The following is a 288,358-nucleotide window of genomic DNA, read 5'->3' as shown; positions in this document are numbered from 1 at the left end:
AGGAAGAAATGCCAACCTCGCTTTATTCTCTCATACTGTTGTCGAATATAATCTTCCAGCTGTAAGTTATTCAGCTAGAGAATAACAGCCGCATGATAACAAAACCGGAGCCCCTTTCTCCCCTGCCTGCCTCCGACAGCACAGATGCTCAGACAGGCTGGGACTGGTCATAGAGTGTCACTCACAATCAGCCTCTCAGTGCCAAAGTGCATTCATCCAGAAAATGCCAGATTCCACTCTAATCATTTTTTTTCTTATTCTATCTCCATCTCCTCATACCTTGGCTATCGCAAATTCTGAAGACAGACTATTGAAAATTTTGACCTTCAGGATGACAGTTATCACTGCTCAAAGATTTGTGTGTGCCACCAGTTTGTGAAGTACATTCTGTGGGGTTTACTGAAGCTTGCAACCGTGTTCAGCTTTATTTGACTTAAATGTTTTGGCTCACGGTTGGAATTATGAAAATAACCCCTGGCGATACTTCTCACAAAGTTCTTTCTTGTATTCATTCATATGTTTATTTCCATGGACTAAACTGTGTGTGTGTGTTTTTTTTTTTTTTTTTGCAAATACACAATCAGATGAAGGATAGCCGCTCTTTGTGTTGGAATGGAGATCATATGTAAAACCATTTCAGCACGGCTGGAGAATCTTCCTTCATACAGTTCGAAAAAGGAGGGACGGCAGAGAAGACATTCTTTAGTGTGATTATGGGTTTGAGAGTGAAGCTGCGAGGTATGATGTGCTTGTTCTGACTGCATCAGCATCACAACAGGACCTCTCCAAAGATATCGTTTTTCATCCTTTTGCATTATGCAAAGCTCAGCGTTGCAAGGGTACTTCCTGAAAACTTCTTTTTTTTTTTCTTGATCCTCCTTCAGAGGAAAAAAAAAAAAAAAAACTATGGGAAAGTGTGTAACCTCTGTTGAGACCAATCAGCCTCAGGATGAAGATCACAGAATAACATTCAGGTCAATCAAATTGTGTTTCTGTAGCACTGCATACAAAATTCAAAACAACAGTTCTACATGTTGGTGAAAGAGAAAAACCCATTTTTACAGGAAGAACCCTGCTGAACCAGACTCAGATGGAGACTTTCTGTCTCCAGGTTGGAGATAGAAACAGAAGAAGCAAACGGACAGATGGACAAATTGAGGAGAGGGATTCAAACCCTGGTATGGGAGGCGGGTGTCGATTCTCTCTTCAGTTCTAAAACTGTCAGTGTGTTACAAGCAGGAAGCATGGGTAAAGATTTGATTCAGTCTGATGAAGGCCACTGGTTTTTAAAGCACGGGGCGTGTCTCTCCTGGGGGGCAATGAGGTAAAACAAAAGGGGCGTCAGACAGTCGGGAAATGTTAAGGCGGAACTAATGCTTCACTGTGTTTTCTATCTTCTGCCACCGCCAGACAGAGAGACGGAGCGCTTTGGAAAATGGAAATGTTTATCAGAGACATATTAAAGAAGAGAGAGAGAGCGGTTCAGAAATAGAGGATGATTATAAACTCAAATCAAAGAAAAGACGATATGAAGATGCTTATCCTGCTCGGGTGTGCCGTAAATGCGGGAGGAAATGAGGTTTTCTAATTTCTGTTTGAAAACACAGGCACAGATTAAAAAGACACCTGCAGACATCACACACCCGACTCCCTCCACAAAGCCACTCCACTCCTTTTGAGGCGAAAATCATGAAATTTTGTAAGCAGGAAAATCGTTTCATATGGAGCGGCATCAGTGAACAACAAAGAGGCGCAGTGCAAAATAGGCCCCATGCAGTTATTAACACTGTGACTCAGTGACTTCAGCTGTCACACGTATGCCTTTCATGCAAAAAAAGCCCATTTTAGGTCTCATTAAGTTCTGTGATTTCAAAGACTTGGACCAAGTCAAGGCACAAGTTCGAACCTACACAAAAACTGAATATAGAATATCAGACCTGAGCACCTGATTGTGCAAAACACTGAAGGGGTCTATTCATAGATGAATTTACAAATCGTAATACAACATGTGAAAATGTTGCATTGTGGTTGATTGTGTCTGTTTTTAACTACATTTGAAAAGTTGTCATGAATCCGTTCAGCCTTCAGCTGTGACGCTGCTTTACTGTGCTGAGAGATATTTCCTCAACTCGCTCCTCAAAACTGTACTCTGCAGACATTTCCTGTGTTTTGCGTCTTTAAATCTCATCTGTTGTTCTTCTCCCCCAGCTTTAACTGTGTGGAAGATCATGTCTCACTTGTAGTTATCTCTCTGGTGAAATGCATGAAAACAGGAAGCGTACTCGCAAGCTTCATAACGGATTTCACACCAAAAAAAAATCCTTTAATCCTTAGATGGGTGAACTTGTTAATGTTTTTTTTCACTGCTTTCAGTTCATTTCCATTTTGAAAATTATTGTAAAATGCTTGATTTTTTTTTCAAGTATAGTTGTGAAAAATGTATGCAGAAATATGGCAATAAATTGTCTGTTTCCTTTCTTATCCAAAGGTAAATTTGACTGAAGAATGTTGAAAACCAATGTCTCTAATGGCTAAACAACACAAACAAGCATTCCACCAGACTGCTGCAGTCTGCAGTGGTCAATACCTACCAACAGTGGTTCAAGGAAGAAATGGTGACGATCCAGTCCCAGGGTCATGAGCAGTCAAAGCTCACTGATGTTTACGGGGATTGAAAAGCGACTCAGTTGGATTGATCCAGTAGTCAAGCTGCTTTTTCTCAGATTGCTCAAGACGATCATGCTGGTTCAGACGGAAAGTCATCAGAATACACAGCTCATAGCAGTCTTGTGTCTGTCAGCTGTCCATCGCTGCAAGAACCAACAATGAGAATGTGGGCATCAAAACGGGAGCACAGAGCGATGGGAGAAGGTGGTCTGGTCTGATGAATCATATCTTGTCTGACTTCCTGCTGATTCTCAGAGGGGTTTGCATGGCGTACCCCAGGAACACCAAACATGAGGGTGAACACTGTGAAAATCTCAAGCCAGGGGTGCCTGTGTTATGCTTCAGGCAATATTTTTCCAGAAAACCGTGGGTCCTTCTGTTCATGCGGATGTTCCTCTAACATATACCACCTACCTTTTGCAGACACGGTGATAGAAAGGGTATTCCCTGATGGCATTGGCCAACCTCTGTCAGTGGACACCGGGCAACAAAGTAGAAACAGTCTCCAAAGTGTAACAACCCTCCACGTCTGTTCCAGACGCCAGAACATAACTTGAAAGATCTGTGGGAGTCCATGTTGTGACAGGTCAGTGCTGTTTGGCAGACAAATGTGGAGCTGCATGCTATTAGGCCGTTGGTCATAATGTTCTGGCTGGCTGGTGTGCGCTACCACTGTATAAACTGAGAGAGTTGTTGCCCCTGGCTAATGCACTGTTTGAATCGGAGGGGGATTTTTTTTTCTTTCAGAAACAGCCGAAAGAGGTACTGTGTGTTAAGTATTCTTCAGGAGGTAATTTCCAGCTCTGCACAATGCATTTTGGATGCACAACACCCCAACCCAAACACGCTGTAGATGATGTCTGCACCCAAGCGTAGCCAGCGGAGCAATCCCTTCATGCTCAAATGAACAGGATGCATGATCTTTTATGTCACCAAGAAATGCTGCATGCAGGTACAGTGTGCCAAAAAACGCATTGATTATTCTCCTGCATTTATGAGGATGAATATCCGATATGAAATATGGGGATGAAAAGCCATGTCCTCTGCCCGGGACTCGGAGTTTGATCAGCATGCAGAATAGAGATTATCCATGTTGGCAAATCCTCAAGGCTGGACGTTTAATGAAAGGAAGTGACCGACCTTCCAGCCAAGCAGAAATGCATTTTTCCAAAAAAAATAAAAAATTTAAAATGGAAAGTTCAATATCAGCATTCAATCTTGAAACAAAATCTCACTCATTTACATAATGAGAATTTGGCTCTCCAAAGAGAGTCCATCCCTGCACTTCACTGTTTAGTATTATGTGCTGCAGGACATCAGGAAACCTTCGCAGAGGACAAATGAGAGGCGTTTTAAAAGGGAGATGAGGCACCGTGCTGCCGGGACTTAAACATGAGTTCAAACCAAAGGAGACACCTCTCTGTTGAGGATCTGATTTGATGTCGCTGCTGGGGAGAATTTACTGTCTGCCCGGTGCAGTACGTAACTGCTGCATAATTCACCCCTTCTTATCTACCCATGTAACACGTGCTGATCTGGGATAATGGCATTGTTTGATGAGGCAGCCAAAAGAGCAGACTGCAGAGTCATAAGATAATGTACATCCTTCACACAGCCGCAATATGAGGAGTGTTTGACTTCTTCTTTTTTCTGTTTTTGCCCTTCGAATCGGGGAACAACGCTGCATTCACTGATTGCTGTATCACTGAAATGATACAGATTTCTGCACTCACGTCAGCACATGTAGGCTACACGCTGGAGTGGAAAAGATAAGAGATGCGCTTTACTTTGCCCCAAGGAACAGTGTGCAGCCAAGTGAGTCATGTCTCAAATCGCAGGCAGTGCTCAAACAGTGATTGTGTGTGTCGTCTTAAAACATATGCAAACATGTCACAGGGTGCAGCAGGAAGTCTGGCAAAGCGAGAACAGCGAGGCGATCGCAAAGCTCCGTGTATCCTGCATTTTGATGTCAATTTATGCGAATTAGAGTGGGAACACCTTTGCCAGCGATGTAAATGGAATTAATTAATTCCTGAGAGACAGCCATATGGCTGTTAAAATAACAGCCCAATTCACAATTCATCATCCCATTAAAAGTGAGCGGTATTTAGGACAGATGTCAACCCAGATTGATTTTATGGAACCTTGTTTACCAAGTTTATAACTGGGTGGGCATCTTGGTTTTTATCTTCATTCCTTATGTTGACAGTCAGATTCAAAACAGATAAAACATTCACATCAAGGAAACAGTGAACCAGGTAATAGTCACTGTATCTTGAGCCCTGCTTACACAACAACTCTTCAATCTTTATCATTTTTGCATTTTTGTTTCAGAAAAGTGTCACAATCGCTCAGTGTGTTTTCCCTCATTTACACGGAATTGGAGCGTTTTAGAAAAGTTCCACCTTGCGAACCTTTTTCAAAAAGTTGCATTTTCATTCCCTCCAGGTGCCACTGTCATGTAAACAGACGCTCAAATGCTACGAAAGTTTTGCATTTTCACTTGAAAACATTGGTGTGTCGATGCGGCTTTAAACTATTCCGACTCCAACTCTTAACAACAAAGGAATTAAAACTTTATGCTTGTTTTCCTTTTTTTTTTTTTTCTTTCGAGCCGAGCCAAGGACTGAAAACATCATGCTGACAAGCGGGGTGTGTATTGCTCTGATATAAAGGAAATTCTTTAAACTGGGTAGAACATTTCCAATTCCATTCTGTCACCGTTATCACAACTTTGTCATATTTGTGTATCATGTCCCAACACTCTTTAATCCCCTGTGACAAGGTCTGCAAAATGTACTTTTTACATTCTCTCTCATTTCTTCAAAGAGGCAGTGAGTCAGTGAGGAGCACAAACTCTGACTCTTGATATTAGATGTAGACTTTTTCTTTTTTTTTTTTTCATTTCTAGCAACAATATTCTCCTCCTGCGCTACAGCCGAGAAACTAAAAGACAAACACTGAGGCGTGTTGTTCTGTTCTGTCAGAAATTATTGCTGGGAGGACGTTTCAGCCTGTGTTGGGCAGGCGTTCCTGCGGGCTGTCATGACTGTTAGTCTGACACCCGTTGGCTGTGTTACCTGTTTAAAAGTCCCTCCGCAGTGCGGGACAACGGCAGAGCTTTCCAGCTGGCAGCGGAAGGATTGCGAGCTTTTGATGGAGAAGTGCAAGGATGGATTTGATGGAGCGCTCTTAAAGGCTGATTTGACACACAACTGATGGCTTAACACACCTCGGGCATCGAGGCTTCTGCTCCTTGCTTCTGCAACATCTCTGCACAGGGACAGATGTAACACGTTGTTTGGTCGCGTTCGAGCAACGACAGTAAAAATGGAATAACATCAACTGTTTCATTTTTTTTGTCAAACCATTATCCAATGACAACAGGGAGCCGTGCAGATGATTGCTGTTGTGCTGGTGGAGGTTTTGGCAGGTTGAGATGAGGCAGATCCCCGTCCTGCCTCTTTGCCTGCCTTTTGTTTCAATAAACGGCCAATTAAAAAAAGGAGAGCGCCAAGAGCGGAGAGGTGTTCCAAACGGCGCAACTGGAACAAAGCATCACTCCACAATCCCTCAAAATGTCACGACAGAGGGATTGCATTTCTATACAGGATTCACAGTCATACAAGATTCTCCTGAATCTGAAAGGATGCAGGCAGTGTTCACTTTTGAAAGAATAAAAACAACAACAACAACAACAACAACAACAACATTGCATTTGAGCAAAACAGGAGCTTTTCTTCTAGGCTGAGAAGATGAATCCGTTTCATCCAGTAGAAAAGCAGAAAGCCTGGCTGTTTACTAAGCAACAGGATGTGCCCAGATATGCTGTGTGCTGTGTTTCCACTATTCATCACTTCAAACATATCCTCAGCTCGCTGCCAATACGGCGCCTCATCCACGATGCAACTCAACGGTGTGACTGCCACTGCTGCTTTCAGCCCACGAGCCACAGCCTGTGATTTACTATCTCGCTGTACTTTGTCTCGCTTGGCTGCGCGCGGCGAGCCACACTGTCGCCCCGTCGCAAGCTGCCCGGCCGCGTTTGTGATTCTGTGTAGAGCCGTACCTGCGCGGCGGCATCGCCCATGCATTCATCAGAGGAACGCCGGGATGCGGCGGCTGCCGTCTCGTCCTTGCCTTTGCAGGAATATGATGGATGAGTGTGATGAACCAGGAGGGAATATATTTTGCATCTCGCTAATCAGATAAAGTTCTGAAATTACTTGCTGTGAATGTGTGCAGTGAATTTGGCCTTTGTCATGAAAAAGTTGGATTTTTTTTTTTTAATCTCAGACTGCGCGGAACAGTCAGGACCACATTAAAAGTGCTCCGGACAAATTGAATACTCCAATTATCCCTTTTATCGCCTCGAAATATCTAATGGATTAAACTAAAGATGTTGAGTGATTTGAAAGTCTTCTTACATTTTGTGGAGCATTTAATTATTGAAGAACAGGCAAGGTGGATTTTTTTTTCTTCCTACTTCTCTCTTTGTTATGTCTGTCTTCTTTAATGCTGAGAAGGAACCTGAAAGAAAACACAAATGAATGTGTAATGGAGGTTCTGCCACCTGTGCCCACGGGCAAAATGGTCTGTGCAGTTAATTCGCCACTCAGAAGTGAGCTACAGGTTTTTTAAAAAACAAAAACGCCCTTTCCTAATTTCACATGCACATTTGTTTAATAGCTTATTTATGTCCGGTCCCTTTCATTCTCACCCTGGGGGAGCTAATTCAGACGAAAGACGCACATGGAAGCTTCATAAGCTGGTAATGGTAAGAGTAATTTGCACATTTGGAAGTCCTGTTAGCAAACACAACACGGACTGTTCATGTTTGCAAATCTAATTGGTCTCTTATCACCTGATGCTAAAATGGATGCAGGACAGCTAACATTCCAGAGTTTGAACTAATCGGCCCCTGGTAACAATTTTGTTGGGTTTTTTTTTTTTGAGTCTTATGGTCTGTTTCCATGAACTTTAACAATGGCGAGAGCATGGACATTCGTAAGGACGGATGACCAAGTATGATTGCTATTACAGTGGCTCTCGACCATTAAACTACTGGACTGTGAGTCATGGAACTCTGGAGGAAAACGTCGTTATTGTCCATCAAAGTGGGGTCTTCAAGGCTGGAGGTACAAGTGGCGGTGGTGCAGAGGCTGAGCGGAGGTGGCTCGCGTCGGTGGATAACTTTTATGGAGTACAGAGTACTCGTGTCAGCAAGTAGCTACAGCTTAGAGCTCGTTCTTGTACTCATCTTTTAAAGAAGTGGTATCGATGCTTCCCTGCTTTAAAGACGCAGGCTGGTCACAGCACGGTGACACCAGCTGATAAAAAGACGCACCATCCACCCCCTGATAATGTTTCTGATGAAGACAGGAGAACATCTCGAAGGAATGCTGTAGAAACCTACTTGCCAGAGGACTCCATACACACACAGGGAGAACATGCAAACTCCAAAGAGAAGCTCTCCAACCGTCACGGTCTCCCACTCCAACACCTCGTGGCTTGTTGATTATTTCACTGGTTGATGGACGGATGCTTTCATACGCCGTTATCTCTGCTTCTATGTGCTTCACAGGAACTTGGGACGGTCTGAACTTCAAAGCGACTCGCTGTGTCTGCCGCTCTGCCCGGCTCCTCACCCGCAGACTAATGACGTCTCAGACACCGCATTAGGTTGTGAACTGTGGAGTCATAAAAACATCAAGGTAATGAATTAAATAGTGTAATTGGTTTCTGAATAATTGAAATGGATATTCAATTCAAAGGCCCCGCACAATGAGGTAAACACAATTCATCCTGCCATTTAGGAGCCGGTATTTTTAATCAGCCAGACTGCAGCTTCCTCACATAATATGACCTCTGGCGCCTCTCAAGAGCAGGACACAGGTAACTTTCAAAGTAAAAACTCAAAGTTTTACCCCAGCGGAGCATAAACAGCGCCCAGAATCCTTCAGCAGTTTTGTGTTGGAGAAAACTGTAAGGCGTAATAAGCAGATTTTCCTATTTCTATTATAAAAACATTAATTCAAAGATCTCTCACGGTCCAAAATACAGAGCGGCATAAATCATGTCACACTGATGTAGTGTGGATTTGATTATGCTCCAATTAAATGTGCCAGAGGCATTTATGCTGCACATTCAGTTTTTTTGTTTTTACTTTATTTGTGTGTGTGCGTCTTTGTCCTGATCCAAACTGAAATGACAGCCCTCTGTTTTCAGAGGTAACACAGGATGTCAGCAGAGAGACAAACGTCCATGGGACCAATTCATTTTAGAGAGAAAGCAGGCTAACTGGCTTGAAGGCCACAGTACCGAACGTGTTGGATTAATTATGTTCATGTGAAGCTCTGCTCTGTGTCTTCGCGCTTTCGAGACTTTTTGTTTTTATGTTTTCCAGCAGATGAGATACAGAAATGGTTGTTAAATCATTCTGTTCTTCTCTGAGACTATAACTCTGAGAAGATGGTGAGGATTGTTCAAGGCTTCCAGATGACAGAACCATTACAGACGCAGCGGTTTGGTCAAGTCTCGTGAACACCTGAACCTTGAACACCTGAACCTTCGAGGTAACATGTAATCTGTGTGGCATTTTCTTAAAAATGTTGTCATTTTGCTCACCTAAAACATTTAATACATTTCTTACAGTATTCATGATGTTTTCCTTAAATACGCACAATGTTTTTTTTTTAAATTTTATTATGATTTTCATAAATATTAAACAAACTTTTCAATAAATGGTCTTTACTATAATGTGTACAGATCCCTTCATCTGCTTTTCTTCTCAATTCCACTAAAGGTCCCTCCAGCTCCTCAGGTTTAGAACCACTGCCTGAGAGGAAATGGGCCGAATGCACGCCACTTCATATCCACATTATGAAAATTAATCAAGTTACACAGCGTGCCGATGAAAACGCAGCTTTTAAAGACAGGAGAAAACACCTCTTCTGAAGCTCCACACATGCATCATTACATGACCAGTTACATCCGCACTCTCACACACACATTTACACAGCAATGGTGATGGTCCATTGAGCATGCTGTGATGTTCGGTGTTATGCAGACTTCAAGAGGGCGAGATGGGGGATCCAACAGCCGACCTGGGAAGATGAAACTATCTGCCAGTTGCTCAATACTCAGTTAAACAGTGACTCATAACAGTCTGTAGGCGAGAGTATATACATGAATCTGTCTGTCCGAATTTTCCTCCAGTGGACTGGTGATCTGTCCTCCCTACAGAACCAGAGGGGACTGTATAAAATGGTTCCATGAATGGGGTATTTCAGAATTGCAGCCATTGCGTCTGTCCAGCAGTCTATTAGACTTCAGCACTCATGCAGAGATACAGTATAACAGTGGGGTGAATCCTGTCAGTGCACTTTGCATTTCTACAGAATGCATAACCACAAATTGTAGGACTTACGTAAAAGACGACGCAGCGTGTGAAAGGAAGCGCTGAAAGGCACTCTGGGAATCGTCACACAGAGGACAACTGGAGTAATAACAAGAACAGAGAAAATACCTATAATAACAGCAATAACAATACTCGTGCGAAAAAATGATTCATTCCACTATATGCAGAGTCTTTTACAGCAAAGCAGGTTGTCCCTGCAGTTTAGTGAATCTCACAATACACAGCACTTTAAAGTTTCATAATAAGTATTCTTTCAGATAGCATCCAGACGCACAACCCAGCAGCCTGGACGGTGTGACACCGAAAGTCCTTTTCATCCCAGCGAAAGATTTGGAAGGAGATTTCATGATGACAGGTTCTGGTGTCGTGGGGGTCAATGCTATTCAGACCATGAGTGGCTTCCTGTGGATAAGTGATGCACAACACGAGGAATGGAAAACAGCATTCATCTTAGCAAAAACTCCTAGAAGGAGCCGGAAGCCTGCTGTGCTGCGCAAAAGGCAAAACACTCAGAGTGAAAAAAAGCCAAATCTCAAGGCCCGACAGCTCTTTTCACCACTAACAGTTCCCCATAAGCAAAACCTCCTTTTCACTGTCTGATCATTTATTCCAACTCAAATATACATCAAATACATGAACTTCAAACACTCCAATTTAAATCATTTGTGCTGAGGTGCAAAACTTGCACAAGAGTAAAATGATTCCTGCACGGAAATGGTGCTTGATGCATTTCGATGGAATTCAGTAAACTCATAGCTAAATGCTAAAACTCACACCTGAAACTTGAGACGGAATCTCCTGATAATCTGAGGCGCGCATCGCCGTGGAAGTGAATTAGCTCGAAGCGTCGAAACACGACTGCGGCCGGGCCTGCTGTATTAAGCAGCCGTCCATCACACCCGGCTTGTGTTCGTCACACTTTCCCCTCTATTTACGGACGTGTTAACAGCAGAACTCAATTAATTCACGTCGTGCTCGTTCAGACGCTTTCTCAAACAACATAATGGTCTTTCATCACGGCTGAAAAACAGACAAATATTCAAATACCTTTCAGTCAAATGATGTTATTTGCTCATCTCCTTTTTCTTTTTTTTTTTTTTTTGAGAACAAAACATATGTTGGCCAGTTTTCACAGCCTTCCTCAACACTGAAGCTCAAACATGAAAGAAACTAAAGGAGTTCACAGGAAGGAAGGATGGAGCGTGCACAAAGAGAAGCTGTCTGCTCTCTTGTTACCTTTGAAATGTTCCTGGGTCAACTGCTGCTGGGTAAACAAAGCTCTGAAAATGATCAGGGAATCACAGCGTTGTCTCACGTGTGTGAGGCTTCAGGGGGGAAAGATCCTGAGCGTGAGCCGCCCCGCTCTCTATTCTACTGGAAGCCTGTAATTTTGAAAATGCTGATGAGCCGCACTGGCTCTCATGGTAACAAATGGCCTGGGATATTAAAATGAACACCTCACCACAAAAAAAATCTATTCACTCTATGCTGATGTGAAAGAATCCCAAAAGAAAAATGAATGTATTCCACATGGCTGATAATAACAGTGCAGTGGTATTAATGAACAAAACACCTGCCTTCTTTTTTTTTTTTTTTGGCCCTTTCAAGTTAGAACTCATAGCTGCTCCCTTCAAACATTTTATCCTTTTTAATACCCCTGCCAGGGTATTTTATTGGCTCACATAATATCTCCTAGTCTGCTTACTGCTCCATGGCTCGACTCACGTGACACATGTAACTGGATTGAGTTCTGGCTACGACACACAGCTCCATGTTTATGAGACGCTTTTTCCAGGTGTGCTGCACGTTGATGATACTCTCCACATGTAACAACATGGAGAATCAGTGGTGTTGTGCTGCTTGATCGGGTCATATCTTGCAGAATCCCAGACAACAGGTGTTCAAGACACTGCCTGCAACCTGGACAGCGTGTGCAGATGTGCATGTTGTGTGTGTACCTGTGTGCGTGTGTGTGTGTACCTGTGTGGCTTTTCCAGTTTCCTCCCACAGTCCAATGGCATGCTACTCAACTGAAGTGTGTGGGTGTCAGTGGGTTGGACAGTTTTCCTCTTGGTTAGGCTTGTGGTCAGGGCTCTGTAATCCACAGGGCTCCCTGAAGATTTCACAAAATTATATGTAAATGATCAAGTGATTCACACACAAAAAACACCATAATTAAAAACGACTCACTTCAAAACTTAACATTTAAAATAAAGGATGTTTAAATATGTGTCCCATTTGGTTAATGTCTATTGCATGGCAACTTGTGGAACAAAAAAAAAAAAAAAAAAAAAAAAAAATATATATATATATATATATATATATATATATATATATACTGAAGCTGTAAAACTGATAAAGCTGCAATGGCTACAAAAGAACAAACAGCTAAATCTACTTGAAAGAAAAAAAGTAAAACATCTGAAATGGTTCAAAAAGGTAAAACTGATGAAATTGAAAGAAACAAAAATAGCTAAATCCATGATGAAAAAAATCAAAAATTATGCCAAGGGCTGTCAGTGGTGATTGCATTAATCGTGATTCATTTTTGTAGGGATGACTAAAGATTGATATTTTTTAATAGTGATCAGTCACATAATTAGTCTTAGGGGTTTTTTTCACTTTAAAAACTTCAAGCTGTATTTTTAACACAGACATTGTATTAAGTTGGTCTACATGACACTTTATTTTGAAAGGAAAATCCAGCAAGGTCAAAATGGAAATTGTTTCTCTGTGTTTGATTCACAATCAAGATGCTCTGGTAGGAAATCAGTCGCTGCAGGAAGTCGTGACGCTGAAACTTCAACAAGTAGTTAGAATCCAACTTTCAAACTGATTTTTTTGTATTGATGAATGCTTTACGTTATGGGTTGGAAACTGGTTTTGAATGCAAAACAACACAATTTAAAACATGCAGTTAAAAGGGCAATTAGTCATGATTAACTATGGAAATAATGTAATTAATCGTGAATTGAAAAAAATATCTTTTGACAGCCCTAAGTATGACAGAAAAATTAAGAAAACAAAAACAAACTGCAGCTGAAACAGCTTGAATGGAGAAAAAGGTAAAATTGCTAAAATTCCCAAAGACCCTAAAAACATCTGACGATGGTAAAACAGCAACAACAGCAAATAAAAAACCAAGACATCAAGTAATCTCATATCACAAAAGCCACATAAGATACAGGTTTGTATATTGTAAAGCTTTTTCTTCTGTGTAAAGCATTTTAGTGGTCATTCAGCTTTTGTGGCTCCAATTGAGGTGAGAAATATTGAGCTGCAAAGAAATGCTTGGTGAGTGTTGGAAAGTGCGTACTCTGGTTCGAAGAGGAAAAGAATCCCAAGAAGCATCTTGATTTATCGCCTCATCAGGTTCATTCAAACTTGGCCAAGAACTCTGAGAGTCAACAGCATGCGGGACGAGAGCAGAGGAGCCCTGGATAGCAGCTTTAATTACACTCATCTTCTCCAGGCGGTTATTCTTCTAACGCAGGAGCTACACCTATCTGGCCCTCTTGGTCCTTTGCTGTCAGTCTCCGGGTGTGTCCATGCAACGGTGGCGCCGTGAGATACCGCAGAACCGGTCCAAGCCAGTTTTCCCCTGTCCTTGGCGAACGCGTGTCTGTATGAGTGTGTGTGGAAGGATCTTGTGCTGAGAGTGCGACACTTACAGTATGTGCTTTGTGAGTGTTTATCTTGACTCCCTTTGTGCGTCTCCTGCCTTTAATGAGTCCGCCGTCCGTTATCTCTGCCCGTGCCCTTGAATCACCAGTCGCCAAGCTGTGGGAAAACAATCACATTTGTGTGATTACAATAAGAGAGATCAAATATTCCTTCACTGCGTAGTGAGTGTAGTAATTTTATTATGTGCTTGTAGTTTATTGTAAAGTAGAGAGTGAGTAATAGACCAACTGTTCCTTCCTTCAGACCTGGGCGTTCTGGCTCCATGTGTTTGTCCTTCGTACTACAGGATTAATGCTTCCTTCACTCTCTACTGATCAGCAGGTCCCACAACATTTTGGTTAATATGCAATGCCTAACATGTATTTTAATCTAACAATGTGTTCCTAAAACAACAAGTACTTGTGCTACGGTGTCGAACTGAGACACAAAAACCACAATCAGAATGTTAATAATGTTACCCTTTAGTGCTGTAATATAGTGACCTTTCTCTGCGCACAAACTCAGAGCCAAGCCCATTAGAGAGGCTGATTATCAGTCTTTAGAGCTCAGAACCTGTTTGTCTTTAGACGGAGGTGCTATAACAACAATAAAGGAGCGTGGATAAAGAGATACAATCACTTATATATGAACAAACAAGTTTACATACACTAATCATGAGTACATCCAAAAAAAGGATGATTTTATCTAATGCAAAACTTCACATAAAACTTCATGAGCTCATCAAATGGTGTATTTGCATTTTCAAGGTTAAGGGTTTATCGTGGTTCCAGTTCCAAGGGGCAAAAGGTTTTTCTATCCTAAATTTTGCAGACCCTGCTTGAGGTGAACCACAAACCCGAACCTGTGAAAAGCTGCAGGAGTTGTGCTGGACGTTCTTGCGGTTTGTCATTTCAACTGACAGAGTCACGGCGGAGAAATCTGCCCTCTGTAATCTAATCTGTCAAGATGATGGATGGAAATGATGGTTCTGTCATTGTTCAAATGCTGCTGTGAAAGATGTGCTAGAAATAAAAAAAAAAAATAAAAAAGTGTCCAAGCATCATGTTTACCATAAAGATGAGTTATTTTAGCTGATTTGTTTAAGTTCATGAAGACTTTGGTTTGTTTATAGGGATCCTCTCTTTTCTTCTCTTTCATGCAAGTAGGCTTTGGCATTATACCAAAGGTATGGAAACCGGTTCAATTCAAAGTTTGAAAAATCTATAGCCATCGAGGATTTAATTTCATTGAGACATTCAAGTAAAGGTGTAACTGAGCTCCAGTACACATCCTTTTATTTCAGACTGACGTATATTTGCCTGTCACAAGTATAACAATGTAAGGACAGAGCGTACTTTCTGAGAATTGAACCCAGGGGATATAAATAATGTGAAAACAAAGAAGCAGAGACCCTAAGATTAAACCCTGAGGAACTCCACATAACAGCATAAAGGCTTGATGTGATCGAGTTAAACAAGGAACTCTGAGATCGCATTACCACAACACATTTTCTCGCTGTAGCTCATTTCAAGATAAGTGATTGATTATTACAAATCACATGATTGTTTGATTTTTTTTTTGTTTGTTTTGACAATGATTAGAGAAGAATTAAAGAAGTTTATACAACCACAAGTTGTTTCTCCATGTTGTACAGATGACAGTGTAGTAAATGTCCACTTTATTGGAGAATGCTCATGAATTCAAATGATCTCCTTGCATAGGAGCAGAAGGACTACTTACTATGACCGTGGCGCACATGAGCAGTACTCCATGTTTCTGAAAAGTTCCGAAAATACGGAGACCCATTCAAACATGTCAAAGCTGTTTCCCATTGCCGGTTTTGCAGTCGTAAAGTGGCTGATAAAATGCTTTAAGCACCATAAATCACAACCTTCAAAATTAAGTAAGAACATGAATAAATAAATGAAAAGACTTGTTCCACCATCAAACTTTAATCCATTCATTGGACTAACATTCAGAAGTTGTCTGGGAGCCAGACGCTTTAAAAAAAAAAAAAAATTCTACCCATTCAAGGGCTGAACCTTGAATGCTTTATTATCAAGACATCATTTTGAATGTTTCCACTGATGTGATATCCGCAGTACGTGGTTATCAGAGTTCAATAAACAACCCGGGAGCTGAGGACCGATTTTACATCCTATTAACATTGGACTTTTATCAGCTGCAGTTAGAAAGCAACACTTGATTCCTGAGCAGGTTGTTGTGGTCTCAGCAAGTAACAGTTACACAAGCGTCTGGGTAAAGGAGGAAAAGGGGGAATGGATCGCTGCATATTGATTTACTGGTAAAGCAGTGCAGCTTTCTGTCCATAAATATGTGTATTCTCAGTTTATTTATTCCGGACATTTATGTTACTGCGTGGGTGAGTGATTGTCTGCACTTCCCTCACGTCACAGTTCTGTGTTCTGTGTTCTTCCATGTGATAATTGCATGTGCACAGACACAATCACGCAAAATGTAGGGATCATTACAAAGACCAAAACTCACTGATTGCCAATCTGACTTAAGCAGGCAGAATAAAAAAGAAGAAGAAAAAAAAACCCAATTCATCTTTATGTATCGTGGGTGCAATTATATATATATATGGAAAATAAGAAGAGTGGCAGCACTCAGAGAATCTCCATGACGGCTTCGTTTGCGTCTCAAAACATTTTCCAATATTAATCCAGCTGGATGGTTCTGGTAAAGCCACACAGGCTGCATTTTCCTCCAGTGTGTTGCATTCAGACCGAGATGCTGAAGTGACTCTCAGAGATGAACTGCATGCATGTTGTTTCTCCTCTGCCTTCCACCTTCCTCTTTGCGTTCACCGAGAGTGGGCAGCTGCACTTCAGCTCTTCCTACGAGGTTTCTTGCGTATAATTGCCTGACTGCAGGCGAGGCTTCTGGATGTCTCTGTGGGATGCAGGCATCCGCGTGTTCACTGGCATTTCTCACACATTTAACATTTATCAGGTCCTTTAATATCGATTGTTAACATGCTATGAGCAAATGAGTGACCTTCACACTCATCCTGGGAAACTGAAAACAGCTTCCATCTTGTGCTTGATCTCTTAAAACTGGCATTTGTTAGCACATTAAGAAACTGCGTGAAAAGGCCTGGGCCAGCGTGTGCTGTTTGTAGGAAAGACCGAGCACTGCTTGAATGATTATTTCCTCTCAATAATGCAAAAGCATCCTGCTCTGATTGAAGATCAACGAAATGGAGACCTGATAGTGAGCTTCAAGTTAAATTCACAAGGTCAGGAGAGGCTTGACCTCTTGGAATGAGAAGACATTAAACATTGCTCAGGAAGAGGAATACAATGTGCTCCACTCTCCTCCCAATCTTTGGACCACTGAGCACAAGGCAATCTCTTCTCATCTCTCCTTTTCACTTCTCTCAGGTGGATGTTTTATTTCCTTACATCGATATTGCTCAAGGACAATCAGTGCCAACAAAAATAAGAGATGTTGTAGACTCTCAGGAAACAATAATCTTACCCACTTTTGCTATTTACCTATGTTTAATATGCAAGAACAGGATGATGTAGGCCAAAAAACAGACTGTGTACAAGACAATGGGAAGTACTGAGTGGCCGATCCAAATGAAGATAGCAGTGTTTTTATTGATGCAGTTTAATCCGAGTGATGAGGGTTAACATGAGATTCACACCTCTGAAGCATGAAAGCTCAAACTTCAAGCACCTTTTCTCAACACTCAATCAGCACAGCACACACACTCAGTAGACATTTCCACTCTTTAGCTTTCAGATGAAAGTACTGATGAGGCTTTCTTCAGTGGAACTTTCCTCGATCCGATCCAGACATTCAAATCTGCAGCATCAACACAATCCTGACAACGGCAGCCGGCGGGGCCGCGAACGAAATAGGTGGAAATTAGCAAAAACATCTAAGCGAGCACTTTCATCATTGAAACAACTACTTTAATCTCCACAAAGAGGATGTTTATGCTAGCTGTGCCTCAAACCACTTTTCATCTCATTAGCTCAGATGGATTCTTGTTTGAAAGCGAGATCTGAAACAGGACGAACCTCTACACATCAAAAGAGAGAAGCGACAACTTACTGGACGCATCATCCGGGTATAAAAGCTTTCCACTGCACTCTGATTCTTCACGAAAGCACACGCGTTGAGACGCGGGTCATATCCATCGGAAGAGGACGCCGTCTGTGAGCTCTGTGACGAGACGTTATCTGTTCCAGGAAAATTCATCTCGGTGGCAGGTGACAGCTGAGATTCCCCCACAAAATGTTTTGATTTGTGTAATAGTGTGATTGATTTCCTGTCCCGCTTCGGAAATAAATGTGCCGACATTTTGGGCCCAAGTTCCAGGTAAGAGTCTCTCCCATTAGAGGGCATGTGTCTGGAAGTACTCAAACATTTTATGTTCCTATTTTCCTAAAAAGCATTTTACATTATATCATCAGTCCAATAATAAATCTCTTCTTTGGTCTTGTCAGCCCCTGCACCATCTCTCAACAACGGTGTGAGTCAGACCTTAATCTATCCACCACATTCGTCATTCTTTTTTTAAATAGTAATGGCAAATTCACATTGTCTGTTTGATCTGCTGCACAGCATGCGGGGCTTGCCAGATGCGAGGAGTGACGAAAGAAGGAGGAAGTAAGGCATGAGGATCACAGATGAGGCGAAACTGTGCATTCCATATAACGAATGCACACACACACACACACACACACACATACAGTATAGATGAGTCATTTGTCAGGAACATCCATTTCTTGGAATGTACAGAGCTGAGATTCATGAATTATGAAAGATGATTACTAAGGAACACTTTAAAGCCAACTGTTCAGATCAATCATGCAATACTTGGCTGGACCAAAAGGTGGTGTATTGAGTCACTCTACCAGTCTTCCTGCATTCAGATGAAAAATATAATCAGCAGATTTCCCCCAAAACTGAAGCTTTTGGCAACAGTGAACTGATAAAACATTGAAGCATTGTACACTGAGTGACTCACTTCTACCACCCAGTGTACAAACATAGTGTTATTCAAATCCTGCATTCTGTAACTTCAATGCTTTTCAATGTGATGAACAGCCGCAAGTAAATTTAGAATTATTAATACGGGTCAATACATCTTATTACCCGTTACTACAACGCTTTAGCCGCATGTCAGTTTTTCTACACTTGGCTGACTGTCAGTTCATCAGTTTCGATTATGGTTTCACACCCTTTAAGGATGGAGAAGGTGAGTTCAACTAAAAGTTTCATGCGAAAAGAATGGATTGAAATCTTACTGAGTTCCTTTTTATAATTCAATCAGACTTTTAAAGGAGACTGAACGAGGTTTTTGTTTCAGTTTCAGGTGTCCACTTTCACTGTAATCAATAAATTTCACATTTTACTTTTTGTCTTATTTCATCTAAGAGGAAGTCTCTCCTGGTGGGAGGTCAGCAATAATGTTTAGAGTAGCTGATGTGGTTTTGGATCAATAAAAACATATAAGATATAATAATATTAAGATATTAGAAACTAATCAAGGCTACAGAGCTGGATTTGATGTTTTTAATTTATTTATTCAAATTATTTAGAGCCAATGTGCAACCTATACAAATTTCACATAACCAAGAATACAAAACAACTTTTGACAAAAAAACAGAAAACATTCAGGTCCAATATTCAACTTCATTCATTTGAGCTTGAAAAGGAGTGTGTAAAGCTAGAAGAGGAACAGATCCTCCTACGGCAACGATTTATTCATCATTGCAGTTTATATTCATCTTTCTGTCATCAGATCAACTCACTTAGCAGATTATAGGGTTTTTATTGAAATATTTGGAACCATTAATATTTCCATCCCATTCTCAGAAATGATGTATTTACCAACAATTTCTCTATGAGATGTAATTCCAATACGCAACTCATCCAGTATGAATCAGATACAGAATAGAAACTACACCACAGAGGCTTCAAACAAACCAGGAGATGTATTTACTGCCCACATCTGTTGAGAATTATTTGCACATATTTTGGCTTTATAAACACACTAAAACCTTCAGCAGACTGCCAGAGATGCTCGGCTTCAGTGTCCCTGTCTGCCCAACAACTACAACACGAGCCGATACTTGGACATTACAGCCGCGCAGCATTTCAAACCTTTGGCATTACCAGCAAGGACCACTGCCAAAAACTGTAATGTTGAATTGGAAAGAAAGACAAGTTATACACTATTCTCCAGTTAAATCATTAAAACTTCGAAAAACTAAAACCTGGTTATCATTTGTAGGATTCCTACAATACTGAAACCTCTTGGCATCCACAGAACTCCCACAAACCATACTGTTTATTTCAGACTATTGTAGTTGCTATTATATATCACTACAAGTTGTCCTGTGTTCAGTTTCTTTGTCTGTGCCTTTACCGTCTCTGTTGCATAAAAAAGACGACACCCATGATGATCGCTGATTCCCTGAGGTCGTGACGAGATGGAGATGTCAAACTGAGGCGTCGAGAAAAGAATTCCACCCATCTCAGTGTTTAGTGCATCTATTTCCTCCTGTATTGTGTGGAAGTCACTAACACCGTGTTAATATCTCAGGCTGTGAAGAAAAAAACTTTAAGAAATGTCAAAGTGACCAAATATGATGTCTAACTGTTATCAGCACTTCACTAGTCACCGGGGAAACGTGAACGATTGTGCTGCACCTTGAAGAAGCTGTAATTGATTTAGACACAAAGATACTCAAAATTACGTCTCAGCATTTCGTCTTTACACTTGAAAACATTGAATTTCACTTTATCAGTTTCTCCCAGCTCACTTGCACAGATTTTTTGAAGGAACATATATAGCAGCTGTATAATGCTGTTAGTTGAAATATTCTGTTGCCATCCCTTCATTTCTCCATGTAAACGGGAACAGAGCTGGTTCTGTTCAGGCTCTGTGGGGGCCAAACTCTTCGGACCCCTTCTCCCATCTCACCTGATGATTGAGGTTGTTCTCCTCTGCCGCAGAATAAATTTGGAGCCAATCAGATCACTGCCTGCTGGTGTTGCATGATGGATAAGCAGCACTATATTACATCTGCCTCAAACTCCAGCACGGTACTGTACATACACATCCACATATATCCACAGACGCATGCACCCAGACACCGGCTGGAGCCAATAAAGCTTTTCTCCGGGATTGGAAAGTATAAATGGAAAAATGTATTTCAAATAACCTTTATCTTTCACTGTCAGAACTGAGACACAGTCAATCCTTTGAAGTGTAAAATTTCCCTTAGAGTGTAAACAACTCTCCTCCATCCATGACGCTTACCTCTCCTCTTTGTGCTTGCAATTTTCTACATGAATAAAGAAGCTGCTCCTTTTTCCCTCTGGCTAGACCCTGACTGGAGTGCAATCTGTTATAATATCAACTCAAGCCCCCATTGGCAAGCATCATTAGCCTCCGCTCTTTCTTGCATATTTAGTGCTGACACCATCCATGTGGCAGGAGATGGCATCACAATTGATTCTGCACAGCGTGGCGATTAGAGCCTGATGCTGTTCTTTATAGGTTTTTGCTCTTATCTGATCATCACAACTGCCCAAAAAGTGGAAATATCCATCAGAGAATCTTCTCTGCGCCTGAACCAGAACCCTAAATCTTTGTTTTATCACTGCTTTGCCTGTTTTTTTCTCGCCCTCATAAAACATAGTTTGTTCCTTTTAAACAATTTTGCAGCAAGTAAGCGAAGAAAGCTGTGACAGCGTTCAAAACGAAGAAGAGTGAAATGCCTTTTCCTCTGCCAGTCAGCTTAGTTTCCTGATAAGGCTGCTTGCTGTACACCTCACACTGCACTATAGGTAGGCAGCCTGGCTTAAGATTTCACACACATCCCTGTCATGAAAGATTGAGCTTGTGGGAGTCATTGAAATGTATTCATGCTCACAATGTAGAGGAAGCACGGGGCCACAGTAATGGTTGTCAGGGGCTGGTATGCCTCAGTGAACTGAAGACGACATTTTCTGTCTCACTGGCTGCAGGGATGTTTGAGTTATATAACCCTGCAGGAGGGCACAGATGAGAATGTCACATGTGAGCTCTAATAAAATGCAACGTTTAGTATGTGTGCCATGAAGAAACTCGGATCGCCCGAATGATTAAAAAAGCTATTTTTGTACAGCCGCTGTAATATTGGGACAGTTTTTTAGGGAATAATAATGTAACATTACGATGCACTGTGTGATCTGACTCACTCTGCTGCGAGGGAAACTCAATCTGATGCTGGCCAAGAGTGAAAAAAAAAGAAAGGAAGAAGAGAAAGAAATATGTGGGGAATGTTTAGAAATTGGATAATATTATCGTAAATGTCGCTGGAAACACCGACGAGTTTTGACCTTGAGTGGTTCACTCGAGATTATAAAAGCTTCTATTTCAAGTCTGTTTTCTTCCCGGACTGCCACAAACATCCCTGTTTGGCTGTGAGTGTTAAAGAGGTCTCAGATAACCTCCGTCTTATCTCCTGCAGGATTCCACATTATCCAGGCTCGGGTTAGGGTGTCCTTTTCAGAGATGCAAATGTTGTGAAAATGAGATGAGTGCATTTCTGCACGCTCCAATTACATTAATGAGGCAGAAATAGGCAAATAATATCAACCATAGGTTTGCTGTGGAGAGCCAGATGAAGGAAAGGGACTGCCGTGTCAGAGAAGGACATTCACGTGGCGTCTGGAAACGTTGCTCTGCTTTCCTTCCTGTTTTGAGAAAAATAATTATCGTCAGTTGAAAGGCGCCAGTGGATGTGGCGGCTAATAAAACAATGTATGGAGACGCCCGCAGCTCCACTGATGTGTGGATGCTTGAAGTTGTCCTCATGACGGCCCAAGTTGTGCAATTAACAGAAAAGAATAAATAATTCATTTCTTTTACAACTGAGAGTGACAGAGAAGCATTACATGTTGCTGAGAATAAATAGCAACCACTCACTTACCGTACATTACTTATGGGTAGCTGCACATAGATGTGTTATAGTAGCGCTGCTGTATCACGTTCACTGAGCTGACAGCGCTGCATGGGATTTATTCATTACACTGAACCCAAGTCACAACAGTTAGTCATAGGAAGATGCAGAGAATCGATTTATCGGGCTTCAGATAACAAGCCGAGATAAACTATCAACATCTATGTGAGCTGATGTTTGCACTTGTGCATCTGCTGCTACAGGCTGAAGTAAAGCTGGAACCAATTAGGCTGCTCTTACATAAAATAAGTTTGCATTTAAGATTGCAAAATCAAGTTAGGTACAATGAATCCAGGTAATGTTTGTTAAAATCAGGAGGAGTGAATTAGGTTTGGATGACTGAGAGACAGAAGCTCTGCCAAATCAATCACGCATTCAAACACTCACACTCAATCAGAATGATAGTAACTGTGATTCTTCATATTGGATCAATGACAAAACAATGTCTCTGAGGCTCGGTGAACATGAAAAGGGAAAACTTTCATCGTTTTCAAAACCTCATGTAAACAGAGCCAAAGAACTCTCAATCCCTCATTGACGATGTGATTCATCCGCTCAGCGGTCTCTCTTTCCCTCTCTGAGGATTACGGCTCACTCCTGCACTCCATCCAGCACTCGAGCTCTTCTGTGCTTCCTTATCCTGTTCAGGGTCAGAGAGCGAGACAGATAACCTCACACACTCACGTTCAGGCCGAAGAAGAATTCACCGAACATGCATGTTTTTAATCTGTGGAAGGTAGAGGAAAAGTCTATATATACATGCTGCAACATGCAAGCTCCACACAGAAAAACCCGACACAGACCTAAACCCAGACCTAAACCCACGTACAAAAATTCATAACTTCTTTAATGATTCGCCTCAAAACCTGTGGCTTCTTATTTGATAAAACCGGTTCTTACACTTCTCTGCCCCCCCTTAGCTTCTGTTAGTTGTTTGGTTGCGAACACAAGGACGTGTGGCTTTGTAGCTTTAATCTGGGATCAGGGCAGTTAAACTTTCATTTTTTTCTTAGTGTTGAAGAGTCTTTGTTCCTTGTTGTTGTCGTCTAAAACATCAAACTTCTAATTTTAATCTTCTGGATTTGAAGTACTTTTGACATTATTGTTTTGTACATCTTGCATCCCCCAGTCCTGCGGCGAGCCTTAAACAACCTGGATAATCTGGATAACCCATCCCGTTTCCAGGCCCTTTCCCCAGACAGCTCCCAACCTGCACATCCCTCTTCCAAAATCACAAATGTCACAATGCCCAGCTGATCACCCAACCTAATCATTCACTTTCATTCTCACCAGTCTCCATCAGGCAATGCTGCATCTCCAAGGTGAACCGCACATCATCGCGGTCTGGTATTTGAATAGGTTAAATCAAAACACAATCACCACACATTCACTGAATTCCGAGCAGACGGACTTGGTACAATGCTGCATTACAGCTGTGTGAACAGAGCGAAGCACACGTATGTATATACAGTGACTTGACAATGTTGAGCATTCCATGCACATATCTACTTTTGCTCACACACTTTGAGCCGTTTATTAGTAATTTAAACATGCTACTTCTTTTAAAATCAACCAAACTGACACTAACGGTTGTAAATGTGATTCAGTTTAGCTGCAACTGGTAATGACAGTGAATTTGTCCTTAATTCAGCACTGATTAGCGGAACATTTTTGATGAAGCTATGCATAATTACAGTTGGAATTAAAACAGCAGAAAGCTCTGATCAGGAAAGACACAGCTGCGACTGTCACTCCAAACAAGGCTGAAAACTTTAACGTGACACAGAAGAAGCCTTTTCTCATTGCTTTAAGTGGTGGTAAGCCGGGTTGATGTAACAGAGAAGCTAACGCAGACGACAAGGACGCGGACAAAGAAAGTCTGTGATTGCTGCACTTATTATTACGAAAAGTTTGATTGTCTCATCCAAACCCTAAATAGAGTGCTGCATCCCGAATAAGAACAGCATCATTTAAATGCAAGGTTCACCCAATGAATTCATACAAAATTAATTTCAGTAATTCTTTGTAAAAAAATAAGCAATTTTCTCACGTAAAAACAATTAAAACGATGGTTAATGTTAGGTAATGAGTATAGGCTGTCTGAGCTGTTTCTACATCAGGGTATCAAATGAAAGTTATGAATGCAACTATGGTTCTTTGAATCCCAGATGTCCTCTTCATGTATGCGCAGTTCAAGTATGTATACCAACAATGTCACTGGGTGACACATTCAACCCCGCTCTTAACAAATCTTCTCGCATGATCGTGAGAACACTGAATGACAGAACTGTCGTCACATTCGGAACTCTCGTTCTACTTCATCCCTCCTGAGCGATGGTGCTGAAAGCACTGAATGACTAATACCAGCATAGTCACGAGGAAACCCTCAGACCAACCTCACTGAGAAGCCTCTGCAGAGCCAATGACCACACGTGGAGTGGTGGTGTTCACACTGTACAACCTAGAAAAGGGTGCCTGGCGTCGCATGTATGTCATCCAGTGGTACTCTCCTCAAGGCAGCTCAAGATACGGACACTGCTCTGGTGGAGTGGCAACACACCCCTGATGGTGGAGGGCGGTTCACCACCTGATAAGAATGATGAATGGTATCCATGATCCAGTGGCGCATAAGTGCTGCTTGAAGAGAGCGGAGCCTCCACCAGGATCTCCATAACAGTTAGAGGTACGAAGGTATGGATTCCTGTAGAATCTTCAGACTCTTCTCCTCTGCTGTTCCCAAATGGTGGAACAAACTACCAAACTGTGCATTCTACCAGGTCCCTTTCTACTTTTAAGAGATAATTGAAGACTCAATTGTTCAGAAAACACCTAGGCACTTAATCCGAATCCACCTTACGGGTAGAATAGGTCAGGTGGTCCAAAACCCAGCACTTATTTAGCACTGACTAAGTTGCCAAAAATAAAGAAATAAATGAATAAGTAAAATAAGTAAATAAAATTTAAAAAAAAATTTGGGGGGGGGGGTGTAGTTGGCACTTCTTCTGCAACTTGATGGCAGCTCCTTTGTCCATTCGCACTTGAAGCAATTGAAGCACTTACTAAAGGTTTCTTTCTTATCTTTGAATTCTTGCTTGTGTTGTACGTCGCTTTGGACAAAAGCGTCTGCTAAATGAAACTGTAGAATTGTTGAAATGTAGAAGTGTCAATATAGCATCGAAGGGCTCTTACTGAGCACAAAGGTTCCTCCCCGTCTCGAGGAACTTTCAATGAAGAGTCACACTGTGCGAGGCGTATAGACTGAACAGCCTGTAGAACCAACAGCACCTTTGGAAAAAGGGCAGTGTTCAGACTTGGAGTGGCACCCCAACATCCCGATACCACCTCAGGCATAATGGGTTGACGGGCGAAGTGTGTATGTCACCCACGCATTTTGCCAGGGTAATGGCCAGCGAGAACGTAGTCTTGCATGGCATCCACTGTCGCTCCACTGTTGCCAAGGGCTCACAGGGAGGCTGACACAAGCCCCCTAGAGAAAGCCACGACCTGGCGTCGGCTTTCTCAAGGGGGCTCTGAGGCTTTGCCCCTGAGGCCCTCAGACCTCAGCATGGGACTTGCACTTAGTGCCTCAACTTGAATAATAATAGATTCATCCACCTTACTGTCTGCCAGGAGGTTAGGAATGAAACTCTCAACTGAAAGACAGCAGTGTCAATCTGCCTTTGGTGAAGAGGAAAACAGGGTAGCTACCATCACAGCCTTTGGAGGGCAAACTCGCTGATCCGATCGACACAGTCGCAAGGCTTCCACCAGACGGAGCTTTATGATGCCGTATAGGCTCGTCCCGTAATCTTCAAGTTAGTTCGAGCTGCATACGAGAAGACAAAAGGGAGCTGAACCTGGGATGACACCAGAATTAATACCTTTCTAGGGTCACCCAGAAATCTCAAGTGACGTTGTTGGTACACATACTTCAACTGTGCATGCACAAAGGGGATTAAATAGATGTCATTTCAGTTCATGGGCCACATTCAGGCCAATCTCATCATGAGTGGTACAACTGGTAAAATAGTGACATGATAAGGTTTAAATTTAAATTTCAAAGTTTTCCTTTAGTAGTGCAGAAAAAGAAATGATGACGATTCTCAATTTCAATGAAACCTTCTGGTGTAAAATTCAATGAAATGTCTAAAGAAACTCCTCCTATCCTGTTGCATTATGCATGAGTGGCATATTCATTTTCATATTGTGCTTTTAGATTTTAATCTTGTTTTTAATAGAATTTACATCTTTACAATTTCATTGGTAGCTTGCAAGGCCAGATCAGCGCCTCATACAGGTTGGTTTTGGCCCACAGGCCTTATGTTTGACAACACTTTTCTTCAAGCACATTTTTTTGACAAGTAAAAGTGTGAACCAGTAAATTTTGCCTGAAAAGTATGTGCAGTGAAAATTATGGCTCAGTCGTTGGCACGAATGACCTGCAAACTGTAGAGAAAGCCAATCTTAATGAGAGAAAACCACTCTTAAGTAGTTACAGTGACATGTTTTTTTTTTTTTTTGTTTTTTTTTGTCATTTTCTGAGCTAAACTAATAAAGTGAAGCGGAGGTTAAAGTCGTGAATTTCAGCCTTAATATTTTGAGGCTCGGTTGATCTTCTTTCCACGGTGTCCTCACTTCAACACCTCACACAAAAAGCTGATGTCAGATAAAGTGTCTGCAGTCACTCGAGGAGGGAAAACTCAAGTTGATCTCTGAATCTTCCTGTTATTCAGCCCAGAGATTAATTGCAATCATGAAGGACTCTCTCCCAGAGCAGGAAATGGGGCATCTGCTGCTTGATTTAAACCTGCAATGCCATCAGCCTTTAAAAGCAAAGCTGCTCATTAGAGACCAAAAAAAAAAAAAAAAAAATCTTTCAAAGTGACTGCAAGAATGCCAAGGGCAGTTTCTGGGAATATTTATTTATTACAATCAAACATTTGAAATTTGCAATGTCATACAAGATACTGTAAAAACCCACAAAATGCTAATGAGATCACGGCAATAATCAACAGCACACTGGCTATTTTTAAGGGGCAATAATAAACACGCACTCACAAGGTGAGAATGAATGAAATGAAAAACTTACTGCCCCTTTTGTCTTGCCTCAAAGTTAGAGATGCATTTGAGCGCTTTCAAACATCAATGAATGAATCATCAGTGATTATCCTTGTATTTATATTTAGAACTTTTTCTCTCCCTTGGAGAATAGAGCACAAAGCACAAATCCAGTTGAACTTTCATGAGAAGACTCAAATTCCGTTTAATTTCTTTTCACGTCATTTTTTTTTTCCTGACAAGGACAGTGCTCAGCAATCAGCAGAGAATCGACTGTAAATGAGCCAGACTCAATCCAAAAGGCTAATTTTCCTCTCTTATCCCCGATCATTCATTCTGAAGACAAACAGCAGCCCGTCTGCACATCCAGAATTGTTGTCAGTTTTTTCTCCTCATTTCTATTTCAGAGCTACAACTTCCAGCTTGGGAAGCCGAGCTAATAATTCATTTACACCCCTTCATGTCATCCTGGTGCAATCGGCCAATACTGTACGAAGCACAACTACAACAGGCGCCAGATCAGCGCGGTGAGTGCTGCTGCTGAGGTCGCACCGACCCACACTCACGGGATCATTGGTCATAATCCGAAGCAGAGATGAAATGAAATGACAGGCCTGCTTCTGGGAGTCTGAAGGGAAAAACAGCAGAAAGTAACAAACCTGACGCGGGAACATTCCCGAGTGGGAAGGCCACGATATGAAATCCATTAACTTTCACGGTAACCACAGGACACACACTTGAAATGAAATCACCAGGTAACAAAATTGTGCAGCACGGAGTTGGAAACTTTCAGACGGACTGTGGCTTTGCATTGACTTGCTGATTTTAGGATCCGTGCTCTTTATTACATTCCACACTGTGCGGCAAGAATCTCATAAACCTGAGTGAAACTTCAAGTCTGAAACGTGCAGAGTGCACAGCCTCCACTGAATCAAAGCTGACGGATGCAACGTCTGTCTACAAGCATGAAGAACTCATTCAGACAGTGTGATGCATGTCTGTTGGTTACTGAGCACATTTCTCCTGCTGCTACTGGAGTGAAACTGCTAAATAAAATCCTCTTCTGGCTGGTACACACTACAGCAGTCTTCAAAACTTTCCCCGAGTCAGAGACCACACACCTGAAGACTCCAAAAGACTGATCTCACAAGATCTACCCCGTCTGATCTTATAGTGCGATGTGTGTGTGTGTATGTGTGTCTGTGGTGTGCACACCAGAGCACACCACACACTCACTCATTCTTCAGCAGAGTGTCAGGTCCTTCATGCTCAGTCTTCTAAATCTTGCATAGTCAAACGTGACTTCGAACAGTTTTCCTTCACTCAATTCTCAGGCATTCCGGTCATATCATTTATATCCACTATTAACGATGAGCAGGGAGCTCATTCTGTCAGTTCATTCATTTATAGCTGCATTAATCCCCACCCCCACCCACACACAAAAGCCATTTACTCCCCTTTAATGACAACGATCGACTGAAAATGTATCGTTTTTGAGTTTTCATTACAGAAAAACTTCAACAAAAATATTGCCCACCAAGGCATAAAATAAAAAAAATTACCATCAGAGGTCCTTTAAACTCTCGTTCCTTGTTATTTTGACTCACTCAGTTACATGTGATCCAGATGACGGTGTCAAAAATTTCAACAATCAGATATACACTGTTGAATTGTAAAGACTGAACAGCACACAAAAAACAAAACGCCTGGATTCCTTCAACACTGTTGACGATCGACCTGGTCTAAGGCCACGATTAGATGACTTTTCCAGTGAAAACTCACTGTTTTGCATTTTTGATTTTAGAAGAGTTTCACCTTTTCATGGCAACATTTTTTCAAAACGATGTCCTTTGATACAGAAATGGCCAATATGCTGAAAATGATTTAATGTTCACGTCGAGCCACTCATTAGTGCAATAACAGACATTCATGTGGACGGATGGCCAAGTTGACTTGCTCTTCCAGATGAGTCCCAACAGAATTTGAATCGGGAGTCATGACGCTCTGGAGACTCAGGAGTTGTTATTGTTGATCTACTCACAGATGTGCAGAAGAACTATTTACTCCAGCAGTGGCACACAGAGGTCGCGTTATCAGAGCGTTTTGAAAAATATCCCTGTTCCGTGACTCCGAATATCATCATGGCGTAAACGGCTCGAGACCCAAAATGCAACGGAAGTGTGGAAACCCAAACTTGCATGAAGCGTATCCTGAACTGGAAAACACTGAATGTCTACATTTATATTTCATATGTTGTCCGATGCATCTGTTCAGACTAGTTTGGGGAACTAGACTTGATGAACTGGAACCTTTTCAAGTTTTAATTACGCAAAAGTGGAAATGAATGAAAAATCTTATCTGTCAGAGGAACTTGCTCTTTATCCCTACAAAGATACCAACAATTAGAACATCTTGACATGAAGAGAGCCACAGAAAGATGGAAAGTGAATGAAGTGAACTTGTTTCGCCATCATTTACCGCAACCGATTATGATGGGTATAATCTGGAGGCGTTTACATTTGACTTTAATTCAGTGAAAATGAAAGAGTAATAGAAGTGGAAATGAATGACTCCTCATCATCTCTATTGATCCATGCAGTGTGACTGTGTGATGGAGTGATCACATTTAGCCACGGAGCAATTTTTAAATGGAGTGAATGTAAGCCGAATGTAAACCTAAACGCTCTTAAACCAACTTATGTGCTAAACTTTGCAACTGATGACTCCACTAAAGTGTCTAAAGAGGAGGAACTATTGATTTGTGTTCAGCATCCAAACAAATTTAAATCCTTAATTAGCTCTGTGGCATGAAGCCAAATGTAAATTAGACATCTGACTTGTGATTCTGTCAAGACGTTGATGAAAGGTTCCAACACTGGCTTCTGGCGGAAACAGCATTGTCTGTGGCGAAAATAAATCTGATTACCGAAATTAAATTGTAAGTTGTGTGTGTGTGAGAGAGAGAGAAAGAGAGAGAAAAGGAAACGGGAAGGAAGAGGAACGCAAATGTAATATAATGCACTAATGCAAAACTAATGCCATTGAAAGCGAAGTCATTTCTTATCTTGACTGTATTTTTTCTTTGTTTTTTTTGTTTTTTTTTTTAACTTTGAGTACATTGGATCCAGTCTGCAGTTTAACATTATCTCAAATAAAGAAGGCTTCCAACAAAGTAATCTACTCACCCATGAGTGGCTGCTCCACTCCCATCCAGACTGATTTGCTGTGTAAATGCATCACTTCTGACTAAAAGCTGTTGCTTTGCTTACGCAATAACTCTGCGAGCCATGGATGATGACTGAGAAAACACAAATACCTTTAAAAAAAATAACTACCTTTGCTGTGACGCCAACCTGACAACACTATTACTGGGAGAGCCACATGTTTACAAGTGCAATATGTGTTTTTATTATGGCCAGGATATTGACCGAACTGCACATCCAAAAGCAAGAAACTATCATCCTGAACTGCTGCAGCAGCTTGCTTTCCACTAACTCAGCCTTCTCTCACTTACATCACTGAACCTTTTCCATTCATCTTCCTATTGTCGATTTTACAGCTTTTGCTTTCCTTGAACCATTTTTGACAGATATCGACAATACAGGCTGCAAACGCCTCAAAAGAGCCGCAATTCTGAAGACGCTCTCACCCGGTCGGCAGGCCGTCACATTTTGACCCTCCTCACACTCGCTCACATCTTCACACTTGATCATTTTCCAGCTTCTGAAAGAACTGAGCGTCTAACGCAGACTTTGAGAACAAACTGTTTGCTTCTTGCCAAATACCTCCCGAACCACTAACTATGAACTACTATAGAGACATAACAAATGTCATCCACATCACTCATGTCAGCAAACACAATGTTAGCACTGTATTCATAAAGCCATTAATTCCCATTGCTGTTGTTTCCATAATGAGATGAATTTGCTTGAACATTTAAAGGATCACACCTCAGACTGTGGACACCGACAACACTGTTGTACAAACCTGCAAGGAGACAACGCCTGTCCACAAGCTGACAAGACACAGCCGAGAAGTAAATGTTATCTGACACACTATTAAAAGTACTTTACAACTCAGTGTTGTTTTGACATGAGAACAACCAGGCCCAGCCACTCAGCCCGTTTAATCAAACCCGAAACCCTCAGAGGTTTAATAAATGTCCCTGCCAAGATTCATAAATGGGGGATCAATTATAATTGATTTCACAGTCTGATACATTTATTAAAGTGACATCCATTTATGCACACGCTCACCTGTTTTGCCATCAGCCCTGGCTCACACAGAATGAGCTGAGTAGCTCATACTTTATTCAAACTATCGCTTTCGCCATTTTCGTTACACTGGAATAATTGCTCCGCCGACAAGGCGGATTCGATACGAACGGCGGGCTCCACTTCATTTCTCACTGTGGTCAGCGCGTGAGACGTCTCTATAATTTGCTAACTACACGGCGTGCGCCGCGCAACAGGTGGAGCGGAAATGGAATTTCTCTTAAGAGCGGAATAAATTAGTTCCGGGGTGTCACCTCCTGTCATGTTAGGTGGCGCGCCACGCAGACCAAACCTGCCACTCAGCCGAGCTGCAGACAATCACAGATTATCTCATCTCACCGATGCTGCCTGGGGCATGCTGGGCCGAGCGCTGAGTTTCATGGCTCACTAGTAGATGTTTGGCTTTTTTTATTTTAGAGCTTTAAATTATGTACATCCCATTAAGTGTGAATATTACTGGATTTGTGTGTGTGTGTGTGTGTGTGTGTGTGTGTGTGTGGTGTGGTTTCGTGAGCTGTGTATTAGTACAGAGGGTTTTGCATTTTAAAGGCGTTGATCAAATATAAGTTTAAAGATGATTAAAAGAAGATCAATCAGGAAGTCCACTGAACACAAAAGCAATGATATTTGCATTATTTTTAAACAAACCTCTCTAGTTGTACTCAGTTTATTAATTGTTTTGATTTTTGATTTTTCTCAGTAAAACTGGCTAAAATGACTGTGCTGTACTTGCTGCTGAGAAATGAAGCTGAATTGAATTGAATTGAATTATTGAATTAAAATCTTTCAGATTGCAGCCATGTCCACTCTCTTCCGGCGTCCCTCAGGGTTCTGTCCTAGGTCCCTTCCTCTTCGCTATCCGTCTCCTCCCCCTTGGCCACATTTTTCACACATTTTACACATATTATTCAGTTTCAGTGTTGTGCAGATGGCACCCAGCTCTGGAACTCACTTCCACCCAACACTCAGTCCCTGAACATTTTCAAATCTCATCTTAAAACAAGTCTTTTGAAGCAAGAGTATTCATGTTAAACAATATTGGTCTGCTGCAATGTTAATGCTTTAAGAAAATATTCAAAATGAATACATTTTATTCATTCTTTGTATTTCCTCATAGTAGCAAAACTTTTAAGCAAAAAAAGTAATACTATAGGAAAATGTCTTTATTTCTATCATTCATTCAAGGCAATAATGATAAAATGTGTTTTTGTAACTGCTTGATTCATTTCTTAAACCACATTTCCAAAGATCCACCGTCCACGTTTAAAAAGCAAACAAAACATGAAGGTCTATATATACCTCTCAGGCTGCTTATAACTTATGAAAAAGTGAATTTACTTGAACAAAATATCTCTTCACTTGAAAAAATCTCTTCCACCACAAAACTACAAATGCTAAACTTCTGCTTCTTCACATTGCCATTCTTCTGGCACATCTGACTTAAAAGAAAGATAGACTGTCCAATGTGCAACACAAGCCGAACATTAGTTCCTTGTTGTGAAATGGTTCCAAATTAAACAGTGTTTCCAAAACAACACGGAAAAAATAACAAAATAAACAAAAACAATGACATCAATTATATGTATTTTAAACTTTCCTGTCAGGTTTGAATGACAATCTGTCTAGAAACTCAAAGAAGAGAGAGAAAAATTCAATTCAAACAAGAAGAAGGGATTTTATTTATTGTAAGAAAGAGAGAGAGAAGGAACTGACCCGCTTATATCAGGCTGAAAATGAATCTGTGCATATCGCAGTCACCTGCCTGCTATTCCCAGACAACACTGCCTTCTGACCTTCCATCTACTGATAACAATTCCAGGAATGTGAGGAAAGCAAAAGCAAATCACAAAGAAACATTCGAATCAGTGAACGTTCAAAATTGCAACCTTCAGCGTGAGAAATAAAGTTTAAGGCAAAATGCTTTCATGATAAAAACATGATTTCTTTGACTTTTTCCTGTCTTGAATTCCCCAGTCTGGGATTAATAAAGTATCTCTCTATCTCTATTTATCATGCCAAACTTTTGGATGAAGATGAACATGTGTAATGAGTATGTCTGTTGCATCCATGAAAAATGTCAATACATGCTGCTGTTCATGGATTGGATGATTCAAATCTTATGAATCAACAAAAAACAGTGCTTTAATCACGAAACCATCAGACATCCTAAAAATCAGTAGAAAGCAACATTTAGGACCCATTTGCCATTCAGTTTATGGCAGCATTTTGAAAATGATCTCTGTTTACATGGAGATGGCAAAAACATTGAAAAAGATGCAGTTATCATGCCAGGCCACAAGCTGGCACTGCTGGTTGTTTTTGTAATGAAACTACACACAAATACAAGCAAAGAACTTGTAAATGAATGTTAACAGCGACGACTACACAGACGTTCAGACACTCAAAATCGCCACAGAAGTTCTCTGTTTTCACTTGAAATCGTGTAAACTTGGCCTTATACAGTCACAACAGCGCAGACTGCCCGTGTTGCTAACCGTCCAGGTCACACCTACACATCTCTCCAACAGGTTACTGCCAAGGAGCTTTGCTGGAATGAAAATCATTTCCCAAACACTAATTCCCTCGCAGCTTGAGTTCTATTTTATGTATTTTTCTGTTTCCTCTTGAATACTTGACTACCTAAAGCTGGCACTTGGATGCTAATTACTGTTAATGCGGGCGCTAACTAAGCCTCAAATCAATCCTCCAGCATCAACTTATTTCCCATCAGTGGAAAAGATGAAGGAGGCTGTTGAACAGCCTCAGTGTAAAATTCTCTAGAGTTAACTCACCGTGGCATGTTTTTCAGAAGTGAATGGAGTCACACAGTCACCTTGTATGCACACGGCTGTTGCATGATATTACAGAAACCTGTCATAAAGTGTTACGATAAAAATATAATTGCATTTCTGTGTATGTTTTTCTGTTTTTCCTCTCACCCCTGTTTTACACCAGTTGTGACTAGGCCATATTTTTATTATTATTGTTTTTGATTTATGCCCTTCAGGCATGGAATAGTTAACAGTGTATAACAATACATGCATACTGTGGAAAAGATCATGTGTTTGTTTCTATAATACCTGTTGTGGGCATCTGGCATTTCTTCATGCTTTCTCTAAGAAACAAACTACTCCACAATATTAAACCATAAGAGATATGCACTTTCTTTCACTGGGTGTTGGTTACTTATTGCCCTCCTGCATGTTGTATGTCAGAGGTGTCAAACATAAGGCAGGTGGGCCAACATTTGCCCACAAGAGTCTCCAACCCAGCCCATCAAACAAACACAAAAATGGTAGAATGTTAAACAAAATCTTTTTGTTGTTTGGATCTTGTTTTCTTTGTACTTTTCATTGTGTTTTGCTAAAGAGGAATTATAAAAAATGGTTTTATGTTGGGATTGTAGTAATTTTCCATGGTAATTTTTTACTTTTTTCAAAAATAACATTTTCATGACATATGCTCTGCGTCACAGCAAAGATGTTCTTTACATTTTAAATATAATGTATTATATCTGTATATATATTTTTTTATAATATATTTATCATATCATCATATATCATCATATATAAATATATATATATATATATATATATATATATATATATATATATATATATATATATATATATATATATATATGTATAGGTGGTCCTTCAAATAAAATGTGTTTGACATCCCTGTTCTATGCAGTTGTACACACACACACACACACACACACACACATATCAGCTTTGTTGTCATCCTCCATGATGACAGGACTGTCCAGTTGTTGTTGGATGTCTGCACTATACCTTAATTGTACACGCTGACAAATGACCACTTTTGTAAAAATAAAATGCTTTATCCAACAACAAGAACCACTTGATTTTTTTCCCCCCACGCCAAATCACTGTGTAATTTCCATCTACACTCCCGGAGTGGTGGTACTTGGAAAAGATTTGAACACCTTTAGTCAGCCATAGGGGTTTGAGGGAGGTAGATGATGGATTTTCAATGTGGGGAAACTTAATTTGAATCTGGTCCACTGCACAAGCATTGACTTCCATTACCGATAAAAACCAAAATGACAAGAAGTTAATGAAGAAAAAGTATCAGCTGGAAATTCAAAACATTTCCAGCTACCCCTTTCTTTATTAAATCACTTGAATGTTATTACATTTAACACTGTTCTAAGATTTGTTTCAGCGAGTGGCCAATAAAAAAACAAGCCTCTGCACTGTGACCTCGGATGAACTCCAACATGTAACGATACACAACTGTGCCTGAATTGTGCCTCATTCCCTGCAAAGCAATGGGAGATCAATATTGATGCCCATGTGGTTAGTTCACTTAAAACTGGAAGAAAAAGCACTCTGGGGGCACAAAATTGTTTTGTATCATCGCCATCATCTCTCCTCTGTCGTCTTTCTTTCAAGGCAGTGCTTGATCGTACATGGAGGAACGAGTTAGTAACAAATGCTGCTGTTTTACGAACCATAAGCGACCGGATTGAACAGATCAGATTATAGTGGTGTAACTTTGTTCGCGATCCGGTCAGACTCCATGTAAATCTCACATCAGACTGCTTCCCGCTGGGCTCTGTGTCTTTTATGTAACGTCCTGCATGGTGTTTGAAAAAAAGGGCTGGTGGCGGAGCAGAACTGGTTCAAATGGGAGACAAACACCATACAAGTAACTGCTCTTTGCTCTTCATTCGTACAGCTAACAAGTCCGCATCTCACAATGCAAGTCTCACATGGCCAATATGAAAACATAATATTGATGGTGCATATAAAATTCAATAAGATTTGCATAAAAGTGACCATGTAAAACACACAGATACTATTTATAAAGATGAATTGTGCAAAAGCATGAATGCATAATGCTATAATGCTCACAATACATTAAAACAACACAGCAGGGGAAGCAGAATGGGGGATTTTCTGCACGGCCAGAGTCTGCATGAAGCAAATTCAAATGAGCGATGATTGCAGCCCTATAGACGAGTCCACGTTGCCAAAGATGAGGAACTGGATTTTGTCTCACTATCAACCAGTGAAATAGAGCACAAGATGATGCTTGGCTGATTCTCACTCTCAGATTTTTGCACTTGACAGTGTACCTTTCCTCCGCTCTGCACATGGCAAGCTGTATTTTCTGTATTTTCACATCCTCGAACAGAGTACACAAGACAACTGTGAAACAGATGGTTATTTCTCCCGGAGATTCTCTGACCTTTGAAAAAAGCAGACTTGTGGCTGGAAGGACTATAGTTTGAATTCAGGAAAAAAAAAAAAAAAAAAAAAAAAAAAAAAAGGAAAAGATTGGAAAGTGAATAAGAAATCGTCTCTCTGTCCTCTCTGAAAAATACTGCCCAGATGCTCAAGGGAAAAATAATGAACACCCAACTCCACTGCTGGAGCCGCACAATGGCACAATGGCAGCTTAAAGGCGGCGAACATGTGGACCTAATTACAGCGAAGGTAAATCTTTCTTGATATCATCCTTCCTCATGACTAAACCATAAAGTGCCTTGACAGAGTGTTTTCAAATGTCTCATATAAGTGTTTTGCCCAGAGACACATCATATTATTCCCTGAATATTGACAAACAACTATGACTGAGGCACAAAAAGTCATTATGCAACCAAGGCTACTTGCTCGAAGTTGAGGGAGGATTCTGACAAATATCCAAACATCCGCCACAATCTTATTTAATCAGGGTAAAAAATAGCGATATTGATATCTAACATTGAGATTTGTTATCTTAGCATTGCTTGATAACATCTCTGTAATATTATATCCTCCGGTCTCAATGTAGCATCATGAAGGAAGACATTTTTCAGCTGGATAAATCGAGGCTTGCTGTAAATTTGAAAACTTTGGTTGTGAGGGCTGTGACAATCGCAATGAACGCCGGGGTTTGTGTGACTTGAAAGGATCGATTCTTCAATGGGAGCTCACAGCAGTGATGTCTTTAATCTGGTGTGAATTTTGGGTCACACTTTTCACAAAGATGAAAAATGTCACCCGGCATCAGATCCTGCAACGGAGCAAAACAACTGTAAAACACACCAACATATAGATTGGTTTGTGGGTGATGAATCAGCAGCGGGAGAAGACAGGAAAAAGAGACTTTGTTGAATGCGTTGGGCTTCATTCTTTTACTCACTCTCAGTAGTTTGTGTCGCCATTGCATGTCACAAAGTTTGCTGTTTGGTTGTCAAACCATCGCAGAACACTGGATGATACAGCGTGACAATTACTACCATATTTAACTGACAGCATAAGCAAAGCTTTCACCAAAAACAAAAATATATACAGCAGAATTTTGACCAAGGATAATAAAATATTCAGCAGAAAATGGAAATGAAGCAACAGAATAAGAGGTCAGAGTATGTAAAGTGGAGAGGGACGGGTAAAAAGCAGATAAACTGTGATGCAAAAAGAGCTGGAGGATTGAATTCTCACTTGGTTCTTTAACAGCAGCTGCTGGCTGAAGTTTATCGGTGGCAAAGTCTGCAAAAACTCCAATTGGTGTTAACAGTAAACCACCATCTTCTGCTGGAGCGGGAGCGTCTGAAACATTTTAGCTCATTAGAAACATACAGCTCAAGTTCATCTTGACTGGACCGAACGGGTTAATTAATGCCAGAATAAGCTTTAATTCTAAAGAAAAAAAATGATGAAAATCTCAGCATGAAGCCAATTTTGACGACACCTTCTGGTATAAAATCCAGTGAAATGTCCAAAGTGTTTTTGCTAAAACTGTTCCATTATGCATGTTTTTACAAACTCATCCTGAAAACATGACTTTGGGGCTAACGTTAGTTCGTTATCTTTCATGCCATCACTGATATCTTAGCTCAGGTCTCGGCGCTGTGCCTTGTCTGCTACTCTTAACAACTTTGTTTTTTAAAAAATCCAGTTTTCTTTGAAATTCTCTCCGTTTGCTTGGTGGTTTGGGGGCCGGACTGGAGCCTCTTCTGGGTTGGTTTTGTCCCACAGGCCTTATGTTTGACACTCCTATGCTACTTGTAGAAGTTTCTTCTTTGTCAAAGGGACTTTTTGCTTCCTGATGAGGCTCACGCTGGGTTTTCTTTACATTTTTCAAAGAGAACTTTGTTTTGACTGCGGTTAAATGAATAAAGCTTAAAATAGAACAGTGGAAGTGACTGAAAACTGTCGTCGCTGCAGGTTCTCTGTTGTGGTCAGTGCTGATATAACGGTTTACTTTTAAACAGCAGCTGAGAGTGGGTTTAGAAAATCAGTGGGCTTCATCACGCCGGTCTGGCCTGCGCCATTTATGATCCTCTCACTCCCATAAGGTTAATGGTGTGGGACGTTGCGCTGCTCCGTTGATTAATTAGAGCTGGACTGAGGTCAGTGCCTCCAACCTTTAGCTGGAACTGCAGCTCATAACAAACAACTGTATTTACATGGGAGCTGCAAGTGGGCGGACGGCTCCAAAAAAACCTGAATCAACCTGAGCCAGATGAAAACAGAGCTGCCGCCAGATATAAATGTTCTGAGTCAACAAAGAAAGAGGCCAGTAAATCTGCCATCGGTGCGTTCCCTTGTTGTTTCTGCTAATACCCTATTGACCTATATTAACCTTAGAGGTGTTAATTACTTCAATAAAACCCAGGATTTTGCATTGGGAGACGAGACTTGGGAGTATCGTGATGCTAAAAGAAGATATGTCAGATGCAAGCTTGGCCTGATGGTGATGAAATGAAGTCCTGATGTTGTTGTATAGCTGAAGGCAAAAGAAAAGCATCATGTTTTATTCAGCCTGCATGCATGACGCTCACAGACAGGATCCTTTTAAAGTGGCCAGCAGCTCCAGCACCGAGAAGCTCTGTCTTTGGGCTCCATCCTTTGGTCAATTTTCATAACTGCATCAACAAACATGGGATTTTGTACAGAAACAGAACGTGCGGGTGGTGAGCAGCACTGAACATCATCTGTTCCACGTCTGCTGCTCTCTAATGGGTTTTTGCATTTCCTGTTAGCTTTTTGATGCTTTCAGAGACGACAGGATGATTGAACAATATCTCTGTGTAATGGAAAGTTCCTTTATGCAAAAAGCAAGTTTCCAATTGTCACACAGCAATACTTAGTCGTTCAGATGATCCAGCCTGACACACTAACCAGACATTTTTACACCCTGTGGACCGTCTGACAAGAAGTAATCTACAAACCATGCAATAATGCGGCCGATTAGAGCTCCCACATCACTCCGAAGGACTTTTCATTTTCCAAATGACTTATCCCGCCTGCACAAATGATGTAGCCGCACGACATCAAGTGTTAAATAAGCTTTGGACCAGGGCTATCCATTCTATTTTGTGGCCGGCCCTGTAATGTCTACTCCACCATAAAAATCTTATTTTCTATGCAGTTCAGGTAAATGACCTCCTGGGATATTCATGTGCCTATTTAACTTTCCAATATAAGACTTTAAGACGTGAAGATGACTCCACACAAAGACCATCGGCGCCTTGTCAAGTGTATCCTGGCATGAGAGGAGTTGACTCTAAAAAATGCATGAGAAATTTGTGCGATAGATGCATGCAATCCAGGGGAAAAAGCAAGTAGGGCAACATTTTATATTTCCGTCCTTTACCTGGGTGTAACAGCAGTGGGAGACCGCATTATCTGAAAAGACACACTTATGAGTACAAGCAAAGCAAAACTGCACCGACTTTATGAATGCATCTGTTTCAACTGACAACGTGTATTTCGGTGTGTTTCTTGTTTTAAAAATGTTACTGTTTCCACTGAAGATATGCCCAACGCTATCCGAGACGTCAGCGCGTCCCTGGAGCTCGGCGACGAGACTCTTACTCATGCACATAAATCCAGACAGAGCTGCCAGATGAGCGAGAGAATAACACTTGATTGAATAGCGGTGTATGTGTGCACTGTCACTGTGGCGGGAAAAGGATAATACCTGCATTATACGGGAATTCATAAATCCAATAGCAAAAATTTCATTTGCCTCCTTAATAGGATGCTGCAAGTACTTTATCTCTACTGCTCAATACAAAGACATAAATACAACAGATAATCCACCATGGAAATATATTGAGTGCATTACAGTACAACAAAAAAAATAACGATGAAGTATCATTTGATGCACGAATTGAGGTGAAAGCGAAATGTGTGTGTTATTTGTTCATCTATCATTTACATTTTTTCCTACAGACAAATTGTAATGAGATTCCTCTTTGAGACACTGCCTCTAACTATGATGTACTGTGTAATTTTTTTGCAGGTATCGCACTCGGATACATCAGCCAGGATTAATGCTAACAACTCACACAGGTTAAGTGATGCCTCAGAAAGTACAGCCGCAGAGATCTGCGCACGTCTCTGTATTTCTCATGAGAAGTTAAAGCCAAACGCTGTGGATATTGTTTTCCTTATCCTGTATCAGCAATTTGTGTAAGTCTGCAGTTTCTGAAACAAAAGAAAACAGGCATATCTTTGGTCTCCGGTGGATCCATTTTGATGGTTTTATTCGCTTCCCATAGAGCCACCGTGGCTTCGTCAGGACTGGGAATTATTGCTCTGAGCCTCAGCAGTGCCGCCGTTTTTTTTTTATGCAACAGGAGCTGTGGCAGAGTGCAGTGCATGCAGATGTTGCTTTACTGCACTGCGAGGTAAACAGTCCCTCCAGCTGCGGCGCTTTATACAGTGCTGTCGGCAGCGGCCCGTGAGGTCAGCCTCTCAGACGTGCTGCTCTTGTTTTTTGTTTTTCAAACAAACCGTTGCCTTGACCTCGCCGCTAACAAGAAGCAGCACGGAATAATTTGAGTACATGATTCAAGCCATGTTAAAAGTGTGAACGGATTCTTTTAATAATGCAGTTTCGATGAAGAGATGACGCATGTGCCATGTACAGGTCACAGACTGACAGTAAGTCACTATCTCACACATAAACACTAATGAAATAGCAGAGATTGATAAAAATGTAAATCAATTGTCATTTTAATCAACCATTGCAATTTACCCATTTATGACTTAAAGAAAGTGAGACTTATATTGATTCCACTGCTGTGCAAAGTATTCAGTATTAGTATTTTAATGATTGTTAATATGAACTATAAGTACTTAAAAATTATTGGTTATGACACTAACTACTGAAATAAACAAAAAATTCATATTTACAGTTGAAAAATGTATGATTGCTACCTGTAATTGTCTCCCCCAGTTAGGTCTGACAATGTTAGTGGGAGGAAGGTGCTCTATAATCTGGATGTTAATGGAGGGAGATGCTCTATAATCTGGATGTTTACATGCTGGTGGAGTTCAGAGGAATGACAGTCACAGAAACAGCTTTGACTGTAGCTAAAGAGAGTTGTCTTTGCCCTGCTTTTATGTACAACAAAAGTGATTTGTGATAAGCATTCATCATCAAAGAAGTGACATTACAGTAATGTTTTAACACACAATGTGTTATTCTGAAGACTGAGCGTAACAAAACATGCTTTGCTTTCCTTAAACAGTATTTAATATCCCGATTCCATCATAATAACCATAACAGTTGAGCTCTCTAAGTATCACTTTGTGTTTGTTCCTCAATTACCATAATTTTGGACCGACTAGATTCATGTGCTTTGAATTTTAATGGTGGACTGCTCCTCCTGAAATGCTGATCGTATGAACAATGAGACTAAGTTGTGAATTCACACTATTGATTGGGAAAAGCACAGCCACAGTGTCAGAAGACCCCCACCTAAGAGATATTCACACCATCACACACCATCAATCTAAACCAAAGATCAAATCTCACTGGAAATCTGCAAAAACTTTGCAGCAGGCCTGGACTGTACATCAGCCTGGGGAAATCTATCGGAGTGGCTCACCCCCACAGTTTGTTCTAAAGTTTCATTTTGTTGTGTTCTATCAGCTGGAAAGAGGTGCACAACACCTCGAACAAAGAAACCCACTCCACTCGGATTCTACACTTTTTGCCACAGTTAAAACCATAAATCATCGCCAGCTCTTTATTATGACAGGCCGGGATATGGTTCATCACATTAGTTTGGTAAAACATTATAGTTACATGTCCAGAAATTCCAAAACAAAACCTGCTGTTTGGTTCTGCTCGATGTTTTCTCTCGACCTCACAGCTTTAATGATGGATGAGTTTCTGGAACAATGAGCATATGTGCATGTCTGGGCCTTTTACAGTTTTGGACACAAATTGTGAAGCAGGGCTCCTTGCTTATACGTGCACATTATTTCATTTACCACATCCCAAAGGCAACATTTTGGGATTAGGATCCGGTGACAGTGGAGGTCCGATGAATGGGAATTACCAATTATAATGTGGGCACACTGCGGCCGTAAGCGGATGGGAATGGTCAGAATCATGCTCACTTTGTTCTGAAGGGACAAAGGTGTGCAGAGTAATGTTTCTCACACCATCACATCACAGCAGCAGCCTGAACCACTGCCATAAGAGTGGATAGATGTATGCTTTCATGTTGTTTTCAACAAATGCTCCTCTGAGAAAATGTCAAGGCTGAAATCAAGAAACCCATACTTTTCTAATCCTGTTTCATCCTGCCTTGGTAAAGCTGTTTGTAAATGGTTTCCTTGTGTTCGGTGGCAGGAGTGGCACCCATGTTGTTTATTACTGCTGTAAACCATATGAATAAAAAGGTCGACATGTTTTTGTGGTCTTCTGCATACTGTTGTGATAAGAGATTTCTACAAGTACAGTTGATTCTCCATCATCTCAAATCAGTATGTCTAGTTTATGGTGACTTCTGGGATTAATAAGGCATCTTCTCTTTCAGACCTTGCTTTTTAAATTTGAAAAACAGTGTGAGTGAAAATATCCGAAGGTCAGCCGCCCGTGAAATACCAACAACTGGAGCCACAGTTTTGTGATTTTGTCAGAAAAATTTTGCGTTTTCAGGGAAACATTTTGAAAACGACGTTTGAAGTTGGATCGTTATTACGGGCAACACTCAACTCTAAAACTACCAAGTCAAGGAGAATGTGGACTGGGAGTCATGCCACTCTGGAGGCTGCACATTATTGTTATTGTCCATCTGCTTGCACATGTGCACAAGAACCATTAACTCCAGCAGTGGTGTGCATGCGCAGTAGCTGCGTTTCCATGGAGACGCACTGGAAAGTTTGGAAAAAAGGTTACATCGTCTTCATCCCTCCTTTATTCACATGCAGACTAAGCTTTTCTCCAAAAGCTGTGTTTTCCCATGTTTACATCGTCATTGGGTCATTTTTAAAAAGTTACACCTTTGGAGCCTTTTTTAAAAAGTTGTGTTTTTCTGTAGCTTTCAGCGCCGCTGAGCATCGTGTGACCAGACTCCCAAAACGCAACAAAAGGTTTCATTTGTCACTTGAAGTTGTGAAAATGGGATCTAAGATCGCCTTTCTTCTTCATTCTGACGCTCGATTTCTGCCTCAGCAGGTCATTTTCACCGTGGATACTTGATTAAATCTGATGGCTTTCACCATGAAATTGGTGGATTAGCTGAACAGGTGTGCCTAATGTTGTGACTGATGAACTGCTGTTTAATTAGAATCCAGACTTAAATTCTTTTAGCAGATCCTCAACCCAATGAAAGCAGTGAGTTTACAATATGAAAAAGCCCTAAAGACAAGACCTTGAGTCGAAAAATTACACTTAATACCTCAACCCACAATTATTCAGTATCTCAGAATTGCAGCAAAGTTAGAAAACACCTGCTTGTATAATTGGCTCAACAAGTACAAATCAGATTAAAAAACACACCTATTTTGATGCTGCCCTCTTAAATCCAGGAGAGGGATTTTTCTTCAACGTTTATGTATTTGTTCTTTATCTAAAAAAAGATATTGAGAGTGTTCAAATCCTTTAATCTTAGTATCAGACTCAGAAAAGTGTCACTTTTCTGAGTCTGATACCTCTTTTGCACAGAAATGTCAGCGATAACTAATCGCGCCGACAATCTCCTAAGTATGAAATGTATCTTAAAGTATGGATAGTTTGTCAAATGCAGTCAAATGTTCAGTGTGCAAGCTGTGTTAGCAGCGTAAAAAACTCCTGAACTGTCTTATGATTTCTGAGTTGGATCTCACCAAGTACATCCACGTTTTACAAAAACTAACAGCTTGCATTTAATTTGCCATAAAGCTATCAGTTTATTTCATTATTTTATCATGTTCCACACAAGATTTCAAGAAAATTCTTGTTTCCCAAGCAAAAAAGTAAATCAATACTGTCAAATTGGGAAGTGACATTAGCAAAAATAGGATATTTATGGGATATCCAAGAAGAAGTCGACAGATGGCATTTATTAATGGATAAAACAAAGTAACATTTCAAGGCAGTTTGGCACAAAGTACACAGAACATCACAATCATTCACTTATATTACATAATTACATAAATGTTCTCATTTAGCGTCCATCAAATTGATGATACTCCTGGGTCCTCTGCACCGTAACTAATAATAAAAGTCAATATAGTCAGAACACACACGTCAGAAAGGGCAAAGTAACATTGTAGAAGACAACAATGATGCAATAAAAGGCAGAAGTAGTATTATGTGGTCAGGCACGTGCCGTGCGCTCCAGGGTTGGGTAGGCAGGCAGTCGCAAATTGCAACGGACACACCAATGACAATTTACATGTGTAGGCAGGTAAGTGCCAGCTTACTCTAACAAAATCAAGATCGTATAAGACTATTAAAAAAGCTTAAATAATGACTTAATAGCAGTCCCAAGACTCTCCCAATTAACTTTGTATCTCATGACCACACAGCGCATTCCTTGTTTGTGATCGAGACGCAAAATGAGTGAGAAAATGACAATTCCGACACGGAGCTGTCCGCGGTGCTGAAACGTCTCTCTACAGGGCCCACACCCCAAAACACATTTAATGACAGAACACCTGAAAGCAACAACCAAAAACAACAAATAGGTTTACGCTCAAAGCTCTTCTGCACATATGTGCCACTCTTCTTGCCCCTAATTCATGCCATTCACACAGTTATCCAGCTGACATCAGCTGCTAAGAGCAAGCATTTTAAGTCCATAACAATGTTGACCATAAACACCATATAGCTTACACAGTGAAAACCACCATCACGAGTGTGTGTGTGTGTGTGTGTGTGTGTGTGTGTGTGGGGGGGGGGGGGGAAGAAACAGAGAGAGAGACTAGACTTACTTTATTTGAAGATAAAGTCCATGCGCCTGTCCTTCTGGACAAAGTTGTTGATCACTGCGTTGTAAAATTCCTCTGTCTCAATGGATATCAGAGCCAGAGATGAAAGTCTTCCTTGCTCTGTCCTGTTGCAGCTGTAGGTTTTGATGTGTTTCAAGGCAGAAAAAGACCTCTCCACTGATGCATTGGTGGCTGGAATGGTCAAAACCAACTTTAGGAGTTTTGTTGCCTCTGGAACTGTTTGTTCAAGGTCATTTTCAACGACGAAAGCAAGCAGTTCATGAGGTGATTTGTTTTTGATCATTTGTGAGCTGTGCAGTCCAATGAGGTCGGCCTTTAGCCTCACAAAATCAAAATGCTTGCCATATTTAGCGAGGCTGTGCAGTTTTGCATCATCAATATGAGCTGACAGTTCATCAAACTTTTTACAGTCAACTAAAGTCAGAAAATCAAGCTCTCCCAAGTTCTTGAATCGTGCCTCCATTTGTAAATGGATGTTGTCCAGGATGCTGTGAAACAGCTCTCGTCTCTCATCTGCGGCCGGCCGCTTGCTGCGTGTGTTGCTGTCGACCAAGTTCAGCGCTTTGCATCGCTCCTGGAAAAGTTCGTAAAATGAGTCAAACGACTCGCGCTGCTTGCTCAAGGCTTTCATGGTGTCACTGACCCGAAGGGAGCAGAATCCTATGTCCATCACCTTGGCCTGAAGAACACAGAACAATGCGTCTGTCTCTGTGAAAAACCGCACAGTACACCATGAGCAGGAAGCAGGTTGACGCTTTAGAGAGCCAGACGCTGAATCCAGAGGCCATAGTCAGAGCTTGTCCATCCCAGTCATCGGGGTTTTCCTGAATAAGGTTGAACACCTCACGAAGCTCTGCATAGTGAAACATGACGGTCTGAACAAGCCTGGAGTTCGAGTTCCATCTGGTAGCCACTGCGCGTGGAATGCGCCTTTTCACCACTTCATGAAGTAGATTGCTGCGTTTTGTGGACTAGCTGAAATAAGCTGCAAGGCCTTCCAGAGTCTTAAAAAAGACTTTACATTCAGCGATCATCTGTGCAGACTGTGAGAGGACGAGGTTCAGTTTGTGCCCGTAACAGTGAGTAAAAAAACGCTTCCGGTACTTTTTCTCTGATTTTCGCCTGCACTCCATTTAGCTGGGATGCCATCACTGATGCGCCATCGTAGGTTTGCGCTACCAACCTGTGTGTACAGTTTAACTTCTCCAGCACACCTAAGACATAGTAAGCGATTGCCGTCGCTCTCCTGTCATCACTGACATCGTCAAAGCCCAGAAAAGCCTCCTTCACCTCAATACCGGGCACGTATCGTAAAATAACAGACAGCTGAGCCTTATTTGTGATGTCTGTCGTTTCGTCCACCTCCACAGCAACAAACTGTGCCACACTCAGCTCTTCTTTAATGTTGTCCCTCAGAACATCTGCAATCGCCTCAATCAAGTCGTTCTGAATTCTGTTTGACGTGCCGGAAAACACCGTAGATGACGCGAAGTGGGAGGCAAGATTTGCATCCTTGCTGGCTAGCAGGTGCAGCAGTTCAATATAATTTCCCCGATTGGATGAACTTTCAGTTTCACTGTTTCCACGCAAAGCCAGCTCTTGTTTACCAAGGAAACACACAACATCTATGAGACTTTTAAGAATTTCTCTGTTCTTCTTAACCTTCTCATTGTGTATGCTAATGCATAGCCGCGTTTGCTCATCCAAAGTCAGGTCAATTGTGCTGTGGCCAAATGTTTTCAGAGAAATCTGGCTCTGAATGTGGACCACCGATTTTTCATGTTTAGCTATGGCACAGGGCAAGTTGTTCAAATCACAATATCCAGCATTAGTCCAGACCTTGTCAGTGGTGCCGCCAAAAAGCAAACGATGGAAAGCAGAACAGCTGGTTCATTTTAGCGCATTCACAGAGCCAATCCTTCCTTTTGTACCATTCACTCTGAAAAGTACGAACAATTTTCTACAACAATTTTCCTTTGCAGAAGATCCGGTAGCTCAGGTGTTGGTCTCCCATCATTCAAAAGTTGACGTTTTTCTTCAAAAGAAAGACGTGCAAATTGTCTTAATCTCTCTAGCGATGTCATCCTGCCGGTGAGCCCGCCGCCAACTAGCTTCAAACTGATTCGGTCTTTTGCAGACACGTGACCAAACCAGCGACACCCCCCCCCCCCATGCGTCATTTTGGAGGGGCAACAACAGAGCAGTGAGCCACATCACAGTGATTTCATTACCGTCTTTTTGGCATTTTCCCATATGGAGAAGAATAAGAGCAACGAGAGGAAACGGTACATCTCGACCGAAGGGCTGGAACAACATAGTCATCTCAGCAAAGGTAAGCTCACCTGACTGTCATCAGTCCAGTCCAGGATGGAGGACATGCTGGTTTTGTCTGATTTGCTTTACTAGTTTTTAACTTAGGGTAATTACAGACTCGTGTTATATTATTGTGACAAAATGACCTCACATTCACATCCTACGTGCAAGAAAAAAGTGGTCATTGTCCAACATTGAAAACCTTGCTGTCATACTCAAAACCCACCTGTTTCAATCTGCTGTCACCCGTAACTTCTCTTTTTGCTGTTAGGTTGTCTGTTGTTTTATTTGTAATGTGTTTTGAACCTTGTGTAACGTGTCCTTGAGTGTTCGGAAAGGCGCTGTGAAATTAAATGTATTATTATTATTATTATCATGCATCACTCAAGTGTGAAGCAGTTATAAATGAATGCTTATAGCAGGCATCATTTTGTCTAACCACAGACCACCTGTCACCCTGTCTTTGTTTTGTAAACCAGAAACAGTGGTAATGTTGGCGGTAATTAAATTAAATGTGTTGTCTACAGGTCTTGCACTCCCACCGTCTGTATGATCCACCACTGAAGGCCTGGGCCATCATGGAACCATCAGGAGCCAGATCATCAGGTCACATGCACATTCCTATCAGCCCAGGGTAGGCACTGCCTACCCTGCCTACCCTGACTGCACGTCACTGCTGAACAACTGCACTCCATGAACGCCTCACAGCCCAAATGATCCAGCGAAGGGAACCACTCACAGTGGCTGACCAAAGGTCAAACAGTCCTCATCATGAAAGACCTCCAGAAGGGAACAATACCGTCCAAGTACCGTCCTATAACCTGCCTCAGCACTATGTGAAACCTCCTATCTGGCATCATAGCATCTAAGATGAACAGTCACACGGAGGAATACATGAGCAGAGCCCAGAAAGGACTTGGCAGCAACAGCAGAGGACCCAAGCACCAGTGACTGGTTAATACAAGACTGTAGGACCAGAAAGACCAACCTGTGCACTGTCTGGATTGATTTCAGGAAAGCCTATGACCCGGTGCCATACACATGGATACTGGAATGCCTTCCAGGGAACTGAGAACCTTCCCAAGAAACTCAATGAGGCTATGGAAGACAACGCTGGAAGCTAACTCAAAGCCAGTGGCAGAGGTGAGCATCAAATGTGGCATATGCCAAGGAAACACTCTGTTCCCCCTTCTGTTCTGCATAGGCCTGAACCCCCTCAGCCACATCATCACTAAGAGCAGATATGGGTACAGATTCCGCAGAGGAACAATCGTCAGTCACTTCCTCCACATGGACGACATCAAGCTGCATGCCAAGAGTGAGCGGGACATCGACTCCCTGATTCACCTCACCAGGATATACAGCAATGACATCGGGATATCATTGCGACTAGATAGGTTTGGGTGGATGGTACCAAAGAGAGGGAAGATGTAGGCCTGTGCGGTATACCGGTTCATACAGAAAACCGGTCTTTATTTTTGTTATGATATGAATTTATCATATACTGCAATACCGGTGAATAGCCCAAACAATGTCCGGAACGTGCGTGGCGGTGAAGTGTTTCAACGGGGACCCATTTCACTGCTGCACACCAACAACACAGCGTGTATTTTGAGCCGAGAATGGCTGTCTGCGAGAGCTCTCGAAGTGAAGCACACGTTGTTTACCCAGAGGAACTAATACCAAAAAGAGGAGCCACGTCTGTGGTTTGGAAGTTCTTCGGCTTTAAAAGGTCGGATGTGGACCAAACAACTATCTTTTGCAAATGCTGTCGAGCAAAGGTGGTAGCTGACGGTGGTAACACCAGCAATTTGCTTCACCTCCTTAGCCGAAAACACGTTTTAGAGTACCAGGAATGTCATAAACTAAGATCCATGCCCTCCACATCCACAGCTCAATCTGCAAGTAGCAGTCAGACGTCCATTCAAGATGCGTTCGCTAAAGGGACTGCATATGAGAAAAAAAGCAAGCGGTGGGTCGAGATAACGATCGCAATCACGCAATCTGAACATAAAAAAAAAACATGATATAGCCCTTATGACAGGCAAATGGGCTATTTAAAGCCAATCAACTGCAGTAATTATTTTCTTATTCGAAGAAAATGTGTGTAACAACACTTTTGCATAAAAAAAAATACCGTCAAATACCATGAAACCGAAATTATTTTTAAAAAAAACCGTGATATGAAATTGTTGCCATACCGCCCAGCCCTAGGAAGATGATCACTACTGAAAGGGTTTAACTACCTGAAGGCAGTATCAGAGATGTGGAAGACAGCGACAAATACCTGGGGATACCACAGGCAAATGGCAACCACGATGAAGCAGCCTGGAGGTCGGCCACCGCCAAATATCTCCAAAGGGTGAGACAGGTTCTGAACAGTCAGCCGAACACCAAGAATAAAATCCAGCCTATTTACATGTATGCCCAACCAGTAATCAGACACCCAGCTGCTGTAATATCCTGGCCACTGGAAGAGATGCAAGCTACCGATATCAAGACAAGGAAACACCTCACAATGCACAGAGGGTTCCACCGGAAGTCCAGCGTCCTAAGGCTGGACACGAAGTGAGGGAGGCCGAAGACTGGTGAGTGTCAAAGCAAACATCATCCATCCATCCATCAACAACCAGAAAACGGCCCCCAATGACAACCTGCTTAGTGAATGCCTCAGACAAGTGAAACCCCGTGAGAGAGAGGAGCCACAGGTGGGATGATGGTATCCTGTACATACACACACACACACACACACACACACACACACACACACACACACACAAATAACTTCAAGACATGATGTTGATTTTACAAATCAGCTTTCATTTGGTTCTCACTGCACGATCACAATGACAAAACGCACACGTTTGGTTAGTGACTAAATTGAGAGGACATGACGTATTTATTCCTATTGCATTAAACATACATGATCCAGAATGAGTGATGCTTTTTACCACGAGGTGCTTTGTGCAATTTTCAGATTAAAGTATGAGTAACAACGCCAGGGGAAAAGTAGCGAGCAAACCGTCATTAGCATAACATAAAGACATCAGGATGCACGGCTAATATTTCACCCACATGTCTGTGTCAAATCGCAGCGCAGCAGAGGCGCACTGCTAAAGGTTTCCCATAAAAGGAGTGCATTGTTTATTTACTTAACCCCTGGCACCTCTGCAGTTATTCCCCATTTCTCCACAGAAGGGATTACTTTGTTTTAATCCAGCTCAGAGTGCCCCTGCACAGCATGCTGCACTCCTTCGTCATCATAACAGGCCAGGTACTGACACGAGGGCCCCTGTTTACCTCCAGAGGGCAGAGGGATTAGGAGCGCCAGCTTTTGATGTCAGATTTACAGACAGTAGTGGAGCACAGCTAAAGCCTTTCAGAGTTATTAGGATATCCAAGTCGATTTCTTTGTAGATGCTACAAAAGAAGCACAAGAGCCTGAGGAAAGGACAAGAAAGGAGAAATTATTCAAACTTCAGTTCTTATACGCTCGACTAAATTTTAAAGCTCCTTTTGGCTCAGAAATGGTTTTAGGAAGTCTATCATGAAGTCAAGATATGTTTTTAAATGTTGTCGGTCCCTGTTAGCACCTCAGAGGCGCTGCTTAATTATTTATCCCTTGCTGTTGGAGCCAGATGTAATTTATGTGCTGATCTTGTCACTGTTTAGAAGAGATACAATGACGGGAGCTCGTCGCTATGTGTTTTTAGATTTTACAGCAGCAGCAGCGCCACAGAGGGTCAGTCTTTTTGATCATCTGCTAATTTCCCTCATGGCCTGTACGCCAGATGCAACTCCATCCTCTCACTTCTTGTTTTTAGGAGTCAGTAAACACTGCCAATGTGTTTCTCTATTGACATAATCAGGTTGAGTGGCGCTGATGCAGTGACATTTGCCGTAATGGGGAACTGATAATCCTCACACAATTGCTCCTCTGCCTTTGCACCACAGGGGAGGCCATGGGGGACACGCCATGCTGCTGCAGAAAATCCAGTGCTTACAGAGTGACCGTGAACGTGATAGCCTGGCCCTCACTCTTTAACTTGCATTACCCTGTGGAAAATAGGAGTCCTGCAGGATCAAACTATCTGTGCTGACTTGGTGGATGGGGAGTGGGAGGCCCAGAAGACATAAAAGCAGCAAGGGCTCTCTCAAGTGGTAAAAAGGAAGAGCTCTGTGTAGCAGGCAATCACAAAGGTCTTTGTCTCTACTGGATTTTTCATCTTCTGGGAAAATGACTATTGTAGCAATTTTAATTGCCTTGCAGTAATTTGTCTTGATCAGATTTTCTTCTAAATGAGGCTTGGGGATGTGCGCAGAATACAGAGCTGCAGCAGCAGCTTTGTAGACGTTTAAATCGGACACTTGAAACCTCAAGAAGGTGTCATTAAAACATTTTCTTGCAAGCCAGGACTCCAAAATGTCAAATTTGCATATCCTTGTTGCACACACATCTAGTCAGTGGTAGTGTTTGGACAGTTACAGGTTTTTTTCCTCTGCCTGCATGCTGGAGAACATTCAATTTTAAAAAATAAAAGGAATCGTAACCCCACTTTAAGGTAACAAGTCTGTCTTTTGAAACCACAAGGTTTTAAATCAAACGAACACATCCTTTATAACAGTGTCCAAATGTAAATACATTTCCGCACAGAGGGAAAGAAAGCCCTCAATCATAATGTAATGCAGATTTTTCTCACAGATTATGTAGAGGACAGCATAATGTGCAAAACATTTGAAAGAATTGCTTTTTTTAGGCTGCTGTTTTCCATATGTCCTGTATGGCTGCACCATCTTGTGGAGGAACTGTTCTCACCACAGGGACAAATTCTAGACGATGAATGGAAAAAAAAAAAAAAAAGAAGAATTAAGAGCTAAAATTAACTCCGGCCTGTATACATGACAGAATTAATTCGAAAAGTTGCATCTATCTGTTGAAGATTTAAATATTTTTTTTCTAAAACAGTGTTTAACAGCTGTTTACTTGAAGGACCCAAATTATTACCATTGTAAACTTTTGCAACTCCCAATCACATTATGTACAATAACAAAATTAAGTTGAAGGAATCTCATAGCGTACAATATGTCAAGTGCAGTTTATTCATTATACCTTCTGATGAGTTTGGGTTCACACTACATCTCAGAGCGTTTGCTGGTCTGGTGCTGCTTCGACTTGCACAGTTTCAAACTTCCACTCACCAGTTTTTACACCACAAAAGAAGCATTCAGCTCGAATTTTCAATTAGGCCAAATTTCTATGTGACTTTCTTGATTTGTCTTTTTTTTTTTGTCTCTCTCTCTTTAGTCTCACGCTCCACCACATTGAGCTTAAAAAGAAGACTTTTTAAAAGTGCACTTTTTCAATAGGTGATGGATTTGTTGTGCTAAAACTTTACACTTTTGCTGCACAAATAAATTCAACGTAGACTCACCTGCTTTTAAAACATGAATAAAAACTCTTGAAAAGGGCCTTGTGAAATAGCATTGTCATTCTGATAAAAACTTCTGATAAAATCATTTCTCCTGATTCAGTTAATGCTAAAATGGTCTTGTAGGAGAACTGTGCTGTTAATAGGATGGGTTAAATGCAAAGAGAGTCCATAGAGGAAATACATAAATAAACCTACCCAAACAAAGGAAACCAGTTATCTTCCACAGCGACAGTGTTTTAATCTATCGTCAAACATTTCCCCAGTAAATACTAGCAGAGAGGAAGTCGGTGAAAGGGGAAGTCATGCTGTGATTTATGCACTCTCACCAACAGTAAAACATCAAAAATGGGTGTTTCTCATTTTTTCCTCCACCTGTTTATACCACAGATATTATCTATAGCAGAACCGCTGCACTTGGCAGATAAAGTGGGTCATATAACATCGTTCAATAGCTATTGATCGATTAATTTTTCTTGCTTTTCCTGCTTAGGCCACATCGGGTACAATCCTCCAGAGGTTATCTGGGCATCTTGTCCCAGGTGACCTTGTCCAGTACGAAGTATGAACATTTCATTCTCGCTCAGATTTGCACAACAGCCACCTAACATACTCTCGACTTTCGCATAGAGGAATAAGCTAGCTGAGCATTGTGTTTCTTTCATGGAGAACATCGGTAATCAAACACAGTGAAAGAAAATGCCAACAACCACTTATAAACGTGGATCCAATCTGCTCAGCGCCTCAATAAGATTTGTTCTTTCACCTTGGTAAACACTCAGTCATCAGCAACAGTAAAAACATTGAGGTTGATGCTGCGTTTGGTTCCTACCACATACAATGGGGCTTCAATCACTCAGCATGTGTGTATCAATAAGCATTACGCACTTCACCAATCAGGAAGCAGCATTGCAGCAACGAGCACAGAGCTGGAGGAATCTCTCATCATGTCTGCTTTGCAGGATGGTGCAATGTTAGAAAACGCAAGAGCAAAATGCAAGACTTTGCATTTAGTTCTTTCAAGTTAAACATTCATTTCTCTAACAGATTTCTTAAGAGCAGAAGCAACACAACATTGAGACCCAAGCTGGCGTCAGCCTCAAAAGCACAAAGAAACCAACAGGTTTTCAGACATTTCACTGGATTTTGTACCAGATGGTTGAATTAAAATTAGCTGAACTGGAGGGCCCGCGTGTCCCAGACAGGCTCTGCGTGATGGATCCACCACCTGTGTGATCCTCATCACCATCAGTCCCAATGCCGAGCCGCAGTAAGAACGGGTGGAAGCCTCTTGGCACCGCGGGCCCCTGCAACAAACACTGAACCCTGTTTATTCTTTATTATGATTTCAGTGTGAACATTAGCCACAGCCAGTAAAGACATTTGTTTTCATTAGAAAACATGATTTCTTTGTTGTTTTCCATTCCCTCACCCACTCACTGTCTAACCTGGAGACTTACCAGGTGTTTACAAGTGAAGATCAAACCTCTGTGAAGCTTGTTCTTCCACATCTTTGAAGGAATTATTGATTTGATGTATCTATATGGAGGCTTCTCCTCTCAATACTTTTTTGTCCATTATCCTTTTTTCCAATTCCTATTTTAGACGTGTTCCTTAAACACAAGATGCACAACTGTTTCTTTTGGCAAAGTGACTCTCTCTGATACCTCACTGATGGATCTTTGCCTCATTATCATGTTCTTCACTCGCGGAGTCCCCCCGTTACTTCCCCCATACTGAAAGACGACTCTGCTCCAATCTCTCCTGGCGATCTGATAAATGGCTATTCTTAACCCAAAATCAATTCTGAGCTGGGCGCATCGCTCATGCACAAACTAACTGAAACAACAAACATCCAATTACCCTTGAGTGTTAACATGTTGCTTAATGTTGAGCCTTGGCTCCCTCAGAAAGGTTCTTTTATTTCTATTGAATATACCAAAGAAATAAATAAAAAAACAAGCCAATTAAGAAATGTTTTCACACAACATAGTCTCATAAATTTACTTCACACACAACAGGAGAGGCATTATAAAGAATCTTTTATTTAATGTGATTTAGCAATTAAAATATTAGCTATTATTCTTTGTAAGGATGCAAGTAACATCGCATTGATGCTCCGTATTGGCAGGTAAACAAGGGTTAGTACTTGAGCTCAAAGTGTTATCAGTGCATCTCTAATACTTAAAGGTGCCTGAAGGAGTTTGCACGTTTTATGCGAAACAGCGCCCCCTGCAGGCCTTGGGCGTAATGCAGCTTAGTGAAAAACACATCCCTGCGGCTCGCGTGCACGGAAGAGGGGGACTCCGTCTTCGCTCGTTTAGAAGCGCCCAAGTAAGATTTAAGTTTCTTTTACCTGGTGGAGTCTGTGCTGGAGCTGTGGCAGTGCTAGAAGCCAGTCTTTTCTTACTTTCTGGAAGCTCCTGCTCAGTTGTTGCTCACTAAGCATCTGGCGGAGTAATGGCGGACATAACGAAACCTAACCAGCCGGAGCGAGCGTTACGTTATTCTTTTCAAATTCTCTCCAAAAAAATGCTGGTGCCGGACCGGCACTGCAACTTTCAAGTGACAATTTAGCGCTGTTAGAGGTACTTGTAATGAATATGTCAGGGCACATTGTACACATCATTAAAAATGTGTAACATATTTATGGTGGAAAATAAGTATTTTTAAGGTTGTAAAACTCCTTAATGCACCTTTAATGTAAAATCTGTTTACAGATGCCCAGCATGGTAAAACGGTGAAAAAGTGTATTTTTCCTCCATGAGGAGCAGCCATCCTAAAACACCTCAGTCACATTAATTACTTCACATAACAAATTCAAAACGATCCAAATTATTCAGGTGAGAGGTTTGATTTTGGATGATTTAACCAATTTGAAATCATTTCTGCTGTGTCTGCTTATTATCTGACGACAGTCATCGAATTTTATTCACTTCAATAAGTGAAACAAATCACAAGCTTCCTCTGTGATGTTTAGCTTTGCTGGAGCAACACTGTTCAAAGATCAAATAACAACCTTTAATTGACAGAACTTCTGTCAAGAAGTCTCTCAAATTTACTGAAACCTGTGAAATACATCCAAGAGAACAGACTTTACAAACTAACCAGATGTGATCCAGACAAACGTTGTGATGCAGCTTCTTGTTTTCCCACATCGGATCCTTTAAAAAGCACCGAAACGCCTTCAGAAGCTCTCCCTTGTTCCAGATCACTGCTGTCAGTAATTGGAAACAAGTGAGGAAAACAAAAAAAGCTTCGAGCTGGAACCATTTTCATCTGTGTGACTCACTTACACAGAGATATTTGCAGTTACGCTCTGAACCAATGAGGGCTTTGACAAGCTGCAGCGACTCGCCGTTCTGATCGCTCTTCTCTGTTTGGTTTCGACTGGATCTCTCACTTTGGCTGCTGTCACTTTCCCCAGGTGGGGCTTTTCCTTCTTCCCTGCCACTGTTATCTGCCATTTTATACATACAACACCTCTTTTCGTAGCTTATATTCTCCATTACAGTGTCTGTTTAATGCTTTGTGTTTCACAACTGTAACCAAACTGTCTACTGCTCTTCAGCTCATCGATCATATTAGCAGCATTTTAAAAGGACACCTCATGGTAGGTATGAACAGACACCGATACCAGTATCAAAGCTGCACAAGGATATGAAACCATTGAGATAACACAGCGTGCATGACATACTGGCAATCCATAAATTATTGACAGTAATTTAACCAGAACCAGTCCTGAGTGCACAGCCGCATGCTGGAAATACAAGCAGGATCCAATCCAGCCATAAGAGAGGGCGTCCAGGCAATTTACCAGACACCTGCTGAACAAGTGCAGCATGAATATGCATGAAGAGCCACTGGACATCACCCCCTGCAGTCGACCCGCCGCCTCCCCTCATCAACAGCTGCTGCGTTTTATGCGGAAATACAGAGCCGGTCGTGCTAACAGAACGCCTGTTTCCCAGAATTGCACGTGAAGCAGCGAGAGAAGAGGACGAAGGAGAGGATGAGCGGCGCCACAGAGCGGGTCACAGTCCAGCCGTGGGTTCGGGTTCAATTTGCAGTTGTGTTCATGTTTTTGTAGCTTAACTGTCCGTGTCAATCAAGAGGGGAGTCTAAATGATGCCGAGAGCAAACCACAATGAGACAATTAAAACTCACTTTTTCATTTTCTGGCTGTTTACAGCAGAGCCAACGAGCCGCTTTGTCCTGTGACCCTGTGGTTCATTTCTATGTATGTTTGAAATTCAAGAAGCGCACAGTTTGTGTCATTTTCAAGCAGGAGGAAATAAGTCGAGATCAAAGAAACGTGGCTGCGATACACACTCATCATTTACCATATTGAAATGTGACTTTACCTCCCAAACAACGCTTCGTCACTTTTCAGTAGCAGCAAACAGGCAGGATTGTAATTTTCCTTGTAGAGGTGCTGTCTGAGGTTTAAAGAGGAGTCGGTCATGAAATCAGCATCTTTTTTTTTAACTGTTTTAATGTGGTTTTGTTATTAGTTTAAAGCACAGAAAAAAGAACGCTGTTGTAAGACATGGTCGATTTGTGGTTCGCCAGCCGACGTCCAGAAAGGTTTTACTTGTCAGATTTTGAGCATATTGGATCCAGGTATTCATTAAAATAACTGTAAATCACAGTATATCTGAGATTGATCTGAAGCCTCAAATTTATGCATATAAATTCAACTTTTTTCCAAACCCTTGAGCACGTTTAGGTTCATGTTTTAGAATTTTTCATTGAAAATAGCTGTTTGATACTCTTTTGTAGAAAATGCTTTAAAACTCCAATGTCGGATCTAATAAGAACGTTATAATATGATGTGTAAAGCAAAGAAATTCCACCATTTGCCTTCAAAACTTTTTTGCACGATTGGTTCCCATTATAACATAGATTTTTGATCCTGCTCCAATTTTGCCATCAAACAGTGTTTTTCATATGAAAGCCTTTTCAATCCAAGGCTTTGCCTTGAATTTTTTTTTTTTTTAATCATCCATCATGTGACTGCATTTTATGGCTGATGGCTCCATTATGAGCATTTTCATTCAGACCCTTTATTGCATTTCTGGCCACTGCTTGGCAACAGAATACATGTTCATATCTAGAACTGTCTGGCCGTGTTAGTAATGATGTGAAAGTAGAGGACGAGTGTGTGTGTTGAGAAGATTGCCTGTGAATGGAGGGAGACAAGGGGAAAGAGTTTTTTTTTTTTTTGCAAATAATATTTTACTCTATGTGGAGCAATGCTGTTGTTTGTTTTTGGAATAAAAGATGCAGAGAATACATTGTTATAAAAACGAACAGTGGTGATGAACATCCTCATGGACAGACGATGAAGCTGGATTGTTGTTACAGGTTGACTCAACTATAAAAATAGCAAATCTGAGGAGAACGTGGACTTTTGAGAAGGACTGACCAGAATTTGGGCTTCCAATAATAAATAATCCAGTCCTCCGAGGACACCGGCACAGCTCCAGGCCCGCTCAGCAGAAATGACTCCGGGCTTGTTTTTCTGTAAAGTCACTTGCAAATGTTAATAGTTGCAAATATTTTGGACTTGTTTCTGAAATGAGCCTAATGGGACTCGCTCTCAGCTCCACATGTTGTCTAACAGATATTCCTGACATGTTTTGTAAACCTGATCCGCTCCGTCCCATCGCCCACACACACACACAGAGAGTGCTGGGAAGTGAGTTATAAATATTACACCGCTGATCAGGACAGATTTCTTTTCTTCTTGACTTTAAGAACAATTGCTAAGGCTGTACTGCACTGTGAGTGAAATACATAGAAAAAAAAATAATAGACACGATAGTTTGAAAATATGAATTGATTGTTTGTCTCTCTTCTATTGTTCCTCTCTTTTGTTGCATATCCCGTTTTTCTCTGACACGATTCTTCTCCACATCATCCACATCCATTCACCCATTTATTTATTCACTTATTGATTGTAATTAAGGGGAGTGTCTTTGTATTGATTACTTGATCTAATTTTGCTGAACTGTGATTAGAGCTGATTTTGAATTAAATGAATTCCTGTTGGTTCATTCCAGCCCGATAAGGGAAAGCAGAAGACTTTCTTTTAAACACACAGGGAGGATTATTCATTTCATTTTACTTTGAACAGATAATTTACACCGACATTGTTCATCTTTGTGGGTGTGGAGTCTAAAATAATAAACCTATGTATTTTAAGATATAAATAAAGACAACATAGAAGAAGATACATAGATGGTAAAATAGATCATAATGAAAAGTAATTTCTGAACGGGGGAAAAATATGATGCTAAATGTTGCTATACTTCCATTGTCTAAAATGTTGAGGTAGTTCAACACCGCATGTTTTTGAACATGGAAAGGTTTTTTGAACTCTTTCAGTCAGTCCTTTATTCATTATAAAGCAACGTAACTTCTGAATTTACAAGTTCTCTCTCTTTTTTTTTCTTCAGGCCATAACTCCTAGATGAAAAACAAAGTATTTTTTTCAGATCTGTTATATCTGCTTTGAAAATAATGTGTTTTTGGATATTTTTCCACAGCAGGTACTACTTTTTATTTGAGCTATTCCTGTCAGTTATTTTAAATGTAACTCAACTGGGTGTAAAAAAAAAAAAATGCTGGAAACCCTGTTTTACATAACGTGCATGTTCTCTGTGCTCTATTCACACAGTGTAATCGTGCAGTGAGAATTCTCTTTAGTGTTCAATAAGTATAAATGTCCTAGCATTTGTGCAGACACATGAAATGGATTTCTCTGAGAGCGGTTTGGGTCTTTTTGCACCATTACACCAACATCTCTCCCTCATGCGCTCATTACAAGCCTGCATTTTTTACCAAACCAAATACAGATGTGACCGTGCAGTAAGAATCTCAAAGTCCACCTCTGCTTCCACCCCCTTCTCCCATTGGCTGGAGGACATGGCAGATTTTTTTTCAGGGCAGGGGAACATTCCCCTCCCAGCAGCCATGATTTCTCTCCTTTGCCACCTTTGCTCAGAGACACACCGGCAGGATGGCCTCGGCACATGACAGAGCCGTACTCCAAGCCATATTCAACCCCACCTCCCCCTTTGGAGACGTTCCCGGCCTTGACCTAGAGGAGGAATTAATTGATGACGGTGAGCATGCAGCTCCTGACTTGATGTGTCTACACGTATCAAGTCAGAGCATATTGAGTTTATTTGAACACCTTCCCTTCCTGAGCTGGGGGGAAGAAGGGAAAAAAAAAAACTCATGACATTGTAATCCAAACTGAGTTCTGGGTGACATCTCTGTGTTTTTTTCTTGCCACGGTACCTGTCAATTGAGTTTGAGTGCTTTTTCAACCTGTTTATCTCTTCCTGCCAGACAGTGGCTTTGACACAGAGTTGCTGAAGCAAGTGAGGGAGCTGGAGGTGCGGGGCGTCTCGGCAGCCGAGGCTGGGGATTTGCAAGGCGCTCTTCAGCTGTTCAGCCAGGCAATCCACATCCTGCCCGAGCGAGCCTCGGCCTATAACAACCGGGCGCAGGCCCTGCGGCTGCTGGGGGACACAGCAGGTACATACGACGGATTCAATAAGAGCCCTTTCCGCAGACTGCCAATATATCAAGCTGCAGAGTGCAGGAGCAGCACGACACCGTATCAAAGCTTTGTCTATCTGAAGCACTGTGTAAACTCTCAGTGCGTCGTGGCTTTCCTTTCACTGTTTGCTACAATCCAGGCGCGCTTGCTCTGACACAGGGATTGTGCAGGAATTACATCTGAAACATATCAAAGCAGATGAATTAAATTACTGCTTTAAATTGCAACTGCGGCACTGCTCAAACTATAAAAGCACAGTTTGATAGTTAATCACTCCCTTCAGGAATCACAGTCATCAGATTGTGCAGGCCGCTTTGTAGGTGTGTTTTTGAAATCAGTCTCACCAGAAACGGGTCATTATAGCCTCCTTTGTGCTGTCTGCTTTGTAAACCATCTAATTAGGCGTTTTTATTTGATGTGACATTGTTACTCTCTGTACTCACGCTGAGAAAACAATGAAAACCTACAGTTTATTTCTACACCAACGCAAACAGCCGAACAGTTATCCTGATATTGATAGAGACTGTACAGCAGACATGAGTGAAAAAAACAGTCTGTTAATCAAACACAGCCCCAGTCTCCACTCACTTCGACTCACAAATCTATTTTCAAAATTTGTCCTATTATTGATCCATTTCTTTTGCTGTTTTTAAACATGTGTGAACTAGATTTCACTTGTGTATACTTTGTACTTACAATAAAAAATCTTAATTACATGAAAATATTAATTTAATTAACAGTCACAACCTAAAATTTCCTCACTGGAGAAATCCTCGCTCACAATCTGGCCCAGTGGTTCAGTCAGTAAGGTAAATATAAAGCAAAAAATGCAATGATAATATGGGTCTGTGTGTACATATAGACAGTGAGAGGCCCATAGCAGCATCAGTTCAGTCATTGTGGGTCTCCATGAACACATGGCCTCATTCCATCTTCGTGGACGACAAAGCTCCAGCTCATGGCGGAGGCATCATTAGAGAACGGCTGCTGGAGACCGAGGTACCTCAAATGGAGTGACCTGCTCTTTCTCCGGACCTGAATCCCAGAAAAAAACCTCTGGGATCAGTCGAGCCGCTGTGTAGAGGCTTTACCCACAACCCCAGAGACCTGAGGGCTGGCCTGCAAGAAGGGCGGGACGCCATGCCTCAGCAGACAACAAGTCCACCTGTAAATCGCAGGAGACTGTCAAGCTAGAATAAAAGCTCAGAGACATATGACGAGTTCTGGAGATATTGCCATTTTTTTTGCTGTGCTATAAACGAAAAAAAAATCTTTGAAATCAGGAAATCGCGACTGCATGCTTCTTCCTAAATACCCTACTTTCATCAAAGAAAGTCACGGCAACGTGAAGCTCTTAGGTTTTCGGTAAATTTAACTTGGAAGTCAAATATCCTGAATACAGAAAATGAAGATTCCAGTGTGAGTGTGATGTAAACTGAAAATCAGGTTTCCAAACATGCTCTGCCTGCTCCGCCCTCAGGAGCCCTGGCGGATCTGGACCGAGCCGTCACTCTGAGTGGCAGCGCCGGACGAACTGCCTGCCAGGCGCTGGTGCAAAGAGGCCTTTTACGCCGATTACAGTGCCAGAATGATGCGGCCCGGGCGGATTTCGAGAGAGCGGCTGCACTCGGAAGTGAGTTTGCTCGACAGCAGGTTGTGGCTCTTAATCCCTACGCTGCCCTGTGCAACAAAATGTTATCAGAAGTGATCAACAAGCTACGCAACCCCGACGTCTCTGAGATGCAGTAGCTGACGTGGACAATTTGTGAATGAACTCTCTGTTATGAATCTGAATTAAACTCTTTTGTCTTTATACCTCGAGCTTGTTTTCATTGGTTTTATGTGGGATGTGGAAAAAAAAAAGCAAGAATCCAACTGCAAACCACTTTTATTTCAGAACACACAAACCACAGTCCTCAGATTTTCTCCAATAATATGAATATTCTTAAAACTCTGTTTCCATCACAACATGCACTGTTTCACACTGAGTGTCCAGAGGTTGTGTAAAGCAGTGGCTCTCCTCAGTATTCAAGTTTCAAGCTTTGTGAGGTACTTCAGCTTTCATCCAGCAGATGTCAGTCTCATCATATTAAAAAACTTGGCAGCTTCGCTTCATGCTGCCTGTCCTCATATCGAAATGAATTTCTCCTTTAAAATAAAATGAGTCAGAGCAAAGAACAGAAGTAACAGCAGCTGAACAGAAACACTGCAGATGACTTTAACAGCACATCATATAATGTGGGGATTTTGAGGGATTATGCAAGTTTTAGTATATCTTAAACATAAAAATAGGTCACTTTTACCTACATATGAGAAACATGGCTTGAGGGTGAGCTACAACAAGAAGCTGGATGAGTAAACCGCAGTGAAATATTTGTTTATGCCATGGGAGATGTTGCACGTATCCAGCATCTGTCAGCGGGGCTTTAACACTCAGCAGCTCTCGAGTTTCTTCTCACTCCGCGCAGATGCTTTATCCACTTCTCAGTTCTGTGGGTGCCTACATATCACATCTGAGTGATTCCGAACAAGGCCCCCGCTCGCGCTGCGAGCCCGCCCGCCCACCGTGCTTCAGGACACGGCCGTCATCTCGCTCGCTTCAGCTCTTTCTGTTTGTCTCTGACCTCTCCCAGGCAGGCCAAAGCCACGGGGTCGCTGCGCTCCTCTCTCTGGTAGAACGGACAAGTTTTCAGGTGATCTGACATGGAAGGAGCATCGACAAATCTCCATCTGTCCACAGAGGAAAACACGGAGCTGAATTTCCAGACCTGTAAAACACACAGAGGCAGAGCAGGAGGAGGTGTAGGAGGCTGCTGTCATAACATCTATCAAGTGAGCCGCTGCGCAACTATACAGTCACGGGGAAGCATTTATTTTTAATATCCGTGGAATCTAGATCGCAGAGTACCTTTATCACATGTCAGGGGCTGATGTATTTCTGTCTGTATCCTTTACAAATTTATACAAATTATGAGGTTAACCGGGGGAGCGAATACCCAGCTGTTGCCTTCACAGTCGTATCGACGTTTACAGCGTTTCCACGAACGATCACACATCTGACTCGTTATGGTAGCACGATGTTTACTGGCTGCAAAGGCGCCGCAGGCCATTCCACATCGTTGATATCACTGGCACACTTTTCTTTATTTGTCTCATGATCACTGCAGAGGCGATGAGGTGCGTGTAAAAATACACACACAGACTTTTCTGCTGTCATTAGTTCCAGCAGAGAGGTTTTCAACTCGTAGCTCCTGCTGCAAACAAGCTATCGTATATCAGAAAAAGCACATAATGCAGTATTTATTTTACACATCAACTCCCTGAAACTGGGAACTATTTAAAAAAAATAGTATTATTCTTTCATAAAAGCTAATTTTATGAGATTTTGTGTTTGTACTTACCTTAAAAATGGGTATAGTTGGATGCATTTGGCAGTAAAGAGGAAGCTAACGCTAATGCTACTCAAGCTGATCATCTTTCTGGGTAATTTTGGGCTTTTGGAGGTTTGAAGTTTGTTCAGATAAACAGATCTTTAATGAGATAGTCAGTCAGATAACAGTCCATTGATTAGCTCGCTGACACTTCAGTAATAGTGTGTCTAATTTCATGAAAGTAATCAGTTTAATGGCACTACAGCGCTGCCATCTTTTATGACATGTTATTCCCGACACTGGCCGTTAAGTGTCAAAGCTCCTCGATTCAACTTCACTCAGGACAATGAATTTAAAGAGCCGTGGTTCAGTCTTTGCAAACCTCGCTCGTTAAAAATGTCTGCCTTGTAAACAAGAATAAAGTAACCTCCGAAAACGGATGCAGCAGCTTCCTGTGTGGTTTAGATCTGTGGATCACAAGTCGTCCACGTGGTCTACTGGTTTTATGTCAAGAGATCTGATGTTCAGCTTCGTCATCGAATGCAAAAGATTCTTTGTCTAAAGGGAATAAAATCCTAATGTGTTTTGCATGTAGGCATTGCCAATCTGAAAGGGAAAACATTTCATCCTAAAGCAGAAGAATAATTTGGTTGTGATCAGCAGTGACCTTTTCATTCAGGAGAGCAGGCGGACCAAGAAAAATGTCACGCATGGTTCCACACAGCGGCCAGATGTAGAAGTCAAAAAAAAAAGAAAAAAGTCAGATGCAACCTTTTAAATGTGGCCCATGGCTGGCAATCACTGCCTGATTTGTTTGTTCTGATTTGTTTTCAGACTGTAGAACAAACGGGTTGCACATCGCAGCACTAAATGAAGCCACCAGATGATCGCTTGGACGCTGAAGTCCGGGAAGAAATTACACCTCTATTTCCTCATGTTGTCTGACCCCAGCCAACAGCTGATTTCTGATAAACACATAGAGGTGGGAAAAGGAAAAAGAAAAAACTTCTCCAGCAGCAGCTTCAGTGGGAAGCCATTAATGGCTGCCAACACGGCTGTGATTCAGTTTGTAATATTGTTAGAGAGGGGTGCTGGGAGTCTGCTCGCTGTTTACAATGCAGCAGCTGTCAGGCTGTGGGGATGACTGAGGCTTTCCAGTGACAGCTAACAGAATGGTGTCAGGTACTGAGGGGGAGCTGATATACAAGTTTGGCCTTGTGTTTACTTTCTCTGCACAGGGTACAAATTTGAGATTGACAAGACATATGAGATCAAAACTTGAGCTGAAAAGATATAATTATGTGAAAAATACACCGTATTTAATATGATTATGGGCTTTCTGGGAGTAAAAACCATGAAATAACAGCAGAAGTGAGCAGCTGGGGCCTCTGTGTCAACAGTCATTGGAGAAGGGACATCATTTTAACTGCATTTAATATTTTTATCAATTGTAATAACTGTTATCATATTCATTTTAAGGTGAAAATGATGATTTATTCAACCAGGATTACAAACACCCACCTGATTCTTTCTATTATATTTCTTTTGAGATGATTCATTGGTTCACTTCCTGACATTATTATTTCTCTGAGCTCATTTTATTCACATTTAATCTCAACTGCACTGACTGGGACAACAGGCACTTGGAGATTTAATGGTCTTGCTCAAAGGCTCTACAGTTTCATTTTCTGCCATCTTTATCTCCCTAAAGGTCCCAGGATTCGAACCAGAGGTATTCTGCTGAGGCTCCTGTCTCTGATCACCAGGCAGCCGCTGCTGCCATAAATAGCCATAATTCACATGCCCTGTGGTAGAAGTGCTCGGTCACAATTTGACCCACTGAGAGAGCGGATAAATGTTTGTGGCCTGACAATAAATAATTGACCTGAGTGGTAAAAATAGCAGCCTGGAGAATCTTATGAAACTGTCAAGGATACTTGCTTTCTTGGAACACATCCAGGAACTTCTCCCATCGGAGAGCGCTTTCTTCTCCCACTTGATCGAGACCATCCCCCTTTCCTGCAACAGCGTGGCACACACTTCTCTCATCAGATGGGAGACCTGAGACAGCTGAGACAGTGCGAGGCTGTCGAGGTAGCCGGCGATGTGCTGGAGGATCTCTAGAGGCAGCCGGCTCAGGGGGTCCATGCTATGCGCACCGTCTTTCAGAGGGCTGAAGGTTTTCCCCCCTTCGCAGGGCGGGCAGGCGGCTTGGGGTCGGAGTGTTAAGCTGTTGACATCTTTGCAGTATTTGATTCCAGCTTCATGACCCGCGGGGCCAAACCTCGACAGGGTGAAAGTACAGCCGAGGTACGCCAAGGGGCAGCGCTGCTGGAACCAGCCGTTCAGGGAGGCCTGGATGTCACAGTGCACATTCCTGAAATGAGAGCGGTACTCATCACGGCGGAAGAAGCTGCCACACATGTAGCTGAAGGCCGAACTTGTTTTGTTGTGTCTTCTGGTGACGGATTCCACTCCGACGTGCATGTGTAGACCCCTCGGCCTGCCCGCTATGACATCGGCCAGGGAAGCGTCTGCCCTGAAGGGGGCAGAGGGAAAGCTGTATGTTTGTGTTCCTATATCGACATAAAAGCCGTCTGTTGACGTGCTCTCTGAGATTAAATGTCCCTTCAGCTCCTTTTCCAGACAGCAGAGTAGAGTCGTGCTAATCTCTTCACACTTTGGAAGGTCATCGAGTGACACACCCAGATCTGCGGTGTCGACACTTTGGTGTGTGATGGTGGTTTTGCGGGCCGGGTCTTTCAGATGACTGCGCTTTGCTCGATAGCTCTTAGGAACGGTGAAGGTGCGGATGGTCTTGACCTCGATGGGCTCCAGATTCCCATAAACAAAGTCCTTATCTCTTGGTGTGCAGGCGGCCAGTTGGCCAAAGTTAATCAGCATGACCCCGTTGTGCACGAGATACATGTTATACTCTGCGACGTTGACTTCTTTGCCCAGCCTTTCCAGGACCCCGTCTTGCCACGGCGCCAGACCGGTTGCTCCAGACGCAGAGCTGTCTTCCTGGGCTGAAGCTCGTCTGCTCAGACTGTTTGATGACTCTTGTTCCATTTCTGTCTCCTTCTCCTCTTTATTCAGAGTCTCGGCCACTTGCTTGCATCCCTCCTTTTCTTTACTGAATATTTTCTCCCATGAGCTATACTTTTGAATACCTGTCACATCCCTGCTCCTTGCCAACGCGTCTCTCTCCTCTTGACTGAGCTCCTTTTCTTTCTGTTCTGTTATCTCACCACGATCGAAGGAACAGGACGCTTCTTCTGCAGGGCAGGTCACATCAGGAGAAATATCCTGAAGCTTTGGCTCATCTGCCATCAACTCAGGGAAAAGCTTTTTCATTTTGATGGACTGAAACAGCAGGTCTTGGTCCCTGAGAGCCAACCCGACATCCAGGTCATCGTCCATGTTTTCAGAGACATTCTTGTAAAATATCAGATCCGTTTCGGAAACAGGAAAGCGGTTCCACTCCTGAGAGCAGCAGACCACGCTGGCAGGACAGACCTCCAGGTGTTTGGCCAGCATGTGGCGGCGCATGGTGAGGGCGCAGCCGCTCTCTGCATTCAGGCAGGGGACCACCTCGTTGGGACACAGGAGCTGGTGCTCCTCTTGTTTGCACATGTGGAAGGACGCTCCACAGCTTTTACGGCACTTGAGGACCATGCATGAAACGGAGACCTGCACCGGGACCTGGCAGTGGAGGTTGTAACACTTGTCGCAGTGCCGGTGGTGGCCCACGGATCTCTGTGTGCTCCTCACCTTCACAGAACAACAACAACACACAGAAGATGGCAATGTTTATACTCGACAGCGGCTTAGGGGCTCAACATTGTTGTCAAATATAAATAAACTCACCATCGTGTGCCGTGATCACATAAATATTGCAATCTGTCAAGATTTAAAGCCACAGAATCTGCAGGAAGCAGGATAAAACTGTTTAAATCTGCTTGTTTCAACACACACGTGCACCAATTGCATGCAAGTAATGTAAATTATAATGACTCACAGGATATATTAAAATGTTGAATAGCCTAAAGTTAAAAAAGCCATTCTGATTATGAAAATCAATATATTTGTAACATAGGTAAATAGTGGAAATGGTATCAGTAAAAAAAAAAAAAATTCCTCACCCTTTTGTTTCTCAGTCGCTTTGTCTGCTCTGGCACCTCCGAATAACCTCTGTACTGTGTCTGGACATTATAAATAGACTCAACAAAGAGGGGCAGACAGGCCAGTGGGACGGGGCACGATTGTCACACAGCCATTAAGAGCCAAGGTCAAGTTACACTGCTTCACTCTGAGAGGGTGTTGATAATAGCCCGTAATCCAGGTTCTCAGCAGCTTGACTACCGTACATGAAAAAAAACCCCAAAAAAAACCAAAATACACACAAAAACATGAACTGTCTGCACTCTGTATTCCAGTCATTCTCGTTTGTTAATTTGTCCAGACGTCCTTTCACAACCATATGAGAATTCCACAATATTTAAAGGATTACAGTCAAAACCTTTCAATATCATTCTATTCATTTGCAGTGAAATTAACAGTTTTATTTGTAAATGTGGGAATTAGACAACAGAAATTGCAGATTAGAAGGATATTTCCTTCATAATATCCATTGTTCAGTTCAGTGAAGGTGCAGTGTGTGCTATGACATGGATCCTTCACTAGATGTCAGTCACACACTTTGAAAAAATAAATCCTTTTTTTTAACTTTTTACCTGTCAACTCTAGTTTACCTAAACTTATAAAATCACACTCAGGCTCAAATTAAGCTTTAAAATAGCTGTTTTTCACAGAAATGCAACCCATCCTCGAGGGTATTTAATGTTATAAAGGTGGTAGATGTTGTAATTGCTTCTTGACAGCTATAAATTTGTGTTGTTGCCTTCTGGAAGAAAACTTGAAACAACTACAATTTATTAAAAAATACGTCTTGCATCTGGCATATAAACAGTTTCTTGTCAGGATTGTGTTTAAACTTCTATTAGTCGCTCAAATCTGATTGGTAATTCTATAAATGCATATCTTAGATAATTTAACACTAATTAAGTTACAGTTTCTGTTTATATAACTACATAAAATATTCAAAGCTTGCACGCCAGTAAAAATTGATCTCAAAATATCACATAGACTAAATAAAACATACTCAAGTCACTTTTACCTCCAAAAAAGTTAACGTTACTCTAAGTTGACAGCGCGACCCTTTTTTCTCATTTGGTGTTGTTGAAAGAGATTTCAAAGCTTTGGCAGTGTTTGCTGAATGTCAGTGAACAGAAACTGGATTGCGCAGCAGTGTAGTGGTTCGCGCCTCCCCCTCGTAATGAGAAGGTCTCCCTGAGCTGAGCACATCTGCAGGGTTTGTGGAGAGTTTGCATGTTCTTCCTGCAAAAGTCCAAAAACATGCATTTCCTGTTATCTGTTGACTCCACAGATGGCTGAGGTTGACCCTGTGACCCCGGATTGTGTAAAATGGTATAGCTCAGGGGGGTCAAATACATTTTAGTTAGGACATGAAGTACATTTTAATGGAACAGTCTGGTGGAAAACACAGTGAAATCTCCTGTAGCATTTGACATGTTTTTACCAACTCTCCTGACAGCACGACTCAGAGGCTAATGCTAGCTTGCTGTCTTTCATGGCAGCACGCAGCATCAATATTTCAGCTCTGGTCTCAGTGTTGTTGTGTCGATGACTCTTACTTTGAAATTTTCACTACTGGGTTGGTGGTCTGGTGGACCAGATTGGAGACTCTTGTGGGCCGATTTTGGTCCACAGACCTTATGTTTGACACCCATGGCATAAAGGATAGATGGACCCCATGCTATTTGGTGTTTATGGTGTGGAATATGAAAAAAATAGCAAAGTATTGCAAAATTTTTATCTGGAAAAGTCTCTAAATCATTTTTTCTTATATGTGGAGGGAAGTCATATGAAAAAGAAAAAATCTGTTGAGAAAATATCTCTTATGAAAACATGACATTCACCCTTTTCTTTCCTTTTTTTTTGATGAAAACAGCTGTTGTTCTTGTACAGACTAGCTGTATTTATTAGAGATAAAAGAGATGCTGCTTTCTGGGTTTCAGTGCTGCTGCTTTATGCAGTCACTCTGTGGTTGTCTCAGAATGATCAGGGTGGTCGGAATGGGATGCGGCATGCAGAGAGGTCAGAATTTTCTTCTATTTAAAGTTAGAAGTTTTCAGAAAAAGAAAATTTGGGATTTTTTTCCCCTTTTTTAACTGCAACCTTACTACAGGAAAAAAAATACAAGAACTTTGTTAAACCAACTGGAGAGAGAAGCATTTTGATTTATAAGCATGAAGGAATAGTGTCATGAATCATAATTACATTATACATTCAACAATTCTTGGCACAACTAACTTATAATACATGCAGTAATCACCCTAATTTCCCATCATTAGTTCCGTAAACCAGAAAAAACCACACTAAATATGGTCTCTTGCCTGATCAGGATCAAAGATTTGACTATCGTTCCACCTCTACCTGCCGTGATGGAAAAGTGATGAGCTATTAGGATTTGTGTGTGTCTTTTTAAAGGAGTTAGCTAAGGAGAAAATTACCTTCATCAGGCAATGTTTGGTTCAATATTGTAACTCATGCATTCTTATCACCTTGTTTTCTCTTGTGGAGTCGACCCAAATAGATGTCTCTTTTCATTAAATCACCAGTGAGCAGTACAGTAGAAAACCTGCTGATGCTCCAAAACAAACACCTTCGCCGCACACGTATAGGAGGAGCCGCCTATTGCGCTATAATATCACTGTCAGCGATGCCGTGATTTGCAAACAATCAAGCAACAGTCAAGTTGGCTTTGACTAATCACTGCCATTAAAAATAAACCCGGCTGAACTATCACGTACTTTACGCCCCCACAGCACCCTGCAAACACACCCTGACACCTATTTCACACACCATGTGAAATGTGCTGGATCCGCAATCAGCATCTGGAAGTTTGTTGGGGGGGGGGTTGTTTCCACCTGGCACAGATTACAATGAACAGCTTATCAGAGGCAGCTGCTTTGCTCTCTATAGGCTCAGCAATCAGCATACATTACATCAAGCAGCAGACAGAGAAGAGAGGCCTTGATGAATGAAAAAAATAATAGCCATGTGAGTGTCTTGTTGCTGCACAACAGCCTCACTGCTCTCAGCTGGGCTCTGCCATTCTGCCATTGAGGTTAGATTGGTGAAATAACAGCTTTATAGGCTTGCAGAGCAGGTGTGCACGCAGTGCTGAACTGTTTAAAAATCTACCACTTCACAAGTTTGCACTTGAAGCTGCATCCAGCTGTTCTGTTTGGGATTTCTGGCTTTAGCTATATCATTTATTTAAAGGTTGAACTTCTTGGTGTCGGGAGCCAGAAGACTAAATAGTGGGGCAGATAACTGCAGTAATCCTAAAATTTCATGATGGCGGCCATCTAATATGTAGTAATTTTATTGCAATTTTATTGCGAAATGCAATGTTACTGTATATTAAACGGTGGCCATCTTGAAAAATGGCCGCCATCATGAAATTTTAGGTGACTAACGGGTTTTGTCAAAAAAGCAATGCCCAAGGAGCATGTGTGCCAATTTTGGTGCTTGTTTCCACAAGTGAACGATTCTGCTGTAATTTGCAGTTATCTGCCCCCCTACAGGTGGGGGTCGTGTGCGATGCTGGCACTGATGCCACCACATTCGTGCCGGGGGGGCTTTGATGAAGTCTGCGATCTCTGCCTGGTTCACCAGGTCCATGACTGTCAGCCCCCAGCAGACACACCGCTCATCCACAGGTACTCCGACAGCGTGGACTCCTGGAGAAACACAGGAGGGATCAGCACCACGGAAAACCTGCTTTAGGTTGTCCTCCCAAAATAGGTTAAAAGATTGAACACATTGCATGTCTTCAGTGTGGATCAGGTCAGGTAAAATGATTCAAACCACCTTAAAATGTCATAATTATAACAGGCATGGTGGAGGTAATTATTTTTGGCCTCAAAGGGGAAAGGTTAAAAGTCAGTGGGCATCTTGACGCCCTGTCAGAAATCGGAGTGTCACTTGGAGTCATACATTTCAGATTTGCCTGTCAAATATGAAACGTCCAGACCCCAGTGGTCCTACGGACAAGGTGAACAAGGAGAAGCAGCTCTTAGTTTCTACTCTCCTCTACTTGTAGAACTAATGTTCATTTCCTCATGAAGCACTGTGAATTGCCTTGTGTCTGAATGATGCTATAGAAAGAAATCTGCTTTGCTCTCTCTGTCTGGTACTAGTGAGCTTTTGGCCATCAGAGATTTAACTAGATGAAGTTGGTCAGTCTTTCACTGGGAACCAGAAAAACAACGATATAGACACGATCTCAGACGTGCACTTTGATTATAAATGTTGTTGTGTTGTGTGTGACTGTTTCAGCAGAATTAAAAGGATCATGGCGATACAGGAAGTCTCATATCATAAGATGTGAAGGTAGTCTGGACATAGTTTTTAAAGCAATGGATTGTGTTTTGCTCACGTAGCCGTCCTTTTTGGAGCCGTAGGCTGCGATGGAGTCTGCGTGTTTGTCGAGCAGAAGCGAGCTGGGAGCGACGATGACACGATGCTTCATGCTAACGCCGCTGTCTGCTACGTTTTAGAGTGTTAGACAGCTGCTCTCATTGATTAACAATAAGTATGGAGTTTAATTATAGAGACGGTCTGGTCTGGTGTACAGCTAAACACTGGCTATGTTCTGTACTTTCACAAAAACAGCTTAAAGTAGTCAGCCGCTGGTCACTTCTTCTTCTTCTACTCACTTCCGGCAAACTAGGTGCCTCACGGCACATTGCTGCCTCTCTTGGTGAAGTCCAATATCGCAACAACATTTAAATCCTTAGCAGCTCAGTGGCTGCCAAAAAGTTCAAAATCTTCCCAATGGGATAGTCCTGTCCTTTGGAAGGGCTTAGCACAATTCTTTCGTCGCTGGTTACCACTCTGACATATTCTGCATGATCAGGTTTCCTGCTTCTTCTTCTTCTTCTTCTTCTGTCTTAACCGCACTGGCGCCACCGTCTGGCCTCAAACTGCAACTGCAGGCTACATTATATACAAGGTCGCCAGATCTGACTGATAACGTCAGGTTTAATCCGTCAAACCCAATAAAAATCATTCCAAATCACAACTTCTGAAGAAGCAAATGCTAAACTCATAAAAATACAACAGACAAAGATTGACAACTGCCCTGAATAACCAAACAAGAAAACTCCAATAAACATGATTCCTACAAAGACTAAAATTATAAACCCAAATACCTAATTCAGATGATCTCCCTGGTCTCTCCAGGTAATTCAATACCAGTATTTACCCTTTTTTAATCACCCTGTGTTAAAAAAAAAGGCCCCATTAGTCAAATCTGACAGCACTGGTGCTTTTTCCTTGCATATTTTCTCTTTTATATAATTTTCATAATGAACTTTTTCATTTTTCATTTGTAAGTGTAACACTGGAATGTAAAACTGGCACCTGTTTCAGAAAAGAGAATAGTGAGCATTTTATTACACTGAACCTGTTTTTGTACTAGATTCTTGCAGTTTTATTCTTTTCAAGCTTTTTTGGTTGACAGTTTTGAAGTTTCAGCTGTTTTAGCCCTTTCACCAACAGTTTTGTATGCTTTTTTCCTGCAATATTTCATTTTCTTATATTAGAAATTGTACACAATTCAGGTTTTACAAGGTGTTAATTTTTCTGTTCATCACTTTTCCCCATTTCGTGTGGTTTTTGCTATTTTCACCAATTTTACTTGAACCTTTTTTGAATTTCTTTTGAACCAAGAGTGATAAATCATGTAATGATTTGAAAATATGTTTAATGCTTATTCATCATCATGTCATGAAAAATGCCTTGAAATGACATGAAATGTGTTGGATTTTGCTCTCAAGAAATAGAACTGAAATGAATTCAATTGAATTATTTGCTCGACTCCTGTTTTGCATCACACTTTTCTACAGCCGCTTATTGTTCTCATCATATTTCTGTATTATTATTTGACCTGAAACACTAAAAGTAAGTGATTTGACCAACTTTATATTTAAGGGCATACACAGGGAAGCCCTGTGGATGTTGGATTCTGCCCACAACACATAGCAGAGTGAATTCAGGACTGTGCAGTTTGTTTGTGAGGTCTTACATGAACCATACAGACATTGAAAATCATACAGGGACACAGACAGGATTAATCATGCACGGTGAATATATTGAAATGAATTGGATTAACATAGTAGGAGGATGGGTATGTGAGGTTCAGAGTTCATGAGAGAAGGTGAGTAGCTGTTCTCCTTCACTCTTTCTTTTCTTGGCTTTGCTTCCTGCTTCCATAAAGTCTCTCCATCATTCTTGCAGGTGTTGCTAGCCTTTTTCTTTGATGGGCCCCTTTGTCTGTTGCGATTTGCAGCCCAGCCCTCCTCAGCATGCCTGGCCTGTTGTAGCAGCTCATGTAAATGTTTGACTGCCCCCTCTTTCTCACGGTACATGGTTGAGTTGTTGTCTCAGGTCTTTGAGCTCTTCATGCCATTCACCCTCCCATTCAGCTGTTCTCCTTCACGCTTTCTTTTCTCGGCTTTGCATCCTGCTTCCATAAGGCCTCCCTATCTTTCTTGCAGGTGTTGCTAGCCTCTTTTTGGACTTTACTCTGAGATATTTTAGTACTGCCAGGCTGGCTTTCTCTTCTGGAGGTGAGATCTTGAAGACTTGTGTCTGGCACATGAATGTCTTTGATGAGCCCCATGTCTTTTGCAGCCATTGCTTTTCCTTCACAGCCCAGCCCTCCTCAGCATGTCTGGCCTGTTGGAGCAGCTCATGGAAATGCTTGACTGCCTCCTTTTTCTCACGGAACTGCAGCTCGAGCCTTTGTCTCAGGTCATGGACCTCTTTATGCCAATCAGCCTCCCGCTGCCGCATCAGGTTATGGACCTGAGTCAGCTTTGACTCAGAGTCCTGGACCCTCGCAGTCAGCGCCCTGACTTCGTTGAGGAAGCCGATGGTGGTCGCTTCTCTTTCTTTCAAGAGGAGGCTGGTCATACGTTCCAGATCCTGCTCCAAAGCCCTCACATGTGCAGCAGTCTTGTTGTCGTGAGCGGCGCAGCACTCCGCCCACAGCAACTTTTCATGTTTGGCCTTGCTCTCATCCTCCCTCACTGGTGCGGTTATGGCGTCGATAAGAAAAGGGAGCTTGGCCACCGTGTCTTTGTGGCTGGTGCAGACAGCCTCCCTTTCAGCCATCCACTGCTGCTCTCTGCTGTGCCACTGCTGGGACCAGCGGAGACGTTCAGTCTTTATCTCCTGGTCCTTTTGCTCCAGCAGGGCCTGGAAATGTCTCAGCTGCTGCTCTTTTTCTTCAGCCAGCCTCTCTTTTTCCCTCTCAGCGCTGTCCAAGCGCTCCTCCAGAGTCTTGTTCTTGCTCTGCAGCTCCATGCTCCTTTGGCTGTAGTAGAACAAGGCCTTGTCCAGGACATCAACCCTCATGGACAGTTGTGACTGAGGGTCCATTTTTGGAGTCACCATCTTTGACTCGATGTGACTGAAATCAACGAGCTGAGGCTGAAATCTGGACATGACGACGGACTCAGACCTGAAATTCAACAACCACAAAAGTCAGTGTACTACTGATTAGAAAACGTTGCAAGAATTGAGGGTTTTCTGACTGAACATTCAGAAACTGGATAATCGCAGCAGTATGTTTTCATGTGTCAGTTGTTTTTAGTTCCTACACTGGAACAAACTTCCTGAACACCTGAGGACTGCTGATACACTCACTTCCTGCACAGCCCTGCATTAAACAATACATTTGACCGATTTGATAACTTTTTTCTTGATATTTGCAAAGCACTGTGGATTCCTTGTGTCAGAAGGAGCCGTATAACTAAATGTGTCTTACCGTGACTTCTCCTGAACGCTGTGGGACATGATGGAGGGTGTTTTCGCAATGCTGGCTCTGAAACGCGACTGTCTGCACCGGAGATCAGTAACAAGTAAGCTGTTTTCTGCAGTGGCTTGATAAACAAGAAAAGATGACATCATCAGACGTGATGACATCACGGTTACCGGGACGACGGAGGAAAGTTTTTCTACATGCAGGCCTGCAAATTCTCCACATTTCCACATGCTTTTTAAAAAACCCTGCTGACTGAGTGTTTTAAGGACTAAATTTAGCGTGCGTGTGCAGTTTTTAACAATATAACCTCAATTGATCATACTGGAACACATCAAAGGTCTGGTCATGTGACTTTAACTCGATTCACGAGACTTTAACTCGATTCACGAGACCGAGATCCGAGTTACGGGAATTGGAGTCGAGTTACACGACTTGGACTCGAGTCGGGGGGGTGGTTTGGGGGGGGGGTTTATAAATATGGGGCTTTTAATTCTGAGAAAAAAATTAACAATTAATTACGCTTTAAAATTACCAAGAAAGAACCTGAAATTTTTATGTGGAATGAACCTGCCGGCTTATTTTCATTCAAGAGCGGTTTTAATACGTCTAATATGGAAATTAAACATGACAGGACATCGTTGGCAGTCAATGTAACTTTTTGAAAAGACGTCAAAGAGCTACAACAACATTAAGAAGTAAATTCTGGTTTCATTTCATGAAAATGAGTTGATTTTGAGTGTTTTATCTTTCTATTTTTACTTCATGTCATGGCAACCTAAAGGCCATTCCTCTCTGGATTCATTCAATTCCAATTTATTTCTATGATTCCAAATGCAACACGGTCATTTCAAGGCACTTTTAGAGAAAAGCCCATCAATTTCAAAAGAGCTAGCAAAAGCCTCCACATTAAACTGGTGCATATCTACAACAAGGTATGACAACATGTCTTTGAGTTCATTTTATCAGAGGTGTAATGACACAAGGAAACTGTTGTCTCTCTGCAGAGTTTGCATGTTCTCACTGTGTGAGTTTTTTTCTCATCTACAAAAAGTCCAATCAAACATTTATTTTGACATATTGCAGATTTTCCCCTTTTGCTGATTTCTTTGGTTTTTGAGCCACTGGCAGAGGCCATGGGAGTTCTTATAATACCAGAGGTGTGTGCCTTAATGCCACTGTCATAATGTGCAATTTATGTTATTATTTCACACAGTTTGAGGCATTTTTACATCTGCAGAAAAGACTTCAGCAGTCCCATATTTTATGTCTCTTTGCAGTTGTATTTTTCTCATTTTCTGCATGGATTGTGTTTGTGTTTGATTTTTGCTCAGTTTGTGTTCATTTTGTCCCACTTTGAATGGCGTATGTCTCATATTCACCATTTCTCAGTCTTGTATCTACTTGTGTTGACGGCATTCTTTATTTCTGTGCCTTGTCTGAAAAGAATAATTTATTGAATGGATGGCCACTATACTGGATCTACATGTTCGATGCTTTTTTTTATAGACAATACCCTTCTAGACTCTGGGTTAAAAGTTCTACTCAGAATATTTGTCTACACTTGGTCACCTGCCAGAAATGTATCTTTATGAAAATTCCCTCAAAAAACGACAATCTGGTGCTGCTGTTTTTGCTTGTTTTGAGTGCTATCTTAATTCTGGCAGCACAAAAATCTTAATGAAATGTCATAGACACATCTACCAAACATCTGAAACAAGTATTGGTGCCTTAGTGTACACATAAGTGAATTCAGTGTGAGAAATGTAGCTAATTTCCTGAAGGAAACGCTTCAGCTTAAAGGAGGGGTATTACATGTTTTTTAGCCCTTTAGTATCAATCTGCAGCACACTCAAGCAACAGCTTTGCCCAAAGTTGGATGCTGAAAGCTGCATGTGCCAAAAACAACTTAAATCAAATTTGCCTCTGCATCAGGCTGCCTCAAATGACTGGAAATGGGTCCCTGTCTCTTTAAGAATCTCCTCAGCTTAGCGACACGCCCCCCTCAGAGCGTCCATCTCGGCGATTTGCGGTGTATATACCCCGCCCCTCTGAGGGCGGGGGAGCGTGAGCTGTGCAGGAGGAGCTGTGCAGACTACGTCAGAGCTGGGGCGGAGCTGTGCAGAACCGAGCGTTTCAGCTCTCAACATGGCTGCCAGGGGGAGACTCAGGGATTGCTCAAATATGCATGAATGGTTCAATGGTTCCAACTCCATGGGCTCTAAATTGACGGCGCAACTTGGCGATGATCAGCGGCGGAGGCAGCGCATTCCTATTTTCGACAGGCGCAGAAGAGGGTGTCTGGCAGGTCCGCTGCACTTGCGCCGAGATGGGCGTGGCGGCGCACCAGGGGGAGGGGTCGACAGAATCAGCTGGGCGCAGTGATAGTTTCGTGCAGAAGGTGTGAGCAGGCTGGGGAGCGGAGGATCTAATGACACTGACAGCTTGTCAGTGTCATGAAAGATACACACAATCACTCATGAACCACATAATTGTTTTTATTATCTTCTTTAGCACTAGAACATCCAAGACAATCTGACAGACCATTTGGGTTTTTAGAATTCAAATAAATCTGTTAAAAATAATTCCCCTGTCCTCTAATTCTTTGACTTTTCCTAAATATGTGTCTTGTATGTTTTTCTGAAGCAAATAAGGTCCTAACAATAACACAGATAATATTACAAAGCATTTATACCTCCAAAGGCCAACAGTGGTCTGTGAGACTTATTATTTATTTATTTATTTATTATTATTATTATTATTATTATTATTATTATTATTATTATTAGACTGATTAAAATGATGCACTTCACGGGGCTTTTTTTTCTTCTGTGATTGATTTGTTTTGGTTCATGCGCGCATCTGAACAGGGGGCTAGCTCTGACAGCAGACAATCAGACAGATGACCAAAAATATCAAGCAAATCCCAAAAGAAAGATAGTAAAAACAGGCATAAATAAGAGATATAAGGTGGAAGAAGCTTTAGCAATGATACAGGAGGTCAGTGAGGGGGAATCGGATGGCGGAGACGTGTCGGACATCAGCGATCTTGACTGGAGTGAAGAGGAGGAATGTTCTGAATCAGAGTCAGAACAGTCGCGGGACAAACAGCGAAACAAATATAATGCTGCTGCCCCAAAAATACCCGACCGACCTCCAGCTGCTGTACAGTCCAGCGTAGAACCTGCAGTGGCGCATGGAAGCGCTCACGCGTCACCTCCAGGTAGAGAATTACTGTAGGCTGCTGTCAGTTTACAACTAAATAATAATAACATAAAATGGTGTAAAATTATTATTATTATTATTATTATTATTTAAACTAATGTAATAAATCTGAGCACAACAGTGAACACGGTATTGACAGCAGGGGCACTGCAGCGTCTCCAGATGTGCCAGTTACAGATTCAGGTAAAATATTATATCCTCCATTAAAGTACAGCAAACCATGTATTTTTCGTTTCCAAAAATTAATTTTAGAACGAACATATTTTCTGAATAAATACCTTTGTCCTGTTGAGCCTGCAGTCCCAGAATAAAATGAGCAGGGTGAGGACGGGTCGGTGTGGGAAGGTGTCCGTCCTGGTGCGCAACCGGGGAGACTTATTTTACTAATTTTAATATGTTCTTGATTATTATTGACAGTTAATAATACAACTATTTTGTGTGTGTTGGCGTGTGTGTGCGTGTGTATCAGGGAAACGAGTGCGCGGAGTGTGAATGAGAGGTACGCTGCGCAAATGCGCACTGTAAAAAGTTCAATACATTTTAAAACCTGATTTTAGGCATTAATAAAGCAGATATGAGGCAGACGTTTTGCTGATCCACTTGATTTAATATTTTGTTTCTTTACCTTAATTTCTAATGCATTAGATTACAGAAAAGCAACCTGTTGGTGTGCTCCTGCGCAAAAACACTGCATATGACAGCCTGGCTGACCATAGTGGCCTTTGGAGGGGGGTAAGAATGCTGGCAACACGTGAAGCAGAGTGGAGGACGGAGCAGATAGCAGATGTCGCCACCATTCTCTCATAAATGATTATCCTTCGTCTGGGATGGCCGGAATGCCATGTGTGTGATAGGAATTACAGGGAATCATTTCAGAGGACATCGATCTGATGACAACTGAACCAGCAGTCCTAAGTAGACTCACCCAGCTCCGCTGTGCAGCTGCGCTGAGTGATTGGCACCTGTAATTCTTTGTGCTTTCCCAAATGTATCTTTAAGAGTTATGATGCACACAAATAAAAACAGATTTTCCCTTTCCCTACAAAGTCTGTATGTAGCCGCTAAATGCAGGGTGTCTGCATTTTTATTTCATTTGTCTGGCTCCCCAAGCTCTACAAGAGATTATTTATTTCAAAATGCAGTCATATACATTGTTGCTTCACTATGGTTTAGTATTGAGGCCAGGAAATAAAATGTATTTCATCATGTTAATGTAGCAGTGTCCTTCTTTGAAAAAAAGGAGAGGTGTTCATTTGATTGGTCAAATTGCGCTCAGCTGGGTTAAACCCACTTTCTCTCCTCTCTCTTGCGCCACCTGCGCCGGTGGGCGGGATGGAGGCGTGACTGCGCCTGGTTCACGAAATTGGGACAATTTTCTGGACACGCCCCGTTGACTTTATCCGCCGACGGCGCACTCTGCCCTCCGCTGACAGCGGGCGGATTCGGCGCAGTCAGCGAAGTTAGAGCCCCATGTGTCTTTCTAATGGGGAAATGCCACTATAGCATTATACAAAGCTCAATAAAGTGGATTTTGCACAATATCCCTCCTTTAAGTGATTTGCACCCAGAACAATGAAACAATTTGTAAATTTAGCTAAAAGCTTATGGTAAATGGACTACACTTATATAGCGCTTTTTCATCTGCATTAGCAGAGACCAAAGCACTTCACACTGCAATATCACATTCACCCATTCACACCATACTGGGTGGTGGTAAGCTACTATTGCAGCCACAGCTGCTCTGGGGCAGACTGATGGAAGCGAGGCTGCCAATCTGCGCCATCGGCCCTTCAACCACCACCAGCCATTCACTCTCACACTAATTTCATACTTAGGCAAGGTGGGTGAAGTGTCTTGCCCAAGGACACAACGACAGTTTTACGCCTGCGGAAGCGGGGATCGAACCGCCAACCTTCCGGTTATGAGACGCAAACACACTGGATGCTGAGCTTTGTCTAGTAAAACTCCAGAAAGAACGCTCTCAGTTCTTCCTTTAATTCCTCCAAACTCAGTTACATCAAACAGCGAAGTGAGAGACGCTTCGTTATATTGATAAGATAATCAGAATAAAATCTGATTTTTTTTTTAACTTGAATTCATTTAAATTGCACTTGTTATTTAAATTCTTTGGCGATTGTGTATAAATACTGCTACTGGAGATGTTTTTGGGTTTTTTTCTCCAGAAATAAAACAACACTTCCCAAAGCTCTTCACAGCACTGTGCAGTTCAGTTTGCGTTTCTCACAAAGATGCTGTCTGTGGAAGGCAGGAAAGCTCCTATAAAGTCACCTGGACAGCGCTGAGAGTGTAGAGCATAGTGGGGCAGACAACTGCAATAATCGTTCACTTGTGGAAACAAGCACCAAAATTGGCACACGTGCTCCTTGGGCACTGCTTTTTAGACAAAACCCGTTAGCCACCTAAAATTTCATGATGGCAGCCATTTTTCAAGATGGCCACCGTTTAATATACAGTAACATTGCATTTCGCAATAAAATTGCATAGACCTATCCTGTTTGAATGATTTTGGTGTCAAATCGTACATTTATCACTATGAAGAATCCTAATTTGGACCCATGGAGTTACTCACAGGCTTCCTTGTACCATATATCGGTTCCAGAATCCTAATATTCTGTTAAATTAGAGGTCCACCTTAGTATGTGCAGCATCTTTCTGCACAAGGCTTCCAAGCTGGACATGACATGATAAACACCCAACTATAAACACCTGAAAGTACCGCAAGTGTCAGTTCAGCCGCATAAAAAATTGACTTTTAAAGACTCTGCTTGACATTGTGGCACATACGCTTAATTGCTTCTTGGCTGAGAGTTAGACGGAGAAACCAACACTGTTCCCATATCAGACCATTAAATACTATATATGCCTGCAGCCGGCAGCTGGTTACCTTTACTTTGGAATACAGATTGGAAATGGGGAAACAGCTAGACGGGCGCAGTCCAAAGATAACAAAATCCACCTACCAGCTCTTCCAAAGCTTGGTTATTATCTCAGTCTGGTTTAGTTAAATTGCAAAAACCTAAAAGTGAAAACAAATCAACAAGTTTATGAGGTTATTTCACATGCATATTTCACAAATTCGAATTGGTGAAGCCTCTAGGAGGTCAGTTGAAACACTGCTGCAGATTGCTCAGCTGGATTGTTTTTGATTGGATATAAAATGATCAATAATAAACTGTACAGCAGTAAGGTCTTGGGTTTCAGCCAGTCAGCTCTTTCATCCATATTACAGACACACCACACAAGTTGAAATGAAGAAAGAGGAAAAAAACAGTGAAAGGCCATCTTGAGCCGGTGTTTGTTTGTTCTGGGCTACTGCCAAAAACACTGTAGATAAGAAGGGCTCATCCTGGCCGGGCAGCATGGAGGAGCGGCGACCACACTGCAGGTGAGAGTCAGAGAGATACGATGTCAATCCAGCACCAGTGTAACTAAAATAGATGTTTTAATTTAGTTTATTTGTGCACTAGTTGTACAGTAGCTGTGTTCTTCTGATAATGATCCTGTGGATGAAGGTGCAGCGTTGCTGCACAAAGCGTTAATTATTCGTGGGTTTAGGGTTATCGAACCATGCACAGATGTTGTAACATTTCCAAACAATTACCTCTCTGAGTGGTACAGTTTCACGAGACAGTCCGTCATGGGAGTTTTTTTCTACAGTGTTTGAGATGCAGAGCACTTGATTAAGGCAGGCCGGTCAGAAAAGTGCACCTCGCCCTGAAACAGTTATTACCCATCTCTGTGGTTTTCCCTGTACATAAACCTGCCAGAGCCATCATGAAGGAGTTTCACTGGATTACAGGTGAATGATGTACAGATCCACTGGATGAATTTTAAATTATAGTCTGTTAATAACTTTATACTGCAACCTCAGACTGGGATTAGTAATTTTTTCAATTTCTTTTAGGATTTCCCTGAGTGATTGCTTTTCAGAAATGGCACACAGATCCCCATCATGGCTCCCTCCTCACATCATGAAGCAGACTGCCCATTCACAGCAGCCTAAAGATTTACCCAATATAATTCACTTGTCTCGCTCCTTTAATTTACTCTAATATATCCACTCTGCGTTACAGGAGTGTTTGAAGGCCTTCTGTTGGCCAACCTCAGCTGATGAAATTATACAGTTGCTCATGAATTCCACAGAACGAAGCTCTGGTGTTTACCAAACATCCGTCTCGCTGTGACAAGCTGCGCTGTTGAAGTCGAGGGACCCTCCTGCTGCTACTCAGCCATGGCCTGTTAAAAAGGATGAGAACGTGTTAATACTCCAGTGCAGGCTAAATGTCACACTCCATATTCCTCCAGAATGTTGAGAAATATCAGTGGGAAGGGAGCTATCAGTGACATGTCAAGACGTTACCTCAACAGGCCTCTCTGAGTCCCTCTCTCCACTCTTCATCCCAGATGAGTGATGCGCTTCAGTATACTTACATGACCATATGGCAAGCTCTTTGGAGTATTGCCTGCTTACAGTTCTGAGGTCTGCTGTGGTGTGAAGGGGCTCTACCAGGCAGATTGCACCATCACCATCTGCTGGGACTGAAAAACAGACATGAAAGGAAAATAAATTTTTTAATGTACAGGCTTAAAAGACATATATAGTTAAAGGCATATTATATTTTAAAAAGGCATTTGTGTCTTGGGGAGCGGACTTGGAGGATGAGCTTCCTCCAGGGATTCCCTATGCCACCCTCCTTAAATTCTGGCTCAGTGTCAGCTCTTCTGCCTCCATTCCTGATGAAGGAGCTGGGACTACATCCTTTTTACAGGCATCCGTCTTCTTTCTGTCAGCTACCTTGAAGTCAGTGTTAGTTTAAATATACTTATTTAACAGAATGTGATGCGGGTTGGGAAGACATTTATGTGTGCGAGAACCGTATTACGTTGGGGATAAAACAACTGACTCTCAAACAGCCATTTCATATTTACTTTACAATGTAAAACATGGAAATGAGGAATTTCCCATGAGATTAAGTCACGGTCTTACCTGTTTGAACAATGTTTATATTTCATCTTAAGTTGCTGCAAAGTGCACTTCTTCCCCATGGAGCTGCACCGAAATGAAATAAATTAAGCTGCCATTCAAGCAGCTTTCCATTGTAACATTACTGTGATTGTGAAAGATTACGTTTAAACTGACGCACTGACCAGAGCAGCAATGCTCTGCCTCTCCTCTGCTGCTGCTGCTGCTGTGCTGCACTTCTTTCTAAAAACATGTCAAAACCCGCCGTATGAGCACTAAAATGTCCAATTCTAGTGGAGTGAAAAATGCAGCCCTCCTCTTCCCCGTTGCCATGGTGACTCGTCGAATCGGGGCTCCATTGATGCTGTCTTTTTCTGGTTGTGATGCATGCGGGTGAAACTACTCCAAGTTGATCAAACTAACACAAATCAGCTGCTCTGGAACCAAAAACTCAGAATTTCCAGCCTTAGAGGGGATCAGCTCAGAGTTCAGAGTCACAGTGACATGAAATATTGCTCTGCACTTCATTAGCTAAACGTGCAATATGCAATGAAATCTGATTTTTCTGATTTTTATTTTCTGATTTCTGACCGATTCAAACATTTATGTTAAAATAATGAAGAGAAATACAGTATAGCTCCACTTCACTGTCCACATACTGACATGCAGAACATGAGTTCTCTCTGTCTTTTGCAGTATGGTTTTTGAAAATCCTTCCAAAACACACCCAGAGGAACATGGCATTCAGTGCCTTGCTCAGGACTCTTCCATACAAAGCAACGTTGGGGATTAAACCACCAACTTCAGTGCTGAATCACGATCCCCTTTAAGAAGTGAACCTGCAGCATGATCAATTCTAGCATTCAGTTTACCCCCGTGGAGAGTTTACCCTGCGACATAACTTCGGAGGAATGTGTTGGTCGTTGCTTCTCTAATAACTTTTATTAATAAAACTGCCACATAAATCACTGAGATAATAAACAGTTTATTCCCTCTGTTGTGTGGGAAGCAGGACAGACCGCCTCTAAACATGGCGACCGCAAAGCAGCGAAGCGAGGTGTTTGCAGTTTGGCTTAAAAGCTTGATTCTTCTCATTATTCTTACTTTATAGCTTCTTTCGTGCTTAAGATGTCTGAATCTGGATTCAGAGGTGATTGATGGAGCCCGGCATTCAATCTCCACCCGAAGCACGGCTTTTCTGTTTGTGTTGAGGTTGAGTTGGCAGAAATACTCACAATCTTTACCAAAGTGGGAGAAGAGATATATGTTTAAAAAAGAAGAAGTTCAGATTCGACTGAGCACTTAGGCACACAATATGCATGTCATAAGTATTTGCGATCAAGAGATCATGAATCAACATTATGAAACAAATGTAATATAAGTTTCGCAAAAAAGTTAACCAACAATACATCATGAATGATATTTACTGTTTGTTTTTTTTTTAACTGTAATTCTGAATTGTCTTCATGGAGGTTAATACAAATGAGGAAGAGAATGATAAATTACAGATATCTGTGTTGAAATGTAGGGACCAAAAGGTAAATGTAATTTGAAAACTATGTATATAAACAGATCTCAAAAGCAGTCAAGGTGGGCCACAAGTTCTTGCTAAAATAAAGAGGTTTGCATATTGTCGATGTACGCGTGTGGGTTTTTCACTGTAGTTCAAAGACATGTTTCCCTCTGTCTCTCTCTTGTTTCTTAGGTGGCAAACTCTTTTTCAGGGGCCACGTTCAGCTGGATTTCATCTGGAGTGGGCTGGACTGGCAAAAATAGTGCCATAATTACATGTTAGCAAAACAGCAATTAGCACTGAAAATGACTACTTTCTCAACATGAAGTCAGTTTTAATGATACGCTTCAGTACAGAATACAGTGAAACGTCCAAAAACCTTTTCCTGTAACTGTTGCATTATGCATGATTGTTCAAACTCCCCCTGACAGCACGGCTTTGAGGCTAGTTTGACAGCGGCGAGGCAGCTAGCCTTCATGGCAGCATCACCGATATTTCAGCTCGGCTCTCATCGTTAATACATCGAAGGAAACTGTTAAAAAAAGTTGATGGTTTTGTAACAGAGTGGTGCGTCTGGTCAATTTGGATGATAGTAATTATTCCTCTCAGCCTTCCCAGTGACACAAAAGGACCCACAGGTTCACCGGTTGACAAAAGGAGTACAGAGGTTCCAAGTTGAAAGTAATTTATTTTCGTCTTAGTTGAGTTCGGTTAAATTATCTTTACAAAAAAAAACTTAATTTACAGACGAGCGCTTCATTTCAGTCAAAAGTCCCGTGCGTGGTTGGGCTGGCCCACGCCAACACGCCACCGTACCGAGGACACGACACAGGATAACATTTAACATGACAGCAGCTCCAAGACGAAACAATGACAAAGGCAAAGACAAAGACAGCCGTGGTGTGCCTGCGGTGGAAACGGGGCTCGAACAGGGCAGGATCTAAAATAAAAAGGGTTTGTTACAGCCTGCACACCTGTTGATTAACGTAAAGTTACACAACAACATACCGCTTCCTACTTCCGTTAGCGGGACAAATGCTCAGACCAGCACCGGACCATCGGGACCCACGCGCCCGATCTACAGCTGCTGCGGCATGCGCTTGACGCGCTCCCCGGAGCCATCGCGATACTGCAAGGCATAACTTTCATCAGGACCAACACGATAGATTTCATAAAAGGGGAAGTAGCCTTTACCTGCTCTCATGGAACACCGCTACCAGCCAGCACCAACCCGGAAGTGCAAGAACCAGAGGACGACACAGATGTGCGAGGGGTTTTTATAGCGCCCCCAGCCAATAGGCTGAGAACAACAATAAACACACCCATCCTGCCACAGTTTCATTGTGAAACATTGACATGTTTCATTTTACAATTTGCTTGCTTCGATGGCCTGGATTGGAGCTTCTTGTGAGCCACTCTTGGCCATCAGACTTTATGTTTGACACCCCTGCTACAGCTTTATAACACAGACGAGATCCTCATAAGCTAAGAAGCGTTCATGTATCGACGGATTTCTACCTGCAGATCTCTTTTGCTTCTGCACAGGTGCTTCAATTTATAAATTTTCACACTCGTGAATTATTTTTTTCTTTTTCTTTTTCAAGGCCAGCCCAGTGTTCTCTCTTTGCTATCTGAGTGGGTTAAAAAAGAAGAAGACATGTTTGCTTGGAACTGATTAATTCATTAACTCTCCTCAAGAGGGTTTCTCAAAAATGTCAAATGAATTTATGAATATTTTACTACATACACAGTGCAGGCGACAGTATATGTAATTTTTCAGCACAGCCTCAATGAATCAGTCGCAATGTGATGATGTTGTGATGAGGCGGTTATTGCATTGATGATTCCATTTCTCTAAATATGAACCTGACTACAAACTACAACCTGACTTACAATTTTGGAGCTTTGCCTTGAGCTTTCTTAGAGGTATTCTGCACACAATGACCATAGTTTTTGTCAAAAGATCACAAGCCAACAAGCTATTTAACAAAACCAGGGAGTCGCCTTTAATAAGAATCCATTCAAAGACTCTGCATCAGCTCTTATGCAACCTGGCAGCTCAAAAAAAGGAGATAATTACACCTTGTTCATTTTCTGTAGCATGGATTTGAACAATTCGGAGGCTGTGAGGTTAATGATTCATGCAAGCTCCATGTCATTTAACTCTAATTTAATGTTCTAAAATGTGACTGGACAGCTTTAGATGTCGGAGGGAAAAAAGTCAAGCTTGATTAATATTCAAGGCATTCGAAAGCTGTCAGAACGCAGCAGGACTAATGAAAGCATCACTGGCTTTGAGTTTTACATTGAAACTTTTCCTGTTTGCGCCGACGCACAAAAGAAAAAGGGGGAAAGAAAAGATGCATCTTTATGTGGTTTGTGGAGATTCCTGTATATCTCAGCCAATTTTCAGAGGTTTTCCCTTTTATCGTCATTCCTCTTAAAGATTACCCCCATTTTGGGACTTCCGTCTTGTTTATTATACCTGGCAAAACATATTAATAAGCCCAAACCACAGAGACGACGTAAAGAGAAATGTGCTATCGCTGAATTCTCCAAAACCCAAGAAACTGTGTTGGTTCCGTGTTTATTACACAGCCCAGCTCTGCGGAGGAGACCCATAAATAAGCTGCAGATTGCTATGAAAGTGTGTGATGAAAATGAAAATGCAGCAGCTCAAACGTGAGCTTGAATACCGCATGAATACTTTCAGCCTAAAGAACCAAAAACTGGCCCAAACAGTTTAACCGTCCACTTCATCACACTGAACAGAGCTGAACAGAGCTGGATTCTCCATGAAGTTTTGTTTTATTCAGGCAGGTTTAAGCGTTAAAGTCATCACTTCCAGGGTTTGTTTGTTTGTTTTTTTGTTTCTTTTATATATTTATAAAAACGCTGATTATTGCAAATGTGCATAATGGAGCTTGATCGGTTGTGAAATGAGAAACAGCGTCCTCGTGTTCCCGTCCTCACAGCCGTCTCTAAAGGGGGACTCGCCGTGGTGTTTCATCCCCCGATGAATTGAAAGGATCTACTCAACTCATTAACCAGCTATCTGGGGAGTGGCTATATTTGGAAAGTACTTTTCTTCCTGTTTCGTCTAAACTAACAACTGCAAATTGAGGACGGTCGCAGAAAACACGATTAAATGGTTGCAGTGAAGATTCAGATCAGTGACTGTCGCTTCTGCTTTACACTGACACCTTTGGACTTTCGCTCTTTTATTTGGACAAAGCATCTTTTACCTAATTTGAAGGCACCAGACTGATACATTTTACTTAAAAATAAGAGAAGAAGAAGAAATATTAATCTTTATTAATTACAGATTGTAAATTTGAAGCACGACAGCAACCAATAAATAAAGGAATTTAACATAACTGCCATTAATACAATAATTTTGTCTATTTTGAAAGTTATAAACCCAACAATTTACCAATAATACATTGTAGGAAAGTACAGTAAAACAATTTTTACAACCTTAATTGAAAGAGTTCTACGGAGTGTAGTGTCCTCAATAAATGAAACAACACTCTTATTCTGTGTTTGAACAAACAAAACCAATGAAATGCAGCCCCTATTATTACAATATTCACTCCAGTTAAAAGGATTTTTAAAAAGAAAGCTCTATCCTCTGTGTTCATTTTCAATAGAGTCGATCAAATACACGATTACAATCATAATTATTGACTTTATTTCACTGAAAATGGACTAAACTACAATATTCGCTGCTACAAGAGGGATTTGGGCACAGGTCTGAGAGCTGGAAGACCTGATTTGCTTGAGTTTAATGTTTTGTTCAGACCTTTTGATCTGAAGAGCTAGAACTGTGTTTGTACAATAACCTTGAAGAGTCGCAGAAATAAGAACGTAACTAAGTCTTGAAATACCCCTTAACAACACTCGGGGGGTAAAATCCTCCATCTCCAGGTGCCCTATGAAGGGTTGTAGCGATAAACCATCTCCTTCGTCTTTAGGCAATAAATCTATTTAACCTGACACTGCAAATTACCTTCCAGCTGGAGGATACATCTGAATGTACGTACCTCTGGGCGAGGACTCCACTACTGTGTCCTTATGGACGCTCCGCTATAGCATATGGTCAGCCCGGCACAGGAGAGGAAACGTCTTTACTCAACTTCACACCTAGTTTTCACTTCATGCAATCCACCTCCTCCCTTCCCACTTAATTAGGAGGGTGTCGTACACGTTTTCCTTGAAGTCCCTCTCCGGTTCAGCTCCCGTGAACGCAGAACAAGGAGACGATTTGCCGAGCCTGACCAATGAACACGGAAATGTTTATAGCCATATGAATTCAGCTTCCAGCCTTTCTGCTCCAAATATTCTGCTTTTAATTACAGAGACTAATTAAAAGTACCTTGTAATGAAGTCTGTGTAGGTTTCCCCCCAGGGCAGGGTACTTTGTGTCACTTTGCATCATTATTGCAGGAGATGCTGAAGAATGACAAAATCCCAAAAGTTGTAAATGAGACATTTCTCTGCAGCTCCCTTAATGCCAGGTGCTAATAAGAGCACGGAGAGGGAGGGGCCGGCGAGAGGGAAGGCTTCAGCACCGAGCCATTTCATGCCCAATATACAGCCGTAATAAATGAGAGATCATATAAAATTCATGAAAGAAGTAAAACAGCTTGTTGTCGACAAGTTAAATAATAAAATCCAGCGAAGCCATTTATCAGCTCTGTCTCATCTCTGCAGGAGGAACTTCCGTATGTACAGAGGAACAAAGTCATCATTTCAGATCATACAGAACTGCTGCCTGGTATTATTGAACCAGATGAACATATTGTATGGATACTTGCAATACAACAGGTGAAATATGCTTTTTCTTTCTATGGATACAGTTAGTTTCCAGCTTGTGATTGCTCCTCAATTAAACTCCGTCCCTGTGGCCACTTGACAACTCACATTAGAACAACAGGTTGTAAACAGAGGACTTTTCAGGGGTTGATGAGGCCGGTGAGACTCAGTGAATCAGCTGCTCTGCCAACAACAATGTCTTCATGGAGACGCAAAACCTGGGAGGGGCTGGGTCTGTCAGTTTGAACATTTCTCCGACACGTCTATGAGTCAGTGTTAGAAACCATAAATGAACCAATGTTCATAGTGTAGTTGTTTGGAACTGAATGTAATTGTGACTCTTTTCTTGCATTGCAAGGCTCAAACGAACCTCGACTTGTGGAAAAAGCAAGATGCGGGAATTGAACACATAACCTTGCAAGTGGGAGTCAGTATGGCTTAAAAACAAGGCCGATGTCTTACAGTCACCCAGAGTAGCGATCCAACTTCCACATCTGTCCAGGTGCTGAACATGAAAACTCTTTTTGTTTCCAGCGTTTCTGGACATGGTTTTCAAACGTTGCTGTGTAAATGCTTCCACTTGAAATGTTGTGGCGTAAACGATGCACTTTTCTTTAAAGTCCTGTTGCATAAACAGGGTCTTAATAAAGGAAAAAAAATAATAAAGACAGAATGATTGGTGGGTAGAGGGAGGTAGCAACTCTGCAGCTCTTCAACTGTTTTATATCGACATTAATAACTAATATAACCTTGAGTAATTGAAAACCCATTCTGATGAAACAGAAAATGCCATAATCGAAGCAGTGTTTGTCAATACTGGCTGGAAAATGACTCACTTTCCAACACTCGACCCAATAAGCTCAGAATTGATGCAGTTTTTCAGTCTCTTCTGTTTGCATAAGCCGCGCTCCATCTTTCAGCAGGATTTCTGGGTAAAACAACGGCTGTCAACCTCCCGATCTTCACACTCCGTGATCACAAACTGACTTTCCCCTCCACTGATCTGTCCACGAGCATGTTCCCAGTCATGAGGTCGTCCCGAGCACGGAGGACGCGGCGGAAAAGGACGAATAGTTGCTATTTAGATGTCTGTGGCAGCAGTATCTCGGTAGTGAATACATTTTTCTTCATCCACTGGGGACGCAGGGCCTAATGGAGCATGAGAGTGGCATTTCCCCCGGAGTTGTGTAGCTGAGTCACGCCCCCGTTTGGAGAGGAGCTGCAGGCAGCGCTTGTATGAGACTGAGACCAGCAGGGCATGCTGTGAGAGTCTGGGCCGATTCGGGGGTAAACATCGAAGGCAGTAATTGCAGAACAGCACAGCGGGGAATTCCATACATTTCTGACTCATGCGGCTCAGTTGAAAATATCCTTTGGACTCGTTCGGGGTGAAGAGAGATCGTATATATGTCAAAAACGCCTTTCAGCTTTTGTGTGAAATTTTCTGGAAATATGCACATTTTATAGGTCAAATTTCATCATTTGAAATGAAAGGTCGGTGCTGATTCAGTGGCTGTACTGATGAAGACGGGTGGAGATGAAGAGCTCACTGAGCTGCTAACACACCGAGCTGCAGCTGTCCATCACTTTTTCTCATTTAGAAGAGCTCCAGTGGAGCTATTAGTCTTGTATTTGTAATTAGATTAAATCAATACCATTAGTCCTTTGTTACAGGTGCTCAAGGAAATCCTTTTCAATCACTCTAGACTGTCCATGTTTCTCATTACGTTCAACAGGTAAAGCAGCAGCAGCAGCTGTGTGAGAATCAAAAGACAACGCTAAGAAATTCTTAAAGAATAGCAATAAAAGGCCTCAAAGCCACCTTTGTCAGACTTTCATTATTATTTTATTTACTAGCATGAGAAATGTCTGCTTCGTGGTTATTTCCAAGGCTGTTTTCTAATGTGTTTGGCAGAGAAGTTAAAGGAAGGAGACAAACAAACAAAAAAAAAGGCATTATAGATATGCATATGCTGCAGTCGCAGCAGGGTTTGGTACAAAAGTGCAGCAAGAATCCGCGATAGCATCGGAGCGTGCACACGTGAACACACGTCCAAACACACCTCCACGGTGCAATAGTAGTTGCAGGTAAAAGAGAAAGGTTGTCGGCGGGAATCACGTTTTGTGGCTCGGCTGTTATCAGCGTCTGCTGCTTATCAGTCAGCTGCACAACGGCAGAAACACACAGAGAGTAGTTTAGCTGCACCTGAGAAGAAATTATCTTTATCTGTGTCTATTGCATGACATTCTCCTGCGTGTGTGTGTGTGTGTGTGTGTGTGTTTATGTCTTCCTGTGGATCCAAGATAAAACTGCATTACCAACAAACATTCACAACATGTGAGATAATGAGTGAAAAAGGATTTGCGTACTGATAAATTCTCGTACAACAGCAACATTCAAGAGGTCTGGATTTGCTATTAGTATATTTCCTGTTGTTTCAGCCCAATGTGTTTACTGAAGGTGAAAAATTCAGGAAGTTTTATTACCTTATTATTGTTTTCAGTGACTCCGAGCGGCGTTGTCATATCAGCCGACACCCATCATCGTTCCACCCCAAGGTGATTTTAAAAAGATCCATAAGTTTGCTATTTCACTTAACTCCTGTTTTCTGCAGGGCTTTATTATTCATGGACCAACATAATCCATCTGACAGAGACATTAGCGGCCTGTAACATGAGCATTAGCTGGTATCCACTTACCTGTGATGAACTAGCAGGATTCCTATCTTAGCTTTTGTGAAAGCTGTCAGCTGCTGTCCAGAGGTCTGCCGTTCGTCTCAGCTGTGTTGTTGATTCTCCTCTTTTTGCTGTTCCTAAATCTTTTTTATTTTTTTTTCCTTTCAAACCGATAGCTCCAGTCATTACTCATCTGTGATGGCGGCCAGTTGTGTACGTGTGTCTGTGTGTATGTGTGTGTTCTGTATTGAAATAGATTTGTGTCATCTGCGATCAGATCCACCTGCGATACTGATTGGAAGGACCTGAAGCATGAAACAATAAAGGACGGCAGTTAGCACCTGCTGTGCACTGTCTAATCACTCCGACATTCTCCACCTTTACATCAGAGAAGAGTAATTAGCACTGGGACTGTTTTGGCTCGTTGTTTTTTGAGTGCATCTGTAGTTTCTTACTTAGAAAACTGCAAAAATGAAGGCAGTCAGTGAAGTGGCAGTTCGGGCTGACAGACGTCTGACACGAAGCTGATGGTATACGAACAAAAAGACCGAAAGGTGCATCAATTCAGGGCTTATTGCGATGTTTTGTTTTATTTCTTTTTTCTATCTCAAAGCCGCAGAGTTACTTTCAGACAAATTTTGCCAGGATTAACTGCAGGGGGCGGGATGGCGGCTTTAGCTATCAGTAACTGCGCGCATGTTTAAGTCGCGATGTAAATCACAGCGATTTTTCCACGGCTCTTTCCAGAGGGAAATCATGGAGTCGTGTCTGTCAGACAGCCGACCCTGCAGCTCTAAATGGGATGAATCACAGAGCAAACGCTCAGGTCACTGCTGCAGTATTGATTACCAATGGAAGACGTCTGATTCTCTTTCTCGAGCCTGACTCGTTCACCCTGCCACACACACACACACAGACACACACAACTCCATTACACTTTGCTGTGGGTTTCAACTCATTCGCAATCAGACTGCGTCGTGGAAATGTCGAGGCACAAGCAGTGAAAGCTATCCAGTCGACCACGCGTGCTGTACACGCCGATTGCTCGGAGAAGCATTCGCAATTACAGTGGCGGCGCTTTGCAGAGGGTGTTTGTTCAACATACAGTATCATTCATCGGGCGGGCATTAAATTTGAAAGCTTGGTGGGGTGTTTATTGAAGTCCTGACCCCGTCCTCCACTCATTAAATTGATTCATGGATTCAATAAGTGGGGCACAGGCAGCAGGTGTGCATGTCGGTGCGCGCACGGGGCTCACAGGCATCCATCACGCTGATCAGGTATCTCTTGCTTCTTCGCCATGCAGCAGTCTCTCCAGACCCCTGCAGATGTAGCTGGCTCCCAGCCCAGCCTGACCTCAGGCTAAACTGCATGTAGGCGCATGCATGCACACTCAGTGATACACACAAACCTTTGAATTGTGACATGGAACAAGAAAAAAAAAATCTCAGCTTCAGTTTTGTATTTTCTGTGAGCAATTTAGACCAAATGCTAAATGGAATTTAACTGTTGTTTTTGTGCCAATAAAGAGGTAACACTTTGCCACCATCTTTGATGCATCATCATAATAAAAATGCCATAACACAGAAATGAGGATGCGTTTCTTGAACAAGAAAAGTGTTTTCTGGAGGTTTTGTGCAGTTTGTTTATCAAAAATAGGTACAATGGATGGGATAGTTGTGAGTTCATTCATTGAAGTGTATTTACATGCTTATTTTGAAAAGTGCTGATAGATAAAATCCATTATTGTCATTAGTGGAGAATACTCTACAACACTGAATAACATCAGCTTTATCAGACTCAAAATGGCCAAAATTATCACATTATTACTCAATACGAAATCAAACCTTTTATAATCTGTATGAAAATCAAACATCCTGTTTTTATCTGGACAGTTAGAGCTGATGTGTCTGTGTTCGCAAAAGTGTGGAATTTGTTCTCAGAAAAAAGCAGATATTGCTTTCATGATTGGGTAAATATGACGATCGAAGGAAGTCCGAGCTGCGGGAAAATGTCTCAAGGCTCACATTACTCTGTCAGACATTTGCAATTGAAATGTCTCAACAGTAATAAAATGGTCGGCGTACTGTTCATTAGAGACAACAGGTTTGAGGGAAAAGCAGCTAGCGGTGAGGAACCGAGTGACCCGCAGCGTTTTCATGACCATCTCTGACCCTCCTTGTACTGACTAATGAAAACAGTCCATGAGAACTTGTTTGTTGGGCGCCTTATTAGTTTTTCAAAGTTTCAATGTTTTTCCGCTCCATCCTGTTGACGTGCGATTCTGACTCATACCTGTGAAAATCAATCAAACCCCAGAAGTCATAGATTTATGCTATGCGGGTGCAACAGAACTCTGTGAAAGCAAGCCAGCCTCGCCTTATTAGCAAAGTTTCCATCCGCTCAGACACTAATGGGGTGTCTCAAATCTACATTTACACCTCCTGCTTTGAGTGCAATAAGTGTGTTCACACTGTCAAGTTAGCAATGCTCTCTATGAGCTCTCATTGCTATTCTCATAACAGTCGAGAATGTGTGAGCAGAGCAAGGCTGAAGAAACACAACTTTAGGAGTGTCTTATAAACTCTTTTTCAAAAAAATGGTTCCAAGCAACAACAAGGAAAAAAAAAACAGTTTAAGGTATGAAAAGGGCTGTAAACAAGTTAAATTCACACAAAAAGGCTGGAACAGGTTTAAAGCTACTTAAGTTGGCTTAAACTTGCATCAACTCTTTTGTCGCTGAACAATACAAGCAGAGAAAAAGAAAAGCCTTCTATTGCCAGCAGGTATCTTGCAGGACGATCATGCTATCATTTATATTTAGTGCTCAGCAATAATTCACGAGCTGCTCTCCATGGTCTGGTCAAAGCTGATAAAGAACTCAAGATAAAATCACAGACGCTGATCTTCTCACTAAGATAAGGGACAATAAAAATCCAGGGTGAAACAGGAGGAACACTGGACTGAAAGGATGTCATGACTTTTCGAGTGAAAATGTATAATTTTTGTGTTTTTGTTTCGATAAAGTTTTGCTTTTACACAAAACAGTCTCTGCTTTCACATAAATAGCATAAAAACAAATCAGTAAAATCACATGCCATCAGTCATTCCTTTCCTGTTAAGAGAGGAATAGTTGAGTTTTTCTCCATTTACATGTCGTGGGCGCTTTCAAAAAGCTGCATTGTCCGTGGCTCCGAGCCCTGCAGTCAAGTAAAGGGACACCAAAAATACAACAGAAGTTTTCCATTTTCACTCTAAAACGTAAACGCAGCAGGAAGACTTTGGAAGAAGGGAGAGAACAAGGACCTTTTGAGAATGATCAAGGATAATCAGATCAGGAAGATAGAAAAAAAAGTTGGCTACGACTACAAACCAGGAACATCGGAGACAGTGAGGGAAAATAGAATAAAGATAAAAACTGTTACGAGACCAAGCACATAAATAAAACACAAACTTGGCCATGAGTGTTTTACTGGTGTGGAGACCCTCGGTGTCTGCTATCAGTAATAACAGCAACATATTTAAGGTTATAAAAGTCACTTGCTCTGCATATTAAGGTGTTGAAAAGTTGTTTCCGCTCACACTGTGTCACTTTTATACTCTCACTGTGAAGAAATGTCAAAGTGTGAATTCCATGCTTTAATATCACGGCTACTGTACTTCTGCTTCTGGCATATATGTTGCTTCCATATTACCACTTTAAAGTGGAAATGTGAACACATATGAGCCTGAAAATGACTTTAAAAATGGGAAGAGCAAGTGAATGTATTATTCATGCGATGCTCAAGGAGGTGCACTGATACATGTGATAAATATTTACACACTAATGGAGGAACCCGACTGAAGATGCAGAATATAAAGGGAACACTTTTCATTAGAGATAAACACACTTTGACTAATAAGTTGAGGACAAAAATACTTGATAGAAAGATACTGCTGCATATATAGTCTTTTAGCAGACACAAGCAGCGTTGATGAAGATAATATCTGGTTATACTTTTTATATTAAATCTTTTTTATTTGCAGCATGCCATTAAATGGCCTCGCATGCTGAGCTTCCAGTCGCTCACATCTTGACCTTTCAGTTTGCGATGACCATTCGTGAGAATGTCTGAATGTCTTCCTGCAGACTGCACACCCAAATCAGAGCAGATTCTCTGTTCTCTGTTGTTCGGAGGAGGAATCGACTCCGAGTCAGTTTAATGTGTAACAAGTTTTGAAATTTCAGGATTCATCCATCAATCTTAGAAACTCATCATACTTCATTCATCCCCTTCGGGGAAATACCTTTTCCCACATTTACCCAATCCTATTTCTGGGATGCGGTGGGCAGCCACGTGACGGCGCTCCGGGGAGCTGCAGAGTGTCAAACATCTCACTCAGGGACCCACAATGCTGATCTGTCTGGTATGGGAATCCAACCTGCAAACTCCCAATCCCCATTCCGCTAACCTCCAGGTCACCACTGCCCTAATCTCCGACAGATGGGGTTTAACGGTTGTGTAGCTGGGTGGTGTCACTGTGCTGTGAAGCGGTCCTTATCCTCCGCTATTATTTATTGTTTTGTTGTCTCCAATCTGTAATTCTGGTCGACACTGAACAAGAATTACACACATTCATCCGTCAGGCCATCATGATCACAGCCGTTAAATAACACTGCTGTTATTGGTTCTAAAAGAGAAACCAGCAGAGATAAGCCACAAAGCAGCGGAGAGGTCACAAAGGTCAACTCACTTTTTTTTTTAACAGGTTCTGTGGACAATGTCACAGGGGGAGAACTCAAACACCGGACTCAGCTGGTGGCGAGACAAGAGCTGTCTTTATTCAAACAGAGGGGAAAGGGGAGGCAGCCAGCAGAGGTGTAGTCATGCAGGAGAGGGTCAGGATCCAGATATTATTTGAGGACGAGTCAGAACAACAGGCAGATTGGGAGCAAGCAACAAAATGCTGAAAGCGACTTGCAACATGACACAGAACTGCAGTCCAATACGATGCAGTCGCCAGGTGAAGACAATCACACACTCAGGCACAGGTGAAACACTTCAGGACAACGAGGAGCAGTCACACCGGAGGGGGAGTCAAGAAGTCAGAAATGAGACACAGTCTGAGACTGAGCAATGTGACCAGTGCATCAATGAAGTCTCTCCTTTCCACCGAAAGCAGAGGTTTTGTGGAATATTTAAAGTGAAAATGCACCGTTTTGGCATTTTACTTGCAGAACAGTTTCCCGTTTACATGGCAATGTTCTGAAAACGTCGGTTTACAACAGCAGAAACACTGAAAGCAGTGTAGCTAGGCCACAATGTGGGCAACTGCAATTAGTGCAGTGGATGCAATGTGCACGTACAGCAGCTGGATCACAAAGTTCAGTCTGCTTCTACAGGTTGCTGCGCCCCCTTGTGGGCACAGGGAAGAGCAGTAAATTGAACTGTAGCATGGAACATGACATGTCAATAGCACCAGCACCAATCCCCCCGCATTCATCCAAAATGTGTGTCTTTTCTGGACCGTGACAGGAAACCAGAGGCAATTCATCGTCACAGGGAGGACATCCAGCCTCTGCAGAGAAATATCTTGAAGTTGGAATGTTCTTCCCACAACACCGCTGAGTGGCTCCAATTTCATGACTGATGATGTGGAAATAGAAAGTACGACTTTGAAGAATTACACATGCAAAACCACCAAAGGACTGGTGGAATCAAAGTCTTCCAATCTCATCTACTGTACGCTGGACTGCTGCTGTCTCTACTGGTCACAGTCAGCTCTCGGCCACAGGCTCTTCATGCTGCTCAGGTTGGAAGGACTGCAGTCAGGAAAAGCCCACACGTCCTCATCAACACCCAAACACCTGCTGGAACTGCAGCTTCAGGCATGAAACCAGAATTAAAGTGGGGGAAAGGTACATTCCCGGGGTTCCTTTGAGGGTGACATCCCTCCCTCACACTGCTCAGCCATGTTGGAGCTCTTTGGCCAAACATTGGCAAAGCGCTCTGCTCTGAGCTGTGTGCGCTCAGCATGAAACGCTCTTTTTATTACTCGTTAGAGGTGAGTCATGTCGGGCTTCTCGCTGCCCCCGCAATGCTCTCTAAAATGACCCCGCCACAATCCAAGTTCAGCAAGGATGATGGAGCAGCTGGCGACTTTTTGTAATTACACAAAGGAAATGTCATTGGCCGGCCAGGTAACGTGAATAGAGATGTTTTATGTATCTTTTCACAGAAATAGCGCCATTGAAATTGCCAGTGAAAAGGAAAATGTGAGAGTGATTATACAAACATGAATAGCCTTTCTCAAGAGAGGAAATAATCAGCCACATAAATGCACATTTGGCTTTTTTTTTTTTTTGGCTACAACTAAATGAAAGTAAATACTAAACAGCCATTCATTCTTTTCCGATCCATTTATGTGATTCCTGGAGTACAAGATGCTGATTTTTTTTTCTTTGTGAGACATTTAGGTCAAATAATAATGAATACATAAACATAAAGAAAAAGTTAATTAAATTAGATTGAGTCCAACTGCAGAAACATGAGATGAATAGATTATGAGATCCGACCCACAGAGCAGGAGGTTGTGTTTTTGCACGAAGACGTTTCAAGTGAAAACATACCGACTTTGCGTTTTCATGTCAGAAAAGTTTCACGTGTCCAAAAATAATGTTGGTTTACATGGAAATGCCACAAACACTAAAAATGATATAGCTTTCACGTTGGGCCAATAGTTGGTCCGACTGGTTGTCTTTAAAATGAAACTACACACCCTTGGGTGCAGAGAAATGGGAGTCGAAGGGCCAAACTACTGATATAAATGCGTCCGAGAAACTCTTCATAAGTTACTACAAATGATCAGCATCAACGGTCGATCGACGGAGAGAAACAAGTTTTCCATGTGCCATCCGCCACAATAAAAGAACAAATGTGTGAACGGCCCGCAGTCGTTTAAATGTATTAATAAAAAGCTGCAGGAAATCCGAGTGAACAATTGAAGAGCTGAGTTGCTGCAGCACCCGCTGTGGTTTCCAGGCAGAAAAAACCTTGTGGAGCGACTCGTATCTGCCCGTGCAGCGCTTTCACATTCAACTGCTCCAAAGCGCCGATGGTATTATTTACTGACATGTTCGGAATATTTGACAGACAAAGTCATAGCTGGAAAACTAAAAAAAAAAAAAAAAAAAAAAAAAATCATCTTTCTCAGCTCATATGTGAACTTCCAGGTTGGGGGAAAAAAAAAATCCCATAAAATATGAAACAGAAATGCCCAACAGCATATACATGCTCACAGGGATGGGCCGGTATCAGCTTCCCAGCTGCCTCCGCAGAGACACTGTGGTCAGAGCCTGACAGGTCTATAGCTTCTGAATTCTCTGTGGTGGACAAAAGGATGACAGCTTCTATTGCTGCAAGGTTTATTTTCAGGAGGCGGAGGGGGAAAGTAACCTCGCTTCAATCACTTTCTGAAGATGACTTTTTTAAAGTCTAAATTGAAGCTCTCTAAAAATGGCCACAGCCTCAGGGTCCGTGCATTCAGCCGCCAAACCTTTATCTTTAAATAACTCTTCACTTTCAGCACATGATCATTAGACATTTAACAAAATGTGTCTGCGCGGCTTTCCAGCTGAGCGGCGCCTTTAAATTCGCCTCGTCTAATGGAAGGGGGCAGAGCCACAGGTGGAACGTTAAAGAGGCAAATAGGACAGGCAGCCGACCCCAGCCTGACCTCCCGGGTAACCCGAGCCCTGGAAGCCGCTGGTGAATGCTGATGTATTGTTCAAATTAACTGTGAGTCCTGTCAGCCTGCGCAGCGTTTTCCCCACCACAGACGTGATTTCGTAGTGAATTAGAGACAAAAAACAAAAGCCTATTCCTGATGGTACTTAACCTCCTGTCGGCCCAGTCACCACATTTGGTAACTTTTGCATTTTTTTGTTTCTTCCTACTTGTAAAAGCGTAGAAATGATATCAGACATGGTTGGATAGTGATGCTGAACACTGAGATGGGTTCTGCTGTTATAATTTGCTCCTTCACCTTTGGTGAAGCGTGATTTGCTCCCAGTTAGTGCAACTTATTGATGCATTTAACATGAAAACAAGAATTTAAGCTGCAGATTTATTCAATACTGCTGCTGTGCTTTCCGCTGGTTTACTCAGACATGGAAGCGTTTTTAGAAAGTTCCAGTTTCACACAGGAGAAACACGTCTATGGAAGTAGACAGGGAGCAGAAATCAGACAGGAGGAGGGGAAATCAAGAAGTCTGAAGCCAGACACGGAGTGAGAAACACAGTAAGCTACATGAGTACCATGACACGAATAATAAAAAAAGACATAATTAAAAGCAGTAAATTTTAAAATACGATGTTTAATCGGTAAGATGATCAGAGCCTCTTGAAGTGTTACAGAGCAAATGGGAGGTTGACAAAATGACTATTTTGAAGGTGTAAATGATGAGAAACTTCACACTTTTTGGGGAGAAATTCAACCTGAAAATCACATTGTTAGCCTTAAGCACTGTTTTTTCACTGAGGACACTTTTTTATCTTTACAAGTCCTTTTTTTAATCTCTTAGAGTTTAAATAACACCTCGCGTGATTTAGTTATTTCTTTTGGAAGTTTAAAATACATGTTTGAAACAAAGAAAAGAAACATGATGTTTCTTTTCCTTTAAACATGCTGAGCAATGTAAAAGCAAGCAAACTTTTTTTTTTATATATACTAATAATTTGCAAGTTCCATAGAAAAACATGTAAAAAAGTTACATCAGAATATATTCAGAAGTTGTTTCAAATGGTTTATTTCCTCCTTTCACTGTTTTTAATTGAACTGTTTTTTGCTGTTTTCATTCAGTCCATCTCTGTTATTTACAGCCGATCCTTCATGGAGACAAACAACCACACACACTCTGACAGTTTGGACTTAGTAATCCTGTACAGCAAAGACAAAATCAAATTTGTGTGAAGAGCATCATTCAGACATAAGTAAAGTCACAGTGGTCCACAAGGAAATAAAGGCAAGGCGATTAGAGTGGAACTCAGTACACAGGTAAAACACGCAAGCTTCACAAAGAAAAAGGCCAAACTCATATCTTCAATATGAGTGTTCCTGAGGAAGACACTGAACCCCAAATTACTCCCAACATCTGAATTGAGCTCTTTACTCGGCAGCCTCCAGCACTGATTGTGATTAAAGTCATTTTTTTCATTGTTAAAATGTTCCATGTAAGAGAAATCCGCGTTTCTACTTCAACTGGTTGAAAAATTATCCTTCTTTAAAAAGATAAATGGAACACAATAAAGCTAGCAGCTTCTGAATAATTCTTGAGTGAAGCTAGAAATGTTGTCCCCATAGTTTGTTGGATGTCCTGTTATAATAAACCCTGACGTTGCGCATCCCTCACCATGACAGCGAGACACTCGCACGTCTTTTCATCCACTGCTTTGTGCTTCAATCAGCAGTTTCTGATGATGTACTTTTTAGTCTCCTTGCGTTTATCAATATTCATGTGCCACTGCGTACTGCTAATTATCAAAACCGCCAGAATGGAGAGAAATGCACTCCTAATGTTGAAAGCTTGTAAAACGACGGAACAAATAATGACAGAGTGACAAATAATAACTGTGAACAAAAGAGATACAAATGAAAGCCCTGATGAGTGTGATGAATATGCATTCTACAAAGTTCAAAACATTATTTAAAAAGTTTAGGAGACTGAAAATGTGTTTCCAGAGTGGCAAGCGATTAATCAGATATTCATTTCTTAAAAGATTTAAATGCATAAGCTTTTCAAACTCCCCTCCATTTCCATCCATACATGTAACGCGTGGATCAAAGCTCTATAATATCAAAGACGGCTGATTAAATTTTCATCGACTTTACTAAGAGGGCGTCTGAGAATCTGGAAGTCAGACTCAAACTCTGATACACTTTTACTTTCAGAATCACCAAGTGAAAGCCTTTAACTTTGTGTTTGTCTTCTCTGTGAATTCCAGCTGAAAGTCCTGGAGCCGCGGAGCCTGACATGAGCGCAGCGGCTGATAACTGCATTCGGCCCGATGCTCCGACTTCAAATTGCCTCATAACTCCCCAATTTAGTGAATATCACTCTTGCAGAATGGTAAACGCTCATTACTCCTCGCAGTTTGGTATTTGCTAACAAAATCAGGAAAACCGAGCGAGACCTTTTTTAAAATCAGTTTGCGTAGGTGCGCCAACCCCCGCCCCCCGGCCTTAAATGTCTCATTCCTCATCCTCGTAACTGAACATTATGGTTATTGATGGCTCTGACGTGGTCATTATGCTGCTCTGGGCTCCTCCTCAGGGTCCTGTTGAGTTAAAACACCTGCTTGTCTTTGTTTTTGTTTTTTTTCAATTTTCATTCCAGACTTAAAAAAATACAGATACATACAAAAGAAATTTACATAAACATGAAGTTCTATATGCTGTAACGAAGTAGTGGCTGTAGCGTTTACCACAAACAAATCACATGCATCTATTTTTAAGACCAGTATGTGCAATCATGTGTTTATAGCCGATGCGTCTGAATACAGTTTTGCTCATTATATTGATGGTGAATTCAAGCAAACAGAATGAAGAGGCTGTAAAATATCAATACTACGACCACAAGAGAGAAGGTGTGTAGCCTCCACACACTGTACAGCACAATTAGATCTCTTCATTCTGAGTTATAGCTCGGCTCTGTATGTTTCGGAGCAGGCAGAGGTCACTTATTGATCCAGTCTGCGATTTAATGAATGCTATTGTCTCTACATTATGTAACAGACGCAGCAAGAGAAGAGCTATAGCTCACAACCTCGTGAGTGGTCAGATGGCGTATAAATAAATCACTTGCGGGCTTTTTAATTTAAAGTCTGAGATTCTAATTCTGAAAGTCAGACTGTCACTCATGTCGGTGCGCGGCTCGGTTCACCTGGCTTCTCACGCACGGAAAAATACCAGCGGCAACAGAATCACTCAATTCCATGTCAAAACAGGCAGCGTGGGTATTTTTACAGAAAATAAATCTATAGGGTCATAAAAAAGTGCCCTCTTTGTTGGATTGTGAAAACAGCAATAAGTCCTGAAGCCTGTCAGTCGTTATTGGATAATGTGTCTTTGTCTACTTTCATGGTTGCTGATTTTCCATTGGGAGATGGAGAAAAAAAAACTCGACAATTTCAAGCTACATTTAATGCCAACAACTAAAAAAAAAAAAAAAAACAGTAGCTGACGGCGTTTGAGTGATGGCTGCTTAAACAGGGATTTGTGAACGTGCCCAAAGCATTTGTTTGGCTATTTTCTGAGTAATATCTCCAACTCTGATTGAGACGTCGGAGGTGAGCAGGCTGCTGCAGACTAATGGATGTTTCTGGAGTGAAGCTGTGGACGGCTGCTTCAGTCTGAACAGAGGCAATATGTGGTCTTAAAGTTTGGGGATGATGTTCTTTCCCATTACAGAGCGAGCCACACAGAGCTGTTGGTTTAGTATACATTTATTCATGGGACTCTTCACAGAAACATAAGCTTTATGAAAAAAACATTCTCAGGGTGGAGTTTAAACTCTTTCTCCTTTAGCCTCAACCGTCACGACTTCGCTTTCACTGCTTTTCCTTTCAGGTTTGATCGAACGTGCGATTCTGATCCCCATTGGAAGAGCTTATGCAGTCACAACAGCCAATGAAAGATTCTGATTCAGTGAAGATCAACTGTAAGCTAAGGTTTGATGGTGGTATGATAGTGAAGAGTCACTCATAGCAGCATCCAGTTTGTTGTCTGTTCAAGCGCATGTCTGTGTGCTCGCCATTGTTGACACTCATAGTTTATTGTTCTTTGCATACCAATAAATTAGACCTGGCCTGCTCATCGTATTCAAGACTTCTGTCTTTCCAGGACCAACGGACGTCATGTTTGGAACATTGCCATGTAAATGTAAGACTTTTTTTAAACCAAAACGCAAAAACGATGCATTTTCACTTCAAAAATTGTGTTATCGGGGACTAAATGTAATGTAACCACACTCAATGGAAGAGATTAAGCAGCGTTTGTGTTGTATCTTTCGCGTTGTCGGATCTGGACTGTGGTGACACTATTCCGTCTCCACGCAAACCGGGCACTTTTTCCCCTTGGTCCTGTAGTACCGGTGACAGCCACTAGAGGCTGTTTTCTGCTCCAGTGATGGGCAAGATAAACAAACAGCTTTCAGATCTTCCACAGTATCCACTGTTAGCAAAAACCAAATGTCAACACTTTTCTTCCTGGAGACTGGGCTGCTATGATGAAGTGAGAGTCATCGGGGACCGTAGTGGGCGACTTTGAAGACATTGCAGGACTCTTTTTTTTCCAGCTGTAAGGATGTCAGGTGAGACTCCATCAGGCCATGAGTCTTTCATTATGTGTGCTGCCAGAAATTTTCTCTTTTACTGCATAGTCTCTTCATCAGGGACTGCAGGCTTCCTCTCTAAGAAAAAACAATGTGTGTGTAGTTGTCAAAACCAACACCCACACAGGCCACCTGCTCTCTGCTGTTGAACCAATCTTTCAACTCTTCAACCGCCTCCGGTGCTCGGTTTGAGATGGTGTTGTGGTTTCAACCAGGATTGTAATATTCGTTCGTGAAATACAAAATTTAAAAGTTTGCATGAAATATTACTGAAGCAAAAGAACATTTTGGCTAAACCCTGGGTACACAGGTCCATGACACTCACACAGCAAATCTTTCTAATCCTTATTTCCACAAACATGGTGTTCACATTGGATTTAGCAGTAAAATACCACATAACACTGCTGTGATGCCTGTTTCAGACGGAGAGTCCCCCTCACTATTATTTGCAAAAACGGTGGTCTCTTCACTTTTCATTTATTTTTATAGTCGGGTCACAAATAATTCATCTGAGACTGATGAATTTGTACAAATGACATCCTCATTCAGCAGCCTCCCCTGGAAAATGTGACAGAAAAGCTGTTGTTGCCTATGACATATAACATATCTGACAAGAGAAGAAGAGTCAAACGTGCAGTTATCACTTTCTCCCGGATGAAATCCCTGGCTTCTTCTGCACAGGTGCATCTCTATTGTTCAATGCTGTCGACACTTCGGTATGCCACTGTCAAAGAGATGCTATTTAGCCTGCTAGCTTTCAAAGAGGTCTAAATACATGCTGATCCTAAGTGAGACCATCTGTTGCATCCAGATCTTGACAGGGAAACTGGGTACATTTCTCTAAAGGGAGTACGAAAGAAAGAAACCACACTTTATTGATCAGTTTTGGTAAATTGCTTCTGTGCATTCAACCTGTACTATTTCTAACCACACATGCTGGGAGCAGAACTGTAATGGCTGCTTTGGTTTTCCCTTTACATTTCACATTTACTGTCATCTTGTAATATATATGGCAGAGGAGGGATACTTCTAGAATCACAAATCTTTATTGTCACTATGCAAGGCACAATGACGTTTTGGTCAGCAGTCCTTGGCACATTTGCATATTTACTTTGCATACTTGTTGGTGTTGGGTTTGTAAAAAGGATGACCCTGATGCAGGCGACCAATGATAACTTTGTGTTCCAAAAGCATGAGTCCGAAGTCGTGGTGGCGCAAAACTAAAGTTGGCCTGAAGAGGATGACTGATGGCGACACATTTGATGACAGGAAGGGAAAGAGAAGGTACAATGGACAGAGTGCCAAACATTCTCTTTTTGTTTATGTAACATTTCAAGTTAAAACACATCCTTTTTGTGTTTTAATTTCAGCAAAGTCTTTCGCTTACACGGCAACATTTTGAAAACGGCGTCAATTCACACATATATGAAGAAATGCTGAATCGAGATGTGGTTATCATGCTGGGTTAGCAAGGTAATATCGCTTTTCCTGTTGTTTCTACCAGATTACAGCCATAAGGAATCACAGAGGATTTTTCAAATAAAATCCTGAACTCCCAACTAAAGTGTCTTACATTCAGACTGTGCTGTGAAGCACAGCACAGTCAGAGGGAGACCACAGCACAGAGGGGAGGAATGGGGGTCTAAAAATATTCCTTCCATTCCAGCGTCGGGATTCCAACTAATAGATAAACCTTAACTTAATTTTGAATCGAATTTGCTGCTGTTTCTTGTTAATTTACTGGGGGTGCTGCTGTTTTAGTAAGAGTTTCAGATATTGAAGCTCTCTCCTGTTATTACTGGTAATGCCGACATAGTGTGAGGGTGAATTTGTTAAAAAAAAAAAAAAAAGAAAGAAAAGAAAAGCCTGCAGTATGGAGACTGTCTTGAGAAGGGGTTCCGGAATGTCTGTCAGTTCATTCAAAATAACAACTGTGAGTTATCACAAGTGCATTCAATTCTCAGCCTTTCACGAAGCTCCAAATGGAACTCGGGTGCTTCCTGCTTCCACGGATCCTGGAGATGTTTCTACAGCTGTCCCGGAGTCCCTCCTGTGGTAAATCCAGTCGATTGGACATGATACTCAAAGGCACACATTGTCTATAAATGAGGTCCCACAGTTAACAGTACATTTCAAACCGAGTATGAAGTTAAAGGAAATGTCTGTGGACCTCCGAGACAGGACTGTCTCCAGACACGAGTCTGGCGGAGAGTACAGAAAAATTGCTGCTGGTTTGAAAGTCCAAATGAGCTCAGAGGCTTCCATCATCTATAAATGGAAGTTGTTGGGAACCACCTCTCCTACAGCCGGCCTTCTAAACCAAGCGATCGAGGGGAGAGGCTTTAGTCAGGGAGGCCAAGAACCTGATGGTCACGATCTTAAAGCTAGCATTTCTCTGTGGATTCAGTTTTTTTCTTTGTGTCCCCATAGGGCAATTAGTGTTAAAGTACACACTATAAAGGGTGTAAAAACATACACGGCACACAGTATTATAAAATCTGTGATAGAGGAATAATACAGTGTTGAAACACAATCAGTAGCAGCGACTAAACAGAATGTTAAAATCAAAAAAATAATCGGTTGGCTCCAACAGCTGATCCGTGCGAATGTCCGATTCAGCTTGTGTTTTCACGGTGCCATCTGTACACAGAAAACTTACAGAGTGGCGAGCCGTGATCTTATGAGTTTGTTAAAATCATGCCGTGTGCAGGAGCCTTGAGGTGTGGGCGCTGTCGGAAAGGACGGCATAAACCTTCCTGAATATTGGCCTGTTACAGATCCATCAGTGTGCACTGTTGAACTTGAAATCTTATCACTAGTCCTCATGACACTACTTAGAAGTGAATTTGCTGGAAGGATAACCATCTCTGTCTGGTAGAGTTGCCCGGTGGCATTACCCCTCAGTGAAAGGCTCACGGTGGGTAGATAGGTCGGGAGTTTGCCAAAATGAACCAGAAAGACTCTCAAAACATCAATCGATCTGTCTCCGAGTGCTTATGTCCTGTTCAGGGTAGCAAACGCCGTGTTGCACGGCTAATCACCAAAAAGATGACCAAAAAAAAGTAAAAATTTGCAATGAAATTAAAGAGTATTCGGGCATTTCAGTGTATTTTGCAGAAAAGATTCAGTGTTAAAAATTTCGTAATGGTAAGACTTTATTAATTTCATTGGTAAGCCACAACTTTAATGGAGACATTAAATTCAATATTCATGTTTTCATACTTCTTTGCACCAAAACAAGCAGAAAACATTGAAAGTTTTGGAGGTTATTATTCTGTCAGTGCTCTGGTCTTGCCCATGCAGCATCACATTGGACTTTCTGTGGCCCCTGAACTGAAATCAGTTTGAAACTCCTGCTGTAGAGCTCCTGATGGGAATTTCAATAACATCAAAGCAACCGAAACAACCTCCCCGCTGGTCCAACTAACCAGATCGATGTCCCACAAGTTGAACCGACTCGATGCTGCACTCTGATTCAAACATGTTCCTTCAGTTTTGTTGTTTTTCTTTAACACTGTATATCAAGGCTTTGCAGTCACTGATCTCCGCGTGTCATTAATATTCATATTTTAAATTAAATTGCTTGATGTTTGCTCTCAAGTCGTTTCAAAGTTCATGAAGTTAATGCCAGCATCTAAAATCGTATCCGCAGCCTCTAACTCCTGCCAGGACAATGTCAACGTTGAAAAAGAACGAAAGAAGCACCTGGAAGTGATGGATGCGATTGCTTGTGTTATTGAATTCGATGGTGTTTATGTTGGCCATTATTGGTTTATACACACGCATTTGTATCCCTAATTGCAATATTGAGACCGAGGGAGTCCAGAGTGATTAATTATTTTCTGGATTTAAAAAAGGGACTTGGACCACAAGAGAGTCTGCATAGTTAAAGCGCTCTTTGAACTACAGAGTTACGTCAACCCAGGACAGATAAACAGGAGCCGCAGGAGTCCAAACTATTAATTAATCCATTAAACTGCAGATATTAGTAATTACAACAGCATGTTTTAGCAGTTCACACTTCATTTTTACAGCATATGAGTGAAATGCTAATAAGTGGAATGCATTTTAATTTCACAACACCTTATCAGCCGTGACCCAACATCGCCACAGACCTGTTACATTTCTAATTTGCTCAACATGTTTTCAGATTGGCTGGGGAGCGCTCTCACGTTCGCTGCTCATTTTATAAACTTCGCACGAAAAATGAGGAAGCCTGTGTCTGGTAGATTGTACCATTTATTAATGAATATTGCACAGTTGTAAATGTTGGAAATTCTCTTTCATTTTATGCCAACATTTTAACATGCATTTGTGGGATGAACAACAGGGCTGAGTTTTTCACAGCTTTTCTTTGCTATGAGATTATTAACATGGGATTCTACAACCAGATCCCCACAGACAGTGTCTGAGCAGGCTGCTGGCCGTTACGACGAGGTTTGTTAACCAGATGAATTATTCAGTTGCCAACAAGAAACATTTCTTCAGACTTTAATCCACTAAAGTCTCCAGCAGGGGTGACAACCATGGTTCAGTTCAGGAGCCACGGTCATCCCAGTTTCATGTTGAGTGAGCCAAACTGGTAAAATAAAGACGTATGATCGCTGCTGAATTATTGATGTCTTACAAAATTCACCTCAACAGTCTATTCAAGCTGGCTAGCTTTCATGGCCGCATCACAATATCTCAGGCCTCAGTGGTCTGTTGTGCCTGCTACTCTTTAGAAGTTTGCTAAACAGAAAATGAAATGGAGAAATAAAATTGGTTTTCTTGTTGCAAACTGTTCTGTGGTTTGTCGGACTGGAGACTCTTGTGGGCCGATTTTGGCCCACAGACCTTAAGTTTGATGTACTGCAGAGAAAAGCTGTTTTCTAAAGGGAACTTAAGGCTTTCCAATGGTTTGCTCAACTGCCAAGTAATATTGTTAAGCCAGAAAATGTGGAAGACTTTCATAGATCTCTCCTCGCCGTTACACACACTGCTCCCAACACATGGGGGTGTGACACAAAATGTCTTCACACGTTCAAACCACATGGTAGGTGCAACATTTATTTACAGAATGTGATTCATCTACGGCAATTTCAAACATTTTCCTCTTAATAGCTACGTTTGCTTCTTCGTGCACACACTCACACGTCGGTGGAGATGGCTGACGTGCAAAGTGTTCACACCATTGGGAGCAACTTGGGGTTTCAAGACCGTCTATATAAAGTTCTGCTTTTTGAAATAACCTACTGGCTAAAGGCAGGAAAGATTTGGGTTGTCTAATTTCATTCTGTTGCTACAAATCAGTGAATCCTGAGTGACCCCTTAAACATTGGACGTTGTATGGACGTCCAGATCATGTCCATATTGCGTCCGTCCGTCCAAGACCAATTATAGACCTATTTTGGACGTCCAAAATAGGTGAGGTATTTGGACGTCTTATTATTACCCAATTTCGACGTCTATATGACGTTGAAGATCTGGACGTCTAAATTAGGACCCAATATCGACGTCTACATGCGGTTGAACATTTGAAAGTCGGGGAAACTTTATGTTCCTTGATTAAAAATGTTTACCATCTGAACGAGATGATGAATGACGTATTATGTATGAAATGGGTTTTGATGTATTTTATTTTTGTTTTATTTTGAGGGGCGACAGACAGGAAGTTCTGTGTCTGTGTTCACTTATTGGCTTGACTGCGTGAACCCGGAAGTGGAGGTGTGTCAGATGCATACACTTTACTGCGAAAGCCAAGGAGCTGGAGACGCTGCTATCGGGCTAATTAAGTGTTTTTCCCTGGATCGCTAGTCCAGCGGGTGTCGGGGAACCCTGATTCCTGTTTTGTGGACCGACGGCAGTCTGGAGCCACCTTGGACTGGCCAGTCACAGTCCCTTTTGAGGGCAATCAGCACCATAGCATGCTGGTACTAGCGGATGGGAGGAAGAGTTAGCTGCAGATTCATCACTGGTCCGGTATTTTGAGTACTGTGAAGTTTTTGCAATAAAATCTGTTTAAAAAGAATTGGATTGTGATCGTAGTTTCCTGTACCTGTGAATTTTGCTGTACCTTGGCTTGTCAGGATGTTGGATGCCGTCTTTATGCATTTCGAGTTAGCATCTGCTGGTGATTGATTCAAATGAAGTAATAGGAAAATAACCTTGGCAAGCATGTCACCTTCTACAGTGGGACTTTATGCATAGTAAGCAGTATAAATAATAATAATTTACCACTGAAAAAGTGTTTATGTGAATGTTAACCCCGCCTTGTATTTTTTTTTCTTTGAGTCTGTTTGTTTTCATTGTCTCATAAAGATAGAATTATGTCTAATAAAAGAGCCGCCCAAGCGGTTAAATTTAGTTCGTATTTTCATCAAATTGTGAACTTTGGAGAAACACAAAACAAACATTTTTAAAACCACCACTTTGTTTCGTGTGTATTGCACTGTATTTCAGGAGAAGTAGTTTAAATAGTGGTCACCCTCCCGTTTACTAATGAATTGCTCAATAAAGTAACAGCTCAACAGGTAAGGCGGAGGATCACTGAACAGTAAGTTGTGAGTTTGAATCTCGTGTGTCACCTGTCTGTAATGAAATGCTGTAAAGACTGAAAGAATATGCCTGAAACTCGGAGCGCACACCCGGTGATTAGATTGTGGTCAATTTAAATTATATTTTCCCCTCTTTTTTATGGCCCTTGTCTGAAGGTCCTGATGACGTCGATACCCGACGTCGAAATTACGTTAAAAAAAAGACATCATCTGGTGTTACATTCTGCACCTTGTGGGTACCTCGCTGGGACGTCCAACAATGACCTTAAAAAGACGTTGATTCAGCGTCTTTTTGCTCAGTGGGGACGCCTCACCACATTGTGACATTGTTGGTGGGCAGGTGCCAAAACCACTGTGGTAACAAAATGGTCCATCTATATTCAATTGGGGCACGTACTGCATGTTTATGGCATTGATAGAAGTCAAAAGACGAACAATGCCCACTTAAACGTTGCTTTCAGGAACAATTCTCTTCTAACGGCTTTGTTTGCCTGGCAAGTTTCTTTTGCCTGGAATAATAAAGTGTACACTTGGATGAACACCTTCTTGTGGGGTTCCTTTCGCCCCCTCTGGAGGTTTTTCTTTTATTATCTCGACCATAAAATAAATGATTACTTTTCAGTTTTATATGCTGCGGACCTCCTGTTTGAGCCACGCTTCGCCGTGGTTGTAAGATACGCTCTGTACGTCGCTCCAGATGCCGCGCATATGGAAGGACGTGTTATTCATGCATTGACAGCTCAATTTTGGAAGTGAAAACATCGGGCAGGCTCGCCCTATTCTGCTGAAGCATGAAGAAAAAAGAAAGGGGGCTTTGCATGTCAACGAACATACGTTGACTATTCTGACACCGAAGAGCTCTTTCAAAGAAGTTATTAGTCATAAAACACTCCTCTGATGTTTGCGCGTAACATTTGCAGTCCGATAGAGGTGTGATGGTTCCCAAGGAGTGGCAGATTTATCCTCCCCTGCCAGCATAGCAGAGGCCCTATTTTCTTGTTCAGTGAAGTGGAAGTGGGTGGTTCAGCACTGTTTGCCAATGTAATACCAAACAGATCTTATACAAACGCAATTAGAACAGCATTCGGTTGCGTTCTGCATAAAACTGATTGACGTTTCAGAAGTAGCATTAGCGAGATGCTCTGTGCCGTTTTGGGAGCGACTGCTTTCTGTAGAGGCGGGGGGAGGAAAGGCGTGCCTCGGTGTGAAGGTGAGGAGTTTTCCTCAGAGCTGCAGGTTATTATGCCACAAAATAATCTGCAAGCCCCCAGGGGTATTAGATTTACAGGGCTGCTCGGGCCAAACTAAATATCCAACTTTTTCTCAACTCCAAATGAATCATCCCTCCAAAAAAGAGGATGGGAAGACATTAAGATATGTTGAAACCTGCACGTCATTTCAGCAGAATTCATGCAAAAATAAACACATTTTTAGACACAGATGGGGAGACGGAGTTTGTGAGGTGCGGGCTCCCCGTCACACAGGCATCTTCTGCTTTGTCTCCTGTTTTCTGCGCGGCACAATTTGCATGGCGTGAGGCCAGCAGCCCCCGACAGCCAGAGCCTTTGATGTCAGTCAGCAGATGGAAGTAGCTCACTGATACATATATTGATTGCAGTGAACCACAAGTGTACCGCCTGCTGTTCTGTGTTCCCTTCCTCCGCTTTCTATTCTCGGCCTAATCTTGATATCAATGTTAGGTTTTGTGTTTTCTTTCTACAAATAGCAACGACAGGTTGAATTAAAGAAAAAGAGCTTTGTTGGTAAATTGTGTTGATTTGTTTTGTTCCCGACTTTGAAGGCTTTGTTTCCCGAATATCAAAAAGGAGAGGGCAGAATTTGCCAGAAGTGATACGATCAGTTGTAGGGTCCTGCTTTTTCCACTGAGGCGGGGTTTGTGTGCCGTTATTTTTCATGTCAGATTCATATTAATAAGTTATTAAGCCTTGTCAGAAGTTAAACTTCCCCTTCCTCAACAACCTTGGGCTTCATTAACATTTTGAACCTTGGGTGTGTTTTCTTCTCGCTCCACTGACTCTCTGCTTCGCTGCCAAGTCAAACTTTTTATTTTTGTCCCTTTTGAGCTTTTGTGTGATGTTGATCTATTGAGAGTTTGCACAAAAACATGAAGCGTTCAGGTGTTTGCAAAAATAGTTCTGCTTGGGTGATTATTTATGCATTGTGGGCAACGACATGGTTTAAATTATGACTTTAAATAGTCAGTCATATAACGTCTTAATTGAAAATCTGTTCCCCAAAATAGTCCGTCATTCCTCACAGAGCTAGAGTGTGACCAGTGAAGTGGCGCATCGACAGGTAATGATCACTCGGGCGGTGACGCTGGGACGTTACAGCTCAATTCCAGCTCCCAGAAGGAGGTGGCAGTGGCATTTCTGCCACGCGTTTGGATCTCCAGGTAATGTGCAACTTATCGCAAGTCAAATATTTGTCCGTAGAGGCTGTCAAGGAGAGTAAAGAGCCGGGGGAATGATGAGAGACAGCTCTCTGCAGGCCGCTCTGTTTGCTCGATACTCATGGGAAGTCCTGATACACACAGGTCGATAATGGAGGAAGCACCGACCAGAGCGCGTGCTCCGAGGACGAGTCTGGCCTGTCCAATTGCCTTTTGAGTAGTAGTCCTTTGTGTGTGTGTCTTCAGGTCACCCATTAAGAACAGTTTTTACACACACGGCTTAATTTGGAGAAAGCGAGTGAGAATTTTCAGCACTCGCCTAGTGTGAAATGTCGTAGTGCAGCTTAATCCATCCAATCGATTTCCAGAGTGATTATAAACACAATAGGGTTTTTGGGTCATGCACAATGAGCAGAAGAAGGCAATCCATTTGTTTGAATAATTCCACCAAACCACGGCTGCTAAATGAAGCGGTTAACGCAGTCAAACGCCACGGAGGCTCAGTGTGCCGCTGCTCCTGGTCGAATGGAAAAGATACACACCTGAGCTTCGCCTCCGTTCCTGAGCTGTCAGTCAGTCAGTCGGCTCACACACACCCACAACACACATCACATTAACGCTTTCTGTACCTCTCCCTACAACCACTTCAATATAAGTTTTTATCTCTTTTCACTTCATTCTTCCTGATTTCCCTGCATTTACTACTAAACTGAATCTCCCTCAGTGGAGCTGAAAATAATAATAAATACTTAAACAATAGAAAGTCTACGTGGTTGTGTATTTTCCCTGGAATAGACCAAGCTGACCTGTCCATGCTTCTCCCGACTGACCTGACCTCAGTCAAAGCAAGTAGAATCACATTTTTAAAGCACAAAAAGAGAACAATCGCTAATGAAAACATCAAAGTTATGCGTGAAAATCAGTGTGAAATCTACTGAGTGGGAAATATCTCTCCCCTCTTTTAAACACACCCCGTCTTCTGCTGAATTGTTTTTTTTAAGGGAAGATAAAGTTCACCTCCCTCCAAAGTGATCAAAGCTGCATCAGCAGCAGATCAGACAAAAGACATCTTCTGAAATCAAAGGAAAGCAATGCTGCCAAATGTCACGCATTGATCGTGAAACTTCCCAGTTATCTCTGATCTCACGCGCTGCACGTTCTTTCCCTCATATTAACCTTGTAAAGTCGAGAGCGCCTCAGTCCGGGGACAGACGGAAAGTTGGGTCACAAACAGAAAAAAAGCAATATACCAACTGCAGTGAAGTTATTATCAAATTAAACAGGACAAGTTTCCGATAGAGGCCATTTTTGTACATGGTCCAAACACAAATTAAATACCAAAATCCAGATAGCTAAACATGAAAACTACATAATTTGCAACCTGTTGCTCTGTAAACATGACAATAGTCTGCTGTGTGTTTTACTTGAAACGTGGTGTAAGCAGATCAGTCTTCACACGAAGCCCAGCAACTGATTAAGCTGTGTTAGTTGTGGTTTTGCTACAGAGGTTAATGCATTCATCATATGTTGCACAGAAATATGTATTTTGATGGAATGAATGTCAGTTTGAAAATAATGATGCTCCTCTGTCATCACAGTTTCCTTTCCTAAGGATTAAGGCATCCTGTTGAAAATTCTACACAACAGCAGGAAACATTAACCTTTTGCTAAAACCTGCTGGCGTCCAAAACAATATAAAGAACTTTAAACTGACGTTAATAACTTCTGTGATCCAGACCAGTCAGGAAGACACTTCTGTTCACCTCCACTGCGTGTATTCATGGAGAGTTTTGACCCAGACGAGGGAAGAAAGAGCTTTTCTCCAAGATGATAAAATATTCTTTTATGTGCAAAATTATCTTTGCGATTTCATACAAAACAGTCCTTTTCATTTGGAGATAGTCCCACAAAACCTATTATGATATATGGATAATGTTGATCCCGTAAGGCGTTTGAGGCGGGGCATTTATTCAGCTTTTGTGAAGGGAAACGCTGAATGAAGACGGGATGTAATGCTCTCAAGTCTTGGCTCGGGAGACACAACAGCTCTAAAATAATCTACAAACCATTTTATAAATCATTCATCGAGTCAGACGGATGCATTTAGCGGAGGAGCACTCACTCCTGGAAGACCCCCCAGACGATGACTTCATTTGTTTAGCTCTCCTGTGCTGGGAAAGCTACGGCGCTCTCGACAAAGCCATTTAGGGAGCAGCAGCATGCAGACCGGCTAACGGCTGCCCACAGGTCCGGCTCGGGGAGATCACTGTGTTAGTTGAGGGTGTTCCTCCATCATCTTTAAAATGAGACAGGACAAGAAGACGTGTATGGGAGTATCCACCTTAAAAGAGAGAGGAGAAGAGGAGATATTGATTTATGGCCTCCTGCAGTTTTCCTCCCTCATTCATCATGCTGTCCGTGTGCGCGCCGCCATCGCGCCTCTATAGGGAGCTCCTCTTTCTCGCCGTGCAGCCGGCCGCTCATCCTCATGTCTGGGTAACAAGCTGTTTGCTCTGCTCAGACCCCCAACAACCCCCTCTAACCCTCCCACCCCCCCACCCCACTTCACTGTCACACTCCTACACCATGACAGGATTACCCGGAACGCGCTGGGCTCTGAAATATGGCAAAGCCAGATATGTGCGGACCAATACCTCCTGTCATAAACCGTCAGACAGGATTTTAATTTAAAATTCATTACCAGGATTTGTCAGCTAATTGGTTTTAGTAAATGTTGGCCTTTCATAGGCATAATTAATTGGTAGTTGTTTTTCTTTTTAATCATAACCTGTTTATTACCTAAAATCACACCTGAGGACAGATTCTCCATCAGGATGATTTAACGTTGCAGAGCTACACCGAGCGCAGTAATCGACATTGATTGTGCATGAGTGATGTTGAAGTCACTGCAGAAACATAGCATGTAGAAGGTGTTGGCATCGTCCTCCATATCCACAAAGAAGTGAATAAAGTGTACTTTTCTCATTTTCATCCCTCCACATTCTGGGATGTGCTCCGCCAGTGCCAAACCTATAAAATGTACCAAAAATTATATTTTTGACCAGAACAGTGATGCAGTGAGAAGTATTCTCACCTCACAGCAGCAACATTGAGTCCAGGCTTGGGAGACTTTCTGTGTAGAGTTCGTTTGTTGGTTTTCCCTGTTCATTCATAGATTTTTTTTTTCTTCACATTCTCCAGTTTCCCTCACTGGAAACCATACACAACTGCTTATTTGTTAGTTTACTCTGATTATCCGCATTCAAATGCTCACGTTGTCTTCAGTGCTTCGGCCAGGAAACAGGAACAAATGTAATTTATTATTAATGAGAGGTCGCTTCCACCCACTTTCTCAAAGAGGAAAGAGAGCAGTGATTCTCCCAGCTAACCATGTTAGTGCTCCATCAAACTGAACCATCGGCCCAGCCCAAGATAATTAGTTTGCAACTTCAAGCTTGTTTATTCTAATCCCTGGAAAGTTTTAGGTTGATGAACTTCAGTATTTCTATTTTATTTTACACTTCAGTCGATTATAGCCCTCATTCAGATCATGTTTCTCTTATTTTTTCTTTCTGGTTCTTGTCTTCTTCGTCTGTACTCTCAGTGTTTGTCCTCCGAGTGTCCCTGTATCATTGTGCTGTATCTTGTCAATGCCCTATTATTGCTTGACAGACTTGCCATGTTTGTGCAACCCTCTCTTTCCGTTTTCCTCCGCTGACTTTGTCCTCCCTCCTCAGATCACACCTGTGTCTCATTCTCTCTGGTTTTCCTCGTCCCTGCTTGCTCCAGCTGTGTATTGTTTCCTTCTCTTTGTGTGTATCCAGTAAGTCATGTCTGATTGTTCTGGCAGTCCGTCTCACTCTCGTTTTCCTTTCTATTTGTGTCACAGATGGTTCTTGATGAGTTTTGTTTAATGCTTTTTGCTCCTTTGTGTCTGTTTGTGATCCTGACAGAACATCAGTGACACCATTTTCTTTTTAGCAGTTCTTAATGTCTTCCCGGCTGATTTGAGTTTCAGAATTTCCGCAGCCCAGTAATCCCTTCAGATACGGTCTTTATTATTCATGTTGGAGGAGTTTCTGATTGCATGCAATTTAGCTTCTTCGCAATGACTGTACTCTTATAGATTAAGTGGACGTTTAAGGTTATTTTTCTGAGCCGTAAGTGATTTATGGCTGTGTGGTGATGCAGTGATTAGCAGTCCTGCCTCATCGTGGTAGTGTCATTGATTTGGATCCACTCTCCTCCTTCAGTCCATGATTGTGAGATTAATTAGTGACCCTTCATTGATTTTAATACGAGTTTCTGCCTCTCCAGTTTAGGGTTCACCCTGCATGCACTACTACTTGTTAGCTTTGATCAGATCCAACGTTCAAGGATCCTGACCAGTGTACCATCAGTAGTGTGCAGTTTTTTCCTTCGTAATTACATGAAGCTTAAATACGTTTAAAGAGAAGTACCAAAAGCAGCCATGGGGCACCAAGAGACTGAATTAGACTTGAAGAAATAAGGTCGATGTTTTCAAAGACAAGTTGTGTGATGCACGTTTCACAATTGGACCTGTGATTGCACAGTGATTTGGATTTGGACTTTTCACAGCAGGAGGCGATACGAGCTGCAGCGGCCCCAAAAAGCCAAGTTACTATCAAAAATAATCTGAATTAGCAATGACTGTGGCCGCTGTGATTTGACCAAAATCCCAAGCACTCATGTGGGCAACCGCACGGCGGACCACGCACCGTTAAGGTTGTCCACATAGCTTCCCAAATTTTGGCCAAAAGTCGATCGCAATGTGGTCGTAATCCAACAGTGGAAGGGGTGTGAATCGGATCATTCTCAGTTCCCAAAAGTCTCACCTGATTACTTCTCACTGTTCTCCTCAGTGGAAGTCAGTTCTCCTTTAGGGTGATCCATATTGCTGCAGACACTCCCCTGATGGTGGAGCGCACAGTTTCCAAAGCCCAATTCAAAGGTGAAGAAGCACTTACTGCACCCGTCGTGGTGCACATGTTCATCAGCATGTCAGAAAGCTCCACCTTCTGAGATTTTTTTCAAAAGTTTTTGTTTTCGGTGGCCCTGAGCACTGTTGTGCTTTACATCTTCACCATAAAACAGAGCCATGTAGCCAGGGTCTTTGCCATCAGCTGAGCTATTAGCACTCTGCAGGTCGGTCTCGTAGTGATTTACCGATTAAGTTCGGCTGAAGTTACATCAGGTATTTTGAGATGTTTTAAGATGATAATAAATTTGGATAAAGCTAACATTCAAGCTAACAAAGCCAGCAGGAGCTGAGTAGAGTAAACGGGGTGTTAAGCTAACAAACAGGACAGACAAAAACAAATGCCGCAATTGTGGAAAGTGGGGTGAGGGCTTGCAGAGACAAAAAAAAGGCCAGGTGTTGTGCTGGTAAAGTAACAGCATACTTTATAATTTAACATATAAAAACAATGACTTGGATCCAGTTAGCAAAATGTGAATCTGTCTGTTTGCTCGCTCGCATGCTGTGACCACCAGTCGCTCGCTCTCACTTCCCTGCTTACAGAAGTGACAAAAATCAGGCTGCATTTTGTTTCATGTCTGTGTTTGCAGCCCGAAGGCAGAGCTGGGTCCTCTTAATGCTTCCGACTGTTTCCAGACAGCCGGTGCTGCTGACATGGAGAGGACTGACAGCCAGTCACATGTCAGCTTGTCTACAGGCTGAAGAAGGACTCAACCTGTTGCACGTCAGACTTTTCAGCTTTGATCAGCCAGACTAACTGAGCAGCGCGGCTATATTTGCTGGCGCTCGCATTCTTAAGTGATCAGAATATCACCTAAAGCCAGAGATATCATCCTTCAAACACAACGACGGAGCAGACATTTAAATCCCATCAACAGAACTGCAGGTTAACGAGAAGTTTGCAGTCTGATTTATTAATATGTTTTTTTTCTTTCACCTGCGGTTTATCAGAGAGGAAGTTTGGCTCTCCCCCCGCAGATCCTAACACGCCCTTGGAATGAGTGTCAGCTCTTTCAATATTCAGAAAAACAAAGTGACAATTGCACCTGTGTGATACTGGCTCATCTCATCATGCTGAAGTAGTCTGATGCTAATTAGCACCATTTCTCGCTGCGGGAGGCCTAAATAATTTAATTGCTCAACTTCATAGCTACATCCAAGATGCTATTTCTCTGAGAGGATTTATTATTCCCTCAAATTTTAATGACCTCCTCCAGAAAGTCATACAGTTTTATTGCAGTTTTACTGCTGCATTCGTTTAAGGAAACATTTTCGGTTTTATGAATGCATCCAAACAGAGGTCTACAGAAAGCAGTTTATGAATATTCAAATCAGGCTTTGCCCTTTTAAGAAGAATGAAAAAAAAAAACATGGCACAGCCGTTGCTGATGTGTTGTCAGGGGAGGAAAAGAGGAGAATTCTCCAGGAATATAATGGCACAGGGCTACATGCTATTTTGGACTTTTTCTCTTTGTCAGTCCTCTGATTTGCATCCAAAAGGAGACAACATAATGACACGAGGCGAGGTTCCACAGTGCTGGGGTTTTTTTCCATCAGGTCACAGATGAAAACGAGTCCGTCTTCTCAGTTTTGAGTAAGATCTTCGTCTTTTTTTTTTTTTTTTTTTTAACAGCGATGCCAGTAGCGGGGGCCATCTGCCCTTCACCCCCACAAAGACTTCACGAAGCCTCCGCAGCCTCCCTCACCTAACATTACCACTGCCTCTCATCACCCATGAATATTATCCTTCAGCATAGCAACAGCACATTCTCATTCTATTCCCTTTCCTTTCCTTCAAGGCCCTCACAAAGTCAACCCCAATTTATTCGCCGGGGATGGACTCATCATCACTCTGGCCTGCCTCTCGCCAAGCCGCTCTGCGCACGGGGATAACGGCCCTGCTGCTCATTCGCATGCAGCTGTTCCCACTGTATTTCATATATCTTGACTGGGAGTCACACTGATCTCCGGTCAGTCAGACTAAATTAAAAACAGCAGCTGCATTCAGATGAATGGGCAATCAATTATTTAGAAGACACAAAAGTGCTAAATGCTCTCAGTTCAGGAGAATATCATGATCCCTTCTGTACCGTCCTCAATACGAAGTCAACGATGCCACAAAACCGTTTTGGGAAGTTTACACATTTCTACACTAAGGCTTCCTTTTCAAGTGAAATGGAAAGCTTTCTTCATATTTTGGGGTAGAGGCAACTTTTTGAAAGTGGCTCATAAGGTCGAACTTTTCGAGAACGTTGCCATGTAATGTAATGGCAAAACATTTCTGTAACGAAAACGTAAAACTGTTGTGTTTTCACTGGAAACGTTGTCGTGTGAACAGGGACGAAATGGACTTCGGGAAACCTGCCAGAGGTGTTTAATGTTAACAGTCATTTCCACATGTTACAGCCATGGTTTTGGAAAGCAGCTTAAATTATTTTTGTTCGTATTGCATTTGCATTGAAGTGTTGTTGTGTAAACGGGTCTTAGTATTTCAGTATTTCAGCATGTATCTTTCAGTTAAGTCACTTTAATGTTCTTTCTTTGCCAAGTAACACTTCCTATTGTAGACTGTTCACACTAAACAGATCATAATTTAAGATTATCAAAAGCAAAAACAGCTAAACTTTTCATTTTTTTTTTTGTGTATTTGGAGACTAGTCTGCTATAAATCAGGGCTTGATGAGGATGTGCCAGTTTCAGCAGGAGATCAAAAGCTCTGCAACAAACAGCATCACTGTGTTAATCATTTTAAAACACCATGATGGAAATCATTAGATTGAACAAGACAATGAATAAACCATTTTGCATGCTCCAGACACAACTCCAGATTAATTACCGTCAAAAATCCATCAACACGTCACATTTGGGATGCTAGAGCTCTGCCGCTTTATGGCAAACACACAAAAACTATAGAACAAACAAAAGCTGATTCTGTGCAGGCTTCATTGGAAACTGGAGTTTAATTCCTATATACCACTTCTATGTGCCACACAAAGGAAAATCCATTTATTTTTATGGGTAAAGACGCAAATCTGAGTCTGAGTGAAACCAAAATTACATACTGCGTTATCTCCAATTGGAAAAAACCTCGTTGGAATCAATCAATCCTCTGCCCGCTTTCAATCAGCAAATTTCGGCTTTCTGCACAGAATATAAAACTCTTTTTAAAAAAAAAAAAAAAAAGTGAATAAAATCACATGTGTTGTTCCATGAGAACAAGTGTAGCAGTGTCAAAATGCCACAGCTTTTCTTTTCGTGAGTCTACAGTGACAACAAAGGAAACCAGAGGACTGAGACCTTCTCATCCTGCTGCATTGAAAAGGCAGCACCTTTTTATCTGCCGAATAAACGAACACGAGCAAGGACAAGTACAAAACCGCCTTAATCCAGATATTTATTATTTGCAGTTTTCCCTGATTAATAGGAATTTGTAATCTCTACATGATCACAACATCATTAAAAATTGTCAGACTAATCTCGTTATTAAAACTGATTTCTGTGGGATTTTGGGAGTACAGTTTGAGCTTTTACTGACTGGTTTCTGTGGAGAAGGAAGGAGGGACAAAGCTCTGAGGTCTTCCTTTAGATTCTACTGTAGTCACATCGTGCCCGATCTGTGTGTGTTCGGTGAGTTTTGTGTCCTTCAACAACGATTCCGGGCTGACTGATGAAACCGCGCTGATTCAGAGTCACCCGAGCCGCACAAATTGTGCAAAGCATCGTTTTCTGTGTTTCCTTTTCTTCCAGTAACCGTCTCCTTATCAAGATTTTCTCTTTGTGCAGCAACGGGATCTTCCACTAGGATTTGGATGAAAAAAAAATGAACATCTGAAAGAGGATCTCTCCGGGTGAATGAAGCATGTAAAACGCGAGCGGCTGTTGACGTGAGCGGATGCATCTCAGAGGTGTGTTTCCTACTGTCCACTCGGCGGTCGTCTCCAGGTGATGGAGAGCGTGTCCGCGGCCATGCGTGCCGTTGAGCGCTCCAGATCACCCGCAGCAGGCGTGACCTTCCCTCTCTCGCTGCTTAACCTAATCAATTATGGTTCAGAACAGAAGCCAAGAGAGAGGGGAGACAGAAAGCCCACGACCTTGTCAGAGCCCTGAGGAGACTGTGAATAATTCCCTTTGAGTCCCGTAAAGAAGGTTTCCGTGGCAGGAGGGAAAGAGCAAAGGTAGCGTGTTGAACAAAGACGACAGAGGCAGAAAAATAAATAACATGTGAGGTACAAAAGGGGGGATCAGGTGCGGCTTGATAATCGGGTGGAGATGCAAACGTCTGGAAATTCAGCTCTTTGAGTCCTGTTGTGTCAGGTGGCAGAAAACATTTAAATGACTTCCATCGTACTGCCAGCCTCAGCCTGCACAAAGAGCAGAACAGTGACAGCAAGAAAACGTCTCAAAGGCCTTCTGATCGGTTTCACGGTAATGATACTGATCACATTACATCAATAATGGAATGATCTGTCATTCCATGGCACTGCCTTTGTGTTTGTTTTATTTATTTATTTATTTTTTTGCACTCTCATTAACCAGGAAACAACTTAGTAAAAGATATATATGTAGTATATACTTTACTATTCCAGTAATCATGCATTATTCATGCTGGTAAACTGTGTCCCACTAAATATCCTACTAATCATATTTATTAAATAAACATCACCATCCAGCTGCTTACCATTTCTTTTTATGCTCAACGGTTTTTATTTGTATTACGAAACATTATGAACTTAAATGCACTGATTTATTATAAGTTGAGTTTGAACTTAAAGAACCTTCTCTTTAGAGATTTTTTGTTCTGCTTTTTTTATTGATCTTTGTACAAGAAAAAAATGACTACACAAGCTACATGCTATCAAAGAACACAAGTAACATTTTTGTGCACAAAGAAAGGCAGTTTAATGTCGATTGAATGTTTACAGTGTAGCGACTGATGCCTGCATACATAACAGGAAAACTACATTGTTTTTCTCCGTTTCCGTGTCGTCTAAACATGAAACTTTTCTGAAGAGAAGAAAGGTTGAAAGATTAATTTTTCACTTGAAATGTTTTCATGTAAACAAATTCTGGGGTTGCATGAATTACAACGAGGACAGACCTACATTTCCTCACCACTGGCAACAAAAATAATTCATCAGAGGCAGAAACGTATATATAGATCAGAAGGAGGGACATGTCTTTCTCCCCCCACCCCCACTCCACCCCCTCCCAGTTAATGGCATAATTCTTGTGACATGATGTGAAGGGATGAGAGGTAACACAATGTGACATGACAACATTTGAATCCCTCCTCTAATTAGCCTCTAATTCAAATACATCCAAAGTGTGACTGTCTAATTTGTGATGAGAAAAGGCCTTAAGCTGTGCCAGACATCTGGACGCCGAGCACTCACCGACTCCTTTATGTGCTCGCATGTGTAAAAGAAACACAGCTAACACCTCTTTAGCTTGGGTGGCCTTGCTTCACACATAAATCGCTCTGACGCTCATAACCGCATAAACAGCCCAGAGCCGCGACGGAATCACCGGCGGACTATTGTCTTTATTTATCAGTACAGAGAGATGTGGATGTGGGTGCAGCTTGAGGCTCAGTCACCCTGAAACTCCTGTCGTTTCCCCGCAGAGGCCTGAAAGTCACCCTGGATCTCCGCCGGGGAGCAGGGCTGAAAACGCTGCCCCTCAGACAAGCAGAGTAATTACAGTAAATAGCGCGCAGCGACTTCAGATTGTAATGTGAAGGCTCACACGCTGATATTTTCCTGATCAGAACAGAAAACCTGGCGAGGCTCCAAGTGGAAAGTCCTGGATTCAGCAATGACTTTTTGTAGGAGGGAGAGGGTGAAAAAAGAGATACTCCGGCTACTGTGGGCGCTTTGCATTCAATGTTAAAGTGTTTACTCATAAGATATGAAACATAGGCCCCGTTTACAAAGTTTCAGGTAAAAATGCTTCGTTTCTGCTTCTTGAAAATTTTGTGTTCATAAAAGTGAGATCCGTTTACACAGGAATGACAGAACCGCTGAAAACAGTGGAGTTAATCAGTTAGGCCACACATATAAACTGTAAAGGTATCAAATCCCAAGACAATAAATAAGGACTGCAGCGCTCCTGCTGTCTACATGAAGATGAACTCTGAGCGTTTTCAAAAAGTTACACCTTGGGAATTTTCAAAAAGCTGCATTTTCAGTGGCTTCAAGCTGCAATGTTGTGAAAACAGACAACCAAATCACAATGAAATTTTTGCATTTTCATTCAATTCACTCAACTGTAGTTGAGTCCAAACGTTCGCTGTGTGTACCAAAAGTATGTCTTTTTTTTGTTGTTGTTTTTAAACTCTTTCCTACATCTGTCCGTGTCTGATATCTGTTTAGTTAAATTGGGGCTGCATGAGGAAGGATGAGACCTCAGACATGAGAATTATGAGGGATTCGTGTTCCTGGATATAATCAATAGATAAAGTTTCAGGACTGAAATCACGAACTGCCGTGAGCCTGGGTTGTTTTTTTATGTAACCGTAGTGAAGCTAAAAAGACCCTCAACATGGTCAGGGACAAATCTTTATTTCTTCGCACCGTCTCTGTTGTATGGATAAAATTTGTTAAGTTTATTGTTTCTAATCATCTGATGAAAATCTATACTTTTTGTAGAGGAGAGAATTCATCAAGGACAATAAAAGGACTAATCTCTCCCTAAAAACTCGTTCTCTGCTCCATCTGTGCACCACTGTCAGCAGGATCTTCACAGAACATGCAGGTTGTTTTCCAAGAAATCTGATCAGTCATTAGGTCCAGCTCCACAACACAGCCTGCTCGGGATCAGGTCAGCTGTTCTTCTGAAGCTACCGTGGTGATTTACCCTGGTGAAAATGTGAACGAGTGTTGGATGGAGGATTGAAAACACAGGGTTCACCCATGACAGAAACTTCTATGCAGAGTGCTCAGACTTTGGATGGAACACGGTGTACCTGCTTAGAGAAAGATTCATTATGGGAGAGTTTATAAAAACATGCAAAATGCTGGAGCTACAGGAGAAGGTTTTTTTTAGGCATTTAAACTGCGTTTTGGCTTCATGTGGTAATGTTCCACAGTGACTGCCTCCACTGCTCATCTTATATAATCTGTTCCACGTCGAAGAAAAACTTAGACTTAAAGATTATTATGGCATTAATTCACCGGTTCAGCCCACTAAAGAAGCAACAGGATTTTCTCTGACCACTAAAATAATGGAAAATGTGTTTTACACCTCTCAGTGAGGAGTTGTGGTTATAATGATCTGCACAACAAATCTTCTCAGTTGGCAATATGGTTGGAAAATTAGCAAACTCCTTGATTCTGTGTGCTTTTTTTTATGACAGATGGAATCATTTCGCTATTCATTATATACTCTAAGACGTAAGATGTGCATGATATGTGAGCTAACTTAAAAAAAAAAACATGACTCTGTGTTACATTGGAGAAAATGAGGCAGTGTCTCCTTTCAGACAAACAAACTTCATCTTAAAACAACTAAGACCGCTCTGCATCCTCAAACGTCAAAACTATGTTTGGAGTATTAAATAACATGCATAAGTGAAGAAGAAAAATCAAACCCGAATTTAATTCTTTCACATTTTCATCCCCTGAAAAAACATCGACTCGTTCATCCAGACAGGTTTTTCTAAATATGCAAGCACATTTTCTGCCTCTGCTGGTTTCGCACTGAGCCAGCTCCACACTCACATACATCTGGAAGCCGCCCAGCAAGGCCACAGACTGTGCTGAGATTAGCTTTCAGAGCTCGGGGGAGTCGTTTCAGGGGACGGAGTGCTTTGTGTTACATGGAATACGCTCGAAGATTTCAACCTGCAACCTTTAGAATTATTATGTTTGGCCATCATGGCCAACATTAAACATGATTATCTGTAACGGCTGCGGCGCGCGCCTCAAGATTTCTGCATGCCTTTAATCTGACACTGGGCAGAATTATACCACTTGGTGTTTTACACGGCAGTTATTCATGTGGAATTGTTTTTGCACAGAGGTCGGGCAGTAATACAACTTAGAGCAATTCAAACGGCTCGTCTCTGCATGAGTTCTTGTATTTAGAGCCACATATTACCTCTCGCGACTGTATTATAGCCTCAGGAGACCAAACGTTGAGCTTCCATTACTATACGGCTCAGCTGTCGATGGTTTTTACTTCGTCTACTGTAAAGACTCATGCAGTGACGCTTCATGTAAAAGTGTGTTTCTGCATGAATGAGAGATCAGGGTGCTGGCGCTGGACAGTTTATCTTTACTGCATTTTCTCTTTTATTAGGAGTCTGCAGTTCAGCCAGCCGGGCGGAGTGTGACCTGATCCAAACTTTGGGAGTCGAAGGTGATAAAGTATGCATGCTCTCCTCACCACCCTGACCCAAAGAGCTGCAAACCACTGAGAGAATTTCATTAGCAGAGGTTTCACAGGAGAGGAATGAAGGCTGCTATCATCAGCTTTTCCCCGGAATTTTTCATGCAGTCAAGAATAAAAGCAAGCTCATTCAGAAAGAGACTTCCGAAAGCCTTACAAATGAACTCTGGAGATCAAATGTTATGAACACTGTTGATAGAAACTCATGAAACATCACAAACTATTGTTGTGATAGTTACTATTTCATTAAACTCCTGCTTAATGACGAGTCCCACATTAATTCCAGACCATGTGAAAGAATCCAATATGAAAGATCCAAAGTAAATGCATTAGTTACTTTTAGGTTGGTTAATCAAACTTGTTCAATGCTAATAATGAATTCAAATATAATATGCAACTCAAAGTGTTTTACAATTATTTATTGAGGGGAAAATACATTCAAATGTGTCTGTTGTATCTGTATCTGTTCATTCGAAAGGACGTAGACCAGAATGCATAAAATGGCAAAAAAAAAAAAAAAAAAGTCTGCAAAACAATTGTAATAATAGATCAGAATTTTAAAAAATGAAGTTTAAAGTGAATTAAATGAAAACACTGTAAACAAAATATAAAAAGGGGATATAACAATAGACACATAAGATGAGGGAGAATAAGAACACATTCACGGAACACTTGTCCAAATAAAATTATACAAAAAAAAAAAAGAAAGAAAAAGACAAAACAACTCCAGCAATCAAGTGAAAATGCAAAACTTTAGTCGTGCTTTGAGTGTCCGTCTCCAGAAAACGATGGCAGGAGCCACTGAAAATGTTTTTTTTTTTTTTTTTTAATGAAGCATAAAGTGGAACTGTTGGAAAACATTAACATTTGTGTCTCTGTAGAAACAGGGAAAACACAACTCGTCTAAAATGCTGCTACTGCAGATAAACATATGCAACGGAAGTTCTGCTCATGCATGGACGATAGCAACGTTTCCCTCCAGTGTCACGACTCCCAGTCCACGTCCTCCTGGGAATCGTAGTTTTGCAGTTGACAGTCATCGTAATAGAAAACCAACTTGTATTTGGGGTTTCATTACAAATGCAATCAGCAGCACCCACGAGTGGCCCAACCTGAAAACTGGAAATGGACATTTTTTTCCGAACTTTACCGTGTATATGCAAACAACGTTATTTAACGTCACGTAAAGAACATCTTGATTACAGAGCATATACCAACACATAATTGATAAAAGACACAGTTCCAGCACCTCCCAAGAAAGTAGAATATCACAGCTTTCCAAAGTAACTCATTTTCATAACCTTGTGCATCCAGTAACTATGATGCTTTAATCAGAAAAACTAATACTCTCTTCATTTTGAATCACTTGCACAACACTGGTCTCAGAGGAAAATATTCTTCGAGTTGTGATATAGATTACGTAGGTTTATGTCTCCATTGCCATGTTGTCAGTTGAGCTGCTCCAGACCAACAGGAGCAGATTTATTAACCAAGGAAGGAAACCTTGCTGCATGCCCTTTAACTACCTGGGTGAGCAGGACAACCTGCTGCTTGTTAAACAGTAATTGATGACAGGACTTGACACATTTCTGTCAGACTAAGCCGTCAGAGCTGTGAGAATTTAAAAAACTGGAGATCTGGTCATGAAGTGCATGAGGATAATCATTAAACCTGCCCTCGTTTGTCCACTGAGCACCCTCCTATTTAAATGTCAGACTGAAGCATCCTCCAGTGTGAAGACGACGTCCATATGGTGGAATAAATGCACCGTCTGCAGTCGGCTCACCTGCAGTTTCCAGCACGGCCTCCACACTGACTCCGGCGGCAGCCAGCAGTGGCTTGTTTGTTTCGAACACATCAATCACAGTCACCTCCTAATGACTTATTCATTAACTCCTCCAAAACACACATCTTGATGATGAGACTGGAAGGAGCATGTTTCGGGACACGCAGTAGCAGACTCTGGAGTCAGCATTCTGCGGAATTAAAGCCACTATTAATCAATTTTAGCCAAGCTGGAAGAGATCCCAGATGCGTGATCCTTAGAGCAAAAGACCGAGAAATGTGCTGCGTGTGAGCATGTGCACGAAGAGAAAAAAAAAAAAAAAAACGGGTGCATGAGTAGCAGACTCCAATACTAATGATGCCTCATAATCCCCAAATAAATCGTAATAACGGCAGAAAGATCAATAAATTCTGTAGTACAATCCGATTTGACTCCATGTCTGGCTGGAATATTCCCTGACGGGAGCACTTATTCATACCTAAAATATTTATTCTCATACTGATGACCCGGAGCTTTGGCGACACGCCTCAAATGTTGCATGATTGGCACCACACGAGGCACCATGCTTTGCATTTTCAGGTCTGGAAAGAGAACATTACTGTGATCAAGGAAGGATTCAAAGCGTAGCTCCAGGGCGCTGAGAGCATTTCCTGAGCCTCCTGCAGGGAAAGGGCAGCAACATGTGTCCAGCTGTCATCCACAGCTGCCGGCCTTTGAAGTGACACCCTGGGTGGGTGCCGTCTGCAGCACAACTCCTGAGGAGGTCCCATCATTTAGGCTCTGACATCGCTGCGCTCCAGTGAAAGGGTGTCCTTGCATTGTGCAGCTGTTTTTTTTTCTCTTTTTTTTTTGCTTGCATGTAATGGGACATTATTTCAATATTACCAGTCTTTTAATGTAATCCATGTCGTTTAGTGTGTACGACAGCACGTTTCTCAACAGGTCAAATCAAAACAGTAGTGATCATTGTTGAAATGTTGTATTTCATCGTCACATGAGGATAGATATCTGCCTCTGTTAGAGTCCACGTTTTGACATGTTTTTTTAATCTACAAGCATAGAATTTTCACTGGACGTTATCGCTGCAGACGTTATTCCATTTATGCTCAACTTGGATTTTCTTTCTCTTTCCATTCATCCCCCTCACCCCAACCGGAATAGCAGAAAGTCTCCACCTCTGAGCCTGGTTCTGCTGGTTTCTTCCTTTTTCCTTTCCACAGTTGCTCATGCTTGCTCATGTGGAACTGTTAGGTTTTTCTCTTTAAAAGAGTCTGGAAATGACTGTTGTATTTGCTGTGCTATCAATAAAGTTGAATTGAATTGAACTGAATTGATTCAGGCTGTTTCATCTTTATTTTGGAAGAAAATTGCTCAGAGATCAATATCTTCTGCGCTATTAAACACAGTCACAGATAATCAAAAGCATGAAACTCTTGAGGAGAACAGCAATGTTCCTCCTGCACTACATTACTGAAGATAATCTTGAAATGGTCATTGTGAAAAAAGGCAGTCTAGAACAGCGAGTATCAACCGTTTTCTTTCAGGACTCAGTTTTTTTTTTCCATTATAAACTTGATTATTTCGTGACATAAATAAATGAAATTCAGATTCACCTATTTTTAAAACATAATAAACTGTTACACCCATTAAAACCAAGAGGACATTTGGCAGTACCCATTGTGTGCATTTTAAATGGAGCAAACCGGACTGAGTGCAGGCAGTTAATTTGGGGAATCCACCTCGGTGTGGTGAGAGTTTTGCAGCTTAGTGTTTCTCGTTATGTTTTGCAGGACGGTGTCAGTGCCGGTTACTGTGGTCAGCGGCAGTCGGTGCGGCATTGCTCCTGGGGTTAAACAGCAGAATTTCTCCACAGCGGGAACTCTGCCTTTGGCAGCTGTGGCTGTCGGTAGAGCATGTCATCTTTTAATTCCAAGGTTGGTGGTTCGAGCCCACCTCACCCTGTCCGTGTGTCAGAATGTCCTTGGGCAAGTCGCTGAGCCCCCGAGTTGCTCCCAACATTGTGTGAGTGTCTTGTTTGGCAGCCCTGACTGTTTGTGTGTGTGTCTGTGAATGTTAGAGATCATTAAACTTAAGCTGAGATTGAGAAAGCTTTAAAAACAATTTCTAAATAACCCTTTTTATGTGCTTCTGTTTTCAGACTTTCACCAGTTTCAATTACTATTAATCCTATTTAATACCTGAAGCGTGTCAAAAAACACCATTGTTTCTTATCTTTGCCAATGTGTTTTGGTTCGGTGTATTAGGATTGCAGATATTTAGTTATTTCATCTGATGCGAGCTCCTGCTGTCCTCATCTTCTATACTGCCTTCCCCTAGAGTCACAGGCTGATGCCAATCCCAGCTAACTGTGGGCGAAGGCAGGGTGCAGCGCAGAAAGGTCACCAGTCCATCACAGGGCAAACGCAGAGAGACAGGCAACCACACACACACACACACACACACACACACACACACACACACACACACACACACACACACACAAAACAAATACACACATTTATGAGCAACTCAGAGTCACAAATAAAATAATTAGCATATTTTTGAATTTGGAGCGAGGAAAAAACCCATCCATGCTCTGGGAGAACATGCAAACTCCACATAAAAGCCTCGTGTAAAATATCAAGTGAAAATGCTGTGTGTTTTTGTTGTTGTTGCTGTTTTCATTTCAGGACAGCTGTGCGTTTACACGGGAACGTTTTGAAAATGATGCCCGTTTCCACAGAAACAGCAGAAACGTGGAAAATAGTTTTCATGTTTTGTCACAAGTTTGATTTTGTAATGAAACCACAAACACACACACACACACACACAGAACAGTACACCACAAACACTAACAGTAGCAGTGCATGGACATTTGTATGAACAGATGACATATTATTGTCTATCTTCTCATGCGTGTGCAGAGGAACTATTTGCTGCATTTTCCCGTTTCCACTGTGTCACACTCCGGCATACTTCAACAACGGCAGGGTTTAAATGGATAAACGCTCCATAAGATCTTGCAGGTTAACCTGATTTGTGGAGAGAAACAGGCCTCGGTGATGTATTCTGGTCTGTGCCTGATTCCTCGGCTGTGATGTGGAGGAGATTCGCGGGTGGAGCGAGCAGTCCCTCTCTCATTTGAGAGGCCCTTGGCCGTGCGGTGACACATGGCTAATCCAACAAGGAATCAATCATTACATAGTTATTGAGGTAATAGGTGAGCAAATATGTTTCCTGGTGGCTGTCCTTATTATTCCGGGGCGAGCGGGCCCCCAGGAGACCGTCGAGCCAGATGGAATTGAGGTGTTGTCACTACTGAGTGAACAGGTAATGAATTACTCCGGGACAAATGGGCCGCCACATGCGAGATGAGGAATCCTCCCTCAAAGAGACGCGGCGGGTGAATGGCAGCATCCACCCAACATCTCTCCCTCAACTTCACTGTTGAACGGATTTGTTTTTCTCCTCTCAAACTGACTGAGAGCAAGCGAGAGGGGAAAACTATTGAAGAACGGACAAATTAGGAAAGCCCTTCGAGCTGGAAAACAACGGCACCAAACAAATCGCTTCAAACCTTTTTTGTTTTTTTCACATTGTAACCATCTGGATTGTGACACAGCTTTTTTTGTTTTGTTTTGGAATCACATGAAATTACATGATACATGACAGTAAACCCTTCCAATTATAGAGCCCAGCCCTCTTCTTTCCCGGCTCCCGTTCTTCAAACCAGCTGATTTGTTATGGCATTAGAGTAATGGCATTTCTCTGGTAACAGTCATTGCTAAGGGATATGATTACGCTGTGGTAATTATGATTGTTATTTCCAATCACAGCTGAATGGAGTCAGAGTGTGTTGTTTCAGCGGTGCAGACAGCACCACAGTGACTATCTGCACTAGATGATTCTGATGGGGGCGATTTGAGATACAAGCGTTCTGCTGGCACAAGCACTGACAAATGCATTCTGTATTTCTGCAGGGAAACAGCAGACAATCTCTCGCTCTCCGCAGGTGGATGTACTGGTCGCTGAGGCAGCTGTATGACTTCAACAAAAACTGAAGTGAGGAGGGAGCAGCTGCGACACAAACACCTTGTTGTGATCTTATCCAGAAAAGAAGCACAAAACTCAGGGTCAGGTTTTTCTTTGAAATTCATTGGATGACAATTTTTTTTCACACAATCAAAAAAAACTCTTTTCCATGATGATGTTTTTGGAAGAGATTCCAGACAGTGGGGATAAAACAGAAATAAAATTCTACCACATAAAATGTGAATTAGGCATTGTTAGAGTGAGAAATACTAATTTGTCCATCCATATTCCATTCACGCTCCGTGTGGCTGGAGCTGGAGCTGCAGACTCCACCCGGGCAGTGTCGACAGTTCATCACACCAGCGGGAAATCTGAAGTCACTAATGAATTCAACTCACATCAAAGGAACAAAAACCCCAGGAAAACATGTAAACTCCATACAGAGAGGCCTCAAACCAGGGACACTGTCACTGTGAGGCAAGAGTACATACCACTACACCCCCAAGAGATTGACATTTCTACAAAAAAAGTATAATCACACCACCATTACCATTGGTGCATGGAACAGCATTTCCAAAAAATTTGAATTTTCCCTCATTCTCATGAGTGTTGGAGCCGTATCATGACTCCCAGTCCACATTCTTCTGGGATTAGAGTCGAGTTGAGAGTCTGCATACAGTATATTGAGAGATTTTTAACATTAAATACACATTTAATTTTGGATCCTTGAAAGATATTAAATACATCACACCAACAACACCCACCAGTCACTCAACATGTTAACTTAGTCATTCTTTGCTTGTAAACTGTAAATTTGGAATTATTCTGCAACAAAAAGACAAAATAATAATAATTTTATGCTTTGTTTTTGCTTTTTACGCACACACATACATGATGATGGCTGTTTGTTTGGCAAACTCAGGAACTCACATATCACAACTCATGCTGAAGGAAAAAAAACTTGACATTGTTGATGGAGATGGCAGATTGCTTCAAGGGAATGTTTCTTCAATGACAGGTGAAAAATGGGAATGATTTGAAGTATTTTCATAGCAAGTTTCTTACTTATTGCACCTTTAAAGAGAAAGTTATTCAGTGTATATCAGACATTATAGCAGTTTTAAAGAAACAGGAGGTAAGATGCCTAACTCTGAAAAATGTAGTTAAATTTAAGCCTGTTGTTACTATAAATGTGAATATTGCGCTTCTGCAGCTCATCCGACTCAATGAGCCTTAAAGTACAAAGAAACTCCACAAACATGGCTTCAAGGTAAATTCTGGATCATTAGCTTTCTCAACCAAAGTCTGTCTACACGTTCATGTTTTTTGTTGTTTCTTTGCATGTGAGTGAAGGTGAACAAACTTTAAATGTCTGAAACACATAATCACGCTAACAAACAGCCTTTCACAAAGCTTCAGACAAGCAACTTTTCTTCCTGTTGATACTTTAGAGGTGAAGTTTCATCTCCAGGTCTACTGTCTTTATCAAAGCTGTGGGTTCATTAGCTGTAGCTTCAAGGCTGTAACCATCTCTGTGATACACAGAGACTAATGCTGAAATAAAAACAAAAAAAAAAAACAAATCACCTTCAGCCAGCTGCTGTCATGAGTTTACCATGTTGTCATCTTCCTGATGTCTCCATACTGCATGTGCTCTTTTTTTTTTTTTTTTTTTTTTTTTTTTTTTGCAGTAGCTTCACACTTCTATCCAATAAGAGTCTATATCTAACTGAAATGGCCTCCTAGTGGTTCATCAGCACTATATTTATATCAGGCACGTGCTGTGAGCTCCAGGGTTAGGTAGGCAGACAGTCGCAAATTGCGACGGACACACCAATGACAATTTACATGTGTAGGCAGGTAACTGTGCCAGCTTACTCTAACAAAATCAAGATCGTATAAGACCATTAAAAAAGCTTAAACAATGACTTAATAGCAGTCCCAAGACTCTCTCAATTAACTTTATATCTCATGGCCACACAGCGAATTCCTTGTTTGTGATCGAGACGCAAAATGAGTGAGAAAATGACAATTCGGACGCGGAGCTGTCTGCGGTGCTGAAACGTCTCTCTCTCTACAGGGCCCACACCCCAACACACATTTAATGAAAGAACACCTGAAAGCAACAACCCAAAACAACATGTTCAAAGCTCTACTGCACATATGTGTCGCTCCTCTTGCCCTTAATTCATGCCATTCACACAGTTATTGTAGTTAACAGACTTAGCATGAAGTGATTCTCCACTGCCCTCCTCCGCTGACTGGATTTCACAAGTGAAGTTGGTTCGCAGCTGGGTGAAGCTAGTTCGCAGGTGCACTAACCGTTAGCGGCTAACGTGACTTCATTCAGAGAGAAACCACATTTTCAGCAACACTGCTTTAAAACAAATAAACTCGCTTACTTGCCTTTATGAAAATGTCGAGAGCAAACAACCATGTTGGCAGACATGGAGTGGAAAGTGATGCTCTTTCATGTCACTGCTGCGACCCCCGCCGTCTGACGCCTCTTCCTTATTTCCTCAGTCTGCTCCCCGTCATTTCTTTTCCACGTGGGAAACTGGAAAAAACGGACCTTGCCTTCTGTCCTGCTCCCGTTCCATCGATGCGACTTATTATGGCAGCCTATCACGCAACACGATCTTCCCATTTCTGAGAAATAATGCCGCACTCAAAGACGTGAATCACAGTAGACCGTGGCCTGGGAAATGGCGATTCAATCCCACAATGCAACAGAGTTACGTCGCCTGAAAAGGACCGATTCACTAATTCTCCGTGAACGTACGTAGAGCATTGGCATAGCAGAGTAACGTAAAAAAGGCAGTGTAGCGATCTGCCTTTTTGCGTACATGATTTTTAGATGGAGAAACCGACTGCGCCTGCGCGAACTCAAATCATTGCGACGACATGACAGATAGAGGCAGAGCAGCGCTGTGCCTTCAGGAGAGGGTGTGGCCTTCACTGTAATACAGCGCAAGGGGAAGTTACTTGTGCAGCTTCTCTGCTTGACCAGGAGGAGTCTGTGTTGAGTCATTTTTACTGGGCTGTGAAAAGCACTAAATGCTGTCACTTTCAATCTGAAAGGTACTATATTACTATATCGGAAATTAAAATTTGAAAAATTATATATAACATAATAACAATAAAGCAATTGAAAAAAATTAGAAAAACGAATTATTAAAATTGAATGATTTCATTTTTTCCTATCAGCCCAGGGTAGGCAGTGCCTACCCTGCCTACCCTGACTGCACGTCACTGATTTATATTGTCCTTTATGACAGTATGATTAGACAGGGAAGTTATTCAAGCAAGTAAACTAACGGATATGGAAGATGATTGGTGGTTTTTATCTATTTCTATCTTTACCTTGAAACCAAATATTTCTGGTGAATGCAACGATTTAAAAGATCAGATTTTATCATCTTGATAACATTTTATTTCCAGGTCAAGCTAGTGATGTGGTAAGAAACACTGTCATCTCATGTGGGTTCAACTGGAATATTTCTGCATTGACTGTCTGAATGACAGTGATTTCAAGTGAAAACAAAAAAAACTTTCATTGGGTTCTGGGGTTCGGTTCACATGACAATGTTGCTCAGACCTGCACAAAATACAACACTGAAAAAAGTTTGAAAAGGTGGCACTTTTTGAACTCATGAAAGGGCAAAAACGATAACATCTGAAAGTGTTCAGGCTCCGACTTCATGGAGAAATTGGTCATGCATATTTGGTCATAGTAAATAGTTCATCTGCACATGTATGAGTACATGGGTAATGACAACAATGATGGCTTCCACTGTTCTGACTTCCAGTCCACATCCGCCTGGACTCAGTAGTTTCGGACTGACAGTCACCAATTATTTCTATCTAACTTTGTCATCTATCCCTATGAATGTCTCTGTATACTCACCATTGTAAATGTTTATAAGGTCTGCAGCATGTGTGGGATTTCATTATGAAAATGACCAACAGCATCCACTAGTGGCCTAATATTAAAATTACATAATTTTCAGCATTTCTGCCATTCCTGTGGATAATTATATTATCAGAACATTGCAACCATGAAACTTTCTGAATGAAAAAAAGATGCATTTTCACTTGAAATGTGTAAATGGGATCTAAGTTTGCATGTTTTCTGTATCCATGTTTTCACCCAAATGGAATAATCTTCACAAGCTAATTCTCAGAAGATTAAAAAAGAAGAAGAAAAAAGACAAATACATACTAAACAAGGATTGGAAAAACATGTTGTTCTTGAAATTATGTTTCATGTGGACACATTCCTACCTCTAATAATCCTGATTACATGAATTCATTCACCACATAATGCAGACTAAGTCTAACCAGTTCTGACCCACAAGCCGCACAATTTACACCCTTGTTTTATTCCAAAAGAATTTTATTGCTAAGATTCATAGAAATGAAGAGTGACAGTTTTTCATATTTTCAGGACTGGCTTTCATGGCACACAGGTTTGAAGTTAGAGGAAGAAAATAATATGTAGTCATTAATCTACAACTCCACAAAGCAAAGTGACTATCACTCATAAAATGCAGGCATCTGTAGAAACTGCAGGTGAATATTCCGCTGGTATTCCTGTTGAGTGTCATTCTCCTGTCATCGGTTCAGAAGTACTCACACAGCAGCCCACAGTCTATTGTGATATTTTTTTTTCCACCTCAATGAAAACAGCAGGAGTGAGCTAAAACAGTGAAGTTATGGGCCTGACAGCAACACAATGAGCAGAAAGAGCTCACATATTTGATTCATTCCCATTATGAGTGATCGTATACGCTTTGTGTAATCTATGAAGTTGAATCATACCACTCGCTGTGATGGCAATTGGTTTAAGAAAACACATGTTTAAAACATAATTTCATTTGACTCCTGCATATATCAGAGTACAAAATGTAAAACATTGTCATTGTTTCTTTTTGTTTTGGAGCTCCTTTCCAAAATACCGAAAAACAAAGACAGATTTCAATCAACGCAGTTTGTCTTCACTCAGTCTGCATCTGTATGAAAAACTGTGGGATCAAATCAAGGATGCAGACAGCTGGGAGAAAAAAAGATTTAAAGACCTCACCAAAATCACATAGAAAATGTTTGTCAGGTTTTGGCTTTCACTGGAGAATTTGCTGAACCCGCTGGCTGAGAACCCAACATGAGAAGAGGAGTTCACAGTCATGGCTTACGTATACTGGTGTCCAGTGATTTAACGTTTTGCTCTTGGCTCCTAAGAACTTCGATAGTGATGTGTACATATCCACAAGTGGTACACACACACACACACACACACACACACACACACACACACACACACACACACACACACGCACAGTCTTGTATTTCTATCCTTGTGGGGACCGTCCATTGACTCCCATTCATGTCTAGCCCCTAACCCTGACCCTTACCCTAACCCTAACCCACACCACAACAAAGCCTAACCCTAAAGAAATGTTTTTGCACTTTTACTTTTTTCAGTAACAACAACATGGTCAAGAAAACACTGTTTCTCCTACTTAGGACCGGAAAAAGGTCCCCACAAGGCACGTCGTTCCACGTTTTGCTATCCTTGTGGGGACATTTGGCCCCGACAAGGATAGAAATACAAGAACACACACACACACACACACACACACACACACACACACACACACACACACACACACACACACACACACAAAGCAAGAAGGTCATTTTTTTCACCTGTGTCTGTTTGTTGGTTTGTTTAACATGATTACACAGAAACAGTTTTTAAGTTTCACACAGATCGGACAGTGTTCAAGCTATTTATACTCCACTTCCTGTTTCCAGCAGGAGGAGTTATGTCCAATATGGTCATTATTGTTTTTTAGCTCTTGATCAAATGAGAACTTTGGTGCAACATATTAAGTCTGAAGGCGATTGGACAGGGTTCTTACACTTGTATTACATATTAACTCTTCACTTTGTGATTCAAGTTGAATATTAAACTTCATGCCATGGCTGCAGCCATGCCTCTGACTTTTGCAGAACATGTTCAGAAGTTTTTGCTCACCAATCCCTTTTCAATGAACTGGCTAAATTGAAGATAATTTGGAATTACCTGCTAGGATGAAGATTGCTCTGGGAGCCATTTTGTTGGTCAGATGTGTGTTTTCCCCCAGTAGAGTTGTCAGCATCCTTGACCTTAAGGAACAAAGGGGACAGCGTTTGATCTTCCTTCTGCATATTAATCCACACTCGGCGTGACATGGGGAGACGTTTTGGATCAGAATCTAGATCTGATTTAGACACATGCTTTTTTTTTTTTGTTTTTTCTTTGCACAGAATGAACCTGACTGAAAGCAAGTGCCACTCCCGAATGGATCACTCAAATAAATTTCATCTCTGTCATGTGCTTTGGGTTTGGCTGCAAAAACATTCAGGTGTTTTTAAGCCCGTTCGTAAGGAGTTACCAGCACTTTACCTTCCGCTAAATCGTTACCCATAATCACCTGTACAATTTTCTTTTTTTTTTTGTACAATTTTTTGCAATGGAGCACTGACCTCTCATATTGAAGCCAAGCATCGGGACACTCTTTTCTGACCAGCAAAAGAAAGCATGTGGATCTCTGCAAAGCAAGATCTCACACCTACCACGTCACCTGTGGTGTCCCCCAGGGCTCGGTGCTGGGCCCCACACTCTTCTCCATCCGTCTGTTCCCTCTGGGTAATGTGAGTAGCTGGCACAGGATATTAGTCCACGGTTATGCTGATGGCACACCGCTGTACCACAGGACAATCTCCACGCCAGGGCAAATCCCTGTAAACATTCACTTTGATAAAACCAGCAATCAAAAAATGTTCAAAATGACTAAAAAATCCTTTGGTATTCCAGGATACGTGAGTTTTATGCACTTTCCAATGAGTGTGACTGGTTCTCCAGATTTCTTCTTGAGTGCGGGGTAAGTAGCAGTGATATGTCCATGCCTCTTACAATAAAAAACAGCACATCACCAGATTTGAGTCCTCCTGCATCAGTTTCATTGTCAACAGTGTCCACAGTGATGAGAGATTCAGATGGATTTGATAACGTCAAATTTAGTGGGAGTGAACGAGCGCTCCATAAAGATGTGTCAATTTGTATTCATGTGCCAGTACAGCAGCTTTAGAAGCATCATCAACTTTGTTCTCGTTCAGGTGTGTGGCAATTTTGTCATAGAGATTGTTTTTGAAATCCTCCATTGATAACAACTGCTCCATTTCAGCAAACTGTCTCATTGTTGAGCAGAATGCCAATGATCAAACAATTTCCTTTAAGTTTGACAATATTGTTTTCTTCATTTACTAAATTTCAGTCTGTAAGTGTCTGGTACAAGCTCATGGAACATTTTTACTCATGTCAAACTCAGCGAGGATGAATGCCCAGTTCCGAGTCTCGCAAGAAAATCTGTGTCTGCTGTTAAAACTTCCTCAACTCCAGCCCCTTTTCCTGGAGCAGCAGCTTCTGTAACTCTGCGTCAAACTCCTTCATCCAAACTGGATCATCTGCAGAAGCAGATCCCGAACTGTCCAGTTTACTTTTTATCTGAGGTAAAACCTCACCTTCCACTAAGACTGATTCAACAAAGGATTTCTCACCCTGTTTTGAAACTTCTGACTCAAAATGATCAGCAATGATCCCAAGCTGCTCCTCAATACATCTGTTCAAATTTCCCATGGTAAATGCATTCAAAAATTCATCAAGACTAAAATCTGTGTTTTGACCAAAACAATCTAACCCCAGTACACTCTCAAAAGGCTAAGGCAGAAACAAAGCAGCCCACACACAAACAAACATCTGAGATACCCACCTCACCACACTCACCTCTCACCAAAACCCACAAAAACTGTATGTCAAACTTCGACAGGCCTTCAAACATGTTACGACTGAGGAAAAAGTCAAAACATCAACGAAACAACGCCCACAGAAACCAGATGAAGCAACATAATAGTAGTTTATTTCCAACGAAATGTAGGACAGAACACAAAAACTCTCTACAGGAGGAATTTAACATCAAAACTCCAAAAACATCAAGCAACCAACTAAAAATGGTGAGTGAGAGCCAAACTTAAACAAAAAAGGATGAAAGACAAGGCTGGCTGTCCCAGGAGACCCTGCCTGCCGTCCCTGTCCCTCCCCCACCGTGAACTTACCCTAAGGAAGAAAAACACCAAAAAACAGGACTGCTGCTTCTCATTTAAGACAATTAACTAAAAAGACGAGGAGCTTAGGCTGGAAAACTTAGCTGCAGAAACCACAGCAGCAGTGAGTAGGATGCAGCCGGTGGCCTGGATGGAGCTGCAGCAGCAGGCGGAACTGCAGGGGACGCAGCGAGGAGGAGAGGCGAGGAAACTCAGGGCAACGTAGCGAAAGTAAAACAATAAAACTTTCTAGAGACCAGAGTAGAGCTATGAAACTGATGCTTTCATTTCGAGCGATTTTGATTTGATATGTGTGGTACACGACCAAAACATGAAAAAAGAATCTAAATATATATTGCAGAGGTGTGCAATTATTTTTTCCACATGACAAATCCCACAGACTCCGCTTACTTAGTTCACTAATACCGCTTTCCCACTGCAACTAGCTGGTCGACCCGTGTCTTCACCCGCTAATGATCGGCTTTTTTTAAAGACTCCTTTCCCACTGCATGCAGACCTGCGTCTAGCCGCCTGCTGGCGAGCCACGACGCTGCGTTTTCCCACACCGATGGTGTCCCACGTTGATGACATCATCAGCGCGACGGAGCAGAACCAAAGTAAACAATGCAACGGAACACAGTCCCTGTTACCTGTAGACGAATCTCCTCTTCCCCACGGATCAGGGGAAGCTCTCTGGTCTCGCTATCTTGAAGGAAATCTCACGCTGTGTTCAGAAACAACAACTAGCGCGCTAACGTAGCCGCGCTGCGTTGCCGACATCATGTAAGTTCCCGGATGTGTCCCTCCCACTAAAAGCCGGTACGAAGTGACCCGGTAAATTACCGGGTCGATTATGGGGTCGAACGACCCGGGTCGAAATCGCAGTAAAACCCTTTGGCACTGCCATGAGGAGCCAATAGTTAGCGGGTTTAAACGGGTTTTTTGGCCAGTGGGAAAGGGGTTTAAGTTTACTTATTAAAAGACAGCATGGAATAAAGGTCTGACGTTGTAGTCCAGCTTATCTTAAATGCTTGAGTTTGTTTGGTTTTGTCTCATAATGGTTCAAATAATGATCATTCAATTAGTAATGATTGGTAAGTAGCTTCAAATATGTTTTATTAAAAAAAATAAAAATTAAAAAAGAACAAAATCTTCCTCTGATAGGGGGTGTCATACATAAGGCCAGGGGGCCAAAGGTGGCCAGCCAAATTTTCAAAGAATTCTTTTATCTTCATTTTTTTTAACAAATATCTTTAGAGTAGCAGACATAACACAACACTGAGACCTGAACTGCGATATCGGTTTTTATGCCATAAAAGCCAGAAAACTAGCACTAGCCTCAAAGCCATGCTGTCAGCATGGTAAAGACATGCATAATGCAATATCTCTGGGAGAGGTTTTCTGGACATTTCACTATATTTTACACCAGAAAGTATCATAAAAATTGACTCAGTGTTGAGATTTTCCAAACTTTCACTCATGATTGTTTGGTTTTCTTAAAATCTGAACATTTCTATCATGTATACTCTCGGCCACAACAAAAACACACTTTAAAGTTCAGATTTAAAGGTTATTAAGGTGCTATTTTATATGGCCTGACCCGAAATGAGTTTGACACTCCCACTCTGATGCAACCAAAACGTGAGGTGAATACGGATGGTGGCGACACTGCCGCACACAAAAATTGATAGCAGCCTTTTCACAGTGCAGTTCCGTCCATGCAGTCAGACGTGCAGTGCCAAGGCAGATACTGATGAAGTGAGTTTTGGAAGCGTAGAACTTCTTGTGTGTGTTATTGCTATATTTATTACATTGTCACTTGGTCTGCTCTGTTTCCCTCTGGCAGTAAACCTGGGTGGGTTGTCAAAGCAACTGGCTGCACCTGACAGGTGGGAGAAGCAAAAGGTGCAAATGGTACCTTCTTCCAGGGCCATTTTTATCTCTCTTTCTCACCACTGTTCCGTGCAAACCTCCTCTCTTCTTGGCACTATATAGAAGATTCTTTCACACACGGAAATATTATATATGCCTTCGAGTGTGCGCAATCTTTACACCTTGCTTCTCCTGTATTTGAAAAAAAAAATTGATTGTATGTATATGTACTACGTATGAGGACACTTTATTGTTCCAAGTAGTTTATAACACATCGTTGATTGTGCAGTGGTTTTCACTCTCTGTTTACCTTCTTCTACACTTAAACAGATATCCTTAGCCAGACATTGCAGTGTAAATGTGACAGTTTCTGGAGACAAAAATGCTAAAAAGATACATTTTCACTTGAAACATTGTGTTAAAAAGCCACAAAGTTTCACTTTGTATTGTGCTTTATTGTGTCTGTAAAATGCTCAGGAAAAAAAAAAATGCTGTATGCCAGCATTGAGTATGCCAGAACAATAGAGGTTTAATGATGAAATGACATGTTTATAGAAAATATGGATTTGCACAGAGAAATATTCATTTAGTTGCATTTTCAATAAAACCCCTTTTTTTTTCACTTCTGCCTTCATTTCAGCACATTCTCTTCAAGTTTTCATGCAAAAATACAGGCATGAAATTGAGATTTCGGTCAATATGGCATAATATTTTCACATGCTAATACCTTACTGCACAAAACAACTTACATTTTTGTCTTTTACATTATGAAATTCTCATCCAATATTCATGTGTGATCATGATTAAGCAGCACACACTATGTGGATTTTGTTTTTCTGTGAAAACAAAAAAAAACAGGCAATTCAGTAAACTAACAAGTGTGAATCTACACTGATGCATATCATGACCCACTGGATCCCACTTTGGGTTGCATTTAACATAACGCTGTTTTTAAAAAATCCGAAGCATTTCTGCTTCCCTAACAGTGTCAGACCGGCTGATTCAGTCACACGTGAGACGGGAACAAGGAAGAAGTGTTGCTGTGAAGCTGATGAAAGGTGGCAAACAGTCAAAACTGTGTCACAAAGCTGTCTGTCTGCAGCCTGCTGTTTCCTCCGATGATGAATGATTCAACCTTCATGATTTACATGAGTAACACATAGTAATGATGATATAAAAGGACCAGGCCTTCTTACTCTCACCTAACAAATATTGAATTTTGTAATGAAAGCCAAAGTACTCCGGAAAGTTTGATAGATTTTTTTTCTTTTCTGTCTTTCAGTCACGTTTCACCGTTTTTACAAGCAGCTGGCATCAGCCGTGAACAGTCTCCTTGAACCGGTTTCAGCTGTCCTCTAATGCCTGGCTGACAACCTTCAACCTTTATCGCTATTGATGCTGTGAACAGTTCTGGCCTGAAAGATCCAGACAGTATTTGTCAGAGTTTTTTTTTCCCAGAGTTCATGCTGTTTTTCTGTCCTCGGCCCTGGCTGACCACCGATTTAGGGCTCCACATGCTGTCACATATGACAGCGTGGTGGGACTGTGGCTGCAGAAGAAAGTGCTACAGCAGTGCAGCTCTTTTCCAATACCCTGAATACTGAAACCGGAAACTTAAAAAAACAAACACATTCAGGTTCTCAACTGTTTCTTACTGTTGACATTGTGTCCTACACGTGTACATCTTGATTTGTCCCCTCCACAAGTTAAATGTCTTTCGGGAATCCAAAACTGTGCTCTGATTTGTGTTTTTTTTCCCCCTATTTTATTCCTTAGATAGACTTTAAATCTTTCATCCCTCAGTGCGCCTTTATGCAGCCACTTGCATGCATAAACACTCCATCCAGCAGATGTTGCTACTGCCAATAATGAAAAGAATCAGTCTACCAACCAAATTATAATTTACCACCTCTATCTAGTCAGCATCTGCTGAGCAATAAATATAAATTGCCTAAATTTGCCGGGCATGTTAATGTAACTCACCATCTGCACCACTATACCTTTATGTTTTCCTGGAGTTTATATGGCAGATGACTGCAAACAGACAGATGCACAACTTACACTCGGCAAATAAACACAACACTTACATGCAACGTACATTCAACAATAAACAAAGGAGGAAGCGTCGATGTCATGCATTTTAAAGGGAATGAGAAAAAATATTGAACACTGATCTCTGGAAACATAAAAGAACATGAACGTATATTTTACTGGAGTGGAGCAAACACCGGCGCTGTCTTCATTGCGGGGAAGAGAAGTCGGCGCAGCAGACTGAGCAGTAGTGGGGTGGAAAGCAGTGTAGCACAACGCAGCTCTCAGGGTGTGTAATGAAGATGAATTAAGACGTTTGCTTCGCGGATAGTGCTGTGCTAGCTCAAACGCTGAGGATAGCGGTCTCCTTAGCCCTTTTTCCTTTCTTTTTTTTTTTTTCTTGGGAAATTAGGATTCAGTCAGCTGCGACATCACATCCCAACCCACGACCACGCACGTCATGCGCTCGTGATGCCGGGAGTGTGAAAGTGTTCATTCCCACACTGTCAGAGAAACAGACAGACCTGAGTGAAGGAATATTATGTAAAGAACAGGTTCTGTCTAGAAATGTGACAGGCTGCAGTCATGCTGTTGATTCCAACCAGACGTGGCAACTGCAGCTCCCAGCGCTGATTAGAGAAAGCAGGGAGTTTGTATTTACTCCTGTCCTCATTAAAAAGGATTTGAGATGTAATGAAAGCAGAAGGCTGCAGGTTTTTGTGGCTGAGTAGAGCAGGCGGAAGGTTGTGGGTTCAAAACCCCGTCTTGCCCCGTCCATGTGTTGAAGTGTCCTTGAGCAGGACTCTGAACCTCAGATCGCTCCAAGTCGGGCTGGAGTGCTTTGCATGGCAGCCGTTGCAGTGAGTGTGTGTGTGTGAATGTGTGTGGGATGGGGGAGTCTGGCGAACAGTGTGAACTGCTGTGAAACTGCTGAAGCAATGAAAAAACATGCTGGATAAGTGAAGTGCATGTTCGACAGTGGGGGCTAAAACAGGATCAAAATGAAAGGAAATCAGTTGTATTTCATTCATTAATCCAACTACAATTTATCACTTCTGCAAACAGCTCAAGACTGTATCCAAAGGAGAGGAAAACACACAATGGCCCTCATTTATCAAACGAATGTACGGCAGCATACGGGCGATAGGATGAACGATAGGATCGGCATTCATCAATATGATCGTGATCGTACGGAAAGATGAAATCTCATGGCAGGTCTGTCATCGTGTCGCAGCTTTGAGTCGGTGTGGATTTGCAGCGCAACACAGCGGAGCGTGAAAATAATTGTAAAGCAAACCTCAAACATGTCATAAAGCACAAGCAGCACATATTCAGTGCAAATTAAAAAGTAAAAGAATAAAATAATGCTCTTACAGAATATCCAATGATCTTTGTGGAATTATTAAAGGATTTTTATCTTTCAATAATCCCATAAGTGCACCCTGCCATAGAGAGGAGCGCATGTCACTGTGGAGCGCTGCAGCTTCAGACTGCTCAGACCCAGCGGGGGAACATTGCTGTTTACCCCCAAAAAGCTGAGTGACATTATTTTGGTCGATGCAGTTTCACACAATATTGCACAGAGTGACTTGAAGTGCCGGAGCAATGAAAGGACCTGAAGAACCAGGGACCCTACAGGGCCTCCACTGAGAGCTGGACGGAGGAGACAGGACCGAAAGTTTACTCTAAAGTTTAGCAAATGCTCTATTAAATCATGTAATGCAGCACAGACTGTGAGGACTGTGAGCAGTCCGTTTCGAATTTTAAATAGTACAGTAGAGAAGAGGGAGAACACGCACATTGTTACGATGTAACACACATGTAATTACACCGTAACGCGCATGTGATTACACTGTAACGCACATATAACTATGCTGTAACACGCATGTAATTGCACTAACATGTAATTACACTGTTAACTGCATGTAATTACATGTAACTTGCATGTGATTACGCTGTCAAGTGCATGTAATTACACTATAACTCGCATGTAATTACACTGTCAAGTGCATGTAATTACACTATAACTCACATGTAATTACACCATCATGCACATGTAATTACACTGTAACTAGCATGTAATTACACTGTCATGCACATGTAATTGCAATGTAACTCACATGTAATTACAGTGTCAAGTGCATGTAATTACACGTAACTTGCATGTAATTACACCATCACGCGCATGTAATTACACCATCACACGCATGTAATTACACTGTCAAATGCATGTAATTACGCCATCACACGCATGTAATTACACCGTCACGCACATGTAATTAAACTGTAATGCACAAGTGATTACACTGTCACGCGCATGCAATTACACCGTAACACGCATGTAATTACACTGTAACTCGCATGTAATTACATTGTAACTCCATGTAATTACACTGTCATGCACATGTAATTAAACTGTAATGCACAAGTGATTACACTGTCACGCGCATTCAATTACACTGTAACATGCATGTAATTACACCGTCACGCGTATGTAATTAAACTGTAATGCGCAAGTGATTACACTGTCATGCGCATGCAATTACACCATAACTCGCATGTAATTGCACTGTAACTCCATGTAATTACACCATCATCCGCAAATATTTAAACGATAATGAGCATGTAATTACACTGTCACGTGCATGTAATTGCACTGTAATTCGCATCTAATTATGCTGTAGCTCCATGTTATCACACTCTCACTCGCATGTAATTATACTGTCGCGTGCATGTAATTAAACTGTAATGCGCAAGTGACTACACTGTCAGGTGCACGATATTATACCGTAACATGCATGTAATTACACTGTAATTACACTGTAACTCGCATGTAATTATTGTCACGTGCATGTAAATACAGCATAAGAGACTGCATGTTGGCTAAAGGGAGATTAAATACAGACAAACAATGTTTATTAAAACATTGTATTAAGACTTCTTTAAATTTTGTTCATTTTTTGAACTTTTGAACTTTTGGTTCCTTACTGCTGCCAATAAAAGGTAGATTTTTGTTTGCCTTTCCAGAATCTCTGAGTGATGATGGCTGGCCTTGGTCCAGCATGGGGAGCGGATGGCACTGGCCCACCCTCGCTGGCCAGGCTCGATCCCAGGTCTGACTCGGTAACGAATCCTGCTCGGCCTCCGTTCTGGCTTGGAAATGTGTCCAGCTCAGTCCTGGGTCTGGACCCGGTGTCAGGTGTGTCTCGGTGGGACCATCAATACTCTGGCAGGCCTTCTGAACCATGATTATTTCAGGGCGTGACATGTTAATGATGATCGATTTCAGCCGCCGGATTCATCAAGACCCAATTCAAACACTGAGATCGGTCAGATACGAAAGTCTGGCGAATCTCACGTGGGCCCCGTCGTACGGTCAGATCACCACTCAGATGTACACCTGTTTCAAAGAAAGATTGACGTTTTAGACATTGATACTGAAATTAATTGGCCCTCATTTTTCAAACATCGCCGACACAACAGTCAGATCCGAGCTGAGATATCAGTGATGCTGCTATGAGATTGATGCTGCTATGAGATTTAGCAAATGACCAGTAGCGACAAAGCCATGCTGTCAGGGTGAGTCTGCAAAAACATGCATAAAGAAATGGCTGATGGAGACATTTTCTCTGCATTTCATTGTAGTTTGCGCCTGAAAATTGACTTTATATTGAGATTGAACTAACTTTTGGTCATAATTGTTTTGTGAAAATATAAGTATTTTCATCACGTATGCTCTGTGGAACGACAAAGACAAACTTTAAAGTTCAAATTGAAAGGTTATTTTATGCAATATCTCACCGGTCCGGCCCGCTCAGGATGCAATTAGTCTATTTAGTACCCCTGAAGTAAGATGTGCTTCACACCCTTAGTCTAAATTTGGACTGTTTTCTTTCTTAAGACGAGTCGCCCTGTGTTATGTCGACATAAAACTGAGCTCCTGAAATGCAGGATTAAAATGAGTTTAGAGTTAATCGTGTTTTTAACTCTCAGTGCCTGTGGGTGACAGCTCTTTCTGTTCGGACCAGTTTGCCGTTTAAGTAGCTTTAATCATGACACAGGGGATGTAAATCACCCCCCCAGTCAAATAATCCAGCGGAGGTGGGAGACGTGTAGTCTGGATGGTGGTGGGATCTGTCTCCCATATCCCACCCAGCAGATTCACACCTCGGAGGAAGCTTTTTTATGCAGTGCTGCTCTTGAATCTGCTCAGCGATACACAACACAAGTCCACCACTTGGCCAGCTTCGCAGTTTTCTACCATTCCCACATCAAATTTAAATACTGGCTTGAGAACAGGGGGGAGGAATTTGTGTCTCATGAATTCTTATGTTCTCTCACAGATTGCACCTGCATATATTAGTTTGGAAAAAGTTCAGGAAGTTCTGCATGCTACAGTTTGACATCTGTTGTCAGGCCCTAATTTCTAATCTTTTCCTGCCGCACCACCTCTCTAATTATTTGTGACGGCTGTCTTGTTAGCACCAACAATATATTGTCACGCTGTCCTCCGTAGCTGCAATTATGCTCCCAATGAAAATTATATGTGTGCTGTCGTTACGAGTCTGAGAGTCAGCTAATCGGGAGAAGAAAGGAAAGACAAAGACAGAGCAGATCAGGAGGAACATGTTTAGCATCAGCCTGGAAACTGAAGCTAAGCGTTTGGCTCAGTGCATCTCCGGTTTGCTTTGTGGTTGGACCAGGAGCTATGCAGGTTACAGAAAGTTAGTGTTTCATCACAGCGACTGAAAATTAAAAGGAACATTTCTGAGATAGTTTTGCATTTCTCAGTTTAATATGAATAGTAGTGTTACTGTGACGCATGAACTGAACTCTCAGCAACTCTACAATTCACAAGCTGGACAATCTGGATATTTGGATATATATTTGTTTTTGGCTTTTGAAAGAAACACATTCAGGAACTTAGTACAATGAGAAAAAAATTGGCAAAAAGAGACATGAATTGAACGTAAACCATGCATATCAGCTAAAAACGTGACAGGTGCTGTAGGCAGGATTCCGCATCTCCGCCATCTTGCTTAGGTTTACCTAAGCAAGATGACGATTTGACCCATCTAAGATGGTGATTTGAAACCCAGCACAGCCAATCCTGTCCTGTTACCTGACATCACGCCCTTACGCAAGTTAAGCCCCTCCCACAAGAACGTGTGACGAACGCCCCTCGACCAATCACGGTTAGAGCCTCATGGGCTCTTCTGATTGGTCAAAGATACCTGGAGCTGTTAAGATTCCTTTTCAGCTCAGAACAGAGACAGATGGAAACGCTGCGCCCTCGCGGTAGTGCAATTATGCTACACTCCTAAAGGATTATCAATGGATACTCTGACATTTAATCCAAAGAAAACACAGAAAAATTAGCATTGACTAGCAAAATCCTGCCTACAGCACCTTTAATCATGGTTATGAATCGCAGGTAGAATGGTGATTGGTAATGTTACTCAGGAGGATTGAATTAGTTCAGGTCTATGTTAGTGTTGAAGCACAGTCGTGTACACGGGGTCAGAGTGGAGCAGCAGCACCATAACTCTTTAAACATACTGCTAAAAATCATTACCAGCCCACAGATAATTGTGTTATATGCTACATATATAAAACACTGTGTTCATTAAGATAAGTGACCTTGCCGCAACTGCCTCTCTGCCTGCACTGAATACACACTCTAAAATGTTGGCCATGCAAGTACAATGTTTGTCAAAACAGCCTCATCATCGATTCCCAAAGGAGAGAGAGAGAAAGCACTAACAGACGCAGAAACGTGCCGCTAATTCACTTCATTTCACCCGCTCTGCTCATCCACTGGATCATGCGGTGAAATCTGACTTTTACCAGCCAGGTGGATTATTCTGAAGAATGCACACTTGCAAATTTTACCAGGGATTCCCATCATTTACTGTCAGACTGTGTGTGTGTGTGTGTGTGTGTGCACGCACTTTCTTTAACCTACCTGAAAAAGTCCAGTCCAATCATCTGTTAAATGCCACAGCAGAGCAGTGAAGTGGTGCAATCGTCATGTGAGAAGATCACGTGACACAGATTTGTGAAGCATTTCATTTCCTCATGATTTCAACAAATTTATGAATAAAATATAAAATAAAATGTTGTGACTGTGTACGCACATGACAATCTTTCACTGTCCTTCAGGCTAATGCTCGGTGGGCCAAACAGACCTATCCATGATCATCCAAAATACTTCACACTGAAATAATTGCACTAAATTGTTCTGTATATATTTTACTGAAGTACAACACTAATTAACACTAATCTAAAGGTCACCCAGGAATCATGGTAACAGAGTTCTCAATCAAAAAAGTTTTAGGTGACAAACTTTTAAAAAACATAGTTTTAAGGTGAATATTATGAGCAAAACTCTCCCTAAAAAAAAAAAAAATCAATCCAAACGAGCAAAGCAGTGAAAAGAACTCTTAACATACTGCTTTTTAAAAGATGCCATCTAAGAGCTGATAAGAGCTACAAGCACTGGAATGGATCAATTGTGCAATAGGAAGAGCACTCAGTCATGGGTACTGTTTAATTAATGATGGGGGGTAGAGATAGGCTGTTAGCTCCATATTGTCAGTCAAACACTCACAGCAGAGGGTGGCAATATGAGCTATGTAATAGATATGTGAAACAGAAGGAACTAATCCATACTCCTCAGTCTACAACCCTTAATGCTCTGGTAAGAAAGCAGGAAGGCTGCTGCATGACAGCCACACTTTAGAGTTTTATCAGTGAGAGAAAAAAAATCCTGCCGTTTAAGTTTGAAATATCGACTTGAATATGTTGTAAAGATCTGACTTCTTAGTGGTGCTACTTTCTATGTTTGCACATGTTTCTCCATCTCAAAGAACAAAGATAAAGAGAAAACCATCAGGGTTGTGTTTCCATAGTGCAGAGGTATGATGGCTCGCAATCTGGAACGTTCTGAAAATGTTCCGTCTGGAAATGGAGGAAACCTCAGCGATTTGGAAAATCTTTCGACTCCATCTCCATGTAAACGGAGGGTAATGCAACTTTTCTGAAACCCTGCTGGTGTGCATGAGCACCTCGTCTGCAGTAAACAGTTCCTCTGGACACGAGGAGGAGGAGGGTAACGCACTGACATGGTTTTCAGGATGTTGCCGTATGAACACAACACTTGACAGAAGGAAAGGTCTTGAAAGGTCATGCAAACGAGTCGCTTTAATGCCTAAATCAAAGCTTGGCTGGTAACATGACACCATCCTGATTCCAAGAGATGTGGTTTTGCTGTTTAAGATTATTGTTGTGGCTTGGGGCTCTCACAGAGCAGTTGCAGGGTGTTGTTTTCTCGTTTGCTCCATTGCCCTTGTAACTACCTGGTGGGTGCAGATAATCTGCACAACTGGGTGCATCTGTCCGGCATCCCAGGAGAAGAGAATTAAGCTGATTAGTTAATTTGGGTCATTCTGGGTCTGTCTTTGAGTCTGTGTGATCCGGCTGCGATCAGCATGCTTCCTGCTGCCTGCATGCGACAGGATACCCAAGGTTTCTGCAGTTCTGGTTAATTTAAAAAGGTCTGTGCTCTGCAGTACTAAATGCACTGCTTGAGACATTTCACAGTTTGTGCCTTCTTGATTTGAGATGTTAAAGTTTCTCTTATTGTGAATTCGGTAGATTTCAGAACATTAGGCTGAACCCGTGTTTGTCCTGGCCTATGAGCTGGATAATGACTCCAGAATATTTATTTTTATATGATGACTATCACCTGAGCTGAAGTAAAAGGTGGCAGGTTTCTGGGGCTTGGAAATATTTTAGCTCAAGATAAGAGTTTATAGTGAAGTGTTAAAGATTTTTTTTTTTTTAATTTTGACACCTGACACAACCCGACAGCCAGAGCTTACCACGTTTCCTTTTTTATAAATCTCACGAGGAAATAGAAAAAATAGACACGTAGCAGCATAGTTTGCTTTCTTGTACTCAGATTTAGTCTTAAGAATAATTTATTTGGATGGGCGTGATTAGCATCATTAAAACGACAATGTTTAAGTGTATCATTATCGAAAGGCTTGCATTTATTCAACGTAATAACACAGTCTTGGATTCATTTATTCGTTTGAGCGATGACTCAGCATTTATTTGAGGCATCATGAATGCCTTGATTTAAATAGATTACATGGAAAGGATACGAAGAGTCAAATGTGCTCCAGTTGCCACAAACCTTAATGTTGGCCATGCTTACTGATAGTCACACCGTGGAAAAGGTCTCTCTTATCAGTGCTCACCACTGTGCAGAGAGGGATGAGAGACTTTGTCTGCTCAGTTGAATGCACCAGAACTTTTCCATCCATCTTCTTTTATAATGCTCTATCCAACTTAGGGTCATGGGGGGGCTGGAACCGGTCCCGGGTATACGCAGTGGAGAGGCAGCCAGTCCATCCACAAGGCAGACGCACAAAAAATTTGCTGCTCTCAATCTATTCCTGCAACTTGAAATGAACTTTTCCCCTTAAAAAAGGCATTTCTTTTTAATGATAACTAACACATGCTTGTGAAAAAACATGCAACCACCTTGACATCGGTGCCCGGAGCCATAGAAAACAAGCTCAGACTCGAGACTACTGTGCATGTGCACTGTGGCCATAGTAAATAGGCAACTTCTGCACGTACACAAGGACAACAGTAACAGTGAAGTTTTCAAAATGTTGCCTTGTGAAAGCAAAACTTTTTGAAAACGAAAACAAAGACGTGTTTTTAAAACAAACCTTGCCATATAAACCGAGATTTACTTTTTTTTGACTGATAAATGCTTTTCTTTTTTTTTTAAACTTGATATGTGCTTTTTTAGTTTTATATACAAACGCATCAAGTTGTGCCAAACCACGGCACACAGAGGAAGATAACATTGAAGAAACCCAACATGCAGAATATGGGCAACGAAGTGCAAACTGAGTTCACAGATTACAGCAAAACAAAAACAAAAGAAAACACAGCACTCACTGAAAAAGGCAGAAAAGAAGGAAAAAGCAGAAGAAAAAGAAACATTTACACATTGGTGAAATAAAACGCAAATAAGGCTTAAAACTGCATCACTGTTAACTTATAGGTAGAAATGACTGAGGGACTGGAAGTAATAGATATTCCTTCGAATGGTTCTGCCCAAGCAAAATGATTTCCATCGCTCCCACTATAGGAACTTTAGGTTTACAGTTTATTCATTGATATTCTAGAAGTTGTAAAAGTATTGGCTGAATATTGAAGAAGATGCTGCACTGGGACGCTTCAGGGAGATTTGTTGTTAAAACAGCATGATGTTTCCAATCTATATTAAAATAACATGCTCTGGTGTCCTCTGGCGCACTCAGCAGTCTTTTTTTTTTTTCTTCCTTTTTTCTTCATCAAAAAAAAACAACAACTTTCTCCTTCTCCGTCTCTTCGAGGAGCTGCCCTGCTGTCCAGCATCTGCACAGTGGCACAAACTGATGCAATGCCACTCCTTAGAACTAACTAAGAGCCACCTTTTTCCCTCCTCTCTCTCCCTCTCGCGCGCTCTCTCTCTCTCCTCCTCTCCTCAGCACCAGAGAGCCGGGATGCTGCGCTGCAGAGAGATGTGCAGCGGTGGAGGCTGACTGAGCGGAGAGCTGCACACAGACCGACGCTCCGTCCGCCAGCAGCGCAGCGCCGCGACGCACGCACGGCTGCGCCCGCACAGAGCGCACAGAAGTGGAGGGAAACGGCTCGGCTCCGCGGAGGGGAGGGAAGACCGCGACGTCTCTCCGCTTTTCTCGCTGTTTTCCACTCGGGGATGTGCTGTTTTGTGAGATAAGAGCGGCACAGACGAGGACCCGGCGGACTTCCCTGGATATTGGGAACGCCGCTGCCTCCATTCCGCTGTGCGGGTCCGGAGAGGAGAGGCTCCACGGCGGTCGCCACCGGACAAAACCACCGCGGAAGAACCACTTTTATGTATTTCAGTGAGTAAAGTCTTATACTTTGCTTTGTTATCTTTTCCCCGGGTTGTAATCTTCATCTATGTTGCTCAGAAACGGTAACTTCTGCGTAAAAATGAGAGAAATTGCTAATTTATTAATTGTCTCTAATTCCGAAACTGCTTTTCAGACAACTTTCTCTTAAATGGCTTAAAGAGTCTACAGTTACATGTGAGCCAGTTCAGATTCAGTACAAACAAGTGTCAAATATGAGCGAGTGCTGCTATTTATAAGCCTGGAAGAAGTTGGAAACAGTCTCCCAGGTGGGGGCTTCAATTAAAGGTGTCCTATAAAGACCCCCCCGTGGAAGGAGAGATGCTTTGAAATGTAGTTAACTCAGCTTGGTTTCAGGTGTAGTTGCCTTTGATAGGAGCTCAAAGGGAGCCATGAAATGTATTTTCCTGAACACGATGAGCTCTTTTTTTTTTTTTTTTTTTTTTTAATTTAATTATTTGGGAGTGCATCCATTGGTTAGCAGAGCAGGAGGCTTCAACACACAGCTCACCACACAAGTAGACCCACAGGAGTTATCTCATCAGAGATATGCAAATGTACCCAAACTCTAATTTTGTGGCTGGGTTGCGGTTGGATGTTTAGTGTATGATAGTATCGCCTGACAGTGCCAGTGACTGTGAGCTTGTGCATTGATGTGGATTGGGAGCTCACACACTCCTGTTTGATCTTATTGATCTGCCTCCTCCAGGGCTGTGGAGCTTGGAGGATGCACACACAAGGAAAAAAAAAAAAGGGGGGGGTGGGGGGGGAGGGTATTATTAAGCCATTACTCAATTAGGATATTATTTTCTATTCCAGTTCTGAAGTTGTGTGACTTTCTTTTCAATGACAGTAATTAACGGAGCGGTGGCAAAGGGAATTAAGTCTGTCAGAGGGAAAATGCAGCTTTCAAAGGTCTGTCTGCTGTTAGTAAATCCCTCTGCTGCTTTGGGGGAATTCTTAATTTTCAAGTCCACTCAGACGCTAAGACACAGTGTCATACTATTTCAGGACGTGCTTCTAATTTAAAGCCACTAAGTATGTCACTGCAATATTCAACACTACTGAAGATTTAAAAGATGAACCTTTTGGACCAGTTCTTCTTTCTAAAAATACAGAAACTGGTTTATGGTCTACCGCGTGCTTCAGTCAGCCCAGAATTTGACATAAATTACTACGAATCTCGTTGCACTTTGGAAATAATGCAGCTATTGTTAGCAAGTGTCAGAAAGCACAAGGAGTGAAATTTTCCCATCACTGGTACGAGAGAAAATGTATGTACAGGAATTAGCTTCCAATTCTGCTGTGACTCGCACTGACCTCCGGTTTGCGCTACATACCATATGGCGCTTGTGCGAGCGCGAGCTGGAATATGCACAAGGAAAACAGGTCTTTGGACTTCCAAGGATTGTTTGAAGGTTTGCCAGTTGAAGCGAGTTGAGCACATCCCTGCTATTGCAGTGTTATGTCACGCGCTGCACTGTGCTTGAGCTCTGTAGCTGGTTGGAGTCATACAGTCAGATACTACTCCTCTTATATCCTTTTGAATAAAAATAATAATAGATTCACTTGCCAAAACTTTGAACTTGCATGAAACACGACTGCAGTCACAGTCTCCTGCCGTCATCGCTTCCTGTTAGTTCTACACAGCATCCATTAGGACCTAATAATGGAGGAATACTATTAAGGCATGCTTGCTGTTCCAGATGCCCTATAATTTGGCAGAACGTGGACATACAGTATGTATGAAATGACTCGGTGTGGGCCCAGTCCTCCGCCCAGCCTGTAATACCCAGACCTGATACGAGGATGGCTCATCTCAGCAGGAGGTGCAGCCCCGTCACAGGCGTCTCCAGATGCTGATATGAAACCTACATTCGCCTGCATATCTTAGGAGGAGGGTGGAGTGAAGGCACGGCTGTGTCAGTTTCACTCGACTCGAATTAGAGGCTACTGCTGTCCTTATCACATGTAAATCAGTTATTTGCTTGCCGTGCGTGCTTAAAAAAAGAAAAAAAATTGTTTGTGGATCCACTCGGGGGCAGGTGTGAGATGAAATGCAAATTTGCAGTTGGGCTAACCTTGATTGAAATTAAATATGTCTTGAAGTTGCAGCTGTCCCTCCCTTTCTGAATGAAATGGTTATTGACACGCGCCGACGGATATGCAATTAGGCGGCGGCTAATTGAAAATGACAACTGTGGTGGTGAAGGCTCGCCTTTGGGACACTTGTGTGAAAAATGTGTATCAGTAGTGACAAGAGAGAGGCCAGAGATAGAAACAGCCTCACCAAGACAATGGCACCCAAGGGAGGCTTTTTTTTTTCCTTTTCAGGGGCAGATCTGCAAGTAAGTACAAATGGGTACAAATGTCTTGCAGAACACACTTAAGTCAATTTGTCCCTGAAGGGTGTTTGTTTTTTGCTTTTTCTTTTTTAAATGTGATGTCGGTAAACATATTCCCAGCAAGACATTCAGTATCGAACTGTGGCTGTAGCATATAGAGCAGTTTGCAGTTATTCCTGTGATAAAAGAGGAGCCGGGCAGTGAGAGGAAATGGCTGGGCATCTTTTAAAATATGTAAACAGCATGTTTGTTTTCCACTGTCCAGAGGGTGCAAGGGTGTAATCTTGTTCTCAGAGACACGGCTCTGATTAAGAGTGCGGATCCAGGAAACCTTTCCCCTGCTCGATCTGGGCTGACGTGCATTTGTTAGATTAAAGGAATTTCCTTTAGGTTGTGTTGATAGTGCTGACAGTGGTGAAGCCGTCCATGGCCAGCCTCGCTGCCTAACGCTGTGCGAGGAAGGGCCGGTGGTCGAGCGGCGCCTCGGAGACACACGTCCCCCGTGACCCATCTGACAGCTTAATTTATATAATTGCTCAGAAGCATCTGCGTGAGAGAGGCGCGACTTTCAGCGCTCTCCTCCAGTTGTCAGAGTTATGGATGGCTGGGATTTGATGGCCAGTGAGTCAGACAGACAGTCTTAAGTCCTGCTGATGTTGTCATCCCAACGGAATCAGCTCTGGATGTATTTTCTGGAAGAAACAGGTTCCAAATCTTTAAAATTTGGTTCGTTAGCGCTTTGATCTGAGTCACGTGACGCCGACTGCAGAACCTGACAGGCCTGTGCATCCTTAAGCAGGAGGGTAATTACCATGAGTGACATGGCGCTGCCAGCGTGGGGGGTCCTCCATGACTTCTCCAGCTCCTGGTAGCTGCGATGTGAATGGCTGGAATAACATGTTGTGGTTGGTTAATGTCGCACCGCCGCAGGTTGGTTCATTATGCGGACCTCTTTATCTGTTTGTCTTGCTGCCGTCCTCATTGTGTTAACTTTGCTGCACACGCCCGCAGGCTCCCCACGTACCACTTAAATGGGCAGTTTGGAAATGTTAAAGGTTATTAATTGCATGTATGAGTAGGGGGGGAAAAAATGAAAAAGCTGCCCTTAGTGAACATTTTTGGCTCTTGCTGGTTGCAATATTAAAATTGGGCAGCTGTTGGAGTAAGAGGAGAAAGCCTTGCTGTCTGTATTCTGAAAATATATACAGTAGCAGCAGCATCCCGAGCTCTCATACATTACTCATGTGATGGAATAGGTGCTAGTAGGTTTGACTCGCCTTTGAGAAGAGTTTGTCAGTGAAGTGAACATCAAGTATTTGTAGCGATGGTAAGGAGGGAGCAGCGGTGATGGTGATGGTGGGGAATAGCCGGAGGATGGAGTGTTTTTCAGTAGGCAGCTCCTGATTTTATGTGACAGTAAAGGGCCTTATCTACCAGGGCCATGATGAAGCACAACACTCTTTGATTTTTTATCTTCCAAACGTCTAACAATCTCATCCTCTAGACAGATTAGTGAGATGAAGGTGTAAAAAAAACGGGCTGTGCAGTTTCAAGGGAGTCAAATGTAGGGTCTTAGGCCATATCTGCATCACGCTGATAGCACAAAATGAAAGATTAACTAAAATTAGTGGCACACTTTTGACCTTCAGGTGGGAGAAAGTCAAACAATAGTATTGGTCTGGAGGCATGGTTTGATCGTATTCGCGTTGGTAAACAGTCCTGTGCGTGGCAGATGGTAAACGGCTATGAAAACACTCCTAATGGGAGAAAAGCAGACATGGCTTGTGCATAAATTTCAGGTGAACTTGAGAAATAAGTATGTTCTTGTCCTTTGATCTGCGCACACATTCAAACATTCACTTCACCATCTGACTCGCAGTGTGTTTGTCACTCCTGCTTCTTACTACCTCAGGCGGGGCATTGATTCCCTAAAAGAATTAGTTTTGGGGGGAGCATTTTTAATGGCTCATTTAAAATTCATTGGAGTCCAAACCTTTCTTTGCTCGTCTTAATCAATTCCAATGGCATCTTGATAAGGCAAACCTCCAAAGACAAAGAGAGCAAACATTATCAGTGTTGACAAGAAACTTGGAAAACTTGACAGAAACTGTGTGTTCTCTATTTTCAACAGAACATTTTCATATATGTAATTATGTGGAATGACTCTTTTATAGCCTTGGTCTTGAACCCTGATGAAACAGTCTTTGGACCCTGTTGGTTAACAGACTCCTCCGGCAGCTCATTAATGTAAAATTGCCTCTTAGCTTCATATAAAAAGAATATGCTATAAACCAAATAAAATTCCTTCCCAAATAAAACTGGATATTAAATCCTACATTGCTGCAGAAGTCTCATCATAACACTGATTTTAATGAGCTATATGTTCCTGTAAAGATTTAATTGGAAGTGTGGAGGAGCGAGTGCGGTCCTGTTGTGACGCCGACATTTTCTATTAAGAAATACAACATAAACGCTGGGTGGAAAGTGCTGTCAGATCTTTGAGAAAGCAAACAATTTTTACACAGAAGAAGGACCCCCTTAGGTCTTTATGCTGTTCAATCGTTCTTTGAAGTTTCTTTTTTTTTTTTTTTTTTTGAGGCTAGTACTTCTTAAGGTCCACTCACTTATGTGGAGCCGACGCAGTTGTGTCTTTAGTAGCCCGGCAGGAGAGAGAAGAGCAGCAGTGCTTTACATGCCAGTGTTTTAGGGTCACCTTTCTTACAGCACTAAGTCGCGCGTCCTGCGGGCCCGTGATGAGTCGCTGCGTTCCACTCTCATGCCTCCCTCCTCCCGAGAGATGAGATGTGTGCGGAGGAATCTGTCAGATTACAACTAAGAGGGCTGCGGTGGCACAGCTCTGCCTGTGCTGCACCTCCCTGCTCGTCCTCTTGTGACAAACACTGAATTCATTCGACTCCAGTGAAGTCGACGGACAAATCTCTCTGGCATCGTATTTGTTATGATACAATGGTGCTCATATGAGTGGATAATGATTGATGGTTAAGGGATTTCTCGTTTTATATCCGTGACTTTCTAATGGAAAATGTTTGATCTGATACATTAATTCGACGCCCATCGCGAGATCCGATTTTGGCAACTGGAAACATGATGGATGTTGTGCAGGATACATCAGTAAACACAACGCTTGCTTTAACAAATGTGGAACTTAATACCAGTAAAATGTCCTCCAGATATTAGGATGTCGTGAAGCTTCATTAGACATGGGGATATGGCAAAAGCGCTGATGCATTTCACATCGAAATAAAGCAGAGAAAGCTTTTCCGTGGCGCTTTTATTCCGAGCTGCCATTGTGTGGCGAGTGCTGATGCTTGGGTTTATGACATTTCTTGATATCAGCTGTCAGCCTGCCGTGTGAAGCATTACAGCTCCGGCGATGGTCCCGGGAAAGAAAAGAAAACAAAAGACTAATGTTACAGATGCAGCTTTCAAGGTTTTTTTTTTTGTTTTTTTTTTCATTAAAATCATTGTTTGGATTGCATTTTTATAATGCATTCATGAAGCTGGCATGAGTATAGATTCATCCTTTTCTTGTACAGTCTCTAAAAAAAATCAGCACTTAATAAAATGTTGAGATAAGCGACCTCTGAGCGCACGGTGAGATGCTGCTGAATTATCTCGTTTTCCTGCAGTCCATCAGATCAATAAATGGGATATTTTCCCTAATGGGAGAATAATAGGTGAACTGACGGCGCGGGATGACGGAACAACGGTGTTTGCAGAAGTATAGATTGAAATATTGAAATGCATCAAGACAACTGAAACCCTTTAAAGCTGCCGTCCGTTTTGGAAAAAAAAGTTCAGAACCTTGGCTGAAGAAGACAGCTGTAAAAATCATCGAGCTGAAATCCCATTGGAGACTTTGATAAGCGGCTTACAATCGGTCAACAACTTGAGGTTTGTAATTAATCAGCTATGTAAAACATCTGCTCCCCGGGAGGAGTACGGTAGTCTGCGGTCGGGAACACGCATACATCTGAAGTATCTCGATAATCTAATTAGCTGAGTCTCACAGAGGGAGCGTTTATGGAATAGTCTCTTATGGTTTAACAGAGCACTTTTTCTTCCATGTCTTAATATACTGACTTCAAACTGTACATTATTGTCCCTTCAACTTACTATTCACACAACCATTAGTTGTGTACAATGGTGTTGTTATCATTAATTCCATTGCAAAAATAATCACATTTGAATAAGCTTGGACAATCAACATGCACGAAGCTTGAAGAATGAGTCACAACTGTAAAGTGCACGGCTTTATTTGAACACACTCTCGTTACGTGGATAGCGAGAGCCCAAGCCTCAGTCAGTGGTTATTAATAAATGCATAAATGTATAAGGGTATAAATGGGGTGACCTTTACAACTTGCCTTAGTAACACGGGACGCTCTGAACCAAACCGCGGCTGAATTTGTTCACATTGTTAGTATATCTGCAGCTACATTTCAGCAGCAGCGTGCAGAACAATGAACGGATCATCTGACTGTGGGAATTCAAAATAAACCGATCCGATGAGCACAGATTTAAAAAACTAAAACGATTCATCTCTCTAATCAGTTGCCAGATATGGATAGCGTTCAATGTCACTGTTGAAAACGGGAAAATGTTAAGAGGCAGTTCAAAATAAATGGCAACAAATAGTAGTGCCAAATCAATATGCACAGTATACATATGCAAATAACTGACTGAAATACAATACGGTTCCATAAATTGTGCGTTCACGCTGTGCAAATTCAAAACGTCAGCGTTTTAAATATGAGCAGAGAGTGTGATTAATCGTGCTTAATTAACAGAAATTGTGTGATTACGTGGTAATTGATTGACGGCCCTGCCTATTTCATACCTGGTGGCGACAGGGCAGAAGTGAGAAGCACAGAAATCAAGATGAATGATCAAAAACAACAACCTGCTCTGCTTCTGCTGCTGGTGGGGACAAATAAACGAAGAACAAACAAACAAAAAAAAAAATTCCAACAGACAAAATAAAAGCTCAGTCACAGCTGGTGTAAATGAGGTGCAAGACAAGCTCAGTTACTGAGGAGAGAAAATCTCAAAGACCTGATATCGTGATTTGTGATAAATATAAACACATCAGTATTGCAAAACTGCAAATTGCAGCTGAAGACAGAATGTGTGTGTTTGTTGACTTCTTACAGAGCGTGCATCACTTTCCACTTGCCAGCGGGGAGAGGTGGTGACGTCCAGAGTGGGTGGGATTCTTTAAAATCCAGATGGCCTTCTTTTGTAGTGGGTATAATGTGTAAATGTGTCCAAGAGGGTTAGTGATCTCCTTGTACTGTGCTCTGCCACCCTCACCACCAGCCGCCGCTCTCAAAGGAGAGGTCAAGCAACTGGATTCGAGTGTCTCTTTGCCGTTTATGCACAGGCAGATGGTTCATTGTACTTTGATTTTCGAAGTCTCGCATCAGATCCTTCATAGTGGTGTTTCCCTGATTGTTCTCACAACGCATCTTGAGCATCTCCTCCCTGCAGGCGGCTTCATTCAGTCCTATTAATATCATAGCGAACAATTTCTTGAGGTTTGAATACTCAGACAGTGATGGCTCTTCCTCATGAGACAATACATCATGTCAGTTCAGATTTAGCAATCATTCCATATCCACGTACAACTGCAGCTTCTATTTTAAAATCTTCCTGCACACTTTTCCTTTCTTGTTTTCTCTATTTTCTCATTTTGATGCTATTTTAGGTAATACATTTTGTTTTCGTTCTCTATTCGTATTAATTTCAGGCAATACATGTCTACACTGTAGGATGGCAAGCCACAGTGTTAGGCAGCGAGCCGTACACCCGACTTTTAGATGGTCGGCTTTCACAAGAGACGGTCCAAAATCTTGCGGACAGCTCGCCCAACGCTATCCAAAATATCTATATTGAGATCTCTGCCCTTATCGCTGGGCATCGCAACTCATTTTACATGGGTTGCGTTACGGATCCAGAACATCACGCCACACAGCAGGCGTGACAAACGGACCTATGGCTACAAGAATTATCCCTTATCATAACTGGCTGGATTTCCAACGAATCAACGAAATCATGGCACATCCGTTCCACATCAGTAACGCAACCAGTGTCAAATGCACCTGATTTTGTTTAAAACCAAAATTTCCTAGAAAATTACGTTTTATTTATTCACTTCCGATTTTTGATTTCTGCTTTATGAGGAGCAATATGATTGGTCGAGTGATACCAGGCGGTACCCGCCCTTCTTAAATGACCACTGATTCGCATGAGTTTCTGATTTTTCTTTGATATTTGATCCAGTGAGAAATTTAAATTACATAAGTAAAAAAAAGTAAAAGAATATAATATAGGTTTTATTTGCGAAGTATGTGGAAAAAAGAATTATATTTGAATACAAAAAAAGCGAAATCTAATTCTGTTTTTCTTGTACAATTTAATATGGAGAATTAGTTAAAATGCAGCATTTAGACTTATTTTTTAAAAGTTTTTTAAGGGTCTATTTTTTTAAGTCTACGCTTTTTGTTATTGTTAGCATTACTGAAATCTGATTATTTTGTCAGGAGAACTGGAAATTACTGGTAGTGTGACCGCACATGAAAGAGCTGCAAACAAAGTTTGCATTTCCAAGTTCATCTGGCATTTGTGAAAATGTGATTTCACTATCCTCACAGAGACAGCTATCATGTGTGAGAAAAGAGAGCGGGAAACAGAGAATCTGAGGATCCTGAAGCCCAACTTTTTCTTCAATTGTTTAAGTTTGACTTTGTAATTAATGATGCCGCTATTTTACATCACACACATATTTAATTGCAGTGAAAAAAAAATCTACATTCTGTCTGAAGTGTCATTTCAGTATCAGATCACTGTCTCTAAGCCGAGGACTTCACACACAGAAGAAATCCGACTCCAACTTTTTCTTCACTCTGTGGACACTGGGGAACATAATGTAATGGAGTTTACCAGCTCTGTGATGCAAATATTATGAGCTTTCAGTAACTCCAGAAACTTTCAGTGAGTTTGGTAATAGCACTCATAAAAAGCCAATATGGATTCAGATTGCATGAAATGAAGTCAACTTTCAATATCCTGAAAAATTAGGAGATTATTGCTGTTGGAAAAGATGCATTAATGAAGCACAATGTACATTTTCTCTTTAAGTCGGATCCCCCCTGTGCTTTACTCTCACTACACTGCATGTCTGGAGTTTATGTTTCCTGATACGTCGTTAATTCCTTGCAGCCTTGCTTCCCCATTCATGCCTTGAAATGTGCTCCTGCAGGGGCCACCACTCCCCCGAAAAATAAATCTGAGCTTAGAGCTCTGCAGGCTAAATCCTCATGAGCTGTTGTGTTGTCAAAACAGCTGAAAGAAGAGTTAAATTCTTGCAGCTGTGTTTATTATGTTGCTTTTTCATCTAACTTTATTAGCCACATGTTTGCGTCTGAAGCGTTTAAATGTGTTCAGCCCGATTCTCGGTCTTTGTTTATGGATCCGCCTTAATCATTTACCTTAACAATGTGATTTAGTCATCACAACTAATGATCATAAATTCAGGAAATAATTCCAAACATAAATACCCGCTTGAGCTGTGGGATTAAACCGGCGAGCAGCTTCCTCACTATCTCCACAGAAGAGATGAAGACGCTTTATCACTCAGCGAGCTGGACTGTGGAGATCACATTCAAACAAACTGGGAATTAATTACATCTATTTATCATTGCCACACATGTACCGGGGGACGGTACGGAATGGCTGTGGGATTGAGCGTCTGACACTGAAGCCCCAAAGCTACATTTTTACTCGCCGCTGTGTTTCACTTTATACAGCTGCAAGTTTCGAAAAAGTGACCATTCGTTTGAAACAGTTATCGCTCTCGCAGCCCCCTATCACATTTCCAGCAGCCTTTTCCCAAAGTGCCTTTATCACCAGCTCCCACACTGGGGGACACACTATAGTTGCCATGGCAACCCGTGCCCCTCGATTTGATCTTGGGAAATCAGGTCACATTACTGCTATGTTCAAAGACAGCTTTATGTTGCTTTACAAATCTTCTCGCAGTCGAGGTTTCCTCTCTGCTTTGGCCCTCCACCCCTGGACTGTCTCCATTCAGTCATCAACGTGATTAAACACAGTCATTTTAATCTGGATCTAAAGCCTTTTGGCTGTACAGCAGGATTGTATTTTCCTATAAAGCCTCTGCAAAATAATTTTCTAAAGAGCATCTGAACTTTTTAATACACCGTGAAGGGTTATCTCAGTTTGCGACTCCGTGTTTTCAATGCACCCACTTCTTACTTCCAGCAAATACTTGTTCGCTTTCTTTTGTGTACAGCTTCTGATTCATCCGTTAAGAGGTACGTCTGAAGTGCCGGCGCGTGGCGCATAGAGCGTCTCTGGTACTTCAGCTTTAGTTGTTTTGGTTCACATTAATTTATCATAAGTAGCTGGTTATTTAGTAGTTAGCAGAGAAAGTGGATGTGTTAACCGCGCTGACCTGAGCGCTGGAGAACCGACAGTAAGCCCCGTCCCCTCAGACAGTCCCCTCAGATCAGACAGTCATTAAAACACAATTTTCAGAAGAGCTCATTTACACCGTGATTGTGTGACACACAGAGGCAGTGTTCTCCCTGGAGCAAATCTGAAGTGCAGTTAAGTTCCCTGCTGTTCCAAAACCCAGTGTGTGTGTGTGTCTGTGTTAACGACATTGTGTATCCCTAAAAACTACTGTGATAAAGACTGAAGTGCATCGACGTTCACATCCAACAAACAACATGTGCGTGGAGATAGAAGCACACTGCAAACATGAACTATGGAGAGTTCACAGACATTCTCCAAGTCGAGCTGCTTTTCGAATTGCTTCAATCACCCTTGTCATGTGAATGGACATCCAAAACGCAGCAGAAGTTTTCCGTTTTCACTTGAACAACGTTTAACTTTCACCAGATGTTGAGGTGCGTGGAGGTTTGAATGTCAGATGAAGCATGGATTGTTAAACATACAGTTCGACAAGCACTCATTTTCTTAAGTAGTAAATGGTTGTGAAGTCCCTGCCTCGTTTCACCAGGAAGACATTTAGTTTATAAATGAGAGACGTGTTTAACGTGAATACTTAATTTTAAAGTTGACTTCTGATCCAAACTGGATATTAGTTTTTCAGACTGGAGTAAATCCGCAAGAAATGAATGGAATTGAATGCAGTGTCCCTGGAATGTAAGGAAAGACACGGTCCGTCCTCTCCTGGCTGCAGACTGACTCACTGGAATGAGGGAAAACTGAGCTCCTCATAAAGGGAATTATACAATATTTCATTGACATTAAATTAAATTAAATTATTCAAGCAGACAATTTGTCTGAATTCAGAGTCGCTCAGCAGGATATGAAGGAAAAATCAATGTATTGTCCCCAGAAGATATGAAAATGCAGTGTTAGAGTGTGTGTGTGTGTGTGTGTGTGTGTGTGTGTGTGTGTGTGTGTGTGTGTGTGTGTGTGTGTGTGTGTGTGTGTGTGCGCACGCCCTGGTTTAACGGGTGGATAGAAATGCACAGGCTTAAAGTATTATGTATGTAAATGTGATTTGCACCATGTTTTACATAGCGTGTATTCACGTTTGCGGGAGCCAGACAGCCTTTCTGACAACAAAAGAGGCTTTCATACCAAAAGCCTTTTTTTTCCCACAAAAGAGGTTGTGTGAAAATGAAGGCGTCTTTGTCCAAAAAGCACAACAATGGAAGGATATTACAGAGCCGTATTTCTGGACGACGGTGTGTTTAGTACGTGTCAGTCACTGCCGGTGGCAAAACAGTTTGTGTCCCTTGTTTTAAGTTAGAATAAATAGATTAATTCATATCCTGTATGCGCATCTTAAAATAAATATGTGCTCATAGGGATCGTGCCCATTGGCAGACTGATGTGTTACTGATGTGTTTAATTATGATGGGGAAAAAAAACCCAGGATTTTGATTTAGAAAATTATGCATCTACAGAAGGTAATTTATTTCATATGTTTTGCAAATCATGTTTTACATTTTCCTGAGGATGGGGAGATATGGTCCCACAAGGCTATTTCTGGTCCCTGAAGTTCCATATCCTGACCTGTGCGTTCTCCCAGAGACTTTGGACAAAGCACAATCTTGAGTAGTCCACGAAGGGTTGCAGTGAATAACAGACACCCCTGCAGTACCTTCAGCCCCTTCAGCTCCGAGATAAACCAGACTCTCCACTCAGCTGGATGTGACTTGTCGCCCTGTAATGGGAGGCGGCCATTGGCCGTCCTTAATCAGATGGCCGAGCCACCTCAAGTGTCTCCTCTCAATGTGGAGGATTGTGGGTTTGACTTTCAATTTCATCGGAAAGAACTGAGCTCCTCACTCCATCACAGAGAGCGAGGCCGCCCACCCCGCAGAGAAAACTCATTTCAGCCGCTCGTGCCCACAATCCCATTCTTTCAGTCATGGCCCAAAGTTCACGGCCATAGCTGGGTGTGGGGGTGTAGACCGACCAACAGGGAGCCTTGCCTTGCACCTCGGCTATTTCACCACGACTCTCCGGTAAAGACGCTGCATTATGGTTCTCCGTGATAGAACCGTCAACTTTGATGTTGAGGTGAAACGCAGGAAGTTCAGCCTTCCTGTGGTCAACCCGAGGACCACAGCACACAGCTCATGGCCGTCCTGCCGCCACGACGACAGCTCCGTACATTCTCAAGTGAAAACGCAAAACTTTCATTACCTTTTGGGTGCTTGTTCACACAACAACGGCAGTCGGAAACACTGAAAATGCACATTTTTAAAAATGTTTTAGAGTTTTTGTTGTTGCCGTGTAAACACACATCGTTTTCAAAACTTTACCATTCAAACATAAAATCTCTCTGACATAAAAATACACCAAAAAAGCATTTTCAGTTGAATGGTCGTGTAATCAGGGCTTTGACTGAGGACTGAACATTTGTTCTCTCTGTGGTTTTGCTTCTTTGCAGTGACAGTGTTAAACCTGACATTCTCATCATGAATGAACAGATCATTCACTGAAGTGGTTTTGTTTTAAAAGGGTACACTTTTCAAGCCTTCTGCAGCGTGAGCGTTTCCAGCATGAGTGTACTGACCCTTGATTGTCCATACATAACAGCTGAGCTGGCTAATTTAAGTATTCAGAGGCAAAATGACTCCCTGGTGTGTTTTTATGAGGAGGGTAGGCTGCCCCATCATCTTATTGTCATCGAGATGGATGGTATAAATGGAAAATCAGGGGTGAGACAGTGCATGTTCAACACATCGCATTATTTCTTTTATGGCTGAAGATTTTCACCCCAAAATACCCGACTCAGAGTGAAATGTAACTGTTGCTGAGAACAATAAAAAGGACAGCCATGCTTTTATGCAGCCTCTGCAGTGAACCCGGTTTTTACGACAAAGCAATTTCAGGAAGTTTTACAGTTGTAGCTTCTATTAGCGGCATTGTAACACGAGTGGGTCAGCCATCGGCGATAATTCCAACAGTTTTCTTTGCAAATTCTGCAAAATGTGCAGCCCATCAAAATTTTTTTAATGCCTTCTACATTTTTTTTTATCTTAACCATCATTGTGAGTTCTAAAATCTAACAGGTTTCATATTATACATTGGTGATTAAACTTCTGTATCACCTTGAATGGTCGGTGTGTGGACTTAGGGCTCAGTTTGAAAATGAGGTTGAGGAGTGTGCACATGTGATGGGTAAAGTTGGTTCTGACGATCTGTTTGTCATCCTGCCCTGAAGGAGGTCTTTCCTACCATTTCACTGGTGGTCATTCCTCGACTTCACTAGGGTGAAGATGCAAGAGTATCCGATTTCAGTGATGTGGAACTACACAAAGAAGAGTTCATGTGTTGATTTTTGATATGAGTTTTAGAGTCATAAACTCCCTAAACACTGGAAACACTGGAATTATGTCATTTGTAAAACGGGTCCATTACCAACTGAGACATCCAGTTAGATTTTAATTATCCATATCTTTATTTTCACACCTCTGCCAAATGGAAATATAGTGGCAGACGCAGAAAGGATGAAAACCCAACAGTTAAACACAAACAAAACATGCAAATTGTGCACAGAGAGGTTCTCTGGTAGTTATATATATGCCTTATTGCACTCTGGGATTGCCGACAGTATTTGTATATTATATAGTATAGCACGAGTATGATATTAAGATATTTGTCTCTTTAAACTTAATTTAAATTTTAAAATGTGTACATATTTTATTATGCATTATTGCACTGACTGCTCTGCGTGCCTTCTGAATTGCCCCATGGGGACAAATAAAGTTTTTTGAATTGAATTGAATTGAATTGAATAAATTCATTCATTTGAACTATGATTCATTCATTGCTCTGTTAATGCTGCTCGCTTGTTGTCTCTCCTGAGCAGATATGAGAATGTTGGTGTTCCCCCATAATTCCAAGTTTCTCACCACTGAAAACACAGTTTGTGCTGAAAGAAGAGTTTATCAACATATGCTGCTACCGGAGTTGAAACACAGAGATAAAGAGAAGAAAGGTCCTCTGTGTATCTTCCTGGAACCGTTAAGTATTCCCTGGGGAAAGCTGCATGGTGAGAGACAACACTCGTAAATGACAAACAGCTTCTCCGGGGAGCATGTTTTACTCAAGGAGCTCAAGTGAATGAGGACAGTCTGAGGGTATAGATTTGAGGAATAGACACAAATGCAAGTCTTCATTAGCCTGACACGTTTTTGGCACAATTGAGTTTAATAATGAAAAGTTTACCCCACTGCTTTCAGAATTAATTAAGGGCTCTCAAAAGCAGCGTGCTCATTCCCAAACTAATTGTTTCCCTTTCTGACTGAAGAAGTGAAGTGTTTACATGGAGCTTTTGCATCGAGTGTAATTTTGTGACAAATGACATGTTAAATATTTTGGGAAAAAAACTGCTCCTCACCTGCTCACACTTCAGATTGTGTCATATGAAAAGCATGATTGGATGAATGAATGAAAATTATGGCCTCCATTCGCATCCATCGTCTCGTTGGGTGCAGTCAGTCAACAGGGGAAAACTGGAGAAATTAGACAAATATTTTAGTGTAATATATAATGCCCTGCATGTACCTGTTGACATTCACTTGAAGAGTGTGTCAGAGTTGAGTTTCTGCTCTTTACTGCCGAAAAAAATGCAGGTTTCCGCCGTAATGCCAGCACTCAGTGAACATGAGCGACAGCAAGCGAGCAGCTCTGTCCTAACAGCCAGCGTCTGCAGATAACAGCATTTACTGCATTAGAGAGGAAGGGCCGTCTGCTGTTTTAGTGCTGAAGCAGAGCAGCATAGACTGTGTGAGCATTCGTCAGTGTGTTCTTTATTAAATCTACCGTAGACAGGAGTAACAAAAGCACCTATTCATATAAACATGGAAACGGTTGTAAGGTCTGAACATTTTATGAAACAAGGCCTAAAGAATTGTTCAACGTCTTGTTTGTTTTAGTTACACTGATGGGAAATGCTCCAACACAAGTTTTCTCAATCATGGATAAAGATTAAAAAAATGTAATAAGAAGAGATCTAGTCTAGCAGGAAGTAATCACACAATGTGGTTATTTTCAAAATAAAATGTCTCACGTGGAATGTTTCAGTGTCGTAGTCAAGGCCACTTAAACCCGACACTGAGTGATGACCCTAAAGAGAGCTTCCTAAGGCTGAGGCCAGACCACGAGTTTAGTGGGACAAGACAGAGTCAAGACCAAGACCAGAGCAAGAAGTTGATGTGCTGGGACATTAAAGTCCTTGAAAATGTTCTCTCGATTGTACTTCACTTCTTTATTTAAACACACTGCCATACCTGCCCGGAGCGGCAGGAAAGCAGTGGGTGTGTTTCAGGGAATTGTGTGGCGATTCACTGAATGGTGTAAATATTGATTATAATCAGTGAAGCAACAGCATCTAAACCCATTTTTTCAGTGATTCTGTTTTTTTTTTTTTTAATGTAAAACATAAACTTTTTCATTTTATTGTTTATTAATTGTTATTACAAATATGTAACATGCTAGACAAAAGCATAAGTGTAACACGAGTTGCTTGTTAAGTGCAAATTCTTTTAGCTTGATTGTAATTCACATGCCACCTGTCCAGAGAGTACTCCGCCTTTTCCCCAGTGTGTGTGGAAGTGATGAAAATGAATGGATAAAAGATAAAGGCTGAAAATGAAATAGTACGACAGATGCCATTTGGGAATGCTGCTTTTCTCCAACCAACCATGTTATGAATAAAAATGTTCAACTTTGTTTGTGCACGCAAAATAGAATTTTACAGCTATTAAATATTAAAATTTAAGCATAGACCTTCGTGTCGGCACCTCATTAACATCCAAATGACTGCAGAGCGGTCTCATTCCTGTGCAGATTGTTTGTGCAAGTGAAGCAAACATCTGCGCTTCATTATTTTGAGGATGATCTCAGTTTAAGTGTAATGCTCGTAACTTGACAACAAATTGAAGATAATATGTTGTGATTAAATAATTGAGCTGTACTTAAAGCCATTAAGACAGTCAGGTTTTATCTAATTTGTGTTATTTGCCAACTGAAGTAAATGTAACTGCGACAGCACAGCTCAAACTTCCACACACAGCGCAGGCCAGAAGCTCAGGATTTATATGAGCACAAGACGTTGGCAAACGGCTTTCCCGTGTCAATTCAGTACAGCAAGCTAAAGGAATGAAGAGAAGTAACACTGACTACAGCTTGGAGAACATGGCCAAAGGCGAAATAAAAATTATTGCTGCTGTCTTTTGTGTTGGCCGCAAGTTAGGTTCTTTACTATCAACTGAAGATTGGCTCCGGGAGAAAATAATCACTTTGTCTGCCGATATTACAACTTGGACCAGCTTTGAAAGAAGAGATAACCAAGGGAAAAGCACAATTATGTTTTGCTGGAGCTGAAATTAGAGGTTCTGTTGGAAGTGGACGGGTTTGATAAAATCAGCTGAATTTTATTGTCTTAACCTCACTGATCATGTTTTAATTTATTTTTTTTTTGTTTAGAGACACTTTGAGTAGATGTGACATATCTGTGGCCTGCAGTAACTTGTCAGCTTCTTGAGCTTGCATCTGCTCGGATGTAGAACTGCTGCACGACAACCACTGTAATTACTACGGATCATTGTGACCACATTATGCAGAAGTAGTTTATTATGTTAGATGCACAAACTGAACATAATTTCAGAGGTGCTATTAAAATATGAAGGAAGTCAAATAGTTGATTTATGCCTGCTGTGATGCCACGAACCTTAGTGCCATGTCTCCCTACAGTGAGTGGTGAATGTGTGTTTGTGTAGTTGTGTGTATGTACGTGTATATGGAGGGTGGGACGGACTGCATTTCCTATTTAACTTAAAAGTGCTGTTTGAATAAAGATTGATTGGCTGAATTGTGTAAATAAAAAGTGCTACGACGAATGGAAACAATCTCGGCAAATGCCGTACATCCAGGATTATTGCTAGTCTGTATGTTGTTGAGTACATGGTGGAGCAGGGGTAAGCGGCCTTTTGAAATTCAATGTTCTGTGGTCAACGAGTGTGCTGTTATCACCAGCAGGCTAAAGGAAAATTAAATTACGGTTTGGCACAGTATGCATGGATGCCGTTTGCAAACGCTGCTTTCAATCACCCATTTAATATGTACATGCAGTGCACCAAATATCTGCACAGCCACTTGTTTAAAGCTATAACAACGTGTAGGCATCGGCACACACGGTGTGTATTAATTACAAACATAATATGACATGTCTACATTTTAAAGACATGATTAAACAGCAGTATTACAGACTGTAATGCATCCACAATACTGGTGAAGATGAAGCCAGTACAGTTTATTTTAAATGAATAAAAAACTTCACTGACTCTGTTTTCGTGACTGTAAAAAGCTGGTTCCATTTATAATGACTGATTTTCGGCGATTCGTCTCTGCTAGTGTGCTGATGAATAAGCTGTGGTGTGTCAGCTGTGGCGCTCATGCCTGCGGTGTCCTACCCCTGTCATAGAGCATACTTCTGCCAGCGACGATGCCTCATTGCTTGAACTTAATGTGCTACAACCATTTCCACTACTGCTTCTGCACGTCTTCCTATGCACTGAGGACAAAGGTTCTTATTTTTTTATTATTTTATTGCAGATGCAGTGCTAACATGGGAACATTGAAGGTGACGATTCATTTGTATGTGCTGGTATAATGTTGAGTGTCAAGGATTATCCTTCTCTTTGCTATGACACATAATTGCTTAAACTTAAAGTGGCACAACAATTGCTACCATAACAAACAGTAGTTTTGAGCACATATTTATTGCCAAGGTTATGTTTGTGTTCCTGTGGTTGCAATCTTAGCACCCAGGCTGATTACATGTTTACCGCTGCCTGTATAATCTGAGGAATCTCAGCACATTTTATGCTTTCTATTGAATAATAGGCAAGTCCTGTGTGTTTTAAAAGAACAAAAATTTAAAGAAAAATATAGTCTTGTCTCTTGTCTTGAATACATTTTGCAAACAGCACTTGCGGTCACAAGACATTGTGAAATAGTCTGATTTTTTTTCAGTCTTTACAAGCTCCATGATGGCGTGTGCTTCCCTCTGCCTCAGGTCAGCATAATTCCCGAGGTGACTCCTGCAGAGAATCCGACATTAAAACGACTTGACATCAAGAAAATAGCGTGGTGCTGCACATTGTTTGCAAGAATGAGATAAGCAGAGGAACGACTGATGAAGTGCGCCATTAAGAATGAAGTTTTGGGATGCCGTGTGTTCGGCCATCTAAATGTAAATTGTCGGTCTCAGAAGAGCAGATGGCAGAAGTGCCTGTGTGAATGTGCTGGTGTTATGACAAGACATGTGATGCCTAAAAGCAGCTTGTTAAATTTTTCCAAACTCGACAGGATTGCTGCCCTTGCTGGATTGTTTTGTTGTTGTATCCACGGACTCAGGTAGCAGCAGTGTGTCACGATGCATCGTGAGCTTGATGCATTATGTTTAACTTTGCAATGTCAAATACATTATCCACAACTTATTTTTGCCTTTTTTTTTCTTTTTTTTTTTTTTTTTTAGCAAATTGTTTACGAAATGGATTGTCTTTCTCTTCATAAATAACACTGTGCCCTTCCCATGATCCCCAACAGCTGCAGAGATGATAAACGCCTCTGTGGCTTACTCCTCCCTGAGTCCAAGAAATGACTGTCATTTCACCAGCCCCAGTGTGCATCTCTGCATTGATTCCTAAAACAATGATGGATTTTAACATTGTCAGACAATGCGCTACACAAAGGTTCGTGGAATTTGCCTCATTTTTACCGCAGCGACAATAAGCTCAATCGGTACTCATCACTGTCCCAAATTTTGAAAAATCTCCACCATTTCGCTGATAGCTGAAAGTAATGTGGATGTGAAAAATGTGTGCGCGGCTGCAGTCCATCTTAACCTATTTTCCATCTTATCTGAGCTTGGCCTGAATCCCTTCACTTCATGTATGTTCTCCAGCTCGCTTGTTTGGCTTTGAAGTGTCAGTGTCTTCCTATATTCAGTCTTCTCAAAGGGCACATACGTATTTCATGCACATACTTAATGCTCGATTTTTCATCACGACAGCCAGGCAGCACGTGTACGGTAGTTTTACCACCGCGAACGGCAGCAGCTCCGTTCAGGTGTGTTCTATCTGGTGGTGAAAACAATAATTGCCTGCGCCGCTCTTCCCTTTGGTAATTGTCTTTTGATTGAGGTCATCAGGACAATTAAAACCATTGAGGGGTGAAAAGTGGCGGCAAGAGACTTTCGACAGCTATGCTAGGTGGTACAAAGGATGAACAAAACATACAGGAGAGATAATTGCATTGAGGGGAACCCAGTGAAGTCATGATAAGACGGTGTAAAGAAAGGCCTGGTCAAAAATGCTTTATCTCACTCTGTTAATTATATGGCCTTTTCAAAAACCTGTTGAAGGTGGAAGGAGGGTACTGTCAATGATCACAGGAGTACAATTCATAGATTTGAAGAAGCTGCATGTCTGTTGTGTTACAGATTCCTTTAAACTTTACAGTTCTCATGAAAACGTTTGGGCAGCCGACTGCATAATAACTTACTCTATCTTCAAAGAAAATTGTCACAGTGGCTTGCCATTCATTTTCTAATATAAGCTTAGTACGGGGGTATTTTCCAGACAGAGATTTTGAGTGTAGCATTATTAGCTTGAAAGAAATGTAATAAGATGTGAAAAACAGGCTGTGCAAAAAATTGGGCACCTTTGTCATTTTGTTGATTTGGATACCTCTAGCTACTTCACACTCGTTAATTGGAACACAAAATTGGTTTGGTGAGTTGATTAAGAATCAAACTTCATAGAGATAGAAAAAGGGAAATTCTGAAGTGTGCCAACATTTTTTCATACGACTGTAGATCAGACGACAAAGAGCCCCCTGGTATGACGATGAAGAGTTCTGTACCGAAGGTGGATTTTCTTTCTTGCCTAATTGACTTTTGAGCGCAGGTCAAACAGGCAATCTGTTGTGGATGAAAACATCACGAAGACGTCGCCTGAAGAAGGGGTCTCAGAGCATCTCCAGGCACATTCTGAAGTGGCCCCGGTCAGTCTGGTCACTGTGTGTACGTTGATCAGACCGACCGACTGTCAACAACTCATAAGGACAGCGCTGTGCACTTACTGGCACAGCTGTTGAAATAGAAATACTTTATGGGCCATTCAGTCATGTAGAAGGGCTGCTGAAGTTCAAACTGAGCCTGAGAATGGGAGGAAAGGTAATTTAAGTCGCTTTGAAAGTGGTACGGTGTTTCACAAACTGATCGACAGGGAATTTCAGTCAGAAGCTCTCCCCGGATCACAGAGAATGTCCAAAAAAGAGAATTCACCCCGTGAGAGGCAGTTCTTTTGGCTCAGAATGCCTTTCTGATGTCAGAGATCGGTGGGGAACGGTAAGAGATGGTTGAAGATGATAGGAAGGCAATAATACCTGAAATCACGACTCTCTATCACCGGTGTGCAGAGAAGACCGAGTCTGACTTAACACGTCAAACGTTCGAGATGAAGACAGCTGAAACCTGTGAAGGAGAATCATGTGAAGAAGATGTGAGTAAAAAAACCCAAAAAAAAAACAGCTTTTTAACCACAATGCAGAGAAAATGGACGAAATGCGTTTTGGAAAACTTGGTCCAGCGAGTCTGAATTTGCTACTTTCAGATGGTCGAAAAAGAATTTGGTATAAATACAATAAAAACATGGATCCATCTGGCCTTGCATCAGAGCTTCAAGTGCTGCTGCTGGTTTAACACTGTGATGTTAATTTTCTCAGCATAGTTTGGGCTCCTTTTTTCGAACTATGTTGATGTTTTCTTTTGTTTTCTTTGATTTGTATTAACTTTTTTTTTTTTTGATAATTTTTTCTTTTGTATGTACAAATTAGCTGCATAGGTTTTTACAAGTTCGAAAAATAAATTAATTCATTCATTCATTCATTCCTTTTGGTTGTTTGAACACCACGGTCTACTTCACTATTAGAACTCGGTTTGCCGCAGTGTTTTAGTGTTGGAGGACACCAGAGTGGTCTTCCACTGACTTCCACAGTCAATCCAGAATATCTGCATCATGGATGTGCACGAATGAATTTCCAGAAAGTGTAGATGTTTGGATGTTTAGTGAAGCTCCACTGATAAGGTGCAATAGTACCGCATAAAAGCCCCAAAGCAAATGTACAATTTTGTAAAGTGCATGAGGAAGCATCATCGAATACATCGTGGTCTTCAAGGTCTACGTCAGTAGTCATGGAAACTCGATGCTCCACCAGTGTGCAGAGCTCAAAAAGTGCCTGTAAACACAGCCCAAACAAAAATACTACGATATCTCAGATGACATTTTGGTGCTCACTCACAGGTGTGATAAAACCCTAAACTGACTTGAATTTGTGACGTCCTTTCTGACAATAACAGTGAAGTTGAGAAAAACGTGCCGTCACTCACCAGTAACCACGACATTAAATTTGTTTCTGAGATCTGGAAAAAAAATCCGATTGGTGGTGTCAGTGCTGAAAGATTTGACGTGATGAATTGGTTCCTTCATAAGCTGCAAAAATGCATCATGGACTGTCAAACACAACCGGAGATATGACTTCGCTCATTTGCTGCGGGGCCCTTTAGGCAAATCAGTGTACATTTGTGAAATGCTGCGTCTCGGCAATACGAAGCATCACTCAGCCAAGTTTTGTCAAAATCGGGTCGGCAGTTTCTGTGATGCCGCTTGTTACGAGGGAGATGGCGATGGATAAACTGCTCAAATAATGAATGAGAGGCTGTTTCTGAACATCCGCACATCATTTGGCTCAGCTGAATGTCAGGTATGAAGCAAGACTCCGAAAATATGCGTGATCCCCAGGAATTCCTGCTCTATTGAGTGTCAGTCACATTGTACTTTCACTTCTGTCTTTCTTTCTTTTTTTTTTTTTTTAATCCACAATAGCTCTGCTCCATGGCTGTGTTTCAGTGAAGCGTGGGCAGAACTAAGTTGTCTTTTCTGCTCTTTGTGGAAGATGGTGGCGGATCTGTGCTAATACGCACAAAAAGGCGGCGGGCGGATGAATAACAGCTTTCAGGGTTAATGCTTTACGGTTTTTGTTGTTTTGACTACTTGTAAGGATCCGGAAAAAGATAATGTTTATTGTGTCTATTATACAGAGTAGCTGCAATTTTGTCGGCACGATTTGACACAAACATCTGTTGTGTTTGTGTAGTGGGAGAGTGATGGCTGCTCGCTGAGGTTTAAGGGCATGGGATTGACGCGCGCCATGTGGTGCGTTTCTCTCCCACAAGGTTATGATTTTGATGAATCTGCCTCGGCTGGCTGATTGTCTACAGTGTAACGGAAATAGTCTGGTTTTCTTGAAACTTTGTGGAAGGTTTTCGCGCGGACCGATGATAAACCCATTGAATCATTGAGCTGATGTGAATAATGGAGCAGTGGCACCGATGAGTTCTTGACTAAACAATTCAAGACGGGATCTGTGCTGCTGGATTTGATGCATCGTGACGTGATAGATTTTTGCTCTTTAAGATCCCCACCTGGTTGTGTAACGGGTCGTTGAAAAAATAATTCGTATTGTGTAACTGTAACAATTAACTTGACTGCTAGCATGAGGCAGCATTCCTGAGTTATGTTCAAAATGTCCATAACGACCTTCCTGTGTGGAGTTTGCATGTTCTCTCTGCATATTTTTTGAAATCAAACACACCTTTCTCAGGTATATTTATGACCCTGACTGTCCCATGTACACGTGTGTGTGGTTGTAATTCTCTATAATTGTTTGTTTCTTCAGGACAGAAGTTCAGGCACATTTTAGAATTAATGACTTGGTAATTTGCCAAACAAGAAGTTTTTGTTCAACATCAGCATTTTATCACTGATGGGAAAATGTGCGAGGTGGAAGTGTGCGGATGGTGAGACTTCAGGACCAGCTTTATGCCCAAAACATGCACACGAATAATGAAGAGATTAAGGATAAGCTCTTTGAACTATACATGCTGAATTGTGCATGCAGAGTAACCCCCGGTTCTAATAGCAGACTTGGATGAGGACAGACCCGAATACAGCAGCAGTCTGGACTGCAGACTGTGCGCTGCAGACCGTTTAAATAGAGCCTAACAGCGCGTCTTATCTGGAGCAGATGAAGTCGGCAGTAAAGCTGCGGGAATGTAACAGGGCAGTGTACAGTTCAGGCTATTTGACAGTCAATAACTGCTACAACTCCTCAACATTCAAGCCAAGTTCTCCTGCCCCGCTGATCCCACCTCCTTCAATTACCCCTGCCGGACTCTCTTTGGAATAGAGTCCTCCGGCTGTCTTGGCAGCTTGTTGCTGAGTAAGGGTTCTAGTATGATTTAGGGTTGACTTCATTAAGTTGGACTCAGGTAACCTATAAACAGTGGTGGTAGGAAAATGTGGGACATTCCTCAGTAATAACACAGTGAGTTTGCATGGTTTTCCAGTGCATGCTTTGGTTTTTCTCCAGTTATTTTCTACCGCGGCTACATTTTCTCCTGCAGGTAGTTGGGTAATCCTACATCGACTGGAGGTGTGACTGCGAGTGCGTGTGACTCTGGGGCGGCCGAGGCTCGGTTGGTAGAGTGGTCATCTCGATTCCCTCATCTCCCTCTTTCCACAGTGTCCTTGAGCAAGACGCGAAACTCCAAACTGCTTCCAATGGATGGATTGAGCACTTTGCATGGCAGCCACCTCCACTGGCGTGTGAATGAGTGAATCTGTGCATTTACATGGCAGTTTTTATTCCTCTATAAATCAGAATAGAACCTAATTCCGCTCTAAAATGACCATGTCAACACCAAAAACTTTGTTCAGAATTAAGTTTGAATTTGAATTAGGGCTGAAACGATTCATTGAATAAATCGAATAATTCAATTATAAAAATGCTTCGAATTAAATTCTGTTGCTTCGAGGATTCGTTTATTCATTGTGTACAGTGAAACTACCGTGAAACCGCTAGCATGTGGAACTAAAGCGCAGCATGTTTCCGCACGAGAGTGTAAGCCGCACGGACATGTGGGAGCACGCAGAGCACAGCGCGGTAAACGACGCGAGAAACGGAGAAAGCTGCGTTTACACTGCCAAATGCTTTCCGCGATTTTGCGTCAAAATACAATTGAAAGCAAATGGGAACGCGCGTTCCACCAGCGACGAGACGCGACGCGTCAGACGCGTTGTGGTGCCGCGTCGAGGCGTTGAAGAACAGAATGAAGAAAATGCTGGCGAAAAGGAGGAAGCACAACAAAGAAAACGATAGAAAATGTCAAAAGTTTGGGACAACTTTAAACGAAAAAAAGGGAAGAGCTCAGTGCAAAGTCTGCACTGCCAAGTGGAGCTGGCGTATTATAACAGCACCACGTCGGAAAAAAAGTGACTGTATTCTACTGCATCCTTTGAATGCACTTTAAAATTTTAGGGCAGCTGTCAGTTTATAAAGGTGAATGTGCTGTTTTGGACTCAGCCTGAGTATTATTATTTTTGTTTTTTGCACAAGCCATATGGCAAATTAATATCAATAGGAATTGTTTAATAATACTGAATACTGCCTGCCTTACTTGAAGTGCTCTTTAATAATCAGCTTTCATGTGCATTTTTTTTTTTTATGAAGTTAAGGCCTTAACCCTCTGTCAGGTATTTTATTTATTTTTTATTTAAATAATTTGTGAATTTAAAGTCCAGTGTTCATCCCAGCAATGAGTGTTCCTGTGCAGTTTAATAAATGTTACTGCAAGCATTAATAGTCGTTCATTTTTTTGTCCGTGGTGCGTTTTATGCTTGCCAAAATAAAATAAAAAGAAATGATTAAAAAAAATGTGTGTGTGTGTGTATATATATATATATATATATATATATATATATATATATATATATATATATATACACATATATATATATATACTGTGTATATATATATATATATATATATATATATATATATATATATATGTATGTATATATAATCCGATTAATCGTTTAATTGACCAAATGAATCGATAGATTAATCGATTACTAAAATAATCGACAGCTGCAGCCCTAATTTGCATAGACCTGCGGGTTTATTCTCCTTTGGAAGCAGAATTATATGCCAATTTAGGCACAACTTAATTCCAGTCTTTCTGGTCTTCAACACTTAAATCTGGTAGTTTTGTCACATAAATTAGGTTAATGCTGATTTAATCTATAGTTAAGAAAAACTTGTATAACCCTTAAATAAATGCATCCCTGCACCCCCGTGAACGTTTGATGCCCCTCCGGTTCGGAATCTTTGGTGAAAAAGATACACGAATGTGCTCAAAAAAAAAAAAGTTTGATTTATGAATAAAAGACAGATTGAAAATCAATTCACAGGAATGGTTCGATAAGAGATTTTAAAAAAGCACACTTGTGTGGGCAAGTGCACAAGCTTTTTTGAGCCAAAAAAAAAAAGACACTTGAGGTTTTCTGTTTGAGAAAGCTTCTTCTATACCCACAGAGAATAATCAATGAAATTCATCTTTTTTTTTTCAGTGGCAAACATCCAAAATCCTGCAGCGGATGATCTTTGTTTTTCTTATGACAGGCACAGATTGGATGTATTTAATAGGTCTAACACTCGGGTCACGTTTTACTCACAGCCGGGGCTATGTTTTTTTGTTTTGTTTTTGTTTTTGTTTTTTTAAAGGTGGTCATTTACACAAACCTTCATAAAAACCTGAGCATGAACAATCTATAGGCAGCTTTGTAATGAGAATCGTAAATCCATGCAAGTCAGTCAGATTCTAAAAAATAAAATGTACGCGTAAACGGGCCCTCGGTGGAGGAGCTTTTCCTCTGAAGCACTCAGATGCAGAGTATCCTCTGTTGGGGTTTGCTGAGCCTGAGTGGCTGTAGTCCTCATCAGAAATAATATCTCACTGATTGGGTAAATTCGTGTTTCTTTGGATTTTAAGGATGCCATTATGCACTTCTCCTTGACACTGAATAGGAAGTGAGATTGAATAGAGTGTAAATTATAGTTGAAAAGTAACACTTACACCGGCTTCGACAAGTATATAGTTATCAGTACAAAAAGAAAACCATTATTGGAGGATAATTCCCCTTTGAAACGAAGGTAGATGTTTTCAGAGCAGTTCTGATCCTCTATTGAATATCTGCAAACAACGAGCCGCGCCGAGCGCCGAGACTCAGATCATGCCGTCATCAGGTGACCTTTTTGGATCCGATCCAGTGAGACTGAATTAATGAACGGCGCTGTGGGCTCAGAGGATTTCTACTTTTTAAATATTGCATCACAGTGAGTTTTCGCTGGAGCGCAGAGCCGTGATTCAGAGAACGTCGCCGTGTCTCAGGAAAAGCACCATGGGCTCTGTGGCAGTGTGTCAGGAGTTCTGTCATTATTCACCGGCTGCTCCAGGATTAGTTTCCCCACATCTTTATTACAGTCAGACTTTATGCTCTTTAGTAAAGGAAAGAGGTCAAACTCTGATTTAGAGCGCTTTGAAGTACAGTGAAATAAGTATTGCTTCCATGCTATTCTGGTTTGGTGATTAAATTTTAAACCTTGCAGATCAAACAATAATTTTCTTTCAATACAACAGATTGGTTTACCAACAAATATTGTTTTTGCATGAGTTTTGCATACAATAGAAAGTACTGCATCATTTTCACTTTGCACTGACTGAAAATCTTGTTTTGGAATTTCAGGAAAATCGTGCACAGAATTCACCTTTCCTTTCTGTTACACAAACAAGTGAATACAGTATCCTCCAGATCGTTTCCTTGCACAAAATATAGTTTTTTTTTTGTTTTTTCTTATGTGTAGGAGTGGAACTGATATTTTTGTATACTATTTAGACAGTCCTGCAAAGCAGGAAACAAGCGATTATAATGTTCTTGAAGATACACTCCATCGTTACAGTGGATTCATATGTTAAATTTGGAACTCCTTTATTGGCTAAAAGCTGCTGCTCACATACAACTCTGTCATTCATGTTGAAATAAAAAAAATGCAAATTAATCTATCACATGATATATCATAATATATGATCTTAATTAAAAAAACAACAACAAACAAACCCAAAAGCAGGTGTGTCTAATGTGTCTCAGTTGGTCTATCCAAAGAACATCTGTATTCCGCAGGCTTTCTGGACCGGCTTCACCGACCTGGGAAACACACCAGGCTACAAACCGCAGTGTTTCAAGTCCATCTATCTTTTGTACCTGTTTTATTTACCTGAGGGCTGGGGTGTGTGTGTGTGTGTGTGTGTGTGGGGGGGGGTGGGGGGGGGTGGGGGGGGGGGGGGGGGGGGGGGCTGGAGCTGATCCCAGCTGACAACGGGCCAAAGGACAGTCTGAGGTGGGCCCATTATAGAGCTACCACAGAGACACACACTCTGGATTCACACTTCGATTTCAAGATTGTGAGAGGAAGTCAGAGAACCTGGAGAGATCCTGGGTTCAGTCCTAAACCCTGGCCACCAACATGCTCGGTAAACTCACTGTAATCCATTACTTCCCTTCTCTTCATCTGGAGAAAGTTCCGATTTGCTCCATGAACTAGTTCTGAGAATAGCAACACACAAACAGCATTAAATGTTAAATGAGTCATTCCCATCAGTGTCCTTCATGCTCTGTGTGAGTCAGGAAGTACGTTTCACTCTAGAATTTTAACGTATGTCCTACAGTGAGTCTTCATCATCCCAGCACTGCTATGATCATGCTTCCGGCCCCGGGCAGCGGGGAGGATGAGGAGAGTCCAGGGAAGAAGTAATGAATGCAGTTGACGTGGAGATAGTGGCATTTTTAATTAATATGTTGGACCCCAGACGTGAGTATAATTGTGAGACTAAGTGAAAACGAAATATCCGTGATGTGAATTTGTTAGGTAACAATTCTCACCTTTGTAAAAAAAATACATTACCAAATAAATGAGTGTCACGACCCTCTGCTCGGATGCAGCTTTTGGGTATAGACGGTTTTTACTGGCAACAACAGAGGAAACTGTTTTTCTTTCTCTCGCTCAAAGAAACAAAAGAGCAGGAAGTGTGAATGTGCAGGAGACATTTCCAGAAAGGATGAAGATTGACGTCGCTTGCAGATTGGCTGCGTCGGCTGCATTCGCCATCTGCTTCACCTCTGATAGCTCCATAGACGCTGTTTTCCTCACCCCAAGGCAGCGTGCCATTTTTAAGCAGGCAGATGAGTGACAAGCGAAGGAGCAGGAGCTTGACCAGGAGAGGGGGCGGAAAGTGGGACAAACGGCACCGTCCACCTCAGACCGGTGAAATATGTGCTTTCTATACCTGCTTTTCTATTTTTAAACCTTTTATTCCGAATGCGTTCACTTTTTCTTTTCTTTATATTCTGGTAGCCATTTGGTAGCTTTTTGCACTATCAAAAAAGAAGTTGTTGTAGTGTCCAGTGTGCATCATTACTCCAGCACGAATAGAGACAAAATGCCTTGCTGGAGTGCATGTTTGGCTAAGAAAGAAGAGAACTCACACAACACTTGTTCTTTTTTTTTTTTTTTTCCCCCTTATTGCTTGAGAAAGCCAATTTTTCCAACAGTTATCCTCTCCTGCAGCTGTTCCCCCATTAGTTGTTCTTTGCTTCTGCCTCAACATGACTTAGTGGAGGGCTAATCTGAAAAAAGTCCCATTAACAGAGGGCTTGTCTTGGTCAAAGGAGTGAAACTGTGCTGAGAGTAATCCCAGTATTATCATGTTTTAACTTGCACTCCCTGCACTGGGATTAAAGCCTCCAGCAGCCAGTGGAACAAGACTTTTTTTTTTTTTAAAGGGCTTAGTGGCGTGCATAGGGTGAAACACAGACGTATCTTGGAGCAGTGATTCCTGTCTTGATTTTCTTTGCTTTACCGAGCATTCGGAAAGATTTATATCGAAAAACAAATCTTTGGAAAAATTGAATTGATTGTTATTCAGGCTTATCGAGATGCACATTTTCTTTGAGGTGATGTTGTCATTAGTTTTTTCAAAACAGTTCAAAATGATTGGCAGTATTGTGAGTTTCACTTTTAAAATTAGATAAAAATCATCCTTTCTTATCTCTATTTTTTGATGAGTTTATGTGTTTTGTGGAGCCTTCTGGTGAATTAGAATAGGTTACTAAGAGATGGTGATGTATACGATATGACTTGCTGAAAATATTGGACTAATAATACATTTGACTCATATAAATGAAGCTTAAACACTGCTGATGTGGTTGTGGCTTCAAGGCACTGATGTTGAGTGTGTTGAGCTCCAGCGTGACGCCCCGTTCACAGAACATTTGAAGTGAAAACACATCATTATTCCATATCTTAAACATAGCCAGTATTTTGGAGCTTGTAACCACCTGAAACTAACTGTTTCAACAGCAACAATTTCAAGTGAAAACACAAAACTTTTGTTGGGTTTTAGGTGACTGCCACTGAAAATGCAACTTGTTGAAAACAGCTCCCATGTTAAAACTTTCTGAAAGTTCTCATCCTCTGTTGTCGCGCAAACAGGCGAAACTGAGACGTTCTGAAAACACTCGGGCTCCGTAGACCGTGGAAGCGCTGCTGCTGTACGTGCACACCACGGCCGGGGTCAATAGCTTGTCGTCACATCATGCACGACTAGATGACCAGTCGCAATGTTTTCCTCCCCGTCCAGATTCCCCTGGACTTGGTAGTTTTTGAGTTCTCATTCACTGTAATAACAATTAAACTTCCTCGACTGTCCAGACGAATGTCCGTGCACTCACCGTTGTTAATGATTATAGAGCAATGTTCATGTTTGTTGCTTCATTACAAAAACAACCAGCAGCACTAATGACATAATTTTCAGTGTTTAATTGCACGTCGTTCTCCCATTGTTGTCATGGAAACACAACTTTTCTGAAACCAAAACATAAAAAGAATGCGGTTTTACTTGAAATGTTGTATTTGAAATAGGGTCTAAGTGTGCGAGAGTAAAATCTAACTTCAATGCGACAGTATCGACTGCGGCAAACGACCAGGAGGACCTCAGCATGATTCCGCTTCCCATTTTTTTCTCAGGCTGTGACGTACGTTCACAAGTAATCAACGTAAAGTGAAGGTCTTGTTCAAATTGCAGCCTTGGAGAAAGAGCTACAGTCTGGACTTGCTTGAGTTGCTTACAGGGGTAAAAATCAATTCCGGCTACAGTAGCCTTAATATTTACAGGAGAAATTGGGAAAGAGAGTGGATAAGAAAAAAAAAAAAAACACAGAGCATTGTCCAAGTGTCACTGCAAAATGAAACTTTTGAAGTAGTTCAAATTGAATACGCGCTTGCACTTCTAGTGAACTCTGGCTGTGTGTGTGTGTGTGTGTGCGTGGGTGTGTGTGTGTATGTGTACGTTTGTGTGTGTGAATATGTGCTTCTCTGTGCCACTGAAGATATAAGCTTGTTTATCATAGTGTAGGTCTAAATAACTACACTGCACCACAGTGTTTTTTTTTTTTTTTTTTACAAAGATATATTTAAATCAGAATATTGGATGCATGAAATGGATGCCTTCATGTCACGAGGGTTTCAAAATCCACAAATCAATAAGCAACCACAGCTGAGAGGAGCATGGAGCTGAAGTGTCATTCACTCACTTCCACTCGAAACATATTTTTAGCGTCATTATATTGGTGTTTGCTCACACTTGCTGTTGGCGCTCATTGTTGCTGATATTGCTCTTGGCACCAAACCAATGCTCCCACTTTTTATTTATTTTTTCCTCATGATTATCATCACTAATAGCAACTTGAATCTGGCACAACCAAACGCTGGCATCTCGTCGTTCTGTTGTTTGATAATGGCGTTTACTTCGTTTATTTAAAGCAATATGGATCAAAAGCCAAAATGAGAAAGACAAGGTACAAAATGTGCTGCTTACGGTTTTAGGGGAGACATAATAAGGTCACGCTTGAAGTATAGAGAGGTATTTCATCACCCCACGAAAGATTTTTCTTTGATCTGTCTTTTCGTATTTGAATAGAGTATTTGCTGTCATTTTGATACGGTGGCTTGTGTGTGTGTGTGTGTGTGTGTGTGTGTGTGTGTGTGTGTGTGTGTGTGTGTGTGTGTGTGTGTGTGTGTGTGTGTTTACTGTCTGTAACAAAGGAACTGCGCTCCTTCGGGGTGACACTCATCATATTCCTGGCGTTGGCATTGATAGACTGAAGATTTGCTCTAATTCAGGGCTGTGAAACACGTTTCCATTTAGCAGCCACCTGAGTCGGTTGGACTGGTTAAAAACTGCAATAACAACCTTTGAGTGGAATCTTTAAGTTTTTTCTTTGAGTACACATGATGACAGTCTCTATACTATTGCAGAGTTGAATACTGATGACCAAAAAGTATTTCACTGTCAACATAAATTCAATTTTAATGGTGCAAAATACAGTGAAATGCCCAAAAACTTTCACCTATAGCTGTTGTATTATGCATGTTTTTACAAACTGAAGCTGACGGCGTGGCTCAGAGGCGAGTTTGATAGCCACGTTGCCAGCGTTGTGCTGTGTTGAGAAACTGTAGTTTAAAACTGCTTTAAAAACAAATAAACTGGTGAGATGTGGATCAGAATTCAAAGGTTAACATGGTTTGCAGAATGTGTTACACATTTTATCAACATACAAATCAAAAACAGAATAGACTGTGATCAGCTGTTTCCATGGCTTTGGATTCAGGCTGTAAATTTAAAATAACAGGTTTTCAAATATGAGGAAAAAGAACGATTATTCTGATTGATTCACAAGAACTGTGTGATTTGATTTTTTTTTTTTTTTTAATCTAATAGACTGAGAGTGCATGAGCACTGTGGTTTCATTCTCTCAAAGCGCAATGGCAGTAACATGGTTTATCATTCTCATCAGTCACATTATTATTGTTCTACTCAGGAACATTAGCACATCTGGCCTGTTCACATTATACTGTCCAGCCCTATTTGAGAAAACAACCAACAGAGGTTACATTCAGGATTTGGGTTACGGATTCCTGGCGTCTTGAATAATACATAACAAGTTGAATTTCCCCACACACACACACACACGTGAAGCATAAAAACAGCACCAGTGGAAATACACCAGAGTCTCACTGCAACAGAAAAGGATCATTCATAAAATTTTCACAAGTCTGTAAGAAGCACATGCAGCTCCCTCGATGTCCTGCATTGTCTTAAAATCACACAGTATCCTGCCGAATTTAATGAGAATGCAGCTGTGGGAGTGTTTGTGATTCGGTTTTGATGAGCGTCAGCCCGGCAGAGCCACGTCCGCGGCCGTTTCATGTCGGTGGAAACACGGCGGTGACACGGAGGCGAGGCATCAAGTGGAGAGCCGTCTGCGGACCTTGTTGCGTTCCCTTGCGCCGGCTCATTAATAATCGTCTGGCTGAGCCGTGATGGGCCCGAGCGCAGGCGTGACAGGACCGCCATACAGCACACACCTGCAAAAAAAGTTGCAGCGTGGAGCCGGCGGAGTGGATGTGCTGTTGTTTGTGGCCCTCTCTGCGAAATCTAAAAGGGGTGATTCATCTTTCAGTGAACTCTTTACTCTCAGCGTCTGTCGGTATATGATGTTTTGGCTGAGATAGTTTCAGATAGCTGATGTCAGTGGTCTTCGACTAGAGACACCAGCAGAAAACACTAGGTTAAAGTTACATTCCTGCTTTGTTTGTTCATATAAATGTCTTTGTACTCGCCATTATGATAGTTTTTAGCGTATTGTTCTCTCTACGTGGTTTTACTACAAGGCAAACAACAGCGTCCACGACAGGTTCATCGTAAAAGCAGTTGTCAAGATTAGCATGCCATTCTTGGCTGTATATTATTCCACTTCTATTTCTCTAAAGCCAGTAAAAAAAATGCATATGTAGCATAGTCTTGTCTCTGGTGAAGACTTCTCTACCCCACCATACCCCCCGTCTCGTAAAGTATATGGTTGGATGGAAAGTGAAAGCTGACAACACAAATGACATGTCTGGCGGAGTCGTGCGCTTCCAGCCGAGGTGAACTTTAGGCTGTCTGAGTGCAGATGCTCTTCATTTAATGTACGCGGGAGACCTCTGTTCCCCCACAAGGAGAAAGTGCTTGACAGGAGTCGAGAAAGTCTCACGTTCCACTTACTCAAAATGTGAATGTGCAAAAAGAATACGGGGGGAAAGAAAAGCCCCCCGATGGCTGTTATCAATAAACATAAACTCGTGGAATGGTGTAGCGAGCCTGCAGCCAGGCTTCTTAACAGAATGACCACCGATATATGAATGTTTAAGGGCTCTATTAAATTTATGCAGTATTGTCTTGCAGCTTTTAAAATCAGACGATGACTTGTGTGAAATTGACTATGGCCAATGGCCTATAGTCAACTGTTAATTCATAGCTGGTAGAAATATATAAATATATAGGCAAAAAACAGAGAAAATAAACCTATATTGCAAAAGACTTCAGCATGAATATTTAGTCATGATATATAGAAATACAATTATATTTGAAATATAATTTCAATGCTGAAATTATTATTATTATATTTCCAATAATGCCTCAACATTTCTGTCTTTGAAACGCTCCTTCAGTTTTTTTGAAGAGCTGTCTTCTGCAGACGGAAATAAACGTGTTTCAGTCGCCTGACCTTTACTTGAACCATGAAATATTTTATTTTAAAAGCTGCTTTTGTCAGATCAAACACAGAACTATCAGATTGACAGCCCGAGAGAAGAGAAAGTCACGCTGCTCAACTTGAAACCGCACAAACCTCCTCGCTCTTTATACACATGGTATTGTACTTTTTGTGTTCTGCACATCTGCTGCCACTTTGCAACAGCAGCACCTGAACTTCAGCAGTCTGAATATATTCTGTAAGAGCTGTACATGCTGAATGTACAGCTGACGAGAATGAGACTGCATGAAAAGAGGCTTTTTTAACTGAATCAATGTGATGAAAAATGTCTACTTTTGAAAAGAATTCATGCTACATAATGAGTTGACAGTGAATAGAGAGTGAACCATTCTCTATAAATACTATAAGAATTTACAGCTGAGTGTTTCATTTGGAATCAGTGTGATAAATGTAACAAAGACAACAGGAGCGCGTCAATTGTTGTTTTTGTCCTGCTATACATGAAATACATGCACAGCAGTATAGCTGTTTATGTTTTTTAGTCCATTTGTGTTTGATCCACAGTGTCACAGACCACAACAGAAGTCAAGTTAGCGTCCCAGGCCCCGTTTATTCAATGTGTGCTGTCAAGCGAAAATGGAAAACTTGTGTTGCATTTTGGGTGTTTACGCAACAACAGTGCTCAGAAACATTGAAAACTCATATTTTTGAACACGGCTCCCAACGTGGAACTTTTTAAAAACGCTCCAACTCAAACAGGGTGAAATGAAACTTTTTGAAAATGTTGCCACGGCCGCATTAAATCACACCGGGGCATATTCTCCTGGAACTTGGTAGTTTTATCGTCGGTCACCTGGAATAGTAATCCAGCTTGCTCACCTGTCATATGAGTATCCGTGTTCTCCTACTGTTAATGTTTCTAGCATATTGTTCTCTGTGCACGTGTTTGGTTTCATTACAAACAAAGAAACAGCACCTGCTAGTGGCCCCACATGAAAACTATATTCAACTTTTCTGCCATTTCCATATTAGTGGACATCATTTTCACAACGTTGCCTTGTAACCACAAAAAATAGTTTCAAAAATACTTTTTACATGCTGGTTGTCTTTGGGGAGCAGATCAGTCTGTTTGCTCTGCTTACATGCAGGAGCAGATCAACGTTCAACCACATTGTCTCCATCAGTTATATAACTTTCTAAATATCTAATTCAGTTAAACCAATAGGTTTACATTTTTAGTTGGACTTATGCAACTTTTAGCATTTTAATTATTCTTTTTTTCGTTTTTTTGTTTTAGATTTTTAAGCAAATGTTTGGTTTTGAAGTTGACCTGTTAAACGTGGCAGTAGTGTGATTGTAAACTGATCGTTTGAACGTTGTGCCAAGCTGCTACTCTGCTACTTTAAAAGATTTCTCTTCATGTATCCCACTATTATCTATACTTTCAAAAATAAAAGTAGGTATGTATGTATGTATATATATATGAATTATGTAATAACATGAAAAAAAAAAATCAGCAATCAAAAACAGTAAGACATGCTATTAACCCAAAAACTAAATCAGCACCAGAGGTTGTCATGCAACATTAAACAGCAAAACATTACAAAAGAGAAGCCGAGAGGAAGCTTGTGAGTTACGAGTTCGTTCTGTGAGTTTTGCCCTTAATAGGTGATTTAAGCCTCCCTCCTTTACTTGGATTTTCAAATATGTTTGTTTTATGTGTTTTGTCTCGTCTGCTGAGGACGGATCATTGATCACAAGAAAGGTGGGACGGATTGTTTTCACCTCTGAGGATAAAAACAATTCCAGGAAAGGGGTTCATGTAGACCAGAGCGGTGATAATCTCCTCCATTCCCCCCAACAAATCACTCACTGCGAATCCCCAGCACTGCCCAGATTTTGAGGAATTTCTGCCTGCAGCGGGAGATAACTTTTTTTCCCAACGTGCCAGAAACTGTTCGGAGAAACTCTCATCTGCTCCATTATTCTTAATGACCTGCTTTTGCCAGGTCTCTGTGATATAGTTGTTTTCTCAGCAGGATGGAAGCATCAGATTCCCAGCTATCGCCAAATCATGCACGCTTATGGCCTTACTGTGAATTTGTGAAGAAGAGGGAAAAAAACAAAAAACAAACCAGTCCGGTGCCTCTCATCAGCTTAAGTGTGCAGTGGACTGATGAGAATTACACTCCCCAGCGACTCCCGCTACAAGCCGAGCAGTTTCAAGGCTGACATATCAGCCGAAGCCGTAGCAGGTGCAGTCTTCAAAGCCATTGCACTTTTATGGTAATTGTAATGTCCATGGTGGAAATACTGCATCATTATTAGGGTCTCGTATTAGTAATCGCTGGCTGCAGGCTTCCAAATGTACTTGTAATTTGTCAGAATTTTTTTTTTTTCCTTCCATGTCCAGGGCACCAGTCAGGAATCTTCCTCCGACTGCAGATGTGAACTGGCTGCTAATGTCGAAGCTACGCCGTCCAGACATTTCTAAAAAGTCTCAAAGACGAAAAGTTGACCGTTAAAGTTTGAGAAATGAAGTCTTGCTAGAAATGTGGAAAATCCCTCCTTCTTTCCTGATGTGATTCGGGTGTTTAAGGCCTGTTTTTTGATCGTGTATGCAAGTGAGACGCTGGAAAGGTGAATAAGGGCGAGCGCCTGTTTAAAAACAAAGAGAGAACACTTTCCAGCTGCCTGTGCAGACAGCGGCTGTCTGGACTGCAAAACCTTTGGCTTTTTTAATTGTTTACATCGTCGAGCGAAAAGAGAGTGAAAGCTAAGAAATTGGAACATCAAGTGTCACCCTTCATTTATAGCTTGCTAATTCATTTGCAGCCTCAGAGCTGCGGAGACTTAAAAAGCCGAGTGGCTGATTACATGTGGCGAACAGCCCGCGAGGAAACACAACAAACAGCCTATATTACAAGGAAGAAATAATTGTGTTTGTTTATCTTGCTTTCTTTCTCCCTTTTTATTTCTTTTGGTCTCTAAATAAGAGCTTAATTGCTAAGTCACTAATTGTTTAACCCACTAATACTACTACTGGGACTCGGCGCATCGGAGAGGAGCAAATGAGGTGAGGCAAAGACAAGGAGGCATAAATGATGAATGTGAGATGACTCCTGCTGGATCTGGACATGCTTCCCTCAATCCTCAGAGCTGTCTGTGCCGCTGCATTAATAATCTAAATGACAACCTAAATGAAGATGAGAGACACTGTCACAGAGCTAAGAGAGGAGGAAAAACAAAGGGGAGATTCAAATAGATATTCTCTCCTCTCGAATAAATGGAGAGATACCACTTGGTTGTGTGTGTGTGTGTGTATGTGTGTGTGTGTGGAGATGAATGGCACTGAGGCAGAATAACAAGGTCAACACTCATGCTTTTATATCATGTAGGCCCACAAAAACAGCTCTGTATGCCATTAACATTGTCTTCAAATTAGATTGCACCCCGCAAGAATAGGTGCAGTCGACGTCCCCCGAATGCAACATTGTGTGGTCCTGTTTTGATGCTGGAGTTATAATGGTGTTACTGAAAATGATAGCAATAGAGCGTGATGAAAGCCTTAAATTTAGGAATAGTGGGCAATTTGTTTTGAGTGAATTGTGGTGTAGCTTTTCTTGTCGCTGCTGGTCAGTTGCACGCAGACAAAGAGACGGAGAGACGAAATTTAGGCTTCTGCCGGAGCCGCTTCTGCACCGCTTGATTCATTTTACAGTCGGCCTGATTCCAGCTTTGTCAATACACAGGGGGTGAACTGTGAGCGATTGACTCCTCCCGACCCGCTGTGGGCTCCCTCATGACAGCTGACTACAGCTGTAGACATGTCACCTGCTGCTTGAAAACCAAAGAAGCATCGTTTTATTGCGTCAGTCTGCAGCTATACACAATGAAAGCACATTCTATGCATGAAGATCAAGCTGCTCTTTCTTGCACAGTCATCTTCCCAGCTACCTGCAAACTGTCTATGCTTTTTTTTTTTTTTTTTTTTTATCCTTTTTGGAGCTTTGTCTTGGTGTTTTAATTAGGTTTATCTAAAGCAGCGGTATCAAACTCATTTTATTTGAGCAGCCATATACAGCTTGATCTCAACTAGACAGGACCAGTAATGAGAAATGTAACCTGTCTTTGTTTTGATCCAGTTTAATTCAACTCAATTCAGCTTTATTCATATAACGCCAATCACAACATAGATACTTTTACAGAGAAAACCCAACAGATCCACATGAACAAGCATAGAGGATTGTGGGAAGGAAAAACTCCCTTTGAAAAGGAAGAAACCTGCAGAGCCAGGCTCAGAGGCTTTCTGCTATTCCGGTTGGGTTGAAGAGATAGAAAGAGAGAAAGAAATAAGAAAGATAAATATCTTGTGTCAATTCAGCAATGGATTTCTGAACTCAAGCAAATGTATCAAGATCAAGATAGACTACAAGAGAGACAATGGTCAATGACACGTAGTTATGAACCATTACAATAAAGAAAGGAGCAGAACTGGGAGCCAGTTCCACCTGGTAGGAGCCCGGAGTTAAAGCTCGTTTCTGGAGTTTTGAAAGAGAGAGTTTTTTTGAAATCCAACGTCTCGAGGTTCCGCCCTCCCTCTGCTTTCTGAGCGATTAAGCCACGCCCCTTTAATTGTGCTCTCGCATTATCCGTCGGGTGAAAATGAGAGCCTCTGAGTCCGCAAGCATCCTCCATGTTTAGCTGTTTACGGTGGATGTTCAGCAGACAGTGGATATATCCGAGGTAAGCGGGGCGGCTGCTGCGTAGCTAACTCACCTCTGCCTTGGCGAGTGCGCGTGCTCTCTGGCTGCGTGCACGTTGATTGAAAGCATCACAAGCGGAAGCTCGAAATCTATTGACTGAAGCTGACCGGCGCTTTTTCGGATAACATGGGGGTCTATGAGACGAAGGCGGGGCTCATAAATAAATTTTTATATTGCTTTATGCTAATATTATATTATTGTATCAAACCAGATTAACAAATTTAAGCTCTGTTAAAAAATGATGCATACATTGGAAACGAACGGAAACTCCGGACATGAGCTTTAAGGAAACTGCTTCCACCCACTGGGTCCGGGGTGTCTCATTCAATCAATGGATCAGTTCGTGCAACAAACTAATGAAAAGGCATTAGGACCTCCACATTTAATACACTAGATTTTTACAAAACATGACAAATTTCAATAAAGGAACAGGAAGTACAACAATATTATGTCTCACTTCTCTATTTGCACATGTAGTTTCCCGTTTGGAGATCGCATTATATTTTTATTACATTGTTTATTCTTGAAAGACAAGGATTCAGAATATATCAGGTTACTTCACATTATCATCACAATAGCTTGTCAAAATGTAGAAATGATCTCTAATGTCAAAATATTCCTACATCTGCATCGTAATCCTGATCACCTGAACATATTCACCCCATATGGACCAAAGTGCACCTCTCGTGGTCAAATCAATATATACCAGGACTGTCTGGTGGGCCACACCTGGCCTGCGAGCCATATGTTTTACACCCCTGATCTGCAGCATGGCTGCATCTTTCTGTCTTTGTGAGAACAGCGCCGCCCAAAAAAAAAAACCTTTTCCTGCATCTTCAGGGTATACAGACAGATTGAAAAAACAGCATTTAAATCTGCTTTACATACAATATATTTGAAAGAATAGGGTTGAGCCACATGTAAGGTTAAATGTGTAAATTATAGCTAAAATATTGCTGTCATACCTGAGCCTAGAGCTTGATATCCAGTGTAATGAAAAAGGTAAATAGAAGGGTTAAATATGGTCAAATAAGGGTTAAATAAACAGTTAAACGTGCTTCTCCATACTCAAAGAACAATTGTCAGCTGTATTTTTCCAGGTTGGTGATTTTCGTTTTTTCTGTAAATCATAAAGATGTAATTCAGCACCCTGTTGAGTGTTTTGTTTAGTCAACATTTTTAAAAAAGAGATATACTTTGAGTGGTCAGGTCGTCGCACAATGATCCTCCAGCTCAGATTTAACCACATTCATTCAATCGGAATCTGACTTACAGATTCTGAAGTCTAATCGTTACACTTGCACATGGTTGGAGTTATTTCAAGGCTGGAGATCATCATCATAAGCCTGAAAGAAGTGAAAGGCACATGCATTTCCTTTTGTCCGGAGGCTCTTTTGTTCACACCAGCGAAATATTTCTCACCCTGTCTGCAAGGTTGTTGTTCGTCACAAACTATTCACACTCCGTATTTGAATCATACATGCGTCAGTTCAATAGTCTTGGTGTTGAAGTGAGTGCCAGTCACAGTCTGACTGATTCTGTGAAGCACGTTTGATTTTTCTCACCGTGAGACGTGTAACCGTTCTCTTGTATAATGAGAATTTATGAGCTGTGATTGACTGCATGCAATTAGTCTGAGTGCAGAGCCCGGCGAGGGCCGGCAGAGTGGAACCCACTCCATACTTTGACACCAAATTGTGGAGTGGGAGCAATCCTGTCATGTGTAACTTTCCCGTGAGGCCGATTGTGTGGCGTGAACACATCTGTGATCATGAGACAAGAAAGTGAATGCAGATTCCGTCTGGTGAGATTCGCACCCTGATTTGTGTTGACAGCTGTAGTGCTGGCTGTGCTGCTGCGTGTGTGCGATAACTCCACATACATCCTCCCGCCAACTCATGTTTGTATTTGTTTTTTTGTTTGTTTGCAGGAGCAGCTTTAATGAAGAAGCAGTTCTGCTAACATTCTTGCAGGAGGGACCCTCTTCAACAAGTATGGGGTCACCATGGAAACCATTTCTCCTCTTGTCTGTCATCAGTGGCCTTTCAGGTGAGAAATTCAAAGGGTAGTGTTCGGAGCGAAAAGTGGAAAAAAAACAGATGTATAGAATAATCTCTCCGAGGCCTGATAATACAGTACATGCTCTAATGGAAAGATACAAATGTGAAAATGATCCTTTAATGGACCTGAGAGGGAGGTGTCACCATCTCTGAAACGATCATTTTTGTATCTAATACAAAATGGATGGCTCATACTGAATTGTTACTCTTTGTGGTATGCATGTTTTTCCTCATGGTCAGTGGTGGGCATGAACAGTGTGAGTCTGTCACCTGTCACACACCAATACGATGCCAGTATCAGGTGTCGGTGGATGTATTTATGTATTTCACTTGTACTCGGGGGGGGGGACACAATGGCAGAACGTTCGTGTATCATTTGTGTGTGGAGTAAGAATTAAGCCTAATAGCATTATTAGTGCTCAGTACTCAGCATAGTTGAAGGTTAGCATGTGTTTTTGTACTCGTCCTTTAAAGAAGTGGCATCCCTACGGTTTATCCATTCCGACTGTTTCCATGAAATGATTTAAGAGCAGAAAGATTGCCAGCCAAATATCCGTCAATCCATCCATCTTCTTGATGCAGGTTAGCATCAGAAGGAGCTGGAGCTTATCCCCGCTGACATGTTGTGATTGGCAGGATACACCCCGGACACGTTACCAGTCCATCACAGGGCTTTCGGTGCATTCATGAATAACTACAAAGTGGGGAACTACGCTCTTCCCAGTGGGAAAAATTCACCTGATCGCTGTCAAAATAGGACTTTCCCACTTGGAAAGTGGTCATACAGTGAATTTTCTATCAAAATTAAGTAAAAACATATTATTTAATTGTGGGATTAGAAGAACATGCAAAATTCCCATTTTATTCCAAAATTACCCTGTAGCTTGAGTATTTTTTTTTCCCTATCGTTGGTTCGGTGGGAGTGTGGCTCTGCTCAGGTCCTTCTGCTGAGCTGTGATGTCTCAAACCATATCTATACCAGCGGGGTTAGCAGCGAGGTCACGCGATCAAGCTCCAGATCAAGTGTCTCCTTTGGTCAGTCCGGATCATGTGTTTGCTTAATGGACTCTGCCCTTTTAGCGGTTCTTTCATCCCACCGGAGGGACGGTTCACGCACTCCGGGGCTCTCTCTGAGCTCGTCTATGGGAGTCAAACAAACTGTGCCGACCTCACTCGTCTGCTTGTTAAACGGTACGAATACATGGAGGCAACTGTTTCTTAACTTCTGAAGCTTGTCTCCTGGGATCACCGGGTTTAAGACTCATGCCGGATAGTTTTTGAAAGAAATATACTGGATCTGTCTTTTCAGGCTGGATATTACAGTTTGGATAAAAGTCATGAAGTTATTTTGAGCTGAGGAGAAAATTTGCTTGGATTTAGATGGTGTTTGTTAAATACCGAAACACTGTTTATGTTCTGTACAGGCGAATGTGCACCATCAACCGTCTTTATCGTGGTTCCCGTGGTGTTTTACATTCATCCCAGCGTGAATCGGTGTTTAATTCACATGCTTGGTATCTCATTTGCTGTACACAGTTGCAGCTTGTACCCATGTGTTGTAATTAATGGGGGACAATACAGAGGCGGGTGAGCAACAATGCAGCTCAAACGGAGCAGCGCATCTGCTCAGGCTGACGGATCTGAAATGAAGGAGCACTGTTCGGCTGCAGGGACATGAGAGGGAGACACTTAAAGGCCCATTCTGAAAGTCAAACGTGAGAAACGTGATAGGATTGTGATCATTAACACTGATTTTCACAGAAAAATAACTTCTATAATTGCTTGTGGGCCAACAGGAATACTGTGATCATGTATTTAAAGTTATATTCAGAGGAGCAGAGGTGAGTGGAGGAGGTGGACTCAAACCTACTCAGAATGAGTAATTAATGAGTTCTTGATGTAATTAAAGTGGGATAAAGATATTTTCTTCTTTTCTGTTTTGAAACAGTGTAAAGAGTACTGACTGATAAATATAACAACTTAAACCTGTTTCTTTACATCAGAGGCATCAGACATAAGGCCCGTGGGCCAAAACTGGCTCCGGAGAGGCTCCAATCCGGCCCACCAAATCACTATCATTAAAGCTGTAATGTATCTGTGAGTGGATTTCACGCAGTGGCAGCAGGCCAGAAGAGAGGCTCCAGCACTGCCTCCGCCTCCACCCAGAAACAGAATGATAAATCAAATAAAAAATGAACTGCAACAATAAATAATGAAGGATGTATGTGCTTCATTTTCTATAAATAATCTACAATTAAAGAGCAGATAAACAGGGGTTAGGGTTAAGGTTAGCATTCCAGAAATGATACTGTAGTTGCTATTATTTAATGTTTATAACATTTTGTTTTGTATGGTTTCTTGACTAAAAAAAAAAAAAAAAAAAAAAAAAAAAAAAACAGTGCCAACTCACGGCCCGGCAAGTTGTCTATATCATTTTCGGTCTTTATTCTGTTGTCATATAAATGGAAATTGTTTTGAAAATGTTGCAGCGTAAATGCAAAAATGGCATGTTTTGGGATCTTGGGATCTTAATCTGCTGAACACGGACTAGGAGTCCCTTCCACGAGAGGTTATCCTGAGAGCTGAAAGCGTGTTAACCCATTGTGAAGGTGATGAAATGGAAATCTATTGCATATTGCACTGGGTTAGCTGGTGAAGACATAAACAACAGCATGATGTGTGCTCCATTCTGCATGCTACTCATGCAGAAAAATACAGAAAACTGACTTTTTCCAGCTCTTTTAAAAATGTTAATGCTGCTGCCTCACCAAGTGTACACACACACACACACACTAACAACACAACAGTGATTAGTAGCTCCCATTTGAAAAGGTTACCCAGCACGTGCGCAGGAAGCCGTACTCCAAGCTGCTTGTGTTGCATGAGCAGAAACGCTCGCTAACAAGCCTCTGGTGATAATGTTAGTTCCGAGCCCAGCAGCAGACAGGCCACTGTTTTCATTTGCAAATGCACTGGGAGGACTGCTGTAGTTGAATCAGAAGTGTTTTAAACTGCTGTCTGTTAAAGTGTGACGTGTGCCACCCGCAGGTTTTGTAAATGTGATTTATGGCATGTGTGGGAATGTGTGTGATGCTCAGGGAAGCTATACAACTCACTTTTCCCGGTTTATATGGTTTATGCAGTTCTCTGTAATTAATTTTTTTTTCTTTTCTTTTCTTTTTTTTCTACAGGCAAGGCATTGTTAAGTTTCTAGTTCATCACAGAGCAGACACAAAAAGAAAGAATTAAGGAATGGAGGAGAAAAAGAAAGATGCTTTAGGGCAGCTTAGGCCAAGTTTACATGACAATGATTTTAAGTTCAAACAGAACAGTGCTGCACATAGCCACTGAAAATGCAACTTTTTCAATAGGGTAGCCAAAGTGAAACTTTTTGAAAATGCTCAAAATCCACTGAAAACGCAACTTTTGGAAAACATTCGGAATAAGTGCACATGAATGAAAACACTGCAACTGCCAAGCAGAGCATGGCGTTAGCAAATACTTCTGTACATGTGTGAGTAGATGGACAATAACAACAGTGTTTGCCTCCAGAGTGTCAGGTTCTCCTAGTCCTGGTCCCCGTCCATACTCTCCTGGACTTGATAGTTTTAGAGTTGAAAGTCACTTTCAATAGCAATCCAACTCCGTTGTCTGTAAAAATGAATGTCCATGTGGTTATAGCGTACAGTAGCACCCAATAGTGGCCAAACATGCTAACTACACCAATTTTAGTGTTTCAGCCATTTCCATGCAAACTTCAAAATAGAGTTGGGCGGTATCCAAATTTTGATACCGTCCTACGGTCTCCACATTTTACCCCGGTATCCGGTATTACCGTGACTAATTAAAAAATTATAACTCAAGGCTCAGACAGCATCACCAAACTGTTGGCTTGTCCCCACACCGTTCAGAAACTGAAAACCAACCACTAATAATGAAAGAACAACAACATAATGTGCAAAATATTAACAACTTTTATTAGCAACACCTCAAACAGTGCAAATACAACAAACGATTAACATAACTACCCAGAATAGTTTTTGCGCAGAATGCGCCGCGCACATATCAATTAAATTAAAATCACAACCTGAACAACTTTTAATAACAAAAAAACGTAGCTTCTAAAAAGCTTAAAATACAACAGTCAAACAGTTAAATTAACCTGACCATCCATAACAGTTTTTGCGCAGAATGCACAGTGCACACATCAATTAAATTCAATCACCTTCGCGTTGCGCAATTTACAAATTGCCTCATCAGTATACCGGTTCTCTCTTCTCGTTAGCTCGGAACCCGAAATATTGCCAGTCTGCTGCTGTCCTGTTGTTCTTTGGGACCAGGTCACTCGGTGTGTGACTCGCCATCTTTCTCCCGCTCTCTCGCTCTGTCTCTTGCTCTCTCTCTCGCACTCGCACTGTCAGGTGATGACGTCATGTTCATAAACTTAATCAAAAGTCTCCAAAATTGAACTACTGTGAAAGTAAAACTGAAAATTCAACCACATATAAGTGCTGCTGGACAAAGAATCATTTTTAGGCTTTGAACAAATTATATTTTATATTTAATCCTTATCTTCTATATAAGTGCATTGCCATTTTTTTCAATGACAGTATTGAAACTGATACCGTTGCTTTTGAAAGACACCGCCATTACCGCCCAACCCTACTTCAAAACATTGCTGTGTAAATACAAAACTCGACTGGATACAGTGCTGTGCAAATGGGCTTCAGAGTCACTATTTATTCTGAAATGCATCTTTTAGAACTTTGGAAGGAGCCTTGACTATCTGGAGAAAACTCCGCACAGCCTTGAACTGACAGTCCTCTCACTGTGAGGCAGGAAGCACTGTTCAGCCTCAACAATGAACCTTTAGAATAAAACAAATGGAGACTTGGCTGAATTAAGAACTCTCTTTATTGACCTTGCTAACACTGTGGCACTCCATCCTCTCATTGTTTTATCATTCCTCGGTGGCTCACCTTGTTTAAGGTGCTCTCACACATCCGGCCTGATTAGATTAAACCTCTACATTCAAATTCACGCCTCTTTAGCAGAGTTTCTGCCTCAGAGACGCAGCAGAGGACGAGACCGTGAGTCAAACGGTGACGCCGCTCAGTAAATTGCGGGACTTGTGAATCCTCCGCAGTTCTCAAAGCAGATCATGTCCTGATGTAAAGTATAGCCAATTTCTTTGAGGAGAAATGGAAGACACCTTCATTATTTGGACGTCACGAACTCTGCTTCCATCCACACATGAAGAGATGCAGAAAAAAAAAAAAACTTTTTTCATTTCCTGATCGCTGTTTTTGGATTTACAAAATTGTTTACAGCATATTATGTGCCAGAATATTCCAAGTCAGTCACATTGAAGAATGATGCAGTCGAGGAGAATAAAGAGAAAGTTTTTCAGCGGTGGAATAGATGCAAAGTGCAGCGACTGCTGAGAGCTTTTTCAGACCAACAGAAGCACTTAAGAAGTCTCTTGGAAATGTCTCGTCTGTTGCGGGTGTCGCTCTGCCTCTTTTCAGCTTCAGGAACACACACATGCATTTTGTCAGGTGCAAGATTAGTGTGGATCAGCCCGGGTCCTTCACAATTTTTTTTCCTCCAATTTGGTGAAAAATACTTCTCAAATTCACATTATTATTATTATTATTATTATTGTTATTGTTTTTGTTATTGTTGTTATTATTATTATAAGTACAGTTTGTTGTATGGAAAAAACACTAGCAGCGATGTAATTTAATTTAGTTTAATTTCCTCCATTTTTGAATATCAAACATTGGTCCTATATCTTACTAGTTGCAGTGGACTTAACTATTTTACTATTCTATAGCTTTTAACATTTCCTCATTACTTTTAGTGCTCCAGAAACTCTCGGCTCAAAAACTTCTTGTTTTGCACAATTTCAAACCAGTGCTTTCTTACTGTTAATTCAGTAATTTAGATTGTCACATCATTTCTTTCACACCAGTGTCTGTACTTGTAAATAAAGAATAAATTGTAAATAAAGAATGCCCTTTCAGTAGCCACTATCCTCGTGTATTATTAATATTTGTATGAGGTAGGCTGATGGTTTGCAGTTGGTTCTAAACTCCACAGTTTCCTGTGTTTCCGTTCACACACTGAGTATCATTATGTTCATCATGGTTCATGTGTAACCATGCCCACTGCTGGTGCTGGCAGGTTCAGTTCTGTCCTGTATGACTCTGCGTTGTGTTTTTGTTTTCTTTAATAACGAGGAAGGAGGCGATTGTAGAAATTTTGGCCCACAATGGCCGTTTATTGCTTCCTGCAATGGCAATGAATGAAAATGCTGGTCAGTCGTCACGTTGGCTTACAGTCGGGTAACAAACACAATCCCCTGCGGGAGAATCAGAAAGATGTAATGCTGTACTATTAATTACCATAACCGCATCATTGAAACAGTCCCAACTACAGAGCGCAGGGGGACCCGACTTACCTTGAACGCGAACAACCTCGAACTGACGGAACCGGCGCGGCGATGCGCGATCACGTCAGCAGGAGGAGGCGTTCAAGAGCCAACGCGCGGCACGTAAAACTGAAGGCAAGTGGAATAATGGACCAACCTGTTACACATGGATGGAGCGATTAAATGACTTGCTGAAGCAAAACAGTTGGAGCAACGGGGATTCATTCAGGGCATGAACAGGCGGATGGTGTAGGGAACTCAAAAATATCAAAGACTACACAGAGACTCGTTTTAATGGAGGCCCCATTTACAGTGTTTCAAGTAAAAATGCATCATTTTTGCACTTTGACTACACTTTGACTTTGACTTTGCATGACAACATTTTGAAAATGATGTCTGTTTACACAGAAACAACTGTAGTTGAAAAAGGTGTAGTTGGCATGCCAGGCCAAGAGTTGGCTCTGTTTGTTGGTTTTGGAATTAAAGAACACACCAGAGTCCTGCATGGGCCCAATTTTCAAGACCCGCGCCGGCCCGACCCGGGGACGTACAAACCCGCAACCGAACCGCAAACCCGCACATCAGCCTGATTAGTACCGCGACCCGATCCGACCCGTTGAAACACGACCCGCAGACCAACCCGTAACTCGTATTTAAAGTAATCATTTTGGGTCACAATGTCTGCATGCATACAGCATATCGCCACAGTTCAGGTGCCAGTGAGTAAACAATGCACCTGAATGAAGCAGCTCTTCCAATAAAAGCCTGACTTCAGTCATGAATCATCAGCCCTGCGTGTTCTTCTCCCATACAACAGTAAAAACACTCGTTTGCTCCGTTTAATGCTTTTAAACTTTTAATCTCTTAAAGGTAACTTTACGTGTGTAATAGACTTACTTTCTGTCCAGACTTGAGCGGCGTTCAGCAGTCGTGGCATATTTAGAATCCATCAAGGAGAAAAGTAATCCATCAGGGAAACACTGTGATGTTTGAACACTTCAGGAACATTACAAAGTGATAGTTCTACGTTTTATCCATTTATTTCTCAAATATGTAAATAGCTATTAACTGTTTTGGAAGTGGCGCTTGTCAGACGGCGGCAGACCGTTTGATGCTCTCGTCCAATCACAAATTGTGTTATTAGATGGCGAAACGCGATTAAACAGTTGAGCCAATGACTGTCACAAAATAGCGGAAGCGACCCTCAGAGAGTAAATAATGACCAAGATAGTTTTCTGTAGTTTGCTCAACTAACTGAAAAGCCCGGAAATGGATGCAGAAGAGTCGCGGTGCTGCAGACAGTCGCAGCAGATGGATCACGTCACAACAATTTTATTTATTATTATTTTATATTGATTCTCATGAGTCAATCAACAACCCGCGACCCGACCCGCAAGCTATTTTTCCCACCCAGATCCGAACCCGAGAAAAAAAAAGCTTTTAAAAACCACCAAATCAGCTGTTTTTACGGGTACCCGTTTGGTACCCGCGGGTACCCGACCCAGTGCAGGACTCTGGAACACACACATGTAGAGATCAACACACTATGAGCATTAACAGTGGAAGTCCATGGAATCGGTGATCACCACTGTCCTGTCAACTGACCTGCACAACGCAACAAAAGTTTTCCATTTCCACATGAAAATGTATCTAAATGAGGGCGAAAAGATGCAATCCGACTGGAGAGGAGCACGATCAAACTCAGTTAAACAACTGAAAGAGACTCAGTCAGATAGAGCTTCAAGGGGGCAACACACTGTCCAGTTTTAGCAATTTCAACGATCCCTTGGTATTCTTTAATCTTGAAGGATTTTTGACTTTTCCCCAATATCTATGGCTTTATATCAAAAAGCGAGACAGGCCTGTGGACATGTGAGCACTGTAACCACCAATAATGTGATAATGACTAATATTATTAATATAGTGATGCCATAATTTAGACTTTTTATTTCAATTGAAGAACTACCCTAAAGTTTAATAACCTAGTTGATCCATTCTTCTTGTAACATTTTGCCAATAAGTTACATGATGGAAATCTTGTGAAAAACATTACTTCAGTATAGAAGAGCTGCAGCCAACAATGTACAGTATTATCACATAACTGAGACTGGATTTCTTGAAAATAAATGCTTATTTTTAAGGTTTTGTGCAGTTTGCTTATCAAAAACAGGCACAGTGATGGGCTAGTCTTCATATTCATTTATCGAGGGAACAAACTGCAACAGTCAGGATCAAATTTGTAAAAAAAAAAGAAAAAATCATTGAATCTTTTATTACACCATTGGTAAGTTATCACGTTATTGGATTTATTGCAGACAGAATGGCCGAAATTATTACGCTGTTGGTTGTCAGAGTAATTTTTTATTTTTTTTTGGATTGTATGAGAAGTTTTTATGGTCACAGCTGCTAACAACCAATAGAACGACAGCATAAAAATGATCAAACAACACTTAGCACTGCACAAAAACAAAGTTTGGCAGATACACAGGGAGGTAAAATGTTCCTCCCAAGCTTTCTCTCTACACGTACATGCTATTAATACAACCGTTCCCTTCTGTGTTACCTTTGTTCATTTATTTATTTCCTGAAGGCAATTCGGGCTAATTTATCAAATCCACATCGCACAGTTTCACAGCTTTTAAACTCATAAGACTGCTCAAATTGTAGCCTCTAGGAACATTTATACCAGGGGTGTCAAACGCATTTTAGCTCACATGCAGCCCAATTTCACCTGCAGTCGGCTGGCCCGTTAAAATGCTGCCATGATAACCTTTAAATTTAAACTTTAAAGTTTTTCTGTGTTGTGACGCAGAAGATACGTGATGAAAATGATGATATTTTCACAAAACAAAACAGTTACTTCAATCTCAACATAAAGTTACAGTATTTTATTGAGACCTTCTCATGTAATACGAGTTAAATGTTCAAAAAACTGTTGCACATGGCATGTTTTACAAGGCTAATGCTAGTTTGCTAGCTTCCATGGCAGCATCAGCGGTAGCTCAGCTCGGCTCTGTGCTGTGTTGAGTAAATGAATGGAACGGAAGAGTTATTGCATTTTAAAATGTAATCCTGACGTGGAACAAGAAGCCAGACGTGAACTTGGATAAAAGACACAACATCAAGCATAAAAGACAAAACAAACACAAGCAGCAGATACAGGAGTTGCCACGAAAAGACAGGAGAAGGCGGAAGAAATGCCTCAAAGGTAGGATGTTAAAATACAGGAGAATATGACCAGCACACGACACACAAACTGTTAAAACCACAACAACATGACAGAAAACAAACATTAAGAACAACAAGACAAGAAGACATCAAACTGTAAGCCAGCAGGAGTCATCAGGGACGTGAGCGTGAAGGAAACACGCTGCGTAATCAAACCATGAGGACACCCTGCTGAACTAAATACCAATACTGAATCCACTTCTCAGAAAAGAGGAAAACAGGCTCGACTGAGTGAATAGACTGTTTGCTTTTTGTTTTTAACTGCTTTCAAACAGAAGTCAGTGTTTAGAAACAAGGAGGGAACTGCTTTGTTTGTCCAGACTTCTACTAGTTTATCAAGTTTAGGAACGGACTCGATGGCTTGTGCAGTTAATTTGTTCCAGTGGAGTCAATCCTCTGCATTGATTTTTCATCCGGGGATTTGGTTCCCTGGTTCTTTAGGTGTATGTCGTTGACGGCGTTTGCTCTGCTCGCTCGTCACACACGTCTTTCATCGCGTCGTTTGACTGCTGGACGATCTTTCTTGTCGACCGTATTTCACTGTAATATTCATGCCCCATTTTATATCGTTTGAAAAAAAAAAAAAAAAAAAAACACATTTAGCCATTCAGATTCTCATCCTTCTTTTCAGCCATCAGAGAGATAAAAATAAAGTTTCATGAACAATATTTCCAATGTGTTTCGCTGCTTCTTTAGATGCACATAAAGCTCCTGACGCAGATTCTCCACATGCAGGGTTTGTAGAATGGTAAATACATTGATCCATTCAGTAACACTGAAGCGTGCAGGCACTGTCCATACTGAATATTTATGGAATTCTGCTTCATTCTATCTGGCGATGCCATGTGGTTTGAATAAGGGATTGTATCACAGTGTGTGTCAATGTTATTTTATAGGCATTACATTATCAAAAAAAAACACTGAAAAGAAGCACAGCATGCATTAGTTGTGTTCACAGATGTATTCTTTAAGCTTTATTATTGTTTGTTTTTCTGCTTAGGCCTCGTGAGGAACATTGATCAGATGTATGTGTCTTTATTGTAGAGCAGGAGTGTCAAACATTCGGCCCGTTGGCCAGAACTAGTCCGCTGAAGAGTCCAGTCACGCCCACGAGATGGAAATTAGCATCTGTGAGAAATCCTCACATTAACTGCAATATATTGATCACCTTCGATCTGTATGTGGTTCAGGTGATCCGGATTACTGCTCACATGGAAAAATTAAAGGGACTTTTTTTTTTCTTTTTTTAACACATTATTCTGACTATAATATGAATGATTTTACTATTTTGAGTTTGTCATGATTCATGCCTTTAAAGATGTAAATAGTGCACTGAAAAGAAGTCTGCTGTGATCTGTAAATTGTGGAGCGCATGGTGAAATGAGGCGTAATATTGTTGAAATTGCTGTTATTTTATTAAAATTTCAGATTTGTGATGTTTTGTGAGAGGATATTTCATTAAGTATGAACTTCTTACTATATGAATACTTGACTGCACTAAAAGAAGGACAGATATTTAGAGTTGTGGTCACGTACAGATCATGATGTGGTTATTTCCACTTGAGATCAGATTGGTCTGGATGAGGAAGTAAAGTGAGGCTCCATTCACACGTCAGTGTTTCAAGTGAAAACACATCATTTTTGCATTTTCGTTTCAGAAAATGTTCACTTCTCGCTCTCATCTCGTAGGGAACTTTCTTTCTCGTTCGTTATTTTCTGTGCCTCTTCTCATCACTAACAAATTTGTCAAATTTTCTGCTGAACCTGTTCTCTGCATTGTTTCCCTCACTGCAAGGTAAAGATGCCAGAGCTGACGTCAGCGTGAAACGTTAAACATGCCGACGCTGTTCGTGGTTGAGAGCTTTCCGTTTGAGCAAACAACTCCTCCACTCACGCCGGACCAAGCGGCGGCTTCCCACTTCTGTCAGAGTAGGGCTGAAATCCGCTTTTAGAAATATGTCACTTTTCAGTGAGAGTGCCACACTTCAAACTGGTTTTCAATATCATCAGCAGCAGGAGCATTTCCCAGGGGTGTAATGCTGTCTTGTTTATTACAATACTTTTGACACGATGCTTTGTATAATGGATTATTGGCCCACTGTTCTCTGTGAATATTCTAAAAATGCGTTCTTTGAAGAGAGTGGTTCTTCTGTTCTATTTCATTTCCTCCCGTCGCCCCTCCCTCCCTCTACTGCCCAGTCCTTTTTATTTTTACTCCGACTTAAATCAAACTGAGGCAGAGAGGCTCGTACAATTACATTTTGCTCTTGTTCAAAAGTGGGTTGGGCAGGACTGATGTCTGGGGCCATTTTTTTCTCTCTCTTTCCCCCCCACTAGTTTGCTGCTGATTGAAATACAATGCTGCTTGGAGTGGTAACCGTGGAATGGTAATGCCAGCGCTGAGGTATCTTAATATTAAAAGAGGGTTGCAGGGAATATAGATGTGTAGTGCTGTATAAGTGATGCATGAAGTCATTTTCACCAAGGGCAAAGGAGTCGCACAGACCAGAAATATGGCCGCGTGCGAGGAAACAATTGAGGATCTGCATGCGCCACGTCCAGCCAGATCATGCCGCGAATACATTGTTGGGATTGTATATCTTGAAATATAAATGCCATATTAAGATGGCGTGCGGAAGTGTCACCTCCAAGCCTTGAAGGGTTAAGTGGGTTTTCCACCGTCCCAACATCACCTGGAGCCCGGCGGACTGATCCACAGGTCTGCATTCGGAGCTCATGGAAGTCGACAACAAATGAAAACATCAATATGCACCGAGCACGGCCGCTTTTCACTCCACGATTTAAACATCGCCCGCATATTCTCTCTTTTTAACTGACTGTTGCAAAGAGTTCATCTGCCTCTGACGAGCAGCTTCAGAGATAAATGTGTTGTTGTAATCGCAGAAAAGAATCCTGGAAAAAAGTCCCAGTCCTCGTCACTGACCTGGAGTGTTGCGTCTCAGCAGGATGATTTAGTCCTCAGGGTCTCATACTGCCACTAGCCGGTACATTTACACTAATACAGCACTTCACAAAAAGAAAAACAATGAAATCAGACTTTGAAAATCCAAACTTTGTTTTCATTTTCACTTTTTTTCCTGTTCATTCCAGAAGCAAAATTGATCCAGTTTGTCTCAAGCCGATCAGATTTTTATTTCTTTTTTACATGTCGATGTTTACTGAAATCAATATGAGCTCAGAGGAGTAACATTACACCCACATCCTGTGGTGCTGTATGAATTTCAAGGCTGTATCTTCTCATGATGTGTTTATCCTGCGAGGATTCAACAAGAATGACCCTTAAAAATATTTCCTTGAAGACTTTTTTTTTTTTTCCACATGTTGCGTCTTATCTGCGTTGTTGGGTGTGATGCTCCTCTCGGAGTCAGAGAGAAGGTTAATGTTCCTGATGAGAGGGGAAAATGACCCCGGCTCTCTGGAACCGGCGCCAGCCTCTGATAAAAGAGTATGTCGATGATACGGTGATAAAATCTTGTGTTCTTGAACCGAAGTCTAAGAAGAAAACACAAAGAAAACATGTTTACTCCCATTTATGAGGATTTGATCATCTTTTTTTTTACTGCTATATAACAGGCAGTTTAAATGCAGTGTAACAAAATTCACCACCCTTTATTTCTCATGAATGCAGCCGGCCACATCGCGAAGAATAGCCGCTGATTTCAACACACACACTGCACACACACTGAAGGCTGAGACGACTGGAAGAAAATATTCCTCCTGTGTAGCTCACAGATCATCCCAGTTTCTGAGGCTTTTTTTGTAAAGTATATACTGAATACAGCAGGCTGATATCGAGACAAGAAGAAAGCGGCACACAGACACACACACACACACAAACACACACACACACACACACACACACACACACACACACACACACACACACACACACACACACACACACACAGCGTTTTAAAGTGAAAATATAAAAGTTACGTTGCGTATTGGGTGTCAGTTCGTATGAGTTCAATTATATTATTTAGATAATTTTAAGTATTTTTGAGTTAGACACTGAGATGGGGCTCTCCTGCCCCTTTTGGGACACAATGAGAGTCAATTGATAATAAAGACAATATGGGATATATTTAAGAAACCGGGATGATTGTCAATACCAACACTGAGCACGCACACATGCACACACCAAATAATGTTGATTCTATTTTCGGTCCCATCATTAACTCGCGGATCCCCTCCAGCTGGCAGGAAGCTGGGATTGTGATAGCTTCTCTTATAAACACAACTTGAGCCCAGGAAATTAAATTTAAAAAAGGTAAAAAGAGAAAAGAAACAAAGTCATTGTTGTTTTTTATGTGAGTGGGAGAACTTGGACTCCACATTCAGATCCTGGCAGCCTGTGGTGTGTACGGTGATCAACACTCTAATCAGTATCAGGGGATTTCAGATTTGGCATTTCGGAGTACACGTGTATACAATGAGCCCGTATGCCCACGCCAAGGCGTTTTTCAAATTGTGTTGCTGCCGTAAGCCAAAGTAGCTTAAAGCCAGTTTGAAAAGTTTTTTTTTCCCCCTTCATTTGTGTAATTTTTTTGAATGCTGAAGGCGTCCTGTGCATCACCTCTGATGTTTCTCTTGCAGGATTATGTTGTAACTCCGGTGCAGAATTTGAATGAACATAGAACAAACAAAGCGCAGAAGATAAAGACACCCACTCTTCACATTAGTGGGAATGACACACTAATGCCATCGCATCTCTCCTGTTTCATCGTCAGTCTGGCAAGGTTGAAGCTGCTCACACAATCCCGACATTATTCAGAGGATCAGGAAGAAGAATGGAAAAAAAAGAAGGCTGGGGTTTAGCGAGGAGTCCACTGTGATAGGAGGCGCAGTGGACTTGCATATGATGTATGGATTGTTCTATGTGTAATGATATTCCACTGAATAAATGGTCTCAAGCATAATCAGCTTCAGTCAATATAATCTCCCTGTGAAGGTCTTCATTAATCTTGTAGGCTATGGCTAATCATGTCCGTCTACTTGAGCCCCCATGAGCATCTCACCTCCTCGCCGTGCGTTATTCTAATTAATTTTCCACACCGCAGTCCGGAGGGTGCAGACGGAGCCTCGCACGTCGTCTCGCCGCGGTGTCGACACGGTGACCCAGCACCAGCCGAGGAGTCGTCGGCGTCTCCCCCGTCTTTGTTTCCTCGGGTCTCACCTCTGCTCACTTGAAAGACGTCAGCCTCCCTCGGCTTCACCTTCACCCCTCTGTTGTTGTTTGCATGTTAAGTTCCTCCTCTCAAAGCCGTGCAAGCGTCCGTACGTCGGCATCGCTGCATAATAACGAATAGACCGCCGCTGACATGTGATCTCCGTTAAATTAAACCCTCAGTCTAATGGCGTAGCGTGTTTACAATAATAGGGACAAGGCAAAAGGAGCGTTTGGCTTTTTGTCCTTTTTCGCAGGATGAAACGGGTGTCGGCGGCTTCGCCGATGTTATCATGGAGGTGGTGTTAAGACCCGGAGCGATCACCGATGGCATCGCTCTGGAGCTCCCTGAAATACAGCAGGTGCAGGCCTTTCAACAACAATGAGCGCTTCTGATTTTGCACCCTCTGAAAGATAGGGATCAGTGAGATCTGCAAGGGTCATTGCTTTTATCAGATGAAGGTGACAGCTGACAAGAGCAAGTGCCTGTCGGCTTCAGTAGTCAAACAAACAAAAGAGGCTTCGCTTTTTATTTCCAACGTACGCCGTGTTTGTCAGGATTTAGCCTCAGTGTGGAAATATGCTTTCTTGGAGAAGGAAAAGAAATAATACATTTGAAACCTTCGACGAAACACAATAATATACAAGCGTTTAACTCTTTGTCCAGATCTGTGGGGGAATTCTCATGAAATACGGAAAATAGCTTGCAGCGAGCTCAATTTGAATATACAAGATTCTTTCATAAATTCAATAATATGCAACATAAGTGTGTCATTCATATCCTCTGTGAGTCACCAGCTGAAGGAGAAATGCCAGAAAATCTATTTAAACATCCTCAGAGACCATTTTCCTTTTTTTTTTTGGAGTTCAACCTTGCTGTCAGAAATTGTTACTGGTTTTTCCACTTTAATTCTGCAGGGACGCCTAACTGCAACAGTCCAATGCAACAGTCACCATCTCCTCTGACATTTATAGTAATAAATTATGGCATCAGATATTGGCATTTGGAATTAAAAACAGAGAATATATGAAAGAACGTCAAGCGCCTTGATAATTATGCTAAAGTCCTGTGCAGTCCACAAGTGACACTGACACTATTTCCCTGTTTGAAAGTCTCTGTGGTCTTCTTTCTGGCTTTGGTCCAGTCTGAGTCCTTTCCCAGTCGAGGAGAGAGGGCTGTCATCCCAGTCTTTTGTTAGTTTTTGTTGCATTTCAAGTCTCTTTTTGTCCAAAACGCTTCCTCCTGTCCAGAATTGCGCTCCACGGGAAATCTGCAGGTATCCCGCTGACTCCGTTTTTCTTTGCGAGCTTTGATTTCGTCCTAAATTATAAATTTGTCACACTCTAATCACATGCAAAACACCACTGTCATTATTATCAGTCGCTGATGAATTTGCGGTCTTCATCGTTCATCCCCAGAACAGGACTCTGCGCAGTAACGCTGTCGTTTCTCGTCATGTTTACCTGATTCTCGGCTTAATGAGTGAAGCCAACCATTCCTTCTGACAGTATTTTAAAGCTCGGCTCGACGGTTTTGGAGAAAGGGGGCTATTTCCTTGTCATCACTCTCAGCTTTCCTCAGTCGTCGTCACAGCACAGCTGTCAGTCATTCAGAAATGTATGCGACGGCGTCTTGTCTGCTGCCGCCAACAGCTTGATCTCAGATGAAAAGCTGGAGATTATGTTGTGAATACTGCCTGAATTGAGGAGTCTGCTGGGTTTATTTTTGGTCTCACAGTACAAATGAAGTTTTTTTTTCTTTTTTTTCCCCCTGTTTTGTTTCCGTTGATTTGAAGTCACGTCTGAGTGCTTGAACTAAAATACACTCAGATCACACATTACTACCACATTGTCATTTTGAATGCCGAAGGCCTCGTCTACACTTAAACATTTCCAGTAAGAACTTGTCATTTTTACATTTTTATTTCAGAATTTTTTGGATTTACATGACAACTTTTTGAAACCGAGGTCCGTTTAGACGGAAACGACTAAAACCCTGAAGATGATGTAGTTTTCATGTTGGGCCACCAGTGGGTGCCGTTGTTTGTTTTTGTGATTAAGTGAAACGCATAGAGAACAACTAACTTTAAACATTAACAACGGAAGTACAAGGATGTTTATTTGAAGTAGGATTGTTATTACAGCGACTCTCAACTCTAAAACTAAGGACAGGGACTGGGAGTCTCGACACCCTGGAGAAGAACTTGTAACTAAGACTGTGGTGTGTATGCGCAGTAGCAGCGTTCCAGAAAGTCGTGTGTTTTTTCCCCCCTGTTTTCATGGAGTCAAAACACTTTGAAAAAGTTTCACCTGTTGAGAAATTTTTAAGAAACTCGTGCATTCAGTGGCTCCGACTACCTTTTGTCATGTAAATGGAAACACAAGACACTATAAAGTGTTATTTTCATGGTCAGTTTCAAACAACTTTTATTCAAAGATTTTCATGTGGAATATCTAAATATGTCTGTCTCACTTTATCTAGAATATAGTCATGTACTTCAGAAGGGACAAAGAGAGATGCACAGAATAGCAGTGGAATGCAGTGGTGCCATAATAAAATAAAATAATAGTTATGCAAATAGAACAAAAATCCATGATAGTTTACATGCTGTCACATTTAGACAACTTTTGATCATATCATCGGGTTTCATCTTTCTTCTTGGCGTCAGTGTGGCGGTTTACAAGTTTCTCCTCGACAGCAGTGTTGTGGTCTTCAAGAATCGACTGAGGTTCACAACCCAGCGTGAACGGTTTGACTAGCTACCAACCAACTACTCATTACTTTGATTTTCAACTTAAAAGCTCACACTATCTCTAATTTCAAATGGAGTCTCACGTCCTGCGTTTTCCCGCTGAATGTGTAAGAGAGTAATTGTCTGCTCTCCATTTGCAGATAGCAGTGTTTGCAGCTGACGAGTCCCCAGGGACACAGAATTATTCCTCAGTTTTGTTCATTTCTTTTCAGAGCACTTTATCACACTGTGCAAAACACACCCGCCCCTCTTTTGTAGGACTCTGATTAAACTCTTTTCTGAGCTTCAACATTGTATTCTTTTTACATTTGGTTTTTAAAACTGCATCCACGCAGCAGTTCTTACAGATCATTAGCATTTCTATCCGTTTGTCAAACTGCTGTAAAAAGCAATATACAGTATTGGTGATCAACTGTCACTGGCAAATAATTGTTTGTGTAATCTGGAGTTGTTGTATTTATAGTCTAATAAAAGTACAACATGTTGGCACATTAGCGTACACGGAGCAGATTGAGTTCCTCAGAAGTAAATTATAGAAGAGTACAGTGACAGCAACGAGCGGCGACAGCCTCCGCTGTGGCTTCTCTCTTCAGAGAGGAGAATATTCTGCACCTCCGTGGACTCTGATTCTTTAAAGGAATCTGTTTCTGTTTCGCTTACCATTATATTCAATTTGAGGCTTTGATGAAGGTGATCTTTGGAATATGCTCTGTATCTTTGGTTCCTTTCAAGAGCTGCATGTTTTTACCTGAGGCATCATGAGTGGCTTTTTAGACAGTACATCAAATGACTTCTGCACTGGAGATGCTCCAGAAAAAGACACCGCATGAGAGTCAAACGAGCAAGACGACTAGGGTTGTTCCAGAAATACAGAATAAAAACACTTTTTTTTTTTTTTTTTTTTTTCGCAAAAGCAGTGAAGGGCTTTACAGGTAATTTAACTCGCATTTAAAAAGTGTCTCGACACTAATTTGCAAAATGATGCCACCATTTAGTGGTTATTAGCTCTTAAAGAGGAATATATTTAGGCTCACACTGAGCTCCAAGTTTGCACCTTGTCGCAGTTTTGTCCTCTTTAGAGGTCTGTGCGTTCATGTATTCTGCACCTGTCCAATTTTAGGATGTTATTTTAACAATTTACAATTTAACTCCGAAGCGTGTCTGAAATGTGAGTCTTTCTCCTGCTGCTGTAGTTCAGCATGGAACAGTGATTTAATGTAGATACATGTCTTTTTATGGACACTTTCATCCTCGTGGCGGATTGTTTTCTGTTCGTTAACAGCAGATTCAGCAATATCATTTTCTTCTTCCTCTTTTTTTCTTCTCCCCAAGAAATTGCGAGAGCCGTTGCTGCGCGGCCGATCTCGTACGCAGCGGTGTTACGGATGCGATCGGACAGCTCTTCGTCGGCGCTCAGCTCGCGCGGCAGACCTCGACCACAGCACAGCGGCGGGCTGGCGGCTCCTGACTGGCCTGCTTTCTCCAGCCACCCCCTGTCAGCCCTCAGTCTGCTCAGCAGCTCTCAGGAGGACTACAGGAGTGAAGGTAAGACGAATGGAGCAGCCAAAGCAACACTTTGTTTTCTACTGTCTGAACCCAAATCTGGAAAAAAAAAAAAAAAGTTTGGGGCTCTAGTTTTCTGAAGTTGACTGAATTAAATGTAGCTGAATGTGGTTATTGGTGAAGTGTCGTTTCAGTCGTACGTCATCAACAGACGTACGGCCGTGAAAACTGGATTTTCAGGTGGCCTCACTGCAGATAGGTGGTTCTCTCAGGAGTTGTGACCACAGTGTTCCCACCTGCCAAACCCCAGAGGACGGGCGCTCCAGAGTCTGACTGAAGTCCAGACTGGATTGGTGTGAATTCACTCTGTCTTTACCCCTCCACCTCCAGCAGGCCGTCATCTCTGCTCTCACGTTATTTGTTCAGGCCCCGTCTCTGTTTAGATTTGGTCTGGAAATGAAACTTACCCATCTATTATCTCTCCGTGCGCTCTGCGATTGGCCAAAGGGTCGAGACCTTTGTGAAATTGAAGTGGAATCATTGTGTTATCCAGCTTGGTCTGTTTTTTTCTCTCTGTTTGTATCCAAGCCAACAAACACGACATGGAAGCACAAAACCATCACTGAAATGTCCCTCTCGCTGTGCTCTTTCTAAGACTGAACAACGGCAGACGACGCCACGACACACTGATGCTTTGATAAATGATTAATGGTGTAACGTTTATTGCATGTGGAGTATTCTATTAATGAAAGTCTGAAGTAGTTTGCTGAAATGGTAAACACACTGTGAGAACTTAAGTCAGTCATACAAGAGCAAATATGAATAGCGTCTCTATTGTTCTGTTTCCCTGATTCTCTTCCTTTAGACCAATAACTGTGATTTCCTCGGTGCCTTTCTGTCCATCTTTCTGTATTTCCCACTTTCTGACAGCATTATCACTACGTAGCCATAAAATGACTTACATCTCTGTAACCAAGGTGAGGGTAATACCTCTCTATTGTCAGTGGTGACAGGACCATTATATCTCAGCGCTGGATTGATGCTCAGAGGATGAAATAGACGCCGCAGAAAGTGCAGCACCTTCAGTGACTTAAAAGAGGTATTGCCTTTTGGCTCTGTGACTGACAGATGGCCATGGCACTTGAAGTTGACTCATTTAAGCAACTTCTGTGCTTCTGTATGGGCTTTTCCCTTCTACACACACACACACACACACACACACGTACGGACACACAAACACACAGGCATTATATTTTCATGCCCCCGAGTGACATTGCAATGACTTAAACTCATTTCCGGCAAATGTGCTTCCAACTCAGAAATACCTGCTACCTGCCTGAACTTAACTTTTACCCTGACATTCCCCTCATCTAAATTTAATACATGTTCACACACACACACCAAAATATTGATTTCCCTAATGGAGGCCTGGCTTTTAGTCCCTATGGGAGAGGGTAGAAGGTCCCCAGTAATGTTGAAGAATAACCCTGCCTGTGTATATGTGTGCGTACGCACACACACACACACACACACACACACACACACACACACACACACACACACACACACACACGCTTCTTGGTTTCATTACCTGCAGATCCACTTTCATGTTAGCTGTAGCTCCTCTTCATCATGGCCTGACAATGAAACACAAGATCACAGAAAGAAAGTATAATGATAATAATAATAATAATAATAATAACAATAACAATAATAAGTTTCCATCCACTTCAGTTTTTATCCTCAGAGTGACATGAGTCCCCACTTTGGTAATCAGGTAGAAAACAAGAACACACACACACACACACACACACACACACACACACACACACACACACACACACACACACACACACACACACACACACACACACACACACACATGCTGGTTTTCATGTCTTTTGTGAACTTTTACTACTTTCATTAATTCCATGTCGTAATAACATGCTTCATCCAAACCTCAGTCTATAAATATAACTTAATTTTAAAGCACATTTAACCGCATAAAAACAAATTAGCATCCTCACTCAGAGGGGTGTTTGAGTGTTTTTCACATATAAACATCGGCGGCAGACACAGTTTGAGTGATCAAGCGATAATTAGAAAGAGAAAGACTTGGCACACGTCAGAGTCGTGGGAAAATTGCTCATTTATTTAACACTTAGAGCTAAATGAAACCCATATTTAGCGTCACACGTGAGCTGAAACGAGAATGCACAGCCTTTATGGACAATACGCAGAACATAATATTCCGATTTTGATCAAGCCCAGGTGCTTACTGTAATTACAGCACTTTGAGAAGAGACTGTCATGCTTCCGTTTTGGCTCGTCGCTACACCGCATTAAACTTGAACTGAAACAACTGCGAGGTTACACAAACAACTTTCAGCTTAATTCGAAGGTATTTAAATCCACATTCATTCCACATTATGGGAATTATAGTGTTTTTCAGTGCGTCCTCCTCTTTAGGAGACAAAATGGGGTTTTAAAAATCAACATACTGTGAAGTTTTTATGAAGTTCTTGTTTAGCTTCTAATGTTTTCTGTCATTTTCTGCCTGGATACCAATCTGTGACCCACATACATCAACCTATTTTTGACCCTCTTCCATTAGTCTGTGACAATATCCAGCATCCCTTTTTTAATATTTTAAGCTTGTCAGCAGCAGAAGCCCAATGGTTTTGTTGTGAAAATAAATAATTTCATCTCTCTTCATGATTCATTCCCGAAGCTAAGTGGGGCAGGTGCAGCATACCGATGCCGTCGAGTGGCCGTATCGATGGACTCAGAGCTGTATAAATAAAATGCAGAGGCCTGCTGTTTTTTTATTTATTTTTTTTTTCATTTGCTTTTAAGTGTAGTACCCCGGTAAACACTGTGTTGTTTTGCTTTTCATGCACAGCCAGGATCACAACTTGGTATCGATCCATTTTCCTCCAGTGATTAGGACGTTACTTTTAAAGCTGCGTATTTTCCTGTAGAACAGCAGAGACTTAGAGAGATGATATCCACACCGCAGGACACTCGATTCTCTTTTTGTCACTCTCAATCGTGACAGGAAGTCAAAATCCAGTCATCTGAATTCTCTCAGGTAGCACTGCATCAAATGCAACTGTATCGAAACGCTCAATGTAGTCATGTGTTTAAATATTGTTGCTCACACTATTCAGATACGCATTCTGTGAGATAATGAATTTTTGATAATTATGAGCAAAATCACACACGTGTGTGTGATTTTGCTCATAAATATGAAAAATTCATTATTTCACAGAATGCTTTTAAAAAACCCAGTATTTCAGTTCTGTTCTGTTTGTTTTTGTTTATTTTGATCTGAAATTCTGAATTGCTGAGGAAACCTTCCCCACTAAGTGCATCACTCCTGTCTTAACAGCAGACTGGATCAAAGAGCAAAAGTGATCTGGAAAAAAGAAAAAAGAAGAAAAAAAAAAACCTGAAGAGAACAGCAGAAAACACGACATAGCAAACGGTGATATGTGGGCACAATGCAGAGGAGAGTTCAAGTTCTCCTGAGAGCCACTTCAAATCAGTAACAGGAGCATCTGAGACATCAAGAAGGCTCAGGCGTATCCGCACTGCATTTTAAATGCAAATTCACAAATAATATTCTTAATATGCATGGCTGTAGCACAGGGTAATAACATTTGAAGGAGGTTTTATGAAAGAGAATATTTCTTTTTTTTAGTGAATAATTTATTCCAAACATGTCAAAACATATGAAATGCGAAAAAACAAGAGAACATGTAAAGAGGCAAAAAAAAGGTTTGAGTCATATTTCAAAAACGGTGTCAAATCCAGGCAGGGTCCAGAACCCAGACGTCAATATTTCAGCCAGTGTCCAAATTCCAGAATCCTTTGTTACAGTAGAATATTGTCAAAGGCTGAGTACCAAAATACAGCAGTGAAATTTAACTTCCATTCACACAGGAAACACAGGGAATTGAAACGACACCGGTCATGCACTGTCATTAATAGATGATGTTAATATTCACTTCACTTCTTCCAACAGTGCTTTATTCAGGGAATGCACACATTTAAAACGTAATAATACAAATGAAACAGGAATATTTTCAGAAGCCACAAGTTCACACATTTTTTGAATGCAAGTTTTCATTCCCGTAATTGAATCAATGAGTCTTCACATTGATGACGCTTGTTAAACATCCTGGAAATGATGCTGCCAGTCTAAATAACTGCAGAAAGTCACCACCCAGCGGAGTAAAACACTGCATCCAGCAACATGGTGGAACATAAGCTGTCCTGTGTGGAAAGCCACTTCTCTTGTTTTGAGACCCAGAGAATGGCCCCATCGTCATTCATGTTATTTTGTGTTCCGTTCAGAGAGAGATGTTTTTTTTGCACTCACGTTACCTGCCCCAAGAGCCGCGGCGCCATCACAGTTCCTGTTTGAAGGCTTTATGAATTTAACTAAAAGATATGTTAACGTATTGAAGACGTGAATCTCTCATGAGGCCATTGATTTATAATGCTGTATTCAATAATAAAGCTAATTTGATGAGGAAGGCAGTGATTCTGTCAATCTCTCCATACTCCATGGCCATAGGCATTACCAGCACTTGATAATGTAATATAACCTGTTTTCCTGTGAGCCAGATGAATGCTACACTCTCCATAGCCCTGAAAAGAAAAAGAAAAACTGTGACAGAATTCCCTTTGCACAGAGCATACACACATTTGATGTTGAATTGTGCCGCAAATGATATATCAGTGCTCCAGATATAACATTCCTATACTTTGGGGATCTCTTATGAAGTAAGAAGACTCTAATGTGACAATAAAGTGGTATTTTTCTGGTGCGCAGCAGTTGTAAGCTCAAGTTAATAGCTCAGTTTGCCCATTTGTAATTAAGAAGCAGTAGAAAACTCGTCCACAAACCTCAATATCAGCTGTAGGCTTAAATTATACCCTTGAGAAATGAGCACTGGATGCAGTTTAAACTGTGTGAGGTGTTTTACATTGAGTTCTATCTTCAATGCAGGATATTTGAGTCAGTGAATAGAAAAATGAAAAGAGACAGAAATCGTTTGTTTGATGGCATTTGGATTGAAATGTGCTATTGTTGCCATTTAAAAGCAAAGCTCTGTCAGTTTCATTAGTTGCCGTATAGCAACTGAACAGAGCAACAAGCAGTAAATGTCTGCCATCCAGAATTTACCAGTGTCTGGATTCCAGATGGGGTAATTTTTTTGTCACTGACATATTTACCAGTTGTAATTCCTTGTGATTTTCTTTGTATTGCTTGTTATTTTAAAAAGGTTTTCCGCTGAATGGTGGTGAACAAAGCTGGGGGGCCTGCTGGAGTAAAGGAGAACTGTGTGGTAGCATGACAAATAAAAAATGTCCTATCTTCTGTTCAATGGGAGGGTCACGAAATTATTCCGCGAAGGACACAAACAGATCTGTGCGAGGAGATGATAGATCGCGCTATCTTGCTAATGCTATCTCTCCCCTGCTGTGCTTGTTTACTGCCGGATGCTCTTGTTTGAACATATGTGCTTTATAATGAAACGTGAATCCAGGTCAAAGTGTGGAACCAGCCTCAGAGATAGCAGACGCACACTTCCCCGCGCCACATTCACAGACCTGGACAAGAAATATTGGTGTGAAGTCAGGACTCGCGCTTGTCTCACTTGAATCATTCTCTCCTTTAGGCAAACCGCAGCCAGTCCACAAGTCGCGAAGTAATTGGGAGATGGTTTAAGGGTTGGGCCGGAAAGTGTGACATCTCAGCATTACTTTTTTACCACATGAATCACATCCAACAAGATCACAGGGAATCGCTCCCCAACTCAAGAAGTTATTATATCTCCTTTGGAAAGACAACAGCTTCCAGGGTTTCTCATTTTAACACATTTCGGAGTCTCACTTTGAGTGTTGAGAAGGCACATCAGTGACACAATCTATCACAGGACTGCTGTCACTTGTCAGAAAGTCTATTGTCGGCTGCAGAGTGGCATGCCAGACGTAGCTCCAATCCTATTTTGTTGTTTAAAACTATTACACTGAGGAGCTGTGACTTTTTTTTCCCCCTTTCCGTTGTTTCATGCTCGAACCAAACTGGGAAATAATAGAAAAAGTAATTGAATAGGAAAGCTGAGTGGTGCTCCTGTTGTGATAATTGCAATCATCCTCGTCTTTATTTCCTTTTCCCGCCTCACAGAAAGTGAAGAATTCGGTCCTGTTTTTATCCAAGAGCCAGATGATGTGATATTTCCTTTGGATTCTGATGAAAAGAAAGTGGTGATGCACTGTGAGGCACGAGGGAATCCGCCGCCCACATACAGGTACGGCATATATTTATCTGTCTCCTAATTGCGGTTCACGTTTCACAGCTCATTAGCTCGCCATTCATCACGGAGATAATAAAACATTTCTCTTCCCCTCGTGTTTTTTAGCTGGCACATCAATGGGACAGAAGTGGATCCAGAAGCAGATTACCGCTACAGCTTCATTGACGGGAACCTAGTTATTACTAATGCCAGTGAAATGATTGACTATGGGAAGTACCAGTGTAAGGCAGAAAACAGCTTTGGGACTGTCCTGAGTCGAGACGCTCTGTTGCAGTTTGCATGTGAGTATACTTTCCTTTTTTTTCATTCCACGTCGTTTCGTGTTTCGCTGCCGTTGTTGGATATGGTCTGATACTCCAGTCTCCAGCATGGAGCTCTTTAAATATGTGCACTGGAACAAATTCAGTGTTAACATGCATACATTTCTGTTTTATAAGACTAACTGGATGAGAAACTTGGCTCTCATATTAATTAAATAATTAGCTTTGAGATCCTCGTCTCTTTAAGTCAAAGTGAACCTATTTGGTTGGAGGCGTAAATAAACACTTTGCTGTGTACAGTCGGGCTTTGTTGCAGAATGCAGTTCCCTCTGGCTCCATCTGATACTGTTTAGTTGCACTGCTAACAGGGTATATGCCCTCAAATGGTGTGTCTCAGTGGTAAATGAGAGCAAAAGACCCCCACCACCACCCTCAGTAATCCCCCAGCTGACCTCCAAACATCATCACAGGCGCAGGCAGCACACGGAGAAAGACCAGAGGTACTATGTTCAAAGGAAAATGCATTGTTGGTGTGCTCTGCTGTTTCCTCAATAGTAATGGCCATAATAGCCTTATTGGCATGTCCACAGGGATCACAGCTTTCTCGTTATAAAGAAAACTACATGGTCTCATGTGTTGCCATGTCAACTCACAGTTATTACAAAAAGTACCGTAAAGCAAATAGCTGCAGGGAGAGGATGTACAGATAGGCATGGCTTCCAAAATATTGAATACAGAAGCAAACATACCACTACACACACACACACACACACACACACACACACACACACACACACACACACGCATGCTCAAAGAATATAGACTGTCTGGCATGTGTTCCTGTGTGTGAACTACAAAGAGCAGTTCTTACTGATTGATTCATTCCCAATGTGCAGTATGGTTTACAGTGTTAAAATTTGCATTGTTTATAATTAGTTGTGTTTTGTTGTGTTTTGAAAATGACAGGATTGAGTTCATCCTTTAGCAGATACTGTTGCTACAGTAGGGAGGGACTTCATCTTTACTGGCCCTCCATGACTTTTATTTGAGAACTTTATCAGACGATGTTTTGTGTTTCTACGCCGGGCTGGGTGACCTAGGGAAAGTCCCAACATTTTTTCTTTTCTTTTTCGTATCAGCTGATGTTGATTTAAGTCATGATATAAAATAAGTCACTTTTTCTGTCAGTTTAAAATGTTCCCTGTTACTGTGGAGTGAGATTTGAGCATATCAAAGGGTAAAAGTTTATGTAAATATCATTAGATCAGTAAAGCACATTTAGGCCTTTTTTTTTTTGTCTCGCTTGTTTGTATTTTTTTTTTTTTTTAATTTCATCAGTGACCCACTGCTGAAGTAGCCAGCCACCTGTCCCTCTCTGTCTGTGACACGCAGCATTTCGGTCTCTTGTCCACCTCCCTGTCAGTCGCTGTCAGGTCGTTCGGGGCTGTTCACTGCTGACGTCAGCTATTAGCCCAGTCGCCAGAGAGCTGGCTTGCTTGGTTTTGGGTGACTTGTTATCACTCGGGCATCCCTGGGTTGGGCTCGGTCTCAGCTGCTAGGACAGTAGAAGGGAGATCGGCGGGCTTAGTGTCATTATTGCGTCCTCCTATTAATGTTAGCTTTTTTTTTCTCTGCACACTTGTGGTTTAATCACAAAAACAAACAACCACTACTTTCCCTGCATGAGAAGTACAGTTTTGCTGAGGCCTGAATCTCTTACTTTGCTGTTCTTTTCTATCTGACATGTGACAGATCATCTCCCACATTAGGTTTCGTTTGACAACTTTCTTCCCATCTCATGGTATCACTTTGTGCAGTCGGAGCTCAGTGCTCCATCCCGTCAGTCCAAGCGAACACCAGCAATGATGAAAAATCTTCATTTGAAAAGGCCTGTTCAGATGTCACTCACAGTATTATTGTCAGTTGATCACCTCCAAAACACTCACAAACCAAAAGCACACTCTATCCGTGTACATTAACATTCTGCATGATGCTAGTAAATCAGGATCTGAGGTGAATTTGAGCAATGCCAACAGATAAAAAGGTGTTCTTAACATTCTTCTTTTTTTTTTTTTTTTTTTTTGTTGCAAGGTTTTGCATAAATTACTTTGATTTTAGAAAAAGTCCATACACATAAGCCAGAATATACTGGCAAGATGACATGCCCAGATGGTAAACCACAGACTTAAAAAAATGTGCTGCTGGTTTGTAAAGAACATGAGCCAAACTTCAACACGTCTCTTCATCTGTCCTTTGAAAGGGAAACTCAACTATGTGAAAATACAGTCTCAAACTGTAAAACTTACCGGAAAGGGAGCAATGTTAAATGTTAAAATGTTGGACTCTGTCTGTTGTTTGGCTTACAAATTAGGCATTGGCTCGGCATTGTTATGCTCATCCAATTCATACTGGCATTATGTACAATCCCCTCTTCATAGTTTGTAGCCAACTTTTTGACTCACTGCAGTGTTTCATAACATTCCTGACCGTGTATTGCAATTTCTGGTCGCAAAGTTTGCATTCACTTTTCAGAACTTTAAAGGTGCATTAAGGAGTTTTACAACCTTAAAAATACTTATGGTAACACTTTACTTGAAGCCCCCCTGCATAACACATTATAAGTACATTCATAAAGCATTATAATGCCATTATAACATGTGTAGCTATAGTTATAAACATTCATAGATGATCACAATGCCAGGACCTAACCCTAACCCTAACCCTAACCCTAACCTTAATCCTATGCTGTATACTGCTGTATAGTGAGTTATAAAGCATTGTGATCATGTATTAGTGTTTATAACTACTTATAATGTGTTATAAAGAGGGGCTTCAAGTAAAGTGTTACCATACTTATTTTCCACCATAAATATGTTACACATTTTTAATGATGTGTACAATGTGCCCTGACATATTCATTACAAGTACCTCTAACAGCGCTAAATTGTCACTTGACAGTTGCAGTGCCGGTCCGGCAGCAGCATTTTTTTGGGGAGAATTTGAAAGGAATGACGTAATGCGCGCTCCGGCTGGTTAGGTTTCGTTATGTCCGCCATTACTCCGCCAGATGCTTAGTGAGCAACAACTGAGCTGGAGCTTCCAGAAAGTAAGAAAAGACTGGCTTCTAGCACTGCCACAGCTCCAGCACAGACTCCACCAGGTAAAAGAAACTTAAATCTTACTTGAGCGCTACTAAACGAGTGAAGACGGAGTCCCCCTCGTCCGTGCACGGGAGCCACAGGGACGAGTTTTTCACTAAGCTGCGTTACGCCCAAGGCCTGCAGGGGGCGCTGTTTCGCATAAAACGTGCAAACTCCTTAAGGCACCTTTAATGAAAATTGTTGATTTTTTTTTTTTTTAGGTTAAGTTATGAAAAATGTATATGTGTTTAACATAAAGTATTACATAATTTTAGAAAGTTTCATGCCATTCTTAATAGTTGCCAGCTTTGCAACCAGGGGCCTGGTTGGCTATGTCTGTGTTTAGACAACATTTTCAAGTGAAAAACATTTAGGTAGGCCTGTCCTTTCCACATAAACAGGCATCTTTATTAAAATGTGAAAACACAAAACTTTTCTGAAACAATGCGCTTTCACTTGTTGTGTCAACAAGGCCTCAGTTTGAAGAGCTGGTTATCTTTCAGTGTCTGTGTTGACGGTTCAGCCACCCCCTGCCCCCCCCAACCCAGAGTTGCCTAGAACGGATGTCTTTGTTTCGATCAGCATCAACTTGCACTGAAGAAGAAACAAAAAAGCAAAAAGAAAAATCCCAGTACGTTGCAGTAAGACTGAACCTAACCTCAGCTGTCTGAGATAATTTCCTAATCAGTTCTTTTGTGTCACAATAGCTGTTTGTAATTCTCCCAGCATGCCCTGCTGGAAGCTTTACAATTAAATTGAGTGCGTAAAGCACATTAAATGTGCAGCAGATGGTTTGTCGTGGGTCACGTTTGGTTGACCGCCAGGTGCGTCCAGTGCAATGATGGCAGCTTGTCAGCTGCAGCCAAGTCGCCTTTGGACAAAATTGGATTTTCTAGTTTCAAACGCACACGCGGGTCTGTTAGTTTCCTGTAATCGGAGACGTATCAGGCAGTAATGTTGAAAAATGCAGCACAGAGAGAGTTCGCCATGTTCAAGGTGTTCGAGCAGAAACGGCTTAAAATCGCCCGTATAGCCATGTCATTATTATGCAGCGCTTTCTCCCAAATCACTTCATTTCCTCACATTGCGGTACAGTAGCAGATGTTTGGTGGCCTGGAGGATGGAAGACGCAGTATCCAGGATATCAATATCTCTGAGCCAACGTATGGCTGTCTTAGTTGAGCATGAAACAAATCCCACGTATCGCCTACCTGTAGTCCCACCGGTTAGAGATGGATCGCTCGCCTATCGTCGCTGTTGTGTTGTGGCTCTGTAGAAACTAATAATCTGTCTAATTAAAAGCATGAGCCGTGGATTGAATGTGTGAAGAACATCATGTCTTGGCACATTTGTATTTTGCTTGTTGAATGGGTTTATTTCTTGAAGTGTCTCACACTGATTGAGAGAGCAGCTCTGCATTCTTTATAGACTTAAAATCACCACACAATATAGTGATGTTGATATATTATATTTCCATTATGAGTTGTCTCCTGATATTAAAAGTTTGAGAATTTAGTCAAGTGGTGAAATTTTTTGATATTATTTACTCAGATTGACACACGTACCTTTTTACTGCTGATTATTATCAAAAAATTTAGTCACATTATCAGCGTTTAAATGTGATAAAGAGGTACGAGGTCAAAACTATGTTGGTTTTTCTTTTTGTGAATAGTGTAGGTGGAAGCCATAGCAGCTTAACGACCCCTTGCAAAGACATAAATGGAAATTCTGACCTTTCAGTTTGTAATTTCAGGGACCAGGCATTTCATTAAGCTGTGTTGCACTATTTATTTTGCACAGTGAAGCCACTGGCCCAATTATACTGACCAAAAAGTCATTTGCAACCAAAAAATTACATTTTTCGAAAAGTATTTCGTCTTTTTTAGATGGCAGCAATTTCTATGACCGTTATTCCTTTTTTTTTTTTTAACATCAGTAATATTGTGGTCATGAAATACCTTTGTCCTCAGTGGTAGAAGCTAACAGTTATTTGCCACTTTCTCAGTCCACAAACTGTTACTTTTATCCATTTTGCAGCAGTACAATCGAATACTCGTGGGTTGAAGACTCCCAAAAGTTCCTTTAATGTTTTTTTTTTTCACTTTATTGTCCCTCTGCCGTAATGAAATGTAATATGCGCATCTGTCACCTCTGCTTAAGGTAGAAGCTCAAAGCCGTCCTTCTCGCTCTGTGTGAAATGCAGCCTCACCTTCGTGCACATGCAGTGGCACAGGCAGGACAATTACAGAGATCAGAAATCCCCATTCAGAACACCTTTAGGTTAGGTCTATTGTTCTCTGCCTTGTTCTGCATTATCAGACATAATTAGCACCTGGAATGTCATTCTTTGAACAGCCGCTATAATATAACTGACTCGCTTATCTGCTACTGAGTATTTTCAGCCTCTGGCCTGTCAGCTCAAATGAACATATATACCGTACATGTGATAAATAAATCATTTCATGTTTTCTGACATCTTTCGAAATCCCCGCCCAGGCTGTCACACTGGCATTAATTTTGTAAATAAGCTTAACGTGACGTGAGAGCTCAGTAGTTACTGCAGCCTCGTGAGCTTTTCGAAGCCCCGTGCTGGAAATCCACCTCGTCATTTCATCCCTTAGAATGATTTTCTTTCTGCCTTTAATTTCATCCGTAGCTATTTACCACACACAGCCATGCCTTTCTTACTTTAGTTTCACGCCGCGTGCATCCTCAGCAGTGCAATAGTCTACATTTCTTTAAAGCCAGCCTTCAAAAGACTAGCCACAGAAACAAAGGACGAAGCCTGCAGCATCCATTTGAATGCAGAGCCCTCCCTTGCTCCTTCAGCATATCAAATGGTAGGTATTTATCACTCAGCATGGAGCTCAACTTTCCTTCCCTTTTCATGTCGGCACAGATCATTCTCATGCAATGGCACAGTTGCTGATTGCTTTACTTGGTCCAGATATATGTGAGAAATTCTTTTCATCATAAACCGGGTGTTTTGATGGGGTAATTGCATGGTTTATTGAGTTGAAACAAATTGGTCAGTCTATTTGACTTGTGCTATGAAGTTAATGTACATTAAGATGTCAGATGGGGAGCTTTATTCTCCCAATTACAAACTGTAGGAGCTATAATTTCAAGCGAAGCGTGAAAAAACCCTGGAGATCCGCAACTTGACCAGAAAGCAGCTTCTAATTTTCTTATAGATATTACAGATTCAAGTTTATTTTAGGTCAAGTACAAAATTCTGGTGCCTAATGGGGAATACATAATTATACTTGGGAAAAGCTAAAAATTTTTTTTGAGGGAACTGTGGTGGAGGCACTTTAGTTCAAGTGAGGTGAAAAGCCATCACTATAATACACATCTGCGAGCTAATTCTCCCGAGTGGTTGTCCATAACGCTGGTGTTAAGCACCTACCTGCAGAGTTTCCACTAATATTGTTGGGACTGTGTTATGGTTCCCTGATGAGCGGGATACCCATTACCCCATCAATTCCACTTTTATACCCAACTTATCAAAGTTAGGGTGACTTGAGGCAGAAGGCAGGGTACACTGTGGACCGCTCACCGGTTAATCACACTGTCTGACAGTCACACTCATCCACTCACACATACAAGCCGCCACAAGCAGGCCTTTGGATTGTAAGGAAGAAGCAGGTGTACTTGGGGAAAACCCACGCATGTGGAGGAAAAACACAGAAAGTTCCTCTCTCCGTCTTCTCTCTGTGAAAGTAGCCATGTATTTCACATTATTTGTCGGGTTTACCACAGTGGCTCAGGTTGTGCTTCATCACGTTGTGCTGTTTGTCCATGAAGTATCGGACTTGATACCCGGTACTTTGGTATCAGTGCGCCCCCAGTCCAGAGGGTTGTTTTGTTGAGCTGGCATCTGAACACAACTGTGGTCCACGTGAGAAATCAGGGGAGAGTTGGAGCAAACCAGCCAGAGTCAAGGCTCTCTATATTCCATGCACCGGCCATGTACTCTGTTCCAAAGATGTTTCAGTCGGATGCTTTTTTTTCTCCGTCTCTCTCTCTCTCTCTCTCTCTCTCTCTCTCTCTCTCTCTCTCTCTCTCTCTCTCTCCTTTTGTTTTTGAAATTCTGAGCTGCTGAACTCACACTTGGGCTGCTTTTCAGCCGTGACTTTGAAGGCAGCAGGCAGAAAGGAGGCCTCTGATCTTTCTCCCCAAAGACTTCCTCCCTCCCTGCAGCCGAGACGCTGGCTGAGGCTCAGGTATCGCGCCGCTCCGAGCTGCTACAGTGGTAATAAAATTAACGGGACGCTTTGATTCGAGCGTCGGAAGGTCTGCACACACACACGCACACTTCTCCGGGATGTTCGACACTATCAGTAGTTAATGCCCATTGATTGAATTCATGCTGACCTTGAAATAACTCATTTACATTGAACACCTGCTCCTCCGCTTGCTGCAAATTTCATCATTGCATTTCTGGATTTTAAAGATTTATACGAACATATGTTGACTTGTAATTTTTTGAGGAAGCTCTCATGACCGAGCTGTTTTTACATTATTAAAAACCCATTAATATTGATTCAGTTACATAACTGTAGTTTGCAAAGGCAACTGATAGGGCATTTAAAAATTTAACATACCAAAACATCTGAATGTCTGAAAGTCTGTTGAGCGATTGTTTGTCGGTTTCCCATGCAGCGCGGTGATCCGCTTGTTTCACACACCTCACTTCAATCAAAAGTTTACTGTACAGTAGGTGGCGTTCTGATTTCTCCCCGATGGCCAATGTTGTAGCAGTCTGAGACGTAAAATGCATAATTTCCCATGTGCCTAGAGATGTTTCCCTAGAAAGACCTCCCCCATCATCTTGTCCACGAGTGCAATGTGTCTCTTAAAGTGGATTTACTGTGGGCTCACTTCTCACTGAGTGACAGGAGTTTTACCGAGAAGAAATACATTATGTAAGATATCACATTTATAATTTATTAAATTAGCCAAGCTGTCCAAGAAGTCTCTTTTTCCTGAATAAGTAGCCTTGCGGAATAATTGAAGAGAAGGGAATATCTAAACAAACTCTCACTCGATCGCTGCCAAATCCAGCAGCCATGTTGTAGGTCAGAAATTATTGGTGCACTCGTGTCTCTCATGTGTTTTATACAAACACATCTTATGCACTTGCCTCACATCCTTTTATCAAATAATGACAAATATGTAGATTACTTAATTGTCTTCTTACTAATTAAAACTATTCATCAAAGACAGTGAATAATTCATGTCAAACATTTGAAGACAAAGGAAAAAGGGGGAAGAAGGAAGCGACTCAGACAAAAGGAAAAGGAGAAGACGACCTGGCGACAGCTGCTGGTGAATCAATAGTGAACACAGTGACAATCATTGACTTTCCATCCCTCCTCAGGTGGCTCATTGTGAGCAGAAATGAATTCACACCAGTCGCACATACCGACCGGGCCAGGACGGACGGCGGTCCAAGAAAACTGAGAGACGGAAGCTGACACGATGCCAGCGTTTAGACACGGCGCAGTATGGACAGGCTAGTTGACTCAGGCTGAAACGTCTGAATTAGCAGTCAACTGTGTGTGGAATCAGTTTCGGGCCAAAGGTTCAATCAATCATAGTTAATTTTAAGTAACGCCGGGCAGCAAGAAAAGCAATCGACAATCATGGGCATTTTTTAAGCTTGGTGTATTGCTGTTCCAACACCGCCGACTGTCAGGAGCTGATAAACTGTCTGCTCGCTGCTCGATCTGGCTTGTTGTAAGCACAGGAAATAGGGACCTTGGCAAATTGATTTGTGGTGTGGATTGAACGCTTGCAAATCCAAGTCGTATGACAGGCTACACTCTGGGCTGATTCCGCCGAGAAAGGTGAAGCGTGGCACATGAAATATTAATCCGCTGTCTGATCTCGTGACATTGGGCCATCTCTTTTTACCACTCTCACTGTTTGTTTCTGTGGTTGAAAAAAGTTTTGTGCGTTTTATTGTTTTCTTTTCATCTCCTCACGGTGAATAAATGGAGCTCATTTTCGATTTGATAATTACTGCAGCAGAAATGACTGAAAACTTTATTTACCACTCCTGAAAGTGAGATGGATATCTGCACAACCCTCACAACTTCCAAAGTCATCCAAACTTCTAAAACTCTCACACATTTAAAAACTGGCCATACGGTGAAGTTGGTTTGTTATTGCTCTCAGCCTAAAACTACCCAGTCCAGTCAGAGACGCTCTGGTAAAGGTTGTTATTATCCGTCAGCAGAAGAGTTGGAGTGTTTTCATAAAGTTGCATTTTCAGTGGCTCCGAGCACCGGGGTCATGTAAACGCAACATTTTTCAGTTATCACCTAAAAACGTCCATATCAATGAAGTCTGAGAGTCTCACTTACTGAAAATTTGAAAATATCAAAACTGGTACAAAAGTGATGTTTAATTCACACCCGTGGAAGCTGATCTCCCAGTGAGACACACTGAGAATCTGTCAAGACTCTGAGTCCCGCCCCCTGGCTGGGTCTTCTGTCCTGTCCTGTGTCTGTCTGCTTCACCTCATGTCACCAAAGTCTTTCAGTTATCCAGTCATGTCCGGCCTCTGCCCCTATCCCAGCCTATTTAGTGGCGTCTCTGTCTTGTTGTCTGCATTTGGGTCCGTTCCCCGGTTGTGACAGAATCACACGTGCAAAATAAAACGTACTTTGGCTGCATTTGATTTCATGAATATGGAAAAGTTTTTTAGCTACCATACACTATGTTTTTAAACTCAAACCCTGACTTTGTTCTCCATCAGCAGCCATACTGTGTTGTATTTTCTCACTGCCAAATTCAGATTTAATTTCTCCAACACTCTGATGTGTTTGATAACTTCCTCCACCATCAGGTGCAACTCAGTGATATCACAGCTCGTTTTGTGCCTGTGAGGACTCGCTGTTCCGTCCGATTACTCCACGGCGAATTCAAGGAAACGAGCGGAGAAGTTTCCAGCAGATCGAGCTTGTGTAAACAAGGCTTAATGCATGCAAAGCCATTTATACAATACCGACGTCGCTCATGGTGTCATCCTTAGTTGATCACTTGCAAAACAAACAATATATTTGCATGAGCATGCACTTTACAGCCCTCGAAACGTAATCTCTGCGAATCAGACCCGAACACTGACTGCATGGCGCATATTAAAATGAAGGTCATGAACTGCGGTTATTAATAAATGTGCCAGATATGCAGGTTTCCCAACTCACTCCGAGGTGTAATTGTCCAACAGTCCGAGGTTGGTGGTAAACTCTCAAAGTGATGAGACCAGACGTGGTGGAGACGTGAACAGTACTGGGTCAGCAGGCTGCCGCTGGATCTCCACATTCTGGCACCGCTTTAACAGAAAATTAAAGAGGCGGTGTTAGGTTTTTTAAGAATTTCATATCTAATCTGCTTTGTGCTACTTTGAGAGAAAAACTAGGCTCAGAGGCAAATAATGATCAAACAAACAGTGCAATAGAAGTGATCGCTGTAAACCACAGAACATCTTCAGCATCTAAGCCAATTTCACTTAAAAATTAAGGTTTTGTTCTTTATTGTATGGTGTTACATCAGTTCAGATAATTGTAACTCCTGACATCAGCTGAAATATTTATTAAAGGAGCACAGCGCAGTTTTAAATATCAAATTATCAATTATTCACACCCACACACGTTTTCACCTTTGCCTGATGGGCAGCAAGAGCTATTTCTGCAAGATCGCAGTTGCTCCTATTTTCCTGTGCAGGGCACTGAAGGCACAGAAATATGAGTGATTCGGGTACGAATCGCTCTGAGCATGACGTAATGCGCGCTCCCGCTGGCCTGATACCCTTAAGTTTCGTTTTGTCCACCATTACTCCGCCAGATGCTTAACAAGCAACAACTGAGCAGTACTGAGGATGGAACTTCCAGAAAGTAAGAAAAGACCGGCTTCTAGCACTGCCACAACTCCAGCGCAGACCCCACCAGGCAAAAGACACTTACATTTCACTCAAGCGCTGCTAAAAGAGCGAGGAAGGAGTTCCCCTCTTCTGTGCACGTACAGTACTGCAGTTACGTCCAAGGCCTGCAGGGGTCGATGTTTCGCATAAAACGAGCAAATTGCATAATGCACCTTTAAAGGATATATTTTAACTGCCTTGAGCATTTTTGTTCTCTAACTATTCAGGTTAAGTGTTCTTTAAAGTTCAAGTTTGTTGGCCAGTCAAAGGGTTGGTCAGCTGATCGTTTGACTGATCAGTGTATTCGGTGTCTGGCTAACTGGTCGGGTGAACAGTTGGGTTGATGGGTCGGTCTGGTGGTTGCTGGGTATTTGACAATGGGCTAGAGACAGAAATGCCCAACGTGTCATTTATTACGTGGCCGGGTTTTCTAACCTAATAAAAAAACGTTTATCTTGATGCCATCAAGAGGACAAATTCAAACCCTATCAAGTGTCCTATTTTCCTGACTTTCTAAGATGAATTGTCTTTGCGTGCCGTTCCAGATCTTGCTGCCTTCAGCCCAAAGGCCCGGGGTGGCGTTTCTGTGCGGGAAGGCCAGGGCGTGGTGCTGATGTGCACCCCCCCTCCTCATTCACCAGGTAAGAGTTTCGCTTTTCAGCAGAGAGGAGTACATCTTCTCCTCTTCATTTCCGTTGGGACTGTCCATAAACTCATCACTGTTCATCACAATTTCCATCACAGCAGGTAATGTTTTTTATTACTGCGCCAAGCTGAATTATCACTTTCATTATTTTATTTATTTATTTTCAGCATTTTGTTTGGATGTTGTTGTGGGTTTTTGTTGCTGTTGTTGCCATCCACTCTCTTCTCCATCCATCCATGCTGCTCAGATGACGAGTGTGATAAGTCATGGTGACAACGGAGCCACAACACAGATCCTCAGAGATCGAATTTGCTGCATCATTAGAAAAGGAAAGAAATGTTACCTCGCCAATTATTTCACATAGGCAGAGCATGGCCAGCGTTTCTTTAATGGCACATCCAGACGATCCCTCTCTACGGTTGTCCTCTAATGCAAGCTCTTATGTGAGCCATGAATCATCCAGGTTTTCTGTTTGCATCAGCCCTGTCATAAGCTGCACTGCCCCCCCGGGAGCGGAATCCAAGTGCTCCTCACTGCCCATGGATGTCATGATAGCAACCAGAGAGTCCTTGACAAGGCTGATCAGTAAAAAAAAGAAAGAATAATGATGCATAATGACTGACCGGCATAAATTATCTTTAAAGTTTTAGAATTGCAGTGCTGATTTTTTTTTCCAGAGGTGGTGTGTCATTTAAAAATCAAATCGTATATGCAGCCCAGGTTTTTTTTTTTTTTTTTTTTTTTTTCCCTACTCAAAATGGTCAGAAGTGTGATTGACAGCTAATTAAAATCAAACACGGGGGATGATGTTGTGGAGTGATAGCAGCATAATGGAACTAGTGATTTTCTGTCATTTAAAATTTGTTGCCGTCTTGCCGCTGTAAGCTGTAAAATTGACCCACGTTTCAGTTGCAACGACACAATGCGAGAGACCCTCGTGTTGCGTTGCTTGTATTACATTGACCAAGTGGATCAATAGGGAATATAACTCATGAATATGATCAACCGAGTGGTGAAGGTGCACTCCAGAACAATGGCTTTTCATTTCACTTGCCCTGTCTGTGTGAAGCTGCTGAATTCACCGTGACAAATCAATCAGTATTTATGAACCACAAACAGGGAACTGAGTAAACACAGAGATGCTCAGATTTAAACAAAAATAGTGATAACATGAAATATTGCTCCTAAGTATATGTTCAAGATACTTTCAGTAATGGTTGAACTTCCTCTTTGCATTCACGTGGTTAAAAAATGTAAATGTAATCACAGTGCGTTATACTTAATTAATAAAATAAACTGTATTCAGCACTGGTTTTATGCTATCCATGTTATGTTACTAAAGTTTTATCATCATATTATCATAACTGGCCCGGCGCCTTCATTTTGATGCCTATTTCTCCATATTCACAAATTATGCTCAAACACACAACACAGGTAGGATTATGATTTATTTCTTCAACACTGTTCACATGAAATGAAAAACGATCCCAAACAGTGAAAATTAAACGCCACGGCCGATGCGTCTGCGGCCGTGATGAATGCCCAGGAGAGTCGGAGCGTGTCACGATTCAGATTCACGTTGTATTGGAGAGCGTTAAACAATGTTTGGGTTAAATTGGTTGTGGGCGGATTCAAAGACATTAAAAATGCCACTTAAATTAGATCGGAATCATGAGTGAAAACAATTTGGAATCACTGAGACGTGAAAAGTTTATTATTTCCCATCTCATGGCTTTGATCAGTTTTTATGTGCATCTTGAGTAAATAGTGTTTTCTTTTTATGAAGCTAAAGTGTGATGACCTTTGGGGGGAAAAAAACCTGTTTCAAAGGTTGTTTTTCATTTAGTGCAGAGATAAATGCTTGTTTTTTTTATCAGTATCTAGTTAAGACTTCCTGTTTGCAAGAGTACAGTGTGTGCTGCTGCCTTGTCTGAATGATTGCTGTGTCCTTTTCTGACCCGTTTAGCCTCACTTTCTTTATGTTATTGAGTGCGTCTCTCACTATATAACTCAAAAGAAGCCCTCTTCGCAAATCAATCTGTTGTTCAACTCCTTTTGATCTTAATTGGTTTTATTGCTTGAACAAGTGTTGCTCTTAAATGGAGTGCTGGGTTGAGTTCGGAGCTGTTTTCTGAGATGTCTGCATCTCCGAAAACATCAGATCTTTGTTGTTTCCCAGGAGGACAAGACAGTAATCCTTTTGTTTATTGTGGATTATGGATGCAGATCAAAGAGTAGTGAAATGTCACTGGGAATATTTAATATATTATTTTATCCGTTTAACAATCCATTTATTAAGACAACGATGTATGGCACAGCAGTTCTGTCTTTCTAAGTCAGTCATTTTTCTTCCATCCCTCCATTTTTTTTTTTACTTGTCAGAAATGTAAATCAAATTGATTTGTAAAGACGTATAACATCGCCTTATCGGCAAGGATCATGAGATTCTACCTGCTATTTCCACCCACTATTAGTCATGAATAAAATATAAATGATTCCTGCTCGAAGCAAATATCTTTATAAACATTTAGCGATCATCAGCTGTAAAGTCAGCGTCGAGCTTTTTGCATCTTGTCTCGCACAATAAGATGCTTCTGTTCGACATTATTAAATTTGTTAGTTGATCATATTTTGTACCTTGTGTTTTTCATTAAAAACCTGAGCTAGGTTTTGAGATTTGCTTTGCTTTTATTCATTTATGTTTTGCCTGGCGGTTTGACGGGCCGGATTGGAGTCCCTCAAAGGCCGGTTTTGACCCACGGACCTCATGTTTGATCACCATGCGTTCCTCACAGAAGACTCATTTTTACTGCCGTTCAAAGTTACACAAAAAGTAGTGAGTTAACATCATTGGGTTGAAAATCTCAGATGAAGGAAAGCTTACTATCATGTACCTGGACACAACAAAGTTTAGTGGATAATCAATAATTATAAACCTATTTTTCATTGGTTTTAGTACTGCAGGTTAATTATACCCCCTCCCTCCTCTCCTCCTCCTTCTCTGTTTAACTTTTCTGTTCTGTCGTCTGTCGATTAGTCATTTAATAAGGACAAGATCATCTCTTTCTGTAGTCATGATGCCTTTAAATTACTAATGTTTTCATCTGTATTAGGTTGTGAGTTACACTGCCAGCATTATAAGCATTCGGCTGAATTATTCATGGTTTTATCACTGTTCCCTGTTTGACGTTGGTTTGAACTGTGTGTGCATAATTGAACTAATAGTACAATACACAGATATTACACGTCTTCATTTATTGAAAACAATAGACTATGTGACAGCACGGTGGTGCAGCGGTTGGCACTTCTCAAGGAGAACGTCCTCGGTTTGAGTCCCTGTGGGTTTTTCTGGGTTTGCTCCTGAAGTCAAGCCGGTTGAGTTTAATTAGAGGCTTGTAAAACTGCCTGGAGGTGTGAATGTGACTGTCTGCCTCTGTGTTTGTTCTGTGGCGAACTGGCGGCCGATCCAGGATGCGGGCCGTCCTCATCTTCCGCCTGCAGGGATCGGCCGTGGCGACCTGCAGCTCCGGGGCTGCAGAGAGCTGCATGGAAGACGGATGGATGGACGATAGAGCAGAAATGGCCTTAAACTCCTCACCTTGCAAACAATCAAGCTGTACAAGAGTGCTTCGCCGCTCCTCGGCAGTCGATAGAATACAACGGAATCGGTATTTATTAGCAGAGAAGCACAATTTAGCGGCTCTAAAGTTGACGTCTTTTGAAATGTCAGAATTAAGCACACTGATGATTTTGTCCACCGATGACTTTTAGAAAGATCAAGTGTGTTTTTCTAATGCGTGTTTTGCTCCCTCTGCTTTTTCCAGAGATTATCTACAGCTGGGTGTTTAATGAGTTCCCCTCGTTTGTCGCCGAAGACAGCCGACGCTTCATCTCCCAGGACACGGGGAACTTGTATATCTCCAAGGCGCAGCCCTCAGATGTAGGAAGCTACATTTGTCTGGTGAAGAACCCGGTGACCAACGCGAGGGTCCTCAGTCCTCCGACGCCCCTGACACTCAAGACCGATGGTGAGCAGTTTATTGCTTATACCACAGATAGCGAGATGTTTGGTTTTCTCAGTAATCTTTTGCCTTCTCCCTCTCCCTCTCCCTCTCTCTCTCTCTCTCTCTCTCTCTCTCTCTCTCTCGCTGTCTCCGAACCTGTTTAGCTCTGATGAAACTCTAAAAGCACGTTTTATATTCAGCCGCCGCACTTCTTCCAAACGTAATACATTTGGAGAAATATTTTCAGATCAGATAGGTTAATAAAAGTGGCGCGCCTCGTGTTGGTGGAGGGCGTTCTGGATTTCGCACACACCATAAATAGATAGTGAGCAATGCTTTAACATTAGTGCGGGGAGCCTTCTTTGCTCACAATGTGCTTTGGTGAAACTGGCCATCAGGGAAATCATTTTCCTGCATAAAATTAACTGAATCAATGGCCCTTGCTGCGGATGGGATTTTGCTCTTTATACTAGCCTCTCAGGAGCCATGCTTCGGGGCTGTTTGTTGGATTCGTGAGTGAATTTCACCTGGAGGTTTTCTTTTTTTCTTTGTTTTTTTTTTTTTTTTTTGTGGGTTTACATGTGACTACACAGAGGAATGTCCATCACTTCACGCTGTCAGGGCTTCGGAGAAGCAGTGAGATCTCGTCCACAGTGAAGCCGCGGATTGGCCTCTGAGTCTCTGAAACCACTCTGCTCCAAATGCTGTGCCACATATTCACCTCTTAAGGATCACATCCCTTCCAGCAACATTCTCCGTCCGTATTTACATAACCTCATATGAAGTGCCCCCCAGAGATATACATAATACTTAACGCACAACAGTGCTAAATTGGTTTGTGTTTCTCGCTAACCGAAATGCACAATTGAGTGGGAAGGGCATGTGGTCAGTCTGCTATCAGCATTTTAATGTGTTGTGTGCTCGGATAAACAAACACAAAGGCTTCATTCACTGTCTTTAACAATGAGCGGAGCGAAAGAGGCACACTTTGCAGCATCGTGTACGCCGTGGCTCTGATGCTCTACTTTTAACCCTCGTTCACACAAAAAAAGCACGTTCAAGTGACGACAGAAAACTCTGCATTTTGGTGGTTTAGCAAAAGCAGCATTTTTTGAAAATGGCTCTCCAAAGTGGAACTTTTTGAATGCAGCAATTTTGAAACGCTGTTAAAGTGCGTGTCGTAGTAAATACAGTATTTTTAGGGCCATAAGGTGCACCGGATTATAAGGTGCAATAAAAAAAGGAACATGTCAGTGATGGCCCTGTGTTCATAGATAAGTCACAACGGATTATAATGACGTAACGTCCAGCGATCCAGTTGAAACGAAGGTTAATTTGATGTCTTACTGCTGGTTTATTAAGCTTCAGAACTTTTGGCCGTAACCATGGCAACACTACAGCAACACAACAGTGTAACCAGAAGAAAAAAACAGCTGAGAGGATGCTCTCTCTCCGCTTCTCCGTCACACACGCAAACACACACTCACTTCCTGGTCCCGCCCCCTGCTCCTTCCCAGCCACTCACGCCACAGCGGCGCATTCGAACGAAACTTAGTGGTAAGAAATAACACCTACAGCAACGATGCTACAATAATAAGATGTAAATAAATAATAAGCTTAATTAAGCGATGTTAACAGGTGCCTTCTTTTTCTCCTTTGGGGTTTTTCGGGAACTTGTGTCCCAACGGACGCACTACCTCCATCTCTCCTGGCGTTACCTTCCACCAGTACACACCACACCGCCAGGCTCCTGACTGGCGGCGGCGCGGTTCATACATAAAATGCACCGGATTATAAGTCGCACTGTAGATTTTTGAGAAAATAAAGTATTTTAAGTGCACCTTATAGTGCGAAAAATAGGATAGTTGATCTACAGTGCTGAAGTAGATGAACAACAGCAACAATAGCAGCGTCCGGACTGTCATGACTGGGTCCAGGTTCTCCTGGGACTTGACAGTTTTATAGTTGAGAGTCACTGTGATAGCAGCCCATCCTGGCGGTCTATCAATACCTTGCTGTGTGAACAACACGGCCAAATTAAACCTCCAAGATGCCAAAGATGGGACTTGTTCCGAAGTCATCTTCTTGTTGAAGGTGGCTGTAAAATGTGGAAAATTACATTGGCTGGCCTCACAGCTGTCACCTCAATGTCGCTGTGCGCTGTGCACCCTTCAGTCACTGGAGTCGGACCAATTAGACGCTGCAGTCTGCACCTCTGTGAGCGCGAGTGATTATTACGCCGCAGACAGATCTTGCTACCGTCGGCTCCAGCAACCACTCTCTTAATCAAAACAAGCATCTGGCCTCCATTATACCCAGCTGGAGGCCATTGATCGCAGCGTCACACTCCACCTTGAGCAGGACAGCCATGCAAATGAAGGCTGGATTTGAAAAGGAGCTCGCTCTGCCGATTGATCTGAAGGGCTCCAGTAGCATGTTCCTGCTCCGGTGTGGAGCGCATGTGAAGCTCATGTCAGCTAATAAAAGCATTTTTTTACTCACTTGTTTCAGTGATTTTGCAGGTTTTTCTGGCATCCCTTCTTTTTGTACCTGCCTCAGAGCTTGACTATTATTGTTTTAGGAGTATTAACATAAGCCTCAGAGCAGTCCTGAGACCTGAACCTCCTGAAAGAAAACTTCTCCTATAGCTGTTACATTATGTATGTTTTTACAAACTCACCCTGCTGTCTTTCATGGTGGCGCCACTGATATCGCAGCTTGTGTCTGCAACGCTTCAGAATTTTGTTTAAAAAAAAAAAAAAAAAAAAAAAAAATCTGTATTTTCTTTGGAATTTTCTTACCATTTGCTTCAATGTTTCCTGGGCCAGATTGGAGCCTTCTGCAGGCCAGTTTTGGCCCACGGGCCTTATGTTTTGACCCTTATATTTGACCCGTAAGTTTAGAAACAATACAGTAATTTAAGATTTTACCTGTTGTTCTGCTTTTCTTGATATATAAGCCTAAAATTGACACAAAATGAACACAGTGCATTGTCGTCCCATTGATACCACAAATTAGTGATTAATTATTAACTCGCAGTGGTACGGTGCTACAGCACCAGCGGTGTTATTACTTTTTCAATCCCTTCTCTCCACCTCTCCACACACCAGCAGTGATATTAATGAAACATAATGTTTGCAGGCACATGTCATCTCCGCTTGGGGATATTTTCTCCACCGCGCTGTAAACTAGTATTGAATACCTGAGGCCCAGAGACATGCTGAATGTCAGCAGGCTTTTTTTTTCTGGTGTCCTTTACCCTGAAAATACACATTTTGGCAAGCCCACCATCTGTAGACAGCTATCAGTTCTAGTTTTCTTTGAAAAAATTAAATAAACTGTGAACATATTGCATTATTCATTATGCAACGATTGTCAAAGTGTCAAATTCCCAACCTGCAGCTTCTAATCATCACGCAAAAATCAATAAAAGGTCAATTAATAATGTAGCATGATGCGACATCATCCGGCTTATTGCAACATTTAGTGTAATATTATTCATGTTCCCTGAATAAAACATGGCTGCATTGCTGCTGCATTACAGATGAAGACGAGGAATAAGGACGTCTTCCTCTCTGATCACTCCAGTAGAACATTTATACTTAATGAGAGCGGTCCATCTGGATCAGATAAATTCAGAAGAAATGTACGATAAAAAGAGAGAGATGTCAGATTTAATGAAATTAAGCGAGTAATTTAATATAATTGTTGTTGATGAGTGTGTCTGAATCTTCAAAATATGTCGTAACTCGACTGTCAGTAATTTTTAATCCGTGTTTTTGTTCGGTACACACCTATTACTGGATGAGAGAGCCAGTCAAACACCACTGATGTTATGAGTTTGGGCAACTTTCAGAGCATATTTCATACTTTGAAACTGATTCCAAGAACAAAACACGACATAAAAAGCAATAATGTAATTAATAAATTGAACACAGAATTTCAAGTTGGCAGTATTTTACTACTCAGAGCCTCGACGTTATTTCTTTCACTTCTATCAAGTCCAGCCAGCGCGACTGAACATGATATTGAATATACCATAGCAGGAGCCAATGAAATATTACAAATTCATTATATGTGAGGGGCTGCTTTGGACCCATAAATGTTGAAAATGGGATTGAAATTGAAAAGTTCTTTGGAACAAATATCATAAAAGCCCTTTTCCATACGTCATGGGCCACAATTCAATAACCCGGCTCCTTCTGCTGCATTCATTCCGGCACATAAAAAGTGTCAGGTACACGTAGGAGGTGTAATTATGGTTTCTCAAATGTCACGCCGGCCGTTTGTCTTCCCCATCGTGTACTTTATAATGCATGTGGAGCCACACTGCATATGTTCTGATATGTTTTGATGTGAGGTCGGGCAGGTGGCGGAGCTGGAAGTCAGCCAATGGATTTAATATGTTGTTGGGAAAAAATAAATAAATAAAAACCCTGTTTAGTATTCATTTAATTCCCCTCAAACAGGACCAATAATTGGAATTAGACCTGAGACGATGGTTGCTCCAGATCGGATGGCGGTCACGTGACATATCATCCCTGCAAACGGAAATAAACACACAGCTCAGCGGAGTGACAAATAAAGAATGAAATCATGTCCTCTGGCTATGACTTGGAATGAAGGTGTTAGTCATCGTGGCACTTAGCAAGACTGATAACGCATTATCGCTCGTGTCCTTCACAAAGTGTTTGCGGATTTGCCAGAGGATTACTAATTCTCGAGGACCACAGAGTTCTGTTCCCTGTTGTCGCAGCAGAATATTTGTTATTGAATCATTTTAATGGCTCGTCTCTGTCAGTTATGGCTTTTTTTGTGTTGTAGTTTTATAGTAACTTATCTTGTACTTTGTGATCGTGCCTAAATTTGTGCTCCATATTGAAAAATGTTACTGGATTCTTCAAACACTGAGATGTAATACACTGCATGATAAAACCAGCCGACTCACCGTTCTGTGTGGAGCTCGTGAGTGTAATGATGCACATGCATGCTCCGAATTTGCAATGAGGCAGTAGAAATTAACAAACGGTGCATAAAACCGCTGATAATTGAAAGATGTGCGAGACGGTTTTGCAGAATGCACTCTCCACCACGATGATTTCATTGAAGCGTTTCTTAAAGGTGACATGAGAAAACTTCTGGAAGTTTTGTTCCTCACCTCATCCTTATTACACAGATAATGAAAAAGAAAATTCCAGTATTCTTTTAAATTATCGTGGTTCATCTCTACATTGCAAAGTGCAAGAATATTGGAATAGAACAGAATAGAGCAGAAAAGTGATGAGCAAATTTTTTCCGGAGGGACCTAAATTTTTACCATTGAAAACTTTGATGACCCCCCGACGCCGACCCAGAGCAGGCTGGCCCATTAGGCAATGTAGGCAAATGCTAAAGCACCATGGCCTCCAGGGGGCGCCACAATATCCACAGAAAATTCACTTTCGATGATATTATATTAAAACTATTAATACTTATAACTAGTTAACTCTTAAAATTAAAAACCTAACATTGAACCAAGTGTAAAGCAATTCCCAATTATTGTTGTTACAAATGACAAGCCCCGCCCCCTCCACATTTTACTGTTTTGTTTTACGTTTTTTTTTTTTTTCTAGAAATCACTAATTTTGTATAATATCTTTTGCTGTTATTTCATCACTTATCTTAATGTTTTTTTATTGTTTGGTAGAATTACTTAGATGTCACATTTTAGATGACCTTCATGTGTTGTACTTTTCCTCCATCTGTTTCAATAAATGACACACTTTGATGTAAACTCTTACATTAGTAGTTTTGTCTCACAAACAAATTAAATGCTGATTCATTGATTTTTTAATACATAAAAGAAATTGTTAATAGCCTTTAAAATCAACCAGGTAGTCAGGCCTTCCTGATTGGGAATCACTTGAATAGAATAGAATAGAATAGAATAGAATAGAATAGAATAGAATAGAATAGAAATGCTGTCGTAATACTGTAGCATTGCTCCACACAGAAGAAAACATAATGATAGAACAGAGTAATAACTTATATCAAAGAAGACAGAGTAACATTAAATAAGTAATAATAAATATTTTTGTGTACAGGCTTTCTGTTGACTAATAAATGACCGTGTCAGTGTGTCTATAATTACTTATCTTTGTGCTTTGTACTCTTATTTATCAAAAATTAACTTATTTTTTTCAATCGCTTCAGCACTTAAAATGTCAACTGAGGAAACATGTATTGTGCCATATTGATAAATCTGTCAAAAGTATAATAAGTAATTTTCATGCTCTGAGCTCGATATAAAGCAGAACAGACACATCTTTCATTAAACTATGAAATGAGGATTGATGATAGAAAGAGGCTCCTTTAATCTTCTTACTCCTCGCCTATTGCATTGTTAATTGTATTTTTGATGAAACGGTGCTACTTAGACCAATTTATTTCATCTTCCTGATTTTCTCAAATTATTTTTTAAGTCTGGAATTTAAAAAAAACCTTTGAAAACATCAGTAATGTATTATGTGATAAACTGAGACTACATTGCTTTCGCTCTAATCCTCTGTCGTTTGTAGGAATCAAGAGTAATTATTCACATGCACGCTCTGAATTTAAAATAAAGCAGTACCAATAGCTCTATTAACAAACAGAGCGTAAAGTGAAGGCTGATAATTGAAAGATGTGCCAGATGGCGAGCATACTGTTCACTCCCCACCTGTACGCCGCAATGATTTCATTTAAGCATTTTGGGAGGCTGAAATCAGACATCTTCTGGACAGTTAGATTTGTCTTTGTACTTTCTTCCTCGCTCGCAGATGACATGCTCATCACACGTCCGAGATGGAAAAGGAAGTTCAGATTGTTTTTCGCATTGCCGTGGTCAGCCTCTGTGATGGGAAATGGGTAAACTGCTCCTCCTCATGTATATCAAAAATATCCTCCTGTTCCGACATTTTGAGTGTAATATTTAAAAAAAAATCTAAATTCTACAAAGCCAACCATTGTCTGTTACTTGCAGGGATCAAAAGTGTAATTATTCACTCGCTTGCTTCAAGTGTGATATACAGCAGCATCAGTGGCTCTATTATTAAACTATGCATCAAGTGAAGGCTGATCATTTAAATATGCGCCAGATGGTGTGCATAATGGCCATTCCACACCTGTACATTGCTGTGATTTCATTTACCCCGAGCATTTCAAGAGGTTTGAGCTGGAACCCTTAAAGAAATTCCAGGTTTTTTTTGTTGCCTTTTCTCCTTGCTCATTACCCAGCTGTGATGGAAAAAGAAATGACTATTATTTCTAAATCACTGTGGTCAGTCTCCGTGCTGCACCCCGCAAGTAAATGGGGAAGGTAGACGGCTCCCGTAATCTCCGCGCTCCTAATGTCTACAATTTCTCTTTCTTAACCCCTCTGCAGGTGTCATGGGTGAATACGAGCCCAAAATTGAAGTGCATTTTCCTACATCTGTTCTGGCCGCCAAAGGAGTCACAGTCAGGCTGGAGTGCTTTGCTCTGGGGAAGTAAGTAAACAAGGACATATTGCACAAATACAGATACTTGTTTATTACAGCGGGATCATATTAATCACCAGGAACAGTAAACTACGGCCCGTCGCTGCTCTGCTGCTCACAGATCCTTTTGATAACACTGCCTGTGTTTTTCTTTTTTCTTTTTTTTTTTCTTTTCCCCCATCTCCTTTAAATTACATTATTCCATTACCTGAATGGGAACCGGCCATATCTTGTCTTCAGGCAGTATGTTAAGTGAGTGTAGGAGAGTGCAGCACGGTGGCTCGGCTGTTAGACATCATGTTGGAGTACGGCGAGGGAGGGGGGGGACTGAATGGGGAATTCAGCCCAGGGGACCTATACATTCTTATAATTGAGAGCCCTAATGTATCTGTGTTTGCTGGGTGCATTCAGGGTCCGCGATGAATGTGGGAAGCCAAGGTTATATGTTTGAGGGAGAAAAAAGTGAAATTGGTAATAGTTGTCTGCCAGGAGAGAAAACCCTCCTTTGTCCACAGAGACTGAATCCAAACCACTTACCACAGTTACTAAAGTTAGCGGCGCTCGCTTCACGCTTCACTAAACTATTGCCTTTAACGATGTTTTTGTCCTCAAAAAAAAAAAGAAGGGGATTCTTGAGCTGTTGTGATGGCTAAACTGTGGTTCTTATTGTACTGCATAATCTGTTATCGCCCCAAATCCATTATTATTGTTGTTCAACATGAATTATTCAGCACTGAGTTGTATCTTAAAAGCAAACACTCTGTAATCTACAGACAACTAAGGGCCTCATAATTATTTACCTTGATTTTAATTCATCATCCTCATTACGACGAGCCGTTTCCTGAATGTCCTGCTTTCCCATTAAGCCGACCGGGACTCTGGATTGTGCGAGTCCTTGGCCTGTGCTTCTCTCAGCGAAGGCTCACGATGGCTCCCAGTCAGACGGGGATCTCAGTGACTTACCCTTTTATGCAGAGATGAATGATTTATCAATGTGCCCTATTAAGGAATGCCAGTCTTTATATAGCTCTGAAAATGAAGTTAAAATGGGTTTTGTTCTCCCGTTGATCAATATGTGTGATGGCACCACTATCCAGTAAGGGTAAAAAGGCTCTTTGTGCACAACTGCCACAGCTGCTTGAAGTGATTGTCTGTTGTGATATTTACCCGTGACGGTGCTTTGTATCCCCGCAGCCAAGGGCGAAGAGAACAATGAGACGATGAAAATGAAAAACCGAACAATATTAAAAAAACAAGTCCTCCCACCTTTAGAGAGTTTTGAACTGTGATCACCTTGTGCGTTATTGGAGAACCGCCTTGATGACTCAACCTGCGAACACAGCAGGGGTCTGAGGTTGATTCCATGATGGCAGAAACTCTGAAACCAGCACAGTGAGTCGGTTCTGTTGAGTTCAGACAACTGGATTCCTCCCAAACTAGGAGTTTCATTTCCAGCTTTCCTAAATCGATCAAGCAGACAATAAACAAACGCTTGTTTTGGCTTCGTGCTGCTCTGTCCATACTAATGTCCATGTTCTACGCCACTGTCCGTGTTTATAGTGTATCGATCCCTGCGTGTGTGTGTGTGTGTGTGTGTGTGGTTTAATGACAAAAACAAACAACAGCGGCAACTTGTGGCCCGACATGAAGTCTCCCCCCTTAGACAAACTAAAACATGTTGGATCTCTGAAGGACTTTACATTCTGTTCAGAATTCCACCGACTTCTTTTTGGAAAAGCAGATAAACGTATACATCTTGTGGCATGACTGTTGAAGGAAGTGAAGAGATATCGCTCTCCCTGGAGAGACCCGCATGTAAAAGATATATATGTCGAAAGCGGCATGATGGTATATTTATAGAGTGAGTTGCCAAGATAAAAAGAAATCCATGCTTCCAGCCACACCTGGTGACTGGTAAACAGCATTTTATCATTCAGTCTGTATCGAGTATCTTTCTTTCTCTTTTTTTATTTTTAAATAAAGCATCAGGATCATCGCCATGAATGATAATAACCACATATAGATGATGATACTTATATTTACACATTCAATTTAAAACCCAGCCATCGTGGTTTGATCCAAAAGCAACTCTGAAAAGTGCACGCTATTATCTGCTTTTATTTCAGAGAATATTGAAGTACAAAGTTCAAAAGACCTTGTACATTTGATGGGTTACACATTCAACCCACTCATTCCCACTTAAAATACAATATGTGGCATGTTCTGCGTACTTTGGTCCAAATTGCAGTGGAGTAGTGGATCTACTCTTTCAGCTCCGGCGACCCCAGAGGGATTCAAACTCTTGAAGCTGTGCAGCTACTTTCCCTCATCCGACCGCATTCCCCGCGTCACAAAGTGCCTCTTCACTCGACACATTTCACATCCTTGTCACCGCCGGTTTTTTAAAAAGACACTTGTTTGTGCTCTCATCAAGCAGGTAAAATATATATTTGGACGCACCTTTGGAAATAGTTCACAATTTTATAAAAGGGAACCGAGAAATTGAAAGCTTAGCGGGCGAGCTAAATTGTAGTGTATTATCTCCATCTTAATGATCTGAAGGAAACCAATTCGCTGTTATATTTTGGTATTAGATTTAATTTAGAGCCTTCATTGTGGAACGAGTCCAAGCGAGGGCGCCGCGGTTGTGTTGAATGCTAATTAAGATGCAATCTGCAGAGCTTGCCGATGGGCATTTTCTTAAATTGAAATCTGCAACACCTTACATTAACTCCTCTGCGGAAGACATGCTCAGCGCCGGGGTATCGAACGCCTGGTTTGTGCGTTTTATTAAATGAGTCAGAATGACCGGAGTTAAAGAGTTTGTGCCAACAGCCTTAACGAGACGCCGACAGGAAGAGGTTCTTGTTTTTAAAGCGAGTGGACCTTTTCCCCCTCCTGCCTGCCCTCCGGCCCGGTGAGCATGTTCGGGCCGGCTGCTCATTATTCAGCCTCCGAGGAGAAATCCCGCCTCAGAATCGCCCTCCTGCTTCCACTCCTCAAGGTCTCTGTATGGATTCCCTTTGTTCTCTCGCTTGTCAAGAGTTTAGCTGGAGCAAAGGTCTCCAGACAAGTTCTACACCAGTTACATGTGAGGATGTGTTTCACAACAACTCGGCGCTGGACTTATGAATACTGATCAACACGTATTGGTTTCTCATTCTGCACCTTAAATAGAACACGCATTCTTAATTTGACCCCAGGCTTCAAATCTGACCCGATAGTCTGGAGACATTTTTTTAATTCAGAGCGGAACATCTTGTTACAGCTGAGGAAACGCGCCGTTGACAGTGACCCCAGAATCCTGTTGCTGAAGCAGTTGCCTTCAAGTACGGCTCCAATTTCTTACATTCGCTGCTATTAAAACCTCCGCAGTACAAGCGAACAACATGCAGGCTGTAGTTGAGTCATTAATTAGCTTTAAAACTAAAATTAAAATAAAATTTACAAATCATTAGTCTACAAAAGAGCATGTGACCCTGAAGTCCTGTCCAAATTGAAAAAGAAACGCTTTGTTTAGTGCGAAACCCGGTGTGAATTTTAATTTGAGTCCATCGCAGCCGAGAGCGCTTCATTGTCCTTGTGAAAGTAGAGGGGATAAAACAGGCTCGGGGATGTAACATTTCCACCGTGGCTAAATGATTGATGGGTTTACCATAGGTTTGCACGGTGTCACATTTCCATCTCTCACAGAGCTGTCAGATCCAGTTGTCATACAAGAGAGTGCAGAGACGGAGCACATAGTAAGACATTCTCTTTCTGCACGTCTAAGTCATCGATCAGAGGGACCTATAGGGAAATCCATGAATAAACAGTGGCTCAATGACATCGCCTGAATACTAATCTCTAAAGCCCTGTAATAACCAGGTTTAATATCATCCCTGTTCCTCTGAAATATACCGTCTAATGTTCACGGTTTACTACAGTCAGTACAGTACCAATGTCAATGATTCACACTTTAAATACTCATCATGGTGCTGAATTAGAAATCAAGGAACCCTACAATTGGTGCCAATTTCTGTTGAAAAAGACTAATATTTGGTCGCACATTCATCTATACGTAATCAGATTTGTAATTTATGCCCATTGTGCTCTACTGGGCAGTAGATAAGAGCACAGCTTCATTTAGCCTGACAATGGCAGGAAAATAATCAATCAGGTGGACTGGAGCTCGTATTTTGCTTCAATATCAATTCAGACCTTAAGGAATGTAAAACATTCATCTTGGCAGTATTGTATTGTGATATATTGTTATCCCAATTGGTAGCGTGATGATTTTGGGTTTCCTCTTGATCCTCTGATTTCCCTACTCAGCCCACTGCTGAGGTTGCTTCGTGACTTCGGATTTTCCTGCCGGTGATTGTTTGGTTGTCCATCTCTCTGTTCGCCCTGTGATGAACCGGCCTCGCTCTTTGTCAGATGAGATCAGCAGCCTGCAATCCTGACGTGGTTCTCAAAGTTTTCAGGGTGTACCGCCAGAGGACATCTGGAGCTCTCAGAGTAGCAGCGTTATATGTCTGACCTGAACGTACAGTACCGCAGGCTTCCCCCATTAGCTATAGAACTGCTTCTTATACTTATTGCAAACGTGAATTTCACTTGGTTTATATGTTTTTCATTCTTTTTGTTTACATTTTAATAAAAAATTAATATCTATGACTTGACGGATGTAGCGTTGCTTGAGGTTTTAGAAGATCTATGAGAAAATGATGTTTAGCACACTCTTTAAGCCATCGGACCAACTTCTATACAGATTTATCCAACTCAGCACTCAGAGCGGTGGAGCTAATCTGGATTAACTCATTAAATCTGGGTGCTCCATGGACAGAGGTACTGAGCAGCGTCTCTTAAAATGAAATGAAAAACAGTGCTGGTGTGATCTCGCTGACACTTCCTCAATGTGTTGCTGGTATTTCTATCATAATTAGCAGGTGTTCCACTCGACCGCCCAACCGCTACACCACAATGCAGCTGGATTACACACCATTACTATGTAATCAGATTACTCCTTTGCACAATTAACCATCATTTTGTTTATTCATATAAATATTTGAACATTCAACATGATGTACTGATGTTGAGGCTTCCTCATTCCTCTTCTATATCTTGTTTTTGTTCTTTTGCTCCCATGTTGTTCCTCTTCTTCATCCTCAACATCATCATCTTTCTAATTTAAGTCTCTCTTCTTTCGCGTCTTCATCCTCTTCCTCTTCGTCTTCTGCGGCGCCACACGGCTCCTCTTCCAGATCTCTGAAGAAACTGAACTAAGCTGACGAGGAAGCGTGGAATAGAGAGCGTCACTCTGTATCGTCACTGGAAACTTTATTAAAAAGTCAACTAGGAAATAAAAAAAAAAGAACAACTTTAAATGTCAGTGTGACATAAATCTGCTCTGACATTACGCTCGTTCTGCGAGAACATTTGGTGAATTATGCAGGTTGCATCACTGTGGCTGACACATGCTTTGTGTAAATACTGCCTATGCTTCTGTTTTACTGTAGCGAGACGCACATTATTCTGCTCCTCTTCCCACAGCCCGGTGCCGACCATCACATGGAGGAAGATAAATGGCAACATCCCAAAGAAAGCCAGACTTCGGAAGTCCCAGGCTGTTCTGGAGATTCCCAACATCCAGCTGGAGGACTCGGGAACTTACGAATGCAAAGCCGAGAATCCAAGAGGAGGCACTGCTTTTAAAGGACATCTGCAGGTCTACAGTGAGTCCTGGGTTTTTCTTTTTTTTCTGTTGCATCCCATTCTTTCCCACCATGAATGTTCTGGTGTTGTGCTCAGCCTGCAGTGTGTCCATGCAGCTGCCAGGGTGCTTATAGTCTTATTCTGATTCGCCCCGCCGGTTCTGTGCAGCCGTTACACATTAAGTAACAGCACAGTGTTGATGTATTCATTCCCAGAATAGCAGCTTGAGGAAGAGCTCCGTGTTCGTCACAAGACATTTTGACGAATCTGCATTTTTTTTTTTTTTTTTTTTTAATAATGTAATCTAGTTAGCTAGTTCCACTGTTCTGATATTCAAAGCTGGGGACCAATGTCAGTCCTTGGGAATATGCTGAATAGTCCAAGGACTAATTATGCATCTGAAATAGACGATCAGTGAGAAAGTATTCATCACTGCGATAAATGAGCGCTTTCTTTGAGTTGAGCCTGATTCGAGTCTCTCATGTGAGGTGTCAGGAGTGTTTTAAGATGATTTGACTCAGAAGTAGTTTCCATTAAAGACAGGGCTTTGGATTAAGCAGATCACTTTCTTCTTTTTTTTTCCCTCATATGAAAGGCAAATCTTACAGAATGTTCTTTTCAGCACACCTCAGAAAACACGAGTTGTCGATCTCTCAGTAACTCTCTTGGGTTATTCAGAGCTCATATACAGTATCCTGATGTAGTATTCTTCTCGGAATCCAGTTCAAGTATGCTGTAGATTAGGGGTGTCAAACATAAGTTCAAACATTTAGAATGTATCCATTTATGTTGAAATTGTCATTTTCTGTAGCAGTTTGTTTTTCTTTTGTAAAATACAGACTTTTTCATCACATATTCTGCACCACAACAAAGAAAATTTTTCCAGTTGTAACTGAAAGGTTATGTTGATACTATTTCACTGGTCCACTCAGGACACGTTTAACACACCCTGCTGTAAATTATTTTACGTCACCGAATCAGCTTTAGCAGAGTTATCAAAGCATGATGATAAGAAATCTTCCACAATTTTCACAACTAAACTAAATTAAATAAATAATCTTATTTAAGCTGCCAGGAATTGCATGGGAGATAAACTTATTGAATGTATTACAATACTTTTTGTGATGTTTCGCTTTGTGTGACCCGGAAATGCTCGAAAGTGCCAAGAAAGGCCAACTCTGTTTATTAAAAAAAAGCATCAATTCCTGCGGGAAAGATCACAAAAAAATTTAAAAAACCAGTTTCAAGCTTTCTAGCGATGAGAAACTCTCCCAGTGTTCCCCGCCGGCGCCGTGTGCGCCGCTCTGAGATAATGGACTGTTTCAACCTTGGTGGGACACACTTCCAAGGCCCTGCTCTTCTTGGCAACCTCCATTCTGTTGACACCACAAGGAGAATAGGGAGCCTAATTTGTAGCAGCCTCACACTAAATGTAATTTACACAGGTCACTTGGTAGTTTGAACTTTCATTGTGCGAGAGACCTTCTTAGCCATAATCATTCAATCAAACCACACACAGGGAAAAAAAAAAAAAGCAGATTCTAGTGAAGGTGCCATATGCAAAGAATAGAGGGAGAACGTGCTCGGCATGTGATTACGGGAGAATCAGCTCTCGAATGGAGGTCTCCTCCTGTCTGCAAACACATGCACAATACAGGAGAGAGAGTGTGTCACGCTACACACACAGCTGTGAAAAGGTTTTCATGTCTGAAACAAGCCAAATACGACACGAAAGATGTCAAGTCAAGGCCTTAATTTCTATTATGCTCTGGGCTTTTAAAGTCTTTATTTGTTGTCTTTTATTAAATGGGCTGAAAAATGGCCTCACAGACACTTTTAGTTTAAAAGTGACACACATCAGTGAATGTGTTGCTCAAGGACACAACAAAAAGAAGCTTGTACTTGTACTGATGTTTTCTAAACTACTGGCTTCATAAAATATCAACTACAATTTGAGGAATCGGAAGGAAAAAGAAGAGGTTTTTCATCATTAATGTGCTATTAAAGGCTTTTCTGCTGCAGCGGGGGGTTCGGACCTGCGTCGACAACTTGATTCAGCACCAGAATTAAAGCGTAATATAAGTCAGAGCTGAGCATCATTAGCTGGGAAATCCAGAATCAAACGAAAATTCCTGTTATTATTGGCTTTATAACATCCAAATTGGTCACATTTTTCATGTAAGTGGCCATTATGATGTTATTGCACCTTGTTTCACAGTGGAAAAAAAAATTAATGAAAAAATATGGTTTTTGTTCATTGAACTCGGAAATTCGGGAAAAAGGTAACCATGTGTTCCAGTCAAAGGCTGGGAAAGAAAAAGTGTCGCAGAGCAACAACTCATGGAAATCCTGTTTTAGTAGGCCTCAGTCAGCAGTGGCGATGCTGATTTTTCATGTGGTCTTTTGGGAAAATGAGTTGCCCAACCCTGAAATAAATAACCATCAGAACGATCTCGATGGGAATCACCATAATCAATCACTGTCGTTGATGTAAAGCCATCATAATAATCCTCATTATCACTGAAGCAATCGTTGTCATTGTTCTGGTAATCGTCCTCATTATATTCTCAATCATCTCAATCATTGTAAATATCATGAACATAGAAATCTGTTGTTTTTGTTGTAATAGTCACCGGCATCGTTTTCAATACGTTGTCATGGAAATGAGGTCTTCAACTGTCACGGTTGTAATGATCACAGTAATCAGTGTGATTGGAATCATCGTAATGCCAATTGTTGCTGAATCCGCCATAAACATTGTACTCAGCCTCATTATCATCATCGCGATCATCACAAAAAGTTGTGATTCAAAACAAAGCTTGCAAAGTAATTTTGAGAAAAATCATCAATAAAAAACCAAATAAGCATGTTTTCGAAGCCGATCATGCTCTTTCCAACACGGCTCCATGTTTATATGTACATACTTTGCAGCCTGAATCCAATCAAGCGAACAATTAAAAAAGAGTTTTCAATTTACGCAGGACTGACGTTTCCTCCCCCACACAAGATTCAAGAGATTTATCCCCAGTATAAAAATATTGTGAGTTTCATAAACCCTTGTAAATGTGCATGCATTGAAAAATTCAGAACCGTGGATAAGACCCAGAAGATGAAAAGAGACTAGGAGATGAAAAGAACCTGCGAGCCTGTACAGCCGTCAGATGTGGAGCTGTGACACTGCAGCATGCGGAGCCGGGCTGAAAAATGCCGCCGCGGCGTTGGAAACACGGAGCAAGTGGGCCGTGGAAATAAAGAGGCAGGGGAGGCGCCGCGGTGAAAGGGCCCCCGAGGAAGGGCAGTTGCCTGGTTTTGCATGGTCCGCCGGCACGCAATGGAAGGAAACATCTTCACAGACGCCAGATTTGTGTGGAAACCGAGCAAAGGAAGCTCATCAGCTCAGATTGCATCTTCTCCTGCAGTTATTACCACCTCGATGCGGTTCGGGACGTAAGGCTACGCTGACAAATAAAAAACATGAACGCTTTTGGAGAGGAGAGGATGGCTTTCCTCTTCTTGACTGTGTGTTCATGCTCTGAACTGCCTCAGAAGACTCTCAGCCTTGTGTACATCACCTGAACATGCCGTATTCATAATTTACTCCCAACTTGTTGAGTGGATCCGTCTCTCGCAGTCCTCGCCTCGTTCATGGCGTTTGTTGCTTTTGAATGGAGTTTTTTTTTTTTTTCTACCGTGACTTTTTTCTGTTGTATTAGTAGCAGCCAACGGATCGGCGCCCTGGATGTTGCTGTTTAGTGTGTGTGTGTGTGTGTGTGTGTGTGTGTGTGTGTGCGCACCGTGCATATTTAAACCTCTCTCCTCTTTTCTTTGATGTCTCCCCGGTAAAGCAGATAAGTGCAGCAAAGAAATACAGAAGCAATGAAAGCAAGTGTGTCAACAATGTGCAATGAATCAAGGATTTTTTCATGTAGAAGCATCAAAAGACTGCATAGAAATTACAGAAAGAAAAAAATAATAATAATAATGCACTATTGAAAAGCGTTGCACAAAACAGTTTCATTTTCTTTTGTGAAACACAGTGCATCTGTTAACCTGAATGGAGCTGTGGCTGAGCCCCCGTTTACCGCTGTGCACACGCAGAACAGCCGTAAACAGTCCTTCTGCACATTCACAGCTGGTTGAAAAATAACGATGGCCTGCAGAGTTTAAAAGTTGAGAGATTAATAATCCAAATTGGTCGTCTGTCCACACAAATGCCTGTTTTCGCTCACTCTTAATGTTCAGTGTGTTGTTCCCTGTGCACGTGTGTGCAGCACCAGCGCCTACTGGTGGCCTGGTGTGCTATCTGCATCCTTTTCTGCCGTTGCTGTGTGAACGCAGAACGTTCCTGAAACACAAGCGATGCTCTGTCTCAGGGATGGGGATCATTTCTCCGGCTGATTTTTTTTCAAATCAATGAGAACATGAACAGATAACTGTAGCTCAACAGAATCTCCCATATATTCGTTTTATGTTCATCTGAAAACAAGAGAAGCGTCTGAAATGCTTCTCCTTCACTGTGTTAACTTTACATCTGTGCATGTTTTTCATCCACAGCCATACATGAGCCCTGTGCATGTTTCAAGGATATATTACTTATTCCTGAACCTTGTCTCCCGCTCTCTCTCTCTCTTTCTCTCTCTCTCTTTTTTTTGTCTCCAAGCCCTCCCTCAGTGGGTCAGAATGATTAATGATACTCAGATGGATAGTGGAGAGAAGCTCCAATGGGAGTGCAAGGCCACGGGGAGGCCCCGGCCCACCTATCGCTGGCTCCGGAATGGTTTGCCCTTGACATCCCAGGTACCCATGCTGCTCCACGGCGCCTTCCCCTTTGTTGATTGCACCTTGAAACATCTGAATTATCCCTTTGGAACGGCACGTGCGCCATATGCAAAGTGTTGCGATACCACATTCCTTTTGTGCGTTTGCGTCTCGTCACAGGGCCGACTGGAGATTCTGAACGGAGAACTGACGGTCCACAAAGTCCAGCAGGCGGATTCGGGGATGTACCAGTGCGTCGCGGAAAACAAATACGGGGCCGTCTACTCTAACGCCGAACTGAAGATTTTAGGTAGGAGCAAATTTAGTTGATTAGAGAAAGACGTGTGTTAAGAAGTCCATGTCAGATTTCTTTACACTCTAAACTCATAAGGAATAAAACCGCACACACAACTATTGACCTGAGAACGAGGCGCCGGATGATCGGGAAGGGAGATTAAAATGCGAGCGGAGAACGCCGAACTGTGAGATGTGCTGATTGCCAATCAATGGTCCCTGATTTAACCCGGGCGGTGGACGCCATGAATAAAAGAAGAACTCTTCTGGGCGTTTTCAGCGAGGTGTCTGCTCTGCCAGCGTCAAGCGAGGGGAGAGTCCCGACGAGTTTCTACATAATTCCGAGGAGAATGAAAAGCAATGACTTGTAGGTATAGATTTATACTAATGGGAGCAAACAGGAGCAGTGAGACATCAGTGGTTTCTCTGATGGAGTTTAATGACTCCATTAGGGCCTCCGCTCCTCGCCGCTCCGCTCTATCGTCTGTCATCAAAGCACAGACTACATCACAATCCCCATTAGTCAGAAAAACAAACTCTCGCTCCGGACATGACTCCCATCCCGTCACCGCGCCTCACATTTAAAAATAGATTAGAATCACTCCTAATTTCTAAAACATACAGATTGTACCTTTTTTTTAGGAACATTTTTGTTTGGGGCAGATTTATTTCTTCTTCTGAATTATTTTTTATCGTTGTGAAGGGAATAACATTCTGATGAAAGCCGCTTCACTAGCAAACCACACAAAATACATAAAGAAATGCATTTTAAAATCAGTTTAAAGCAGATCTTTCATTTCTCAGCCAATGAAACTATTATTAACTCCAAACTCACACTTTCCACTGTTCTGTTCAACAGTTTTCATTGCTAATTCATCGGCGTTCATGACATTTGATGCCATTTCATTGCAACACTTATGGTCTTATATTATAGGCAATATAAGTCAATTAATGTAGCATGATTCAGTCTCTGGTGGGTGAACCAGAGGGTGCCAGAAAGTGGAAGAAATTAGTGAGAAAGGTGATTTTCTTTTTTTTTGGACAATGACAGAAGCCGATACTGTCAATAAATGGTATTTATTGGAGATAAACCAAAGTCTACGTCTTGCAGTGAAGCAGATGATGTGAATGTGAACCTGGCCTGCAGGGGACATTCGCTTTTCTCTATTTGAGGAGATACATTTTATCCTCCTCAGGTCAAAATAATTAAGCAGAAGCAGGATATGTAGACCAGGATTAAATATATATCCCTCCAATTATACCCTACCGTGAGAATTCTGAATATATTCACAGCATATCTTTATCAGCGGTGTCAAACCTAAGGCCTGCGGGCCAGAACCAGCCTAAAGAGGCTCCCATCCAGTCCACCTAAGCCAACTAGCTCATTGGAAAAATGTCAAAGAAATTGTAGAATTTTTTTGACAGATTTCTGAAGAGTCGCAGACGTAAAACTGAAACCTGAGCTGAGATATGAGAGATGCTGCAATAAAAGATGGAAAACCAGCATGAGCGGTCAGGGTTGGTTTCTGAAAACATACTTGGAAAACAGCTATGGGAGAAGTTTTATTGACATTTCACCACATTTTGCTCCAGAACGTTTCATTAAAATTGCCTCATGTTGAAATTGCAGTAATTTTCTGCAGTAATTGTTTTGTGATGTGAAATTCTGGATATTTTCATCATGGATACTCAGCTTTAAAGTTTGAATTTAAACATTATTAAAGTACTATTTCACCAGTCAGGCCCACTCCAGATGAAACTGGGCCGAATGTGGCTCCTGAATTAAAATGTCTTTGACGCCCCTGCATTTTAGAACGTGTTTGGAAATCAGTTCTTACTGAAACCTTCAAGTTTGAGAAAGTTTTCCCCCTATACTTAGTGTTTTATTTCTCCGATCGTGATTGCGCAGTGAGACACTCTGCCGTCCTCTGCCTTCATCCTGTGTATAACCAAACATCTTCTTGAGATTTTAAGGACATTAAAAGTCAGGGGAGCTGTGCTCCTCGCCCCCGACGCTCCAGGCTAAACACATAAGAGACAGAATTGCTGCCCACTGTTCTGTGTTGATGCACTATTTTCTCCTTGTCATCTCCGATACTGGGACACATCTGGTGACACCCATTCCCCTTTCATGTTTCCCCAAGGGACAGTTTGATTTACTGTCTCTGCAGCTTGCCCTTTTTTGAAGGGGAATCTCTGGCATTTAAAAAAAAGGGAAAAGAAATTTACTGCAAATGGGCAAAGTTTTTTTTTTTTTTTTTTCCATTTGTTTTTTAAATGTGGGGTAGACGACGGCCGCTCGCTTGATTTAAATTCAAGGTGTTGTCTGCTAGAGTCAAAAGTTCCTGATTTTAATAAGCCTTATCTGAGCTGACGAGGAGGTGCTTTTCCCTTTCCTCCCAGTCACAGTCACATTGGTGATATTTGGAGGCTGTTGACGAATGTTTTCATAACTGCGCCCCCCAGGCGCATCTTCCCCGTGACCTGCGCTCTGCAGAGATGTCCACCAGCAAGCGCTATCAGGACAGATTACATGACTAATAACGGCCTGCAGACGAGCGATCACTGGAGGCGACACGGGGGCAGCGGCTGCCCTGGATCTGCCTGTGATCTTGTCCCAGATCCAGCTCTTCTGGGAGAGTGGCGGGCGGAGCGATCCAGGCACCGCCGCCGCCACCAGCTGCAAGCCTGCTCTTACTTTGATTAAAACAAACACACACAGCAACTGCTCGGTTTTTCTCCCGTGTCCACGGGGACCTCTGCCACTCAGGCGAGCCACTCGGGCTCAGAAACACAAGAGTTGGAGGGAGAGGGGTCGGCCCCCTCCGGCTTCAGATGGGATTGAATTGTCATTGTGGATAATGTCACCTATGACGCATCATCGGGGATTTGAATAATCTCGGCTGACAAGGCCTCGCAGCCTGTGGATGGCCTTGATGCGAGATGCAGCTGCAGAACCAGCTCCACATCCACTTCACCGCCCGAAGGCTTATTTGGACCATTACTGCCTGATTCCTTCTCCCGGGCCAGCCGTAATTGTTGTAAATATTTAACTTATGCGCGCTTATTATTCACATGGGCAGCCCAGATAAATATGGGTTAAACCCACTCGTCAGTGCAAGTCGTCCAACCATGTCATCATTAGCATGACAGTTATTTTTATTAATTAGGCTTCGTAACACGGTGCATTAGCGTACTCGCTCAGAAATAAGTGTTATGCATTTATTGTATTTTTTTTTTCCAATTTAGCCAATAAGTGTATAGAAGCATGCTTTTCTATTCATGAAAAATTAGTGTTTTGATCGAGCACTGGTGTGAGTGACGTTGATACTCAGAACCCTGCAGCTAGTTTTAATAATTACTCTGTAAAGCAGTAGTTGAAGAGGCAGAACAGCAATTATGTTAAAAAGTCATATTTATCCTTTTACATTTTGCACAGTAATTGAAGCAACGTTGCACATAAAGTTTGATTTTTACTCTAAAATCAGAAAAAATCCCTTGTCAAAAACATGTTTAAAGCAAATAAGGGGATGGAAGCGTGCATTTCTAATACTTAATTTGGGAATTTCAGGTGCTAATTAAAAAGGAAGTTGTACTTTGATCCATCAGTATTGTGAGTGATGTTGTCCTTCTGAACCGTCCTGCAAATTAGAAATAATTACCCAGTAGAAAAAGGCGCAACAGCAATTATGTTTATAAGTATTATCAGTGCCATTAAACTTTAGCAGCCACGCAGCAATTACGGCAGAATTTGGCATCATTTTGTTTCTACACACATTTCAAAAAAAAAAAAAAAAAAGGAAAACTAACGAGGTAAGAGCTGGATTGACTGAGATCCATCATAAAACAGATAAACAGTAAATACACTGCGAGTGGCATCAAGTACAAACTGGCATGCATCAGGCTTGAAAGTTTCAAACAAGGTAAAAACAGATCCAAATGTGAACAATGCAAACGTTTACAGTAGTAAAAACTGGAGAATCCTCCACATACTTTTCAGGACCTGCAGTGCGGCAGCAGTAGTCCATATTCACCAGGGAAAACTGTGAAATTGTTGTTTTATTTTGCACATCTAATGAACAGAACCTTCATCTTTTGCATGTCTGTGCCCGTCTTTGTCCATGCAGAGCTTTAGTTGATTGATTTATATAATACTTTAATTCAAAGAAACCAGTATTTTGAATGATCTGCTTCTTTCAAATAGTTACTAACTAAAACAGGCAGAACACTAACTCTGCTTACAAGTCATATTAGTCTTTTTTGATTTTAACAGACAGTAATTTAAGTGGCATTACACAGCGAGTTTGGGTTTCTTTTTTCTTTTCTTTAATTCTTGCTCTCGGATCTGAAACAAATTCACTACAACATGCAGGTCGAGTTGTTCTGCAAACAGATTGAAAGCACGCACAATAACAGGAGAATCCCATCTGTGTCTCTTTGTTTTGAGCTGGGAGTTGATAATTAGCTGGCGTCAGATTTTCATCTGAAACAGGAGCTCACATTTCTTGGAAATACTCTTCAATTTTATTGGTATTGGACCAAAATTATTTAAAAAAAAAAAGAACTCAAGAATAGGTTGTGAGCTGAACATCCCATTCATCAAAAGGCTTATTCAGACTGAAACCTTCTTTAGATTGGATTAATTGAGATTCAGCAGCTGTGGAATTGTTGTTAATATGCAGCGATCGAGTGTTTCTGCCTGTTTCTCACAGAAAGCTAAGTTACACGTGTGTGACACGCTGGCTTCTGATTGGTTGATTTCACTGAGAACGTTCTGGAGCTAAAACAATTCCTCAGTTCTGGATTTTCTGTCTGTCCTAAACTTCTCAGGAGTTGTTTGTTTCACCAAATCCCTCCAGGATGGTGGTGGAAGGGTTAAATCAGCTGGTATCCAGGGACTGGGTGTCCTTTTTAATACTGAGCATCATGTTTTTGTTTCATGCATTATTCAGAAAACATGTCCAATTACTTATTCATGCAAGATCGGATTGTTAGTGTGTTGACCACAATTTGACAGATTTTTGTTTTTTTTTTTGTTTTTTTTTTCACATTGGGTTTAATATGTGTGTGTGTGTTTGTGTGTGTGTGTGTGTGTTTTTTTTTTCTCTCCACAGCATCTGCACCTGTCTTCATCCCCAACCCAATCCGGGTCATAGCGACTCTGGGAAAGGACGTATCGCTGGAATGCAAGCCGAGGGCGTCGCCCAAACCCCGGATCACGTGGAGGAGAGGCGACCGGAGGATTCAGCCCAATAAAAGGTAGAGCTCCTCTCTAGGTGTTTATCTAGCGGCTTTATCACTTTCACTCCGGCACAGCACATGCATTACTTGAGTAATCTGTATTCATAAAGCCCGTGAAAGAAGCTCAGCTGATAGTGCTGCTCAAGGACACTTGAAGAGCGTGGATGTTGACCTCCGCATATTGAGGCCGTCTTTCCAGACCTTAACATGGCGTTGTAACAACGCCATTTCATGATTACTTATTTAAAAAGGGAAAAAGGTTGGAGCAGCACTAAGGGAATGGGTATAGATAAAAATGTAAATGTAGAATATCAGGTTTGATGACACTGTTGGCAGAATAAATCTTTCTGGGTCATCAAGCTGCAGGCCTGCATGCAGCGGTCGAATGTAAACAAAGTTATTAAAGACAGAAATACACCTTGATCCAGACACTTAAATCTGATCTCTGCTCTTTAACTCATTTTCTTTTTTCTGCATGTGCTCAGTATATCATCATAATGTCTGCACTGTTATTGAAAGAGTGGAAGAAATTTATGAGAAACTTCCGATCTGCCTGGAGCCCTTCTTTGTGTGTCCAAAATAATATGTTGCAGGATGACTTTCATTGTGTGAAATGATATATTTTAGACTTTAAGGAAGGATTAATTCTTCTTCTTTTTATCACTGGGGTAGATTATGTACGTTGCCTTTGAAGACAGCAGGAGATTTACAGTCCCAGCGCTCTGTTATAGTATCAGATTTTATATATATATTTATATATATATATATTTTTTTTTTTTTTCATTTTATCGCTTTACAGTTTAGAGAAAAGAATATTATGAAGGGAAGTTAATTGCCTTGTGAAATATGTATGAAGTTATGAAAAGTTTGTCTCCCTCAATGTCCTCATGCAATTATTCATCACGGTTTTCGCCGCATAAATTCAGCTGTTATCGTTTCTGCTCAGGCCCTTGAGAAATTGTATACATGTCGTGTTGTAACACATCACAGTTTCATTACTGTAACTGAAATTAAGTGTCACTGCTAAAATAAAACACCTCAGGTACCGCCAAAGCTCCGGAGACTCCCCCCTCCCGGTCCCGCCTCCTCCTCCAGGACGCCGACAATTTAGACCCCGCGATTGCATTTGGAAATCACATGCAGTTTGATGCATCGTCTTTTATGAGAAACATCTCTGGGTCGCACCTAGAGGGGGGCCGCGCGGGGCGAGGGGCCCATCAATCAAACCCGGAGACGCCGCCGGAATTATCAGTCACTGCCGAGCATCCCGGGTTGTGAGTGAGAGGAAAAGGAGCCTTTTGTTTATCAGCCAGGATTCAGCCGTCTGTTCGGCGGCGGATGATCGGATCGGCGGCGTGTGGCTCCCCTCAAACAGGCAGCGACAAATCTTCACGCCGCGAACAGGTGGAGTGGAGTTAATCCAACACGAGCATTCTGGACTGCATTCCTAAATCATTTCATTTGCCATGAAAAGAATCAAAATAGTCGTTATTTCTCCATCTTTCAGCTCAGCTGATGGATCCGCAGAGAGACTGTAGCCTCAAACATGGTGATTAACTACCCCGTCTGGTCCCGACCTGATAAAAACCTTTGAGGCATCCGTCAAACCTTTCCAGATGCAATTTTTTAGAATAGTCAGTGACGTTCAGACGTGAACACCTCCATGTAGTTTTTATCTGACTTTAGATGAAGTTGTCTTAAAAGCGCTTGAAGTTTGGTTTTTTTTTCTTTTTTTTTTTCATTGAAAATAACACTGAGATATTGTTGCTCCTCGGGGTCGTTCATCATTCTCTCTCCACAATATGCACGCATGTGGGTTACGCTCTCCTTAATCTCCACACTGGTAATTTTACCGTTTCCAGAGGATGCATCTTGCAGTGATAAACGCGGTGTGTTTAGCTCCTGAGAGCAGAGACCGACCCGTCCCGCTGCAGCAGCGTCAGTCTGACTGAATCCTGTCCGATCAGGAGATCAGACTGACCAGTTTACATTAACTCTGAAAGAAGTGATTGGTTTATACACATAACTGGTGCTTTGACTTGTTTTTGATGGATGGATTTGTCAATTAGAGGCGTGAACTTTGTTTCTTTGAGACTACATCTAATCAGGAAGACGAGTACAGAGCATGTTACATTAAGTCTTCAATTATTTGTCTTTTATTATGTTTATTTTTCTCAAAAACTGCTGAACATTTGAGACGTAGTCACTGAGTTGTTGTTACATGATGTAGTGGCAGTTTAATAAGGAGCAGTTTAATAAATCTGTAATTTGATTTTCATGTTAATATGTTGATTTAAGAATTCATCTTGTGTGTTAAGATATTGACAGAAATGTGTAGTTGCTCTTTAAAGTTTTTTATGCAGAGACAGTTTTTTTTTGTTTACTGCTGTGCTTCCGGGTTGTCTGCCCGTGCTAGAGTGTGAGAGGAGCATACAGTTTTCTTACCTGCTGCGTTTCTGCAAAAGATACAATTAGTGTACTAGCCAGCCACTTTTCCTGTTTGTGGAACTAATTTTGGAACCAAAAATAAATGGAAAGTTTATATTTTTACTTCATCTTGTCCGGAGTGGATTTATTGGATCGAGGCTGGATTAATTGAACACTGCCTGTGGAAGTATCTTTTTGCTGAAGACACCCAGCGTAAGTGATATCATTCTCTCACAGACATAAACCTCTACACATGATATGATCCAAGTTGGATTGTTCTTTTATTGGGTTACTTAAAGTCTGTGTGTTCTCAGGTAGGAACATTCTGTTATGGTATATGCAGCCATAAATTGGATCTAATTCTGCTTAATATCAAATCTGGTGAGGAATGGATCAATCATTCTCCCCCAGAACCAACACTGATACCCAATTATGTGTGAATTTATCTGTATTCCTCTTAGGCTTTCTAATGAATTTACAATGTGGAGTCAAAGCAGTATCTTCAAAGAGTTATTCAAGTAACATCCTTTATCCTGTCTTTATAGAGCCCAACACCTAACTCGGTTTGGATGAGCGACTGTTAACTCTCTTGTTTCTTTACTTCTCTTTGTTTTGCCCTTTAATTGCATTCGGAATAGTAATCATTACATAAAGAATTCTTTCAATCCACCGTGGTGCAGAAAAACAACATTTTCATGGTATTTCATATGTGGCTTCAAGACTGACCTCAATGGGACAATTTATCTGCTTTTTATCTATTCATAAAATCATCATTAGCAATAAGAAAGAAAACACCAATAGCAATAAAACAGCATCGCATCAACTGTCGCTATAAAAAATGATCATAAAAGCCAACCCTGCTCACAGCAGGGCTGATCAGGCTTCTCTATAGAGCGTCGTCCCACACACCACATCTTCACTGTTTCCCGCTCAGTTTTTCTCTCTCCTCCTTAACTGGCGATATATTAATTATTGCACGGCCTCCAGCTGACAATCATATTCACTCATTCTCAGCTAATCCGAGCAAAACCGAGCAGAGTCTCCGAGCATCCAGAATGCTTCACTCCGTCTCTCCCAGCGTCTCAGGACTGAATGAAAGAGCGATCACATGAATTGTTCACACAATAGTAAGTGACACAGAGCACCCCCTCGATCCATATTTCACACTATTGCCATCTGTCCGTGTCTCTGGATCCCTGAGATGAAGCGGGGCGCGCTTTGGCAGGAGCTTTGTTCCTTCTGCCGTCGCCAGCCCAAACAGAATACTTGCCGACTGACATTTGAAAATGCAAATGCAATGCCTATATTTATGGTCAGGCCTGACATCTTGCTATTAGTGGATTCATTGACATTAAATTCTATTGTAATTTGTAGATGTTCTCCTTTTTAAACTATGTCATTTGAATTCATTTTCACAGTTTCATTAAAGAATTAGCTTTAATACCATGAAAATGTTAATACACATCTTATTTATTTGTCTGTGTTAACCTTTGAAGATAATTTAATATAATTACATGACTTTCGTGTGTGTACATATGTCCCTATTTGCTCAATTATACACATTTTACTATGTGAGCATACTTTTGCCATTCAGTGTGTCATTTGGTTTTGTAACTCATGTGAAAGGTGCAAGACAAATACAGCTGATTGATTGATAGACTGACCCCCTGCTGGGAGCAGGCATTTAGTAAAGCATGTTCTTATAAATTTTCCTGAAGCTATGTTGGTATGTGGGACAATGGAGCTATCCATCTGATTCGAAATCCGTTCAGATTGTGACACTCCAGTCGCACGTCTGTCACAACTTTGTGGATATTATAGAGAGTTAATGAAGTGGAAAACACTGCGTTCGGGAGAATCGCTGTTCAAATAGAGGTTAGCCGCGTGAAAAGGGGGGATTTTATTATCTGAAAACGCTAAAATAAAGAAAGAGGAGCGGTGCATTTTCAGGTCTCGGCCAGGGTGACTCCTGCAAGGATTTTCTGCCATTACCTCCAGTGAGGAGTTTATGGATGAAGAGGCTTTCTATTCTTGGAAGAATAGAGGAGGAATCGAAACAGCTTCACGTTTATCTGCCATTGACAGCTGTGCTGACTTAATGAAGGTTTGTAATTAACATGGATTTCCACTAATGTTCAGGGCTTTTGTCTCTTAAATAGAAAGTATTAATCCCATTAGTCTGAAAGTACATGGCAGACTCATTTGAAGCCCTCCCAGACTTGTTGTCTTCCAGGCGGACAGTGAGTGCATGATTCGGCACTTTTTGATGAATACTGCAGGATGTTTAAATCTGCGTTACGGGTTATTGATTCCACGTGAGAACGATGGGGATTTCGTTGGAGTCTTGTTTGATTTCACATCAGAAACATAAACAAACGTTGTTTTTTTTCTGTGATCGTGTAATCACGTCACCTGAACCGATTAGCATACTGCGTCCAGCCCGCAGGGCCTCCGGTCGCCCCCTCTCTGCCTCGGCGTCCTTGTCAGATGTGAATTTGAGAAATGTCTCCTGGCTGCACAGCCGCTGCCAAATTGTTGGCGGGTGGCAAGATTTTGTCACACCTTCGTGAGTTTCTTTTTGCAATTTCAATCACCTCGCTTCTAAGCGTGTGTAAACACGAATGCCGAGCAATACACAAGATTTAGTTTGTTTGATTTCGGGGAGCCTCCGTCCTCCTTTCTCCCAGTGAAGACAAGAATGGAAAATCATAAAAACCGACTACTCATCCTCGGTTTTGCTGAAATCAAATGTGATGAATATTTATAGTTCAATTAAAGTGAGTCTACGCTGGACGGACACTGAAGAGAGATCCTGATGGACATGTGCTACTAGGGTGTAAGTGGGTGCTCCGGAGCCATCTGCTCACACACCTGCTCGCAGACGTGTTGGACACACTTACATCCCATGCTATCGTATGTCAAACACTTAATTCTCCAGCTGTTTATATACAAGTCAGAGCGAAATGTTAATATCAAATTGCTTGTGTCCTTCAGCTGGATAAGAGGCTACTTGTGAATGCAGGTGTGGCGTTCACTGGCCTGTTTTATTTTGGGGTTTTTTTCTTCTTCTTCTTCTCTCTCTCCATTATGCTCGTGCTTCCCGGGAGGACAGTTCGGTGATATGCACATCAAGGTTTGACAGTTTGTGCTGTGGATTCATTGTGTGCGGCTACGTTTAGCATTTGTCAGGTGGATTCTTGGATGCACTAAGCGCGGATAGAGGGGGGTTCATTTTATCTGATGTTGTGTAGTGTTCTCAGCAGGCTATTTAATTCATTTAAGTGACTTAATTGGTAGTAGACTACTGTGCCTTTTCAAAGGAAGGAGATCTGATAAAAAGAGTCACTGTACTCAAATCTAGAAAGGGAGGGAAATTGCAATGCTAATGTGTTCTTGACATTAAAATGTGTCCTCATTACCTCAAACTGTATCGGCACCATCTTTGTTTAATCCTGCTGAAGATAGGGCTACTTAGTGGTATCTGCAAATCAAACTCATTAACTCATTCAAATTGTTGATTGATCTTTTCTGGAAGGTGCTGATTTTCATGCTTCCCCTTCTTCTTTTCTTCTATTTTTTTTTTTTTTTTTAAAGATACACAGAACAACTGAAATCCTGCTTTACATCCCTTGGTGCTGTGAGCTTTTCAGGAGCATAAACAACTACCTGTCAAACGCTTTTTGTCCCGAGACTTACCGGCAGATCCTTGTTAGCTGAAAACACAATTCTGTTTCAGTGGAAACTCAAGTGGATGATTATTTCAAGTCTATAGCAGCCAGATTGTTGTAGCGTTTGTGTTCTCGTCCCCTGTGAATATCTCTGTTCTGGTAACCCGACTCGAACCTCAAACGCGGATTCTCTTGTGTGAAGTTGTAGCGCGACACGTGAATTTGTTTCTCATAACAGAATCGATTTTTGTGCCCCCCCCCCCCCCCCCATTACAGGATTATGTTGTTACGGAACAACACGCTGAAAATTGTGAACTCCAGCCGAGCGGATGAGGGGAACTATGTGTGCCGGGCTGAGAATCAGCTGGGCTCGGCGGAGATGACGGCCGTACTGTGGGTAAAAGGTAAGTGATGCCCCGGAGGCCTTTATTTTCTGCCAAATTAGCACAAGTTGGCCACCAGTAAACAGTCCCCGATGTCATTCCCCCCCCCACCCCCACCTTCGCTCGGGTGCCAGGAAATTTACTGTGCCCGCTCAGCCGTGAAGAAGGGTTCTCACATTCAAGAATCATATTACAAGGGCAGGAGGCTTTAACAGGGTAACAGCCTGTCTCGCAGATTCGGTCTACATCAGAGCCAGCCGGGGTATTTATCTGGCGAGAGCGAGCGTTTCCGTCCCGCGCGGACGTCACGGCCCGACGCAGCGGCTGGACGCTGGCGCTGGGTTAGCCTGAGGTGACAGTGCAGCAGCTTTGTGCTTGCAGAGGCCATGCGTGTGGCGCTCAGCCCGAGCCGGGTGGAGGTGACGGTCGGGGAGAGCGTGGTGCTGAGCTGCAGGGCCACGCACGACACCTCGCTGGACGTGGCCTTCCAGTGGTTCTTCAACCAGAAACCCATCAACTTCCAGCACGACGGCGGCCACTTTGAATACATCCAAACAGTAAGAGCAAGAGTAAGAGCCAAAGTAAGACTGAGTAAATTTATCTTTGCCGGTTATGGTTTTTATCTATTTTCTTGTCCCATCTGTCATTGTTTGTGTTTTTGTTTGTTTTGTATTTCTTTTTCTCATATATCTGTGAGAAAACAGATGGTTGACTGTTGTCTTTTGTTCAGTTTTGTGTTTGGTTTAATTTTCTCTTGGTTTAATTAAAGCTCGTCTCATTTTGTTGTCTGTGTGGATCAACCTTGAACCTTCAAGTTCCATTGTTTGCTTTCAAACCTGAATGCGGGATGCCATGCGACCGAGTCCTTTCATTCACGATGAAAGGCCAACAAAGATGCATTGGTTTGAAAGGAATTTTATTTAGTTTTTTAAGATGTCTGACATTTAACCTCAGTCATTGTCATCTTTCCCATCATGCCTTTGATATTTGTTCACAGCTGCTCTTGAGCGCCCCATTTCTGCCTGTTTGAAAAGGTCAAGGGAAACAGGGTCAATGATGTTTGAACCTTCGTTCAACCCTCCTTCACTGTAAACCTCATTTCCGCATCTGGGCTGAACTCTTCCTGATCTTTGTGTTTCACTTGACTGTCACTGCCAGATGAGCGATCGCTCCTTAAAAATCCAACATTCTGCATTTCTACAAGTCCACGGATCACGTTGGAGATAATTGGCGAATGAATGGCAAACGAAGACAGACCGAATCACCGGCAGAGCGCGGAGTTGTGTTTATGTCGCCGCCTCTTTGTCAACAGAGGATGTTAAAGTCACATCTCTCCTGATGTGTCCTCTGCAACAACCTGTGCTCTCCAGAGAAAGAATGTGCAGCGACAATCTTTTACAGGCACAGCAGAAGCCCGGCTGATGCATGGTTTGTAATTTTAATCAGGTTTCGTGCTAAACAGCTGCCTGTAGACCTTGAATATTTCCCCGTCTTGCCTTAGGCATTTCTCATCCCGACGCAGTGAAAATACGGGGAGCAGAAGAATGTAGCGTGGAGTAAGCACCTGAATTAAACAGGAATTTCTCGAGCCACATGAGCCCCGACAAGATGTAAAAGAATCACCCTTTCTTGTGTTAAGCATGTCTAGGTTTCCCTGCTCCCTAACTTCTTTTTTTTTTCTTTCCTTTCCCCCCATTTGCAGCAGTCCTCAACGGTGGATTTGATGATTAGGAGCATTTTGTTGAAGCATGCTGGGAAGTACGGCTGCAGGGCCCAGACCAGCGCCGACACCGTGTTCGCAGAGGCTGAACTTCTCGTGCGAGGTGAGTTTATCGTCTTTCAGTCCATCGTTGGCCAACGATTCGGTGCTCAGTAAACTGAGATCTGAAACATGCATTTTCATCATAAAAACCGTAGAACTCATTTTCACATTGCCGTGCAGACGTAAAACGTTTCTGAAACGAGAATACAAAAAAACTATGTTAATTGATTTAAAATGTTGTCATATAAATGGGCTCGAAGGCATTTGTGTGTGGTGTTTGCATGTTCTCCCTGTGCTTGTCGAAACTGTATGTCTAAGATTTCACAAATGAAAACAATTACTACCGAAAATTACAATAATCTTCATATAGAGCCAATTTAAATGATATCTTCTTGTGCAAAATACAGTGAAACATGATGCATTATGCACGTTTCTACCTGTTCACCTTGACAGCAAGGCTTTGAGGCTGGTTTGATAGCAACGAGGTAGCTAGCTTTCATGGTAGCATCGCTGAGTTCCATTAAAGGATTACCTGTAATGCTATAAAATGTTAATACATCTCTCATTTATTTTTTTGAGCATGTTCTAACCTTTGAAGATGATTATTGATCACAGACACAGCTAACATTAAAGTTTTTGCTACGATCAGGTATAAGAAACCAAATGAATTCAATACAAATTTTGAAGCAAAAAGATACTTTATGTATCAATGAGGAAAGAGGCCTCAAGTGCAAGTAATTGATTAAAAAGCTCCAGATTATTTACATTTTCGACCGTCTTGACTCGTGTTAAGTATCGCCCTGAATCCCCCGCCGTCAGCTGGGATTAAACCTGAGTTCGGCAAATTGGTATGAAGACGGATGAATGGAATTAGAAGCAAGGCTTACCGTCGTTTAACAAGAGGCCCGAAACGTTGTGAACTGAATCTTTAAAGCTGTCTGCAGTACTGTGAAATAATTGTAACGTTTTTCAGCCAATCTATTAAATTAGCCCGAGTTATTACAAGCGCCGCACATCTGGGAGGTTTGGTTAATTATGTTGAACATTAGAGATCCGCCGCTGGTGGCGACAGTCGCACAATGACTACTGGCCCCCTTTTTGATCATCTTGACTAATTTTATATTATGACTGTGAATGGGCCCAACAGACGGCCTTTCTGCTCCAGCAGTCTTAATATGAGCCGTTAGATTGGCTGAAATCTTGAGTGATTAAAAGCCTTGGTCATTTCTCGGCGTTACTGAGACGTATTGTCGCCAGCGCCGCCTCGCCTCGGTGTGTTTTCACACAACTTCAGGCTCATTTTCTGGTTGAAAGTCTCCCCATGCCTCACGGTCTGAGGAGTGTCAGTCGAGAGATGACAGGGACCATTCATCCCGGCAAAACCGCGGCGCTCACGCTCGCTTTTCCATTGTTTATGCTACAGCCGGGAAGCAATTTATTATTATTGTTAAATGATGTCTCTTGAAAATGGGGTTGGGAGGGTAATTTAAAAGGTGCGATTGTTTCTGGAGGAGAATGTGTTGTTTCGATCAGCGACGTCGAGTAAATTGTGATAAAGTACTTCTCAAAGTGTCGGTATCATCTTCTCAACAACTTTTCTGTGCAATGGCATCCGTCAGCGTTTGACATTTTTCCATTCATTATTTATCTCAAGATTTATTTATTTATTTGACATTAGGACTTTAGTGGATAAAGTGATGGAAAGAGAGGTATTATTGCCTGCAGGTCATTATTTCTGATCAGCAAAATGATCATATGTCAAGTATTTGCAAGATTATTGGTGTTGTTAGATTTTAAATAGTTCAAGGTATCGCAGAATAAGGTGTGCATGCTCTTTTACACTAACACAAAAAGGAATCTGGTGATACAAAATGTGAATAAAGCGCGTAAAATGAATGAACATACTGTCTGTGTTTTTACATTTTGACACCGTCACAGCTGATGAGGCTAACCCTGCTAGCACGCTATGGCTAGCAGGCAGCAACTGCTAAAAACCTCCAGATGGATCGTGCTCTCGAGATGTTGTGCAGACATAAATACATTTTTTTGGACATTATTCATCTATGCAAACACCCTTTTCTCTGCAACCTTCAAATGGGCACTTTTTAGGGACACAGTACATTGGTTTTCACTGAGAGTACCACCTGCCAGCTCTTCATCTGCAGCTGTTTGCCCCAGAGTCCTCAGCCGTTTGCTGCACTTGCAGATTACATTTACCATTGAAGACTGAGGTAAACATATGTTCAGCGCTATTAAAACACAGGAAGGCCCACCGCCCAGTCACGCTCAGCAGACCTGGCAAACTGCAGCTGAAAAGCCCCAAAACGAAGCTCCGCTTTCCCCTGAATCAGCAGGAAAGCGCTGGCAGCAGATCGGCGTCAGCTGGAGTCCTCGTTCGATCGGGTGTGTCGAGCACGAGTCTGGCGTTTGTGTAAAAATTACAACAGTGAAGCAGTAATGCGATGGAGACGTCACGATGCGCCAGGTTTAGGCTGATGCGAGCCGCATGCCGAGATTGTTTTTGTGTTTTTGTCTCGACTTGTCTGAAGTGTTGCTGATTTGGGTGTCGAGACCCGCAATTTGCTCCCCGTCTCCTAATTCCTTTTTCTATCAACAGGTCCTCCAGGCCCCCCCGGGGTGGTAATAGTGGAGGAGATCACAGACACCACCGCCACCCTGTCGTGGACTCGTGGCCTGGACAACCACAGCCCGATCAGCACCTATAATTTACAGGCCCGGAGCCCGTTTTCATTAGGCTGGCAAACTGTCAAAACAGGTAATCAATAAAGAGCAAATTGCAGCTTTCAGAGCTTGGAGGTTAATGCGAGTATACGGAGGCTTTAATGCCACACAAAGTTATGTACCGGCGTGGAAAATCAGCCCAGTCAGGGCAGGAGACGTCAATTTATCGTCACATATTACCGCAATCTATTTAGACCTGGCCTCAGAAGTCAGAGACACTAAATCCTTGGTCTGTTTAACACAACACATTTTAGAATCAGTTTGATTTCTGCAGTGCCAAATACAGCACAGTCATTTCAAGGCTCTGTTACAGAGAAAAATCTACATGAGAAAGCAGAAGTGACAGTGGAAATAGGCAGAAAGCTGCAGAACCCGACTCAGATGAAGACTTTCTGCTGTTCCAGACAGCAGGACAGGGAAGGACAGACGGATTGTTGGGACAGGCTTTTTCAGGACACGCTTTTTTCTTTTACAAAGGAACTTGAGCCGAGTGGGGAATTAACCTTTTGAGCTCCAGTTGACTCATATTTTTTTTTTCCTTTTTTATAACCATCAGTTATTATCACTTAGCATTGAAGGATGAAAGCTTGCTAAGCACTGTGTGTAATTCATCTTAATACGCCGTGTGATAACGATAGCAGAGTTTAAGGTGCGATAATGATTCTTCCCCGCAGATACATAAATCACACTTTGTATACTCTCCTCTCACATCGTGTCCGTTCAAGCACATTTAATTCGATAAAGCACAATTAGGACTCCTGTGATATACCGTCCGTGTTGAAGTTGTTAAGATTAGCATAAAGGGGGATTGGGCTTTTAGCTCCCACTGCTTGCAAACAGAGTTATCAGCTCATGTTTGAAGAGCCGCTTGCCTGACAGAGAGGTCTCATTGTGAGCCGCTCTGAGTGATAAGAGCGCGAGCTCCGGCGCTCCGGAGACCTCTGGTCCGCTGGTGACACGGATATGCTTTCAGCCAATGTTTGTTTGTTATTGCGGGATCAATATTGACAAAGCTTGATTATGGCGGTCCTGAAGAAACTAGATTAGTTGTGTTACGTGCTCCTGATTCTGCTCTAAATACGTTGGCGAGGCCCTTTCTTCTCCCGGCCTCAGCGTCTCATTTAATTGCATCGCTGGCTTCTGCAGAAACTGTGAAAATTGATTGAAATCAGCGTCCCTCTGTGTAATGAGTTACACTTACCAAATGCTCTGTGAAGCTGCGATCGAGGTGTTGCATCAAAACGACACGCAGCAAGTTTGAAGTGGATTGTGTGTCGTCACCGCCTGCCGTGAAAATAAGCCAAGTCAACCAAGTCTGAAGGGAAGGTGAAGAGACGCAGAGTCCATGAAACCCAGCGCAACGCTCTCTCTTTCCCTCTTTTTTTTTCTTGTTTATTTGTTCTGGCGCCACGTTTCTGCCAAGTGGATTCGAAATGAAACAGTGGCTGTGAGGTGAAGATGTCACCTCTCAGCTTTCATCCGCAGAAATTGTAAAGTTTTCCGTTATCCTTGAAAGTGAACATGTGATCCATAAGCAACATGACACTTTTCTGACTTTGTCAAACTAAACTTGAAGCTCTTCTGTTATTAATAACTCAATTTGATTTTAGGATGAAGAGAAATGAATGTAGGTTGCCAGCGAGACCCAATTTCTTGCAATTTTGTGTATTTTTTGGAGAAAAACAGTGTGAAAAAATAGGCATTTTGTTTTGGCTTGTAACACACACCCAAAAAATCTCCATCATTCAGAATCGCTTATACCGATATGTTCAGTATATGTAATTTTTTTCACTTGTTAATATGTCAATATACCTGTTTTTATATGTTCATTTGTGTTTATGTATGTTTTTAGATTGATCCTGCTCAAAATCCCTCATATGCTCAACAATAATCTCAATAGAAATCTTTATGATTCTGAAAAACAGAACATATATTGTTAATTTTATTGAAGATATAGCAAATAAATGATAAGCTACATCGTCAAAACTGTATGTTTAACCTGTGCATGGCTAAATGAGCAGTTTCTAAGATAATCCATAAGATGATTCACACAAACAGCATGTTTTATAGTGCTGAAACTATTGTTTTGATGTAACTGTCACTTTATCATGTGATAAAAAGCCAAGCTGCTGCATCTGCAGCTATTTGGGTAGGCAGTGGGGGGGTTGGCGTTTTCAAGAGGAGGACTCCTAAATAGTTTACTCACTATAGATACGAGCGCCGTCAAACACACTTAAGGCTAAGTGTTTGCACTTATGACAGTATACTGCTTACATACTGTGCAGAAGGAGGACAGAAGTGCAGCAGCTGTGAAGTGGTGCTTGTTTTTTTTTTTTTTTCTCTTTTTGAGTGACTGAGCATCAACACTGTGTGTGTGTGTGTGTGTGTGTGTGTGTGTGTGTGTGTGTGTGTGTGTGTGTGTGTGTGTGTGTGTGTGTGTGTGTGTGTGTGTGTGTGTGTGTGTGTGTGTGTGTGTGTGTGTGTGTGTGTGTTTGCAGACCCGGAGCCGGTGACGGGGGACATGGAGTCGGCCATGGCCGTGGAGCTCAATCCCTGGGTGGAGTACGAGTTCAGAGTGGTGGCCAGCAATGGGATCGGGACCGGAGATCCCAGCGCTCCCTCCAGAGGCGTCCGCACCAAAGAAGCAGGTGAATTCCCCGGAGCGGGGGCTGCAGTCCAGTCACATCCCTCCTGAAAAAACCCGCGTTTAATATAATGAGGCCAAATTCCAGCTGGTGATTTATTGGAGACACAGAGCTTAGCTGGTGGCCCCACACGCCACATCCTGACCAGGATGCATCCCCATTGTTAAAACACTCAGTTTTAATTGCGGAAGAAGTTGAAAATAAGCTGCTTATATGAATTTCAACAAGTTTGGTGTTTGTGCGAAAGCAGCCAGCCAGTCCTTTAATGCCCCGAGGCAGCCGCACAGCAGAATCCACTATTTATGGCGGGCAGAAATTCAGCGTGCCGCTCCGCTAAGCGCCTGTTTCCCGTCCATAAAATACAATAATTACAAAGGTCAGTGGTCATTTTGAAGTGGCTTATTTAATCTGTCCAGTTCCTTCGGCGTAATTAACGGACTAATTACTGTAGCCGTGCGCAGTCGTCGTTATTCATCCTGAAATTTACAGCGTGTGATTTAAATGTCAACAATGGGCCAGAACTCGACTCAGAGCAGAGAGCAGAAAGCTCCGAGCGGCTCAGTCTGACTGACAGAGGTGTCAAAACAGGCACAGACTTGAAACTGTGTCTGATTTGTGAGGTTGACTGCAGTTATTTTGTATTTCGAACAGAATTTCATCTCCAGTTCTCCTCTCTGGGCGCAAGCCATAGATTTTAGTTTAGGTTTTTTTTTTTTGTTTTTTTTTTTGCAGCTTAAAGAAACACTTGACCCTGTTATTGATGGCAGTAACAGGTGAGGAAGAACTTTTATTTCATTTTGAGTGCTAAAAGTCACTAGATACGCAACTTTTCGAGAGCAGATCCGATGATGGGACTTTCTGAACTCAACTCTAAAACTTTGTGTGCCATTTAGATATTTATAGCTCTAAACTAAAGACATGAAAACAATATGCATATTCCTGAGACACTTTATAACAGATATGCTCTCTGCAGCAAACACAAATGCATGTTGTTGCTTTTAGGTGCATTATTCTCACAGTGTGATGTCCATTACCTTACCGGTCGCTGTAAATTGCACTGCGGTTGGTATTTAAACCCTGATTCAAACCTGGCTCCCCTTTACTCTGGGTCACGGCTTCGTCTGACCACTTGGAATAAATTCATGCAGCTACAGTATATTGCAGAGCAGTAATGGCCAGGAGTGTACTGCAGGATTTTATAACCTTTAAAGCAACCAAGCATTGAATATAAAAGCATTTTTAAGCTATAAATTGTGGAATGAATGGGATTTGTTGTCACTTTTTTTTACTCTGTTTGATCCTTTCATATGCAAATGATTTATGAGTGTTTATTTCGCTCTCTTGAATAGGACAGCATGTTCATTTTCAAGTGTTTATAATGAAATAGGTCAAAGGAAATGGTTCTGCACCTGATTTCTCCTTTGTGTCGTCATTTGTACTTCATGTTGAAATGAAAGTGTCGTCTGGTCTCGGGGCGCTGATGCAGTGTCGACCATTTCTCCTCCCCGCAGTCCCCTCGGTGGCTCCGGTGAACGTCAGCGGGGGGAACGGCCGCCGGCACGAACTGGTCATCTCGTGGGAGGTGAGTCCCCCGGCTACGCTCCCTGTAAGGCACACACACACACACACACACACACGCGCGTGTCAGCAGGTAGAAAAACTCATAATCATGATGAACTCTCACTGCAGTCAGTTAGAAATCAATCAAAATCAGTGAAACGGTTCAGATTCCCTCAGTGAGGTTTTAATAATTGGATTTATTTACAAATTCCCCACTGCGATCATGTAAATCCAGTTACTTAGTTATTCTGAGTTTATTTTGATTAGCTGTTAGCCTAAAATCCAAAAGGTTTCCTCTCATTCAAATCAATAATCCACATTTAATTCAACAAACTAAAGAAAGCAGAGTTTTGTTGACATTAGGTAAAAAATTCTACCATATCCCAGCTATTTAACCCTGGGGTTTTATTTGTTTTATTTTCGGACTTAATGTACATTTTTTACCATCATATTAATAATAAAAAGAGTCCTAGAGTTGATATTTATATGATAAGAAATGTAATCCCAAACAACAACATAGTAAACCTGATTATTTAACAAAACTACTGTGTGATTGTTATTTCTTCTGTAGTTTTCATCAATAACATTGTCTGTGGATAGAACAAAACTCACCAGAAAACAGAAAGTCTGCGCTCTGAGGGGAGTCTTTATCAATCTCACACTTTTGAACCCACAGGTTGAGATCGGTAATGTAATCCGAGAGTGAAAACAAGCGCCCGGAGACCCGATCCTCTTTAATACCCGTCTTTAAACTGCAGCTCGGCCCATTGTTCCCCCGGAACGGAGTAACTCTCACTAAATAACAGAATCCTGTGTGTGAATGTGAGTTAATAATCATGTAGTGTCGGTGACTGCATGCGCTCCTGATTAAAAACCTTCACTTTGGCTTCCCTGGGAACACTTGTCAGACGTTATTAAGGGGGATGAGGCGCGTTTGATGGACGACGCTCGTCCTCGTGGTTTCGGGCTTGAAGGAAACGGCCTAATGATTTTACGATGCGCAGGTGATTGCATCGGTTTGCATTCACTCGAGGTGAGATATGATGACTTTGCTGCAGTCGCTGTTTGTTCACTGTGTGTGTGTGTGTGTGTGTGTGTGTGTGTGTGTGTGTGTGTGGGTGTGTGTGTGTGTGTGTGTGTGTGTGTGTGTGTGTGTGTGTGTTGTGTGTGTGTGTCGCACAGAACAAACAAACTAAAAAGTACAAGGTAATTGTAATTATTTTCTGTTGTAAATGTAAATATTTTATTGCACTATTTTGCTGGCCTGGCCCGCTTGAAATGAAATTAGGCTGCATGTACGCATCTTACATGTCTTATGTGTGGTGATCACCACCGTGGATGAACCTTCACATGAGGAGAATCAAACACGTTTCAGAGTGTACGTGATCAAAATGTCGACATTTCAAGAGAGACAGCGGTTACACGTCGGCCTCGATTAGAACAACTTATCGGTTTTGTATTCCATATGAAGGTCTGTTCAATGCATTTGATTTTGTCCAATAATAGTCAAAATGAATTATAGCAGCCGTAAGAGCAGCTGCAGTCGATTCGGCGCATCGTCATACCTCAAGCTAAATTCATCCAAACGTCCATCGATCCACAAAGCAGAGCGAAGGAAGGGTAGAACGTCACGGGTCGATCACAGAGAGAAAGTTACACAAACTTACAATCTCACCATGAAGCAGTTAAGATGTGCCAATTAGCTCAATTTAATGTTTGACTGTTGTGTAGACGCTCAGGGATAACATGCAAACTGTGTGGAAAATAGAATTGTCACCGTGAAGCGAGCTGTGAAGCCTCGAGCCAAACTACAGTTTTATTATGAGTGAACTGAACAGAGCCAGTGAGAGCAGAAACCTTGGAAAAATAATGCAAACTCTACACAGGATGACTCTGACCTTCCTCTGAAATGTCCTCTCCAAGAGCAAAAACCAGCAAATTATTATTAAAGTGTGTGTGAAAATCTTTCATGTGGGATGAACTCTTGGCGGTGCGTCTGCTTTTTTCCAACGATTTTACATGATTTATGACGGGCAGCTCTTTTTTTCCATGTTGGTTTTGAGTGAGGAGTGTGGTCTGAACATCAACGAGCCACAGCGATTCAGGAACATGAAGCGCCGGCAGTGAGACGCGGTTCAGTGGATTATCTGAGGTTAGCCGAGTCAAAGTCCGGCCTGCGCGCCGTTTTATGGTCCATCCGCTTCTTCCGCTGTGAAACAAATAGATCCTTGTTGTAATTCACGTCTGCTGTTATTCTCTCCAGCCTGCGGATGTCCGATTTGTGTTTTAAGTCCACATATTCAGAGTTGAGCTCTCCGGTGAAAAAACACTTTTTCATCATGGATTTTCTTTCCTGCCACCAACCAAATATGAGACAGATTTTGTCTCCTGTTGGCCATCTTTCAAGACATGAACCCAAAAAATGTTACTTTGCTTTCCAGAGGCAGGTAACTTGATGTTTACACTCTCATATAATATAAATTTATATATTTTTTTAACATGATTTTGCATTTTGAGACTCATTTGAACTCTTTTTTTTTTTTAGAAGAAACAATCAAACAGGAGAAATAAGTTCTAGAAAGAGGACTGAGACTGATATGAAGCCAACATGGTCTCACATGAAACATTCAAGCACAGCTGATGCATGTTTCAGAAAATTGTGAAATATTTATGTCTGGCTTACATTGCCTTTGCATAGTTACCGATTTTTTTTTTTTTTTTTTTTTTTTTTTTTGTCAGCGTGATTGAATTCTTCCTGATCTAAAGATAAATTATTCAGTTTACATGAAGCAGCGAAAACGTGATCAGATTTAAACTGATCAATCCAATAATGCAGTTCAGCTCCCAGCTTGTCCCAGAAGCCCACCGGCTGCAGGGATGGAGCCGTTAATTCCACCTTTATCGGTCTCTGTGAAGTTGTTGTCTCACGTGACGTGACGACGTTACATAACAGTCGTGCCGGAGTCCAGTTACTCTACCGTCTCAGGAACCTAAAGAGATGGAGAAGTTTACATTGGCGTTTAATCTAATTACCTACGGTTGATGGAGCTGCAGCAGCTGACCCCGAAACACATAAATATTTCATCAAGGATAGAATGTATTCATGAAAAAAAATGCATTCCTGAATGATTGAACCCTGAAAGTTATTTTTGTCGTCGTCTGAAAAGGAAACTTAGTCCAACCCAAAAAAGTGACGGGATGAACGAAGCACAGCGAGCGTTGTGGAGTATTTCCAGCAAAATAACCAGCTCATAGACCGAGCCACTCCAGGCAGCGATGATCTGAACTCCCGGGAGCTGTGACCCCCTCTGATACAAAGAAGCAGGAGAGATGCACATTTTATTCAGCGAGCAACATAAAGGTTGAGATGGTCCGGTGAGCTGTGAGGAGCTCAGGTGAACCCGAGTCGTTCAAGCACAGTGACCTTTCTCCATTTCAGAGGGCAGGCGGCGTGGACCCGTCAGCGCCGGCATTCTGCATGAGTCCTGCTGAACCCTCTTTCATTCGGTTTGAACTCTGCATTGGAGACTTTGATCAGGAAAAACGAGAAAAAAAAAGCTATTTCAGTCCACAGTTCACTGGGATTGAACGGTAACCTCAGGTTAAAGTACTCAGTTTAAGAAATGGATGAGATGAAATTAAATGTTATCAAAGTGAAAAGATGATACATTTATATTTCTTCACACAAACTGAATACAAACACATGAGATGCCTTCAGTGACCTTATACGGGGTCATATCTACTATGTATAAGTGTGTGTTTTTTGACATGAATCTTGGTTTGAATTGATTTTGAAGGTTTTAAAGTGTAAAACTAGAAATGGTTTTTATGAGCAAGTTCACCTTTCTTCAGTATGAACTCTGAGTCGCATCATGTTATTAATGTTTGTTGACATAACTGGTGAATGCCTGACACTTTGAGCTTTGATGTTTCTGAGTGAAGCTACATTTAATTATATTTAAAGTTATATATGGTCACTCCATCCTTCCAGTTAACTCTGACCCTGACCAGTAGTTCACTTCTTAAAAATAACATTTTTTAGCAGGACGATACCATCATGCAGTGATTAATGTCTTAAAGTATTCTTTAGAAATCCTTCAACTCTTGAAATTCTCTGTTTCATTGCGTTCCCATAAAGGGCTAAACTAACGCAATCATATTCTTAGCAGTATTGATGTTCATTCTTAAGGTGTTTTTAGCAATAATTTACCCTTACGATCTGTCAGTAGTTCCGTTCATTTTTATACCAGGCAGTTATCACATGATATCAGATTTATCCATAATAAACTGCCGTCACTTCTCCAGGAAGGCATAAAACATGATGAATGATGAGATTTAACAGATTATCACTTTTATGAGAAGTTGTCATATAAAGGAACGTCTAGCCAACTTCATAAATGCATTATCTATCCTCATGAATGTACTCAGAATGCATTACACAACAGATCTGCATATTAAGTGTGTCCAAAAAATAGTTTTTGCATTTTGCACACGCTCCGTGTTTATTCTGATAAAATGTGTTCAGTCATCCGTGATCTCAAAAGTTAGAGGGCACAGTTTGGTCACAAAACGCAGAAGTTGCTGACAAAGCTCTAAGGGGGCCAGCTGGGCCGCGCTCTACACAGAGCTGCATCAGCCGGGCAAGTGATTAAGATGTAGTGAATTTAAAATTACGTCCCACCAGAGAGGCACAGTTATGATTAACCTTGACTCTCCGAGTCGCTTCCTCTCAATCCGGACTTGTTTATGAATCTCTGTTTTGTGATCCAGGCCTGCGACGGCCGTATGAAATGCAATAAATCACGCACCACGCGAAGATGATATTCATGTTAACCATTTCCTGGCGGGCGTCTTGGCGCTCAGCCAGATTTGGGGGCAACCCACGAGCTGAATTACTATCGGCGGAGCTGAGAATTTGCAATTGAGATTAGTTGAAGGATATATTAACAGGGGAACTGTGAACAGATGTGGAGGCTACTGACAGTTATTCTTGTAGTTATTAAGTATGGGAGCCCAACTGCCACTGGGAAGATAACCTTCACATCAGGAGAAGTGCACCTCTGTGGCACATTATGGGGCATAATGTCCATTCCAGATGGGATCGTGTTTGGTGGAAGACTGTTTCCTATTTATAACTCAAGAGTGTCATTAGCATTGCCAGTATAACAAACGACAACCTCCATATAAATAATATAGGACGCCATGCTGTAAAGAAACAATCTAGGGAAATGTGAAAATGAGCTGTTCTGAAAGTAAAAAACATCGAGTGATAGTTAAAAGATTCCTGATTGTGGCTTTGTTGGACATAAAATGGTAATGAAGCTTGTTTTTTAAAGCATGCATTCATTTTACAGTTTTACTGTGATGATTTTTCACAGGACTTGTCTTCTAACCTGCAGCTTTTCAAGGACGATTTGTCTCTCCAACAGGTGCATCAGCACAAACCCCAACGCCGCAGTGTTATTCAGTTTACTCATCTTTATTCATTTTCACTGTCAATTTAAGTTACTTCCAAAGTACTAAGTGTGCAGCGGTGAAGAATCGAAGCGCTTCTTTTTGAGAATGATGTTTTCTCTCTGCACATTTACGGATCCAGGAATTGGTCATCCATCAACAAGCGTGTCAGTTTTCCACGACGCCGACACGCTCCACTTAGATACAGTAGCCTCCTTTGAGACTTGGCATTTCAAGTCATTTTAGCTCTGCCCTGGTTACTCCTGTTGCTGCTAATGCTTTTGGAAATAAATCAGGAGCTGGTGAGTGATCAATGGAGGCGGATATTGAAGGAGACAGTGCGGGAATGTTCGCCCTCGTTGGCAGTCGAGGCATGCGGGTGCACGGCAAGTTCTGCCTCTCCAATCATCAGTGGAGGGTTGTCAGTGTCTGGACAGCCATGGTGGGTAGGATTATTAAGCAGGATGAATGACTAAACAGTCTCCGCAGCTTCATTCAGCCGTCTCATTAGAGTCGGCTGTGAGGGCTCTTTTTTTTTTTTTTTTTCTCCGGGAAGCAGAGAGAGGACCATTAGTGATGCCCCCACAGTCACCATCAGCGAACCCAGCGGGTCCCATAATTCCATCCGCGAGACGCACCTCGGTCGGATCATCCCTCTCACCGAGTGACCACACTCATCCACGTCTGTCCGGCGGTTCCCAGTGTTTCTAAACATAACCGGCCCATTTGTTCCTGCTCTCTTTTTGCTCTTTGGCGTCTTTTTCTCCAAAGCGCCGCCAGCTTACATAATAACTCTGATGGAAGCTAATTCATTTCCACTGATCATCCCTGTAATTAGCCAGTCAGAGTGATTGGTTGTTGCTGAGTGAAATGTGAACTACCTCTCCGTAGGCTACATAGCTAATGTGGGCGACGCCTTCTGGGGGAAGCATTACTCTGAATCCTATGCAAATCAACACACTGCAGCATGAGTGGCAGACTTCTCGCCAAAAAAAAAAAAAAAAACAGGTGTACAGGTGTTCGCCATTTATTAAATTTAGCCAAAGATTTAATCCCTCGCAGCTCACATTTTAATTAAATTCGAGCTCACTTAATAAATTGGCATTTGATTTGATTAACCGCCGAGCAGCTGTGGAAGACGGCTCCCAGTTTCACCACTTCAGGAAACTCCCAGATAATTGTTGAAGCCAGGACACAAAAACCCGGGTCCCAAAATTAGCTTGCCAGTCATGAAAAGATAAATAGCAACGTCACGGGCCCAACTGAGCCAGAAATGAATTGTTTCCATTACTCAGCGCTGACTGCGTCTTTATTAACACGGAGAGGACAGTCGCAGTGAATGGGTGGGAAATTGAAAGCTGGTTATTCAGGATTACCACAGAGGAGAAAGTCGTTTTCCGTACACTTGGATCGGGGAAGTCTCCGGAGGAAGCCGTCCAGATGGGAAAATGTGCCGACGATGCACTTCCAGTCAGACTGTAAATGCTGGTCATCTCTGTGAAAAACTCATTTTTAGCGATTGTTCGTTCCCAGCCGGTGTCCGAGGAGTTCCAGAACGGCGAGGGGTTCGGCTACATCGTGGCATTTCGAGCCAACGGGACCAGAGGCTGGAAGGAGAAGATGGTGACCTCGGCGGACTCGACCATGTACAAATACCAGCGACGAGACCTTCCCTCCCCTCACCCCGTTCGAAGTGAAAGTTGGCGTGTACAACAACAAGGGAGATGGGCCATTCAGCGAAGTGGTCATCATCCACTCGGCCGAGGGCGGTGAGCTAATGACCACATTGTGCCGGCGTGAAAGCCACAGGGGGGAGTTTTAAGCATTTCGCAATCATCATCATTTGATTTGCTTCACAGAGCCGAGAGAGCCGCCGTCCGATGTGAAAGCTTACAGCATTTCTTCCTCGGAAATTAGGCTGACGTGGAAGCCACCAAATCCCGGGCCTGGCAGACCGAGAGGATATGAGGTTTCTCATATTTTTTATATATTCGCTCTCCATGCTTGCTTGCCTGTGTGTATAATTGTGCATTCACTTACAGTATGTGACATTTTAGCCTCCTGCATAAGATGACAGTCGAGAACGGTGCGTTTCAGCCCCTAATTTATGTTAACAGGTCAGCTACTGGAGAGACAGTGAGCAGGAAGAGTCGGGGAAAAAACAACAAACCGTGAAAAACGAAACGTCCATGGTCTTGACAGGACTAGAGGGGAACAGCCTGTATCTCATCACAGTAAAAGGCTTCAACAGCATCGGCCAGGGTCCTGCCAGTGCTGCTGTCACAGCCAAGACCAGGAAAGCCCGTGAGTGCAGCACTGACACTAATCATGTCATACTATATATGGAATACAGGCTACCTGTTAAGTTTGCTCAAAATCCCTTTGTAAAAAGTGTGGTAATTGGCCCAGTTATTAGAAACTCGCTGTGAAAGTCTGTGTTTTGAGCGTGCACTCAGGCTGTTGTGTTTTTGTTGCAGCTCCAGCTCAGCCTCCGATCAACCTCATGTGGATTCAGGAGGGAAACAACGTGTCGCTCAGCTGGGATCCAGTGAAGGCGAAAGCCAACGAATCCGATGTGATCGGGTACATGGTAATGAACCGGTCCTGAATCCTGCATACACAGTTATGAGATTAAAACTAATGCAAGGGAGACAAAGAAATTTCACCAATATATTAAGATGTCAAAGTGATTCAAATGTGAGGAAGATTTCACTGACATTTTCAGAACCAAAGACAAACTGCTAATTATAACAAAGAGAAAATCGACTACAATCTCACATGTGCAAGCGGCCGTGAAGAAGAAAAACTCCCGCTTTCCAGGAAGAAATCTCTGCAGATGCAGATGTGGTTAAAGGAGCGGACAGGAGAGAAAGCAACAACAAGTTGCTGCACATGAGAGGAAGGAGCCAGAGAGTTGAAGTGTTCAGAGGAAAATATTTCTCAAACACAGCTTTCTTTACATCTTCCCTTGTCTTTAATGACCTAACTAATATCAGCTCTATATTTCCCCTCCATTTGTCATAAGCTAGTAGGATAATTGTTGATTTATCCTTTGGTCTGTCATAAGCAGTGGCAGATGTTTAATGACTCGTCCTGCACTTGAGGACATTTCCTAATTCTGCACTGAAAAGAAATATTTGTCTAAATGTGTTTTTCTATCTCCTCCTTCAAGTTATTACCATGCAGATTACACTCAGCTCTACTGTTGTGCCCAAAATACTTCACTGATCATAAACAATAACGAAATGTAATTGTGTATTTGTTCAGCCTTGACCTTGTTGCAGCATTCACAGTAGAAACTTGTCAAGTCCGGGTTGTATGTAGACTTGCTGTAAGTGGAGCAGCCAGAAAGATGCTGATATACGTTCTGGGTGTTTTCTGCAGGTGTTAGTCAGACAGGAGGGTCGGAGCTTCAACCAGGTGACAAGAACCATCAACCCCTCCACCATCCTGTCCCTGCCCGAGGGCGGCACGTACACCATCGATGTACGCGCCCTCAGTGAAGGCGGAGAAGGAGTGGTCAGCTCCCAGGTCCGAGTTGTTACCGTCGTCAGGTAAGCTCCCTGACCTCCCTCCCTTCTCGCTCCCAGACTCTGTTATGTGACACAAGCTGTTTTCTCTTTGTGGCAGTCTTAAGTCCTGCCCTTAATTGAGTCGCCACAGCTGTGTGCGAGCCAAGTTTCTTTGGTTAATACTGTTTTAATTACCTCACCCACACAAACCTTTCTATCCCTGCACAGCCAATTAACTTCTAAGCAACAGGACGAGCTGAAAGTTTGCGGTCCACGCTGTGACCAACGTGCTTTTCAAGGCTGCAAATTGCTGTTTTTCTCTCAAGCCTTTTCTTTTTCTTTAGTGGTCTTTTAAGAAAAAGGCTGCTTCTTCACAGCTCCACACTCCCAAATTCAATTAATTCAGAAGATCAATGGATTTGTTTAGCGTTAAAAATGAATGCGTCTTTGTTTTCGTGTGTATCGACTCCCCTCTCGCCTCGCTTTCCTCCCAGGTGTCCGTGCAAAAGCAACCAGTGCTCAGTGCACCGCCTGACGTGGACTGCGCTGCTCCTGGTTCTTCTGGTGCCTTCGGCTTCCTGGTGAGGCCACCGTGCCGTCCTCACTCCTCACGACGGGAGCCACCAGTCTCCTGCTCCCACACTCCCTCTGACTGCCTGCTCGCTTTGGCCTTACCCATCCCGACGGGCCCGAGGCCTGCCGAAGGGGCCGCTGAACCTGCCGGTACACATGCGGCTCTTCAGAGTTCATCCTTTTCACTTCCCCTTTTTTTTTTAGCCCTTGAGGCCCCGGACTTTTGAGTTGCACAGCTCTTTCCAACATCACGGTAGTGCGAGACTGTAGTGTGTAAACATTGTGTGGAAAGATGTGTTTCATCGTTTATTTCAATCCCAACGTGTTCCTCTCGTTGACTGGCATCTCACCCCTTTCTGACGGCTCCAAACGCTCTGGGGCTCCACAGAGCATGAACAATTCCTGGAACGCTGCTGTGGTAGTAATACAGGGATCAGCCGGCCTGTTTCTTTTCATGACTTATCTGCATCAATTTGCCCCTTGGCTGCCTAACAAGCAATGCAGCAGAAGCTCAGTAGAGATAAGTGCATTGTTTTCTTATTCACACATTGAAGGAGGAAAAAAAAGTTTTTTATCGAAACAAGAATATTACTATTTCCAGACTTGCTTTTTTGTACATTGTGTTACCTTTAGAGACAAAACAGTGGTGTGTGTCAGCTCTGTCAAACTCTGTTTTCTGGTAGCGATTAAGCAATGCTTGGTGATACAGTTTGTTGACTGTTGGATGTATGGAAATAGGAAACAGGCGCTAACCTGCAGTGCCCGGATACATCAATAGACAA

The 288,358-nt window shown here is 41.8% G+C and overlaps 3 protein-coding genes across 3 annotated transcripts; 2 read left to right on the top strand and 1 right to left on the bottom strand.

Annotated features, from left to right (window-relative positions):
- The first annotated feature begins 41,794 nt into the window (after positions 1 to 41,794).
- On the top strand, positions 41,795 to 63,406 carry ttc36 (tetratricopeptide repeat domain 36). The gene is made up of 4 exons (XM_030108621.1): positions 41,795 to 41,811; positions 60,989 to 61,142; positions 61,372 to 61,560; positions 63,066 to 63,406. Exons 2-4 carry the CDS (start codon positions 61,037 to 61,039, stop codon positions 63,332 to 63,334), a joined length of 564 nt encoding a protein of 187 aa, XP_029964481.1. The 5' UTR covers positions 41,795 to 41,811; positions 60,989 to 61,036; the 3' UTR covers positions 63,335 to 63,406.
- Positions 63,407 to 63,819: 413 nt separating this feature from the next.
- On the bottom strand, positions 63,820 to 72,729 carry LOC115400050 (F-box only protein 40). The gene is made up of 3 exons (XM_030107702.1): positions 72,631 to 72,729; positions 66,898 to 68,730; positions 63,820 to 64,353 (listed from the first exon to the last, which is right to left on the bottom strand). The coding sequence occupies exons 1-3, from the start codon at positions 72,727 to 72,729 to the stop codon at positions 64,171 to 64,173; spliced, it is 2,115 nt and encodes a 704-aa protein (XP_029963562.1). The 3' UTR covers positions 63,820 to 64,170.
- Positions 72,730 to 156,316: 83,587 nt separating this feature from the next.
- Positions 156,317 to 288,142, top strand: cntn5 (contactin 5). Its single transcript, XM_030107969.1, is given in 25 exon segments — positions 156,317 to 156,614; positions 197,821 to 197,939; positions 216,885 to 217,097; positions 223,255 to 223,378; positions 223,490 to 223,665; positions 235,260 to 235,355; positions 239,185 to 239,388; positions 246,767 to 246,869; positions 252,396 to 252,577; positions 257,218 to 257,354; positions 257,496 to 257,625; positions 262,724 to 262,868; positions 269,222 to 269,349; positions 269,710 to 269,885; positions 271,031 to 271,151; positions 273,708 to 273,866; positions 276,331 to 276,480; positions 277,989 to 278,059; positions 285,025 to 285,150; positions 285,152 to 285,260; positions 285,351 to 285,460; positions 285,609 to 285,795; positions 285,969 to 286,081; positions 286,876 to 287,045; positions 287,498 to 288,142. Coding segments are annotated over 24 exon segments (3,276 nt in total). The 5' UTR covers positions 156,317 to 156,614; positions 197,821 to 197,884; the 3' UTR covers positions 287,589 to 288,142.
- Positions 288,143 to 288,358: the final 216 nt, after the last annotated feature.

The sequence above is a fragment of the Salarias fasciatus genome, chromosome 14 (genome assembly GCF_902148845.1).
Source record: "Salarias fasciatus chromosome 14, fSalaFa1.1, whole genome shotgun sequence".
NCBI lineage: Eukaryota > Metazoa > Chordata > Actinopteri > Blenniiformes > Blenniidae > Salarias > Salarias fasciatus.
The sequence above is the reverse complement of the archived record's forward strand: the minus strand, read 5'-3'. Positions and strand labels throughout refer to the sequence as shown.

Coding starts and splice junctions, on each gene's coding strand:
- ttc36 (XM_030108621.1), top strand. CDS start 61,037: ATGGCCTCGGCACATGACAGAGCCGTACTCCAAGCCATATTCAACCCC. Junction 61,143..61,371: donor GGAGGAATTAATTGATGACG/GTGAGCATGCAG, acceptor TCTTCCTGCCAG/ACAGTGGCTTTGACACAGAG. Junction 61,561..63,065: donor GCTGCTGGGGGACACAGCAG/GTACATACGACG, acceptor CTCCGCCCTCAG/GAGCCCTGGCGGATCTGGAC.
- LOC115400050 (XM_030107702.1), bottom strand. CDS start 72,729: ATGGACCTGGTGAACCAGGCAGAGATCGCAGACTTCATCAAAGCCCCC. Junction 68,731..72,630: donor ATCGCACACGACCCCCACCT/GTAGGGGGGCAG, acceptor TGTTCTGTGAAG/GTGAGGAGCACACAGAGATC. Junction 64,354..66,897: donor CCTGGATGTGTTCCAAGAAA/GCAAGTATCCTT, acceptor TGTGTTTTACAG/GTCTGGAAATTCAGCTCCGT.